The sequence below is a fragment of the Rhipicephalus microplus genome, chromosome X, assembly GCF_043290135.1.
Source record: "Rhipicephalus microplus isolate Deutch F79 chromosome X, USDA_Rmic, whole genome shotgun sequence".
In the NCBI taxonomy this organism is placed as follows: Eukaryota; Metazoa; Arthropoda; class Arachnida; order Ixodida; family Ixodidae; genus Rhipicephalus; species Rhipicephalus microplus.
The window spans coordinates 12,980,798-13,269,155 of record NC_134710.1 but is presented as its reverse complement, the minus strand read 5'-3'; the positions used below and the strand labels follow the sequence as shown (position 1 = coordinate 13,269,155).

Here is a 288,358-nt window from a genome sequence, read left to right as displayed (position 1 = left end):
ACGTTATCCCTAGAACTAGTTTTAACGCGGCCACCCACCTGACGCTTCTGAAAGGTCTGTACTCCCTGCATCGCTCTTCAAACATCTCAACACGTCCATACGGACGTGCAGACTTGTAACATTAGTTTAAAAGTCATGTTACTCTACATTTCGTCCACTTGGTTTCTTTTAACGCTAGGAATGTGTTGGCGTATTCGGTGCGCTGACGTGGTCAAGCGCCCAATGACGTCACGACTTATCGTTTTTTTTTTTCTCTCTCTTGCGGAACTAAACTCGCTCCGGCAAATCAGACATCTCCCCGAATCGGACCCCATAAAAATAGTTCCCCAGTTCACATCATTTCCCACACAAATTGTAGGTAGAAAAGCCACGTCGCTCCTAAATTTTAGTTGATTGATTTGTGGGTTTTAACGTCCCAAAACCACCATATGATTATGAGAGACGCCGTAGTGGAGGGCTCCAGAAATTTTGACCACCTGGGGTTCTCCTAAATTTTAGTGATCTGAAAACTGCGTGCATGGTTTGATGAGCATGCAGAGAAGTGGCCCGGATGCTGTTTTTTAGTCGTTGAGCGAATGGTCAAGAAAAATAAATTGCTTGTAAAAACGAAAAAAAAGCAAAAAAAAAAGCTGTATTCATTCGGCCCCTGACTATGGTAGTTGCCTCTTCAAACCTTCTAGCGCCTTACGGAAATGAAATAGGCAAAACAGATTCATTTAAAACACATGAAGCACTTTTCCGTTCGTCAATGACATAAATATATCACGTAGCTTACATTGAAATGCAGTTACATCAGGTATACTTGGCTTTCATCAGGTACATCAGTTACATCAGGTAGTTGGCATATCACGTAGTTGGCATATCAGGTAGTTGTCTAGCCCCGCCGCGGCGGTCTAGTGGCTAAGGTACTACTCGGCTGCGGCGGCTGCATTTCCGATGGAGGCGGAAATGTTAAAGGCCCGTGTGCTCAGATTTGGGTGCACGCTAAGGAACCCCAGGTGGTCGAAATTTCCGGAGCCCTCCACTACGGCGTCTCTCATAATCATATGGTGGTTTTGGGACGTTGAACCCAACATATCGATCAAATCAATACATATGTATATTTTATTTCCTTACCCAGGCAAAACTGGCAATTTATCACGCCGTCTTTCAATAGCACATCAATTATTGTCATTTCATTTTGGAAGGGCATCAACAAGTAACCTTATCAGACTGATGGTGTTACAATATAAAAGTCATTAGGCATATTGCTGGCATTATAGTTATAGAGCACGCACTAGAGAGTTCTTTGCTAAATATAACATCATCCGCCTTAGCATTACCTTTGAACTTCTGCTATTACATTCCTTTAAATTTTTACCACCTGCCATAAATAAGCTGTTTATATCTTTTGGTACTTTCACCTTAAAAGACAAAGTGGACTGTTCCTTGTGCAAGACCAAACTATGGAAGCCAAACTTTGCAATATCTCCTGGCAATGATTTTAAGCGCATACATAACACATGATTTTTCTTTTTTTTTTTTGTTTGTGCGTGTCTATGTGATACCCAAGGAGTATTTCTTTCTTGTTTTAAGTTGCAAAGTTCTACCCCCTTTTTTTTCACATGTAGCGTCGGCACTCTAGGCATAGTGCTATAAATCTTGCACGTTGACTGTGTTTTAGTTTCTCTACCACGTGTGGCGTGTGAATGGATTTCGGCTGTGCCTCAGAAAGAAATAAAGATAACTTTATTATTATTATTATTATTATTATTATTATTATTATTATTATTATTATTATTATTATTATTATTATTATTATTATTATTATTATTATTATTATTATTATTATACTACAATACAAGTAGTACCGTACAGAATTATTGAGATTCCTATTGGAGTTGACCAAGGGTGCTGTAATATTTATGAAATTTCTTTCTGTTGTCATGCGCTCATAAAGATCTGCCGCAGTGGTCAATATGTCGGATGAAGACGAAAAACTTCGTTGTGAAAGCTGCTGTTAACCAACCCGTAAAGGAAGCCTTTGAAGTCTAAATGGCTCCTGACCTGTTTGAGCATCTTCAAATGAGCTGATACGTACCCAATAAAGGGTTGACTGGGCCTCGGCTAGTAGTAACCAAGAAGGTTTTGATTTAAACCTCTTTAGTAATAACAACCGCCTACGAATGCCTGATTGGTCAACAGAAAGACAAAAATAATAATCGTAAAACCGTTGTTCGTGCGACACGAGAATGAATATAAATGCGCGTAGAATAATAGCCAAAACCCTAAAAAAATATGGCGAAGCGTATTAATGTACCTATCGCGTTTTCTTCACCACTTCACAAGTCTATTCAGGGGTGGGGCCTGGCTGCCTATTTCTGAGTGGGCTTTTGCGATATTGTGTAAGCAGTGTCACACCAACTAATTCATCAGCCTGTGCTCTTTACACAAGAAGACAATTATTCTGCCACGTGTACTCAATATTATTCACAATCACAAACACCCGCCACGTTAGCATAGATGTTATGGTGTTCGATTGTTTACCCACAGGTCACGAGATTGAATGCCGGCCGAGGCGGCTGCATTTTCGATGAAAGCGAAAAGTTTTGAGGCTACTGTACCGCAGTACTTAGATGGTAAAGAACCCCAGGTGGTCGATATTTTCGGAGCCCTCCACTTAAGCGTCTGTCATAAACATATCTTCGTTTTCGGACGTTGAACCCGAACAATTATTATTAGGAACACGAAAAAACTGCGGACACTATATAGTCTTTCGAACCATGCGGTGGTAAGGTTTGTTTGTTTATCATGGCATGGTGAAGACAGCTGCAAGTCTTTTACCACAATACTGCAATAATACCACTGCATGAGGCTTAAGCAAAATGTTCCTGGGCACCAACGGCAGTGTTCGAAGCGCATGATATACGCAGTCCCATCACTCTCATTGCATGTTGAATATATTCTCTTAAAAAACATTTGGCTGTCATTGGCGTACGTCTTACAAATCGTAAGCACCCGTGAAACGTTTCATCGGGGTATACTGCCTCCACGCTTCGTTTCAAGCATCACTTGCATCCGCTTATTTCGGTATAGAGGTCGTAGCTGCAGTTCCACAACTTTTCTCGTAAGGCAGCCGGGTCGTCATCTAATAAATGTTGCTGCCTGATATATCTTCTATTTGATGGTGTCTTTCTCTGAATGCACACTGACCGTGGCATTTCCACTGAAATTGTGAATTCGGGCATGAATAAGTCACCGCACAATTGCAGTTATTCGCTGCAAGGACGATCCCAAGTCTGCCGTGGCGAACATGCCTACACACCGGTTCTTCTCCCGTTCAATCCACGCGGAACTGGCGAGTCATAGCTGTCGTGGCCGTTCTGAAACATTCACAATATGGCGCCCATTCTCGGAGTGGCCAAATGAGCCGTGATTTATATCGGGCCGTTCCGGGTTCTCGTCGAACGAGCGTGCCGTGTGCTCGTTATGCGTATACATGCTATGTACGGTTGTCGGCAGTTCATTTCTCCCGCGACGATACTCTCCTACTTCGGATAAAAAAAAAGGCCTCTCGTCCATGGGTCCCTTTTTAAGTAAGTGTGAAGCGGGCGCGAGAGGTTCGCCATGAAAAATGCACCCCGAATCGTTGCCGTCCTGATGGAGAGCTATGGGCTCCTCGTCACTTCAAACCGGCCTAAGTGGCAGTCGGTGCCCGTTCATTTTTAATCGATCCCGCGGAGGGCAATCCGAGCCCATCGGCTGATTTATGGGATCGCGCTGCTTGACTCCGGCCGCCCGATGAAGAAAGATGCCGGCTCAGGACACGGATATTTTCGGTCATTTTGCTATACTGACGTGGGCGTGTCTCAACAATCTCTGTTCCATGGTTGCAGACTCGTGTTTGATTGTTTTTTTTTTTGTAGTGGTGACTATGCTTCTGATTGTTGGCGGATTTCATGTGATCAAAGGGTTCTAAATAGTAGTGATGCACATGTGAAAAAAAAATAGTGCACGTGCAAGCAGAATTCACTTGGTGGGTTCTCCATTTTCATGTCTTCTCACATTTTCCGTCAATATCAGGAATGTTTCACATATTTGATAATCCTAATGTTTTCAGTTAATTTCTTCCTTTGAATTGTATGCGGAAAGCAAGAAGCCTCACTTTGATATATAGGCGTTCCTAGAAATAAATATGAATAATGACCTCCCAGAATACTTCGTTCTCGCCAGCTTATTGCTCAGTATACAGGTGCAATGGTTACAATGAGTCCTCGTTTTTTTCATGTCTTTTTTTATTAAATCATCCTCTGTTTATCAGATTGATCGCGACACCAATACGCATTTTACTAAAACATTCTTGTATTTTCTGCGTGAGCATGCTGTGTGGTATGCAGCTGTGGTGCATAATTCCACCCTGTCGCACTGGTACTGACTGAGAAGGCCGCTGTTTGCCACAAAACATGTGCTCTTTATCAAAACTGCGCATTTTCCTGCGCTGTTCCTGCTTGTCTAAACTCCCTCACATCGCATACACAGTGCGCATGCCTTGGTCATGAGGGCTGTGTATACGTATGTGAGGAAGTTTAGGAAGAAGTTTATTTATGCTTTGACAAATAGATTCGTGGGGTTGAAAAGGAAGAGAAGTTGATGGGAAGACGATAAAAAAGGCGCTATTTTCCGCCTGTCGTCGATGGGAGCATGAATTGCAGAGGCCCGAACTGACTAAGGTTATGAGGAAATGAAGAAAGTGATCAATAACGTAGATTTGTTGTTGGCTTTCCCAAAACAGCGAAACGCAGGGACACGTTATAACAACGGATGCTCATCAACCACCCGCTGTCAATGTGCCCCCGTTTTTCGTTTTGTTCGCGTAGTATATATACTCAACGCAAGAAGTAGCTTTCGTCATTTATGATAGACGCCATAGTTTGGGATAACTTCCACCACCGGCGCTTCTTATCATGCATGCGCTTGACTCGCATGTGCGGGCTACCACGTGACGTAATCAATTTTTGCGGCTAAACAGCGGCTGTGTGAGTTCCAACCACACCATCGAGATAACTCCCCTGTGCAAAAGAATCGTGGTAACTGGCCAAGTGTGGGCTATAAGTACGTTTTCTTTGACGACGTAAATACTACGCATATTTGGCGATAAAAGTTTAGGTATCTACTGTAAAACAACAAAATTTGCTTTAGAAGTGATGTCACAGGCTCAGGTAAAGTATGACAGCATGTTGAAGGAGCCGCCGGGTCCGTGTCTGATAGTAAAGAAGCGTGTGTAAGTGCTCGACGGAATCGACCAAACGCAACTAGCATTCAAGTTCGTATTTCAACTGCCATGAATCAACCACTCAACCAATGGGCGACTTTTGTGGGTGGACATTTGGTTGTAGGCTACTGCAGAACAGCGTGCCTGTGGCCCTCTGATATGAGCGGCATTTAGGTTTTGCTAACCATCCCATCAGCCATGCATGTTGCACGTGTTTGAATAGTCTGCGATAGTGCACAATTGAAATGCGTTTGCGTGGGACTAACACTTGCGTACGCTCAACTGCCGTGGTAGCTTAGCAAGTGTAGTACTGGTAAACTGGACGACTCCACAATGGCGGCCGCACTTCGATGTTGAGGTGAAATGCGAATACGCCAGTGTGCATTTATAAAAATCGAGTCGGGCAAAACCAGTTCGCAGTCCTCATATTCACGACTAATTATTTCGGCCCCATCAATTATCAATCCCAAAAATTCCCTCTCGCCTCTTTTTTTAACCACAATACTACGAAGAAATGAATACGAATTTCTCAGAAATGATAACTTCTTATTGATGAAGTCGTCCTCATTCGGGGCGTTGAACCTGATTCCAGCCTTTTTCCGGGGCAGTCGTTCTACCCAATGGAGATCTGCCATGAAATGGTAGTTCAAATACGCCACATACTCGCAACCGTCGGTTCCGCTAAATCGGATCCATTCACTGCACAGCTCTAGACACTAGATGTAACAACACTAGATGTAACACGACCACCTTTCAATCTAAACGTTGACTTGAACAGCCGCACGTGCGCGTCATTAGAATTTAGATTTCTGCCGCAATTACGCGACTCTTTCGAGTAGTTCTTACTGCAGCGAGAAAAGAAGATGAGCTCTGGGGCGAAAGCAGTCGAGCCTTGCTATCGTTTTTGAGCCCAGCAATAATCATGAAGGCGAAAATTCGCAGTCACTCCAACCTTGCAAAGCGTTGGTGAAGAATTGTTTGTGACGTGTAAACATAGTGAATACGGTTCAATTAAAACCAACCACGGGAAGCGTGATAGTGTTGCATTTAATATAAAATGATTGATACGTGGGGTTTAACGTCCCAAAACCACCATATGATTATGAGAGACGCCGTAGTGGAGGGCTCCGGAAATTTAGACCACCTGGGGTTCTTTAACGTGCACCCAAATCTGAGTACACGGGCCTACAACATTTCCGCCTCCATCGGAAATGCAGCCGCCGCAGCCGGGATTCGAACCCGCGACGTGCGGGTCAGCAGCCGAGTACCTTAGCCACTAGACCACCGCGGCGGGGCCATTTAATATAAAAGGATACCAAATTAAAAAAGCACTGTATTAAGTGCGATAATTGCAAACATGATAAACGGCGTTCCAAATTTTTTGAGTTACTTTTTTTTTCACAATAACAAGTTATTTCTGAAGGTGAAAAAAAATAAAAAATAAAACAACTACAGTCTCGGCATTTCTTACCACGCACAGCATGATATCAAGTACGACATAGCACGCAAAATCTGCGCTAAACTCGTGATATTACCATTGACAATAAACATGCACCCTGACCACAACAAAGGTAGAAGAATCAGTACAGCCAAAGTTATGCTCTGAATTTATGAACACAATAGGGAGGCGGTCTTCGTCGATGCAACGCGCTATCAAAACTATCGCATTTTTGTTTCTGCGGCTGAAGGCCATAGGCACAAATGCGTAACCAGCGCTTCAATCGATACAAATCACGTGGATACGGCAAAAGAGGTCGCTATCCCGCTCGCCATAGCTCACCCCGATGCCCAGTGTATTATCAGTGACTCACAGACAGCAGTCCAAAATTTAGCAAATGGTACGATTTCTCCAGTTGCGTTGAAAGTCCTTACTAAAGGCAAAACCCGCTCTGACGACCGAAATGCATGCATTTTCTGGTTTCTCGCCCACACACCCGTCGACCACACCGAGATCAATCTTAACGAGGTGGCGCACGACTTGGCTCGAGGTCTCCCGTTCCGGGCCACGTCCGTGGTTGACACCACTTGTATGGACTCTCTTGTGGAGAAGTGGGAGTGGGGGATATACTTACCAAATTCAATGACATTACCCAATATTATAGACATTAAGGACGGGAATACTCCCCGCCTCACCCCAAGCTCAACCGAGCCCATTTAGTTCAATGGTGGCAATTACAAACAGGCACCTACACTAATTCCGTAATTATGAAACACATCTACCCCTACTTGTATATCATCAATTCACGTAAGAAGTGAAATTGAAATAAATTGGAGTAATAGGTTCACACTAGAGCATATTCTCTGGGAGTGTCAAGCAATAATTGGCAGTATGAGAGGCGGCCTCCAATGAGGACATTCAAGAGCGTTGGCGGACCGCGCTGCTCAGCTCTGGACTAGAAAATCAGCTCTGGGCGATCCAGCAGGCCAAGGAAGCTGCTGAAAGACATGGTCTCTCAGCCCGCTCCTTGGGGGGAACCCAGCCCCGTAATGTGCAGGAAGTGAATAAAGTTGTTCACTCACTCTTTAAAAGAAAATTAGAAAAAATAAGAAGAGACAGTAATCAATAGAGAGAGACGTTATGGACCAGCCATTTCAAATTGCCTCTTGACCTTGCATTTTTCCAGAGTACCGAAAATGTTGGTTGCAGTATTTTTGGAACATATGAGGCAGAGTGCCTTTCGATGCCAAAGGGAACAAAAATGTTCTAGAAAAGGACGCAGAAAGAATAATAATAATAATAATGATATTAATAATAATAATAATAATAATAATAATGAACAATATGTCACGTACGATGACTGGTGAAACACATCTACCACAAGAATCTCTGAGTGTTTTATAAAACAGTTGCCCGTCTTGAGACGGGCTTCTTTCTAGTTGAAAATCAAAATACTTTTACCAAACTTATGATGCTTTGGCTTTAGATGATGATACACTTCAAATTAAGCCTCCGAATAGGGTCACTCCAGTGACCAGCATTAACTTATTTGTTTATTTATTCAGTTCTTTTTTTTTTCGGGGCAAACAGATTCAAAGAGGGGTGGAGGTTAAAATAAAACCTTAATCCAGTCAAAATTTCCGGAGCCCTCCAATACGGCGTCTCTCATAATCATGTGGTGGTTTTGGGACGTTAAACCTCCCACATCAATCAAAATAAAACCTTCAGGGAGGGAGCTTGAGGTGCCCTAAGCTCCTGAGTGACACGATGGCCACAGGTGGTGAACTCATCAGCTTACCAAAGTGCGTTTTCATTAAGAAGTACAGGACAAGAGAGTTTTCAACGGTGCTACAAGTACACATAACACTTACAGTAGCAAAACAACATGAGCAAACGTTCGACCCAAATCAGAGTATTCATGTATACGCGCTGCGCTTACGTTCAAGAAAAGGACGCAAAATTCACAGCTAATAATAATAATAATAATAATAATAATAATAATAATAATAATATATATTAAGAAGAAGAAGAAGAAGAAGAAGAAGAAAGAAGAAGAAGAAGAAGAAGAAGAAGAAGAAGAAGAAGAAGAAGAAGAAGAAGAAGAAGAAGAAGAAGAAGAAGAAGAAGAAGAAGAAGAAGAAGAAGAAGAAGAAGAAGAAGAAGAAGAAGAAGAAGAAGAAACCACATGTTTACAATGCTGAATGCGCACTTGCGCAGAAATAAATACCGTGCTTAATATCACCTGGGTCACCGTAGTGCTTGCAAGTGCTTAAGAGAGTCGCAACGTAGCTTTTAGCTCGACGAGCACGCGTGAATCGACGCCGCACGACGTCCATTGCCCTCCCAAGATGCAGTGTGGCTCCCTTCATGTGGACACGCACGAAGAGGCGCCCAACGGGGATGCCAGCTTCCCTGCAGAGCAAAATCGCCACGCTGATTGGCCACCGGCCGCGAGGGACATGGACTTCGTTAAGGCCTCTTCTGATCGCTGTTTGCTTGAGGCCCGAAAGGCGCCACAGCCGTAACCGCCGCGGGCTGCGTAGGCGCTCTTATTCTATCGCGTTTCGACGGCCCGCCGTGCAACTCTTCCTGCACGTCGATTCTATAACACAGCATTCGCTGTATACGCCTCAAAGGCAGCCTGGAATCGGACCTGGAATCAAGTCGGACAAAGACCCCTTAGTTGTGATTTCAGAAACTGCGTCAAGTGTAAAACTCTCCCCGCAAAAGTTCTCAACAACAAATTGCGAGAACCTGCAAAATCGTCGCTGAAGGCAGCTGGGAGTGTTTTCTTTTGAAGCGCCACGATGACAAGAGGGCTTTAGCGGCGACAATTCTCGAAATAAAATACGCGCGAGGCGCAGTTCTCCGTGCACACGTGCGGACACGTTCAGTTTTATAGTTGAGCGTATGCAGCCTAGGTGTGTGTGTTGCTTACGCTGTCCTTATATATCACCCTCAGTGGGTTCGCTCAAGGCCTTCTGGAGCAGCGGCACTGAGATTCTATCCGGAGTCCACAAATCCGTTCCACATTTCTGCCGAGCTTCTCGCTAACAAGATTGAACAAACGTATGTAAGCAGGCAGCCTTGAAAGGAGAGAAAGCTAGTGCATATATACATATGCACATATTGGAGTATTATGACATTTTTTTTTTCTTGTGTGAGTTGCCACGTGTATGACCCCGCTTTAAAGGGAGACACGTTACCTCTCTTGGGAGATCATTTTACTCCCTTCGGGGAGTCTCCAGCGAGAGCTCTTTTTTTGAAGAGCCACGCGGGGAGTGAGCCCACACCGAAAGAAGTCTCACACGCACTCTTCTCTCTCAGAGTGCGGGCATTCACTACGAGGAATGATACGCAGAGTACCAAGCAGTTTACGCAAAAACACTTCTGAATTGTGATGCGCAGGTACAAGAGAAACCATCAATGCACTGGCTTTGTGAAGAACGTCCGCTGTGTCCTTCGAAGCGATGATGACAATGGGACGTGAATTGCGCCCGTTAGTTGTACCTATGAGTCAAATGGGTCAATTCACTCTGTCAGTGGTTGGTCCGAGGAATTCATGTCGGAAAGGGCATTTCACTGCGCTTCAAAGTTCACAACTAGCACGGAGCGCTGCTCCTCAGTGATCAGCAATTGAAAAAAGACGTTGGTACGTGGCCCCATTCAGGGGTCACAGATACTGATGCACATTAGCGAGCAGCTGAAACACGCACACTGCAAAGAATTGCCGGCGAAGTCCTTGGCGCCCTCGCCAGAAGAAGCGTCGTCGGTGGCGCGTGCCGCGGTGGCGGCGTCCCAAGAGACGGCGCGCTCCCCGCCGATGATGGAGAGCGGGCCCTGAGCAAGATGAATCAAGTGGCGGCGCAGCGAGCGGGGCTCCCTCGGGCGCCGGGCGCAGGAATCATCTCGGATGGCTCGAATCCATCACAGGCCGGGGCCCCATGGGACGGCGCCCGCGGGAGAGCCCCCCGACTCTTTGTTCCTCGCAGGGATGTGCCATTAGGCTGTCCCGGACAGTGGGCTGCCACAGTTGCATGCGCCGCTGTCATATGCGAATGACGAACGAAGGCGTTGCTCGTGCGCCGCCAGGTGAGTTTGGCTCAACTGGGAATGACATAGATCCGAGCAACGCACAAAATACACCCGCGCGAGAGCATTTTCCTCCGCTGCACTCGACTAACTACGTGCCCGACTGGTCCACCAGGAATGCACGCAGTGGCCGCCCGTATACGTCCACTACAGGAAACCTGCCGGGAATATGCCAACTGCAGTGCAATGACCCTGCAAGGAACACCGCATGACCTAGAAATACGCAGTTCCTTGTTTTCCAGGAGCAATGCAAAAGAGGCACACGCCGAGCTCTACCTTCCACCGTTGCATATTGAAATAGAAGATTGCCGGCAACAGGCGCATTTGCGGAAAACCTTAAATCTACCATTTTTGTTCGTACTCTCAATGCTCTGTATAATAAAGAGCGTCTATGTGAGCTTGCAGCATGTGAGAGTAATATTTCTTTTGCCTATGGTCACACCATATTTTGCCGTTGGTACTCTCACGATAAATATACAAAAAGATAAAATTTTCCGAGTGCATTCGATCGCAGACAGCCTGTGCGCTATCACTGAATTCTGTGTAGCAAGAAAGAGAGGATGACGTTGCTCTTCATCGTGCGAATGCTGCGCCGACGAATATGTATTCGCGCGACAGCTATACCGAGTCAAATTCACAAAGTAAGCGGTTCGTTGTGATGTCACGTGCAACTGAGCCATTATGGGTTATTATTACAATCAATAAACTCAACCCCAAAGTAGTTCAGCCACTTGAAGTGAGCAGTAGCACAAGCACGACAAGGCATATTCTCTCCCATGCGACAGCTTCAGCATCTCTCTGGTCATCTATACTGCTGTCACATGCATTAGGGTCATACCTTTAATAATACACGGCAAGGTGGGTACTACAGCCTACAAACGCCCCAGTTTTTTTTTATAGTATGAGTGCTCCGGCATAGAAACATACACCAGGCCTGTTGATTGAACACGTATCTCAACGCGATGAATCGCTGTCCGAGGCTGTTTTGGAAGAGTGGTCTTGAGGCAGAAGCCCCTGCCAGGATATTCGGGAAGCGCTTGAGTATGAGGAGGCTTGAAAACGATATCTTGTATACCTGGTTCAGTGCTCACGTTACGGCGCGTCTAAGTTGTGCCATCTTACTATTGCGCACTGTCCCATGTATTTGTGTATGGCCACGTGTACCAATCGATTTTCAATTGTTGATCTGCAATTATGTGTCAAGAAGTGAAAAATCATGCATTGTGGCTACATCGAAGCCAGTCGCTTATATATGCGCTGGCCTCACTCGTATGCTCTCATCATTTACCCTGACGAAAGCAGGCTTTTCTGCCAAAGCGATTGTTTTCAAAACGAGATAAACGAAACGAGCATTGCAAAAGTTCTAAATAATGAACGAACGAGCGTGACAGCTATTTACAGCGAAAGCTGTATATAGTTAGCTCATTAGCTCCCGGTGTCAAACGCTTGCAACGTGGTTGCAGCGTCCATGTGACGATTCCGGGAGCGCGTTCGCCGGGGCAAACGCGCGCTTTTGTCGGGAGTTTTTTTCCAGCGGCACATTGGCCTCGGCTTCCACGTGTGTGACCGTCTGTGTCAGCCTGTGGTTCGAGAACAACCATTACGGTTAACTTATTGCGAAACGCATTTAACCACTCATTACACTCCTCCAGGAACATGATCACGCGAGGAATGTGCGGCATGTGAAATGAATACTGTGGTAAACTCAAACTAAAGGTGCATCTAACCTCATTAAAAAGCACAAACATGTTAACTATAATCGTTAAAGGCTTCAGTGCCTTGTCGGATTGAACCCACTGCTAAACATCGGAGCCGCACCTTTCTACTTTAGCTGGCTAACAGAGTGCTTGAGTGATGATTTTTATTTCAACGTTTCAGGCGAAGTGTACGGCCTTCGTCATAGAATACAAGACATAATGTAATTTCACTCCTTATATACGCGGGTGTGACAGAGGGCCCCCAACACGCGCGTAACTATATCGTCACAGATACGAGATAAACAAGGTGCGTACATTGAAGTAAGCACACAGGTATTAGTGCGATGTGATTGTGGCATCATGGTGTGACAAGTTGTACATACGTGTAGAAAGTATGCTTTTGAAGTGTACGCTTTATTCCAAGTGTATCGCTTTATTTTGATATTTTCCAGTTGCACCCGTAAAGATTGTAAGCGACGCTCGGCGCAGACCACTGCCCAATGTCTCAGAAGCTTTTGATAGTTGGCGATAATTTGTAAAGGATATGTTCCGGACGCGAACAGTCAAGTTTAATCGAGAGCTTGCGCAAGCACTAGCGAGACCACTCGAATGTCCGCTACCGAGTGTATGAATGTGCACTCACCTCACCGCAGATCAGACCACTTGACGAATGACGCCGTTCTCAGTGTATGTCGCATGTAGTTGTCCTTCAGAAACTGCCAAAGTGTCACGCAACACGCTTGTTTGCGGGTACCCGATTCCGGCAGCCACTTGCAGTGTATGTAAACACGTTCTGTATACAGGTAGCGCCTCTTTCAGGATTGCGTTGTTCCGGGTACAACACCGCTCGCTTCGTCCTCTTTTTCTTCTTCACGTCCGCCACACGTGCGCCAATCTGCACGGCATGGAATACAATGACTGCGATGGGCAAGTCTGTTAGGCGACTAAAAATCACTCAACATCACGTAACTAGCGACGTGACATGTTCGCGCAATGAACCACTTAACAACTATTTATGTGTCTAAAATCACGCAGCCACGCCGCGGTGGTCTAGTGGCTAAGGTACTCGGCTGCTGACCCGCAGGTCGCGGGATCAAATCCCGCCTGCGGCGGCTGCATTTCCGATGGAGGCGGAAATGTTGTAGGCCCGTATGCTCACATTTGGGTACACGTTAGAGAACCCTGCAGGTGGTCGAAATTTTCGGAGCCCTCCAGAACGGCGTCTCTTATAATCATATATGGTGGTTTTGGGATGTTAAACCCGACATATCAATCAATCAAATCTAAAAACGCGCAACCGCACAGAGCAGCTAGTACCATGACAAAAATACGTAACAGCTAATCACCTGACTAAAATTACGTAAAATATCACGTGGCATGTTCGGGCCAAAGCTACTAGTAATAGGTTCGTAGTGTGTGGAACTAACCGAAATCGGAGAATAGCCATGGACGTCTAGCAATACTTCGTTCTATAACTTAGCATCTCTATATAGCAAAAGCTTGAAAGTACCAGCGAAACTCCGCTATAGGCAGTATACCCAAGCTATAGCTTGTGTATACTGTCTATAGCTGAGTCGTGCGTCATTATATAGTGCAAGCTGCGCAGTTTTTTTGCCCGAGATTACTATTTTTATGTAGGTATAGCTTGCCCCGCTTGGAGAGTATTCCCAGACATTCGCAGCAGGACTTCCGCTTGGTGTCAACGTAGAGCACCGAAAGCCCAACGTATACCCACCACGGTGGTCTAGTGTTAAATATTCATGCTCGACTGCTGACTTGAAGGTCACGGGAACAAATCCCGGCAGCGCGGCAACGACAAAATGAATGATATCGAATATTACCGGCCACACTGATTGATATGTGTGTTTTAACGTGCCGAAACCACCATATGATCATGGGAGACGCTGTAGGAGAGGACTCCGGAAATTTTGACCACCTGGTGTTCTTTAACGTGCACCCAAATCTGAGCATACGGCCCTACACTATTCTCGCCTCCACCGAAAAGCCAGCTGCCACAGCCGGGACTTGATCCCGCGACCTGTGGGTCAGCAGCCGAGTACCTTAGCCACCAGACCATCATGGCAGGGCAAAGGCGCCGACGTTGCTGAGCTCTTAGGACCACCAGCGGTATATGGTGTATACAGATGACTCGTCGTTAACAAATTGCAGAAGGTTTGCTCTGTGGTGCAGTGGTAAGCGTCGCGCTCAGAAGCGCTATTGATCGCTGATTCAACGCCTCGCTGCGAAAGGTTTACTTCTAATTTTTTTCTTGCAATGTGTTGGTACATTTAGCAACCTCATATCCGTGACGGAAATACGTCAGCAGAGCCCTAGAAGATCCTGGCATGAAACACTTTCTTGTTTAAGAAAACATTACTATAAGCGAGCACTTCTCGGTCGCTACATCTACCCAACGTTTTTAGATGACCTACAGCACGAAAAAAAAAAGACTGATGGCTTTTGGTAAGAGCCAGGCATCTTCCGAATCTTTCAAGCTAGGTTAAGACAAGTTATTTCTAAATAGAAAGTGGTACGTGTACAACGCCAGTACTGGTCAATATTTGAGAAATTCAGAAGCGTAGTGCTGATCTAGAGAGTTGAGTCGTTGTTCCGTCACGTCCTTCCCACTATAGCGGAATAAGACAGGCATTGGCTCATGTTTTTCTTTTTCTCGAGTGTGTGTTTCTTATGTCAACGTGAGAATCGCCTGCAAAGGATAACACCGGGGATTTTGCGACCACGTCAGGTAATGGTGCTCTTATGTTTTTCACACACTCTTGTCACGAACTCGATAGCTGAAATGCGTTACACGTTCGAAAATAATTTCAATGAGCAAAAAACCGCTATCAAAAACCATAATCCAACCGAGTGCACGGTCAACGTATGACGTAGGGCTTTGCCAGAACCGGAAATCCTGTACGAAATGCCGGTCCTACCAGCATGGAGTACGAAAACTGCGAAAGCCGCGAAGATCAGACGATCAGCGGATAGCTCACCAGGCCAACAACGTCGCACCATGTCTATCGCTGATCGTGCCTCATGAACAAACTCATCGGAGCTGTCAAACAATGACAACTATATATGATTCGGACGTATTTGGAGACATAGGTTGACAAAACCTGTGCAGCTCACTCTTACTCACTCATGAAATACATTTGGCGCATTTAACTCACTCGGACTGAAACTTTTGCTGAGCCAGACTCATATTGGACTGACACTCACGAAACTTTTCTTCAACCGCCCTGGCTTGGACTCAAACTCACCAAATTATTACTCATCCGGACTCACTCAGACTCACTGCTCGATCCGAGTCGACTCATGAGTCCATAATCCGCGAACTAGCTTTGATATGTGGGGTTTACCGTCCCGAAACCACCATATGATTATGAGAGACGCCGTAGTGGAGGGCACCGGAAATTTCGACCACGTGGGGTTCTTTAACGTGCACCCAAATTTGAGCACACAGGCCTACAACACTTCCGCCTCTATCGGAAATGCAGCCGCCGCAGCCGGGATTTGAACGCGCGACCTGCGGGTCAGCAGCCGAGTACCTTAGCCACAAGACCACCGCGGCGGGGCACGCGAATTAGCTTTCTCGACCAAGGTGTCAATGCTTTTAAACACCAATATCTCACGTACTCGGTGCTCGTCTTGGTTGTGTTTGATATAGTATCTTCGAATACGAGTTATGAGTGCTCGCAAATCAATTAGATCCTTTTTCTTTGAAAGGGGCGAAGCTCCTCTTGTCCTGCAGCCGACGTAACCAGTCGAAGAAGAAAATGAGAAAAAAAAACGAAGGGAGTATCTCCCCAACAGTATAATTGATGGTGCTGTCTCATAGAAGTTAATACAAACTGCAGTTGAGTGAGGATATTCGAGATGGTGCTATACCGCTGCTTTCAGATTGCCTACGGCACAGGGTGTGCCTGTGTGTGACTGAGTGCCCCTCTCAGTTTCCTGGACCGTCGCCGTACGTAGCGAATAGTTGGTGGGTCATGGGCAAAGTGGAGCGGAGGGCCGCGGTGGCTCGTGCTCGTCGCCAGAGAGACAAAAAGACAGGCATACAGACAGACGGACCGAGGGACACACGGGCGGACGGACGCAAGCACGCACAAACAGAAGCTTCGCCCTACACATCATCATCCACTCCATGGATATGCTATGATTTTTTTATTATTATTCCTGTTGTACATTACTTACCGAAATCATGAATATACTGCCGCAGCTTCATCACTGACTATACGAAGTGCTAAATAACGGCTCCGGAAAAATGTTACGCTTCTGATAATGCCTCACTGCCGGCGTCGTCTGCTATGGCCGCCTATATGAAAACCATTGGGGTGATGCACGCTGATTTTGTCAAAGGTAACGACTCATTCCGTGTTGAATGGATCCATCAAATGGGTATTAACGCGTGCTTCCAGCTAAGAGACTTAGCTTTGCTGAAATAAATGGGCGCAACCATGCTACTTCATTCATTGTAGATCTAAAAGGCGTCATGGTTGACACGACAAACATGCGCTAATTTGCATTTTGTTTATCACATATAGCCTTGCGAAGCACAGCGCAAGTGGATTCCCCGCTTTGTGGGAAGCAACAAAGCACTATTACAGCCGCATAGAGCCGCAACCTTTCCGTTACGATTACGGGCAAACGCAACAGCCACACGCACGCGCTTCCTTTATTCAGAGTTGTAACAATAGGCGAAATTTCACACGAGTAAACAGTTTCCCAGCGGCACGAGCACGATCTTAACACTTATAGAGAGAATTTTGTACGGTTGTCACACGGTGCACATTCGATCGCCATCGAGCCACACATGCGTGAAAATTCACATGCGTGAAAGTTCAACAGCTTCTCCAAACAGATCAATCGTGATAAAAAAAATGCGATCCCGACTGAGCTCGATTGCCATAGCAAATGCACTGCGCGCGCCACCCGTAATATTTTGCGCCCTAGAATGAGCATGCTGCGAGGTACGTCTTGCGTACCATGATCTAAACAGCAATTTCATGTATTAGTAAAAATGCCAGTGTCCTGTTGTTTTTTTTTTAAAAAGCTTCATTCATAAGCAGTGTGACATTTCACGGTAGCTGTTAGAAGATAAATCAGTTCTCGAAACTGACCGGGTTTTTGCGTGTAGATCAAAACGACATCGAGAAGAAGTGACAGTGGCTGTGGGCCCATTCTGTAGACGCATAAGCAAGAAACCATATGAGCTAAAGTCGTGGACGGCAGGGGCGTTGGCAGAAACTTCTTCCGGAGGGGTTACCACTTTGGTTAAATATATTGGGAGGCCGGACAGGCAGACGTGGTCGACTGTTACTTTGTGCGGTATATACCATGGGAAACATTTCGGATTGGGGATGGGCTCAGGCTTGGTGAACCACTCCCTGGCGACGCTATACTGGCGGATGTTCAAAACGCGGTTCAAAAGAGAAAACACCGCGAAGTCGCAGTTAAAAACAATGCATCCAACCGCCAACTTTCCTTCGCCAGAGCGAGGCGAGATCACGTGATCCCACCCTGCACGTCACCGCGATTGCAGCGTCCGCTCCTCCAGTGGTGGGCCTCGCGCCCAATATGGCGAAGCTTATGTGGCCCACAACGCAGCACTCCTTATCAACCATCTCACGCCCACCCACATCGAAAAGCGGATTGCACGCTCAACCAGGGACGCCCTGGTCAAACTCACACAATTAATAACACACAAGCACACGCTTCAGTGGCACGCCAGTCCCGTCACTTGTGTCGCTTGCGAAAATCGACGTCACACGCACAGTGTTGCCATGAATTCTGTCAAGCTAGGTGAGTGTGTGGAGGCAAGCTATAAGATTCCTTTGAAATGAATCTGCAACCCTCTCATACCAGCAGTTTTTCATGAATGGCGCAAACGTGCAAGTGAACGTACCCAGTGAATTTGATTTAGATTCGCTGACCTGAAAAAAATCGGCCGAGTTGGCCTTTAACAAACACGATTTTTTATCGGCCGCTATCGACGCATGTTTTGCGAAAATCATTCCGCTTACGGAAAGTTGGCGTCGTGATGTGGTTAGTGCCCGGCGCGTTTTGTCTGAGTACTGGGACTGACCCATGAAGGCGACACAGAGCGGCGCAAAAACACGCATCATTTCTTTCAACTTAACGATACAATTAACACACAACGAAGACTAAAATATCTGAAAACAACTAAGTGTCCCAAACAGAAAAATTAACACGTTCTAGCCCACGTGTATGTCTAATCTCCTCTCGTCAACTACTGTCACGCGTCCCGTTAATTAGGGAGGCAATCGCCGGGCTAATTCCAAGGGCTAATGTACCGGCCCCCCAAACTGCACCACGAAAGCAAGGACAATTTGCACTTGGTTCTTTATGACGCACCAGCGAACGCCGGCTGTGGTCCAAAGAACGAGGCGGGGCTCTTAGTTGATAACAAAACAAAAATATATTCTCAAATACGGCATAACAAACAAAACACAAACATGCACACTCGGCAATAATCCAATACGCCTTCAATCCCAAGATACTCAAGACAACGGATACACAACACAGCAAGATTCACTCAAAACAAGGGGCGCAAACAACAACACGCGCTACAATGCAATCGAATACATTAGCTAACGAAGACACTTATTGACGGCAATGTTCATCAAGCCAATTCAGTTCAAAGGTCCTGGAACAAAGCTTGAATGCTTAACTTCAAAAAAACACTCACTCAAATTTTAGCACTGGTTGTCGCCCCACTAAGGTTTCTCTTCCAAGAAACTCTCGCGTCATCAAATGTCCGCACACTTTAATAACAGAGCTTCTTTGCTGGTAACACGTCGGCCACTCATGCGCTGCGACTGCAAAACACGTCTTCGCCCACGGGCGCTAAGCACACACTTTTCTTCTGTTTGTAGCACAAGCCTTCACACGCAGGTGGAAAACCTCTTCATCTCCTGATCAACACCATCCGCTGCTCGCTTAAATACGCTCGCCCTGGGTTCTAGAAGTTTCGTCAGTGCGCCGCACACCCAAAGCTGGGGAAGGGACGAGACTTTTCTCGAACTCTCCGCGCCCCGAGACGCAACGAGGCAGTGGCTCACGCTTTCCTTCTCGGTTTTTTTGGAGTTCGCTGGGCGATATATGTGAGGAGGTTAGTCAGCGTAGCGGCAGCGCCTTCAAGGAGGAGAGGTGGCGCGCGCGAGGCGTCTTCTTGATACTTGTGTCATTTTTACGCCGGCTCCTGTTGCGTCTGCTCGGCGCCTCCATTTCACGAAGCGGTTAAAATTCGGTGGTGTGCGCTTTGTTAAGCACTCGTTTGTGACAACTACCGACTGAACTTGCTGCACAGTGTTGGCCGCCTACGATGACTATCGGTCTCGCTTTCATGCAACAGACGTGCACCACGTCCATCGGTCCTGGAATCCCTGCTGGTGTAAAAGGGCGCTCCGCAAACGATGCAAGGTACGCGGACCTCGTTCCCTATGGTTTGGTGGGACTGGTGTCCACAGGTATACTGTAGACACGTCACAGCTACCTCTGACATGTGCGACGTTGGTGTGGCACATGGGCGTCCGCAAACCCGGAATCGTTCAAAGTCGGCGGCGTGACGCTGACCTGTTGCGGCCACTCGCTGCACCGCCAGCCAGCTGGATGACCAGAGCAAGAAGACGGCAGCTCACCGAGGTGACAACTCGAGTGACTCTCGAAACTTCGTAGTCCCGGGGCAAGACCCGGGCTGCTTCGACCATCCGTCGTCTTCACCGCCGTCCTGGCCCACCGTTCTCTTCCCCACGTGCCCACTTTCCTATATCTCGTGCTCCCGCGCACGCTTGCTTTTCGTCTTTTTAGTTCTTTTCCGGCTCTCGTTTCGTGCATATCTGTTCTCTTCTTCTTTCTGGTCTTTCGTCATTCCCCTTGTCATCCGTGACAAATAGTTACCTGTGCATTTCACTTGCGCCAAACGGTTCAACTAAGTGGCCCACAGTGCCAATAAATTACGTGTTTATTTTTGTAATCGTACTTTGCGTATTAGGTAGCGTCCTTTTTGGGTATATGAAATGACATTCATCATCTATTATCTGTACCAGCAACGATATAGAGATTGTATGGGCTTCAGTAACGTTTGAGCACAAAAAAAAAAGTCGTCTTAGGCGTATGCTAAGCTCAACCTCTGCATCACCCAAATTTATTGCATAACTGCACGATAATATTAACCTTGCGCGCAAGCAATTTCCTTCTTCACCAATTCTACGTAGGAACGATGTCACTCTGTAACATAACGCGGGACACTCATATTCCATAGCATGCTCATTTTTCATCACAAGCTAGTGACTTTTGAGATTTCAGTCCCGTTTTTTTCTTTGTCACATCTCATAACTAAACTACCATGCAAATCACCTAACATTGCAAACGTCCTTGACCTGGTCTTGACATCCATGATCCGTGCACCCAGATATAATCTACGAGATCACGCACCAACCTAGTGTGAGTGATCGTTGTATACTGGCGTTTTCTATTAACGTTTCTACACCAAGATCGGATTAACGCAAGAAAAGTATACATGTTTACAAAAAAAGCAAATTTCGCTGCAATAAATATCGAACTAATCACATTTCTTTAAACTTTCTTACTAAATTTTGAAGACTACTTGATTCAACACAAGTGGGACATGTTTGCCACTAACGTGCAGGAATTGACTGAAAAGTGCATTGCTTCTCACCTATTACTTCCCATTATAATGCTCCGATGTACAATGCTAATCAAAAGCGCCTATCAAATTGCATAAAGAAACGATTATATCACTTGCAAAATTTATGCCTACTAATGCACGCTGTTCTTCGTTTAAATCTGTGTTCGACACCTACCTAAGGGCTCTAAAATGCTAAAACTAACTTTCTAATCCAATGTACTTCCTTCTGAAATTTTTTTGACTAACGTGGAAAATTTTTGCAGCGTAACCAACCCCTCACGCAAGGAACATATAATCATGGATGATTCATCAGGCACTCTTAAACCGATCGAACAATGCGCTACAGCCCTGAACGATACATTTGCAGAATTCTTATCTGCCTCTTGCAATGGTAGCATACCTCCTAATCGCCTATGTGATTATGGGTCAATGCATACCAAATGTCCGTCCACTTTGACGACTATCTCAATTGTATTGAAGGAAAAAAACGGGCTGATTTGCTGCACAGAATATAGGGTATTGCCGGATTATTTCTGAGAGGAAAAAAGTTTTGGTTCCGTGGGTGCCTTCCGAACTTCACAGAACTTCATCTGGGTGTTGCTTGTGAGCAAATTTATTTTAAAAGTATCACTTTCTTCTTTCTATACCCTACTTAGTTACCATATTAAGTATAAGCGCTTGTGCAAAGTGCTTGAATCTGATTAATACTAGCGCAATTTTTCGGCCGCATCTGCCTCCAAGAATTTAGGCGAAAGCTTTTATGCTTTCATTTTCCTTATAAAAATACAGCACTTTGAATATCTGAGCCCTAGATACTTACTCTACAAAAGGTAGATTTTGCCGAAAAATTATTTGTAGACACCTCAAGTTAGAAAACTTTACGAGAAAAAATCACGAATTCCACAAAATCGTTACTTTAGTCCACAATGTGCTGGAATTTGCACCACGTGGTGGTGCAATTAAAAATCACTTTTATACCTAAAAGCGAAATAAGCATCTATTTTATACGTGAAGATTTATCAATAAATTTTTTTCTTTTAAGAAGCAAATAACTTTTGAAGTTTCCCATTCACGGCTATCTTCCCATTTCATCATACGACAGCTTCTGCTTCAAGTTCCCCATAACCCTCCACTAGGCTTTTTTGTGTAGCATGTGCTGAGGTTGTGGCCACGCTGGGTGGTGCGTGTTTATAAGTTTCTTGTTATTAATGCCACCTGCAACATTCTTCATTTCCCCAAAAGGTGACAAAGTCAGGTTTTGTCATCGCGAGAACGATGTATAAGGGGCCTGAATACATGGATATCTTCGAAAAACATTACACGCCGTACAAGTTAGAAACATTTCTTCTTGACATGCAATGTAAGAAAAAAAGAAAATCATTGTATCAACATCTTTCAAATACAATGACTGCGATCAGTAAAGTGTTTCGTATTTATGCCGAATACAAAACATCTTCACGGGCTATAGATTTGCGTCTGTTGCTTTCTGTCTATTTATCTGTTGTTCTATTTTTGCCTTATCTCTCTCTCTCTCTCCACAGGAGGCGGACATGTTCTGAGAGTGAAGCAGAAGACCTTGGTGCAGTGGCCGTGTTTCCCCGCCACGTTGCGTAACTGGAAGCTTAATCGCTCCGCTTCTAAAAGTGACTACATACGTACAATTTTAAGGAATTAAGGACCAGATTCACATGTTTCAAATAATTCTGTATACACTCTTAATCTAGTAGTGCTAATTTTGCGTTGTTATGTAATGTTACCATAACTGATCGACTTAAAATTCTTGCTAATATCTTTGGCCCCGCCGCGGTGGTCTAGTGGCTAAGGTACTCGGCTGCTGACCCGCAGGTCGCGGGTTCGATTCCCGGCTGCGGCGGCTGCATTTCCGATGGAGGCGGAAATGTTGTAGGCCCGTGTACTCAGATTTGGGTGCACGTTAAAGAACCCCAGGTGGTCAAAATTTCCGGAGCCCTCCACTACGGCGTCTCTCATAATCAAATGGTGGTTTTGGGACGTTAAACCCCACAAATCAATCAATCTAATATCTTTGCTTTACTGTGGAATGCAACTCATTCCACGCATATAACAATTTTAGATATGAAGTCAGTGTTTCTTGTACAGCTTCCTTGATAATTCAGTTTTGTTTGCACATAGCTCCTGCCATCAGACGTCACACGTGTCAAGTTCACACGGCCACAAAACTTCAAGTACCAATCCGGGCAGTGGGTGTGCCTCTGCTGCACGGGTTTCCGTGCCACCGAATACCATTCTCTGACGCTAACGTCGCCCCCACACGAGAACTACCTCTCCGAGCTGGTGAAGGCGCAGAGACCTTGCACACGCAAGCTGCTCAACTACTTTGACCTCGGCCGTCAACGCGAGAGCATGCTGCCCAAGGAAAGCACGAGGCCTGACAGAGCGCCAAGCCACGATATCATCTCCTTGGTTCACGCAAGTTTGAAAGTTCGAGTTAACCATAGGGACATTACACTTCAGGCTGCAGCAAGGCGAGGACGTTTTGATTAGTCGGGTGAACGAATTATGTAGTTGCATAATCGTTAAGAATCGTACGGAAAGTTTGCACTCATTCTTATCACTAATTAGCTGATGGATATGCCACGACTCTAGCGCTGAAGCTCTCGTATGATCTTTCACGCAGCAAGAACTTGAAACTGATTTTGTAGCTATAGCATTAACATGGAGCCGCACATACATACATACATACATACATACATACATACATACATACATACATACATACATACATACATACATACATACATACGTACATACATACATACATACATACATACATACATACATACATACATACATACATACATACATACATACATACATACATACATACATACATACATACATACATACATACATACATACATACATACATACATACATACATAAGAGAGAAAGAAAAGCATTGTGTCAGGTACACAACACCAGGTGCCCCCGTTTGCCCCATTCGAAACAGGCTGCAATTTGTGTGTGTGTGTGTGTGTTCTGATGTACTACATCCGAATGCAGATGTCGGACCATTCCCAATCGTATATTTATTCAAAACGTGTGATAAAATAATCGTTGAGCAGAAAAACAAGAAGAGGTCTGCGGTGCAGCCTTACTATAGCGACCACCTGCCGGTGATGTACTGCCTCAGGATTGGCCGCCCTGGTACAGTACTTCACCACTACCTCTCTTATGATACTAAAAATTAACCTGTGGTCCTGAGTCCCCAGCAGCTGCGAAACAAGTGTCCAAGGCGGCGGTCAGGCCTGCGATGCCGCGGAGGGTGCTCAAATCTCTGGGTCTGCACAGGCCGCCATTCGAATCTAAACTTGGTTACGTTCAACGCTAGAACGATCTCTAGTGAGGCTAGTCTAGCTTTGCTATTCGGGGAATTATAGGATGAAATAAGATCTAGTTGGGCTCGGTGAAGTTACAAGGACTTGTGAGGCTTATACGGTGCTGATGAACGGACACGCCATATGCTACCGTAGATTAATTGAGAGAAAAGAACAAGGGGTGGTGTTCTTTATACACAAGAATATCTCTGACAACATAAAGAAGTACTATACCATCAGTGAGAGGTTAGCAAGTATCATAAATAAATTTACCAAAAGATACAAGATGAAGGTAGTACAGGCCTATGCGCCTGCATCGAGACATGATGATAATTTGGTTGAACGTTTCTACAAAGACGTTGAGTCAGTCATTAATAAAGACACTATATACTACTCTGATTGGCGACTTTTATGCCAACGTAGGCAAGAAATATGCCAGAGACTATGCAGTCGAGAATTATGGCGTCGGCTCAATAGAAATGCCAGAGGGGAGTTATTAGTATAGAGTTCACAGAACGTAATAATGTACGAGAAAATCGAAAGATGTAGCAATCTAGGCGAAAACGGAAAGATACTCGGGGACTTTTCAAAAAATCCTAATAACCGAAAACGAAGGCATCTCCCGTAGCTCATCGTCGCTGTGCATGCCTATCGAACAGGTGGTACCCGCTACTGAGGTGCAGACACGCGAGCATTTTTTTTTTTTACCGTGCCAGGTACAAGAATTCTGAAAAAGTCATAGCGGGAAACAAGCATTTTGCACGGAAAATTACCCCCTTCGCCTAATCATTCCGCGTGACGTCACAGCGCATCAACAGCGGAACCTTGTTTTTTTTTTTTTTTTTGCATACGCTGCTATACTACTTCCCGACCCCTACGCAAGAGTGCTACAAAATTCTCATTTTTAGACACCCCGTGGAGAACAAGCGGGAAAAATTGCAGTCTGTCGCAGGAGTGAAAAAAAAAATTACAAGGAAACAACGCTGTTAACGGGGGTGGTGCAGAGAAAAGCGCAACTAGCGAGAAGTGGGGTCCTTCGACAGCCGTCGTACAAAACGAATGGGGCGCGCGGGTGTTGTTGCCCCACCATGCGGCCGCGGAGGCAGACCCCGTTGAGTGCGGCGAGCGGCAGATGGCTCCACCGCAGCAGATCCGCGCTTTTGATCCAATCAGGACACCCATTGTGCATGTCGCTGGCAGTTCGCGGCGCCAAATGGCGCAGATGGCAGTGGTTGGTGGCCGCAGGTGGCTTGTGTGGGCAACTTGCTCGTGACGTTCAAATTACACGAGTGGCCAGCTCGCTCGACAAGAGCTTTGTACAAGTTGCAGCTAACGAGACGCTTCACCCTCGTATTTTTTTGTTCTTCTGTTGGCGCAGTTGAACTTGAGAAATGAGACATACGTGTTTGTTACTCTGTAAAACTGTTTTTTTTTTTCCTGTGGCCGCTAGACTCAGTCTTGTAATCCGTACGCACACGGTTGATTGTAACCGTGCTACACGGAAGCAAGTGCTTTTATGCTGTCGTGGGGGCATAGCAAGTGTACGTTATCGTGGCTCTGTGATTGTGGTCACCGTTATTATTGCTATCATTTACTGTAAAGATAGAAAGGTAACGTAAATAAAGCCTTCATTAACACACTCGACGCTCGTATGAGTCGACAATCGATTGAGCCGTGTGTCTCTTTTTATTACGAAAAAAAAACAAAAAAATAATTCTCTGCAGCCACATCTTAGAGTCTAAATTGGCATTATAGTAACATAGCCAAGTCATCGCTTCTTTTGTTTAATAAGCGATCTTTACGCATAGTGTATGTGAGAAAGTGATCAGGTCTATACTCCACCTCACCATTACCATGCAGCTCTATACCAAACCTACGAGGTGCAAGCAAGCCGTGTGCTAGCGCGGTAGAATATAGTTACACAAATAATTATCGTACTGTTCGTTGACTTGAGACCTTTCCGCTTGTTTGGCCCGTGCCGCGTCACATCGACACGTTGTGTTTTCATTGTAGGTCATACGCCTTTAATTATTGCATCGGTATCCGCGGCTAACTGTGCTTAGACATCAGCATAGCAGCACCCATGCATACGCGACCACCTGCTTTGATCCCAGCTTTTGCTTGCTGCTCGCCGACTGCGCTGACAGTAATGAACAAGCGGGTAAATCAGCCATTTGTTTGTGTCATTTCTCGCTAAGGACAAATCATAAGGTACGTGTTTTCGTCGTTAGTGAGATGAGCCGCTCGTTTAGCCACACCTTCTACGCCCAACGCACTAAAAAAAAGTGATATTGACTCTGGAAAATAGAGTACTATAGCCACTGACACATGTCTGTCGAAGCAAATAAAGCAAGCACAATACAAAGCAATTGCAAGCGTTGCTTTGGATCTTACGTGTGACGCAGCGTCCAACTACGACTTGATAAATTGGAGGCGGAGCTAGGGCACTGGAGCTTCGGTGGGTGCAGCCATGTTAGTACTTTTTTTAAGCCATGCCGTCTGCTATAGCTAGAGCAGCGGAACTATTTCCTTGAAAGCAGAGGAAAACAAAACAGACTGCAAGCTCTCTGCTATTCAGGTGGATTTCATGCAACTCTCGCGCCGACGTAGCCTGAAGGGGTCTGGCACTGTATACACAACCTAGCGCAGCAGTGTCTGGTCACCGCCACCACCGCACAGCGATACAACGATGCCAGTCTCTCAGCGTTGACTCCAGAGATTTCTCTTTAATGTAATAAGTTAATGAAATAGGATATTGTATACACTGTGATAACAAAAATAGGTTTTTGTGATAGTCAGCGTTTGGGGTCTGAAACGCCAACAGCGGCAGCTTCAGAGATTTACTGGCGCCATCACATAGGCTCACGAGTACTGCAGTCTGGCACTAACGCGTCACCAATAAATAAATACATATGTGGGATTTAACGTCCCAAAACCAGCATACGATTATGAGAGATGCCGTAGTGAAGGGCTCCGGATATTTGGACCACCTGGGGTTTTCTAACGTGCACCCAAATGTGAGCACATGGACCTATAGGATTTCCGCCTCCATCGGAAATGCAGCCGCCGCAGCCGGGATTCGATCCCGCGACCTGCGGGTCAGCAGCCGAGTACCTTAGCCACTACATCACAGCGGCGGGGCGCGTCGCCAAGAATTAGCTTGTGACACAAGCGAATTGGCATTGAAATAAGGCGCAGTTAAAGAAAACAGTGCCACTGTAAAAAGAAGCAAAAACGAATAAAAGACGTAGGATTCAAACGTGTCCCTATCTCGTTCCCCCCAGCTCTGTACCACTGCGCCACAACGCAGAACTCAGGCCTCGGCGTAAAAAGACTTGCCCCGAGGGAGCGTACCGTTAGGCTTCATATTTATGGGTGACCCACTACAGGCATGCAGGCTCCACTTCCTTTACAAACTGAAACTGTCATTTTCGTAAGGCAGCAACAAACTGCTGCTGGCCAAGAATAGCCTGCGGATAATTGCAATAGCAATAGTTTTTGTCTTAGAGTTCACAGCGTAGCAAAAAATAATAATAATGAAATACCGAGGAGCCGTATCGCTTCTTACTGCCGACGATAGTTATAGCGCGAGAAGAAAACAACGACACAGAGACAAGAAGGACACGAAAGACACGAGCGCTCGTGTCATTCGTGTCCTTCTTGTCCCTGTGTCGTCGTTTTGTTCCCGCACTATAACTATCGTCATGCCATACCAACTAGCCGAAGCTGCCACACTTCTGTCTTACTGTTGAGTTTATTAGTCGTTTGTAGGCCCCACTGGTTGAAATTTAGACAAGTTTATTGTTCACGGTAAACTCCTTCGATAACTACGCGCATACTTGGTTGAATAATTTTTTTTCTTTTTTTTGCAAGAGATCATATGCCAGTATCCCACGCCAGTGTACTGATTTATACCGCTATCGATAAGCAAAGCAGAACAAGGAGTTCTAGATAGGAGGGGTCTGGGTGAAATCATAGTGGACGAGTCATTGCGACGACTAGATGGATGTGATGTATAATATGCCAAACCAATCAAGTGTTCGAGTAAAGTGGACTTTTGGTTCGCGGCTTCTATACGTAGCAAGTATACACGTGCTCGGAGCAGGCACGCAATGCTTGTGCGCGGAAGCGGGGAAGAAGTGAAAACCCAGCGCTTCGAGTTGAGAGGTGCTCAGTTCAGCATATTATAACAGAGACACAGCAAGGGTGTTGCTTTTATCTTCTCTGTGCTTGCAGGATGCGGGCAGCAGAAGGCTTCGATACTTGGTTGGAGCGTTCGAGCAGGCGCGTGTCGTGCAGCGACGAAAGTTGCCGTGCGAAAAAGAGCGGCGTCCCATCGGAGTTCGGCGCGCACGCAGTCGAGCAGCGATAATTGGGCCAGGGTGTCACGTTTCCGAGCACAGCAGCCAAATCGGCTCATTAGCCCGGGCAGGCAAATAGGCGACCTGGGGATTCTTGCAAGAACTTTTGATTAGGCCCCCCGCGAGTTTGGCCCCAACATTTGGTTTCATTAGCCCGGCACGACGTGCGCACAGGTGGGGAGGCCGATCCACCACATGCGCTCGTCTGGCGTGCGCCGAAATTCTCGCGGTAAATATTTTAGCGACCTGATCGCCCTTTGGCAGAGGAAGGTTGCGTCGTGCTGAGAGATGCCGCTGTTTCCGAAGCACTATCCAATGGAGCGAAGACACACGTGCTTTCAGCGTGGACCAGATAACTTGGCAACTCATTAAGACAAGCCGCTTGGAAGAAATACAATCGACGATTCACCCCTCCGGCTGGGTGAATCTATAGGGTGAGGTCTAATCGCTGCCTAATATCTGACAGGCACCTGTGAGCGAGGTATTTTAGCAGCACACACGCTCACAGCAATGTCCCTCCACGAGGGACACTCGCATCGACACATGCTTGGCACCTCCGGCGATCCCTCTGGACAGACGCACTGGTCAGAGGTACGGGCCTCCTTACAAGATCGATCAATCCTTTCAGTTAAGTATGCAGCGATACCTCAACAGAAAAGTGAAAACATGCGTGCAACGCATCAGATGAAACGCCGGATACATCAACAAGTTCAGGAACAAGACTGGACTGTCGAACTCACAATTGTGTGCCCCGTGTAACGTCTCAGGAGGTCCCAATCTGTCATTTGTGAATGTTTACAGCCACACACCTGAGAGACAGTCGTTGAAGTTGGCCTTAAATCTCCAAGCTTTTTTTATACAGCTGAAGTACAAAAAGGTACACAATGGGCAAAGAGGGACAACGAGGACAAATCTCCAACGGGACCCCAACTTGAAGCAGCGACACATTTTGGGCCCACGGCAAAGCAGCTACAGTGTGTTATTCGCCCCAAAGCGCTGCTGACTTTCTTGCCGGCCACGAGCCTGAATGAAACTTTGTAAGCCCCACCGTGGTGGTCTAGTGGCTAAGGTACTCAGCTGCTGACCCGCAGGTCGCGGGATCGAATCCCGGCTGCGGCGGCTGCATTTACGATGGAGGCGGAAATGTTGCAGTCCCGTGGGCTAAGATCTGGGTGCAAGTTTAAGAATCCTAGGTGGCCGAAATTTCCGGAGCCTTCCACTACGCCGTCTTTCATAATCATATGGTGGTTTTGGGACGTTAAACCCCACATATCAATCAATAAAACTTTGTAAATGGTGTATGTAGTGTACGTGTTTGCAGTATGTTTTTTGTGTTTATCAGTTACATATTTACCCAGAAGTCAGAAAATGGAGTAGCGTGTCATCTCCAGCTCTAGCTCTAGTGTTATATATATATATATATATATATATATATATATATATATATATCCTCCGTGAGCGGTCACAATGGGGTTTATTTCGACGTTTCGGCCTAGGGTCTGGCCTTCATCAGGATGGACCAATATATATATATATATATATATATATATATATATATATATATATATATATATATATACATTTGTCAATCCTGATGAAGGCCAAACTCTAGGCCGAAACGTCGAAATAAACCCCGTTGTGACCGCTCACGGAGGATCTACTTGACTCTCTCTCTCTCTCTCTCTCTCTCTCTCTCTCTCTCTCTCTATATATATATATATATATATATATATATATATATATATATATATATATATATATATATATATATATATATATATATATATATATATATATATATAAGAACACTTACATTTTTCTCCTTTTAGTAAATAACTCTTTCGAAATGCCGCAAACACCGTGCTTGCTCCGAGAAGACGTTTGGTAAGCGAGAAAACGCACAACGACCAACTGCAGCTGGTGGCGCATCCTTCTGACACCGTTCACTGCGACATCACAAATTTTTATGGCGTTTACGTACAAGTTTTTGAGCGGCAAAAATGAAGTACGTTGTTTTTTGAGGGAGCCTTAGGCATACCGTGTTTCTGAAAATTTAGTTGAACCAATGCGTCCAAAATGAAAAAGAGCAAAGCACTTTGAAATGTGTGATGCTACCATGGGAGACTCGGGCGACCAACTTAAAACAGCAACTTTTGATGGGGGTTCTCTCGTATATTATTATTCAAACGGTGCTGAAATATGAATACTAACGTTTTGTGAGTGTAATTTATTAGTGAATACTAATTCATTGTTTCAGTTTAGAGGCCTTTTAGCATGGAAACAGGAGTGAATTTTTCTGCACCGCTTATTGGTCACGTTTGTTGAGTTGTTCTGTGTTGTGCTGTGTTGTGCATTTTTGTTTATTTAGGGCACTAAACAAACAAAAATAGTTTCGACCTTTTATTGACTGTTAGGCCTAAAACTAGGTGGCAGCCATTGCGGCGCAACTTCTCAAACACAAGTCAAATAGTTATTTGCACTTCCCTAGAGTTATACTAAGGAACTAATAAGCTCAGTTTCGGTATCGCCTCGATCGGGGCCTTGCATTTTTGTAATTAATGCCTCCAATTACATACATTCATTTTGAATTTTTGAAATATAGAAGTGCCATAAATTGTCACGACATACAACGCTTCTATAACAACGACACTAAAGGGATGGTCGCAACCGATTTCGAGGCTATATGAGGCCTTTTGTGGCTTTCCTCTGTATGGAAGGACACTCCACGCAAATGGTCGAACACAGAAAACGTTTAAACTATATTTTACTTAATCCCAAAGTGTACCTAAGTGCTCACTCACTCGATCAAGGCCCATCGCTAGCACGTCCTGAACTGACGTAGCTCTTTAGAAAGAGCAGCGAAAGTTGCAGTGATGTCCCACCAGATATGTAGTTTGATGATTGAGCTCCGGACCTCCGCCACGTACGTGCCGGCCAAGTATCTTGTCCGCTGCATCTAGAAACTTCGGCAGCAGGGTATTGAAGGACAATGGCTGGAGCTAGCCATGACGACTATCGGTGCGTTTCTTTTGCAAGTGCTTGTGTGGCGCATGTGTGCGAGAGCAGACGGTTCAAAGCACGACGTGCGTCACGGCTTTGTGTGGTCACTTGTGGGCAACTAGGCACACAGAGACAAAACACTGTATACAAAGTTACGATGGAATAAATTCTTCAGCGAGAATACATAAACCTCGGTGAATGCATCATGCTTCCTTGGGCTACAAAACACGCTTGCAGCAAAGAACTCGGATGCTTTTTACTCTTTATAATGTACCTTTGGTGTAGCGAAGTTTTCGTGATTAGGTGAAGAGTTCGTTTGCGAATACGACAGAGGCCTGGATTTCAACACAGTTTTATTAAAAAGAACAAAATTGGTGCGAAAGATATTTTAAACAGGCTTCGAAAGCGTCCTGATCTGAGCAAGCGCATGTTGCTTACCATTTTTTCAAAGGTACACGCAATGTGTCAATTGCTCGGGGTTGCTGGTGCTTGGTAAATACAGCTCAAGTATAAAAGGGAAGCCTCCTTTTCTGAAGAAGCAGAGTTCACTTATGCGCGTGCTTTGATGAATGCACACAACATATTCCGCCAACTGAAGGGGCCGAACGAAACCAACAAATTATGTCGAAACATTGTACGCAGCTGCCCGGATCAGGTTTAAAACAGAAGCATTCCTTTCAGTAGGAGCATAAGTTCAGACCCACACGTGCTCTGGTCAATGTGGGCAAGAGACTTCGTCAACTGAAGAGGCCGCACGAGACCACGAAATTATGTCGAAGTGTCGCATGCAGCTGCCTGGATCACGTCTAAAACAGAAGAGTTCCTTTCTGCAGGAGCCAAGTTGAGATGAGACCCACGCGTGCCCTGGTGAATGTGGACAAGATATTCGTCAACGGAGGAGGCCGCACGAGACCACCAAGTTATGTAGGAGCATTGTGTGCAGCTGCCTTGATCACGTTTAAAACAGAAGCGTTCCTTTCTGTAGGAGCCAAGTTGAGACCCACGCGTGCTCTGGTGAATGTGGGCAAGAGACTTCGTAAACGAATGACGGCGTACGAGTCCACGAAATTATGTCGAAGCATTGTACACAGCTGCCTAGATTACGTTTAAAACAGAAGAGTTTTTTTCTCTAGGAGCAAAGTTCAGACCCACGCGTGCTCTGGTGAATGTGGACAAGAAATTCGTCAACGGAGGAGGCCGCACGAGACCACCAAGTTATGTAGAAACATTGTGTGCAGCTGCATTGATCACGTTTAAAACAGAAGCGTTCTTTTCTGTAGGAGCCAAGTTGAGACCCACGCGTGCTCTGGTGAATGTGGACAAGAGATTCGTAAACGGAGGAGGCCGCACGAGACCACCAAGTTATGTAGAAGCATGTGTGCAGCTGCCTTGATCACGTTTAAAACAGAAGCGTTCCTTTGTGTAGGAGCCAAGTTGAGACCCACACGTGCTCTGGTCAATGTGGACAACAGCCTTCGTCAACTGAAAAGGCCGCACAAGACCACAAATATATGTCGAAGCATGGCATGCAGCTGCCTATAGCTCATGTTTAAAACAAGGGGTTCCTTTCTGTAGGAGCAAAGTTGAGACCCACACGTGCTCTGGTCAATGTGGGCAAGAAACTTCGTAAATAAAATAGGGCGTACGAGACCACGAAATTCTGTCGAAGCATTGTACGCAGCTGCCTGGATCACGTTTAAAACAGAAGCGTTCCTTTCTGTAGGAGCCAAGTTGAGACCCACACGTTCTCTGGTCAGTGTGGACAACAGACTTCGTCAACTGAAGAGGCCGCACGAGACCACCAACTTATGTAGGAGCATTGTGTGCAGCTGCCTTGATCACGCTTAAAACAGAAGCGTTCTTTTCTGTAGGAGCCAAGTTGATACCCACGCGTGCTCTGGTCAATGTGCACAAGAGATTTATCAACGGAGGAGGCCGCACGAGACCTCCAAGTTATGTAGAAGCATTGTGTGCAGCTGCCTTTATCACGTTTAGAACAGAAGCGTTCCTTTCTGTAAGAGCCAAGTTGAGACCCACGCGTGCTCTGGTCAATCTGGACAAGAGACTTCGTCAACGAAAGAGGCCGCATGAGACCACGAAATTATGTCGAAGCATCACATGCAGCTGCCTATATATAGCTCATGTTTAAAAAAGGGGTTCCTTTCTGTAGGAGCCAAGTTGAGACCCACACGTGCTTTGGTCATTGTGGACAAGAGACTTCGTCAACGGAAGAGGCCGCACGAAACCACAAAATTTTGTCAAAGCATCGCATGCAGCTGCCTATAGCTCATGTTTAAAACAAGGGGTTCCTTTCTGTAGGAGCCAAGTTGAGGCCCACACGTGCTCTGGTCAATGTGGACAAGAGACTTCATCAATGGAAGAGGCCGCACGAGACTACGAAATTATGTCGAAGCATCGCATGCAGGGGCCTATAGCTCATGTTTAAAACAAGAGGTTCCTTTCTGTAGGAGCCAAGTTGAGGCCCACACGTGCTCTGGTCAATGTGGACAAGAGACTTCATCAACGGAAGAGGCCGCACGAGACTACGAAATTATGTCGAAGCATCGCATGGAGCTGCCTATAGCTAATGTTTAAAACAAGGGGTTCCTTTCTGTAGGAGCCAAGTTGAGACCCACGCGTGCTCTAGTCAATGTGGACAAGAGACTTCATCAATGGAAGAGGCCGCACGAGACTACGAAATTATGTCGAAGCATCGCATGCAGGTGCCTATAGCTCATGTTTAAAACAAGAGGTTCCTTTCTGTAGGAGCCAAGTTGAGACCCACGCGTGCTCCGGTCAATGTGGACAAGAGACTTAATCAATGGAAGAGGCCGCACGAGACTACGAAATTATGTCGAAGCATCGCATGCAGGTGCCTATAGCTCATGTTTAAAACAAGAGGTTCCTTTCTGTAGGAGCCAAGTTGAGACCCACGCGTGCTCCGGTCAATGTGGACAAGAGACTTAATCAATGGAAGAGGCCGCACGAGACTACGAAATTATGTCGAAGCATCGCATGCAGGTGCCTATAACTCATGTTTAAAACAAGGGGTTCCTTTCTGTAGGAGCCAAGTTGAGGCCCACACGTGCGCTGGTCAATGTGGACAAGAGACTTCATCAACGGAAGAGGCTGCACGAGACTACGAAATTATGTCGAACCATCGCATGCAGCTGCCTATAGCTCATGTTTAAAACAAGGGGTTCCTTTCTGTAGGGGCAAAGTTGAGACCCACGCGTGCTCTGGTCAATGTGGACAAGAGACTTCGTCAACGAAAGAGGCCGCACGAGACCACGAAATTATGTCGAAGCATCGCATGCAGCTGCCTATAGCTCATGTTTAAAACAAGAGGTTCCTTTCTGTAGGAGCCAAGTTGAGGCCCACACGTGCGCTGGTCAATGTGGACAAGAGACTTCATCAACGGAATAGGCCGCACGAGACTACGAAATTATGTCGAAGCATCGCATGCAGGTGCCTATAGCTCATGTTTAAAACTAGGGTTTCCTTTCTGTAGGAGCCAAGTTGAGGCCCACACGTGTGCTGGTCAATGTGGACAAGAGACTTCATCAACGGAAGAGGCCGCACGAGACTACGAAATTATGTCGAAGCATCGCATGCAGCTGCCTATAGCTGATGTTTAAAACAAGGGGTTCCTTTCTGTAGGAGCCAAGTTGAGGCCCACACGTGCTCTGGTCAATGTGGACTAGAGACTTCATCAACGGAAGAGGCCGCACGAGACTACGAAATTATGTCGAAGCATCGCGTGCAGCTGCCTATAGCTCATGTTTGAAACAAGAGGTTCCTTTCTGTAGGAGCCAAGTTGAGGCCCACACGTGCGCTGGTCAATGTGGACAAGAGACTTCATCAACGGAAGAGGCCGCACGAGACTACGAAATTATGTCAAAGCATCGCATGCAGCTGCCTATAGCTCATGTTTAAAACAAAGGGTTCCTTTCTGTAGGAGCCAAGTTGAGGCCCACACGTGTTCTGGTCAATGTGGACTACAGACTTCATCAACAGAAGAGGCTGCACGAGACTACGAAATTATGTCGAAGCATCGCATGCAGCTGCCTAGAGCTCATGTTTAAAACAAGAGGTTCCTTTGTGTAGGAGCCAAGTTGAGGCCCACACGTGCGCTGGTCAATATGGACAAGAGACTTCATCAGCGGAAGAGGCCGCACGAGACTACGAAATTATGTCGAAGCATCGCATGCGGGTGCCTATAGCTCATGTTTAAAACAAGGGGTTCCTTTCTGTAGGAGCCAAGTTGAGGCCCACACGTGCGCTGGTCAATGTGAACAAGAGACTTCATTAACGGAAGAGGCCGCACGAGACTACGAAATTATGTCAAAGCATCGCATGCAGCCGCCTATAGCTCATGTTTAAAACAAAGGGTTCCTTTCTGTAGGAGCCAAGTTGAGGCCCACACGTGTTCTGGTCAATGTGGACTAGAGACTTCATCAACAGAAGAGGCTGCACGAGACTACGAAATTATGTCGAAGCATCGCATGCAGCTGCCTATAGCTCATGTTTAAAACAAGAGGTTCCTTTCTGTAGGAGCCAAGTTGAGGCCCACATGTGCTCTGGTCAATGTGGACAAGAGACTTCGTCAACGGAAGACGCCGCACGAGACTACGAAATTATGTCGAAGCATCGCAAGCAACTGCCTATAGCGCATGTTTAAAACAAGAGGTTCCTTTCTGTAGGAGCCAAGTTGAGACCCACGCGTGCTCTGGTCAATGTGGACAAGAGACTTCGTCAACGGAAGAGGCCGCACGAGACCACGAATTTATGTAGAAGCATTGTGCGCAGCTGCCTAGATGACGTTTAAAACAGCAGTGTTCCTTTATGTAGGTGCCAAGTTGATACCCACACGTGATCTGGTCAATGTGGACAACAGACTTCGAAAACAAAATATGGCGTACGAGACCACCAAATTACGTCGAAGCATTGTATGTAGCTGCCAGCCTCATGGGTATAATAGAAGAATTCCTTTTTGTAAGAGGCAAGTTGAGACCCACACGTGCTCTGGTCAATGTGGACAACAGACTTCGTCAACGGAAGAGGCCGCACGAGACCACCAAATTATGTCGAAGCATTTTATACGCAGCTGCCTGGATCACGTATAAAACAAGCGTTCCTTCTTGTAGAAGCCAAGTTGAGACCCACATATGCTGTGGTCAATGTGGACAACAGACTTCGTCAACGGAAGAGGCTGCTCGAGACCACCAAATCATGTCGAAGCATTGCACGCAGCTGCCTGGCTCACGTTTAAAACAGAGGCATTCCTTTGTATCGGAGCCAAGTTCAGACACAATCATCGTCTGGTCAATGTGCACAACAGTCTGCGCCAACGGAAGGGGCCGCACGAGACCACCAAAATATGCCCAGTGGTAGGGGCGTAAGTACGTTTGATGGGGGACGCCCTGTGCCACCGAGCAAAACTAGCGTCTTTGTGTACCCAGAAACTCCTTGCGAATTAAGTCGCCAAGTGAAACAGATGAAACTTGGGGCCTTTGAGAGCGCGCGATCCCTTAGGATTGATGTGTATGTCCGGCTCTCTTATGTTACCACGCGGAGGTTTGTTTGAGTTGATGCAGGTGTTTAAGATTCAAAGCAGTGCTAAGAAATCTCTGACGTGCACCTTCGTTTATCTGTAATGCAACAGCTGGCTTTTTAGATAGACATCTGTTGTGGCTATTAATCGTGCAGCAAGTGCGCTACAGAATCATGCTTGAGGCCACCTGATGTTTTGTTATAATCTGTGTAGGCATAGTTAAAGGGACACTTAAAAGGAGCATTGACCTGGTTAAGATTGACAAACTGTATTCTGAGACCTCCATATATAGTGCCATATGTTTGACCTTCATACGTTCATTATTAGCTGAAAAAACACTTTTGAAATTTATTTTTAAACTTTGCGCAAATTCTTCACGCGTGACGTCATAAAATGCAAAACGTATTTCTCGTATTTTCGCAATATTAGCTCGGAAACCGCGTGCTAGGTCTACGATACGTACAGATGACAATATACTTGAATTTTATCGATGAGAAGCTGCGTAGGGCACAGTAGACGCCTTCGAAATTTGTGATTTCACGATCGTTGGGGCGGGAATCTCAAGGTGGCGTCTCCACTCACACATTCTTTTCGCGCATTTACTCGCTTGCCAAATCTCGTGTCGGGGTAAGTGTAGCGGTTTTATAGTTGTGAACTTGTGCTTTTGTAATGCGCAAAACTTGCTTTGCTTTTTAGTGTCCCTAGAGGTTTATACATGACACCATTCCAAGTAGTGGCGTCCGAAAATGTGAACTTCCTGGTTTATTTTCTAATCATGTGTCACCCCGCCATGGTGGTCTAGTGGATAAGGTACTCGACTGTTGACCCGCAGGTCACTGGATCGAATCGCGGCGGCAGCGGCTGCATTTTCGATGGAGGGGAACTTGCTTAAGCCCGTGTGCTCAGACTTGGGTGCACGTTATAATAATTCCAGGTGGTCGAAATTTTCTGAGCCCTCCACCATGGCGTCTCTCATAATCATATGGTTGTTTTGGGATGTCAAACCACACATATCAATCTATAAATTAATAATGTATGTCGTTCCTGCTGACAGATAAGCATTTGCTTGGCCGGTTGATGAATCGAAGAAACCATTGACATGCAGTTGTGCATTTACTTGACCTCTCGGTGCTGGCACCGTGATTGGAGAGTGCATGTTTTGCAATTAAGGAAAGACATAACAGGGAATCATTCTTCTGCACATAACTATGAAATTAGCACAAGCGATAAAGGCAGGAGAAAGGTGATTGGCACATTCGCATAGAGGACTGCGACAGCCCACGCTTACTCTTGAAATCCATATGGATCGCCGCTACTCTCCATAAAAAGCAGCGTCAATACACATGGTCATCCAACATGCTGCCCCTCGTGTTCATAAATAGGGTACATATTCGAAAAAAACCACCCTAACCACCACGCAGCATAATAAGAAGTGCTATAATCCAAGCTTGAGGCCTCTGAAAAGCAGTCAGACTTAGTTGGGGCATTTATTAAAGTTGTTCAAATAGTTGGTAGCACACTATACATAGGTACAGCACACATATTTGCTGCGACAACCAAATCGAGGCAGCTGCAGCGCGCAAGAACTAACAAGGGGCTTATTCGCAGCGCAATGGGCTTTTGGTAGCCCGCGTGACCGCGCAGCCAGCGACCAAGCTGGTAGCTTTATCCGCTAGGGTGAGGCAGGCATCGCCAAATTTGAGGTTTTGCTCCCAATTATGACCCGCCTACTGCATTTCGCTGTGGGATCAAAGGAAATCGTGCCACTTCCGCACTCGTGTAAGGAACGGTGGAGGCGTGCACTGCGCCGCAGCAGAAGGGCTTTCGGTGTAAGGAAAGCCAGGCCACAGCGGGGAGAACCAGGTGACGTGACCATCACGCATGACGTCATACTACCACCTAAACTTCAACAAAGTGTGCTGCCTGGTGTTGCATAAATGGTGCTACTGTGCCTGTGCCACTGGAGGACCAGTAACCTGCACCTTGCCACTTCATGGTTTTCCCTATTTTGCCCACTTACTACTGCCAAAATCAGCGCCGAGAAGGACGTGTACGTGGCTCTATGATTGACGTTATGTGTGACATTTCTCATCAGGTCATGCGACCTTACAGATTAGAGGGCAACGGGAAGTTCCGCTGCTGTGGCTTTGATAATATAGAAAGACGGATCTGGAGCTTTGCACAAACTGCGCTGTATTCTGCCGTATCGAGCCCATGGCAGCAGCCTTCACGACAAGCATTGCGAATACCTCGTCCATATAGTAAGTAGCTTATCTCTCCTAGATTCACTCTTTTCGGCAACCCGTATTAGACAATCAATAGTACACAGAGGCCGGATTTCTGGGCACTGAAAAAGCGTGTTTTAGGCGCCAAAAAGAGGCAGGCAAGATACATTTCAGACCTACATCTTCGAATATATAGGCATGATAAAGTTTTATGCATAAATTTAAAATAAAGACGTGCGCGACCTGTACTTACGATAGACAGCCAAAAAAATCCTTTATTACGGTACAAAAGTGCTCATATAGCCGCGCAGTTGTACGTTTTCGCTCGCAAAACACGGTATCTCCTTTATAACATAGTGAGTGAAGTGTCCATTCTCGAATCAACAAACTGATGGGTCTGTTTTCTTTCGCCATGGCTGAGAAGAAAATCACAAGAGCAGACCGCTGAAAAAGAGGAATGCCTACCGGATCAAAATGAAAGCCGCGTGAACATAGCATTTTTTTTCTTTTGCTTTTCACTCCTCTTACGACACGTGCATGGTGTCGCAATCACAAAATACTCGCACCATCGGCGTATGATGGCACGCGCGTCCCACTTTACATCTGCCAAGAGGACTAGGTTAGTTGAACAAGAGTTTGTTGAACAGGTTGAATTCACACAAACAGTTCCGAACAGTCGATGTTGCCGGTAGTAACATAAAAAGTCACAGTTTCGCCACTAGGGTGAAGCCATGAATGCGGTAGCAAGAAATCAGAACATCACACGAAGAAGGACAAGCAGCTCGATACTTTCAGCACGGCGCTTAAGCAAAAATAAGGGTGCTAGCAAAGAACGCACAGATATACATTGGACAAAAGTGAACTAAGAACCTTCCGGTAGTTGTTACATGTTTGTATTCGAGGAATGCGCTGAAAATGTGCACAATTCAGAATTGGAAGCCGTTTGCTTTTTTTTTCTTTTAATATGCGGCACGTGAAATGACCCCTCTGCGTCTCCTGCCACGTGGTCACATGGTATGCCCCATGTTCTTTTCTCTTTCACACCATGAGTGCTGCATAAGTGGTAGCGTTTTTTTTTTTCAGCTTGAAAGGAAATGAGAATGCGTTGGCGATAAAAAGTACGCTCAGCTAGTTCCGAGATCTCCGTGCCGTCAGCGGTAAGTAGTGCATATGAATTGATTGTCGTAATATCACCCTCACCGGAAAAAAAAAATAACGGGTAGCTGTGCTGGCTAGCGCAGTGGGCTGTAAAGCAAGGGATCGCAGGTTCCAAACAACGGTGTGGTGCTAAAAAATTAATTTTCATTTATCTTTTGTGCTCTGTTTACATGTATAGGTAAATATACATAACCGGGACATGATGGTGACGGAAAAAAAATTCAGCTGAGAGGGTCCTCATAATTGCTATCGCAATCAAACTCGGCGGACGCTTGAGCTTCGCCTTCAAAGCGTGATAGCGCAATCGTGCGCATGGTTTTCTCAATGGCTAAAGCCACGCGTTTCTTTGTGGACAACCTAACCATGACGGGAAAAAAGAACGTCTATTCACATGCATTTTCAAACTATCCTAGAATTCCTACTGCTAGTACAGAAGTGTTGCCCCGCCGCGGTGGTCTAGTGGCTAAGGTACTCGGCTGCTGACCCGCAGGTCGCGGGATCGAATCCCGGCTGCGGCGGCTGCATTTCCTATGGAGGCGGAAATGCAGGCCCGTGTGCTCAGATTTGGGTGCACGTTAAAGAACCCCAGGTGGTCGAAATTTCCAGAGCCCTCCACTACGGCGTCTCTGTTAATCATATGGTTGTTTTGGGACGATAAGCCCCACATATCAATCAATCAATTAGTACACAAGTGTTAAACATTCGGCGAGTTGGTGCGTCGTACTTGCACCATTACGGCAGAGAAGAAATAGCTGAGCCGACGAAAACAACAGGACTGAGCACTCTGTCCTCTTGTGTCAGTTTGTTTGACCATTTCTTCTTTGCCGTGATGCGCTATACCAGTACAAGTATACTGCTAGCTCAATTTCCAAGTGCAAAATGCGGTATAATTTTCGGCAAGTTTGCGAGGCAGGACACTATTATACGCGTTCGTAACGTAACCCGTTCCACTACGCAGCTGCACACGTTGTAGACGCTGTTGTGGATAATAATTAATTATACGTGTGGGCTTTGCTATATACTCGTAGGCCTTTGAAACAAGCACTTGCTGCCCAATCAACATGTTTTGACAACTGGTGTGGTTCTGGGTTTTTGTAATGCAATATTACGCGTTGAGGGAGCTCCTCGCAGTATTCTTTATTATAGTGTATTGAAGTGATTTGAAACTCTGTGGTATAAAACCTGCGTGGAACACACAAGTATCTGCCCCGGTTTCACATGAGCCCAAGTTCTTTTTATTACTTTATTTGCATCTATCAGGAATTCCCGTTCACGGGTGGTGCTGATTTCTCGTGCTAAATTAACGACACCTACACTGACACCGGAATTTCGGCGAAACGAGATCTTTCACACTACTATGTTCATAACAGCCTCAAACTGCGCTCAAGAGTGAAATTCTGCAATAAATAGCCTTCACGTACAGCCGAGTTCAAAATTAGGCAATTAAAGGGACGTATATTGATTTAGGCACGAACGCCAAAAATACGCATTTATTGACACTCTAAAACAATAGAAAAGTCCTTCGTAAGCCAATAACTTATGCTCACATATAATATATTGGAATGGAGCTAATAGGAACGCAAGGAATAAAATAGGCATTGGCATATTTGCCTACATACTCCGGTCTCTATATAGAGTCATCACCAATACATTTCACTTCGATGAGCCGATCAAGTCTCACTGCTCAAGTCGTTTCTGGGAGAATCAGCGAGCCCTGGCTATGCACAACTTAGCTTCAAAGGCTTCATACAGGTGTCATGGGGTGCAAAAAAATTATGTTGCGTGGCCGAAGCGTGCAATCGCACGATGCCCGACACTATGTGAATTGCGATACGAGTAGGTGGTTTAAAGCTGACAAGGGCTGTATGGTAGCGAAACGGTGAATTAATGGCATGTAAGTGTACCTGCCGGCACGGCTCATTTCCCACTTGCAGACATTCGTTTTCCGAGCGAGAAGCGAAGGCCGACCGGCTTTCGAATTCCGAAAGCGAAGGAAATTTTTCACCAGGACTTACACTCTGCCCTCCGTTGGCTGTTATTGACGGAGGTCGTTGGTGCTAAACTGACGGGCGTCCTTGGCTGCTCAACTGATCTCTCTCAATCGAACAGCCAACGGAGCGCAGTAGCAGAACACTGCGAGTGGTTTGACCATCCGCATCCGTCCGGACGACGCGGTGATTCTATAGAAAAAGAAAGAAAGACTCGCCGGCGACTCCTCCTCGAATCCTAACACATTCGGCAGACAGCGAGGAAAATAACCCACTTCACGTGTACATTGCCGTCTCTCCATTGAAACTGACAGAGTACGGCTAGTCATTGCGAGCCTCTCACGACCGCAAACAAGCGCACATAAGTACCGCACATCTCAGGCTTTCTCACCCTTGAGGAAGAAGCCGAACCGGCTTTGAAACGTCGAGTTTTTTTAGTAGCGTATTCGGTTGGCTGCTTCATTCTTCTGGCTAGGAGTCGTCAGATGCCGAGGCAGCTCGCAATTCGAGAGTGAGAGGCAGCGTATCAGCCGAATACATCGGCGATATCAGAGCAGCTTGAATATAAGAGCAGCGCACCTGTAGCGCCACCATGCAGCCAGCGCCGGAAGCCGCCGGGTAAACATTGCTGCGCTGCAACCACAAATGGCGCCGAGCTGTTAAGTGGCCATCTCTGACATTTCTGCGCACGTCTGAGCTCAGCAAATAAATCTGGCTATCTTCTATGCATTCGTCAGTGAGCTGCTGTAGCATTGACGTTTCCTCCGTCTTCGCTATACACCTACTTTTTGACATGGTGGATTTATAGCTATACGTAGAAGTGAACTCAACACATACACACTCAAAAACGCCATTAATAACACACGTGCACGAAGTATTGCGCATCCGGCGATGCCCATTTCCGAAATGCGCACTCGCACTGTCACCTGCCTGCAATGCTTGTGTCGCGTGATCCGTCCTCTCGGCCAGATCACACCACGCTCTCATTTTGAAGTCAGAGTGGTCGGAAGTGCACCGAAGCAGAGTTTGATGCTCCGAAAGAGCCAACCGAAAGTGTACAGTCTGAGCACTCAAATTCTACCATTTAAACGCCGTCCCATTGTTAGAGGCCTCCTTAGCGCTCGTAAACTTCCATCTGGTTACGGCATAATATATTTGGTTGGAGTTTTCCCATTCCTACAGTTTCTATCCCAACAAGGCAGATGTCTGTCAAATGTTCGTCTTTGATTCTACTTTATGTGTTTCGACTGCTCTTTATGTAATTTGGTACATGAATGCTGTTCATGCATAAATTGTATTTTGAGAACGACATTAAAATTCATTAAATTCACTTTTTTTACTGCGCCCTTACATAATACCTGAATGGAGGTCTGTAAAATATATTAATAAATAAATAAATAAATAAAACTGAATGCTATTATAACCACCATCTTAGGTGTTTTCGTGCGTCAAATACGTTAGAGGAGGCAAACTGACACACCAACAGTAAATTCAAGGAAAGTAAACGCTTCAACTTATAATCGAGACAAAGCTTTTCCACCACACAAAAAAAGAGCATTTGATGAATGTAAACATATTTAGTATTGCCTTTGAGCTTTTCCTTCAGTTTCGTTTGAGTATAGAAGGCGATGCTAATATATGAAAGCGCACAAAAAGAGGTAACATGCATTGCCATTCGAGCAAGTGTTCCCCATAAATAACAAGGCATTAAAACTTGGAATGACGCAAATGTTTCGCATGGGTTAAAAGAGAGCCGTGCATTATTCACCGCTCACATCTATCGGCGCTCGGTGATGCTCCCTAGGGACGCCAGGAGCCTCCCTGCAGGGAGCGCTTGCTGGCGTAAACATCACGACAATGGACGCAGAAAAAAACAAAGAACTAACGATGCTTACCTGCTCGACGTCATCCTCCCTGGCTCATCAATCTCGCCACCTGCATGCACCGACAGGGGAAGCAGGTGAACACCACAGCGGAACAAAGTGTCGCTGAACACTTACCGCTTCGGCATGCATATGCGTTCAGGATATGCACGCGAAACGCTGCCACTTGCACCATTAGCACGAAGCGTTCATCTCATGTAGGCGTTTTTTTCTGTGTTTTTATTTTCTAGCCTAACCATGAGCTCTCCTCCAGGACTCTCCCCGTTGGTCTCTATGCGGGTATAGGCGTCAGAAGGTGACGCAACTTCTTTTAATGCATCGACTCGTCATCCTTAATGATAGCTGCCGTAACGCACCGCAAATTGCCGCTGATCTGCTTTCCAAACTGCAAGTAATTTGAGCGAGTACCAAACTGGGGCCGCTCTAGTTTGGACAAAGGCTTTCCAAAGCACAATAATGTATTGAACTTGCGTGTATTTCAACGATAAGCGCGTTTTTATTACGTGATGTTGTTTTCGTAGCTGCAGGAATAAGCTATTAAATGTGAATGAACACCTCTTTGGCTTTTCATACAGATGTGCTCCAAGCAATGATGTTTTTGAATATGCCGTGGACTGGCTCGTTCTGGCAGGCACGTACGACCACCCTATTCTTGTGAAAGATTAAATCTGCGGTCACGAATTCTATAGTGAGAAATCACCGAAAACTATAACACGACTAATGCGCTCTTTATTACACGCGCAGTGTCGCAACTCCAAATATGAAGCCACAGTACATAGCAGTATATAGATTTGGTTGATACAGCGCGCACGAGACGACGAAGCAGAATATAAACACCGGGCAGGCGTTATACTCGTACCAAACCCACGTCCTCACTTGAACAACTCTTTCCGCGACCGAAAGGTCGGCTGCCAAGAGAAGTAGTCCCGAGGCTATAGTCTACAAAGTTCATGTACACAGTGATTGCCACGTCACTGGCATCACCGAAGCACTTTTCAGAAAGGATGTGTCAGCACAGAAACGCAGAAACAACGTGCGGAGCTTCAACGCAGCATGAAACGCTCTCGCCGAGCGAGAAGCTCCATGGACCTTCGCGTCATTTTCGACGCCGCCCAAGTGTTCGAAACGCAAAGTAGCCGTGCCAAAATACAATACTTGGAATCATGTCGAATAAAAACTACACCGGTAAATATGAACCGGTTGACGGGAAATATCATGTATGTACCACACGGCGTACAGCTTCTTCTGGCGGCAAATTTCACGCGAAGTATAGCAACGGACCTTGAAGCATTCTTCGTAAAATCTTACCTGACACCAATGTTCCGCAGTAAGCATGCATAGCACAAATCATCCTGGCATGTCCGGTAGATGGTTGCAGAAAGCCACAAAAAATTGAACTTGAACAGGGCAAAGTAAATTTTCGAAAAGCTATGACGTAGTCCAAAAAATATGCGATGGTTTTCCTTGAATAGAGCTTACATATCCTTTACCAACTAGTTTACGAATGCTTACATATCTAGACAGAAATAACTAGGAGTATACTGCGTCTTAATCGTGAACGTCGCGTCCGGAACGCTGTGTGAAGGAGCGTCTTAACGATCGGCTAGTCCTAAAACCCGCCATGGCAGGGAAGGGCGCACCGTTCTGGTGTTGCGAAGCACTGATCGTGTCCGGCGATTACTTTAATTTTGAGCTGCCCAACATTCTACAGCATGCACGCTAAGAGAAAAGGACAATATCAGTGGTATTGTGAAAGAATGAAACGTAAATAAAACAAAGACTATCAGGTTTGGAACCAGGGCGAACTCGGTGTCATAAGACTACACGTTGAACAACATAACCATAGATTCTGTCTCCACAATAATGTACCTTGGTGTTCATTTATCATCAGACCTGTCATGGAACGCTCATATAGACGCAGTTAGTAAAGCATCTCAATCTATCGACTTCATAACGCGAAATTTGCATCCCGAGTACTCTGAGACTATAGCTGCTTCTATATAAGACCATAGTACGCTCACAAATTGAATACGCCTCTTTAATCTGAAATCTGAATCAGGCATACCTCATACTGAAGCTGGAGTTTGTACAAAATAAGGCTGCTCGCTTCATCTAAAAAAAAAAAAAAACTACTTGCGCATATCAAGCATAACTGACATCAAATCTTCACTCAACTTAGCTCCGCTAGAAAAGCGCAGGATGCTGAGACTATTCTCTTTCTTCCATAAGCTGCACTACAATCGGTCATCTCACTATACCTTCAATATCAGGCCAGCTTGTCATATATCTTCACTACTAGATCACTAGTATCAAATTGAACACATTTTCGCTCGCACTAATCTGCTCTCTCACTCGCCACTTCTCATCGCCATTCATGCACGGAACGTTCTGCCCACTGACATCGCACACATTGTTGATCATGAGTCATTTGTTAATCACGTAAAGTCATTCTGAAAACTTTAAGCTAATTAGTATCAAGACTAATTCTCCCCTTACGATGAAAATATTTATTGTTATGTGCTTGAATTGTTGTTGCTTTTCTTGTTGTGATTGCTTTTTTAGCCATTGTTTAACCTACTGTTGATTTTTGTTTTACTTACTCTTGTTGATGTATATCTATTATATTGTTTAGTGTTTTTTGTCTAAAATTTGCCCCATTCAATGTTACCCCCCCCCTCCCCCTATGTAATGCCTTCTGGGCCGTTAGGGTATCTGAATTTAAAAAATCACAGCATGTCTACAGAGTGAATGATAATGAGTGGGACTAAGCGTTCGTACGTCCGTCCGTCCGATCGCGTTCGAGAATGCAGACGGCGCACGGTTAACACCGACTATAGACGCGAGCCAACGAAGCCAAGCGCAAGCGTCTTCAACGCGCCCGCCGTTCATGCTTCGTCCATTCCCCACCAACAATCCGCCACGTATGGCGACTATCCAGGGGTCTGGAAAAGGCAGTCGTTCTCCGCGTACCTAGGCTGTGCCTAGGTACGCGGAGAACGTTTTGGCTAAGCACAACATTAGTGAGAACTAAGAAGTAAAAAAAAATCACGTGCTTCGGGACACCAGGAGGCAGAATAAGTCTGTTCCATACTCGCCATCGTGGACAATGTATACTATAGTGGCGCCGACTAGAACTGTCACGTTTAAAATGCGCATATAATTACTGAATAAATTGGTGGGGGGGGGGGGGGGGGGGGGGAGCGCCGGTGTAGAGCTTGGGAATTCGAAGGTCGCCGGTGCGTCCACAGCTAGGGGCAGGTGATCTTTTCGTCCACACTTTCTTCACATTTACATTATATTTATTACAAGTAACATCCCCTATATGTCCTTGACATCATCGTCTGTTAGTATCCCCAAATTTTGTGCTCAAAAATAAAAAATAAGCCCTTAAAAATGCCCTTCTTTAGCTCCTGACTACGTCACATATAACACTACACACATTCGTAATTAAAGTGGGATAATGTGTGATTTTCTTTAAAGCACCAACCAACTCCTCATTAAAACCATGCGATGCGCACTTGGGTGCAATTCATAATAGTCCCACACAAACGGCTGGTATTTATCATCCGACATTTTTTAACAAACTCAAAGTCCTCCGACTGTGCGTATACTGCTGGGAAGTGAGCACTACACCACAATTCATTCCTTTGGGAATCAGGCACCACGCTCACTTTATTCGTTTCGCTTTTGCTGCTCATGATGATAAAACATTCCCTATAGCGCTTTCAAACGAGCGGGCCTTGAAAACAAGCGCTCTTCCCGCGATTCACACGTTTAACACCTGGGGCGATTCTACGTCTTTGCTACGAAATACTACATGCGTCAAGGAGACTCCTTCCGCTACATGGCATCGTTTTTTTTTTTTCAAAACAGGTTTAAGGCAAAGGATATTCTAGTGACGATACACTAATTCTCTAAGCGTCATATGTATCGAAATATGTCTGATTGTCATTTATTATAATGCTAATTTAAGTGAAATGGACTCCGTTTCTATAATCAAAAAAGTCAATGGCATGGCACTGTGGTAGAACATTTGCTTCCCACGCACACAGCCTGACTTCGATCGTCACTCATACCGAAGTTCTTTATTTATTTATTTATTTGCATCTTCTTTAACTTTTCGCTCACTGACAACGCAGATTTTTTGCTTACAACCAACGGCGCAGTCACTGACACCAGAATTTTCGGGAAGCGAGATCTTTATTGCAATTGAGTTAATATAGGGTGAACAGAATTTGATTTCAATGCCTGAGCGTGTCAAAACCGGGAAATGTCGCCTGGTGCGTTTACTCCCACTCGATAGCACGAAGCTTTTAGAGCACCTCCTGTGTCATGTCCTTTCGATAAATTTAGCGCTATCATGGCTGACACCAGGCAAGCGAATACAGTTGGCGATAACTTCGCTACATTGCCACTGGATGCGTTCTCGTCTCCGAACGGTAATGTAGCCCTGCTTGCGAAAGTGGTCGTCGATAAAAATTACCCCTTCTCCGCAAACTTCTAATTTCATCACTGGTGCACGCGTATAGGGCCCTCAGCCAATATCTACTCGGCGGATAGAACGGGGCGGCTGAGAGCGGCGCCATCCACAGGAGTGGCATCAACGTATGTGATTCCTCTGACATCAACAACTACACTCTAAAAAAATAGCGAGTAAAAAGGGTGTCTTTTTGTCCCACAACAATAATCGTCATCTATATTGCGTTTCATCCTTGCGCTATCGCCCCACGCCCGGTACATTCCGGTCACGATCGACATGCCCATTATCAGGGTTACATTGCATTCTCGATAGGAAAGTGGCCAGCGCCGAGTTTTCAAGAAAGGAAGCGCACGCAATCCTGATGACGATTATTGTTGTGGGACAAAAATACACCCTTCTTACTCGATCTTTTTTAGAGTGTATACACAATAAAAACTGTACACACTTAATGGTATAACACGGGTGTTTGCGTTAAAAGCACCTTCATGAACCCTTTTATTACACCCTTATTTCTGCATTTTAGGTGTTCGTAAGTGTACGTCCTTCTAACATTCTATATATTTACACCCTCATCTGGAGGGTGTTATGAACAAGGCCCCAAATTCACGACATTTATGGGCAGCTTTTGTTTCGATTTCAAGTACACACGAACCGTCCTGATAACAGCAAGGCCCCTCGTACTAGCTGCTTGCGGCTATAGTAATCAATCGAAGTAAGAAGGAAAGTGATGCAGTGTTGATTGATAAAGCGCGCAAACTATGTAGACTGAAGACACATCAGCAGTGCCGCTTATCCAAAAGCATAACTGCCAATTTTCTTGTGTTCCTCTCGTCTATAGTCGTTTGCGTGGTTTGTGAACACTCACAAGGTGCACTAACTTGGCTCAGTCAACCTTGCCACACACCCCTCCCCCCCCCCCCCCCTCCCCTTATAAGATTGGAGCTCTTAAAGGGGCCCTGCAACACTTTTTGAGCATGGTCAGTAAACGCTGCTGATTGGTAGTAGAGGCTCCCGACAACACGCGAGCCAAATAATATAGCGAAGCATGCGACCTGGAATTCACAATATATCATCAAAGTCAGCTCAAAATTGTTTTCTTTTCTCGCGACAAATCCCGGCATATACTAAGAAAAATCACACGTAGCAAGCCCCTTTATCAGCCATTGGCTGACTTGAACATGGCACGCTCGCTCATTACAGAGATCGCCGCGAGAGGCCGCTACTTGTCCATGCGTGCGCGCGCGATCACCCTGAAAAAGCATTCGAAGAAAAAAAAGAAAAAAAATGCTCAAGGTCATGATGCCTGCGTGACGTTTTTCTGTGGGCCTGCCACCCCTCCCTGCTTAGCTTTCAGTGCTTTCGTGAAGACGAGAGGAGAGATGCTGCAGTTGCAGCATGCGACAAACCTTTGTAACGCCACTCCCACAGGACGGACTCTTAAAATTTTTGCGGCTTTGAATTCGGGAGGCAATACGCTCTTCCAGCGAATTCATTCCATGTTTACTTGAGAGAGTCCTTCAGGGCCCTTTAAAGCTCGAAATAAAACGTCCGTTAAAATAAAACCCTCCGCACAGGCAAAAGTGGACATTGGCTTCGTGTGCTTTGAGGCGCGAACACATTTTATTTAATTACTATTGTAAATATTCCTCTTTGTGATACGCGGCCTTCGTTATATGCGTCACGAAAATTAACTGGAGGACACGAACTGTTAAATAGACTGCCAATAGAGACATTTCGGTTATACCCTGACGAAGCCTTTCTTCCAATGACGGGAGTCTTGTTGACCAGGCGTCAATGAACAAATGACATGCAACGCGACCATCGCGATGAGCCCGACCACCAACTCCTCCGACAAATAACGATGATGATCAGTTCACACAACGCGGCAGCAGAACCAAGCACCCATTTTCAAGGCTTTACTTTCCGAGTGCTAGAAATAATCCCGCGACCGGTGAAAACGATGTAACAGTCGGGAAACTTCGTAACATAACAGCGGGGTTCTTTAAACTCTGCCTTTATAAAATATGTGTCGAGATTTATTAAGTGGTAGCATATAAAAAAAAAGCTCGCCGGACCGAAAAGGGGGTGAAATTTATTATTTCTGCTGTGTGTTCACGAGGTGTCACGGCCTCATATCTCGTATAGGCGGTGATACTAACTTGTAAACTTTGTATCATGGACGTTCTTTCGGTGCTCAAGTGCAATATATCACTCGTAGGTGGAATATTTAGTTACCGGTGCTGCACCGGCCCTTATAAACATTCTCCGACAGATATGAACTGAAACGACACTGGAAAAAGAAGTTATAGGAGCGTAACCCGAATCTCCCATCGGCGCCGAGGGGGGACAAATGCACATGTTCAACTCTCCGCGCTGCGCGGCACAGGTGGGCCAAAACTAAGCCATCGAATGAAAGAAAAAAAAAAAAACACGTCGGAGCCCGCTATATAGGCCTTATACGAAATTGCTGCCATCTGTCGGCCGTCGCGTTCGTACCGCCATGTTAGAGGCTCGAGCGTGGCGCAGCGCGCACAGTCCGCGTGTATTTACGCACACGGATACGTGAGGCGTATCGGCGTGAGCCGTGTATTAGCTGATAACCACAATGCCGACGTATTGCTGCGTCCCTTGCTGCGCACAGAGAGAAACTCGGAATGCTGGAGGAAGAAAGATAAGACGTAAACTTTGCCGCCTGTTATTTTTTCGAGTTGATGACGTGTCCAACATGTGTTCCGGCTACTGCTCCCGAAACAAGGGCTTGCGTTCTCCTTTTTAAGCAAGTAAGACGTGCAATATTGTTTGTACTCGTGTTCCCTCAAATTGCTGCACGCTGAAGCAAAACACTTCTTGCAACCTTTTCACTAGCAGCCTTTCATAACTATATGATAGTTTTTTTAATTATTGTTAAACTGTTTTTTTTATTTTTCGCCTTGGCGAAACATTGCAATATGCGGCATCTCAACTTTGTTTTATAAAAAGCACAAGTTTGATCGCCAGTCGTGCATTCACATTATCTGTTTTATATATTCCTATATTAGAATAATAAAATACTTCGGGAGTGAATGAAACTCGAATATTGCTAGAATATTGCAACGAAGTTTCGATAAATGACATATTGGCTCATATAGCGCATTAATTTTCGAATTGTAGCAGTCTAAGTAAAAATATGGCTTATACATTGTTGCATAATATGCTTCCTTAGTAAAAGATGCATAAAGTTTCAGAAGAGTAGTTCTTGAACCACAACGCAGTACGAAGCTTTCCTTTGCGTCGCCTTCCCTGCATAACGCGCCAGCGCAAGGCTCCAACGGGGGTGTGGCAGCTTGGGCTAGCTGGTATGGCATGACGATAGTTATAGCGTGAGAACAGAACGACGACACAGAGACTTTTCAGCCGTGAATAGTGCATGTACTACAACTGCTTGTCTTTTTTTGTTAGTACTGCTGCAAAGAACATTAACAAGGGGATATAGTGATTATTTTATGGAATGGTATGTTACTCTTTGAACCATCACAGGGCAGGTTATATTTAACGAAATACTATAGTCCCAAGAGGCAGAATCAGAATGTAATAGATGGCCTGTAATACAGTACTGAGGCGTTGTGTTTGGCTTCTGATAATTAATACACATGTCGTAATAATAATAACAACTGACATAATGCACGTGTAGTCTGCTTAAGATCGTTTATGATATTTCAGTATCGTTTCCTCCAGTGTGCACGATGAAACGATGTATCCTACGTGTACACGTCAGAGATGATTCGATGCCGTGTCCACATCATGGAGAGGTAGCGCTCCTATTTTGACGTTTCCTGTCAACTGACAAGTTGCGCGTGCACTTGTTTCGCGAACTAATCGGCCACGTCTATGTGTTTATCACGTGGAGATATATAGGCCGCGGGCGGTTTGAGTGCATGAAAAGGAAACGCGTTAATTCGTTTGCAACTGCTAAAGAATAGGCTAGTGCATGCTGCTTTAAGGCTGCACGGTATTTTGTTGACGTTTCTATTAGTACTAAAACTCCAGCAAACAAACAAAGCAGTAAAGAGCGGCCACAGTAGAGAAGCCCGATCCACCTACTAATAATTACATCTATGGCTAGCCTAATGACGTTATATAGTAAATTGAAACGTAAGGCTAAAATTTGAGAGAGTGGCGAAAGACGAAAACTTTTTACGAAAGAAATGACGCGTTTGTAGAACTCCCGCATAGCGGCAAAGCATTGCTATATACTCTGACGTCTGCATGCCCTCACATATTCTCTCGCAAACGACTTTGATATTTCCTTCAGTGCAGTGGTTAATTCAAAATGACTGTGTATATTGCAAGTCGCACACCACGAACTTCCCGAGCAAGACTTTTTTTATGGTATAGTACCACTATCTCTTTGCATTTTTGTTGTCTTCCTTTGTTCAAAACTGAGCTTTCTGGTTTTCTTGAAATTATAGCGCTGGGAAGCACTTGAATTGAAGACCACTTCAGAAAATGAGCTATGCCTCTAGGAGAATGCAAAGTGAGATTATAATTATCACTACCAGTAGCCTCCTTACGAAAATTTAATAATGTGCTTTTTATTGGCTGCAAAAGTTGGAGGCAGTCGTATTTTTACACAGTTCCACTTAAAATAATCGTTCTATTCCGTCTGTGCTCCGAGACAGCCCCCTGCAGTGTTTAATTGCCGTTTGCATTAATACGCATACAAGACAGCGCGCATTGGCGCAAAGCTCCTCTACGATGTTCCGCGGCAGTAGTGGGGGTGTTGACAACGGGTCGAAGGCATAAGCAAAAATGATAACGGTTTACCTTCTACTGCCGGCTGGCGATCAGGGAGGTACAGTGGACCGATCCAGACCGCCTTCCATGCGTAACTATGCAAACTACAATGAATCTTTGAAGCAGAATATCTAGGAGCACTGTTCCTACACAGAAAGCCGAGTAAAAATGCTAACATTTACAACTTTTCAATACAAACATACACACTTAATGCAGCGAATAAAAAAGTTAATCATTAAAATTTGGTTAGTTGAGCTACTAGTCGATAACTCTCTCACTTTTCGTCCCCCTATAGACGCGCAGCTCATTTGCACAAGTAGTTTTCAAATTCCCCCAAGGTGCTAATTTTAAGAAAACCAGGAAGCTTTATTTTGAGCATCCGGCCGTATTAACCTTCTCTTGTCTGCTATGTCCCTAAAGTTAACTGCGATTTATCAAATTAAATCAAATCACACCGAAAAATAGCCCTCGCAAAAACATTACATCATGTCGCACATGCGTGCTAAGGGTGTCACGCCGCACACAAGATTGAACTCGACCATAAAATGTTTTGCATGTAAAACCCAAATATCATTAAAAAATAGGCAGTAATAGAGAAAGTTTCGTACGTGGTACGTGACCGCCCCATAGAATTGAACGTCTGACATATCGCTCCACGGCGCGAAGCTTCAGTCTATCGAACCTCCGTTGAGGAAACAACGAGCTCTTTATCTAGAAGAGTCGATGCGCCAGCGTGCCTGAGCTGCTTCAGCATCGCAGAGAGTCGTTGACTGATTGTTCACGAGATGGCGCAACTAGCCAGTTTAGCATCCCTTGATATAAAGAAAGTAACGACACTCTCCTCCATAACCTCTCCCAAGCGTACAAAACTTACCTATATTCTATCCGAGACGGCCAACAAGCGGGCGCCGCCCCCATAACCGGCCTGACGCCACTTTTTCTATCAGGAATGCTAAGGCACCTTGATAACACGCGCGATGATCATGTTCGTGATTTTTCTCGAGTGGCGGCCCGAGATGGGTGAAGCAGGAAAGGAGGGTGCGCAGCACGGCGGCTTGGTTAAAAGAACGACGGTAGGCACTACGCCGTGTCGCCTATAGGCAGACAGAAATTAGGTGCCTTATTCCTTTTCCTCACGAACCACTAATGCCTAGTTCACACTGAAACATCCGCTTTCTACAGCGACCGAAATTCCCCTGCCGCCGAAACACAGCGTCGTTCGCACTGGACGCGCCCCGCGCCGCCGAATAAGCCGTCTACTACGGGGCGAACGCGGGATGGATGCGCTGTCACCCGGTTGTTGTCGCGGCTCGCAAACGCTACTACGCTATCCGGTGGTGTATACTTCGTCGATTCTCGTACGCAAGAAGCAAGAAAAGACAGTAACTTTGCTGGCAAGTGGCTGTCTTGTAATGCACGAAGAGCAGAAAAACCACCGACACCAGCGGCGTTGGTGGGTTCATTTTGCTTTGCAAGACCGCAACAAGCTTGGTCACGCCAATAGCAAGCTCGGTCACCTATTTCACGAAATACGGAGGCGAAGTAGGCACAGAGTAGGTTAAACTCCAGTTGGTTTCAATATTCAGTTACGTGCACTGCAGCATAACAAGTGAGTAGGGCTTGGCCGCCATTTTTCAAAATTCCTTGACTAGCGCTCCTATTGGTCCGCGGTGACCGATTCGGCGGCAGGCGCCGCAAAAATCGGTCCGAGAGCGATCGGCGCGGAGAGGGCCCTTTTGGCGGATCTCGCCGCCGCCGAACCGGATTCGGAGCACTTTCGGCGGCCGGAATGCTCAGTGCGAACGCGGCCTAACAGTTCCAAAAAATAAAAAAAAACGGAAGAAAAGCGTTCAGGAACGTTACCCTATAGCCTAAAGCCCCTGAAACTTCCCAAAGTAGTGGTGGCAGTGGTTATAAGAGAAAGAAGGCGCCTAATCTGCGGCCGGGTTGCGAGCACGTATGTGGTTATCCGCGCACATCCTCTTTCTTCTCCCTCCTCTGGCTTCTCCGAGGCTGGCGCGCCGCCTCGGTATTGGCCAGATGCCGTCACGTGGGGCCACTCACCGCGTTTGTTTGTTTACCGTCGCTGGCGACTGCCATCTTTGCTCTCAAAGCGCAGTTCACCGGGGTACAGCGCATCTGTTTTGACGGAAGAATGACATCGCTGTTTGGTTGCCGTGGGCTGCCGTTACGCCTTCTGATGCCGTGACAAGTCTAGTGACGGTCAAAAGCTCTTCACGAGACCGCCCGTTAAGCGCAACAAGTTGCGACAAAAGACATGGTAGTATGAAATTCGGCCGATATTTTATACTGTGAAGTAAGTTGCAAGTCTCTCACTTTGAGTATGCTTCGAGGTTTGCTTAATTCGATGCGCGCTCTAACGCCGAAGGCACATGCCGCAGTTAATTGTGTAGTACGCCGCCATTTCTCATTCAGGCTTAATTATTGCTTCTGCAGCGTCTGTTTTTTTTTTTGTTCACAATACATGATTACATTTACTGCTTGACGTTGAGCGCCAGCTGGTTCGAGTTGAAAGTATTGGTTTGTGTGTGCTTAGCATGCACGCGGAAGGGTGATCAAAAATGTGATTGCAAAACTTCAGAGATTCCGCGCAGCTGTTTTAAATAAACAGAAGTGGACTCCATCAGCTCACATTAAGATTGGTACTGTGCGTTAGTTTTTCTTGTGTGCTCGTATATTACCGAGAAAATTGCTTTCTCTGGCTCGTTTACGCTGACCGATCAGCCGGCGGACTTGCGATGCGAGGGCAGCTATGCAAAGCGTTCGAGTAGTTCGGTGCTGGCATCAATTAGGAGCCTCGTGTATACGTGCCATTTCGCGCGATGGTTTATATCCGTGACGGGAGCTCTCGCGAAGTATGATGAATATATAGCATGATAATATATAATATATACCAACAAGCCCAAATCGCCACCTGCGCGAAGCAATCACTTACGGCGACACGCTATAGTTCATTCGCTAGCTTGTTATTTCAGCGATGAAGTTCGTGTGTCAGATATGTTCTCAATTCGCACTTCTAAAACATGACTAGTGTATTTAACCACTTCACAAAACAGACCCAGCTGTTGTAATGAATCAAATACAAGTGATTTATGCCACTCAAGAAACTAAGAGTGCTGGGCACTCTTTCTGGGAGAGTACTTTCTTGTCCCATATTTCAAACTGTTTACCAGAGTAAATCACCTATTTTGAGGAAGAGTACAGTGAATCCCTCAGAAAGCGCCAACGTACACACTAAACAAAAATGACCTGAAATAACCTCAAAAACTGGTTAAACCATTTGTCCTCTAGCGCACTACCTCTCCTGGTTTTTTTTTACCACCTACTACCGAGGTAAAAATTTACTCTCGTGCTAACTAAGTTTTTGAACGTAGGGAGAGTAGTAAATATTTACCCCAGTGAGGTTTTCAGCGAGTATAGAGAGAGTAAATTTTTACTACCTTCACAAGGTTTTTGAGGTGATTACTGGGAGTTATTTCTGGTGGTAAAAAAAAAAAATTGACGGGTGCATTCGCCCAGAGACGACAGATTTATTGAATAGCAGCATAGATTGAATTTATTGAACGGCAGAATTGGTGACACAAAGATTCACATACAGACAAACACGCACACACAACAAATGCAGAATAATACACCACTAGAACAGGCTGCACGCGTTGCTCGTTGCTCAACTACACTTCGACAATCCGGTATATATATAGGCACGACTTTTTGACCGGCCATGTAGTACCGGTAGGAGAGCTCTTTTTTTGCATCGATTAACAACAACGCTTGAAGGTGCAAGCGTAAGCTTCAGGTGGGCTGCAGGGCACTAAATGTCACACCGACGTTTTATTATAAATCTACACGATCTCACCTTTTTGATTATCCAATAATTGCTTGGCACACCGGGCTCTTTGCCCCACGCGTGTTAGCACTGCTGATGCACAAGTCTATAAAATATACCTAAGTACGCACAAAGCATGGTAGCTCAATGATTTTCATTCGGCGACGGTGCACAAACACAGTAGCAGCACGTATTCATCACAACGGGCGTAGAAGAGCGGTCCACGCCTGCATACAAGCTGCTTACCGACGGCGTTCTAGGCCTTTTCGAGGAGCACGGCTATCCGATGAAACACAGCTGGCGATCACAGAACACATATCCTGTGCGAATTTCGTCGTCATTTCAAACACAAATGAACACGTGACCGCTATCTTGCGGGCACGGGGCGGTGTATGCATACTTCCAACGAAAGACCACCATCCGGGTTTTCTTCGTGCTCACCGGCCGCCGCTTGTTGGTTCCGTCTGCCTCGTATCGGCTTCGTGCTACATGTTTGAGAACAGTTGGTGCATGAGGTGGGCAATTCGGGCAGCACTTTACTCGTGCAGACATCGCCTACTGTGGAACAAAATATATGCGATGCTTCTTTCACCTGCCCCGGCGACACACTCCCACTGGTCACTGGTGGCCGCGGCTCGGTGCCGACGACAGAGTGAAGCATTTTGCTTATTGCTTCTCCAGCAGGCAAGCACGGACGATGACACCAGATTGATTTTGTTACCACTGGCAGATCTGGAGATATCCGCGAACTGGAGATATCCGCGACGTGCAGGTTCGGAGGCGCTCGGAAGAGCACGGTCGCTCGATGATGTAGGAAACACGTGAGATCCATCAGCCCAACCAGACACACAGATACCGAGCTTCTTGCACTGTCTGTCTCCAAAGCCACCGCCGAGCAAAAGCAACCATTTGCGAAAATATGCAGGACAACTTTCCACAGCAGGTTTTCTTTCTTTTTTTTTCTCTTTTGAGAGGCCCCCCCCCCCCCGTCTTTTTCATTTTTTTTTCGTTCAAAGAATGCTGTTCTAGCTTGTTGTGCTTATGCTGCCCCCAGTTCCAGTAAAAGTGCGCTGACTCGAGGTCCGTCCAGAGGCACGGCGATGAAAAAAAAAACAAAAACAAAAAAGAAACATCTGTGGGCTTCGCGTACCTTCAGTGTTCACTGAGAGCGTCACAAGGGGGGGTATGGGGCAAAAGCCGCCGAAGCAGCTGCACCTTGCAGTCACGTGGTAATAAACTCTGAAACGCAGGTTAAAAATCACGTGATAGAAAACTCCCTAAGTGGTAAAACTGGATTTTGACATCCTTTTACTACTTGCCTGAGAGGTGGTGGTAAAACTATGTCATGTACCATCTTTTACTCCTACGCGAGGTAGTAATTTTAAACGCGAGGGAGTTTTCAGAGGTCATGAGCCGGAAAAAACCCAAACTCGGATAATTTTTGCTTACAGTGTACTCCACCTCAACAGAGTACCGGAACGCTGCCCGGAGCAGAGTATGACCCCACCGAAGGGAGTAGCACACCTAAAAAAAGCAGAACTTTGTCCGAAATTAGGAGTTTTAATTGTTTCTTACAAATTTCCTCACGCCCAGACCGTAAGAACGGCTAATTACGAACGCTACAACAAAAAAGTAACAGCTGAAAAAAAATGTATGTATTAGACTCCAAATTTCAACTTCTATATGGACAACAGATTGCGAGCACGACGCGATATCACTACACCACACTGCGAGACTGCACATGAACGTTCATTTGTTCATGTCATATAAGTAACGTTAATGATCTGTCAGCACTTGCTTGTTTTGAAGCGCAGATTCGAGTGTCTCCGCAGTTGTGACAACCAACCATATTGTAGTTCATGTGTTTATAATGCGTATGTTATGTGCTTTGTGAGATCAAAAAGTCTATCCGACACGTTTAATAATAGAAAAGAAGACTAGCGCTACCGATCATATAAACGGCACTTGCACTGACTCGCTAAGCGCTTAGTCATTTTTGTGTACAAAACATCGCGCTTCCTTCTCATTCACGTGCCACGACTAAAGCCACAATACTGTAGCCGTACGGTACGTTAGGATTACGGCCGTATCCCCCACCGTGCACGACATTCATAGCGAAAAGTATGAATATTTATAAGCAGAAACAAACGATCGTTCTAATTAACTTTCTATCGTGACTGATTGAATGAGGTTCTATTCGCTTACACAGATCCGAAGCTAAAAACGCGGATAGAGCATTACTAAACTGAAATAGGTGCCTCACCAAACGCTAATTGGCCATCGGCGACTTCGCCCTCCCGCGTCGACAGCGTGCAAGCGAGCTGTTATTTTTATTGACAGTTAATGTGTGGGCTATCTGCACATATTCTATACCATATATAAAATTACACAGAATTCTCATGGGCCAGTCTTACACTCATTTAGATAAATTTAAGATGAGTTAGAAGGCTGGCACGAATGCTCACAGCGCACTGCCAGCCCATACACGCTGAAACCACTTAATATAGAGAAAGTAGCGGCATTTGCGATGGAGGCGGAAATGATGTAGGCCCGTGTGCTCAGATTTGGGTGCACGTTAAAGAACCCCAGGTGGTCGAAATTTCCGGAGCCCTCCACTATGGCGTCTCTCATAATCATATGGTGGTTTTGGGACGTTAAACCCCACATATCAATCATTAGAGAAAGTAGCGACACTCTCCTCCATATCCTCTCCAAAGTGTCCAACCCTAAGCACACTATTCGCGAAAGGGCTTCAGCTACGCAGGAGAAAAGGCAAGTGGCACCTCGTTCGAAAAGAGAGTGCGAAGGAGAGGACACCGAGGAGAAACGAGAGCAGAGGATGAAAGCGTCGCTCGCTCTCCTCCTCCACTCGCGAGCGGAGTTTAAGAGCGAAGTTTCGGGAGCTTTATCCTTTGCATATACAGTGACCTTTTGCATGTGCGCTGATTCTAGTTTAGCCTTCGAGGGCACTGTCTTGAAGTCGATCTGCTAAACAATGTGTGTATAGTTTCGACAAGGGACTCCGTGTTAGAGCACTGCATGGGCCGGTCCGTGTATTGTTAGACCAGGCCAGAGCCGGACTCTGGCCCGTGATCTTTGGGCTCGAGCAGGCGCGTAGCCAGAAAATTTTTTCGGGGGGGGGGGGGGGGAGGCACGCGTCCGGTGTGCTACTTCCTGGCTATACGCCCCTGTGCTCCACACGAGCTCGGGCCTGAGTCAGGCCCACATTAGGCCCGGGCCTCAAATATATCGGTATAATGGCATGTGTACACTGTTTGGCTTTGTTGTTTGAACTTGATATTCAACTTGTTTAGTTGACTGAAAAACTAACGCCTTCACAAATGAAGGCTCCTGAAGCAATAAAATATGCCTGATCCACGTTAACTGACCTTCCACACTGGTGCTGCACATGTTGAAAGGTTTTCTTTTTAATATTTCACCTTTTATTCCCCACCATTGCAACCGTTTTTTTTTTTTTGCTTTCTGAACCACGCATCCTATGATTCTCCTGCATTGTCACTGCCGCGAGCTGCAAGCCTGCAACCAAAACCGAGAGCCAGAGACGGCCAGACTTCGCTCCCGTGCTCGCACCGAGGCCTTCGGGCATCGGCGGCCAGGCAATCCACTCGCGTTCTCGGTCCCTGCAGGGAATCGCGCTCCGGACACCCGACACGCCTCGTTCGACGAGGAGCACTGAAGGAGCTGCCATGCAGCTGGTTCACTTCGGCGCTCTAATAGAGTTTTGGAAGCCCATAGTCCGACCTTGCTTTAGGACACAACACTGAAAGATGGAAGGCTGTTACATGAAGACGACTTGATTTGCATCTAAAGGGATCAGCGAAGACGGTGGCTCGCTCGCTGAGAGGTGTGGCTCGCTTTGACCGATCTATGGCACTGTGGTGGCGGCGACTGGGGCAAGTAGAATGGGTGAGAGAAGCTTCTTGTTTTGAGCGTGAAAAGGTGCACGGTGTACGTTGGGTACACCGTGCACCCGGCCCGGCTGGCCAGGCCGGCCGCGCCGTATTTAAAAACACCGGGCCGGGCTCGGGCGGGCCGGGCCGGAAAGATCGGCCCGTGCAGTGCTGATACTACAATGCGTTCTGGGGGAAGTGGTTTCAAGTTGAAATTGTTTCAATAAGCGACCATAAGATATTTCGTGATCGTCTCGACGCACTTTTTACTTAATCTGTTTTTTATTTTTGTTTTGTTTGTTTACTAAGTTTTACTGTTCTGCTTGTTCACCACGTTCTTGTTTATTGTGCAGTTGCTTTAAATATATTTTAGAGCGGTTTCTGTTGTATTTCACCTGTTACTGTGTCATTGCCCCCCTTACTGAATGCCCGACAGGGCCTGTAAAGTTTATTCTAAATAAAAAAGTATAAAGAAAAAAAAGAACACCCCGCAACTGTCTCTCTTAGGGGAGGACACATCAGTAGTGGCGTACGGGGAGAAGGGAAAAGAGGTTGAAAGGGAGAGAGAGAAAGAATGGGAGGCAGGTTCAGCAAAAAAAAAAAAGACAGACTCCCTCCGCATTACACAGCGCGCGCCCGAACTGCTGCGAGAACCCGTTACCGTCCACAAAAGCCGCCGAGAAGGGCGGCGAAAAATATTCGCCGAAGAAGCAGATGAGGCGAAGAGGTGCGTTAAAGGAGGGGAGTGCGCGAAACACTCGCCTAAGCGCATAGCCCAAGCCCGAAAAAAAAAGAAAAAGAAGGAGTTCCGTTGAACTCACAGGTGAGAGTCCTGGTGGCCTCGATGTGGTCGCAGTGCAACCGGCTACATCCTCGGCACGACGGAATCGTGTGCAGCAAGAGCTGCAGCACCAAGTCCACGCACCGCTGAATCAGCTGGCAGCACAAACACGGCACGGACCGCGGCTGCTAAGACCGCCGTCACTGCGTCCTTCGGGTCGGCAGACGAAGCTAGCGAAGTGGGAGGAGGGGGTGAAGCCGTGGTTGCCCGCTATCTCAAAGGCAATGGTGGACGATAGTTATAGCGCGAGAACAAAACGACGACACAGAGACAAGAAGGACACGAAGGACACGAGCGCTAACTTCCAACTTCGTGTCCTTCTTGTCTCTGTGTCGTCGTTTTGTGCTCGCGCTATAACTATCGTCATGCCATACCAACTAGCCCAAGCTGCCACACTTCCAAGTTGCAATGGTGGAGGCACAGAGAAACACGCCACGCACCCGCCATCTCAAAGGCCATGGTGGAGGCGTGCACCATGCGCTTTTTCATCGAGCGACCGTGGTGGAGAGATGGGGGGTGGTCTCGGAAGTGGTTCGGCCGCCACCGACGAGAGCGTCGCGAAGGGAACGACCCTTCACGAAAGCCGCGCTGCTACGCTTGTTGATGTCCACAGCGGACCTGGCCTTCTCCAACGCTTGATGGCGTGTCACTGGGCCATCTGAAGAGGCAGTGATGACGGCGGCCTTGTGCTGGATCTGCCAGGTTGGGCAGCGCGGCTCGTTGGCTGGATGGGTGCCGCTGCAGTTGATACAGCGAGGGCGCTCAGCGGGTCACGGTGCTTTGGGGTGGCTGCCGGTATACACCGGAGGCAGCGGTCGTCATCTCGCGAGCAGGTGTTCGTGGCGTGGTCGAAACGGCCGCAACGGGCGCACCGAAGGGGCCGGGGCAAGCGCAGGCGCAACGGCCTGTGAAGTTTGAAGAGAAAAACCTCCGCTGGCATGGCGGTTCCCTCAAAAGTGATGGTGACACATCTGCCACGGCGTGCACACGAGACGACCGGAACGACCGAGTCAATGTTTGTAGCGATGTCAGCGGCATCTAAGTCCTCGTCGACCTCGTAGACGACCCCCACGCAGGTGTTGTCCGTGAGGAGCTTGGGCCTGACGTTCAGAGAGCAGATTATCCGAACCTCGAGGATGCAGGGTCCACAGCCTGTTCAACGTCCACGGCAACGAGGTTGCGTTGAAAGTTTACGCGGGCACGTCGGGCGGTGGTGAATACGGAGAGAAACGCCGCGATCGAGTCACGAGACGTGGCGAGGAAATTTGATTTCTTCCCCACCGGTCTAATCATAATAGTGCCGCCGCGTTTCCTCACGGATATGGGGGAGGTAGGTGCGACAGGCTCGGGCGCCACGGTCGGGTTGACTTCGGGGGGGGGGGGGGGGGGGGCTGAAGCACGGAGTGGCGACATCCCTTGGCACGCCCGTTGTGTCTGACGTTGCAGGTGACGAGGGAGGCGCGTTTTTCTCCCAAGAAGAGGTGGAGACGGACGAGGTTTCGGTATCTGTTGAGTCCGCTCGAGAAAGGGTGCCCTGGCTCTCCCCTTGCGCGCCCGCGGGCGATGGTGGTGTTGGATTTGGTGGTGTTGGATGTCAGGAGGACTTGAGTTGGGGGAGGCTGTGGTGACAGCAGGCTCGGAGGGAGCCTGCGTTGCAAGTTTCCCAGCTGTGGGTGCCGTCTGCTTCTTTTGGCGCCTGTGATGGGCGAGAGCTCTCTGCTGCGCGTGATCTTGTTGCAAGAGGATCGGGTGCGACCACAGAATGTGGGTCCACGTCCTCGAGGGTCAACCCTCTCTCCGTGGCTATGCGCGCACAGAGACGCCAAGCGGCGGCGTAAAAGGAGGCCGGCGAGAACGGAGAGACGTCCTCCCGCGCTGAAAATATTTGAGAAAAAGGTCAGTTCACCTAAACCGGAGGAGCGTTCTGCTGGGCCGGCTTTTCAGCAATGCAAGTGCTGCTTTGCAAGGTGGAGTGCTGTGCATCCGGGGCCGCTTATCTTCAACACCGTCACTTTACAGTTTGCTGCTTCTCGCGGTCATCCAATATTTCCCTTCACATATGGGTCTGTCTGGCCACACCGCAGCACAACTCATCAAGCCCATTCTGACTACATTTAATATTTCCCAAAGTTGCTGTTCATATAATATTCCAATCTGTGGCTATTGCATTGATAGTTCACCCTTGTGGCGAAACTGCGTGTGTTTATCTTAATAATGAAACAATTGGAAATTATTTATTATCAATGCCCCCGAAAAAGACGTGCGCGCACGAAGTAAAGAAAAATTACAATAAAACACGAAGAAGAAACCACTGGCAAGTATTCACTGCCCACTGAAGTCCCATGGAAAAAAAAAATGGGGGACCCTTAGGCTCTGCTTTGAAAGGAAACTCTGGTTTGTTTTGAACCATACTGAGCCAATATCGTTTCCATATAGTATAGATAGTCCAGCCACAAATAGGGTGGTTCATTTCACCCGGACACTTGTCAATCGTTTTAACTAAATAATGAACGATGAATCAAAACAGCAGCCGAAACAAGGAGCACCTCTGTTCTACATTGTGGGTATCGTATGACGTCACAAAATTCGTATTCGGTGACGTCATTAAACCTGATACACGCCGCCACGGCTGGCAGGGCATAAATACAGCTCACGTGCCTCTTCCGGCGCGAAAAGCAAGTTGGCGATGTCATCCGACGCAGAATCAAGCTGTATACCGGCTCGTCTGAACTTACCAGTGACAAGTTCAGCGGTGGTTGTAGCTGCTATCTGAGCGCGCAAGCATCGTCTTTTGATTTCGACCTGCTGGCGCGCGAAGCATCAGACGTGCCCCGAATCGTTCTCCTCCTTGCTTCATACTGTACATGTAAGACCCGACGTATAAAGGACGACTAGCACGCTGACAAAACTAAACTGTGCTCGCGTCGTCGTCAGAAAACCCATGTGCATCCGTCTGATGGACATGGTGGGGTTGAAAAGAAGAGTAGGCACTTAACGTCAATTACACAGGGTCCATGGCCCGCATTTACATGTGTGATTACAGAATTGGCCACCAAATTTCAATATTTGTTTTCTAAAAAAACTAAATGATTTACGGTCATATTGTTACGGTGCATCATCGACAGGAGCAAGCGTGGCACTTGGCGAAGACGACGAAGACGCCTGTGCCCATTTCGCGAAACCGGTGGGTATCTGGCCGCACGTGGGTTCGAATCCACGTGTTTTTTGTCTTCGCAAAGTGCCATACTTGCTCTTGTTGATGATGCACCATAACAATATATTTTGGCACATATCAACACGTAGCCGAAGAGAACACATGTTCAAAGTTTCATTGAAATCGACGAATATCGAAAACTCGTCGGAGTTCCCCATTAAAAAACCCACGAAAGTGAAAGTTTTGTTTGATAGTTCTTTTTACAGTAATTTGTATACCTTGGCATCTCGTAGTGTCAGACTTATATCGTCAATGCTCTAACGCATCGTATAAGTAATGTCGGTGTCGTTAACTCAGAACGATCTTGCGGCAGTTCGAAACGCCCGCCTAAATACCACAGGAAACTAGCGCCCTACAGCGGAGCAGAGCCTGAGAATAAACGTGTGATGAAGCTTCGGGGACGTTGAAACGCGCTCTTTTCAAATAGGGGGACCCACGGGCGCGGTGACGCATGAAACGATGTGGGTGCTTTGAGCGTGTCCCCTTCACAAGAAAAAAAAAAGAAAAGCATTCCTGGCGTAAGCAGCCTAAACCACCTTGAGAGCAGCCCGACAACACACAGTGAGAGGGGTGACGAACAATAGTTCACGCCGGGTGCTGCAGTCTGAGTATTGTGCGTGCCCCGCAAATGTTTTCTTGCGCCGCAATACTATTTGCATGAGCTCTGCAACGTCACAAGGACAGCACCTGTCTGCGTGAAACCACAGAAAATGAAGATTGCACCCGAATCATCGGATGAGCATGCACTCTATACTTTAAAACTGAAGTAATATATTTTCTAGGCTATGCTCACCATTAATATATAATTGCTCAGAGGCAGCCCCGCATGCAGCACTATCAAACAACACAAGCACCTCGAGTTTCCAAATTGGGTGTCCGATGCCCTTGAGTTAAAAACGATAGCGATATCCTTTCCTTATAGTGCGGATTTCAATCACTTATGCCTCATCTTTATTGTACGATGTTGATGAAGTTGATAATCGATAAAGTTGAAAGTGACCTACGTCAGGAAAGCTTTGCGATATGATTGCATTCTGTGCAATGGATATACCGGGCTCTAAACCATGCGCCTGAAATGCTTTCGGTCTTGCAACGCATCCACTTCGTGGTCTTAGAGAGTATATATATACGAGCAGTAACGTGTGTGCCTTTTGTAATGAGGGGGGGGGGGGGGGGGGCTTACGAAGTCGTTATGATAACCACACGTTTTGACGGGAGATTGCAATGTACGCTTGCACCGAGCCATATTACTGCAATATTACATGTTGTATTACACGTCGTATACCGGACGCTAGTGTTTGTAAAGCAAGATGTTTTCACTGCGTTTCCAAGGAGAAGTTATTTTCAATATGCTTTCAAGCAGAGACGTGGCTGAGTTGTAGAACACATGCTTGCCACGCCAACAGCCCAGTTTCGATTCTCACTCCGCTTGGTGTTTTTATTATTCATTTTATTTTCAGTTCTCTAATTCTACCTCACGAACGAGAGAGGAAGCTATTTTCAGTGGCTGATACATGGAGGAGACTGAAACTGGCGAGAAATAGAAAGAAAACAAGAAGATGCGTTGCTGAGTGGTAGAACAGCTGCTTGCCATGAAAACAACCCGGGTTGTATCCTCACTCAACCCGGTGTTTTTTATTGTTTTTTTTTCTTTTTTATTTTATTTGAATTTCTTAATTGTTCGCCTATACGCACAAGATGATGATTTCTCACTGAGAACCAACGACACTGATGGTGTAGTTTCTGCGAAACGAGCTTTTAAAGGCCAACTCGGGCGATTTTTGACCGTGTCTGGGTAATGGTGTTGTCATGTTCCTGAGACACTGTTGTCATGCGCCCGATAGCTAAAATGCTCAACAAAATCGAAAATAATTTTTAATTAGCAAAAAAAAACCGCAATGCCAAAATGGAAATCCAACCGAGTGCACTTCTATGTGTTACGTAATACGTTGCCAGAATCTGCATGGTTGCGAATAACGCCGCCTGATGGTAGCACTTGTCCAGGCAGCCCAAGTTGGTGCCTGCGGCGATCGGCCAAAACGCTTACTCTGTTATGGTGAATATATGGCGAATCATGTGCGGCTCCCAATGCAACACCACTTGCTACCCATAGCATGCCCACCAACACGGAAAAAGAAAATCGCGGGCTCATCCAAAAAAGCCGGCCAAACCCACACAATTCATAGCAGGCAAGCGACGTGCAGGCAGTGGCACATCTGTTCCGTCACTTCCGCTTTGCAAAAATCAACGTCGCACTACAGTGTCTAGAAATATACTGCCTGGTGTGCTGAGCGCGCGCATTCCGTACGAGAGAGGCTGGCCGCGCATGTGATGACTGCACTCAGATGCCACAAGCGGCGCTGCGTGTCGAGAGGGTGCACGAACGCGCGAAATTCCTCTGGTCCTGTTGCTGCCCGAGCCTCGCCACGTTTAAAATCAGTGTGTGACAGCTGCAATCTGATTTACTGTGAAGTTCGACGGCGCCATATGTACACTGCAACACCCTGAGATGTTAAAAGCTAAGCGGCAATGCAAAGAAAGGACGTGTATTGTGCCGCTGAGTCAAAGAAGTTATCGGTCGAACAAAAAAAAGGTGCCGTGTTCCCCGCACTAATGGATCTAGCACGGTTTCCTGAATGAAAAAAGTAGAATCAAGAGGGCAGACAGAAGGCTGAATGCGAAGGCTGCCGTGAGAGAAAAGCATTCTTAGAGTGACTCCACCGAACTATCTTTTCGGATTAGGGTGAACGGTGTCGGGAATAAAATCGCCGTTTAGGCAAAATTATAAGTATTAATACTTATCTAAAAAATCGAAAATACCCTTTCGAATTACATTCACACAGTTTTTCTCCCATGTGAACGTCGTACTCCCTTTTCAACAACGTTTCGAGTATCATATGCGGCGAGTGTCACAATGATAACGATCACATGTTATCATTCTTTGTTTTCACTCGAATCATAATGGAATGCAGGCTAAGAGGTAAAGGTTTAGGGTCTTCTGTGATAATTCTTGCTACCAAGCACAAAGCACATTTTAAAAAATAACTCTGGTGGTTATACTCCCAATGGTTTTTAAAAATAATTTCTTTGCGTATATATACTGCAACCACTTTGAGCATCTATCAATCTATCTATCTATCTATCTATCTATCTATCTATCTATCTATCTATCTATCTATCTATCTATCTATCTATCTATCTATCTATCTATCTATCTATCTATCTATCTATCTATCTATCTATCTATCTATCTATCTATCTATCTATCTATCTATCTATCTATCTATCTATCTATCTATCTATCTATCGAATCGCCTACGTCTGGGTGCCCACACGATCACCCCCTTAACCTATAGGGCCTTCGAAATACTTCGCAAGAGCCAAATGTTCGTGAAACGCCAATGCTCGTTCCAGTGTTGACTATCCAATTTCTTGCATATATTTAGCGCCACTTCATAATGTTTCACTTCATAAAAAATTGCAACAGAGTCACCTTGCATAGCATTGATTCCCAAGTTACGTGGAGTCTGCGTCTTTTTTTTTTTTTTTTTTTTTTGCGGGCAGTAGCGGATGGCGAAATGTATGCCACGAAATGATCTTCATTTGGTATTGCAAAGCGCCAGTACTGTGAAAGCAATCGAGTAGTTCTTATACAATAAAGCATTATGTAAAAAAACACCCCGAAAATGCAGGAAAATAATAGTTGGCCTCGCGCGGCTCGGCCTCCTGAAAGCTTCGCAGCGCTTGCGGAGCGCAAGGATTGAACGCCAGTGCACCCACTCGCACAGCAGCGCACCATGCGGGTGCTGCCGGCAGTCATCAGCTGCGGGGCCATCTCCTAGCCCGCGCTCAGCACACTAGGCAGTATATTTCTAGACTCTGTTTTCGCACACACAATGCTGCCATTGATTCCGGCAAGGGAGGTGAGGGTTTGTAAGCAAGCTATAAAATTCATTTGAAAAAAAAAAAATCACAGCATATCCACGGAGTGAATGACGATGAATGGGGCGAAGCTCTGAAGGGTTTTATTAGCAACCGTTAACCGTCCACTGTCCGTGTCCATACGTCCATCCATCCGCCCGTCTGTCCGTCTGTTTGCCATACGTCCGTCCGTCAGTCCGTCCGTCCGTCCGTCTGTCTGTCTGTCTGTCTGTCTGTCTGTCTGTCTGTCTGTCTGTCTGCAGAGGTGGATCCAGCCACTCATTTTAGGGGGGGGGGGGGTTGCTTCAATTACAACGGGGAGGGGGCGTGGTCATTCGTATTTTTTACTAGCCCAGAAACCCTGTAATGGCATAAATTCTGTTAATGTGTGCTCACAGTGGTCCCACTCATTAGTCCTAACTGGGGATAGCAGGTGGACGGCAAGCACTGAAGAGAGGGGGAGGAGTTGCTGACAGACTTGGGGGAGGGGGGGGGGGTGATCGCCTTTATACCGCCGCCCTCTAGATCCGCCACTGCCTGCCTGCCAGCCTGTATGGTCTGTCCGTCTGTCCGTCCGTCCGCCTGTCCGTCCGTCCGTCTGTCTGTCTGTCCGTCCGTCCGTCCGTCCGCCCGTCCGTCCGTCTGTCTGTCTGTCTGTCTGTCTGTCTGTCTGTCTGTCTGTCTGTCTGTCTGTCTGTATGCTGTCCATCCATCCAGTAACACTCCAAGTACCGCAATCTCGGATCTTTTCATCGTATATTCATCATATACAAGTACCACTGTCAAGTGGGCTTTCCATGCACTAAAACGAGAGGTGCTACATAGAGGAGACGCACGACCCACCCCATCAAAGTATATGTGCGATACTCTCAAGCTTTCAATTCGGCCTGAATGGCGCAAGCATGCATATGAGCGTACCCAGTGAATTTCATTTAGATCCGTTGACCTCGAAAAATGGCCGGAGTTGCCTTTAACGCTATAGAGTTGAAATCTACGAAATGCAAGAACAAGCGGTCGTAAAACGAAGAAACAGAGCGGTTATAAAAGCATCATACATGCTGATAAGGGTGATGACACCTACTTTATGGTTTCGTATTTCAAGTTGGTCATTTGTGCTTCGCAAATGGCCGAAATAACCAAAGACATTTGCAGCTTCCACATATCAAGAGGAAATTTCTTTGACTGCAGGCAAAGCTGAGGAGGGCTTTCACGAGGAGACAACCAGCAGCTGTTCGCGCCCGTGCGCTATAACCAGCGGAGCCTTATTCGGAAACTATTGCGACATCTCTGATGAGTTCAATCATTGGCCAGCACAACGTCTGCTGGAATGGCCCGGCTTCGTTGTATAGCTATTTGAAATAGAAAGCTTGTTCAAAGTGCTCACAGCGTTTTTTTGCTGTTGTTGCAACTGTTATAGTTGCACAGTATAATATATAAAAATGTGGCTTTGTGTGAAATCTATTTTTGTTGACAGTGTAACGATGCAGGCATACTCCGAGTTCAGCTGTATAGGCATATAACTCTGTTGCAGCGGCATCATCTTAACATCTCGGCGGTGTACGATAAACCACGCGAGAAACGGACGGTTAACGCTGCTGGCATGCACATCCAAACAACAAAAAAAAGGGAAAAAAGAAAAAAAGTGAGGCTTCTCGAAACAACAACTTTTGAACACACACCAAGGTAACGCTCCCTATAGAAACTTCGCAGCACACATTCACATAGGCCACCGACGGGTGCACCAACCCACGGTTATAAGATGCGTCCGTTTATTTCACAACTTTAATTTTTCAAAATATGTGCACATCTTAGTCCTCTGAATTGAAATGTATGCCAATGTCTCTAACAATTAAAAAAAATAATATTTCGGCAGGACCTGTACAATATTGTTGTTTTTTTTCCTCGGGGGGGGGGGGGGGTTACGGCCCAGAACCTTGATATGGTTATAAGTTACGACGTTGTGCGAATATTCACAAGTTGCGGCAAACTGCAAAGCAAATGTACCCTATAGTCTTGCCTCCACTCGAAACGCGATCACTGAGGCCGGGATCGCCCGTCATTGGATAATCGCGGCGGAGAATACGCGGTCGTGCTCTGAGAGAGAGCAGGGATGAAAGTTTTGTTATATATATATATATATATATATATATATATATATATATATATATATATATATATATATATATATATATATATATATATATATATATATATATATATATATATATATAAAATAAGGGAAAGAAGTGTATACCTAAGGGCTCGTTTTTCCGTGTTTTAACACAATATTAATGAGATATAACAGACAGTAATGCCAAGGAATGTACAGGGGAAGTTATTAGAACCAATGGAATGTAAATAAGAAGAAAGAAGAAAGAAAAGTGGATGAAAAAGTTACCAACTGTGAGCAGGAATCGAACCTCGTCGTAGGTTCGATTCCTGCTCACAGTTGGTAATTTTTTCATCCACTTTTCTTTCTTCTTTCTTCTTATTTACATTCCATTGGTTCTAATAACTTCCCCTGTACATTCCTTGGCATTACTGTCTGTTATATCTCATATATATATATATGCCTCATACTTCTCAACGATGGTTCCAAGTAAGATGTGTTCGTAACTATGACAACATGAACTTTCTTCGGGCTACCTGCTTCAATCGTGTGCTTTCGGGTTAACATCGCAGGGACAATCTAATCCAGCTTGGGTTTCGGACAACTTTAGTTTGAAGAATGCGCGGCGCATTCCCATCTTAACGGTCGTGCTAGCAATCGTGGCATTTTTTTTTTTAATTTGCCGCAAGATGAACGCCTTCTCAAACGATTCATACAAAGCTGGCCGAGTGCCCAAAAAGTGCTATACGGTTTATTCTATGATTGTGAATGAATTAACTTGAAATGGGAACGGTGGCTATCGTATAAGAAACTATAAGTGTTTGCGGTCGCATTCAGCCGCTTTGTCCGTCCACTTACACGTTTCAGCAAAGTGATCCATTCAGCGAATTTTTACTGCGTGCCTGTCTTTATCGCCTCGCCGGTTCATCGAAACAGGTTAAATGAGATATACTGCGATTGAGAAACAGTGTGTTGCATCACAATCGTTTATGATTTTTTGTAACTATCAGATATACAACAGCAAGAATTCAGTGATACAACATTGATTATCACAGAAAAAAATATGGAATATAACAAGGACGAGGTGTCTTAAAGTTCTTGTACAATTTAATTTCTAATCCGCCACAACTTATTTCACGTGTGTCTGCACAGCGGCAAATTAGTTTTTTTAGTCTTTTTTTCCTTTGCCAACTGACGAATGAGGGTTGTAATCGAAGATGTATACTTTCGGCGAAGTATGCCCCGATATATATAGAGAGGAGAGGAAGACATTGAGGAACGTTACACTTGCACTGTGGTTGGTGATTATGTGGGGTTGAAAGAGAGAGAGATGTAAAAAAAAGTAACGCGGTAAACAAATCGCAGTCACACACGCATACACAACATAAGAACGTTCCACTGAAAGTCGTTCTCGTTGGCAGAGAGAGGAATCTACATACGGCCTACTAACACCAAAATAGCCAGCTTAGGCAAATCAAAATAGGCATCAGAAGAGATAATAAAAATTGCCCATCAGAAGGAGTCTGAACAAGACCACGTATGCAAGAACGAAAGGACGGATCAATACGTAGGAAAATTAAAAGGTGATCGTATCACAAATTTCATCACAATCTTGGCGCGTGTTCTATATACTGAAAGGCACAGCTGAACAGAACACTGAGCGACCAATGACCATGCACGAGCGTGTCGGAAGGGAAATTCAATGTGGCCCGGATATAGGGTTCGAAAGAAAAGACGCAGCTCCATCCAGCAAGAAGTATCATAATGCGTATATGACGAATGTGTGCGATATATGCAGCCTTTTAGGTAAGCCAGCAGATTTTACAGAAAAGGAATTGCGCAAGCAAGCCGAATCATAACTGTCTTTTGGTCAAAGGAACTCCTGAAGTTAGAGTGGTTTCTATAATGATCCGAACAGCGTTTGTGCGGGTAAAAACTGTACGTGGGACGTTTCTTAGCTCCGTGCATGTCATTAGAACCGCGTGCTCTGCGATTCGCGTAGTTGCGCTGTTGGGCGTGAAGCGAGCGATTTCGCTAAACCAAAAAGTTTAAAGATGGCACCACTAGCCTCAGTTGTGAAACAAGCATGTCACTGGAACCAAAATGTCTATAAAAAAACCCTTTACCGTTTTACAAAACCATGCAGAAGACAGGCATCGGCCAGCTTAGGCTAAGTAAGAGGCGGCTCAATACGGGCAGACACAAATGCAGTTCTGATTTCGTGCTTCTTAAAAGGGGGATAAACCTGCGGGAACGTCTTTAGGATGCGGGGCAAGCGAAGGCCGTACAAAAGTGGCGCCGGTCGCGAAGTGGAAGGACCGCAGTCGTTCCACCCCTCGGCCGGTGGCGCCATCTGCGTGCAGTGCCTACCTGAGGGTGCCGGCGTGCAGCGGATGCGGCGTCGCGAGTGCGCGTCCGGGCGCGCGCAGCGGCGACACACGTGGCGCGCACGTGGCGTCCGAGGGTTCCCATTGGGCCGCCGCCCAGACCCGCCCCCCAGCGGCGACTCGGCGCGAGGGCGTGGCGGTCACCTGTTGGCGCCCCCCGCTCCCCGGTCGCGAGGTCTCCAGAGGGGGCAGTCCTATGGGAGGCGCCTGTTACGGGGTGCGTGTGTGCTCACAAAAGCGGACCCCCGGAGGTTTGGTGGAGTCAAATCGGCCGCTCCCGGCGCGCTGTCAGGCGGCGCGCTCCCTCTGGGCCATGGCGGCGCGTGGCAGCTGAAGGCACGTTTATGTTCGGCCTCCAGGACGCCGCGGGACTGAGGGGCCCCATGGCCGGCCTCAAGGAAGAGCCCCTGGCGCCCCTGCGCGCCGCCAGCTGGATGCAGCCCACCATGCTGGACCAGACCAGGTGAGGTCGCACGGATTCAGACCCTTGTCTGCATTCACTCATCAAACTTCGCATCAGCTATACTTCGCTACTCGGGCAGATAGATACACGCGGTTTTTTCTTTTTTTTTCTTTTTCATTTCCTCTTCCATTCTTTTTTTTCTCTCTGTGTCTTTTTTTTCTTTTCTTTTTTGAAGATGTTGCAATATCCGACCAATTTAAGCATGTAAAAAGGCTTCGTGGTAATGGCAAGTTACGTCTATATGGTAGCGGCAAGCGTCAACACCGTGTACACCAGTACATTCTTCGAACCAGCACGTAGGCCTCACACTTTAGTTACAGTAATCTCAAGCAAACATGCGCTCACTCACCAAGAAAAAAAAATAAAGAAAACAAATCATTTCGCCTCGTGAAACGGCAGAAGATTTGTGCGACGGTTCCGCCAGGGGTTCAACCTTCCACATCAGTTCAATCGTGTATGTCGAAACACGCGGGATCATTCACATATAAAGTCCCCCTCCCGAAATAAAAACGTGCTTGGCTACGCCCCTGTGCATATTCCTCGAGGCATGTGCGTATTTGTGCTTTTACTATAAAATGAAGGCTTCGATTCTTTAAAAAGAAATACTTTCAGTTGAGCGTTGTCACGGAAAACCGCGGACAGTTCAGCCAGAACTACGGCGATGTTCAAGCGCTTCAGAAACCTTATCTCCTTCCTAATCGTGCACACGTGGAGTATAGGGGGGGGGGGGGGGGGACTACGCAAAGTTTGTTGGTGGATGGAAATGGCACGCTGTTCGCACTGACGAATACAGCTGGTGGAATGAGGGGGGGGGGAGGGGGGAGCTGTTGGGGAATTCGAACCTTCCTTAGCTTTTGTTAATTTCGCACGGTTGTACGTAGAATGCACGCATGAACACACACAAAGTATAATTACTAGTTCCTCCCACCCTTCCCCCAGTACAAAAAATCCGCCTATGCCCGTGGTTGTAAGCGGTACCTGAATTGTGTATAAATGATGGAAACCGGGGTGTTTCAACGGTCAGGCGACATCGCTACACGCCTACACTTATATAGCAGCCGAGGTTTAACGTTAATTCCCCGCACGTATCGACCCACTATCAATGTCACTTAATATGGATTCGCGTTCGCGTCGATAATAAGCCGAAATAGAATCCAAATTCGATAAAAGTGGAAGCCCTCTTGCCAGTCAAGGCAGTTGCTCAGGAAACACCATTTTTTCCCGCGTATATACTGCCTGATAAAAGGCTAAACCAAATGGTGCTCGCTCTAATACTACGTCGCACGCTAATATCGGTTAAAAATCGCCAATGAGAATTTAGTAAGGCGTCTGAAAGTGAGCGAGATATACTGAACCGTGAGACGTTTATTGCGTGTCTGCTCGGATTTATTCGAAAACGTTTCGAATAAGTCCGAAGGCATAACGTCGTCGAATTTCCCCACTTCGCGCGGCTGGGCGAATATTGGGGGTGACGCTGTGCTTGGTGACCTCTTATTGTATGTATCCCTACATTACAAGATATTTATTCAAGAAAAATTATTCACATCAAAGGAACAGCGAACTTGTCTAGAAATGCCAAATCAATTGAGGTTCGTCCTTGAATAATTCGAGTGGACATCGGTTAGTGATTCTTAATTGCCCATCCTGTGGTCACTTATGCCTACGTGAGAGGTCCGGAGAGGCCGAAGTGTGGCCGCGGCTGAAGATGTATAGGGCTCTCGGCAATGTTTTACGGGGCCACAGCCACCCTTTGGGCGATGATATCAGTCTGGAAGGTGCGCCCATGGAGGGAAGCATTCGCCTAAGCGGAAGAAATGCTTAACCTTGTTGTATCCGACCATATATATGTAAGAAAAGCTCCGAGTTCGTTCAGAACAACGCGGTCAGTCTCAACAAACGTGGAGCCGGCGGATCTGTTAACGTGCGCATGCCTCAGAAAGTGGTTTCGGATGTCCTGTGAACGATCCCTTTGGTGCGATGTTGCTCAACTGAAACGCGAAATGAAAGCTGCAGATGGTAGCGCTACCTATAGACTTCGTCGCATCATTAGTCGATCATCGCAACAGGTTGTCGTGGACCTTGCCTGCTGACGAAAAAAAAAAAATGGTGATCTCCGACACATGAACGGAAGCGTCCGAATCAACGAAAACCTTGGCCATCGGCTTTTAATTTTGACATATATTCGCAAGCACTCAGGAATTAAAACGTTCATTTGTGCGATCGTGGTAAATAATAGCTGAACCATGACCCTCAGATAGTGAGGTAATTGTCGTTGCTGCGAACAACTCTGTTCTGATGCAATTAAATATAATATGCCCGCCCGATCTCTTTTTTCTGTGCGCCGCCATCTGGCGCTGTTAAGCCGATGTTGCGTCGTGAATCAATGATTGATTGATATGTGGGGTTTAACGTCCCAAAACCACCATATAATTATGAGAGACGCCGTAGTGGAGGGCTCCGGAAATTTCGACCACCTGGGGTTCTTTAACGTGCGCCCAAATGCGACGTGAATCAATAAGCGCTCGTAACATGTTATACACTCCAACCCAACCATTTTCGTGCGTTTAACGTCACACTGTTTGTTTATAGTTGTTAAAGGTGCAAAACACAAAGGTTAACAACCCAATATGTATGCATTCGTAAACTATATATACTTTGTATAAGGAAACAAAAAAGAAAAGAATTTTGTGGAGTTGTGTAATCTCTATAGCCATATCGAACGAAAGCTATAGTTGGTTACTATTGATCGCTAATGTCCAAGCATGTGCCTGGTCGGCCGGCGAGCATGGGCAGGCAACTTTTCTGCCAATTTTTGTTTTATTGATGTTTGCGGGCACACCCGCCGTTCGCTTCATCACCGTTTGTGTATCAACGCATATCTGCGAACATGTATCGAGCATCATCTCAACACTGATCGAAATTCGTCGGGCCATATGTAGTGAAACGCTTTTAGTCACAATAGCAGTGATTCGTTTCGCTTTGGACCCTTGGATTAAGCATGCATGCCTAAAACACACGGGGAAAATTAAAGACGTCTTTTTTTTTTTTCGGTTTCCTTTTCCGTCTTTCGTTGAGAACATTTTCTTTCATGACTTATCTTCAGTTTACAACTAATTTTTGTGATCACAGTGTGATGATGCAGTCAAAATGCTTGGGCTTCATATAGAACTCGCCCGAATTATTAACGTAATAGCGATAAAAGAGCTCGTTTCACAGAATTTTCGGCGTCGGCGTCGTTGGTTTTGAGCAAAACATCATCTTGCATGCCATGCGTCATCGAAAAATTGCGAAAGAAAAAAAATAAAATAAATAATGAGAAATTTGGGGTCTGAGCAGAGATCGAACCCGGATCAATCGTTTGCGTGGAAAGCGAGCGTTTAAAGCACACAGCCGTGCGTCTGCGTGTGAAAACAGCGAAAATAACGTCCTCTGTGTGAATGCAGTGAAGGTAACTTTCGTGGTTAACAAACACGCGCGTCCTGTATAAATGCTTTACAATATGAAATAGTGCAGTATAACAATGTGTGGTATACAAGCATACGTATTTATCGGGCCTCTAAGCATGGGATCATCCCAATGACTTCATGGCTTAAAGCCGGTCACCCACTTCAAAAGGCACACATGTACGTTACTGCGCCTAAGGCCACGTATACAGGATGCATTAGCAACTTCGATAAGATTTCATGCACTAAGTGAAGCACGCACTATATCGCTATCGCCTTCAACTCTGACAGCCGAAGTTTGAGGATCCCCCCATTTTTGCGAATGCTTTAACCCATGCAACGTCGGTAACTCTGCGCGCGCAGTTTTCAAGCCAATTAAAGCCACCCACTTTTGGCAGGTCACCGGAGTGGGTGATTGCAGATAAGCTTACATTTTTTTAGGAATGGGTCGATGATGCTGGCGATATCTGTCAAATATTACTGCATATTATCAACGAATCCAGGTTCGACTTTGCATAGCTCTGCAATCATCTTCACTAACTAACTTTCTGTGTTCTGAATTTAAAATGCGCGCGCAGCGAACGGCGAGTGACCTCCCATTTTCGCCAGCTGTTGATGCTTAATTACAACAACAACAACAGTAATTATAGTAAGAAAGAAATAATAGTAAGGTTATTATTATTAGTATTGCTGTTATTATTATTATTATTATTATTATTATTATTATTATTATTATTATTATTATTTCCTACGATCATCAGTACTAATCACCACCTTAAAGTGAGGCGCCCTCGAACATCGCTGGTAATACAACCAACGCTGCGTGTTAACTGGTTCCTCCAAGGTGTATATATATATATATATATATATATATATATATATATATATATATATATATATATATATATATATCTGCCAGCGACTGGATATACCATCTGGCGGAGTGAGGAAATGGGCACCGCTTGCTAACGACGCGCACCAATCAGCGCCTCTTCAGTTTGACTGCAGGCCAAGGGCACGATGCACACATCTGCTGGCGCCGATTGAACGAATCTCCCTTCGTTGTATGAAAAACTATATATATAGCGTGGCATGCACGAACACCTGCCGCCCTTACATTGCTGGAAGGGGGCTCAACTATCTCTCTCTCTCTCTCTCTCTCTCTCTCTCTCTCTCTCTATATATATATATATATATATATATATATATATATATATATATATATATATATATATACCACCGTGGCGGGGCGAAATCAAGAAGAGGAAATGGACATCATTAAGGGTAACTAACTGGATTCCCAGAGAAGGCAAGCGGGTTAAGGGGACAGAAGGTTAGGTGGGCAGATGAGATTAAGAAGTTTGCGGATATAAATTGGCAGCAGCAAGCACAGGACCGGGTTAACAGGCGGAACATGGGAGAGGCCTTTGTCCTGCAGTGGACGTAGTCAGGCTGATGATGATGATGATGATGCATTGGCTGAAATTTCGAGCATGTGGTGATGGTATCGATTAAGCAATCAGGCGCGTGACCCTCGAGTTGTGTTTAAAAATGGTGTATACGTTATGTATCTGTGCGTGTAGATTATTTACGTGCGGCAATCATTTACACGACTTAAAAAATTGACGTAGCATAGCTATTATTATGGGGCGACAAGCTGCTCCTTAATCTTTGTTTGTTGTACATTCACATTCAATTTTTTTATCGGCTTCTATGATACAATCAGCCTGTGTGATTCTTCTATATGTGTATTATATATGTTTGCACCGTGCGACTGCAGCTTTGAGACTTTCTTAAGCGTGTTGAGCTGCGACGCGTTTACTCTGATGGCGTTATCCGAACTGGTATATATACCGGCACGATTCGGCGCTTATGGAATCGCGCCGCTCAGCTGTGTTTGCTCGCCACGTGATCTAATTGACGCGGCTCAATGGTGACTTCGCGCGGCGTTATACTCCTACGTGAGCAGAGTACGCGATCAGATGCAGTCGCCGCTTAACGCATTTTCCCTTTCCCTCTCCTCTCCTTGTGATGTGCAATTTGCGGGGACCGCGCAGTTTTAACGCACGCTATCGATTATATAAGCGACACGTTTGTTCCCCGTCTTCTCCAGTCTTTTACTCGGAATTGTTTCGAAATTAACTCCTGGCCCTCAGCTATAAGCTTATGGCTATAACAAGGACGCCATGCATGTGTCCGATATTTTGCGTTATGGTACTTGCTCGTGAAAAACGCTATAGAGGCAAGGACAGTTGATCTTCTCGAGAAACGAGCACCTCCATAACACCAAGTGCCAAATCAGGGGCACACTCGGGCCCGTTAGAAAAACTGCGGTTGATGGGCGGCTCCCGCATTGGTGGCCGACGCTCCATAAATATATATCCTATTCGTTAGGATCCGGGAAGTGTCATCTGGCCGGGCAAATTCCCCGCTCCTCGCGTGCCTTCTTTGTATACAACTGAATAGTCATGTCGAGCGCTAACCGGGCTTGTAAACTCCGTCGCCTCATTTGAATAACCGTGTTCCTTTAATGCCCATTTGAGTGGAGCTACACTACATTGCGTGTGCCGGACATTCTAGCGGTCAGAATGATGGGTTACCAAAGTCATAGTTTCTGCTTATGAAGGAAGCTCAGCTATCTTGAAGAAGACAAGCTTGTCAGAGTATTCTTGAAATATTTTCGCCTGTAGGAGAGTGCATAAAATTCTTCTACTGGAATGGCGTAACCGATTTGTCATTGAGGTATATAGTACCACCGAAATGGAGCAGTAGGAAAACAAAGATGCTTTTAAGCCTCAACCCTGCTACGCGTTCCTCTCACAGAAAACATCACCTGGACGGAAAATGTTTACCTTTTGAACAACTAGTTTCACACTCAAACTGATCTTGCCATGCAAGTTGTTGTGAAGTACGCTCTGGTTTTAAGGTAACCGATGGCTGAGGTCAACCCGGTGTTCGATCCATCAAAGCCACGTTTTAGCTCCGAGCATCAAGCCTCATCGTTTTTGTTGAGTTTTACACATGCAGTATGAACTTTCCTCATTTTAATGGGACCGACAGCTGCCCATAAAGTGTGATTAGATCGATCTTAGTAGAAATGAAAGACTGAGATTCAGTGAGATATTTCAGTATACTTTTCGTGTTGGGATTAAAAGGGCCCTGATACAATTTTCCAAGTAACCATGGAATGAATTCACTGGAAGAGCTTATTTCCTTACGAATTCAACGCCGCAAAAATTTTAAAAATCCGTTCAGTGCGAGTAGAGCTAGAGATATTTGTCGCATGCTGCAATTGTGTTTCTCGTCTTGTCGCGACGAAAGCGCTGGAAGCGAAGCATGGAGGGATGGCAGGGGCAAAGAAACTACACAACACGCGCCTCGTGATCATCAGCACTTTTATCATTTTTTCTTCGAATGCATGGCTTTTTCCGTGTGATCGCGCGCACACGCGTGGATAAGTCGTGGCCTCCCGCGGCGATTTTTGTAACGACCGAGCGCGCCATATTCAAATAAGCCAATGGCTGATGGAGTGGCTTCTTTCGTGTGATTTTTGAGCGTCTTTTGTCATTTGTCGTGAGAAAAGAGCACAATTTTAGCTGACTTTGATAATTTATTGTAGATTCCAGGCCACGTGCTGCGCTATAATATTTGGCTCGCGTGTTCTCGGAAGCCTCTACACTACCGATCGGCAGCGTTTTTTGACCACGCTCAAAACGTGTTGCAGGGCCTCTTTAAGATACATATTTATAAATTGTGCTTAAAATTAACAAATTATGGACCATATAGTCGAAGGAAACCATGATGGGATACGAAGCAGCGGCGATGCGCACGGCGTTGACCCGGCTGAAACGGGCGTCGACGCGGGTGCTGTAAGGACGGTTTCAAGTGAATTAAACTCCATATAGCCTTTGCTCGAGGAAACGTTTCTTTGAAACGCAAAGACACGGGAGGTGGGTTTAGTTTCGTGTAAGTTTTATTGCACACTAACAAGCCGAAAGAGTGTTTCAGCTCGACGTGTGGTCGAGCGTTGCGCGCGGTGTATTGCGAGCGGGTGGAAGAGCAACGCCACCTATAGGTGTGTTGGGAGGAGCCGGCAGCTGCTGCTGGTGATAGAGAGAGTGATGCCAACGCGCTGCTGTGACTTGACGCGGGGCGACGTGTTGGCACGACGCGATTGCACGCATCTAAAAAAAAAAAAAAAGAACTGTTAGGTCCCGCAGCCTATATAGCGGAAGAGCCTTGAAGGTGGATTATATGGAAAACAGAGTCGATCACTTTGGTAAACGTGGTCGCGTAGTCTGATGCTATCGATAGCGCCGCTCCTTGAAATAAGAGCTCCCTAAAATAAATATCGTATGGTTAACACAGCCTATAGTAACTAATAAACCGAATCGTTGAACCGAGCACAATGATGCAGATCTTTATAGGGTACCATTTTTAGCAGTATACTTTTCGTCAATAAGTTGCAACACGTGTTTTATTTTCTTGCTTTTGCAGCGTGTATGGGATACGCCTGATCTTTCCGAAACTGCATGCCACATAAATAAATTAACTCCAGCGGATCGCATTTCACTACAATTTCCTTTAACCCGACGAGACGGCTGTATTGTATACAGGAGCACATGAAGATATGTAATGTTTATAAAGTTTAATAGCTAGCCTTGAAGCCACGATTGACGTTTCACCAACTTTTCACCTGAATGGTGTATCTTTACAAAGCAGTACCGAGATATTTTCGAATGCAGCTCATGGTGTTCATACTGTTCAAAAAGACAACCAACAATAAAGCTTTATACGATTTAATTATCTTATTCGGCATTTATTCAATATAGAAGAGCCACATAGTTGACAGACATGCTGAGCCATCTCGCTGGACAAGGTCTGTTTTGAGAGAAGCAGCAGCCAATGTAGGTAGTGTTGTTGAAAGTGTCGACCCTCTTTCGGAGTGGCCATAAGGCTTCTGCACACGGGTGTTTGTTTATTACAGACTTGTGAAGATTCGTTGGGCTGTGTCTGGCGCATTTCTGCACGCGAACATAATTTTGAAACGACGAATTGTATTGGAATACCTGACATTGGATGGTATTATCTTCCGGCATTAAAGAAGAAAAAAAACGTGGCGTGGCTCTATGGATAGAATACTTGATTGCCACGCAAAATGATTCGGTTCGTTTCCAGCCGGGGTCCTGATAATTATTCTTTGCATATGTTGGCTCAACGCCGCCGATGATAGCCTTTTGCCTAACACTGTCGCGTTAAACTTATCAATGTATGTTTTCGCCGTTCCTGGGAAGATATTTTGTTATTTTTATTTTTTGGACAATGCGATTGCATTGTCCGCGGTCAGGACAAAAGGAAGTGGTTTGCCTCTTGGCGAGGTCCTGCTCGCGTTGGGTGTAACAGCGGTAGTGCTAAATAGGCATGCACAGGTGAAAAGAACATTGCATGTGCAATTGAAAAAAAAAAATACATGAAATATTCATATTCACAAAAGCAGCCATCAGATTCACAACAGAACTCTGTGCTACAAGATGCCTAGAACAACAAGTGATATTATTCAACACAGTTGCCGCATCTGGGCACAAGTAGGTTAACAAGAAAAGAAAGCAATAAGAAAAATTATGCTATTGCGTTTATAGATATATACACGCACATACATATATACGTACCCCCCCCCCACATATATATATATATATATATATATATATATATATATATATATATATATATATATATATATATATATATATATATATATATATATATATATATATATATATATATATATGTGTGTGTGTGTATGTGTGTGTGTGTGTGTGTGTGTGTGTTTAAAATTTTAGAGTTGGTGCACGATCAAGCAATTTCAATTATTTCAGGGTGGTCGTGAGATAATTTCATGTCCTGATAATCAATTGCCTGCATCCCATAATTAGCACGCTTTCTTTCAAAAACTAAGCATTTTTTACGTATATAGGTCATAACTTGTGTTCCTGTTTAGCTATATAGTGACGGCTGATTGAGCTCCAGTATCGCGATACTTCACAATACATGTACATAGACAGTTTCATCTTGTAAATAAAGTAGAATTGCGGAATGTGATACTTTGACATGAGCTCTGATGAGTCTATATTATATCCCGAGTGAAGTATACTCTCACTACCTTTCTCTGTAATGTGGAAAGTTTCTCAATATGGGTTTTAATTTCTGTTCCCCATGCTAACAAACAGTAACTAAAATGAGAATAGATTATTGAAAACTACAATTCCCTCTTTAGCTTAGTTGTTAAGAAGTTACGTAAGCGGTTCAACATGCCAATCGACTTTGCTACCTTTATTCCTACATTTTTTACGTGTTGAGACCAGCTTTATTTGATTGAAAAGTAATGCATAAAAGCGAATGGTCATCTACGAGATCTGCCAGAGAATCGCCATAATATAGTTTGATGTTGTAAACTATATATTTATGCTTAGGATAGAAAAGCATGAACGTTGCCTTTTAATATTTATTTTTAATTGATTAGAAGATGCCCAATAATTAAGTTCAGTCAACCAGTTCGACATTGCCTCTATTGCTCCTTCAAATCAGCCCCAGAAAAAAGAAAACGCTGTTGTTGTCGGCTTACATTAAGACCTCTCCAGTAAAGGGAATATTAACGATGTAATTTAAATATATTATAAATAGTAGAGAACTTAGTACAGATCCTTGAGACACGCCATACTTGATTACAGCTTTTTCAGATTTAGCGTCCGCGAGAGAAATGTACTGTAAACGATTCTGCAGATGACTATACAGATGAGATTTCGATCTTTACCTTCAAAGCAACAGGCTTCAAGTTTATGGAATAAAATTTCATGTTTGATGGTGTCACAGGCTTTCTGGAAATCTAGACATATACGTACTCTAAATAGCTTTTTTTTTTCGGCGCTTTGGATGATTTTATCTTTAATTCCCACTGGTGCCTTCCCTTTTGAAATCCGAATTGTCACTCTACAATAACATTTTTCGGTAATAAAGTTTATTAAATCGTGAGCACAGAATCTCCTCATCAACTGCATGATATAGTGATAGCACAGATATTGATCTATAATTACCCAGCACATGAATGTTGCCACCTTTGTGAAGCAAATTCACACGAGAGATTTCGAGCCTATCAGGATAAATACCGGACGATATCATTTCATTGAAAATGTGGGCTAATGGCTTTGCAATGTCATGTGCCACAGCCTTCCCTGGTGACGCTTTTATGCCGTCCTTTCATGCTGCTGAGTTAAGTTAGAGAGAATCTAGAATTGGTGTAATTTCTTCTTCTGAGGTTCGAAGAAGGAACAGTGCGTCTTTTACAGCACTGTGCACGTGCGCCATACAGTTTCGTTCGGGGTGTACAATAGCGAGAGGTTCAGCAGCTCCAACGTTGATAAAGTAATCGTTTAACAAGTTTGATAAAGAGACGCCAAATTATTTCACACCGCCAACTTCTATTTCCGGTGGTACTCCTGATGAAGGAGTGCTTGTTAGTTCACGATAGATCTTCCATGCCTTGCGGCTATTCCGGGCGACACTTTCAAATTTGCGTTCAAGAAAGACAAGTTTAGCGTTCTTGAGGTCAGCATTTAACATAATTCTAAACTGCTTAAATTCATGTAATATTTGAAGATCACGTGTTTTCAGAAAAGGAGCGAATATTTTTTCTTTCTGTTGAGTACGATAATAAGAGCTCGTAATCCATGCGTTCCACGGTTCTCTATGCTTGACTATAATGCTGTCAAGAGGAAAGCACCATTATAACTCTGCTGTAATTCTGACACAATATTTCATATGATTAAAACAGATTATGCTCTGAATACACCGCTTCCCAGTCGGTGCTCTCGACTAGAAACTGAAATAACGTGATACTGCGTTTATTTATGTATCTCGTATGAAACTATCTTTCTTTCGAATAATTATGAGTTGGAAAAATTGCAAATATAGATAAATGGTCACTGATATCTGTAGCTAGGACACCAGAACAAGTTTCATCCTTTGGTACACTTGCGAAGCATAAACTAATGAGCGTATCACTCTGCGTGCTAACCCTCGTTGGTTGGTGAATTAGGTTATCGGAGTTGTTCGCTAGCATAACTTCGCATAGCTGCGATTTCGCTTGATTATCGGAAAGCAGGTTTACATTAAAATCACCAACTATAATGACCTGCCCATTGATAGCGCTGGCGTGATGCAGTAGTTTTTCTCGACATAGTCAAGAAAATTTGAAAGTGAGGTGGACGGAAAACAACAAGTGTAACAAAGTTGAGGCAGCAACCGTTTCAAAATCATCGCACATGCACGTTAACTGTTTGAGAGTGTAGAAGTGATTATGCTGGTGAACATAAAGGAACTCGCTTCCACCCCGTCTCTTGGAACAGAAGACGGAAGCGTGCTTATAATCGACAAATTTGTGCGCATCTATCATTTGAATACCAATGTTCAAAGGCAGCTAAAAAAATTAAAGCAAGAATCTGAGATAAGTATGCCTTGAATTTGACCTGTTTCTGATGCTTCTTGCGTTCATGTGAATAAGTGAAACGTGTTTTTCACGGAAACACTCCTCAACTTGTACCAAGCTATTGAAATGTCAACGGTTGTTACGTAATTCTAGTAAGATCATCTTCGATTGAGGTTTTGATTTTGCGCATGCCATGCCACTTGCGCACAAAGATTCTGCCCTCCGAAGTCCGGCCGACCTGCCAGCCTTTTTTCCCTTGCTTTCTGTTTCGACATCCAGAGTGCTGGAAATCACCTGTGGCACATACCCGCATACCTGTCGCACACACCCGCCTTTGGATATGCGCCACACGTCTGGCGGAAAGGTTTTGTCGATGAACGTGACGGGATTGTCACATTCATCATGTCATATCACCAGCACGTCATATTCCTCAACCCTCCGCGTCCAAGTTTTGGTTCCCCCAGGTTAAGGGGGTGATCACCAAAGCACCCGTACGTAGGTGGGCGGATGGACGGACAGACAGATAGATAGATAGATAGATAGATAGATAGATAGATAGATAGATAGATAGATAGATAGATAGATAGATAGATAGATAGACAGACAGACGTCCGTCCGTCCGTCCGTCTATCTATCTATCGATAGATAGACGGACGGACGGACGGACGGACACACGGACGGATGGACGGACAGGCGGACGTACACACGGACGGATGGACGGACAGACGGACGGACGGACGGACGGACGGACGGACGGACAGACAGACAGACAGATTACTGTTCTTAACAAAGCAAACAAGGGTTTTTCGTTTATACCTGGTCGAGCTGAGCAGCGCATTGCTCAAGTCGGCACGCCGAGCAGGATTAGCATAAGCATTCTTCAAGCCTATGTTGTCCTGACAGCAACGCACGTATACATCTTTCTACCGTTTGCACACGCAAAGCTCCCCCAAGCCACACTGACGTCGTAGTGATTTTCATGACCAAGAGAACTTCTCTTTCGCCAAGCGCAATAAAAGGACAATTGAGGGACACTTTTGATGTCACTGTGGGGTTCCGTGTAGATTCTAGAATATGGCAGTTCTCTGACTCCCCGGAGAGTTGTTGGAATCAACGCAACTATTACCCACTAACCAACCAACTGGCCTTCCAGAATTCCTACAGCGCAACCTGCACGCACGGTCACCCCTTGGAGGCTTATCTCAAGAGCGAGAGAGAGAGAGGGTGAGTGAGAGAGAGAGGTGGCTTACCCAGAATAGACGATAGCAGAGAAAATGAGCCGTGGCTTGAGGTGCCTGAGCCAAGCGCCACCTCTATTCTGTTTTTGTGCAGACATGCGCTGTACGGGTTGCGGTATAGCCGCCCAAAGAAGGGAGGTCATAGGCGATAACATGGTCCTTGATTTGTGTGAATAAAAGCTGCAAGGGCAGTCAATTTAGGACTCACGCAAAGATGAAGTGAACCGGCCGTGTTCCACCAAGAACTGATCGGAGGGGCGAGGTTGCGCTAGCCCCACCTTGACGGTGGTCGGGCTGCGGTTTGCGTTTAAGACTGCACGAAGGATCCGCAGGTCGCAGGATTGAATCGCGGCTGCGGTCGCTGCATTTCCGATGGAGGCGGAAACGTTGTACGCCCGTGGGCTCAGATTTGGGCACACGTTAAAGAACCCCAGGTGGTTGAAATTTCCGGAGCCCTCCACTATACGGCGTCTCTCATAATCATATGCTGGTTTTGGGACGTTAAACACCACATATCAATCAAGACTGCACGAAGGTTGCTGCAGTGGCATGCGTCTCCTTCTGTGGTCGATTTATGCCAGGTCGCATGAGTTGCTGGTATAGGCTTATACTTTTTATAGCATTCCAATTTATAGCAGTCCTTACTTTTCTCTTTTGTCAAAAGTGTGACATTTTGGCACGGACATATTCTGTTTTGTTTTTTGTAGAAGAGCTACACCTTCAATGCAAAAAATCTTGAAAAGTAAATGACTGCAATCTTGCAGGGGGTGCGGGAGTAAACGATGACATGCTCTAATCGTCAATCGATCCCCAACTTACGTTGAATTCAAGTGCCACATCAACACAGGCTTCGGTAAAAGTAAATGCGGAGGCCATGGTTGTTCATTTTTATAGAAGCCAACGTATACTATACGGTCACCAACTGCTTCTCAGATGCCCCGCCGCGGTGGTCTAGTGGCTAAGGTACTCGGCTACTGACCCGCAGGGCGCGGGTTCGAATCCCGGCTGCGGCGGCTGCATTTCCGATGGAGGCGGAAATGTTGTAGGCCCGTGTGCTCAGATTTGGGTGCACGTTAAAGAACCCCAGGTGGTCTAAATTTCCGGAGCCCTCCACTACGGCGTCTCTCATAATCATATAGTGGTTTTGGGACGTTAAACCCCACATATCAATCAATCAATCAACTGCTTCTCAGATGATCAAACACCCCGAGTCCGTAGGTGCACTCCACCCACGTACATCATCTAGCGACGCCAAAGCTTGCCTTCTTTGTGAAACTATTCTTTTGAATTACGCAAACTACTAGGGCTTTCTGTTGGAAAGGTTACTAAGTGACCAGATTGCTCATAATCACCAGTGCAAATAAATAGTATAACGAGCCCCGTTCCAAAGAAGTATCTCAGGTATTCATTCAACGACTTTATATTATCGGGGAAATGTGTCCCGTCTAAGTGCGCGAGTGATTGATGCTCCCTTTCTGTTGCCCTTTTATCCCTGCTCTCAGTGCAGGATAGCAAACTAGACGGGTGTTTGGTAACCTCCCTCTTGGTTAACCTCCCCATATATATATATATATATATATATATATATATATATATATATATATATATATATATATATATATATATATATATAGTCCAGTAGATCCTCCGTGAGCGGTCACAACGTGGTTTATTTCGACGTTTCGGCCTAGAGTCTGGCCTTCATCAGGATTAAAGATACAGTTTGTAGGTGCTCAGCTTTTTACAATCTCAAATCAGAGGGCAAGGAAAGAGGAAAAAAAGACAGAAAAAAAAGAAAAAAAGAGAAAGGAAAGAAAAAGAAGAAAAAAGAGAAGAAGAGAAAAATAATATACGGTGGACGCCCCTCGGGTGCCCCCCTTCCACTCTTCCCTCCACTTCCCCCCTCCACTCTTCCCTCCACGACCATCCGCGGCAACTCCAAACAACACATATGCAAGCATGACAGCTACAAGCAAGGCAACGACGAGCTATAGCTATCGACAAGTGTATATAGGGTGTCTGTGAACAAGGCAAGGACGAGAGGTGCAGTTAATAAGTTGATACCAACAAAGAAGACATCGCCAAGTGGGGTACCTACAACCAACGCAACTGCAGTGTTATCAAACACGCGCACTGATGTATGACAAGATCAGTACTGTTTGCATGTGCCGTATACTCTTGCTTATCATGACGAGCCAGGTGACCAGGTGACAACCTGAGAGTGAGCAACGAGACATCGACAAGGATGACGGCGACGACAGATAGACAGAGCAGCGACCTGTATAAATGTCATGAAAGCTCCAGTGAATAGCAAGGGAAGTGAGCAGCAGCTTCTGCCTGCAGCTCGCAGAGCCACGTCGTCCCAGCCAAGGTACCGATTCAGTAAAAAACAGTAAGATCCGATAAACCGTTTGACTATACCATCTAGCCGGGGTAAGACTCCCTTTGGCGACGTACTTCTGTGCAGTTATTTTTTAATTGGGAAAGTAATTTAAAAGAGTACTCGTTGTCGTCTGCATACCACCTTAAAATTGTTATTGCAACATCTGCAGTTCCTAAAGGTTTGAGCCTTAGTTTCAAGTCTGCCGCGTCTGAAACGCCTACCAATATTTTGTCTAGGTGGGACAACACACTCAAACAAGATTCTCTGCAGCTCCCGCGCATTGTTACTAACCATTATGAGTCATTCGCAAAGCAGGTAAAAGAGAATCAACTCTTTGCCACTCATAATTTTACGGCGAAAGCTGTTATGAGATAAAAACGTGGGTCACGCGCGGCGCAGTAGTTGTCCGCCGCCGGTGTCCGTAACCACATCGCAAGACATATAGAAAAAAAAAGCTAGTACTGATGGCACAATGGGGCTCGAACCCGAGTCCGCTGGGTGCCAGCCCAATATTCTAGCACTGGGCCATGCCCGGTATTTGTTTTTCTGCATCGCATGAAATCATCACCAGTAATTGTGAACTACGCACAACATACTTCATCAGAAGTCAGGCAAACACACACAAGCGTCTATAGAAGCGGAAGCCACTCCGGAACGGGGTCAACAGTCTCAACAACACTGCGCAATTGAGCATCTGCTTCTCGGAAGACCATTGTCGTCGACCGTGGTGGCTCGGCGGGTCTATCAATAATGTGAATTTTCCATAGTGAATAGAGTCCCAACATGATTGATTGATTGATATGCGGTGTTTCACGTCCTAAAACCACCATTTGATTACGAGAGACGCCGTAGTGGAGGGCGCCGAAAATTTTGAATTTCGGCCACCTGGTGATTTTTAACGTACACCCAAACCTGAGCACCCGAGCCTACAGCATTTTCGCCTCCATCGAAAATGCAGCCGCCGCAGCCGGGAATCGATCCCGCGACCTGCGGGTCAGCAGCCGAGTACCTTAGCCACTACACCACCGCGGCGGGGCAGTCCCACCAACATAAACAGGTCTTATGGAGTATCATCAGTCAGGCTCTTTATGAATGGGAGGAACCTAATACCATGAGCTGCGATTGGAAGTTTTTTTATTACTGTTCTTTTTAGAATGTCCCAAAAATAAAATGCGTCACGACAGTGAATGAAACTCTGCTCTATCGTCTCAGGTTTGTTGTAGAGTCTATAGAATTCACTGTCCAGGGCACATATATTGATTTTTCATTCAGCCACGTCTTCACTGGCCGAGTGGAAGTGTGCAGTTTAAAGAAAAATGGTGTTCGAGACTTGTTGGCAAACTTGCCTTAGGCAAGCTTGATGTCGGGAAAGCAATCGTGTTAAAACGACTTATAAAGTGCTTTAGAACAGGGAAAGAACACACAATCGTCGCGAATAGCGTAACGAGTGGGTAGTCCAATGCTCCAACCCCTTACAAAAGCTTGTTCTTGTTCCCCTATTAACTTTGGCACATACCCACTTCAGCCATGATTTCTCATCGTCGTCAGCCACTGCACAAACAATTGGCACAAAATTCCATGCAAGTGTTTAGCGGATACCACGCTTCTCAGAAGAATGACGAAGGATCGCATAGCGAATGCCGGCCTACTACCCAGAAATTATTAATATTGTTGTAGTGGGCACCAAGCAAGTGTGCTTGCAGCAGTTACCCAATGAGTGTTTTGAAAGGCTCTGAAAAGTCGCTCTTCTGTAGCTTTCGCTGTGTCTGTGCTGCGCTTTCCGCACAGGCTTGGCGTTTTTAATGCCAAAAAAAGAACTTTGCTTGACAAAAAAAAAAAAGACTCCCAAGCTCAGTCGGAATAATCATAAAAGTTGATACGCGATAACATCCGCACTATATAGCGTCAGAATTACTTATGGCTCAACGTCTTCGGAGCATTTGTCATTCACAGATACTGGAAATGCAGTAAATATTTTTAGCACCACGTTATCGGCAAGGAGTTGAGTGTTCTTTCCCGTGGTTTAAATGTTTCTCCTGCCGTTGGTGATTATAACGAATTCCAGCTAAGCAGCGATTTACACAATTTTGAAAGAAGCATGTGGTTACGTGAATACTCTCCCGATCGCCCTATATATTTTACAAAACGTTTTTTTTTTTTTGTTTCCTAGTAAGCACTACACTTCTCCTTCAGGGAGAGATAAAAGTCTCAATAGTTACATCCGAGTAGTGCAGCGAGATGTATCGAAGCATATGTCCGCTACGGTGGATCATTGGCCATATAGGGTAATGGGCTGCTGAGCCGAAGATAGCGGGTTTGATTCCGGGCAAGGCGGTCGAATTTCCGATAGAGGCGGAATGGTAGAGGCCCGTATACTGTGCTATGTTAGCGCACGTTAAAAAACAGCTCATGGTCAAAATTCATTCTTCTTCTTGTTGTTGTTGTTGTTGTTGTTGTTGTTGTTGTTGTTGTTGTTGTTGTTGTTGTTGTTGTTGTTGTTGTTGTTGTTGTTGTTGTTGTTGTTGTTAGTAGTAGTAGTAGTAGTAGTAGTAGTAGTAGTAATACTCGTAGTATACAAAACTCAATCGCCTTTCCGCCGTAACCTAAGCGCCAAAGAGTATACAGGATGCAAAATCCTGGCTAGATGTGACAACAACGTCGTTACACCAACTAGTAAAGGTGCTGCGATTATTGTAATGAATAAAGCTGATTACCTTCGTGAGGCCCACAGACAATTGAATGACCACGATTTTACAGGCTTTTCAGCTATGACACGATCAAATAATTCAGGGCCAAAGTAAAAGAAGCTTCGAAAGACCCAGTAAAAGAAAATAAAATTCCAGAAACTGTGCTTAAATCATTAGTCAACTGAGATCCGGTAACAGGCCGATTTTATCTGCTTTCTAATATTTAAAAACAAAACAATCCAGGCTGACAGATAGTTTGAGGAATAAGAATGACACAGAAAGCCTTTCTCGCTATGTAGACAGCCTAATCAGTTCCATTCTAGACAAATGTTCTCAATATATCAAGAACACTGACAACTTTCTCTGTGATATTGTCAATACGTGTGCTCCAAGTGATGCTCTTCTGGTCATGACCAGAAGAGCCTCACTTGGAGCACACGTGGCGTCACTGTACATATGTGGCGTCACTGTACATGAACATTTCCCATGCGTACGTGATTTGTTCTGTACTCCATGCACATAACGACTCGGCAAATGACAAACCAATTGACGGTTCCTCCAAGGTGCCGCCGCTTTGAACATTACGTTCCAACCAGTGACACTTCAACGGGCACGAAATTAGCACCCAATTATGCCAACACCTGCATGGGTATACATGCTAGAAAATGATTTACTCGCCACTCGTTACCTTCAACAGCCTTTTTAGAAACGTTTCATCGCCGACATTTTCCTTATTTGGTACCAAGCCGCAAAACTTTCATTGTTGACTTCAACAACGCTGAACTATCATTTTTTTGCTAATTCACCAGTCTGCATGAACTTCCTTGACTTCACTGTATGTTTGGGAAATGGTAAACTGACGAGCGTTTACAGATAGCCCACTGACCGACAACAATATTTCCATTTTAAAAGCAGCCATGTCAAACGTTGCAAAACAAGTATCTCGTATATTGAAGCTACTGGTTTCAAAAGAGGGTGTTCGGACGACAGAAAATTGATTCGCAACTGTGAGCAGCTCTGTAAAGCACTAATCGAACAACAATATTCCTCTTTGTTATTTTACGGCGCTCTCCAGCAGGCCAATTCTCTCGACCGTTAAGATCTCATGAGTAAGGAGAAGCGATTAGAGCCCCTTTCACGAAATAACCTCGTACTAACGCATTGCGCATCATTTCTAACGTGCCGCACATTCTCAGAAAGCATTGCAACTTATTGACACAGAGCGATCGGTTTCAGAACATTTTCACGGAGTCACCGCGAGTAATTTAGATCAAGGAACCTGTGCAACACTTAAACTTCATCGAATACTCAATTCATTGCTCCTGCTGGTGGTCATCTCTCTAACAAACCACGAAGGGAAGTTTATGTGCACATGACCACTGCGACAACTGCTAAAAGCACACCCTATAATTTTGCACTTCATATTAGCGCACACTTCAGCTGCGACAGTTCTAGCATCATTTGCTTAGTTGAATGCTCACTGTGTCACATACAATAGGTTGTTAAAACCGAAACATCATTTCGTATCTATTTAACAATCACAGGTCACTCGTCGACAGTTTGCCACATCTCCCATTGTCCAAACAAATTCATCTCCCAAGCAATTCGTTTGGGAAGACAATGGTGACGCTATTACAACCAGGCTTCAAATTGCACCACGATCGCGAAGTTCGAGAATCTTTTTTTACCTCTAAGTTCACTAGTATATCGTTCGGTATCAACGAGTGCATGCCTCGAAAAAGTGTCATACCGTCTTGTGAGGCCCTGATGGTCATGTTCTTGCGATATGTTGCGAGACGTTGCTAACTCTTTCATCACTTAACAATCACTATCGTTTTGTTTTTTCATGTGTGATAATTGGGGTCTGGGTTCATCGTTACAAATGCCTTTTTCATGCCTTTAATTCCGTCTGCTGTATTACATTTTTCCTTTTTGTTTACGCTTTATTATTGTCGTGGTTGTTTTGAGAAGTTTGGAATGTTCATATAATGATCGCACGTGGTTTGTACCCACGTGTTTATACCCATAAAAGCGGCTACACGTTTGTATTCCTCTGTATTCTGACAAAGGCCGTTCCACGGCTGAAACATAAACAAGTAAATAGCATATATCCAATTTTTGTGAGAGTGTTTCTTTCCTTCCTGATCCTGACTCTCTCTCTCTCTCTCTCTCTCTCTCTCTCTCTCTCTCTATATATATATATATATATATATATATATATATATATATATATATATATATATATATATATATATATATATATATATATATATATATATGAAAAAAGAAGAGACGACACAACCTAGGGCCCGCTTGTCTTAATTTTATTTTCCAACACTTTCGACCGGTGGACCAGTCTTTGTCAGGCTTTACGAATTGAATTGTACGTAAACCCTGACAAAGACCAGTCCACTGGTCGAAACTCTTGGATATATTGCCTATATACAGCGAAGATTTGTCCGTATTCCACCATCAGAAGAAATTTCAATTCAGCCTTCCCAGTTCATGTCGTTTCCACAAAAGACTGAGAACCGCACCACAGGTTTCTCAGCTCGAATATCGATCTTTTCTACGTCCTCATTGCGCTATGAAACTCGCGCTACTGAACCACGTAATGCACCCTATTATTTATTCGGGGCACGTGACCCATAAACTGATTTTTGCACCTTGCAACTCTTTACTTGCTCATAACGCTCATCCCACGGCTCACAAGCTCTATAAAGTCATAATAGAGGAGCTGAGAAATTCGGGAAGCATTCGACTAAGTCATGGCCTTTCTTCACGTATTCAAGCAGCACAGTTCGTTGCACACACACGACGTGTCTAAGCAACACAGATGCATCAAACCTCACCCGCTACTGCAGGTGCAAGAACCCTTCGCAGGTAACGGCATTGAAGAAGACCCAGAAGAGCTCTTTGTCAACTCTGAAGTATTACTTTTACTGCCCGAAATGCATCACAACAGCAACCAGACTGCCAGCTCATCAAGTTGCCAAGAAAGTTAGGGCCATGTTCAAAAAAGGCTCCCACCTAAGCACTGCCCCCAGCAACATCAGCAATGCTAGCGAAAGCAAGTCCAAGAGCCCCGCAGACTCCGCAGCGGCCACAGCAACAAGGGCAAATACCAACAGAAACATCATTGGAAGAACACTCAAGGCTTAAAGAAGGACATTTATAAGCTAGTCAACTGAAGCGAAGACAAATTCAAGACGACTCCCTCAAGACAAGCAAGACATCAAATTCAAGACATTTTCGCAAAAAAGAATGTGAAGCAGTTTTGCTCCAGTGTAGATCAGTACTCAGCCTACAATCAAAGCTACACAGACAGCAGGACACAAAAGGACCAAAAAGGTTCAAAACATCAGTCTGCATTCCTGAAAGGCGCCGACATCGCGCCATCAGCCAACGAATACGCAAGCTCGTTGCACCGCGTGTGTACCACTTACGATAAAGAACATGACACCTACGACATTCGTGCTGCCTGTGCTCCAAAGTCTTCGAAAGACTTTCAGTTCTCGCAAAACTATACAAACTGTGCCATCAGCAGCCTCAACGTTCAAGGCGTGCTTGTCTTTTCCTGGACACAATCGCCAGCCTCACCCACCAGAGCCATTGTGCATGTCATGAGACTGCCCACTGTGAACATTTTATTTTTGCGGGATTAAGAAAGTGCATTGGCCGTGAAACTACCTGTGCTTTTGTACATTTTTTCATACGACCCTCCTTGGTTATTTCTCGTAACTCTCGCATCCTTTCGGGGGGGGGGGGGGAGGGAATCATGTGACTTAAGTAGCCACGGCTGGAGAAGCCGAGAAGGCAGAAGTGAAACGAAACAAAGGTATGGTGTAAGAGCGCCAATTCAGGTCCATCCCATCCAAAGATATATATATATATATATATATATATATATATATATATATATATATATATATATATATATATATATATATATATATATATATATATATATATATATATATATATATATATATATATATATATATATATTAGGGTCCCGCCGCGGTGGTCTAGTGGCTAAGGTACTCGGCTACTGACCCGCAGGGCGCGGGCGGCTGCATTTCCGATGGAGGCGGAAATGTTGTAGGCCCGTGTGCTCAGATTTAGGTGCACGTTAAAGACCCCCAGGTGGTCTAAATTTCCGGAGCCCTCCACTACGGCGTCTCTCATAATCATATAGTGGTTTTGGGACGTTAAACCCCACATATCAATCAATCATTCAATATATATATATATATATATATATATATATATATATATATATATAGATATATATATATATATATATATATATATATATATATATATATATTCACAAAAATTGCTGCTTGATCGCATCATTAAATTCAAAATACGTGCATAGTGAGCAGCCACGCACGGTGAGCCCATCCATTAGACGGATCACGCGCTCGTAGTGAATGCGCATAAAGCCTGATGAAGAGTTTGGTTGATTCGCCAGTGTAACTTAGCGAAGTTGCAGTGCTCCATCAGTTGTGAAATCCGTGCCTTCGGAACCGATATACGCCACGTCCATTAAGTGGACGGCACGAGTAACTCGTTTCAGAACGCACACTCCATCTTCTACTTTTTTCCTGGTGCATGGCATACCTTAATTATGGGTTCGGCTTAAATACTTGGCTCACGCTCTGATTGTCACCTTGCAAAAACTGCTCGCCCAGCTTTGCGAATTTCCTGCCATGTAGGCTAACTTCTCCGGCAAGGCCATTAAAATTTTTATCTATCTATCTATCTATCTATCTATCTATCTATCTATCTATCTATCTATCTATCTATCTATCTATCTATCTATCTATCTATCTATCTATCTGTCTGTCTGTCTGTCTGTCTGTCTGTCTGTCTGTCTGTCTGTCTGTCTGTCTGTCTGTCTGTCTGTCTGTCTGTCTGTCTGTCTGTCTGTCTGTCTGTCTGTCTGTCTGTCTGTCTATCTATCTATCTATCTATCTATCTATCTATCTATCTATCTATCTATCTATCTATCTATCTATCTATCTATCTATCTATCTATCTATCTATCTATCTATCTATCTATCTATCTATCTATCTATCTATCTATTTATCTATTTGTCTGTCTGTCTGTCTGTCTGTCTATCTATCTATCTATCTATCTATCTATCTATCTATCTATCTATCTATCTATCTATCTATCTATCTATCTATCTATCTATCTATCTATCTATCTATCTATCTATCTATCTATCTATCTATCTATCTATCTATCTATCTATCTATCTATCTATATGACACTCACCTTCAAGATAGGCAGACAACAAAATTAATCGCTCTAAAGCAGGCCAACAGGAATTTTATTCAAGTTAAAAGCAGAGAAATTCAGGATTGCTATTGAGGACAACCGAAGTGCTTTAGAAGGAGACAAAAATTATGGCGTATAGCGTTTGAACGAAACCGTAGGTACATTATCCTTCTGAAGTTGGTCTTGAAATTGGAGACTAAATGAACGAGTGAATGCAGATCAAGGCAGCCAAAACAAGAGACAACAAAATTTACTGAGCTATCAAAACTGACAAAAAACATCAAAATGAGCTATATGCAAAATGATGACGTCATAGCGACAAAGGCAGCAGTAAACACGGGGCTTACTAATACAGGAAAGGTTTATTAACAGTCAATTATTATTCCAGACTTGTATAACTACAGACCGATCACTCTTTTTTTTTTCAGCCTTATGCAAAACATTTATGAACGTACTTTCGAGCAAGATATGAGAGCCACGCTTATCTTTACTGAACCTAGAAAACGAGCCAGTTTCAGGGAAGGGTACTCTAGCAGATATCACCGCCACGCTCTTAATCAAATGATTGAAAGAAATGACGAATGCAGAACACCCTTCTTTATAACATTCAGGGATCTCGATAAGGCGTTTAATAAACGGTAGACATACAAGAGATAAGATTTAATGGAGAGTACCTTAGTAACCTGTGCTTCTCGGATGACATTGCATTGCTGAGTAATTCAGGGTACGAATCGCGACTCATTATTAGTGAATTGGACGAACAGAGCAGAAAGGTAGATCCTAAAATTAATCCGCAGAAAATGAAAGTAATGTACAACAACCTCGGAAGTGAACGGTGCTTCGAGATAGGTAATAGTGCCCTTGAAGTTGTAAAGGACTATGTCTGCTTAGGACAGGTAATAACCGCGGAGCCGAACCACTAGATTGAAGTAGCTAGAAGAATATGAATGGGGTGGTGCACATTTGACACGCACTCTCGAATTATGACGGGTAGATTGCCACTATCCCTCAAGAAGAAGGTATATAACAGCTGCATCGTGCCAGTACTTACCTACGGAGCAGAAACATGGGGACTTACAAAGAGCGTTCAGCTTAAATAGAGGACGGTGTAGCGGGCGATGGAAAGGAAATTGATATAGGTGTAACTTTAAGATGAGAGCGGAGTTTATCATGGAACAAACCGGGGTTAAGGATATCATAGTTGAAATCACGAAGAAGAAATGGACATGAGCCGGGCATGTACCGCGTAGGCAGATAACCGATGGTCATTAAGGATAACCGACTGGATTCCCAGAGAAGGCAAGCGGGTGTGGGGGAGACAGAAGGTTAGGTGGGCAGATGAGATTAAGAAGTTTGCGGGTATAAATTGACAGCAGCAAGCACAGGACCGAGTTGATTGGCGGGACATGGGAGAGGCCTTTGTCCTGCAGTGGACGTACTCAGGCTGATCATCATAATGATGAGACATACAAACTATTCACCGTGTTGCGACGGCAAGGAGTACTTGAAACGCATGAGCATACCGTAGCTAATATACATACGAATCACGCAGCAACTCTACTCCTGCTGAAGAAAAGCAGGAAAATACTGATAGAGAATGGGGTATACCTCTGGAAAAGACCACTGATTTTCACTGCTTGTTTTCAGTCACCTAGAATGCCAAAAAAAACCCCCAAAAACATAAGATTGACGATCAACTGAGAATAACACAGAGATGAACGGTTAGCAGATGCCATTGTACTGTTACACAGCAATTACAGGGAGGAACTGCGAAAATGGAGAGAGTATTAGACCCAGAGAGCCTCCAGGTACGGCTGAATATAAATATGCAAAAGACAAATGATTGCTGATAGACTATATACCAGACCGCAGAATCAGTAAAATAGTTTGGTCATCTAGGTGAAACATTAAGAGTTGTGCGAAGTAAATGGACCGGAAAATATAGATGGGCTTCTGCGCATTCGACAGGCACTCGCAAAGGTTGACCTGTAACTTCCCGCCATCACTAGAAGGCGGAAACTGTTGAACCAATACATTTCGCTGCATTTAACATATGGGCAGAAACCTGGACAATCGGCATGAAAAACATTTGCAACTGAAAGGCAAATGAGAACGGTAACCTATAAGAGATATGAGAACAGCACAGCAGATGAGATAACAAACTGAGATAGCCAATATCTCAGTGGGCATTACAAGAGAAAAAATTGCAAACGATACTGCCTAATGTGATTTCTGATCGCAGCTGTTCTGGTGTTCTAATTCTGGGACAAGTTGGGGCAAATGCTTCTGCTTCGGGGGGGCGCACCACTGGATTCTGGCGTTGGCGGCGTTAAGCCTCTGCTTGGGAAGCTCGTTTAGTAGCGGTGGCAGACAATGCACGTCACTCATTTTTCAGAAGTAACTGGCGGAAGCTATTTTGCATTGGGTACACGTTTTACGTGAAGAAGAGAACGCTGTCAGTAGTGTAACTGGCGGAGGCGATTTCGTGCAGCCCATTTGACATCAGCCGCCGCAGACAAAGTCCCCGAAAAAGAATAATTAAGTAGCACCAACTGCGTCCCTTCGTTTCTGCCTCCTTCCCTAGCAGCTGCAGAAAAAACCTCTAGCGTGTCCACCGGGAAATACCTTTCTCGCTGTAGCGAAACCATCTTCTGTGTGCTGTCGTATACCTGATTTTGACACTACAAATTCTATCGTATACAAACAAGCTCAAGCGTGGTCCATCACACACTGTGCACTGGTAAACAACCGAGAAATGGACGAAAAGATGGTGTTTCCACCGTCATCTAAAAGGTTATAGTGCGTCACGTCGAAAAATAGCGATATAGTAGAGCCATCAAGTTTTCAGTGGCGCTGCCACCAGGTTGTGGGCACCTTCTTGTAATCATTGATGAGGCACCGTATACATTTTCTTTGTCGGGCATTGCCGCAAACATTGATATTTTTTTCTTTCCATTCCTTATATTGCGAATCTTTTTCACGGCAACCCTCATAGCCACAGCGTCCTCCAGACTACGAATTGCACGAGCCGTTGTTTCTCCACAAGAGCCACATTTCGCAAGCTTCATACCTGTACTAATTCATTTGCAGTCGACAAAGCGCAATTGAGAGATGCTTACTTTCGACATATACGAATGGCACCCATTTAGTTACTTTTTCAGAGAGATTAGCCACACAAGGAGTGTAGTGCGATTGTAGCGAGACCGCGGTATATAGTCCAGCGCGTGGGTGCGTTCCACAACAGCCGTCGCACGATGGTGCCCCTCGGGTGACCTGTCATCCCGCCCCTGTCGTCCCCCCACCTCCTCCTCGTTTAGGCGATCGTTTTACAGCGAAAGCTCTTACGAGATCACAACTCGGGTCACGCGAAGTTGTCCACTTCCGCACCAGACAACCTAGTTCCAAAGACACAGTGGAGCTCGAACCCAGGTACGCTGGGTGGGAGCCCAGTATTCTTCCCCTGAGCTAGGCTGGTGCTTGTTACTTGTTGGCAAACTTGACTTAGGCAGGCTTGATGTCGGGAAAGGAATCGGGTTAATACGATTTATAAAGTGTTTTAGAACAGCGAAAGGACGACCAGTCTTCGCCCAATGCGAATAGCGTAACGAGTGTGTCGTCCAATGCTCCAACCCATTCCGAAAGCTTGTTCTTGTTCCACTGTTAACTGTGGCGCATACCCACTTCAGCCGTAATTTCTCATCGTTTTCAGCAACTGCAATTGGCACAGAATCGCTTGTATAAGTGCTCAGCGGATATACCGCGCTTCCCAGAAGAATGATGAAAAAGTTTGGGTAGTAGGCCGGCATACCGAATGCCGGCCTACTACCCAAAAGTTTATTATTAATGCCCTTGTGGGTATTGAGCATGTATGCTAGCAATAGTTACCCAATGAGTGTTTTGAAAAGGCTCTGAAAGGCCGCTCTTCTAGCTTTCGCTGTGACTGTGCTGCGCCTTCCTCGCTGGCCTGGCGTTTTTTCATCCTCCGCGTGTGCTCTCTTTCGTCTTCGTTCACTCTGTCTGACAATCTTACGGCACTCAATGCAGGGACGCGTGCCGAAGAGCTGCGCTGTGAAATTAAATTGCTCAATGTTGCTTGATGAACTACTGTCATTGAAAAAGACGATCTCTCCTTTCTCTTCCAGAAATATGGAGGCCGTTTGCTCAGAATACCTGGTGCCTAGCCAAAGGATGCTATTCAGGTAAGTGTCAAGGCAGCAAATGTTTTTTTAGTGTTACGTGCAAGTGACAGCGGTGCTTAAGGCATCGCTCCCGCTGTTTTCACGCTTTGTCCCGATAAGAACGAACACGAAGCTCCGGTCATGATTCCCGAAGTTACTTAATTTATCGTGCATTACAATTCCAGATTAAATGGAGTGACCGACGAACTCTGCACCGTAGCGGCAGGGGGCCACCGAAACAAATCTGTCAATGAAACACAGGTCCTCCCACCAGTAGTGGTAGGCGGCACTAAATAGTGCACATCCGTTTCCGGAAACGCCCAATATTCTTCGTGTTTCACGTTGTTTTCGTCTCCACGGGTGTGCACACAGAAAACCGGTGTGTTCAGGCACAGTGTTCAGGCACAGTTGGGTCAGTAACGTGGTACGCCACGCTCTGCGCACTCACGACGTCCAGCCAAATGCGCCGCCTTTCGCTGCTCCTTCTTGGAGTAGATTATCTTCGCCCCGCCGCAGTGGTCTAGTGGCTAAGTTACTCGGCTGCTGACCCGCAGGTCGCGGGATTGAATCCCGGCTATGGCAGCTGCATTTCCGATGGAGGTGGAAATGTTATAAGCCCGTGTGCTCAGATAGGGGTGAGTGTTAAATAACCCCAGGTGATCGGAATTTCCGGAGCTCTCCACTACGGCGTCTCTCATAATCATATGGTGGTTTTGGGACGTTAAACCCCACATATCAATCAATCAATCAATCTTGGAGTAAATTTTGTGGTGGAGCTGCTAATCTGCCAGGTAAACATACAGGGATCATCCCCAATCAGCCAATGTAACAGACTTGCTCCGCATGGAGCCGAAAAGCTATACCACTGAAAGTGCTCTGAATATGCCGAAGGAATTCACCATTACTGTATAGGCGCAAGTTTTAGATTCTCGTCAATGATTTCGAAGTTATTCTTGTGGAACAAATTTTGCTTCTTGAAGAAACTTAAAGTTTGGCCGCAAGAAAAGCTTTTCCCCCAACTTGCCAATTTCTGAAGACGGAGTGCATATAACGAAAAATGAGCGCATTTATTAGCCTGAGTATTTATTCCCTTCAAAGAGCAATTGTATTGAAATCTGATTAATATAGTGTATTTCGCAACGCATCCCAAAGGTTTTAAAAAAATGTCACAATTATGGTAAGCTGCACAAAATACCTGCATTTAAAGGAATCATTGCTGAAGAGAAGTTGAAGTGAAAAAAAAAAAAATAAGACCGTGCTCATATTGGCATTGGTACTTGATGTTTTTTTGCCAAATAATTTTCGTGGCTTATTCGTGCACAACTATAAGTTCAAATGGTGCTTAAACGTGTGTGGTTTACCAAAAACACCAAAGCATGCAAATAGTTCTTTAAAAACATCATTCGTAAATATTTTTAAACTCACTTGGCCGAAATAATAATAATATTTGATGTCCCAAAATCCCGATATGATTACGAGAGAGGCCATAGTGAAGGGCTCCGCAGATTTCGATCATTTGGTGTTCTTTTGCGTGACATCGCCCCATACAGGGGCTTCTACTTTTTCGCCTCCACCGAAATGGAACCATTGCGGCCACGATCGATCGAGCCACTGTTCCACCAAAGTGGACATCGTTCTGCCTGTTGTCAAGAACGTTATCTACAATTCTGCATGAGAAAATGTTGGATTATTTTAGCTGCAAGCAAGTGAAAGTGATTTATCTGTGACCAACTCAGCGAGCAGTAAGCTCACCATTAGTTCCGCATGTGCTGTAAGTCGAATTCAAGGTGTCTAAAATAGCTGTGCCCGACATAGTAGGAGACATATACCGTTGAAGAAACAAGACAAGTGCAAGATGCGGCAAGCTTTGCCGTGCGCTCGGCTGCTCGATCCGCGGCGGAAAGCGCTCGTATTATATCAGTGGCACTTTGTTGGGCGCGAGCTCCGCCTGCGCGCGATAACGACACTTGTAGGGCGAATAGAATGCATAAGTGTGGAACGTGAAAGCTATTAATTGCCAACAAGGTCCTTATCATGCAACGAGGACTGTGTCTCCAGAGTTTGCAGTGAGCGCAATCACTTCTGCGCACATGTGTTGCTAACTAGATCAGCGTTATCAGCAGCATATCACACATAAATCGAGCCTGTGACATCTAAGAAAGGCTGTTATGCGTGCTCGCGCACGTGGTCGATCAACTAAAACTGATCTTCTGCTTCTCGTGCCTGAACACTGGTTTCGCACCGGTGACGCCTTAAAGGAAGTGTGTCCATTGCATTGTGAAAGTATATACAGTTGATCAAATGCTGCATTCCTGCGCGTCTGGAGACTTGATATTGAACAGGAGCTGTGCTTTTATCGTGAGTTTGTACTTTCGGGTACGACAGTGTAGGAAAAAATATATGCGTGCTCAATGTACTCACTGCAAAATTAGCGGTGTTATACCTATCGTTAATTAATAGCTCTTACTTTGACCCGTCGCGGTGGTCTAGTGGCTAGGGTACTCGGATGCTGACCTGCAGGTCGCGGCATCAAATCCTGGCTGCGACGGCTGCATTTTCGATGAAGACGAAAATGCTGGCGGCCTGTGTGCTCAAATTTGGGCGCACGTTAAAGAACCCCAGGTAGTCTAAATGTCCGGAGACCTCCACTACGGCGTCTCTCACAATCATATGGTGGTTTTGGGACGTTACACTCCACATATCAATCAACAGCTCTTACTTTTTGCTGTAATACATCCCATGCCGGATCCGCCATCTGAGCGTCATTTTTCGTGCAAGCGAAGCTCGGCCGCGCAGTTCAAGCGGCACTCAAGCGGCTGATCACAAGACAAAGCTTGGCTGTGCATTTGTTTTCTTTTTCTTGAACAGCTTCCTCATAACTGGTCCTCATGTAATACTATATTGAACAAATTACTTCGATTTCTATTTAATCAAATAATGCGCTGGCGGGGCTGAGTTGGTCATATTTCACGCGTCATAACTTGTTAGCAACTTAAATATTGCCAATTTTGTTTTGACGCAGGCTCGTAGAAAACATTGTTGAATTTTATGAGAGAGATTTCTAATAGTAAAAGTGGCCTTTTTGAAAAAGCTCTTTTCAGACTTCGGCGACTTTGGTAAACCACACATGTTTCAGCAGAGCTTCACAGTATATATAACGCTGGACAAGAAAACCACGAACATATTTTGAAAGCAAGTGCAAATACAAAATTCAATTCAGACCAAGTGTTATAATCCTAAAATGAATATCTCTGGAGCATTGAGTTCCGGAAATAGTGGTATTTTGTGCCGTTTACTATAAGAATACTACAGCCCCACCGTTGTGGTCCAGTGACTAAGGTACTCTGCTGCTGACCCGCAGGTCACGGGATCGAATCTCGGCTGCGGCGGCTGCATTTCCGATGGAGGCGGAAATGTTGTAGGCCTGTGTGCTCAGATTTGGGTGCACGTTAAAGAACCCCAGGTGGTCTAAATTTCCGGAGCTTTCCACTACGGCGTCTCTCATAGTCATGTGGTAGTTTTGGGACGTTGAACCCCCCATATCAATGAATCAATCATTTATATTACTACTACAATATATAACAGTCAGCAAATTGCACCTGACTTTTCTTTGAGGGGAATAAGTAGCAACAATAAGATTACCAATTTTTTGTTAGGTGTGTTCAGAACTAAGTTATTGCAAAATTGGTATAGAAAAAAAGTAATTTGAGGCAGAGTTTTTCATATTTAGGTAAACAAATGTTTTTGTTTTGGCAAATGTAACTTGGAAGATTTTGTTCTGAATGAATACTGCGCTTAGAGCGAATTAAATAAAATTGGCATGGCTGACAGGAACCTCACAGTTCTTATCTGGACGCATCCCTTCGCCTTTTGCGTCTTCAGGTCCCGTATACGCATTGATAACAGTAAAGGCATTTAATGTTACCATGTGCACCTGGATTCTGCGAATGCTGGCCAGCATAGAAGGCTCGGGCAAAGAAATGCATCGTCCCCAATTTATTATTAATATATGTATTGATACGGGATTAGTTACAGAATGTTCAATACTAGTACTACTACTACTGCTACAACTACTACTAATAATAATAATAATAATAATATTAGTAATAATAATATTAATACTTTATGGTACACATCCATGACAAATACAAAGAAACGGGCCTGTCTAAGTCTCAGAGGACATGTGTGACTAGGCCTGGCAGAGCCGGTTACAGCTATGTGGTTACAAGAACACAGAAACTTTCTTTTTTTTCTTTTTGCCAACGAACAGATTAAATGAATAATACCATGACTTTTTGAAAGGCAGTAAATAAAAAGGAGAACCAAGGCGGGACCAAGAGCACATATGACAAACAAGTAGACCATAGTCAGGTGATATTAAAGCTCAGAAAATAATTTTTTATTTGCTGTTTTGAAGTAGCTGAAAAAATTCTTGAGGTAGTTAATTGAAAATTTTCGAAATATATACTCTTCTACACGCTTCTCTATATTTGGTGGAAAATCGGGCTACAGTAAAACGTTTTCTTTTCTCAGTGGTCGACGCGCAACTTATGGCACTTTAAAGTCGTCATACCAGTTGTATCTGACAACTGTTTTTGTAAACAAATCCTGGAACACACAAAAACCTGAATCATGAAAAATAGCATTGACATCGACCTTATTACCGTAAGCAACACTTTTTAGAATGTTGCGAAGCAAACTGTCTATTCGTGTTTTCCAGCGCAATGAGCAAAATGTCAAAACTGTTATGCCGTATCTCACAGCACTATATGCTAGCGAATAAATTATCATTTTTGTCACTGGAAGAGGCACCAAGCTCTTTATGTTGAAAAGGAGACATGCCACACTTCTCAGTTTAGAACATATAAATGCCATATGATGTTGCCATATGATGTTACCAGTGTGAAAAAGTACGCCTAAGTATCTGAACGTCTCAAAATTTTTTTACAGTGGTACATTTGCATGGATTGCAATGCTCGGTGTGAAGAAAAATTGACATATTCATTATTGTATTTTTAGAGCGCTTCGGAAACAGATCAGTTTAGTTTGCTTTTTGTTTACAATTAAGCAATTTTTCTCAAACCTTAGCGTGACATTATGAATTGCACTCTGAAGAGCATTATTGGCCCCTTCATAACGTATGTGACGTGTTAATAGAGCCGTATCATCTGCATGCTGGTACACATTGGCTTTACAAATTCCGGAGGCACAGTCATTCATAAATAAGTTGAATAACAATGATGACAACACCGATCCTTGTGGCACACCAGCTGTAATATATTTTCTATTGCTTATTACTTCCCTACGTCTCTTAACCACCTGTGACCTGTCTTGTGGGTTATTATAGAGAAAATGATAAAAAGGCCCCCTGAAGCCCTAACGGAACCTTTAATAATAATAATAATAATAATAATAATAATAATAATAATAATAATAATAATAATAATAATAATAATAATAATAATAATAATAATAATAATAATAATAATAATAATAATATCTGGCTTTCCACGAACCACGATATGATTATGAAACACGCAAAGACGTTGTGGTTGTGGGCCCAGGAAGTTTTGACTCCTTGGGGTTTTTGAACGTGCACGTAATTCTTCGTACAAGGGCCTCAAACATTTTCGATTCCATCAAAAATGCGGTCGCTGTGGTCGGGATTTGATTGGGTGATCTGCACGTCACCAGTTGAGCCCCAGAAGTGTCAATAAGTGAGGGATCATTAGTTAAGGGTGCACTTACATTATTCAGCACAATACTTGTGAAGGCCAGTCGATGTACCACACGAAAAGAAAAAAAAAGCAACTGCACTGAATGGCTGCTCTCTTTCGCGACAGAACGCTTGCCGCTGGAGGCCTGTTCTGGACAGTAAATTCTGAGACATCCTTCTTCGATTTGTCTAGGTTCTTCTTCTTCGAGCGGTTTATATGGATACCCGCCATACTTGTTACCTGATGCGAGGACAATTGCCGTGCCGGTAAAAATAACGAGCGGAAAGCACAAGTGGTTTCGGCAGGATTAATTTAGTTTTTTTTTTGTTTAGCATGAAGGCAATTACAGTAATTGTTGTTTAGAAGGCACAGTCCATTAAATAAAACAATATTCCAACAGCATTTCGAGATTTATTTATTTTTTTTGCTCATTTCTGAGTTCCAGCCACGACAGCGTCGTGAACGCAACCGTTAGTCTACTTATGCCGAACGAACATTAAAACATTGGATTGGGCTAGTTTTAGAGCTCGCTGACGAGTACCGCGGAGAAGGAAGAAAGTGAAGGCACATGAACGAGCGTGCCGCATCGTTTTTCACAGAACTGCAGTTAGAGAGGGGAACCTGAACGCGGAAGCTTCACAACAGCACTTTACTGCCGGTGAATACTGGTGCACTTCTCTGAACAGGAGCGGCTAGCAGGAATTCCTCGAAAATTGTGTCAAGTTAACCGCGCTATTCGCCTAGAACACCTTTTTTCTCTTCTTCTTTATTTTGCGTAGGATCATCTGGTGAGTCCGCTATGAGATATAGAGCACTCACTCAGGGCCAGCAGCCGGTGTAAGGACGAATGTAGGTAACAACGACAACAACAACAACAACAACAACAACAACAACAACAACAACAACAACAACAACAACAACAACAACAACAACAACAAAAATCCTCAGCAAGGAAGCTCTCAGTGCGACAACAGCCTTCTCGCAGTGTCTTCCCTTAGTAAAGAAAAATTTGATTGTTTGGGCCAGAAATCATCTTCAATATGGGACGGCGTCACAGGACCTCGCGTCAGTTCGGGCAGACGAAAGGAGCGCCATCTTTCAAGGCGTAAAAAATGAAATGGTTATGCTCTGACGCACAGAAAAACTCTGAAGTGCATAAAATACTTCCTTGTTCGTATACAGCAAAATAAGCCTACTTGCGCGCGTTTTTCGTTATTCGGATCGGTTAACACGCAGCCACGCTACCGGTCCTTTTTTGCACCACTTTCAAAGTCACAATAAAAGTAAAATGTCTTGTTTGTGCAGAACGAGCATGCTCATTTCCGCCAATGTGGCAACACTCTTGTCATTTCCACCACAATCTAAACAGTTTTTTTTTTTTTTTGAGTGGTAGGCAAAATTTAGTGCTTTCGCGCTGTTTCTGATGTACAGACAGTCGACTTATATCACGGCTCGTGTGGTTCATCGAAGTTCAAGTTTTACGTTCTATTCTTATAAAAATTGCTGGCGTTTATGCGTCCCAAAACCGCGATATGACTGTGGAAGACGTCCTAATGGAAGGTTCCGGACAATTTCGGTCAAAGAAAGCTGTTTAACGCGAACATTCACGTGGACCTCGGACATATTGCCTCCATCTAAAGATGGCCGCCATGACCAGGATTCGATCCTATGACCTTCCACTCAATAGTTCAGCGTCATAATCACTAGACCACAGCGGCGGGTAACTACTTGTCGGTGATGCAACAGAATAGTGAAATAGACCGTGATAGATCAATTCCGTTTTGCTGGCAATGAGAGAGAAGCCTGTCTGTATGTCCCAACACTTACCACATAGATATTTCATTCGAAAGATGCTGCAATTCACAATGCCATATAAAGTAGTTGTAATAATTAATGGGTTTCAACGTCTCAAAACCACGCTTATATGAAAACGAAGACGGCGTAGTGAAGTGCTCTGGAAATTTAGACCATCTGGAGTTCATTAACCTGCATCAAAATTGAAGTACACGGGCCTCAAGCATTTTCGCCTTCATGAAAACTGCCTCATAAAGTGGGCTAATGGTAACTTTGTGTAGTCTTTCTGTGGAAGCCGCGTCTGATGAAAAGGTTTCTTTATTTATTTCTACAAAATGCTTTAACAGAAGCGTGTAGGTTTTATAATAGGAGTGAATTTGTTACTGAGTGGCAACCTTTGCGCTACCGTGGGCAGTGGGCCCCAAGAGACATAGTAGTAATAAGCTTACTAATCATATCGCCAGAAGATGGTTCGTGAGCAAAAAATTGAGCAAAAATAAATTATGGGATGTGCACCTTGGAGTTCCTGCACCAGCCTGTCACAACGTCATAGATTTGACGGCAACATTTCAGGCCTATGCAACAATTTATCGATAAAAATTGTGTACATTGTGTTTAAGGGCCCGAAAGTGGCAGCATAACAGATTTCTTTAACCAGATTGGTCAAAATACTCATTGGAATAGAGCGAAGGCAATCAAAAAAAAAAAAAAAGAACAGCAAGGCTTCATCCGGAGTCCCTTCAGATTCAGACAAATGATGATACGCAACCGAGGCAACCTGGCCCCAATATCCACTCGACACACCACCAAACCCATGTGACCCCTAGAAATTTTTCATTCTTTGCAAACGAGGCTCCCGCAGTAGGGCCGAAACGTCCTTTTTGTGTTTACACAAGGGTCGAGCGCGCCCACCGCGCAAGCCGCCGGCGGCCGTAACCACTATCGCACGAAGTAAGAAAAAAAAACGAAAGAAATAAACACAAAGGACACGATGGGAACGAACATGGGTCCCTCTGCGTGCCAGCCCAGTGTTCTACCACTGAGCCACGCCTTTTTTTAGGGGCGAAGCTCCTAAAGCCCCGTGGGTCTGTACATGATTGTCTCGCTCGGTACGTGTCCACATAGTTCTACAACTCACTCAGCAGGTGCGGACGGACGCACGAACACACACACAAACAGACAAACAGACAGACAGACGGACGGACGAATGGATGGACGGATTGACAGACAGACAGACAGACAGACAGACAGACAGACAGACAGACAGACAGACAGACAGACAGACAGACAGACAGACAGACAGACAGACGGACGGACGGAAGGGCGGGCGGATGGACGGACGGGCGGACGGGCGGGCGGACGGACGGACGGACGGACGGACGGATGGACGGACGGACGGAAGGGCGGACGAACAGACGGACGGACGGAAGGGCGGACGAACAGAGAGACGAACGGACGAAATGGCGGACGAACAGAGAGACAGACAGACGAACGGACGGAAGGGTAGACGAACAGAGAGACAGACAATAGACGGATGGACGGATGGACGGAGGATTCACGGTTTACCAAAAAACAATGTGAAGCGTCGCCCCACTCTTCATCATTCACTCCGTGGATAGGCTGTCCTTTTTTTTCTCTTGCATGGTATTTTATAAAAATGTGGCTTACGTATATACATAGCGTACAGCATGATTAATGTCGCTTCGACAAATGTACAATGGACATTACAAAGAAATTCCATACAACACTGCGTATAGAAGATATTTCAGCAGCACACTTTATGAACTCTGTATACCAGTCCGGCTGAAAGTGCAGTTGTTCATAAATGTCTTTTTGCTGCACAGTCATTGCTACAAAGTGGGATAGCGAAGACTCCATTGGTTCCGCAAGCCTGTTCAACATGAGAGTTTTCCACACTCTAAGCCAAAACGGAGCAACAGGGGTATAGGGGTTGCTCCTTTCAGGGAGCAATTGCATTGCCACTCCCATTACTCTCCTAAAAGGAGTAACTGCAGAGGGAGGAACCGTTGCTCTCCTTTCAGTTCCTCCTTCGGGGGATGAAGAGTTACTCCCTCCAGTTCCTCCCTGCAGACCAACAGTTACTCCCACCAGTTGCTCCCTGCCGACCAACCATTACTCCCACCAGTTGCTCTTCTAAGAGCAACAGTTACTCTTTACCGTTCCTCCCACGCGTTCGGAGTTACTCTTTGAAAACCAACTGCACATGCTTCCAGTTACTCCTTGGGGAAATGAGTATTTATCTCGAGTATGCTTGTCACACGCTTAACACATGGCGAGAGCTCCTTGGAAGAGCACTGCTTGGGTGCTTCTAACACAAAAAGTGGACAATATTGAAAGGAAAATGAATGCTTTATTGTTCTTTTTATGAGGCGACGTGTGACCACACGTAAAAGTAGACTTCGCCACACCACAGCCAGCACTAAACAAACACCATAATACATCAAAGGTTTTCTGCGTCATCTGTGGAAAAACAATCTTGAATTTCTAGCATAGGGCAGTCTGTGTCATCATTGGTGAGAGAAGGGCAACTTCTCCAATTCTGAAAAACTCAAGTTTCGCAGCTGGTGTTTCCATCAGGCTAGCGCAGCAGAACGTCACCGCAGGCATATGTGAAGCATCTCATTGCTGCAAGAAAAAAAATAGAAGTGTGAGGTTAAACATGCCAGAATCAATTCATAACAATGAGTCACACACACTGCAGCAGCGCTTACATTCAAGGATGTCTACTGCAAAACGAAATGTGAAAAAAAGGAAGGTTCGGCCAAACGTTCCTTGGCAAGCCATATAAATGCTGATGTGGTAGACGCTCTTCACATGATGTCTCAGACAGCAATATTCTGGAAGAAAATGTGCAGCACCTCAACAAGGCATATTTGTAGCAGTTAAAGATACCCTTAGGTTCAGTTAACTTGTTTCCTATACACAGCTGAGTGACATTTCTATGAGCCCATTCACCAATGGGCATTCTAAATGAGGTCATGTGTGTGGCAAATAACACGTACTGTCCGCTCATGTTAAAGTACTTATTTAGCTCGTGCACATAGTTGCTCTCGATTCTACTGTTCTATCATACGCTGCTACGTCTTGAATTGTGCAATACCTGTAGGCACAAGCCAAGCATGCAAAGCCTGCTTGAAAGCAACCATTTGCAGAGGCTACATGATAATCTTCAGTATATTTCTGTGTACCTGACGCAAACGGCTAGACAAAACTATAGACAAATAAATGTAGACCGTGCTACCTTCAAAAAATGCTTTAAATTTAGAAAACTAGGGTGCATTTGTTCACTCGGTTGACGAGTCACAGCCACGAGATATGTAAACGAAGCAATATATCTTAAAGCATGCACAGATATTCTGATTCTTTGTTTGACAGTGTCACAGATAGCTTGCCAATACATATATATTTGAGAGCAACAAGATGTGAAGCTTTTATTAGTTCAACGTCTTGTTGGTTCACAGCCAAACAGGTTACTGCTTGTTAGACAAATTGGAATAAGCTCACTATGCTTTCCAAAAAAAAAAGCATTATTAGAAGTTAGCTCCCGGTGTGAATGTCTGCCTATTTATTTTGTACTGCCTTCTACATGTGCCACAAAGACATTTGTTGAGGATGTGCTACCAGTCAAGCCAAGATCGCATACTTGGTCAATGTGATGGAAATACAAACGTTGGAAACACTGCCACCTCTAGTAAGAGCATAACACTTCAGTATCTTGGACTAGCAAAGAGGTGCACAAGAAAGTTAAGCCCACTCTTGCGGAACTTTGAACGCAAATATTTCAGAGTGGGGGATGTCAACATGCTGTGGCACTTTTAAACCCACGAAACATCTGCAGAAAACAGGGTAAAGGCAAGTCAAGAAACGCTGTTATGAAGGCCTGCGCATGGGCAGCTTTGTGAATCTAGGCCCAAGTGTTATGCTTTGTGCAAGACAAAATCCATGTAAATAGGGAAAGCATACTTTTAGGAGTACCAGCGTAAACAAATCTTGGCAGTTGGCTTTTTTGTACAAACAGCAATCCCTGCAATGAAAACATAAACACTTTATCTTAACAGTAACAGTGTGAGCACACACGGGCCAGCGGAGCCATGTCGAATTGTCAGTGCCAGTGTAACCATGTGGCATAATGAACTATTCTCTGGCCAACACATGCACAGTTTGCCCCTAAAAAGCGATGCTTTCATATACGTAGTACAAAAAGTCTGCACTTACCAAAATTCACTTGCTTTCTGTACTTTAGCATTGTTGGGAGCATCTTTATCTGCAGTATAACCGAATTTGTGTCATATCCCTGAAAAAAAAGTAAAAGACATGCATCAAATATTGGTTCATTTGGTAGCAGTGAAGTCAGGTTAAGAACAGCCAAGTGGGAATCAGCCTAATTATGTGCATGCGGCAAATCCCAAACGGCGTTATTGAGGTTGTCGAAATTTTCGTCGATTGGTATTAACGTCGATATGTGACTTCAACGGCATGCCAAGTTTTCACAGCGCATAAAGATTTCATGATGCAGAATAATGACAGCGCTAACGAGAACATACAGCATTTATGATTGTCTTTTACAATATTCAGTTTTGCTAAGGTTTTGCATAACTAAAGAAATCTGAGATTTGGGTCATTCCTCCTCCAATCGTTCTGTGAATATGTAAACTGCTCGCTTGATGGTGCGCTTATAAAATAGTACGTTCAGCGCAGAGGTGAAGCAAGTGACGCAGTGATGTGGGCATATTTTTTTTTTAGGCGTGCGGGGAGGGGGGGGGGGGGGGTCCGCTTATCTGAATAGGCCGGGCAACCGAATATGGTCGTCAATTTGGGCTCCCTACGCCCGGCCTAAAAAAATTCTGTGCGCAACCGCCTGGCTATGCCAGTGAAGTGATGCGACAATGGTTTGTTCACTTACTGATTTACATACACTTTACATCTCTAAAAAATTCGGCCCAAGGCCCCAACACTCAGCCGTTAACATTACATAAAGCCAATGGTAGAAAAGTGCCAGTATGAATGCAGCTACAACCCCGCCCCAATGTTTTTTTCAAGCGAGGTAGTGTTGCGGAAATGAACTTTTAACTGTAAAATTACACTGGCACTGCAGTGGTGACAGGGGAAGCAAGAGGGTATGCAGGCGCTAATAATAGAGGTAATTTAGTCCGATACGGCTAGCAATGGATACGGTAAATAAGAAACAGCAAATCATTTCTCTTTTAATAGCGCAACCACTCAACAATGTATTGTAAGAGCATTAAATGTTGCTGAAAATGCCACTCACCTGCACGCTGATGCATGCACAGTCCTTTGTCCGACGAGCGAACAGGCTTGCAGATAGCTGAAGACGTGTTTACGATGTGTTTGTTCCACCCAGCAGCAAAATCCACAACTACTTCGCGCTCCATAAAGATAAATATACACTAACCTTCATCACGAATAAGTAGAAACGCAAATCTGCGACACACACACACGATCAAAACATAGCTTACAAGCTCGCACGTCCATGTGCTCGCCAACGACAGACCATATGAGAATGAGTAAGTAGTGCGAACGCGAACCTAGTTGCGCCGAAAAAAAAAAAACGTCGAGCAGTGGCAGCACAGGCGTCAGCGCAATAATTTCAGTGTGTTCTCCTAATACAATTATAAAAAAAACTGAGGTACACTAAAACTCATAAATAAATATAAAAAGTTGAGTGTAATTTTTATTTAGTGCTAGTCAACATAAACACTGAATAAAAATTACTTTGTCACTTACATCGTTTGCTACGCTAGCGCCACACTTGTCGTGCGGGCGCAGATGGCGCAGATTTGTCATTCTGCTCTCAAACTACACGGTGAAGCGTGCTACTAAGTGTATGGCTGATGAGAAGCGCGTCTGGGTCCGCTTTTTTTTCTTTTTCTTCTCCGATATATGTGGGGGGGGGGGGGGGGGGGCTTCTTATGCACGTGTTTCGGTGCTTGATCGACTTTGACGCCCTTACTTCGCGGACGAACGGCTTGTCTAGGCTTTTTTTTATCGTTGTTTTGCACGTGTTTCGGCGTTCGGTCCGCTTTGACGTGCCAACTCTCCATTCTGCTGCTGCGTGTGTTAGGTAGTACTGTATTCTCAGGCCTTCTGTGTTCAGCCAGCGCTGCTATCTTATTATCTACGGATGCCAAAAATAAATTACTGTTTTGGTTTGGTGAAGTTTGGCACACAGAACAAACAATAATCTGGCCCATGAATATCAATGTGGGCGGCATGCATATTTGTGTGCGGTGTCCTGCCGGGGAGTAACCGTTGCGTGACGAGAGCATTTACAGCGGTTCCTCCTTCCGTTGCTCCCTTACAAACTTAAGATGAATACAGTTGCTCCCCCATTCTCGAACAAGTCGGCCATCTTGTTCCGCTTGGTCTTTTCGGAGAGTAACAGTCGGTCTGAAGGAGTAAAAACAGCCGTTGCTCCCATTTTGGCCATTTTTGGCGTAGAGTGCATAAACTATGCAAGCCCGTTAAGAGCATGTTAACTGGCATATCATTGCATTTGGGTGGTACAAAATAACGGGTACTGTGATAATTTAAGTCTAGTCGTTTCTTAGAAGCCTTCTGCAGAACGTCCCAAAAGAAGATGACGTCCTTAGAACTATCAAAGCAATGTTCTATTGTTTCTGGAACTTCATGGAGGTGGCAATCAATTGAGGATACAAAGATACCTTTGGTGTTTAACCAGACTTTTACAGGTACTGTTTCTGCATGAACTTTGTAGAAAATTGTCTTGGTTATTTGTGAAGTAGGCATTTTCATCACACGTAACAAAACGTCATGACCCGACAATGAAATATATAGCGAGCGATACAATGGAGCCGGAATTACTATATCAAATACATCATACTATAGATCTTTCCTTGATTGAAAGGACAAATATTCATTGGAGAATTTGGCTGCCAGAAAACGCGCTGATTCTTATACTTCACGCATGAACCCTTGCAAATATCGAGGCGACGATAATTAGTAGATACCATTAAATTTGGTGAAACGTCCGCGAAATTGACTTGCAAGAATGTTCGAAGCAGTGGATAAGCACAGTCGCCAAAATGGAAAATGCGCCACGCCAGTTGTCTAACAGCAAGGTGTACCAACCCCAGACCACCTGCACAGAGTCGTCTAAACTATTGTCTCGCCTCATCGGTTCTCAAGTTGCTGACCAAATAAAGGTAGCAAATATGCGGTGAGAGTTGTTGTGAGCCCTCGAAGAACAAATTATTTTCAGTATGTAGAATATTTTCGCTCCCAGAAACAGGTTGTATGGTTTAGCTTTGCCAAACACAGAGAGATTATGTGGAATAAACATTTGGGAATAGCGCTTGAGGGATGGTACACGTTCGTTCCAACAATGCCATGCTGGTACTTGAAACTCCGTTGCAATCTGACCCTACGCAGGCTTGATGTTGGGAGAGGAATCACCTTAACTTGAGTAATAAAGCGTTTTAGAACAGACAATAACCGTCCAGGCATCACACAATTCGAATTGCGTAACGAGTAAATCGCTGAATGCTCCAACCCCATTAGTAAAGCTTCAGGCATGATTCTTCATCGTCGCCAGCCGCAGCATCTGAAAATTGCACAAAATTGATTGCAAGTGTGTAGCGGGAACCAAGCTTCTCCGATAAATGAAGAAGAGTGGCACAGCGAATGCCTCCCTCCTACACAAAAGTTATGATTTATGGTGCAGTGGGTACCCTGCAAGTGTGCTTAAGTTACCCACTTAAAAAAAAGGCTCTCAGAGGCTGCTCTTTTAGCTTTTGCTGTGACTGTGCTGCGCGTTACGCGTAAGCTTGACTTTTTCTTTTTTGCTTGAACGATTGATCGGTGCTTGTTATTTTGCTGACCATACGGGTTTCCGCGGAACCCAAGACTTCAGAAATACTTGATTAACCGCTTCCAGATTCAAGAAACAAACGATAAAGCCGAGGAAGATATAGGGAGTATTATTCATAGTTTTCAACTGCATAGCGCTGTATAATTATTACATGCAGGGCATAACTTGCCACCGGTGGCCCCGCCGCAGTGGTCTAGTGGCTAAGCTATATACTCGGCTGCTGACCCGCAGGTCGCGGGATCGAATCCCGGCTGCGGCGGCTGCATTTTCGATGGAGGTGGAAATGCTGTAGGCCCGTGTGCTCAGATTTGGGTGCACGTTAAAGAACCCCAGGTGGTCGAAATTTTCGGGACCCTCCACTAAGGCGTCTCTCGTAATCATGTGGTAGTTTTGAGACGTTAAACCCCACATATCAATCAATCAATCAATCAATCAATCAATCAATCAATTGCCACCGATGAAGAGCGAATCTGCAACCTTCGGATCACGATGCCCGACCAGACGCTCACTGTATTACACACGCGCCCAACAAAGGGAATGACCACCGCTGCATTTCAATTGGTAGACTAGAATCGGACGCATTATCTATAGCTTGCAGGTCCGTGAACTAGTTGTTTCTCACTTATTTTTAATGTTTTTTGCCATTGATGCAATATTTACTAATGCTCCCTTGCCTTAATTGGCTTAAATGTCCAGCCTAAGTTTCGGGGCGAAACTCGAAAATGAAACGATGGTCTTCATTGCTTCTTCTCAGCTATGATGGCGTAATAAAAGACAACACAGTTCTGAATTTTTAACTTGTCAAAAATTATTCAATGCTCCTCTTTACTTGATGTAACTAAAATAACATATGTTTTCTGTAAAAACCGCATTGTTCAAAGTTTTGGGGTCAGCAACAAAAGCAAAACTGAAGTCATGTGTTGACGAAAGCAATATAATGCAAAACAGTAATTGTGCCGCATTGTTTCCATCTGTGTATGCAATGCTGGTGAAAAGATAGATCCCGTGTACTTCGCTATGTCAGTGAACGTTAAAGAACACCAGGTGGTCGAAATTTCCGAAGCCCTATAGTATAGTTTGGAAGCCGTATACAGCCTCCGTTATATAACCATATCGAGATTTTGGCTCGTAAAACTCCAGATAATATTATTGCCTGTGTGACACCTGCTCACGTTGACTGTCCTTGCAGTGCTGGCTTCTCTACTCTCTCAATCAACGCAACTGTAATAAATATAATTCTGCGCACAAAGGCCACGACATATTTTGAGCGCCTTGTTTTACCACTGGGCTACCAGAGGCGTAATTGACCCCTACGTGTAAGTGTCAATAGACGCCCGTATGGGCTGGAACACCAGGACTGACGCGAAATTTCTTTCTCTTGCGGATAAATGCTAGCGCCATAACTTCTTCCAAAAAGCCGTTGCGCTAAAACTATTGCTAATAAGACATGAGCTTATTAGGATACTCCGGTTATTTCGATTGATTGTGGTCTATAGTGGCTCGTTTAGAGCAGAAGTGCGTAACATTCGCAAATGCATGATATGGAGTGTATTCTAAAAGAACTTGTTGTTGGGCTAGTTGGTAGAGCATTTAGAAAAGTGATCGTGTCAAGTTTTCGCGCTCGAATTAAGTTTTCGATATAGAGTGTGCTTGTGCAGTGTGAGCGTTTGTGCGCAGTGTGGGCCTGGGCCGCGCGCACTTCGAGAAACAGCCGCCATCGAACCTGCGGAAAAGCAACTTCTTCCACTTCGTGGTCGCGCTCTACGACAAGGCCGGTCAGCCCGTGGAGGTCGAGCGCACAGCTTTCGTCGGATTTGTCGAGAAGGGACAGGTGCGTCTTGTGTGCCCGTGCATGCAGGGGTACGTTCGTGCACGTAACTTGTTTGTCTCAACCTATGGCCAAAAGAGAGCAATATCCGAGTATATACGTCTTCATTTAACCTGAGTGTGCTGAGTATATGGCCAATTTGGTGAGGGCATTACCTTGGTTCGACGGCTCATTGGACGCACCGCGATCGAGAATAAACGCCAAAGTATTACTTCAATTTTCTCTAAATGAATGCAACCGAAAACTAATTGTGCACGAGCCAATAGTTTTATTCTTTTTACGTTGAAATGGAATGTGACCCACTGCAGAGTATTATTATTTGATTAGGTGCTAATTGCAGTTCATTCCTCAAACTCGCATAAACCAACACATTACTTCATTTTCTTTCTTGGAATGTAGTATTGAGTGTCTTGCAATTTTAGTACGTGAATTGGGCACATTCGTAGACAGCGCATCATAATTCATCCTTGAAAGGAATAGCAACAGTGATGCATATATGCCTACTAGCGATTGGGGAGCAGACAATACTTACACTAAAAAGAGCGAAAAAAAAACAGACGGTAATTCTACACGCAAATTTTCGCAGAAATATAAACGATAAGCACGTTATGTGAGCGAGATAAAAAAAAAACCTGGTTTCTATGAGTGGTGTTTTTTTTTTCCTCATTTTATGCCTCCCCCCCCCTTTCCCGAAAAACTGGCCAGCGGCATGTACAAATGTAGACAATTTTCTCGAGGGCGCCGCCGAGTTGTTTAGCTGTATCTAAGCTGGCAATCCACTGGCTTGCGCAAATGAGCTGTAAGAGCCATTTTGTGCACACCGTCACGCGCACTTTTAGCCGTTTGCAGAAAGGAGCGAAACACTCATCCCGCGAGAACGGTCTACATAAAACTATCTGTATGTGAAAACTGCTCCATACTGTGCACATAAACTTTGACACGAAGTTTGGCTGTCTTTGTGAATATTTCCCATGTAAAACTAACTAATAGTGGCAAATCGGCATTACTCATGAGGGTAATTAGCGCTAATTTGTGGCGTGGAAGGCAATATTTACCGCAAGTGCGCAGTTGAATATTACTCGTGCGGCTCCCTGAAGCAGGTCACAAGCTACACTAAAAGGCAAATATTCTTTCAAGATGATGATGTTAATAGAGATTACATCATGCCTACACCATATATCTAATCGTCCCAGTACTGCGTGGAGCAGTCTTGCTCACAGATCACACATTATTGCTCAGCAAACGACTGAAAAAAAAGTTTTTATTCTGCCACGTGTCAAAAAAGTTCACCGACGATCGTTGTACTCCGTAACACTAAATTTGAGCCAAGCTGTCTATATAGGTGTTTTCATATTGCATATAGGAGGCAAATCTCGCGATTGAATTCGGTGGCGCAAACGAGAGAGTCATCTTGGCGGTGTGACATGGGAAAGCTATATACTTGCGTGAGCATCTAAGGCAAGAGAACTACTGGTCTTGTTCATTTATTAACCTGGAATCTCGCTGATATCTTGTGCTTTATGACACTCTGACATAGCGTGACCTGTGTGGACATACGGCCCGCTTCTTCATGGGCGAGAGCAGAAGTCTGCTTTCAGTCATGGCACCGGCATCGGATCTCTGAGCGTGAGACGAGTTTGGCCTAGTTGGTGGTTTGACATCTTCACCACACAAAAGAGACGAGGTCAAAGGGCGGTTCGACGTCACGGCTGTCAAACTTGAGAGCACAGTGGATGTTATTTCTTCGCCCTCCTTCAAGAGTTGCACAGCGAAACGTACGAAAAGTGCATCGCTCTAAAAGAAGAAAGTTTGTGAGACGTGTAAAATCTGTACCCGTGTAGTGAATACATTTTATTAAGTGCTTAAACATCTGACTCTACTCTTGATAATGTTCTTGATAAGGCGCAGAAAGCTGTTATGAGATCGCAGCTCGGGTCTTGCACAGCGCCATCGTTGTCCCAAGTTCCACGCCAGTGCTTGGGACTTGCTGGCTAATCAGACTAAGGCAGGCTTGATGTCGGGAAAACAATCGCGTTGATACGACCTATAGAGCGTTTTAAAACAGCGAAAGAACATCCAGTCGTCGCACAATGCGAATAGCGTACCGAGTGGGTCGTCCAATGCTCCAACCCTTTACAAAAGGTTGTAACTGTGGCGCATACCCACTTCAACGATCATTCTTCATCGTCGTCAGCCACTGCATGAACAATTGGCACAAAATTCCTTGCATGTGTTTAGCGGATACCACGCTTCTCAGAAAAATGACGAAAAATAGCATAGTGAATGCCAATCTACTACCCAAATATTTTTGTTATTAAGGCCGTATGGGTATCAAGCAAGTATGCTTTCAGCAGTTACCAAATAAATGTTTATAAAAGGCTCACAGCTTTCACTGTGACGGTGCTGCGCAGGCCTGGCGTTTTTTTTCTCTCCAAAAATACCAAAAAAAGCGTGGGCAAAGAAATAGATGAAACTAGTAACAAAATTTTTACTTCAAATTGTTCAAGAGAAGCACAAAAAAAAAGCAAATTACTTTCAAGAGTAAAAATTGGTGTTAAAAGTAATGGAGGTGACGGCGGTGAAAATCGTAAAATTTTGTCTTGCAGGTACAAAGAAAGAAAACAAAAGAAACGTTGCATTTCATACAGTGAACTGTGTACATTCCTTTGCCACCTTTGTTTCTGTTTCTAATGGTATTTTTAATTGTACCAAATTCATAATTTCACCTGGTATTTACTACTTATCTACTTTCGGACTTTTCTGCCCTAGTATATTCCACTTACATTGAATGTGAGTCGACAAATCGACATATTTGCACAGCGCGAAATTAACGAGTACAGAAGAGGTAACAAAACACAGGTGCTCACTAGTAGTGAATGGTATTAGCGAGAACGCGTCAAATGTATGCGCAATAGATCAACATAGCAGCAGCACACATAACCCTCAATCACACTACCTATTGCATCACAGCCAGATAAGCAATTTCCTTTTTGGGGGGCAACAGATGGCAGCACCTGTGTTGGGTTGCAAGAATGTCGATGCTGAATCACCAGCTTCAACAAGTTACCGTTCTATCTATCGAAAAATATTTTGCAAAATATTCGTGAGGACATTGAAGGAGGCCCTTGGGTTGGAAACGTCAGGATTTTAAATTTCTATCTTGTCTATAAGCCTTGGTGATTGCGTCAAACCAGATGCAGCAAATTTTCACAACATACAAGTAGTGTAGTGGTGGGATTATGTGTCCGACCTACTTGGTTTTTTTTTTCTTTTCCCGTGGAAGGCTTCTTTGTGTACGCAATATTCTTCCCTCGGCAGATCACGTGGTCATCCTATACGCGTGTTCCTCTTGATTGATATGTGGGGTTTAACGTCCCAAAACCACTATATGATTATGAGAGACGCCGTAGTGGAGGACTCCGGAAATTTTGACCACCTGGGGTTCTTTAACGTGCACCCAAATCTGAGCACACACACGTGTTCGCGTGTTCCTCTTGATGAGAATGTGACCGTACATCTCTTCTAGCATCACCATGATTTTGTCATTGCTTATTACCAGGCTGAAGGACAGACAAATACTTGTGCAAGCGTGGAGGATGCTTAGAGGTTTTATTTGTCTTTGTAATCTTCGCACTTACCGGGCTAAAGGCAGGCAGCCTGACAAAGGCCCCGGTCTCACCGCATTTCGTGAAAGTGCATAAGATTCGACAAGAGCTCAGCAGAAAAAAAAAGCATTTGTTCAGAGAAATGGACATGAAAAAATTTGCTAGTGTACGTATTAAGTTCACACACAAATAAAATAGAATTTAAACAACGATTTTGTAGAATTCGACGCTACTCTCACAGATATACACAACCAAATAAAATTGACAAAAAATTTCTAAAACATAGAAGCACCAAACGCACGTGGATGCAGCAAAATTACAATACAATAGTATTGCCGAAAACAAAATAATGAATGATTTTAAGATTGATCGAGGCACACAACTCCTCTAATCAGTTTTTATGATGTGTGGCGGGGGTTAGTGATAAGTTGTTTGTTAATAATAAGTTGGTCTGTAATAAGTTGTATGTTCAAGGCTCTGCTAGCCTTAGTGTCCAATTGATTTGTAAGGGTAAGAGCACATGATGTATCTGCTACGGAGCACATTATTTTTCATACTTTGTTCTTTTTCTTGGTGACTGCTTTTTTTTCTCGCAAACGTATAGTGCGGTCACTAAGTGTAACTTTCCAAATTTAGCTTATTTTTTTAATTACTTCAGTATTGAAAATCTGGTGTTGGTGTATTTTGGAATCGTTGGCGGATATGGTGGAAAGAATAGTGGATGTAGTGGAAATAATAGTGGATATTGCGGAAGCTTTAATGGTCTTAATAGCTGAAGATGGCGAGAGTAGAAAAAATGGTGGCAGATGATGGTGTTGGTGGTGAGTCAAAGGTGGTGACAGTGGAAAATTCCGGCTGATGGTGGCGATGCAAAAATGTGTTTGGTGGATGGCTTGGTGAACAAGCTAGGTGACGGTGTCGTGATGAAAGCTTCGTGGAGGATGGCGGCATGATAAAAAAAAGCACATGGCAGTATGGGGAATCATTTATTTGTAGTGCTTAACTCTGGAATGCACAGAGAAATATGTTTGCGATCGAAAGAAATCAACGACGGTCAATATATGCTTTCTAGCACGTTTTTTTTATTCATGTGGTGTCAACAACGCTTTCATTTTCGCAGAGCGTTGAATGCGGCCGTCAATGTTTACATTTCGTGCGCATTCTTATACATCAGCTTGACATGTGTGATGTGCTGCTTCGTTGTGATGTTTAGAAGACTAGAGGTGTTGCTGTGAACAGTGACAGTAATTCAATCAGTCAATCAATCAATCAAATAATCAATCAAATAATCAAAGAACTTTATTTTCACCAAAAAAGTGAACATTTGCGGCCAAGAAAGGTGGCAAGGAAAAAAAGCTTCCCAATGACAGCTTGACAAAGCACCAGCCACCCATCGGCAGTGAAACGATGAAATGTATTACATCGCCACACAGTTGTCGAGAAATTAATGAACTCTAGTTCGCGATTGCCCCTTCCAACGATAGACCAGAATACAGCCTCCGCTTGATGTCGCCACGCGAGAAATGCAACTATCGCAATTATTTCACACTCATTTACCTGAGTCGTACTTCAAGTTAACGGTAAAAGTGCGTGCGCCGCTAAATTGCGCAAATTTTCACTTTCGGCATGCGTCGAGACGAGCCCCAGTATAGTGTGACTTTCAACATTCTATTCTACCACCGTAAGTTCCACCAAAGGGTTAGGCCTATCGATCTAGCCCATTAAAGTGCCATCGGCGCTTCTGGGTTTCAGAATACACGATTACGACGAGTACGAATGACAATACAGCACGGCAGTGGCATCAGTTAATGTAAGTGAAGCATTTTTGTTTGTTGTGTTCGGTGTCCACGCAAGAAGCGATGAGCATCGATGCGATGCGGTTCTAGCACTTCCAGCGAACGCACGCTTCCGCTCACCGGTATAGCCGCCGGTTCACTTCTCTCTTGTGCGAGAACACAGACTTGTCAATTCATATGCTTACTTAACCAATATGATGGAATAGTTTTACCGGCGCATGTGCATTCATTTAGGCCAAGCCGTTATGTAGTTGTTGCTAACGATAGAGCTACAGATAAGTGTGCTGGCACGACTGCGCTGTGCGTTGGTTGAAAAACACCACAATACTCAATCGCGTATTTATTGAATGAGCCTAGACGTTTAATAAAGCCTGTGGAGATTTCGCAATTTGGAACGCGCGAGAAACGGATAATAAACTCAGCAGTTACTGATAAAGTGTACCGCCTCCTCAGTCCACATGATTTTTTTTTTTTGCCGGTGTGAATTCGAACAAAAACATAGCGCTGTTTCCATTATTGTAGGGGTAATCGTTACAGGCAGCAGTTTGTGTTTAGTAAATGTGCAGAGTTCAGGAGAGGTGAAGATCCTGTCGGTCTCGAGTACGCGACTGACAAAAATGAAGTTGAATGGTTAATTAGTAAGCTGACTAGTGATTCTACAGCGAAGAATGTAAATGTTGACATGGCATAATGATTAGAGGGCTCGGTGGCTCATGCTAAAGCTTCACGTTCGAATTCTCGTGGTCGCGTATTTTTTTCTTTGCTCTTTTATACAGATGCTTTTTGCATCGCTTTCAATAACATAATTCTTTTTTTTGGGAGCTCGTCCCGGTGGTTCTGACGCTACAGAGCCGTTTTGCGCGCCAGCATCGCCGGCACTCCATCATCCACCATGGGCCACCATACACCATGTGCCACCAATATTTCCAGCACCATAAGCCACCACAATGGTGGATGGTGCAATCCACCATTCCTATGGTGGAAATATTTTCAATAGAGTTGAAGCAACTCAAAGTAATATAATTGATCGACCCTGAACAAGCAATGTTTGATGAAAATTGAAGCAGTTCATAAGTCTTGTACGTTTTCTCTGTATCTTTCAAAACAAAAATAGTAGTATTAAAATTAAGATGACAATCAAGTTTAGTCATCTAAAGGACTTTGTAAGAACCGGCTTTCGTGTATCAGTGGTCACAGCACGAAGTGGTCTGACTATAGCGTTTACATACGAGTCGTTTACATACGAGTCGTTTGCCAGCGGAGATAGCCGCGGTCGCACTGGCGCTCTCACATTTACTCCGGCGTCCCTTCATACTCTTTCATTCAGCAAAAGACGGACAAAACGTTTTCTTTCCTTCCTGGTTGAGAATCAGTCAACGGAAAGTCTTACACGCGGAAGGAACTATGTTATCGCATGTGCCCCAGCTTGTTTAGGCTATATATGCTTCAGCCGCGTTTCTCGCTACAGCACTCGCTATAGCTTTCACTCGCGGGTACAGAATACGACCCGCGTACAATACTTATCGATTTGGTCTTTATACGGAAAATGTACACAGTGTGCAATTATTATTGTCACAAAAAATATTGAAAAATCCATGGAGCGGGCTGGCCTTTTTTTTTTCTGGAAAGCTGCATCGGTTTCTCTGTTCCCACTATCACCGCAATTATTAAAGGTGATATATCCCCTCGACACTTATTTCTTCAAAAACAGGTGTAGAATATTGGCGCTTAGCGTTGAGCTTATCGGGATTTTGAGCTTGTCGGCAACTTATTTCCGCTTCAGCAATGGAAAACTTGCATAATGGAGAGAAGCAGTTCATCATTCAAGATAATCACACACCAAGTGAGAAAAAATGGGTGAACGAATGCATCACAAAGCAGCCTATAGGAGAAAATTCGCAATTGATAGTTTCTCTATATAAAGAGATCGGGAGTGTGTGCCCTAATTATATCAGGTCATGTTGTAAGAAAAATAATTCAAGTGTGGACACTCTCCGTCCACCTGAACAGAGAGCGTCCAGATAATAGGGAGTTTTAGAATACCGTTTGCAAGCACTGCGGGCGTTGCGGGCGCCATTTGAGTTTTAGAATAGCGTTTGCCCTGCTGCGATCTGCAACGCACGATCACAGCGACACCGTATAGCCTCGAAACCAGCGCTTGCGGGTCAAATGCGGGCCGCCATTAGCGCACGCAATTTCGGATTTGTTTTGCGTGCGGTCCGCGAACGCGAACGCCGACTCGCGTTATGACGCATGCGCAGTGGCAGCTACCACACCGCAAGGGTTCGCAGTGCGCTATTCTAACACTCCCTGTTGTTCGCCTTTAGTACACGCGCCGGCCGCAGTATCGTTGAGGGGGGGGGGGGGAGGGGGCACTGCGACATGGGGGCTTAGGACGCGACTAGGTGAACGCTCGTTTTCTTTCTTTTTTTACCCCATTTTTTTTATTTATACCGTGCACGCTAGCATGCACGCAGGCCGCGTTTCTCGCGACCGAAAAACGCCACGTACGGTGAACGCCGCGATTGGCAGCACAGTGCTAATGAAGGAAAAAAAAAGAAGAGAACAGCTTTATACTTCCAACGCTGAGTTCTCAGTAGCGCAGCGCCATCGCGGACGCTATCATATGCGCCGGCCGCAGTTGCATGGGGGACGCTGAAACATGGGTGCCGAGAGGGGGAAAGAGGCAAACATTATCGGGACGCCCCGTCGGGTGGAGTGTCCACACCTAAAACCGTGGTCACGTCAATAACCATTCTTGCATGAAGAAGTAAGCAAAAAAATGATATTTCAGAATAGAATAACACACTCGATTTTGTGTTCTATTAGGCTGTTCTGGGGCTCTTAAAAAGACAGGGTGCGCAAGCACAGGCACAGGGGAGTAGTAAGGACACCGCTAATGCCGCTAATCGAACCATCATACAGCGGCGAAAAAGAAGGTAGACAAAAAAATTGCCGCCATATCCACGAAGTGAATGATGATGAGTGGGCGAAGCTCCGGAGGTAAACCACGAATCCTCCGTACATTTTTCCCACTCGATTTCATTACAACGCCCCCCCCCCCCCCTAGCGTACGTCGCCGCACTAAATCGGACTATTGCCTTCCAACAATGACACGTGCCATATGTGACATCATTCATATCTTATATCATCTCGCATCTTTCATCACCAACTAAAAGTACCGCCGTCTAGTTTATAACATATTGCATCTTTTCATCATCAGCTACAAGTACCGCCATTTAGTTAACACTGCAAGAACTAAACGAGAAGCGGCTACATACAGGGAACGGTACCGCCATCTTGTGAACACTGCAAGAACTAAACGAGAGGTGGCTACATACAGGGGACGCACAGCCCACGCCTTAAGGAGCTTCGCCCCTAAAATACTAATAAAGCAGCGGTGCACTATAGCGGTGCCAAACCTGTATGTAGGAAGTATACGGAGCTGGGCAGCCTCATTTGTTTTTCTGCACTTTTCTTTCTGTCTTCCTCTTTATTTTGCATTTCTTCATTCCTGGCTTTTATTGATTCCTTCTCTTTTTTCTTTCTTTCTGCATTGATATATTTTTTCCTCTTTGTATTTTTCTTTGAGGTTCTGCCTCGGTTACGCCAAGCGCCGACAGGGCGCCTCTTGTAGTCATCGTCAAGGCCGCGAAGAACAAAAAGAAGATGACTTCTTCTTGGCCCGACCGCTCGCTCACATGCTATGCAGATAGCTATGGTATACGTGGTTGTCGCTGCGTTTCGCCAAGGTACGACATCATACTATTGACACCATGCTCGGGCCCTTAAAATTCTCCGAACATTAAAATACTTATCTGCGCATTTTCAGACAGGAGGCGATGCCTATCATTCAGTTGCGTCGGATGGCGTATACGTGAGAGGTAAATGGAATTCACTCTTATGTCCGCGTTTTAGCGTTATGTCGTTTACCGCGAATACCTGCCGATCAGCCGAGCTATCGGTTGCTTTTCATGACCTTTATTTTTCTGTTTATATATTGACTTACTCGAGTAAAATATTAACGAAATGAAGTGCATTAACCAATCTATACATATGTATCTTACTTATCTCTCTTATCTATCTCATTTTTCTATGTAAAATGTTGTAGGTACAAGACTCCACAAGTATATGCTATCTAGCGAGCTGGATCGTCGCCCTCGCCCTTTGCAGTAAAGTCCCAGGGTATTTTTAGTAAAGTACCGCCATTCTTTAAACCGAGCCGCCGCGCCGCGCATCCTCCTCTCCCGCCTCTCGGGCCGCGACGAGCATCGCGCGTGTTAAAAGCACAACATAGCATTCTTGATAGGAAAATGGCACGAACCGGGTTATAGGGCCGGCGCCCACACAGTGACTGTTCGGGAGAGGATATAGATTACATCTGGACACTTGGGAGAGGAGGGTTGGACACTTTGGAGAGGATACGGAGGAGAGTGTCGCTACTTTCTCTATATTAAGGGGCTTTACTTTGCAGGACACCGCAGCGTCATCTCGCCATTGATAAAAAAAAATGCGCTAAAGTTTCGAAGCTCTGAGGACTGCTGAACGGTGTATGATGTGTATAGAATGGCTTGCCGCTAACACTACAGAAAACGTACACTTTGTGGCGTAGTGGTTAGCGCCATGCGCTCAGAATCGAGAAGTTTCTGGATCCATTGCGCGTGACAGATGCTTGCCTTCGGATTTTTTTCTTTGCAATTTCTTAGTATATATTTTTCATCATCACTTCTGTAAAAGAAGTGCGTAAGCGGAGCCGTGGTGGACCCCAGCATTAAACACTTTTGTGTTAAAAAAAACACACTTGTCGCATAACATAACCGGACCTGTGTTGCATCACCGACAGACACACAATCGGTGGAAGCTTTGTGCTGAACTTTTACCTTTCCTACTATTACTGCACCAAGAACAAATGCGCACATGTCCAGCCTCTTCGTAACGCTAGAGTGGTGTCCGCCACGTAATTTTCCTGATAGAACTGATCAGCTGGTGCACATTTTATGCAGAACTGTGTGTCGTCTTCGTGCGCTTACCGTATACTCGTAATGACGTTGCACCGACTGGCTAGGACCTAGCTCTGATGAACAAAAGCGTATATGTACCTTGCTCTTGATTTCCCCCCCCCCCCCCTAAGGTACTCGGTTGTTAACCCACAAGTCTCGGGATCGAATCCAGGCTTGGTTGTTAACCCACAGGTCTCGGGATCGAATCCAGGCGTTGGTGGCTGCATTTTTCATGGAGGCGAAAATGCTGTAGGCCTGTGTGCTCAGATTTCGGCGCACGTCAAAGAACAAGTGGTCTGAATTTCCGGAGCCCTCCACTATGGTGTCTATAATAATGATATGGTGGTTTTGGGACGTTAAACCCCACATAATATAGGTCTTGATTTCCGTGTTAAGTTCCGAGCAGAAGCTGGCCGCACGTCATTTTAATCGACCTACAGATTGGCCTCTTCAGCTCATCACCTGTGTGCTATCGAGCTGAAAGGAAATGTGGCTATACAAAGAAAAAAGAATTGATTGATTTGTGGGGTTTAACGTCCCCAAACCACCATATGATTATGAGAGACGCCGTAGTGGAGGGCTCCGGAAATTTTGACCACCTGGGGTTCTTTAACGTGCACCCAAATCTGAGCACACGGGCCTACAGCATTTCCGCCTCCATCGGAAATGCAGCCACCGCAGCCGGGATTCAGTACCGCGACCTGCGGGTCAGCAGCCGAGTACCTTAGCCACTAGACCACCGCGGCGGGGCGACAACAGCGTTCTAAGGAGTGCTGCAATATCTCTTAGAATAATACTCTACAGTTAGAAAAACTTACAAAAAGATTCGGAGTTGATATTTCTTTTGGTTTTAAGAATTAGCACTTACTCGTTCGCGGCATGCTACGATGATGTCTAGGATGAGCACTGCTCGTTGCTCGACCAAGCATGTCAGGAATAGACTCGCGAGCTGGCTATTACAGGACATTTCTTTCTCCTCGTTGGCGTGCCTTCTTTCAAATACTTAAATGATGGCTTGCAAGAATCTCTACTACCCCATGTCTGCCACGCAGAATACGCAACCAAGGGTCAGCCGGGTTCACCCACCATGTTGTATAACGACGATCAAGTCATCAGCTCATTGAGCGAACATGCCATATTCAATTACACACGCGTACCGAAGAGAGCCTTGAGCAAAGAATAACTCGTGGCGTATAGGGCGGGAAGAAAATTGCGCAGCCGTCCGCGCTTAATATACGCGGGGTTTGGTTTCACGCCGACCTTTTAAGTCTTTGCAAGAAAGCAGCTAATGAGGCGAGAGCAATCGGGGAGGCAGCCAGCCAAAAGAGGGGAGAGGGCCCGCGAAAGAAAAGCGGAACCTCAGGGCGCGCCTAATTACGAACCGATGCTGCTTGTGCACCCAGTGAGAAGAGCCCCCGTTGAAAGAGCAATCACCCGGCGAGTGGCCGACCGCGGTTAAATGAATCTGTTTGCGATGCGTTACGCTTTCTTTCAACCTGCGAATTGATTTGCTTTAGTGCTTCGACTTGGAAAAGTATACTGCACTCTTCCGCCACTTTGAGCAAGGCTGATGAAATGAGGAAAGAAAGTGCGATACAACCAGGAAACCGTTTGGTCACCATCTTTCGTCGTCGGTGTTTCCTGGTCTGCCCTGATCCCGCACTATGACTGTATACCGATATGGTGGTGAAGTAGAACATATCGCAATGCCTCGGTGATAAGTTGTATTCGTTTGGCAACAGAGTTTGTGTATAGTTATACAACGGTTGTTGTCTGCAGGAATCGGACGGCCAAAAGACGAACAACGGCATCCACTACCGGCTGCAGCTGCTGTATGCCAACGGTGAGTCGCGTGGCCAACACCTAATTCCCCTTTTTACGAGCCTGCGGGATTACCGGAATGGGCGCTCCGACAGTGCGCCTCCAGATGTGGCCACGCTTGGCACCCACAGTGACGTCACATGCTTTGCTGCGGCAACGCTGATCCAATCAGCGCGGCGACACTCCCATGGGGGGCTTCGGGAAGGATTTTTTTTATTCTCGCACTCGGCATGCAAACAACGACCAAAGCAGAACCACATTTGGCTGCGAAAGTACAATCCGTGCCGCCGGGCAGCGCTGCATGCAACTGCACAGTGAACCAGAGTGTCGACCCAATGGCCCGTGGGTGTTCGCCGGCGCTATGGTTACGAGCGCCAGCAAAAGAGTCGGAGCCAACACAACAGGAACGCTGGCGGTATGGGTATCGTGCTGCAGACTCAGCCGCGCTGCCGTTGAAATGGAGCCCCCTCTACCGTTGTCTTTTCGAGAATACGTGGACACTGCAGGCGACAATACAGCATCTCTGCAATATGGATACTATAGACTCCAACGCTTGCGAGAGATAGCGAGACTGTAATCGATGTTCGGTTTATGTGTGATTCTGTTGCGTTTGTCTGCCTTGAAACTCAGTAGCACTAATATTAGAATGTTACTACGTGGTACTTCTCAACGTCCTCGTAAGCGTGTTTATGTTGCTCTCATTATTATAATAATCATTTAGTTCAGATTTTAGTTCAATTACCTAGTCAGTTTTCTGTTAGTTCTCAATAATATTGTCTGTAAACTTGAAAAATGAGCTCTTAAAATTTTACGCTTTTCTTTGCATTATTATGAGGATCTATGCTTCTCAAGCTGAACTGATATACCTAAATAAAGGGGTGTGTACAATGTATACGCAATATACCAAGCCCAACTGTTGGCACAACAACGCTCGCGAACACTTAAAATATATCGCTAGTTGTGTAATTTATTAATATATCCATAATTCGTTCCACCATTGCTTTGCGTCTTCTGGCGCAAACATGGGTGGTAACAAATGTAACGAGTTTAAGAAATAATAAGCAGCATTATGCAGAATTAAACGTAAAGAGAATAAAATAAGGGAAAGGCAGGTTAAGCCGCCGCTTTAATGCTCGTCACTGAGGGGAGGGATGAAAAAATCAGGGAAGGAAAGTGGAGGAAAAAAAAACAGAAACTGAGAGGAAAGTCTGATATATATATAGCTCTTCACCCAACCTTCTGTCTTCCGAATCGGCGTGGAAGAGTGCTCGTGCATGGTTACGGGCCCTGCGGCAGCTATGAAACGATAGACCACGTTCTGCCCTCTCTACAGCGCGCAATTGAGTGCAGCTATAGCTGCTGTGTCAGCCCGCCTTGATGACAGACCCCTCCCAGAACAGGCAGTGCTCGAAAAATAAACGTATCGTCTCACAGTGGTGCATGGGATTGGCCGTATGCAAATATTGTCACTCGGTGAAAGTATATATTGTTTCATGCGAGTCTAGCGATATAGGCGAGCAATAAAGAAACCACTGCTAACGCCGGAGGGGCGTTGTTATCAAACGCTGGCGCGCACACAGTGGCGCAGAAGCGATTTGGCGCTGAGCGATCCCGTCTGTTGCTGGCGCAGGTGTCCGGCAGGAGCAAGACCTCTACGTTCGGCTCATCGATTCTGTCACCAAGCAAGTGAGTTGATGTCGCCGCTTTTGCTGCCGGGCGCTGCCTCTAAGCCGGCCACCGATCAACGGGGCTCATCCGTTCGCTTTTCTCCGGCCCTGATTGGCTTTTCTTTTGATGGCGTCGCCTTGCTCTTTCCGATGCTGGGTCGCTTCTTCGGCTGCTCAATAAAATGAACGCTTAATCTATAAATTTTTCTGTTGAGGTCACTATGCGCGATGGTGAGATGCAAACTGCCGAGTGGATGTCTCAGTATTGCAGTTCGGCGACCCCATTAGTCTGCACCTTTTTGTCTGCAACAAAAATTTTGCGACACGTTTATAAATACTTCATGATTTGCGGCTCGACATTATAACTCGCTGCTTTTATTTTCCTACGCAGAAGACGGCACTTTCTGTAAGTGTACTTTTCGCGAAACGCAGATTATCGCATTACGCACATTCGCTGTCACCTTTAACATAAATCACAAGAAGTAGCCGATGTAATGCCATCTCACGCACTCTGCACGTTACGTGGCACACATGCGACGGGCCAGATACGTGCTCCTTCTGGGGATTGTTTGGCTATACGGGATAACGTTACAGATGCTATAAGGTTTGGTGAAATACCTTGTTTTCTTAATTCACGATCTGCTGCGGTATTCGTGCTTGCCATATGCTCCAGATTCTCTCCTTTGCGTATGGATGTACAGACATTGCCAACCTTCCAGTCTAGCGCAATTCGTCCAGTCGTACACAAATAATGTGAGTTATCCAAGTTCGGCCGCACCCTGCTGTGCCTCAAAGCAGAATGCAGCCGCACTTCGAGCTCGAACACTGGCTTATGACAGTGAGCAAAAGGCATGGCCAAACGGCCGTTATGTAGCAAATTATTTAATTTTCATGACAGCCGTTAAACAACTGTAGCTACCGTATGACGTCATTGCACAAGGAAGTCCTTCTCGGAGACAGCGCAAGGATGATTTGTAACTTTTTTCCTCTGGGAAAAGAGTGTTGGCGCTTATAGGCCAGGGCTTTACGCCTGCCACGAGACCACATTGACGGCATCGAAGATTCTTTACCGTACCTGAGCAGAGCCCATTTGTATATGCTGCACAGTCGACAGTCATGTATACGTGCTCAGCGGTGTAACCATGTGGTGGCACATCGGGCCCATCTGTTTGTTTGATTCATTGATATGAGGAGTTTAACGTTCCAAAATCACCACATGATCATGGAAGCAGCCGTATAGTGGAGGGCTCTGGAAATTTCGACCATGTCGCGTTCTTTAACGTTCGCCCAAATCTGAGCACATGGGTCTATAGCACTTTCGCCTTCATCGAAAATGCAGCCGCCGCAGCCGCGACTGGATCCCGCGACCTGCGAGTCAGCACAGCCGAGTGCCTTAGTCATTAGACCACCATGGTGGGGTGGGCCCGTCTGTTTTTCACCGTATATGAAGCACAAAGTGACACTAACCCGGCCGGATCCCAAACTGCCTATGAAACATGTATGTGTGCCCCTTGACGACCGCGACACGAGCGGGGAAGTTGCTGCTGCTCCTGGAAAATCTGCGCAAACAGAGAAGAGCGTTGCTGTATCTTTTATATCTATATATTTTAGGGCCAATTAAGTGCTCAATTGCACAAGATGAGACTTTGGTGGTACGATGATGAACACGTTGTACGAAGAGCGCGTCCTTGTTCAAGGGTCGCAGAAAGCGTAGCACGAGAGACTTGGCCATGAAGGCTCGTGCACTTTCGCTTCGCCCCAACGAAACGCGACGAAAAGAATCGGCCTCGCATTGAAGTTTTTCCTTCTTTTTTCGAGACGCAGCTTGGCGGCCAAAAAGTTGTCACGCGGAGGGCCCATCGCGAGGCAGGCGCCATCAGCGCAGAAGCTCGCGCCCGCCAACTCAATTTGGGGTCCGTCCGGCCGCCGGAGGGAGGGGAGGCCACCGGTGGCCAATCTATGGGAGGCGGTCTCCCAGGGGACGGAGCTGCTAGGCCTAAGGCGCTCCCGCCCACCACCCGCAACGGTCCTTCTGCACGCTACGCCGGGAGGACACGCAGCAATCGATGCACAGGCGCTCGACTAAGCACCCGATGCTAGAACAGGGGCTGTGGTGCACCCAGTCGTATATATAGGCTCCGTCTTTCCCCTGCGCGTCCAAAAGCCGAACCTTCTGGAAAGCTACAGGGAAGAGACTTATTTCGCTACACGCAGCAGCCAGCATTTCTGCAGTCGAATACATAGCTGTTATCCGCGTCCAAATGTGACAGTGCAACGTGCCTGTATGTCGACGAAGAATTTCAAGTTTTTCCTTTTCTTCTCTCATGCCCACTTACATATACTCGGTAAGACTAATAGTAAAACGTTGTTGCAGTGACTGGTACAGAGCCAAGGCTGCATGTCAGTCACAGTTGTACCTTTTCGCTGGGATAGTTGCAGCAATACAAGTAACGCTCAAAGCGAAACGGCGAGTGTACAAAGGCCAAATCATTGGCTATGCGTGACTCATCAATCGCTGGTGAATGTATAGGCCATTGTTTGCTTCGAGCAAGCATGCAGATTATACATTTATTCGCTATGACATTCCAGAAGGTCCCGATACGCAAGGCGCGTCTTTTTCGCCGAGTAATTTTTGTTAACTGGTGAAGACGATCACGATGCATTTGGTAATGGGCAAGCTGGTATTTCAGTTCAACGAAAACGACGGCCGGAAAGAGGCGCCTTCCTACATAGTATAGTGTTGACCTTATCCTGGAAACTAAACACGACCGCGGAAAATGTACATATCAACATAAATATAATCAGACGAGTAAAAACTTCCCCGTTCATAGAACGGGGCCAAAGGAACAAACAAATTTCGAGATGTTTTTTTTTTCGTCAAAGAAAAGGCCAAACATCAAGAGCTTAGAAAATGTACTGTTAACTGTGAGTGCACCCTGAAAAAAAAAGTAACTTTCTGTGTACTCAGAGAGCTCATTTCGGTTCCTACTGTACCCTGGTCATTAGCGTAGGCAGAAATGACGCACAAGCGGCCATTTTAGAAATTTTTTGTATTTGACTTAATTAGAACTAGCCCGACTGCTCATATAAGTCATCAGAATTAGTAGTGCATTCTGACGTCAAGCTATAGAGTCAATGTCGGTGGTGGATCATGGGGAAATCGACTTTCATCTCGAAATAAAATATGTTACAAGCATTTTCTGAGCTTCGCCCTTCCTCAGAGCTGCCAATAGGCAATTTGTACGGCAGAGTGAACTCACCTTCAAAAATTTGTCTCAGTACACATTCAAGAAGTGCCCTACATAACTGGTCATATATGTATTACACATATGTATATATTACGGTGAAATAGAGCTGTAAAACACAGGAAACATGTGGCTATTCAGATAGGTTGGTGAAGAGCTGACTTGTTAAACATTTTCTCTAGCGAGAGTCCCTGTTCGAGCATTTCTTCAAATGTGTCGTCAAGAATATCAGAAATGATACAATATGCTCAACTGATAGTTCTATACTCTTTGAAAGAAAGGCCACAACGACTTCCGATTTCATGCACCGTGAAATCGGGAGCATGTGCTCTTTCTATAGCGACCGTAGTACATTGCCTCCCTCCCTACGATGGTGACAGACAGCTCAACAGAGTGAGTACAGGAAATGGCGACAAGATTGACAGAGAAAGACAAAGGCATGCCTACAAATATGCAAATCGCGCCTGATCAGAGCACGGCTGTAGTCGAATGTGGCACGACGCAAACAAATTCGAGCCTATAGAGAACGGGGCGAGCCGAGAGGACTGTGAAGAGGGGGGCCGTGCCGATGGGGTGCTCAGGCCTAAGTTGAAAAACTTGTACGCCGCTTGTGGACGTTTTCTTCGCGCCGGCGTTATTGCGTCGCGAAAGCGCCGCCGCCGCTGCAAGTGAGGGCGCTGCACTTTGCCGCGCATTCAAGAGAACAGCGGATCATTTTATTTGCCGCTGCGCAACGCATCGTCAATAGGCACTCTCGCCGGCTACGCTACAGTCTGAAGCGTGAAAGCATTGACTCACAGCCAAGGCGAGGGATGGAAGAGACGAAGATTTCTGAATGCCACGGGAAGGGCACGAGGATATCCTTCTGCTAGGCAACACAAATGTCTTTCATGTCGTGCAAATATATTTTCTCTCAATGTGTCATATACATACTCATATACATACTTGTGTCATATACATACTCATTCTATGGCGCGCGATTCGGGCCTTTCAGTTTGTAGTTGCTTAAACCAATACATGATAATACGAACCGTTGGAACTGTTCTATTAACAGCAAGGCAGCGGCGTAGCCACGGGCTTCCATACTGGGCCCGTGCCCCAGTCCCCCTTTTTTTACATGGTATACAGAGCAAAATATGCCCAATTCAAATAGGTGCTCCCCACCTCTCAAAAAAACTTATTGCGGCACCCCTGCACCAAGGCGCAATGATTACGAACGAAAACTCAGAGGAGAGACAGCAAATACAACAGAAAAAAAAAACACTCCAGCTAATGAACGAGGTCATGCGATTTTGAAGAGCAGCAAGAAACGACAATGTATGAGATGTTAATAGATAGGAGAAAAAAAAAAAGACTGCTCATCCGGCTACAGTAATTGACGCTTCCGAGCATAATATACGTAGAAAAAAAAAGGTATATTGTTGCGACAGTGGGTAACTAAACGTTGGGTACAACTGTGTCATATACCTAATGCAAAACACGACCGGGTTTTGATTGATCATTAAGTCAAAACAGGGCCCCAATTTTCCAAGGTCCCATTTCACTTTGGTTCTATAGTTGACCGTGAAGTATTCAGAAAAAAAAAATAGGGTCGTGTAGTGTACATGCGCTCGAAAAGAAAAGTTGATGCCCGATACGAGTGTTCGTTTGGGAGTAGAGATGATTAGTTTCTTTGACGAGAATTGAGCGTGAGTTGGAGATGGTTCATTTCACTGCTGCCATTGATCTCACCACGATACAAGGGAGTCTGCAATTAAGATACTTGCACGAGTGGTGGTTTTGTTGACGAGCAGAGATGACACCTGGGATGCGCGTATTTAAAAAATAGAAAAAAGTATATTTTTTTTGCGAAGAGCGCGGCCTGTGGGCATTTCTGAGGCGGAGACGTGTGTACACTGGCAGTGTAAAGTGTTTGCCAGAACGTTACTCTATTCTAGGCTCCGCTCAGCCGAATTCTTAATGAGGCCGGAAAGAACAAGTTGCGCAGCGCCACTGCGCGGCGGTCTCGTTACCCGAGCGGTCATCAGATATGCGGCCACGCGCCGGGGAGAGAGCCCCGGGAGGTCAGGGTGGGTGCCGACCGAAAAAAAGACAATCCTCGAGTGCATCAAGCGAATGAGATAAGCCCCGGAGGTGGGATCCCCGACAGATGGAGTCCCATCTGCTAGACTCGAGTGGCCTCCCCCCCCATGTTTGTGCCCCGTGTTGTGCGTTTGCGTAACAGATGGGCGCGCCTCGCCGCAGGCCATCGTGTACGAGGGACAGGACAAGAACCCCGAGATGTGCCGGGTGCTGCTGACGCACGAGGTGATGTGCAGGTGAGTGCGGCGCAGCGCGGCGCGAGAACGTGCACGCGCGCATCTCGGCCCTTTTTTTGTCTCCTGGCGCAGTCGCTGCTGCGACAAGAAGAGCTGCGGAAACCGCAACGAGACGCCTTCGGACCCGGTCATCATCGACAGGTGAGTGTCCACCATCTGTCGCCGCGAGAGGAGCATCCCCAATCACAAAGGCCATATGGCTCCCGGCACGTGTGTGCGCTCATTAAAGCGCCCGCCGGGGGGAACCAGCGCGTCCTCCCCATTACACCGTTCGTTAGCGGGATTGCGGGGAGTAACGACGGCCCCGGCTTTTGTGGCCACCTTGCGCCGGCGGCCTCCATATGTCACCCCGCTCCCCGACGCGTGCCGCCGCCGGGCCCGCTCGGCAGCGTTGTCCTCCTCTTTTTCTTTTTTCCCCGTTCAAGCGTGCTCTGGCTGCTGAAAGCTATTCTGCGGGCACCTGCGACTCCTCCAAACACTTGCTAGAAAATTCTTTTTTTTTTTCAGTTGCTGTCAAGTAGGAGAGATTGGCATCATTTGGCAAGCTTATGACAAATTGAAAATTATTTTGTAATTCGCAGTTTATACCACATTGTCTTCCTTTTCGTTTATCGTTTCATATTTGATATACTCGGTCAACAAAATAGCAGCGAATTTAAGCGTTTTAGCCATTACACGAATGCAGGCTGTTTACGCTGAAAGTTGTAAATAAATAAATAAATAAATAAATAAATAAATAAATAAATAAATAAATAAATAAATAAAAGAAGGTGAGGAAAGAAAGACAGAAGTGGAAATATTGTGTTTGTCCTTATTGCAGTGCAAAGTGTGATGCAAAACATGGGCAAAGAAAAGTTGCGGCTTTGCCGCAAAGGCGAAGCATTGAGATACAAGCGAGTATGCATACGGATGACGTACGAAGTATATACGACTCAGAGGTTCAGTAGAGGTCAACATGAGCTTTCTACGTCAGCTGGTGTGCGGCGGCGGGCCAGACGCTACACGCCGCTTGTCAAGGAAGGTCATGACGAACGACCACTTTACGCGTAAGATGGCTTGTATCTAACGTAACACAAGCAGCGGTCCTCCTCCTGTCAGTGTATCACATTCAACGCCACGAAACAGCGTGTGCGAAAAGAGAAGCAGATCGCGCTTCTATATCACCGGTTTCCCTTCGCTATGACCCCGCTGACAAGCCATGCCTATAACGCACATAGTTGTTGAACGCTGAAGCAGTACAAAGATGTGTGTTTTGTTAAAGGGTATACCGGTAAATAGCTTGCGTTTTGTGTGCGAGAGGATGTACCCACTTACGGCTTAATTGTCTACGTGGAGCGATTGGTGGTGGGTGCTTTGAATCCATGGAGGCTCGCACCGGCAAAAGTTTCCTGACTATTTTTCTTTAATTATTATGAATGTCACTCTAAAAAATTTGTGCTGTATTATGCACGAATGCGACAAGTAGTTATTGGGGCAGTATCTTACGAGGAAAAACTTTCTGCCGCTTAGAGGGCGTATTGAACTTTGCGCACGGAAGCAAGTGTATACACGTGTCGCGCAAAAACAATGTCCCGCAGAAAACAGCTGTTTAGAGCCATCATTGCGACACCTTCTTTTTCTTAATCTGAAGCCGCCTACCCTCCTGACGACTGCGATGGTATATTTAGTTTCCTTTGGACCTTTATGGTTTTTGGTCATGACTAAACGTGGCGAAATGGCGCACGTTTTAACGATTTAAAAAAAAAATTCCCTTGGGCTTTTGCGAAGAGTATATAGGCTTTAAAAGTTGACGTATACAGTAGATGACGAAAATGTTGCTATCAACCAGATTCGTTGTCGCAAAAGCTGAGGAAGTTTACATTTTTACCCATTCGGCGACCTCCTTTTCGCAATGTAGTGGTCGGGCTAAATAGACGATATTTACGCTGTTGTGACACTTTCCTAGTGAAGGGCTCCGGAAATTTTGACCCCCTGGGGTTCTTGAACGTGCACCCAAATCTGAGCACACGGGCCTACAACGTTTCCGCCTCCATCGGAAATGCAGCCGCCGCAGCCGCGATTCGATCCCGTGACCTGCGGGTCGGCAGCCGAGTAACTTAGCCACTAGACCTCCGCGGCGGGGCAGGCTCATTGGTAAACACACACATACAACACGAGCTAGAGAGCGCATAAGGTGGTTAAGTTAAACAGCCCTCAGTAGCACGTTCGTCGGTTTCTGATGTGCATATCACTTTTTGGCTTTTCGATATTGCTAATCACGAATGGGGCGGGCAGGACCGAATTCCACTGTCAATAGATGATGATATGTGGGGTTTAAGGTCCCAAAACCAGCATATGATAATGAGAGATTCCGTAATAGAGGGCTTCGGAAATTTAGACCACCTGGGGTTCTTTAACGTGCACCCAAATCTGAGCACACGCGCCTACGACATTCCCGCCTCCATCGGAAATGAAGCCGCCGCCGCCGGGATGCATGCGATCCCGCGACCTGCGGGTCAGCAGTCGAGTATCTTAGCAGACCACCGCGGCGGGGCCCACTGTCAATAGCTCTCGCAGCATAAATGATTCGCTCGCTCGTGTGGGATGTCACAAGATCCATGCACACCCGGTTTTCTGTACACCTGTATTCTTCCATTGCCCCTTGCCTTTCACTACGCATTCCATCTTGACTATCCCAAATAGGGACAAGTGTCCTCTGCCGTCTAGGACATGGGATTTCTTTCACAAACACGTGTGCTTGCCGCTTCAGGACGATGCTGTATTTGACAACTGTGTTGATGAGGAAACAGTTGAATGTGTCTTAGTGTCTCTTAAGGCGAGCTAAAGGATGAGCGAATATGTCATGAGGGAACCGTGACGGGTGGACGACGGCTTGACAAGTAATGAAAAGGACAGACAGAATTTCGAGCTCTTCACTGCTCTTGCAGAAAAACAACCGTCACGCAAATGAAGTTTGCTCCTACTGCGTACTATCTTTGTGGCATCTTGAGTGATCGAGTGGCCGGCTGCGGTCTGCATAATGCGCAGCTGCCACCTCGCGGCAGTGGCTAGGCTCCACATATGTTTGCCATGTAGCAGATAAGCGTGTAGCTATAGCATGTGGCGTAAGCATGCGTAGTCTCATCCAGGCGTTGACCAGGACTTTATTGTTCTAATTTAGGGCGAGAAATGGCGAAGAACTCGCCCGATCGACCACTCTGTACAGACCAACAAGTGTGATTCTTCCGACTGTACATGATGCGGTCTACGAGGTTTTGCTTGCCTGGAATATTTTTTTATCTGTTCATTTTTTGTGTGTGCCGCTGTTCCAAAGGAAGTACGAGATGTAATTACCGCGTGACCGTGCTATTCCTGCTCGACGTCATGCGCAGCTCTAGTTCTTTCCTGTCGCTCGCCTCACGCGTGGTCTTCGTGTCGGTTTTCGCGTGTGGCGCCACTTTTGTCGGTTTCCCAGAACATCGGCGGATGTGAAACCACCGTGGCGCCTCCTTTATGCTTGGCGAGACATCGAAGCGCCGGTGCCGTCTAATATTTCTGTCTGTACATCTTCCTCTTTGCGGCTCTGTTGCGTCGTGCTGTCGCGCAATGGGCCGCCTACCGGGCATTGGATATCTCGCCTCCGGTGCAGGTTCTTTTGCTCTTTTTGTTTCTTTTTTATCTTGGTCGGCACCGTATACACCTGAGATCGTCTACACCTGAGACCGGATGCACCGTTCCTCCGTCGCACAACACAATGCCTTGCCGCAGACGTCGTTACTCCGACCGAATGAAAGGTGCCGCTGCCATGGCGATATAACTCACTCACCTCTCTGTGTAAAAGAGAAAGCTAGTGTAATGTCTTTAAGCCTATTGCCAGCAAATATTGCTAAATTATTTATAGCCATTTATACTTCACCTCATTATGTAGTTGTCCACATCACACCGTTTAGTTTTTTTCATTATAACACCGTTTATCACTTATCAAAATGGTGACCTCTGATGTTTTGTCACTCAAGAGGTACACGTAATTAAAGTAGACAGACCAAGTACTGTTTCAAAATATTAGCTTCGCTAATATCGCTGTAATCGACTTCATGTGAAATTAGCAGCGCCATCTAGTAGGCGCCGTAGCACTCGATGACGCCATCTTGGTTATGTGAGCCAGAGCCAGTGGCGTGACCTGCCATAGAGCCAATGGGGACGAAAAGTAGACGCATTGATAGCTCCGTCTGGATCGCGGTGGCAGTTGTACTAATAATAAAAAATACTATACTATATAATAAAAAAATACTCTGCGTCATGGCTGTCCCCCGCTCGTTGGAGCAGCTCCCTGTCTCAATTTACCTCGTTTCCATATAGTACAATGCAGTAAACCACTTAATAGAAGCTCTCAAGTATCTTGCACACTTACTTTAGTAAGTGAGTGATGCCACATACAGGCCGAGAGAAACAACGCTGATCACACAAACTTGCGGCAATAAATTGCTTTTTTGCAAGTCAACTGACGTTTACATGAAGTATAGGTCACGTATTAACATTTTAGTATGTGCAGCAGTGAACAATATGCGTGCATCAGAGTTCATGTGCAAACGAGGTACGTACTACGCATAGCTCCAATGCAGATGCCCGGAGCACAGAAGCTGTCCAGCGCTAGCTGATATATCCATCGCACTTTACGAAACGTTCGCTGCAGTAAGTAAAGGTATACTGATAACGTTCCAGCACTTCTGTAGCTGAAGATGTGGTAACACCTCGTTGACAGCACTCGACAAAATTTCTGTAAGTAATATCAACGTATCCGCGTGCCTTTCACGAGCAGTGGGGCACGACTGTTTGCACGACTGTGTATAAGCCGACAACCTTATAGACCACCGCGGCAGGAGAAATCGCGTTAGGGCTGGTCCACGCTGGCGGCTAGCATGCCTCGACGTTTCACCAGCCGTGCGCTGCTGTTTGCCTGGCGCACGTCTGCCGTTCGAAAAATGGGTCCTGGACCCATTTTTGTGCCGCTTGCCCTAGAGTGGTTTGGCCAATCAGCGACGGAGGAGCGACATGGCTGAGCCGCGTCGTCTGCTTTCGCTTCTCCGCATTGTCTGCCGCGGGAAACTTTGAGCTGCTTGCTTCTTGCTCCGTGGTTTTTCACAATATTTTGTACGTGTTGTTTCCCAGATTACATACCCGCAGTGAATAGTGAATTTTCGCCTCTCCAGTAAAAAAAAAAACGACAGCAATTCAAAATGGCGTCCCCAAAGCAGGTGTTTCGACAAGTGGCTCCAGTTATCCAGAGTTAGCAACAACAAACAAACGTGTAATGTATGCCCTCCGAGAGTTGGGAAGGCTTTCTTAGGCCTAGAACATCAATTATTTGAGCATGGTTCTCAAAAACGGTGCCAAATCGATTCGAGTACTGTGTTGTCGAAGCTAAAGGACATGAGTCTAAAGCAAATGGTAGCATCAGTTCGGAACTTTCGAGCTACAAAGCGTTCGGCGGCCGCTTGATAGATTCGAGGCGGTCAACAACCGCATTCGGAAGGGCAGCCATGTTTGTTGGAGGAGCTTGCCGTGCAATTCGAACAGCTCTCCTGCGGGCGGTGCCGGCCGCCGCTCTATGGCACTGCGTCGTCCGGGAAGACTTGCCGGTAGCGTCAACCGGCCCTTAAGAATACGCGTGAAGCTTGCTTGAGTCAGCGCAATGGAAGCATGCGATGCATTCGCGAGTATAAACGAAGCCACTGGTCTCTAAGTTCTCTAATGTGACACGCTGGAACTGGCCGTGCAATGCAGAGAAAAGGTGAAATGCGGACCTCGTGTAGGGTTGATGAATGAGGCCATTAAATCAACCAGTAAGTAAACGTAAGCAATGCTTCTTGTTTCGACACAATGAAATGTAGAGGAGAAAGCCTGCGTCACTCGAAAAAGGCGAAGGCTTCAAATGACTCATCTGAAGGGTGCGTCGAAAAGCCGGCGAGTGGTGAAAAAGTGACATGACTGACCGAGCAACTCGAGGCGTGCAAGCTACAGCGTTAACACCGTATTTGAGGTGGTGGCGCGACTAAAGAATTAAAAAGAAACCTGCATACGCGTGATATGAAGTGCACGCTAAATTAAATGGCTTTCGCCTTTTAGCCGTCTTATTCGATTGCATAAGGGATACTGCGAGTTTTTATCATCACTCGCCAAATCGCATAGATATGAATTATTTAATGTTTCTCTTGCGATGAATATTTAACTCGGCGTACTAGAAAAGTATGAATTCGACGCATATAGTGGTCACGTTACGTCCAATGTAACGCGAAGATGCCCTGCTGGGTTGTCGAGCTCACTCGGTTTGACCCCAACTGCGGTAGCCGAATTTCAGTGTGGAACAGGCTTGTGCACTTAAAGGGCGTGTAAAATAACCCCAGATACTCCAAAACAGTCCAGAGGCCGTGCCTTACGATTAGCCTGTGGTGTTTGGCAAGTCCAGAGTTTGATCTACATCGCCGCGGCAGAGCTTTCCTCCGCTTTTTCTGCAAGCAAAAAGCAGAGGACAATGAATGATAATCTGACGAGTATCATTATGGAGTGTGCAGTGGAAGTTGGAGGCAGGGTAGTTAGAGAGGACACTGGCAAGCTTTCCCAGGAAACGAAGATCCTGATTAAGAAGCGTCAAATCATGAAAGTGTCAAGTACAACAGACAAAATAGAACTTGCGAGCTTTCGAAGTTGATTAATAGACGTAAGGTATGCGATGTAAGAAGGTATAACACGGAGAGAATTGAACACGCTCTGAAAAACGGAGGAAGCGTCAAAGCAGTGAAGAGGAAACTTGGGATAGGCAAAAGTCGGATGTATGCACTAAGGGACAAAGAAGGCAAAATAACTACCAATATGGATAGGATAGTTAAAATAGCAGAGGAGTTTTAGAGAGATCTGTACAATAGCCGAGACAACCACGACCTTATACTATAAGAACTAGCAGTAACCCAGATGACACCCCACCAGTAATGATAGAAGAAGTCAGAAAAGCTTTGGAGAGCATGCAAAGAGGCAAAGCTGCTGGTGAGGATCAGGTAACCTCAGATCTGCTGAAAGATGGAGGACAGATTGTGTTAGAAAAACTAGCCACCCTGTTTACGAGGTGTCTCCTGACGGGAAGGGTACCAGAGTCTTGGAAGAACGCTAACATCATCTTAATACATTAGAAAGGAGATGACAAGGACTTGAAGAATTACAGGCCGATCAGCTTGCTCTCTGTAGTATACAAGCTATTTACAAAGGTAAATTGCTAACAGAGTAAAGAAAACATTAGAATTCAATCAACCAAAAAAACAAGCAGGATTTCGAACAGGCTATATACTCAACAATTGACCACATTCATACTATCAATCAGGTAATAGAGAAATGCTCAGAGTATAACAAACCACTATACATAGCCTTCATAGATTACGAGAAGGCGTTTGATTCAGTAGAAATATCAGCTGTCATGCAGACACTGCGGAATCAGGGCGTAGATGAAGTATATATAAACATTCTGGAAGAAATATACAGGGGATCAACTGCTACCATAGTGCTTCATAAAGAAAGCAACAGAATACCAATCAAGAAGGGTGTAAGGCAGGGGGACACAATCTTCCCAATGCTATTTACCGCGTGCTTACAGGAAGTTTTCAGAAGCCTAGAATGGGAACAGTTAGGGATAAGAGTTCATGGAGAGTACCTTAGTAACCTGCGCTTCGCCGATGACATTGCATTGCTGAGTAACTCAGGGGACGAATTGCAACTAATGATTACAGAGTTAGACAAGGAGAGCAGAAAGGTAGGTCTTAGAATGAATCTGCAGAAAACGAAAGTAATGTACAAAAACCTCGGAAAAGAGCAGCGCTTCGAGATAGGTAATAGTGCACTTCAAGTTGTAAAAGACTATGTCTACTTAGGGCAGGTAATAACCGCGGAGCCGAACCACGAGATTGAAGTAACTAGAAGAATAAGAATGGGGTGGAGCACATTTGACAAGCACTCTCAAATCATGACAGGTAGATTGCCACTATCCCTCAAGAGAAAGGTATACATATAACAGCTGAATCTTGCCGGTAACTAGCTACGGAGCAGAAACCTGGAGACTTACAAAGAGGGTCCAGCTTAAATTGAGGACGACGCAGCGAGCAATGAAAAGAAAAATGGTAGGTGTAACCTTAAAAGACAAGAAGAGAGCAGAGTGGATTATGGGGCAAATGGGGGTTAAGGATATCATTGTTGAAATAAAGAAGAGGAAATGGACATGGGCCGGGCATGTAGCGTGTAGACAGGATAACCGCTGGTCATTAAGGGTAACTAACTGGATTCCCAGAGAAGGGAAGCGGGTTAGGGGGAGACAGAAGGTTAGGTGGGCAGATGAGATTAAGAAGTTTGCGGGTATAAATTGGCAGCAGCAAGCACAGGACCGGATTAACTGGCGGAACATGGGAGAGGCCTTTGCCCTGCAGTGGACGTAGTCAGGCTGATGATGATGATGATACAATTGATTGATGGATTTGTGGGGTTTAACGTCCCAAAACCACCATATGATTATGAGAGACGCCGTAGTGGAGGGCTCCGGAAATTTTGACCACCTGGGGTTCTTTAACGTGCACCCAAATATGAGCACACGGGCCTCGACATTTCCGCCTCCATCGGAAATGCAGCCGCCGCAGCCGGGATTTGAACCCGCGACCTGCGGGTCATCAGCCGAGTACCTTAGCCACTAGACCACCGCGGCAGGGCGATGATGATACAATGGTAGGGGTGATACAATAGGGGTGATGATACAATCTGCGGAAAACTTTCGTTTTCCGCAGATTAATTTTAAGACCCACCTTTCTGCTCTCGTTGTATGACTCCGTAATCATGAGTTGCAATTCGTCCCCTGAGTTACTCAGCAATGCAATCTCATCGGCGAAGCGCAGGTTATATATATATACTAAGGTATTCCCCATTAACTCTTATCCCTAACTGTTCCCATTCTAGGCTTCTGAAAACCTCCTGTAAGCACGCTGTAAATAGCATTGGGGAGATTGTGTCCCCCTGCCTTACACCCTTCTTGATTGGTACTCTGTTGCTTTCTTTATGAAGCACTATGGTAGCAGTTGATCCCCTGTAGATTTCTTCCAGAATGTTTATATATACTTCATCTACGCCCTGATTCCGCAGTGTCTGCATGATGGCTGATATTTCTACTAAATCAAACGCCTTCTCGTAATCTATGAAGGATATGTATAGTGGTTGTTTGTACTCTGAGCATTTCTCTATTACCTGATTGATAGTATGAATGTGGTCAATTGTTGAGTATAGCCTGTTCGAAATCCTGCTTGTTCCTTTGGTTGATTTTATTCTAATGTTTTCTTTACTCTGTTAGCAATTACCTTTGTAAATAGCTTGTATACTACAGAGAGCAAGCTGATCGGCCTGTAATTCTTCAAGTCCTTGTCATCTCCTTTCTAATGTATTAAGATGATGTTAGCGTTCTTCCAAGACTCTGGTACTCTTCCCATCAGGAGACACCTCGTAAACAGGGTGGCTAGTTTTTCTAACGCAATCTGTCCTCCATCTTTTAGCAGATCTGATGTTACCTGATCCTCACCAGCAGCTTTGCCTCTTTGCATGCTCTCCAAAGCTTTTCTGACTTCTTCCATCATTACTGGTGGGGTGTCATCTGGGTTACTGCTAGTTCTTATAGTATAAGGTCGTGGTTGTCTCGGCTATTGTACAGATCTCTCTAAAACTCCTCTGCTATTTTAACTATCCTATCCATATTGGTAGTTATTTTGCCTTCTTTGTCCCTTAGTGCATACATCCGACTTTTGCCTATCCCAAGTTTCCTCTTCACTGCTTTGACGCTTCCTCCGTTTTTCAGAGCGTGTTCAATTCTCTCCATGTTATACCTACTTACATCGCATACCTTACGTCTATTAATCAACTTCGAAAGCTCTGCCAGTTCTATTTTGTCTGTTGTACTTGACACTTTCATGGTTTGACGCTTCTTAATTAGGTTCTTCGTTTCCTGGGAAAGCTTGCCAGTGTCCTGTCTAACTACCCTGCCTCCAACTTCCACTGCACACTCCGTAATGATACTCGCCAGATTATCAATCATTGTATCTATGCTAAGGTTGGTTTCCTCACTAAGAGCCGAGTACGTGTTCTGCAGCGACACTCTGAATTCTTGTACTTTCCCTCTCAGTGCTAGCTCATTGATAGCAATGGTTATACAATGGAAATAAAGAAAGAAAGAAACAAAGACGCCGTAGTGAAGGGCTCTGGAAATTTCGACCACCTGCTGTTCTTTAACGTGCGCTAACACCGCGCAGCACACAGGCATAATATTTCACCTTCGTCGAAATGCGACCGCTGCAGCTGGAATTGAACCCGCGACCTTTGGTACAGCAGTCGAGCACCCTACCCGCTGTACCACGGCGGCTGACAAGTGCAGCGCTGCTAAAGCACGTGGGTGAAAATTCTGGAAGGGAGGGAGCACCAGGCGATGCGAAAAAAAGAAGAAAAAAAGCTAGCTCATCCACACGTCCTTCTAGGAAAGACGGTGGTTCCTAATTTTCGCTTAAGAGAATCCAAGTACAGCGAAGTTGCTGCCACAACGCTCTAAAAAAAAAAAAAATGCTGATCTGCGGTGAGCGCTTGGTACACACTCGAAAACCACCTCTCAAAGGCTTCCTTGTTCGTCCGGCTTCCGTCAGAAAAAAAAAAAAAAGGAAGAAGAAAGAAAGCGCGGATGAAAGAAAAAGAGAAGCCGCCCTGGGAATAATTTGCCGAATGACTGAGCGGTCGCCTAAATCCTTACAGCTGCATTCAACTCGCACGTCTCAGGAAAGTGGCTGGATTAGCGATTTAAGCACCCGCTGACACATTTTGCCATCTCTTCTCATTTTTGCCTTTCCAGGCTGAAAAGAGACGTGCGTACTTTAGACGTGGACTCCAAGGCCCTAAAGTAGGAAAGGGGTGGAAAGGGGACGAACGACGCAGAGTAAGAGAGATGTTGCAGGACAAAAGGCACATGCTATGCCTTACGGACCCCCGTTCTATTTTTTCACCCATTTTTGTTGTGAACGTAAAATGGAACCCTTTAATATGACGCTTTTGCCCGCTGTCAAAACACACAAAAAAGGAACTTTCGAGCCTTTGATAGCACGGACAGCCACGGCCATATCTGCGCATAAAGTTCGATTTATTTATAATTGATTGATATGTGGGGTTTAACGTCCCAAAACCACCATATAATTATGAGAGACGCCGTAGTGGAGGGCTCAGGAAAGTTCGACCACCTGCGGTTCTTTAACGCGCACCCAAATCTGAGTACACGGGCGTACAGCATATTCGCCTCTATTGAAAATGCAGCCGCCGCCGCCACGATTCGATCCCGCGACCTGCGGGTCAGTAGCCGAGTACCTTAACCACTAGACCACCGCGGCGGGCTGCGTATAAAGTTCACGCGAGCAGTCAGTTTCTGTTAGGTCGCTGTATATGCTGCTGTATACTATGCATATACAATGACTCTATAGGTTCTTGCTCTACGGGGCGACACCTTGAGGCAGTTTCAGGCTCTGACGTGTTCAGCCTGACTACTAAAATGCTCCAGACGCGCCAGACAATTTGAGGCAGTTTCGGGCTCTGACGCGCCATGTCAGAGCCCGAAACTGCCTCAAGGTGTTGCTCTGCAGAGAAGAACCGGCTGCTCGCGTGCTCTACACACAGACGTGACCGTGGCCTATAGATATAGAGCCAACGTTATCATTCGAAAGGTTTTGTTTTCAGACCCCGCCATACGCAGAAATAATACTTTCGTTTTCATACCTACCACGCCGATAGTAGATGTATGTGAACTCAAAGATATTGGAAAGAATAACGAGAAGGAGCTGGTAAGCGTTGATCGGTTTTCGTGATACACTCAGACGGACCGTCATATAAACGTCGTTGCTGAATAAATATCAAGGGACATAAACAGTAGTTGAATTCGCCTTTGCGGCAAAGCTCAGACTTTTTGTGTCGGCCGCTGAGCGCATGAATTCACATGCTGCCTCTCCAGACCAGTGCGTATTGTAGCACCCGGTAACGTTGAGTACTAGGGCGAACACGAAATGGCCAAGTCACGTGCATGTTTGCAAATAGAGTGACGCAGCCTGCAATTAATCTACAATGACGCTGCAGGTCGGTTTGTAAATTTCACGTTCCGCACGTGTTCTCACGCGAAATTGACAAAAAAAAACAGGGATTTACAACAGAACTGTTCATAGTATTTCGCTAATTCAAGCTGGACAGGCATCGTGGTAAGTCTGCTTATCGATTTCGGTGTACCATTAAAAAAATGCTCCAACTTTCCATGTTCGTATTCATTTCTTCGCTGGAGCATTCAAGAATTACTCTTTGACCGACAAGAGCTCTATCTATTCTGCATTAACTACATGCATGCTTCTAATATACTGTATTTATTTATTTGCAACTTACCTGCGACAAAGATGATTGTTCTCAGAACGCTGGAAATGACCTCCGATCAGGTCTGAACCAGTATTTCACAAAGAATAGCGAAATTCGAGAAAGACAGCATCCTCGCAAATGAAAAAAAAAAAAAAAACATGTGGAAGGCGTGTTGAGCATTGTCGCTATACAGGAAGACAGCCAAGTTATATTTTTAAACGGAAAACAGGACTCGTCTTCGAGACCGCAGGACATGCGTGTTGTCTTCTCCACCATCGCGGTACTTGTATTGCACACACAAGCTCGTCCTGATGGTATGCAATGCTCACGGTTCTCGGCTGCTGGCCCGAGAGTCGCGGCTTGGATCCCGACTATGGCAGGCACATTTCAGGGCAGGCGAAATGCCGAAATGTGACTGGAATGTGTGCTATAGGCACATGTATTCTGTTCGATGTCAGTGTACAACAAAAACATCGGATGGTCGAAATTTGATGGTCGTAGCGGGAAGCACAAATGGTGAACCCTTGAAGCGTGAATTCCATGCGTCATCACCAATGCATGGGGCTTGTGCAAATATTTCAAGTAATATTTCAAGTATTTCAGTAATATTCGAATGGATATTAGGTTATTTGAATTCGCTTCGATTTGAACTTAAGTTATTGAATGAGTGTATAATAATCCGCGTGCAACTTTTTGTAAAGTTGATTTCACTGCAGTGAACGGGTGATATATACTGTAAGCTGACCTATCCAAGTAAAATCCGTAGTGCCACGAAGCTGCACTTCACGGTGAAATGAACACTCTACCTCCACATCGATTTTTTTTAGTTGAAAACTATGTTTTAACGACTCATCTGCTTCAAGTGTAGTAAATTGTGAAGGGTAACGTATTTTACGTCTGATCACAATCATTCTACCAAAAGTAGAATCCTGCTACAACTCAAAATTGCGGCCACTTCTTTTGAACAAAAGAGTATATTTTTGTCATGGCTGGTTTCAATTAAAAATAAGTATTGTGCTAGTTATTAAGGTTATGACAAATGTGATTATTTCGCCTATAATATGTGACATATATACTATCAGAATTAGGTTCGAAATTTACTATTCACACAAAGTACAAAAGCATAGCCCGGCTCCAAAATGCAACCCCATACCACGGCACTGTATATACGCTTTTTCAGACATAAAAGTATTTTTAGCGCATAAACACGCATGTAACTAAATATAGGCTCAGCCCAAATCATTTTAGGCATTCTTACTAGCCTAATTTATCATCTATCATCATAACTGATGGAGTCTTGAGGTAAGAAAGGAATCGCGAACGACAGTAGTGAGACAAGCCATGTGTTCAGGCAAAGCATATAAGTGAAGGCGACTTCGGAGATTAGGTGCGACATAGAATAATGCGTTCCGCGGAACATGCCTCCACAAATAGGAACAATAACAATTACTTGTATTTTACGCTCCAAAGCTATGATGCGATTGTGAGGCACGCGGTGGGGATTAATTTCGACTACCTGGGGTTGATTCACGTTCACCTCAATCTATAAGCAGACGTGGCGCGATCTTTCAATTTCGCCTCTATCGAAATGCGACGCTCAGCAGCACGGGCATATAAAGCGGTCTCACGAAAACTGCCCGCTAAAAAGGTGATCGCGGAACTGTATTTCAGGGCACACCACTCGGCATGCCGGAATTCGGGACGTTTTTGTTGCATATTCGCCAATTCAGTCCGCTTCAAGGTTGCGATAGAAGCTGCACACAAGAAACTTCCGCTCACTTCAATGGTCATTCTCTAACACTCAGAAGAAAGTGTGTCTTTTAAGTTGTGGCTGAGTATAACGAAACACTCTTTTTCCGCTTTCATCAAAAGGAACGCGCTCAAAACCAAGGCATAACTGTCACGATGTTGTGTGCAGCTTAGAAGAATATTCATTTGAAACATTTGGCCAGATACTCGGGGAAAAAGTGTCAGAAGTGTGCGGGCTCTTTTCTACAAAGCTTTTGTTCCCCGCCATTGCTATACTGTACTTTAGGCCAGCCGGGAGCCATCTAGTGCCTTTATTTGTAAACAGCGAAATGGTCCTTTATGAGAGGAATGATCCTTCCTATTTAAAATAAGGCCAGCATTGAAGATGCGTGCATAGACGTTAAAAAAAAAAAAAAAGATGCCGTTGTGATGGAAAGCGTGGAAAATTCTTGGGCAGCACACACTTACAGGCGTCCCACTGATTGCTTTAGTCTAGAATCGAAGGGTAAAAATGAAGAGGCTAATAAGTTGTTTCAACCCTGACGCGTGTTTGCTACTCAGTTACGTTGCGAGTGTAGTCTAAGATGTTTACTTCTTTTAGTGCCATTACAATTCTGCTCATAAAGCACTCCCCAGCCGACCTTCCGGGGCTGTACTGGCTCGTGAAGTGTTCCGCTCTCATTCGCACTTACCGCAAGTCGCGGGGTCAGATCCCGGCCGCGGCAGATAAATTTTCGGTGGAGGCGGAAATGCTCGGTGTGCCCGTGTACCTATACATTTAGGTGCACGTTAAAGAACCCCACGTAGACAAAATTTCCGGAACCCTCCACTACAGTGCTTTTCAAGATCGTATCTTGGTTTTGAGTCGTTATACCCTGCAGCAATCATTATCACCATTCGCACTTGGAGGGATTTTGAATGCCATCTGCTTAATGCCAGCCATTGTCATTGCAGTAAGCTGCAATGACAATGCCCAGCCTCATTGGAGGCGCAGAAATGAACAGAAGTGCACTCGCCCAAAAGAACTGCCATCCACTTTGGTCAAATGTTCGATGCATTACCGTCACCGTAACGAAGATGGGACGCAACTTACTGTTCAACGAGACGTTTCTTGCCCGTTGTTTTCCCTCACCCATTAAAAAAAGGCGAAAGGTATGCTGATTCGAAAGGCCGATCAAGCCATGTCGGGCTGAGGGGCAGAATAAGATTTGCCAAGGTTTCCTCGTAGCCACAAGATTGTGTTTGCAGATATCAAAAATTTGCATATTTGCATTAGAAATGGGTGCTTTGAAAGCGGCTTACTCGAGGAGCAGGGGTGGCGACAGCCAATGTAATATTGCCGTGAATGAGAAGTGCTCGAGAGGCAGCTCTGATCCTTTATTCACCAAAAGTAACGAATATAAAACCAAGTGTTCACTTCGAGAACAAATCAGCAAACGTGTACGCTACTTTTGTTCAGCACCATGTGCGATGCAGAAGCGGGTTCGGGCAGCATTTTCTCATCAGATGTGCAACGCCGGGAACAGCCGGCGTGTGTGTAAAGTTGGAGCAAGGAAATCAGGGAAACGGTGCTAGAGTGAGGACACTGTTTCGACTGGTTAACGGCCCAGATGACTCGCGCACTCAACACGCCGGTGTATAAGTTAGGCGTGAAGACACTGATTCCTCGGGCCCAACGGGCATTCGTATGGCGTCCCGTGGCAGAAGAACAGTTCGGTGCAGCCGACAACAGTGTTGCACAGGTGCGGGGGCTTTACGAGCGCTAAACGGTGCACCCGAAAAGACGCGGCCACTTATCGCGTCGCAACGTGCAGCCGCCCACGGGTGGGCCGTGACTCAGGCCTGGCAGCCGCCGAGGGTGTGACCACGCGCGAGGCTTCCACGCCCCGGTGCCGCCGAGATTAACAGGTGCGCAGGCAGGCGCCGCTGCGCGCGCCCGATAGACGCGGATCGGTGGCGAAGCCAGCTCCCGTGACGGCCGCCGCCACCCTGCAGCGCCGAGATACGAGGCGCCACCGCTCGGCCCGATGTGAAGTTCGCGCCAAACGAGCGGCTCTTTTGTTGCGGCGGCTAAGCCGGCTGTTGGTTTTCAAGTTACACGCTCAACATTTTGTACGCAGGACGTTTCAAGCAATGTGCTCATTACTGTTCAAAAGTTACTGTGAGTGCTACCTGCGGTGTTCCCTTTTTTATTGCAGAAGACATCTTCAGATGAGTGCAAAAATTATTACAATAATTATCGAAATTAAAACAATTAACTTCTTATCTAGTGGAAATAACGGTCGAGTAAAATGGGTGAATCGAAGTTCCTTCTGCAAATACTGCAATAGCGACTTCGAAGTTTCTGAAAGGCGCCCCGCCACGCTGGTCTAGTGGCTAAGGTACTCGGCTGCTGACCCGCTGATCGCGTTACTGAATCCCGGCTGCGGCGGCTGCATTTACGAAGGAGGCGGAAATGCTGTAGGCCCGTGTGCTCAGATTTGGGTGCACGTTAAAGAACCCCGGGTGGTCGAAATCTCCGGAGCCCTCCACTACGGCGTCTCTCATAATCGTAGCGTTGTTTTGGGATGTTAAACCCCACGAATCAATCGATCAAGTTTCTGAAAGGCGACCGTTAGTAATCGCCGCGGGGCGATGAAATCTGGCCAATTTAGCAGGCGAAACCAAAACCAGCGCATTAAACAACGCATCTACCATTCACTTCGACAACGCCGTCAATGGCGACGTTGTTTCGCTCGCACCGGGGGCAGAAGATAAGCGAGCCTCGATAGGCGGCTATGTGGCAAGAAAACGTTGCCATGAAACGAAGTATGCAGATTAGCGGTTGATAACAAAGGTCAATTTTCGACCATCTCCGATCATGCTAAAAAAATTGTGCAGGTCTACGTGTTTGTGAGAAATAATTGTTTAGGTGTTTTAATTCTAAAAAAATTATGTTGTCTCGCTTCAAACTTTGAGCACCGAAGTGAAACTGTGTCGTGCTCAATATTTTATATAATTCTAGTGGTTTAGGTACTTACTACCAAACAGTTTTTTCTGAATTTTGATTGATTGATTGATATGTGGGGTTTAACGTCCCGAAACCACCATATGATTATGAGAGACGCCGTAGTGGAGGGCTCCGGAAGTTTCGACCACCTGGGGTTCTTTAACGTGCACCCAAATTTGAGCACACGGGTCTACAACATTTCCGCCTCCATCGGAAATGCAGCCGCCGCAGCCGAGATTCGAACCCGCGACCTGCGGGTCAGCAGCCGAGTATACTTAGCCACTAGATTCTGAATTTTAAAGAAGCTACTCTTTCTTGACTATGGTAGTTTATTCAGTTTTATTTCTGTTTTCTTTCGTTTTAGCATTGAAGAAAAATGGCAATATACTGCATGTATAGCATTCTGTTTATAAAGCAAAACTTTTTTCGCCAAACACACACACACACACACACACACACACACATGTATATATATATATATATATATATATATATATATATATGCAGAAGAATAACTTCGGTTGCCGCAAGGTTATGAATATGAAAGTAGATGCGCTTTCACATAACAACTGTTTATTGTGCCGACGTTTCGACAGGAACCCTGTCTTTTTCAAGGCATAATACTATTTACACATGTTCCGTGCCTTTTTATATCCTGTCGAGACAGGAGGGGAGGGGTTAATTGAGAGAGAGAGAGAAATAAAAGAAGAAACAGCGAAACGGGAGGACAAACATTAAATAAAATATAGAAAATCTAGGAGAAGAAGCAATACCGACACGGCGTAATTAGAAAGGGGCAGCATTTCAACAGAGTAGGGCAGAGGTAGATGAGGAATGTCATCATTGTTAATATATATATATATATATATATATATATATATATATATATATATATATATATATATATATATATATATATATATATTTGTTGCATAATATGTTTGTGTATTAAATTATCTAAATAGTTTGATCATGATTGAAGCAAGAACTTTGCCAAAATAGTGTGGGACATAGTTGGGAAACATAGCATTTCGACTGATATTGTGGCAGAATTTTTGCAATGTAGCGGCCCAAGTATAAATATAGCTTATATATAGTCGCATGGTATAGCTTGTCAGTAAAGCATACACAAATGTCAAAAGAGCAGTTTTTGTTTTGTTCGCTAATTGTACTGTCGAATTCTGTTTAATTACCACTCGTGCGCGGTAGTTTTATTGCCGCTCTCATTATCCGATGAACTGGAGCTTTCCGACTCAGAGCTGTCACTGATTTGCCCAGTTGGCCATGTCGTCCACCATTACTGCAAAAAAAAAACAAAAAAAAAACGCGACAGCGGTGGTGCCCCCAAGCGGGCGAACGTATTAAAGGGAGTGCGTCACGTCCAGTTCCGGCCCACTCTGCCGATTTCGATTGAGCAACATTTCCTGCTCCTTAGAGTCACTCCCGCTCTGAACCCTCTCCGACTTTCTCATTGGAATACTTCACTCCCGCTCTCACTCTGTCATAGAACACACTCGCTTGAAAAAGCGCAGGAAAACACACCGCCATTGTGACTCAACAAAAGACTGGTTGGTAACGAGGAGCCTGTAAGTAATTTACTGCCGCGCGCTACGACAAATGATGTGCCGTGTTATAACTAACAGGTCCCCCAGCAATACACTGCAGTAAAAAAAGAATAAAAAAGCCAGGGCATTATTGTTGTGTCAGTACCGAATAACTGTCTTTTCTCTCCTTTCGTCCGCGCCAGCGCACTGAGAGGTATGCAAAACGGAGGAGAGGGCGTGATCACAAAGGGATTACGAGTTGTGCGAGGACCCGGAGTGTTTCCATCGTTTTTAAAAGAGCACTGACACAAAATTTCTAGGACGAAATAATGAGCTAGATATACTTATGTGGAGACATACACATATACAAAATATCAAAGGGAAGCGTATACCCTAGAACATATTGAAGATCACTTTTAAACTTCACGCCGTGCGACTAAGCGAGAGGCTGAGTCCCTCGCGACGCCGACATCCACGCCGGAGCAATGTAAACAAAACTACGTCACGAGTTTGTGTTGGCTGGTTTGTGTTGGCTGACAGCATGTGCTCGGGTGCTAGCGGGGCTGTGACAGCGCGTGGCACCCACGTGGCACATACGTCACAAGTTTGCGTGGTCACATGACCAGCTGTGTTTACCATACCCCGGAACTGTTTCTGCCTAGCTCTGTGCTCTTTGAAACCGAAACTAAGGCTAGGCGCTCTAAGAATATTTCGAAATAAATAACTGTCATGCACTCGCACAAATGAGGTTTCCAGCCGTGATAAGTTGGTCATAGGCTACCTATTGCAAGAAGAAAAAGTCAGTGCAAAATTTTCGTACCAGTTCTGTGGATCCAGCTTTGTGCCAGATCAGTGCACCCTGGCATATAACACGAACTTCTTTTATGCCGGGTTCACAAAGGCATATATGTGACGCCTCTTCTCTCTATACCTGCGCTTTTGATTTATCGGGTGGTACCGCCACCTACGAGGGATGAAGCACTGCTTTATGACACAGATGAGCAACGACAAAGAACGCTTAAGTATAGTCTACAGTATACGGCGCCTCGATGCCAGCATTCGAACGGACAGGGCCGTCTACCAACACACCCCCACTTAGGTGGCGTTGGTAGAGCGTTGATAAATGGGCCTCGCACAAAGGAGTGTGGCTCCCGCAATGAGCTCCGACAGCGTTTCTGGAGCGAAACTTTGGGGCCTCGAGCGATTTGAGTCGTTGACGACGAAGGTAGGCGCTTTGCCTTTCGCGGTCTATAAGAGTGTTAGTTATGTGATTTCTTTCACTTCGTGCTATCATGGTCATTTTCCACATGCACAGTGTTTCTCCGCCGTCTACTGTTAAAGGGCCGCTTAACCACAACGAGTTCAATGTCGAGACTGTAGTTTCTTTCTCGCGCTCACTATCCTTTTTGCAAGCACTTACTCATTCTCACCTCTGATCCTTTCTGAGAACACGTGGAATGCCAGCACTCAGAGATGAGCGAGTCAGGATTTTGCGCTTTTCGATTACACGCTGCTATGTCGAATATCTCGCTGCTGTCTTTGCTTGTGCAGTCGCCACGAATCGGAATCAGTTCATCGCGCACTGTATAGACACGCGAGGCATGGCAGGCGACTCCATGATACGTAAAGCAGGATAGGCGTCACTTCACGACAGATATCGTCCATATATCGACTAGTCGAGACTTTAGTTCAGCCTGACATCCCGTGAATAAAGAGATGACCCGGAGGAAACAACGTGTTCGTTCTTTTTATTTTCAGAGGTTGTTTAGGGACCCTTTGAGGCTAAACCACATGCAACGTTTTTGCCGGTGTTTTTTTTTTTTTGACGTTGGCTTTTTCGGCGTCGTGACATCAACGCCACCAGAGAGGGCGGCCAACCTCATGGAAAGCGCCGAGGCCAGTGCCAGCCTAGCGTCACACATTGCGACCAAAGGGACTGAACTATGACACCTTGCAAAGCAGTGTGTTTTTTCTCGTTTTTAACACGAAAGTGTTTTATGCCATGGTCAAACACGGCTCTCCTGAAGTATTCGCGTCAAGGATATCGCGTTGTAAAATATACCTTAACAGATTCCGAAGGAAAAAAAACAACAAGAAATACAGGATCTGTTGCGGGCCGTCGAACAGCGACCTCTTTATTCTCAGCTCGCGGCACTAACCACTACACGCCACAAAGCGTACGTGGACAACACGATTGCTAACGGCAAACGAGTTATATACACCATATAACGTTTTGCGGTCCTCAGAGCTACGTAACTTCAGCGCGTTTTTGTCATAAGTAGCCAAATGGTGCGAAGGCCTCACATTGGGCGCGTTCTCAACGTCGTCGCTTCTTGCGTTTCGATCAGTGAGGCCTCCACGAAGTCCATCGCGCGCGCTTATCACACTGGTGATTCGGCAGAGCACGAAGCCACACACGAACTAAGAATTGTGAGAGTTGCTCACTGTTGTCCTGCGTATATACTTGTGCCATCGTTTTGTGAGCCTTTCTTTCTGTTTGAATAGCGCGCTTTAACCCCCGTATTCACAAACGCTCCTCGACTCGACTTCCACCTTTCACTTGACAAAGTTGAGCATGGCGCCACCGCTTGGCTGAGAATGACGCTGCGCTGCTCGAGAATCGCACCATATTATCGCTGATATGCAGTGACTTGCCGTGCCTAGGGAGGGCGCTTCCATCGGCTTTCTCAAGTGAAGGTGAAGCGTTGAGTGAAGGGACGTTCTAGAATACGGGGGTGAGTGTCGAGCTGTGCCAGTATAGCTGTAATCCACGCGCGTCTAATGTATGCTCATTTCTTACGTGCTTTCTGCTTAAGATGTGCACTGCAAGTTTCGAGCTGGTTGCTGTTCGTGCAATTTTGCGATTTGTTGCATTCATTCCTCCATCCATGTGGTGAAAAACTCCACGAAAAAACGCTCAACTACCTCTGTGAAGGCTCGTTTCATTTTCGTGGTATACCGATTTCTATAGCAGAGGGACCAATCACATTTTTTTGATACCTTGCAGCACATCACAACCATGAATGCGTACGAACTATAGCCCCCTATCGTCGTCTTAGCGCAGTGTCCATCAATGGGCCAAAAAGAAATATTCGTGATGATTGCAGCTTTTGTGTCTCATTTGCAATTCTGAGGTAAGGTAAACAAGTTACAGTGCCGCGGAAAGGTTGTTCCTTTTTATATTACTTACATGTATTGTCAGCTATTAAGAATAAGAAGAGCCACGAATTTGTAATATATGCATGACTTTTGTGTTTCAAGTTGTCGCAAATTTTTTAGGTCACACATTCAGCCCATACACTCAGGCCTGTTAAGCACACCAATGAACTTGAGAATGGCACTGGAAGTGAGTTCGAAGAAATCCCGAGCACATGCTGTCGAAGCTTCGGAGCAACAAGCTAAGTCAAATACGAGATCAGTTATGAACTTGCGGGTCACACAGAGTACGGCGGTGACTAAATAGATCCAGGGTAGGCGGCAGTCATTTTGGCAGCAGCGATGGTGTGTGTCGTTACGTAGCCTAAGTTGCTGCTATATCCGTGCGAAAATCGGTTCGCGGTTTATGGAACCACTTCCGGCGTCGAAGATGGCGCTACAGATGTTTGCACCATCCCAGAGTGGGTGTTTCGGCCGCTGTAACCAGTAGCGGGGACGCTGAGTGACACCGGCGTACGAAACACCGTGAAAAACGCGGCATATATTGTTCGGCCTTTACGAGTGCGAGGGCACCGACTACCCGTTTGGTATCCCGATACCCGTTTGGTATCGCTTGCATAAACGCCTTTGCATGGTTCATGCGCGATTTGCGCGATGCTACTGTGCATGCAATGAATTGTCTCCAGAACATATAATCCGGTCGCGAGTCACTGCTTGTCGTGACGCAGAAGTCTCACCAAGGGTCAGCATCAGTCTGTCAACGCCTATAAGACGCTGTAGCCACTACACGGCAATATACATAATATATCAATGTGCAGCAAAAAATTCAGGGCACAGTAAAGTACTTCTTTGAAGACACGTTTCACTCTCGTGTGCTATACCGATTTCTTTATCAGAAAGATCGACAACGTTTTTTTTTCTTTGAGCGCGTCGATTTGCTTGCGGTGTGATCATGAGAGCGCTGGTGTAATTGTGCAACACTTGCACGGTGTGGCATGCATCCGTGCATTGCAGCCCAAGTAACTATAGCAGTGCGTGAATGTTCCAGTTGGCTGTGTCTCTCCGCCTGTATTTAGTGGGGCCTGTTCTGTTCGCGGAGTGAAAACGCTATTTGCTTAAACATTTGAGTGACGCTAAAGAAGACACTAATTCAGGATCACAGGGCAGCTTGAAGAGACGGTAAATTCTTGAATGCGGTTGCAGCTCTTAAGAAGACAGGTTCGCTGGGTAAATGATGGTTCCAGCGACAGCCCGTGTCCAAGTGTCGTTCACCGGAGTCACGCTAGATATACATACGGGTATACTCATGATTCAACATAAGGACTATAAAAACATTGTTTTTTGTTGTTGTTCTTCACGTGCTGTTGTTATTCCAGTAGCGTTGTCCGCAGGTATAGAATAACAATGAATGCAAAAAATAAAAAGCAAGACAATCAGTTAGAGCCGGAGTGGCATCTAGGCATTCTGCGTACAGCGATCAGGTGACCACAAAGCCACACCCTTGCTTGAAACTGCTTCGGGATAGAACGCTGTATACGTACAGACATTCATGAAGTTTGCAAGCAATATTGCGTGGGGCGTCGCACCATGTGAGTTGAGGAACCAGTGGGTGGTTGAAAGGCTTACTGATTAAAATGCGATCACGCATAATTAGTTATAATCATCAACAAACTCTGGACATGCGTGGTTACTTAGCAGCTGTATACCTGGAGCAAGGAGAGTTTTAATTCCGTCTCGTTCCCCCTATTCTGAAGGCCATGCTCAAGCGTCTTTCAACATTTTTTTAATGGTAGTATAACATTTTGCTGTTCTTTGTGGTAAATCGGAGTCATAATGTCTGAAAAAAAAAACATTGATAAGCATTCGTTAACCTACGAAAGCGCGTAAACTTTTCGGTGTCTCGATCTTAGCATCTGAATCAAGACAATTCATTTTTCTAGGAGACAGTGCGTAGATTTCGGGCTAACGACTGCAGTTCTATTCTTCTACAAACACTGCCAGTTAGCCAGCAGTGTAGTTGACGTGGTGTTCACGTCACGCGTAGTACGACGAAGCAAAGTGGAGACGCTGCTAACAAAGGGCGAATGAAGAGTCCCATCTCCACAGTCCAACTAAACAAAAATGTCCACGTCCGTACTTCTTCGCCTAGTGCGTTGTGTATTGTCAATATTTCTTGGATCTATATGAAAATCGAGAGATACTTTCGGCACCGAAGTGAGCTGGGGCTAGGAATGCCTTTTCGCTCACGCTATTCACCGTTCTTTTCAGAATCACAGAATAGCTGGTCAAGTTAGGGCTGAACTCGAGAGGCAGCTAAAGCGGCGCTTTTGAACTATACGCCGAGGAGCGCTTCTGCGGGGCCGTTGTTTACTTGATTATTACGGGGAGTCGAGTATAGAAGGCGAGTAGTGCGTCCCCGTCGGTGGGAAATAAACATCGCGGTGTACATCTCCCGCGCAAACACGTTTCGCGTGTGTTTCTGCCCCCGAGGAAGGAAACAAAAGAGAGGAGATGAGTGATGCACCGCCGCCTCCCAGGAGACCCTCGCGGAGGCTTCGATTGCCGCAGAAGAGGATCCACTTCGGGCGCGCGTTCAACTGCTTTACTTTGCAATGCGGTTCCAAGCAGAAAGCGACTGTTTCGCTGTTCGTATAGACACGCGTGGTGCTCGTGGAGGAAACATGCCCTGCTGAAGCCTCACACGCTGAATAAAAATAAAGAATAGGCGCCTTTCTAAGAGAAAGTCTATACGTATAGAGATAAGTAACTCGGCTGAATTAAAGAGAACAGTCATAACGCACTCGTGTTGAATAAAAAAAAGATAATATTCCTCGCTGTGTGCACTAGATAACTTGAAAACAACGATGCATGAAGGATGGTTGCACCCACGGGAATGCAATGTTACGGTTTCTTTGAGATTGGTGCTTTTCTCATTATGACTTGGAGTCGAAAGCGCCTTATTCAGAGCTACGCTGACAGTGCATGGTGTCTTGAGGAGGGGCCTGTGGCAGTGAACGCCTCATTGCCATTACGAGTATTTTGTTAGCGCCCTTATGCATTCTCGCATCTTCCCGTGTGTAGCAACTGTTACAACTATAGGGAGGGGTGGATCTCCAGCAGTAAAAGCTCTTGTGAATCAGGAATAACTGAGAGAGACAAGAGAATGTCGAATGTCATTTTTTGGAATAATATATATATATATATATATATATATATATATATATATATATATATATATATAGAGAGAGAGAGAGAGAACGAGCATCGAACGTGTTATTAGAATGTCGTAGGTTCGATTCCTGCTCACGGCAGGTTATTTTTTCTCCCACTTTTATTTCTTCTTATATACATCACATTTGTTCAAATAACCTCTCCTATACACTCCTTGGCATTATTGTCTTATTGCCTATTAGATCTCATTATTATTGTGTCAAAACACGGAAAAACGAGCCCTTAGGTATACACTTATTTTCCTTTATATATATATATATATATATATATATATAACGGAAGCATCTATAGATAAGGGAGCGTGGGAGGTGTTGCATTGAAATTAGGGTTAGTTCTGGATGCGTGCAGTGTTTTACTTTCAGTAATACTTAATTCCACTCACCAATTCATGGACCAGTCTGCCATTTGTTTAGATCAGCTTGAAGCATTTTAGTACCATCAGCATTCGCACTTTTCCGGTAGATAACATAATCATCTACGCGCATAGATGTATGTTCTAACTACTTGAACCAGCTAAAATCATTATTATATATCAGATAAAATAGATGCCTCAACGCGGATCTTTGCGACGTACCTAACTGTATTAGTGAATGGAGAATTATGGTCAGAAGCAGTTAAAAATTGCACGCAATTATTAGGAAAGCAATGTTCTAGCCATTTCAGAAGGTTATGGTCGACATTTAGTAAGCTTCCTTTAAAAATTAGTAGTTTAAATATGACACACCTTATCGAACGCCTTACTAAAATATAAGAAACTACTGTGAGCGCAGGATGAGTGATCCAAAATTTGATGCAGTTGATGAGCAAAATAAGCAAGCTCAGTTTCCCCAAAGTACGAGTGGGACTCCAGAAAGTTAGCGATATTCATGAAGAATACATGTTCCAATAATTTGCAACAACTGCTTCTCAGTGACATGGATCAATAATTGGAAGGTGAGTTACGGGAGCCGGCTGTATTGATTATAGGTAGCGTCCACATTTTCCAATATTATATACAGAAGATGATGTCAACTCCGTGATTGCTAAACATTTTATCATAAAACTAAGGGCGCCAGCGCTCCACTTACTATTAATAAAGACGTAGCCACGGGAGCAGGGTGAAATGGTGAACTATCTACCAGTTCAATAATTGCAGGTGCCTCGGCTGTTCCGCAATGTGGCAGCCTGCACTGATTAGTAAGTGCGATGCTTCGCTTGACAGAACCAAGGCATGACCACTGCGAGTTTGGGGGAGTCCGGATTACTGGCGACCAGCTTGTTGGATGCGTGCACACCGGTTTTCTTTGCGTGTCTCCCCATTCGAAATGCAACTGTCGGGGCTGGGGCGTAGCAGAGCGACACCACGCGTCCTGAAGTAGCATGTTGCTCTCCTAAAAACACCAGCAAGGTGCAGGAGGTTCCGTAGGAGTGTTATAATTTATTCAATTAAGCAAAAAATATTTTTTAAGAAAACCTAATACTCTAAGGATAATCTCGTTCAAGTACCTTCAAATATAAAAAAAATAAATCTTGGTTCTCTCTTGCACGTAGTTACGATGTAAGAAGAGCATCATTAAAAAAACAATAATCCAACCACATCCTTCACCCGTGCTATATGTATCTACTAAGCAACCAAGAAATGTGCGAGCGCTATTTAGTGTTTGTGAAAGTTCCCCACTGCACGCTATTGAGCGCCTCTCGCGGGGCCTCATTAAAGTTATTTCACTAAGAAATCAATAAAGAAATAAGTGAATAAATGAAACTGTGTAACAAAATTAAAACACGTGCAGATCCACAACGGGAGTATTTCGAGATGCACACGCGTCTTATACTGGCCTGCGTGCCCTGCATTATGGGAACTAAGGCCTGCCTGTATCAGCTGTGTGTGAGACACAGGCTGCGTGCTCTACACATTTGCTCTACTACAAGCTTTAGTTTGAGGGTTAGTTTCCCGGGGTATGGCGGCCGCATTTCGATGGGGCCATAAACACCTGCGTAATTAAAGTTAGGTGTACAATTAGAAAACCTATATAGTAACAACAGTTTTAAGGGCTTTAATAATAATACAGATGGTTTACGTCCCAAAACCACGATAGGATTATGAGAGATGCCGTTGCGGAGGGCTCCGCGAATTCGGCCCATCTGGTGTTCTTTAACAAGCACTGACACAGGCCTCACCATTACAGACCTGACCACAGCACAAGACCCCGTATACCATTTCGCCTCCATTAAACTCTGATCACCGTAGCCGCGATCGAACCTCAGACCTTCGGGTCATAAGCCGAGTATACCCTATGCAGCGAGGCAGACAATTATACAGGATTTACATCTCGGAACCACAATGTGATTATGAAGGATAGTCCCCCAGAAGTCTATCGTTTCTGCACGGAATACCCCGTGAGTGTAGTACCATGAAGCGTGACACAGCCTTATCCGTTAGGCCACGAGGGCGATGTAGGCGTGACACAGCCAGCCGAGGCCAACTGTATGAACTGACAGCTGAAAAATCAGTGTTGTGCCAACAATCACTGTGGCCCCCACTCCACTCTTTTTTTTAAGCATCCCAAAGCAACCTGTGCTTCCCCCACCCGTGATTTGTTTAGGAATTCTGTAGATTCAAACTAATGATTCAAAGATAAATCTGCAATGCGCGCACTCGTGTGTTTTCTAGGGTCACAATTTCTGACACTACCTTCGAAGTGGGCTGACGGGTATAAAACACACGTGCCGTCCAGTTTAACGACGCCGAATCAGCACGCGGTTGATATTTTGGCTGGTTCTGTCGACCAAAAAGAAAAGAGCGCTATAACAACACGGGAAGAGGACACACAACCCCGCAGCAAGGACGAGGAGTGTTGTGTTCTACTTTGTGCCGCGTGGTTGCAAGCATCGTGTATTCAGATCTGTTCATAGAGATCTGGGGCAGAGCGACGTTCTACGAGTAATCATCATTTCATTCCATTTGGCCACAAAGCCAGTGAAGACAGCGTTTTTCTTAGCAAAGCCAGAACGCATTCGGCATTCCTCGACTGTTTTCCGAATGACAGCAGCCGAAAGAAAAGGGGGCGCCGCAAAAAAGTTGAAAAGTTATTCACGTAGCATAATCATTAAGATCGATGCCAATCCATGGGTGCTTAGGCTCTATAGAACGATGGTCTGTGAACAGAATGTTTTAGAGCTAAAATATGAGGCACTTTCGGCTGAGATTCCATTATTGAATTCATTTGCCGAATAGTTGAAATGTAACAACCTCGATTTGCAGTTCACACAACGTCATTTAGGAATTCTGGTCCTGACATTTACGTAACTCGTGTACCTGAACACGATAAATATTAAAATTGAAAATGTTGGTTTTACACTACAGGTACGCACCATTTACACTACATCGTGTTTCCGTTTAAAATTATTACGCGCTTCTTGTCCGGCCATGCTTGTTTATATCGAGGATCACGTGGTTCGCAAATGTTTCTCATTTAGAATGAGTGCCATCTTTGTAGCACTTTGCCACGGCACATGTTTAGGGTGTCGGATGGTTTTTCATGTTTTGTAGTTACGCTGAAACGGTGGAACAGGTGATCCACGAGTTTCAGTGCTCGCGCTATAGACTGTCACAGTAGCACGCATTCACGAAGCGTTCGCTTCGCAAAACCGACAAAAACAGTTGGGGCCGAAGGAGCGACATTTTCGAGCAGCCACCGGGAGAAAAAGAAGAAACAGTAACGGGAGGCCTTAAAAAAGTATGTCGCCGCATGAGCACCTTGCTCCGAAGCCCCTTCGCTCGCGCAAGGAAGTGGCTCAGGGGGATTGTTGGAAAAGCCGGGGAATTTGCGAGCCGAGTGTCTTTAATTGGCTTAACCTCTGTTCACCGGGCGTCTTTCGCTCTACGCCGGTGTTTTTCATGCATCGTCACTTGTATTCTTGTTTGCTTTAAGGGTACACCTCTGGTGTAGAGCCACTATTGTCGGAGTAGTGGAACGCTCTTGTGTCACTAACTGTCAGAGCGAGATCAAATGAGCTGGGAGACGGCATTTTTCTTCTTTTGCTACCTTCTCTGCAAGGATTGTTTTTTATTTTTTTAAATTTTGAAGCACTTTCAGAGCAAACAGAAGAGAAGAACGAACAAGAAAGAGCCGATTACAGATTTTAAACTCGCATTTTATAATTTTTATTCCCTCTTTCTTTACGATTCAGACATGCCGGTCATCCGTGCACCCGGGTGTGAAAATACAGACTTGTTTATAGCTGTCGGCAGCATGCACGTGATATAAAGGAACGATTAAGCCTTGGACCAGCTAAAGTACACGCGACGAGAAAAACACTCCCAGGAACTGTAGGGCGAAGGCTTACGGCCTGTCAGCACGTGAACATAAAGCATGTATAAACGTCCAAAGCGTACACTGCACGTGGCAAGGGGGCTCATTGTTAAGGGATAGTATTCCAAAGTGCAGCTTTGCCACCGTTACATTGGTAGCCAAGACCATTCATGCGCAGTGGGAAGTCGCTGCGCGGTATGACGGTGGTTAGCACATCGGTGCTTTACTCGCTTTCTGTGCCTCAAGCGTTGGGATCGGTTCCTCTGTCCTATGCGCGATTAACCCGTTTCGCGAAAATCACTCACATCTCTCAAAGGCAACATGGAACCACACGCAAGTGCCTCGACTATGCGGACAAGGTTACATGGGCGCGTTGCAGGAACGCCAATATACGCACGCACGCACGCTTTCACACACACGCACTCACATACGCGCAAGCTAATTATGAGTTGGCCAACCGGAAAAGTCGCCGAGGTAAAAAATAGTACGCCCTTTCCTGGCGGTAGCCTTACAATGGGGTTCGATCATTCTCTGATGTCAAGTAAAAAATTCTCCCTAGTGTGTCAACACTCTACCCTCCAGAAAGGTTCTTAATTGCTGTGAGACTGGATCATACTAATAGGAAAAGTAAACAGGTGTTCTTCCCTCGTGTGGTCGACCTCGGCATCGCGCACTCCCCCCAACTCCCCCCCCCCAGCATAGTTAGGTGACAGGTGAGTAGTAGATTGTTGCACCTCACGCAGTCACCTAGTCGCACCGTTCTGCAGTATGTGCTAAGTGTATTCTATGCTGAGAAATGTTAAAGAAACGCCGTTCCTTTTCCCGTTCCTACATAAACATAAAGCGTTACCATTACAGCTCCACCGATCCTAAATAGAATGGCATATATATATATATATATATATATATATATATATATATATATATATATATATATATATATATATATATATATATATATATATATATATATATATATATATATATATATATATATATATAATAGTGATTGACAATGATGCCGGTGCCATCCGCCTCATGTTTATCACGTCGTCGTCGTGCGCTTTGTGGCCTTTAAGTTACAAACTGACGCTTGTATGTGTTTCATATATATGCCTTGCATGGTGCTTCGACAGCAATGTATTTGTGACTACACTGCCCCATTTACATGAATTGCAATCCAATGCATCGCGCACTATGCTTATAGCTGGAGTGGGTCAAGAAACAGCTTATCTCGCCAATAATGACAGAGCCTACCTGATAACTTGTACTGATCGTGAGACAGAAGTAAGCGATAGCTCATTACGCCATTCATTTGTTGCTGTGAGTGCTCTGTCTGAGCGTCAAGGGCGAGTTTGAATCGAAGTGGGTGGTTGAGCATGGGCGCTTTCATGTTGATTTCTAACCAGTAACTGGTGGTTGCTGATACAACAATTAAAAAAAAACATATGACGTAAATGCGATGAAGAATAAACATATTACTTACTGATCTGGGGCAGCAGACGCCAAACAAAGGCAAATGTGTCAACCTCACCAATAGCAAGGCAAAATATCTTTTGCCGGCATGTGGCTTGTTCACATTCTGTAGCGCTGGCAGTGCTGAATGGCGAGTATAGCTTGGAGATGCACGGCTTCCTCCTCGGGAATCGCCGTTGGTGGGCGGGGCTTTTCTTCTCTTTGTCTCTCAGCATTCTTCTGAACCTCTCTTTCCCGTTTAATCAACATCTTCCTCTTCACGCTCGCTTCGCTTACTATAAACAGCCTATACTCAGCCGAGCGCTTCTACAGCGTTCCTAAATAGAACGCTCACCATCAGATGGAGGGTTCGAAACCCGCCTCAGGAATATACCTTTCTCTGTCTTTAATCTTTCTTTTTCTATCTACTCCTTCTCAGGGTTATTACAGAGTATACGTCGTTGAAGGGAGTAGAGAGATTTGCCTGTATTCTGTGGCGCATCCTCATTAATGATAGTTTTCGGGCATGATCGCGCACTTCAACCGAGTTAGAACAGCTCCGCAGTTATCAAAATTAGTTGGCTGTCCTTCAGTTGATGGGTTTATGCTCCATTACTCTCTGATAGCTGCAGTAACCCGCCTGCCCTACGTAGCAGTAATTTGAACAAAAAAAAAAGACCCTGTTGCTTTTTATAGGCTCAAGTGCTTCCAGTTTTATCCACTTTCCTTAGACCTTTCCTTCCATTCCTTGCTGTTAAGCTTTTCCTTCAGCACTTCCGTACTTGCGCTGCAAACCCTTTTAAAATGCAAATACCTAGGTATAACATTGTTCGAGCTCTCCCATTGACTGCTAGGAAATCGCTATCATGATCCGTAACACTATTCAAAATACAAATGCTGGTGTTGTAGAAGAAAGCAGGGCTTTCTTACATTTATCCGGCCGAAATCCGCACTGCTGTCACCCGTGTCACTCTTAGCACCAGCGTGCTGTTTTAGGTCACGCAAACAACAAACAAAGAATCTACTGGCTAGATTTTGCCGTGACAGTTTTTGCTCGAATGTCTATGCATCAACTTCACAAGTCCTGTCGTCTTTTGCACTCTATGCTTTCGACTGGCAGATTTCTTTTTCAATTCTATTGTTTTCAAAGATCGCTTCCTCTGACAAGTAATTACATTTTTAATTACCCCGTGCACCGAGGGTATGGCATAACCACAACAACAATAACAACAACGTCAACAACAACAAAAAACATGGGGAATGTTTTCTATGCCATTGGCGTACACTAAAACCAAATAGTTACAGTCGTCAAGATTTCTACTTTAATGGCACTCGCAAACAATGAACCATCTTTGTATAGGTTCCAGAATATTGCGCAGCTCGGCGCTTTGAATCATCGTAAAGCTTTAGACTTGTTTTGATTGGAGCCTTTAATGATTAATGTAGATCGCTTCTTGTTGACTTCAGTCCTCAAATAAGCTTTTCATCTCCGACTGATGTTTAACATATAGGCTTTCGTATGTCGTTGCTGTGAACGTTATTATAGCCTGGGTGTTTTCTTGGGCAGTTTGCACACCGTCTCCACTGAAAATTATCGCAATGATTTTGAGAAGATAGTCGAAGTTGATGTAAAAGTATCACAGTACCACAAGGATTTTTTGATAACATTGTATAACCAAGACGACCATGGTTAGATATATTCTCTGTAATTATACATTCACCTATTTACACACTCTGGTTCCTTTGGCGTCGCTTAGTTTGCGGTTCTAGAAAGTTGCCAATGTTTATTTTTAATAATTTTGGGCAACCCACCTAACAGAATCAGTTTAAGCATCATCTTAAATGGGAGCCACACTGTTAATTTCGACGCGGTGCTGGTGCTTTCCCAACGAATTGGGATGGAGACGAGGAGAGAGCAGAGATGTGCGTGGACAGTTGCAAGTCGGAGCTCGCCGTGTACGTGTGGTGTCTCCTCGTCCTCGTCGCGCTGCCTTCGTCGTACAAACACGCCTAAGTCAAAGCGTATAATGACTACAGATAGTTGGATGGTTTAATCGGTAGAGCTTTGTAAGATGTAACCTGTTTGTTAAATAAATAAAGCATTCTTTTCTTTGTCGGAGCAATACACATATCAACGCACTGTGCATTCTGACACTCAACTGGGAGCATGAACTACTCTACAGTCTTGACGACGGCTGACCTCACAACTGAGGCACTGATTCCTTGTTCATTGCTAAGGTCATTCGTTGTTCATATTACATTACGGTACACCGCCAGACTGGCACAAATTCTCGTTTCAGTAAACATTCCTGACTAAACAATATCCTCACAGTAATCCGTCGCTATGAAGGCTATATTTTTATCGTGTTAATATTGTAGAATTTCAATACTTGAACGAATGTTAAAGCATACGAATTGAGCAGAAACAAACATAATTATTTTAAATATTAAAGTTTTAAATGAATAAACTGACGTGTATAAACAGCATGTGAGCTTCTTGTAAAGGTTGCTTCACCACATCAATGAGCGCTCTACCGTGAATAAACCTATCCAGGGGAAGCCCATAATGCCGTGAAGCCTGACTTCAAGTTCTAATGAACGTATTGCACTCACTTTGATTCATCATGTTTTTGAAGTTTAAAGATGTGTTATGCCAACTTATACGCTTTAAGTTGAGTAAATTTGAAACATTATGTATTTTGTACACGTTATAACCAGTATCCTACCAGAATCGAAATCCTGACAATATTTCCTTTAGAACCAAGAGGAATTCCATTTAAAGTTTCATTCGTTTCAGTTTAAAAATATATATTGTGCAGGTCAGTTGGTTCATGACAAACATGATCAACTTTTGCGTTGGCTGATGATCATGTTTCTCTATAATAAGTGATCTACCCAAGTTGAATCACACTCGAAATTATTCGACTAAATCACTACTCGCTTCGAACCTAAAATTAGAACAGGTCTACTATATGCAGCCCTCGTGGTGGTGGTGGTGGTGGTGGTGGTGATGATGATGATGATGATGATGATGATGTGAGGCATATTTGTTGTGCAGCATTTGATGCGGCATGCAGGTCTTATACCATGAGATTACGCCAGCAGCTGCGTGTAGGGCCGTTTACTTATCAGAATGAATTATGCACATACGAAGCTATAGGCAAATGCTAAAATAAAAAAAAATCATTGAGCATCTCGCCGAAGGGAACCAAGGTGTGGTGTGAAGCAGAAGCGGTGCGCACGGCGTTGACCCGGTTGAAACGGGCGTCCACGCGGGTGCTGGAAGAACAGTTTGAAGCGAAACTCGGTGTAGTGTTTACTCGAGTAAATGTTTGTATGAAACGTAAAGACACAGGAGGTGGCTTGAGTTTCGTGTGAGTTTCATCGCAGATGAACGAGCCGAAGGAGAGCTTCCACTTGACGTGTGGTCGTGCGTTCCGGGCGGTGCAGAGAATGAAGCAAGAGAGGTGTGTTGCGAGTGGGCGCTGCGGCGAGCGTGTTGCTGGTCAGGGAGAGAGTGACGTGAGCGCGCATCTGCGAATGAAACGTGCAAGGGGAGTGTGACGTAAAAGAGCAGCTCCGGTGTGACCTACTTGGCACCGCTCCAACAGCTGCCGCGAGGGGAACGCGTTGTGGTGCGTTTATACGGATGCAAGTACGTACGGCGTTACATACGTGAGTCAAAGAGCTGCTTCGCATCTAAAAACACGGGGGGGGGGGGGGGTGCGGGCGTTTGTAAGCACGGCAGGGCAGTATTTCCGAGTGCACAACATACCTGCGTCGATCCTATGAAATCCTCCTGCCCGAAAGACTGTTGCAGAATGACGACATAATTGAAGTGCTGACAAAATAGCCCACATGTCACTTCAGGGTACTCTGGGCGGCGTATACTTGTGGGAGAGCAGTTCAAGAGCAATAAATTAGACTACTTGGTACCTCTGCACAGTTTCTACTCGAGCAATGGCGGAGACGAACGCAATTACAAATGCAATCTCTCAACGCCCATTCTTGTCTCGAGTGCAAGAAAAAAAAACGATGAATGTCGAGAGAAGTGCTGATGAACTATCTAATGTATCTAAGTGTTTCCCGACAAAAATTACAAGTGTTGTGACGGATAGATTTGTTTCGGTAGTGTCTTGACTACGTATCACAAGTATTTATCGTGTCGATATCTGGTATCGTGTCTAAGTGTGATTGGAAGTACTGTTTCCCAGACCAGCTCTATGATGCACGCGACTAGCATCGTGATTATTCACCAGATTTACCCCTCTCCAGGCGAATGCACTAGATGCGCCGCGTCCGTCCAATTTACATTTTTCATGTCGCTGAAACGGTCGCAACACAACGTGTCTGATCATCCACTTCCGAAAATCAGTCTTAACAGCGTCTGAGCCGTGAAGCATCCCGGTATCATACTCTTCTGCCGACGCCCTCAGTTTCGCAGTCCACATATGTTCGCAAAAGCTGCTTCAATATCCGAGTACCGGGTCGTGGGACTGGCTGACTCGTTGCGAAAACGTGACTGGCGTTTTTTTGTGCCACTGTGGAGGACATGACGTTTTTCTTCTTCTTGCGTACTGCGATTCATAAAATGAAAGACGAGCCTCCCCTTACTGTCATCGGATTAGCGGCCTCCCGCCACAGGAGCAAGTCCTAAGCCGATTAGAGCCTGTCTCGCACAACTCTTGCGGTGCCTCGAGCCACGTCGATCTGCGCGAATCTTGGCGGCACCTTGGCGGTGCTCCCCGCTCACTTCGGAGGGTTTCCTTGAAAATTGTCAGGTTCGCTCGCTCGCCAGAACCTGCACGATTTGTTGTGGTGCAGCTGGCATGCGGAACACACCTGCACAACTTAGCGGGTTTTGCGCAAATCATTTCCCTCGCTGAGGTGGACCACTCAAGTGGCACAGGCGCGAAGCGGGAGTCGAGCACGCCTGCAGGTCAGCCAACGCAAAAGCCCATTAGGCAAATGGCCGCACAGGGCCCCCTGGTCGTCTTCGGTGCGTCACGTAATCGCGTGGCGTGACGTCACGGGGCACCGTGGCCGGCACGCCCACGGCTCTCGGGTGTGGTCCCTGGGTGCGGCCCCCGGGGACGGCGGCTGCGCAAGGTCGGAGGCCGCCGCCCTGCACGCTCAACGAGAATGCTTTGGAGGAAGCACCATTTCGAGCACAGGCGGAAATATATATATATATATATATATATATATATATATATATATATATATATATATATATATATATATATATATATATATATATATATATGTGTGTGTGTGTGTGTGTGTGTGTGTGTGTGTGTGTGTGTTTATTTTAGCAGTGACCCCGCAACATGCCGTAGTCGCAACTGCTCAACCTCGAGATGCAGACGCAATCATGCCTGATGTACGACGCGTCACTAACCTTCGCAAACTGTGATTCGGATAACTTATGTATTTCAAACTTTGAGAAACGCAGTGCTTGCGAGATTGGTCTTCAAACTTTCGAAATCTGACAAAGTCTTAACCTGAGGTCATGCCACGGCACGTGTGATCAGCGTCATACTGCTTCCATTATTTTCTCCCCGTGGTCTTCGAATATCGTGGCCTGTTTACGCGTCGCAAAAAAAAAGTGTGTCTTAGCACTTGTATTCCTTCCTTGTTTTCTGTGAGGCCACCAGTTGGGCATTCTCTAGTAAACGCTCGTAAAATTTGCTGTGTTTACATATATAAGGCCTGTCGAAAAAAAAAATGCTACTGATAGATTCACTCCACCAACCAGCGTTAGCGCCTCTTCTGTTTCCTGTAAAAACGTGTTGGTATAAGTCTGTTAGTTCATTAGTCATCTGAATTGTCTGAGCATCGCCTGTCGTGATAATTCAATATTTTTGTTAAAAAAAGACCGGCATATTTTGAACTGACAATGAGTATTGTGAATCCTGGTATACTTTATGCAAATAATGTGGTGTCAATGGCATATCGTAAGCTGGCTCCTGAAATTAGCACACTTAAATTCTAGTTTTCCACGTCGCAGTTCTGCGCACATGTTTTGTTAAAGGATTGTGGCGAACTAACGTACGGACCAAAAACACGAAATAATTAACCAGGCAGCAACGATTCGAACTATCGTGCTGCAGCTGAAGTAGCACCAGAATAACAAATAATAAAAGATAACGGCCTCCTCTGATTCATTCTCGACTCTCTGCTGCCACCATTCGGCATAAAAAACGTTTTTGGTTTAGTGCGGTGTGTGTGTTCTTTAGCCGAGCCATAAGGTTTCCTCAAGTTCGAGTTCTCCTAAAATATCTACCCAGAGCTCGGAATCTAATGCCACACTAAAACCGAGAAAACAAAAAAAAAAGCTTTTCGTTGCAGATTTTGCATCAATAAACTCGCACTCTAACAACTTTCTGAAGCCTTGCTCTGCTAAATCTGCATGTAAAGCCTTCCACCTAATACGTGAAGGAGCAGCCTGCTTACTAATACGAAGGTGGTGCTCCAAAACGTCAGGATTGGGTTTAGTTGCGAAGAAAACGGTTGGTGCGCCTACCAATGCGCAGCAAGCCAAAAACTAGCCCTCAACGATTGTCGAATCAAGTGCACTGGAGCGGGGAAAGTTCGCAGCCGTTGCTGCTTCCGGTCTGCCAAAAGTTGCGTCACCAAATAACGCAGTGTCAATGACGTCTGCGGGCAATTGTCCCGATCCAGATGCCCTAGCGCAACGGTAGCATCACGTTAGCAGCAGCAGCGGTGTTCGAAGCGAACCCGCGACCTGATGCTCGGCGTGGTCACACACGCCGCGACCAGAGGCAGGCGCGGCCAACGTGCGGTCGATATCTCCCCGCCGTCCAGCACGGCCGCAATTCAATGCGGCTCGTCCGGGGCTCCCAGGGGAACGCGTCTCCCCGCTGTTGCTACAGTGGCGGGGAGGAAAACGGGCAGCCAGTTTTGCTCCGGTGATTTCTTAGGTGGCAGCGCCGGCGGCGTTATTTCCCCGTCCGCACGTTTCCCTCGACCGGTCCCTTTCGGAAGACACCTTCGCCCCGGCAAAACATTTACGAGCATGCCCGGCATGGCGGCCGGCCGTCCAAGGGCGGCTCGCTCGCTTCGGGCAACCGAGGCGCCGCGCTGTATTAGCGCCAACTTGATTATTGCCAGTGTAATTTAGAGGTTGCGGAATATCGAAAATACCGCAGGGCCTGCCCCCCAAAAAAATGCGCCATTCCGCCCATTCACCACATACCGACATGGAATCGCGTTGCACACGCCTGAGGGAGAAACTGCGACGCAGATGAATTGTCACGCGATGATGATCTTGCGTCTTGGGTGCAATATATATATATATATATATATATATATATATATATATATATATATATATATATATATATATATATATATATATATATATATATATATATATATGATAAATAAAAACGTTGTTGTGTTTCAAGTACACCACGTCAGTTATTGACAATCTCCGATAATGACGAAAAAACACTGCATGCATGCAAGCACAGATAAATAGGCGAAGTAGCTCTCCAGGCATCATTATTTCGCAAAAAGAAAAAATTATGTTGCTTAGAAACCACTGCAAACTTTGGGCACCCAGGTGAAACTGTGTCACGCTTTATGATTCATACAACATTACTGGTTTGAGGAATTGCTACGAAACAATTCTTCTCTTATTTTCAAGGCACTAGTCTTTCATAACTATGATAGTTTGTATATATTTATGTTAACTTACTTCCTCTTTGGAGTTAGTGAAAAATTACAATAGACGGCATATTTAGCGTTTTCCATAAAAAAACTTAGAGATTCCTTCGCGAGTAATGTATCCCCATGATGTGTTCTATAGGTTGCAATGTTTAATGAACAAATTATTTTGTGAACACATTAAGCACAGATATTGTCAGAATATTGTGACAAAGTTGGAATAAACAGCATTTCGACTCATATCGCGGCTTAATTTTCGAAACGTAGCGGCCAAATTAAAAGTATGTCTAGTATATTATTGCATAGTATGTTTTGCTGGTTAAGGCACGCCGAAAGTTTCAAAACAGTAGTTCATGTTTTAAGCGAGGAAAAGCTTTTCATCTGGACAATCACAATGCAGTAGGACGCTTGTTTTTGCCTCGCATTTACTACATAGCACATCAGTGCGAGGTTGCAGCAAGGGCTTATCGGGAACGGTTAATGCATGTCATACAACGCTTGTCACTTGGTTTTTGGTTAACCAATATATATAGCTAATCCAAGTGACAAGTGTGTGTGTACATAGAGAGAGAGAGAGAGAGAGAGAGAGATAGAATGCATGAACGTTGGTTTCATGTGGAGGTGAGAGCCTTAGATGCCTTATCACGCGCGACAATTTACCGGCTACCCGCATCAACACGATCGAACACAAAGAAACAAGCATCATAATGTGATGACGTCACATGCAGTCACATTTGTGACGTCGCAATGACGTCATGGTTTGACACGGTTGCTTGGCGTAACACGATCCCGGAGGCAAAGCAAAACTGCGTTATAGCTGTTGCGGGGCAGGTTTGACCGAAAACAAAATGAAAGACGATTGCCTTCCCGTCGCGATCAACGCACAGAGGAGAGTTCTACCGGCCTGTGATGGTATTGATTGGTCAAGTTGCTTCTTTTGTGTTCTCCACAAATTGGTGACTGTGGGCGTTTGGATCAAGTAGCAACTTTCGTAAAGTGCAACACGATGCAGGAGACGTGGAGCCATGGCAACCAACGGCAGCAAGCCCCGACCAGCCCGGTCGACGCCGAAACCTCTTCAACCGCTGCATGCGGTTATCTTGAACAAAATCCGAGGGCCAGAGTTTTGGCTTGGTGAGGTTCATCCAAGCAGAGACCTGTTTTCAACTTTTGCAGATTACGTTCCAGACTCACAAGTACCCCTTTGGTGTCGACGTGCTTCCAGCGGCCATCATCGACGAGATTTCCGACCTTATCTAGTCATTGGCACACGACCTATACGAGAGTCAGCTCATGACGTAATCAAGGCAGCTATACTGGACCTAAAACATGTTGTTGCGCTAGCATAGTGCATCCATGAAGTGTGAATAAGCGCGAACAGACAAGGACGTAGAAGAGTACTGACATAGGCAGAGTGCTACTGGACCTCACGGCTCCCTCGGAACGCGCACGGTTGCAATACAACGGCTACTCTCAATCTAACAACTCGGCAATCAACGGCCAAGCCAGCTACTGCGTCGATTCCTCAATCTTCTCGGTTTACGCGTTTCCTCCATGGACCGCATCTTCATCTGCCAGCTATTGTTCCAGCGTTCGCCCACCCAAGTCCAGATGGTGCTGGAAGCTGCTTCAACCTAGACTTTGTAGAAGCTCGCCATATTGGCTGACAAGGCCATGGAAGTTTCCAAACATTTTCTATCGTTTCTGCTGCGATTCCAGCTTCAGCCCTTCACCGACAGGGTGGTCCGAGCCAGTATCAATAGAAGCTTCTGGTTGCTACTACACGTAGGATTGTTTCTCCTCCTTCACTTGAACGTCACCATTCGCCATCTTATCCACGCTGGCCATCCATCGATAGCCAGCGCACCGCTGAGAAATTGACATCTGCTGCTATCATCGCCGTTTCGGCGCCTGCATCGTGCGTCTATTTTGCTATTCGCTTCCTTTCCCATTTTTTTTTTGCCATTCCCCTTTCTCTTCGAGTAGGGTAGCGAACCGGATGCCCCAATTTCTGGTTAACCTCCCAGCCTTTCCCTCATTTTATTCTCTCTCTCTCTCTTGGCGCCTGCAAACGTCGCTGCCTCGTTCCTTGCACCTGGTCGGAAAAAGCGTCCAGCCGACCGCGGTGACGAGTGGTCATGAGCCCACCCCATGTCGCCTAGTATATGTCCACTACAAGGTCACTGGGCAACTCTTCCAAACTGACACAAGGTTAAGGATGTTGTAGGTAGCCCGCGGATCTAGGCTTGCATAATTTGCAGGCAATTTCCCCGCCCGGTTTCCTCTTTAATAATTGTAGCTAATGTCCTTTGTTTTTTAACTAAGCACGAGCATGCTTAGGCGCACAGACTATGAAACGATTCCTTTTGTTGGCTGTTTCATTCCGGGTTGTCTCAGCCTTCTCGGCCAGTGTAGTGGCTACTGCGTTCCGACAGAGTTTTATTCCCTCCTTTATGCCCGCATTTCATTAGAAAACAAGAGAACGACCCTGTGCCTTGAAGAATCTCGGGTTGTTAAAACTGCCTCCATTGCCAGCGAGCTCATGATAAGGTGAAATGTGCGACACGTAAAACGACAGAAATAATTTGTATATGTGGCATGTCTGTAATAATTTCCTGTGTCTGTTTATGTAGCTGTCATGAGGGGGGGATATTAAGGCCTTACATTATAATTTATTTTGTTACACGGCTATTGCCGGACGTGGGAATAAATTTGGCAAATTCAATCTCGCTTCTTCACGCGACGAGAAGAGGAGAGCCGGCCGGAGTAATCCTCGACCATCAGGCAGGCGTCGCCGGCGGCTTGGCGTGTTTAACGCGGCGTAAAACAGCGGCAAGAAGTTGCGAGGCGGCTCAACGCCGCATCCCACGTGGACCGCGCAAGTCGCTCCGCCAAAGCCCAGCACCATTCGCCGGGCCCACACTGGCGTTCGCACGACGCGCAGGTCAGCAGAAATCCCGTGACACGCATCGGCGGTACGCCGTAATCGAACCAGCGGATCCTTCTGCGGACGGAGAGCCACTTTTGTGCGACCTTCATTGCTTTTAACGGAGTGAAAGCCAGAAGAATTGAAGGCCAGGAAGATATTTTTTCTGAGTGCGCTTATTGGCAAGGTTGCTTTAATAGATATTTGAAACCTTGTGATTAGATTTAACAACTCTTTAAAGAGCATGGAAGTTCACAATTCATTCAGACGGAAAGCCTCGCATTTTATGTTGTATAAATATACTGAAAATTTCATCTTATTTACATTGTCTTGAGCATTTATGTGGCATTGTTATTGACCAACGAAAGGGAGCGGTCATCTTTGTTGAAAAAAACAAACATGCTTGTCCCACAAAATAACCACACTTTTGTTGTAGCATTGTCATATTCGATTGATGAAATTTTTCTGCTGAACTCTTACAAGGTATATACATGCAGGCATACGTGGTCAACGCGATGTAGCGCAAAGCGCTGTCAGCCACTAAGTTTTCGTGACTAGACTTAAAAAAAAAAAGCACATGCGTGTAAGTGTGAACGGTGGTACTGAATACATCGCACAGATATTTGGACTTTCTGTGATCTTTATATCTCTCTTTTTTGTTGCACGCAGATGAGAAATAAGTAAAAATAAGTAGTTCAGTGACGCTGCACAAGTGCGTATACAGGGCGGAACACAAGCTAACCTCGTACAAACAACACAGCGAAAGGATGATTTTGTGCGAAAGCGTGAAGAGAGCTACCAAGGGCGAGCGTCCCTTTGAGGCAGAACGCGCTTTACTCGCTGTTAATGGCAACGTTGCATAGCCTTCGTGCATTCATTCAGTTGAAGGAGCGTTGACATTACCGGTAAACTGAAGTCAACGCAGCCCCGCCACGGTGGTCTATAGTGGTTAAGGTGCTCGGCTGCTGACCTGCAGGTCTCGGGATCGAATCTCGGCAGCGGCTGCTGCATTTTCGATGGAAGCAAAAATGCTGTAAGCCCTTGTGCTCAGATTTAGGTGCACGTTAAAGAACCCCAGGTGGTCGAAATTTCCGCAGTCCTCCACTACGGCGTCTCTCATGATCATATGATGGTTTCGGACGTTAAACCCCACATATCAATCAATGCAGTCAATGCATCTTATTCGCCGACAATCGGCTCAGACCACACGCAACAAAGCACCGCTGCGTGTATTTGTAAACGGGCCACCAATTGCCTATCCACAATTCCGCGGAGACGACCACCTATAGCCCGATTACGCCGCAAATAGCGTGTGCAGTCTCTGCTCGAGTATATGTGTGACTCAAACACATTGCATTTAAACCTTTTGCTGCGACATATTTCTCGCCGATGAGCTGCGCTATTAAGTTTATTAACGGCGGCGTTTGTCGCCCGAGACTTCAAGATACACGTTGCGCGCTCGCTTTGCTTGTTTTGTGAAAGCGCGCCAAACATCTTGCCTCTATGATGCGCGGATCATTGCGAATGCGGGAAACTCGCCAAGGCGGCGCTTCTCGCGCAGACGCATCCCCGACGAGGGAGATGCAGCGCACGGGAGCAAGTGTGCCGCAGACGAGCCGGGGCCCGCCACGAGGCCCCCAGGGGAGTCACATTGCGGAGCCGACAGCATTGTCATGCAAAGCGCAGCTTTTTACACACGTTTCTGCCGGAGGAAATAATTACCGCGCACCTTTCGGAGGGAAGGACGCCTCCAGAATGGGCTTTTCCGCCTCGGCATTGCTTGCGCGCCTCCCGATTTGCATGATAAACAAGCACGCGCCGGTTCTGCTGTACGCTCCGTTAGACTACACGCATGAAAATGAACGCCGCTGGTCGTCAATGGTGCACTTCTCTTCCCCCTTTTTCTCTGATAGCGAAAGAAAGGGGGAATGAAAAAAGAATGTTTATTTCGATGGTAAGTATGAAGCGCGAAAAGAGTGGATTCAAGACTTTCCGGCCCGTCTTATTTCACGTGTGGACTCATTCACGAGGGGTTGCCGTCGGTGACGATCGATCTCACGCAGAGAGCGAGAATGATTTCCGCACAGGGGCAACTTTGTGAGCACGCGTTACCACACACACACACACACACACACACATACACACACACACACACACACACACACACACACACACACACACACACACACACACACACACACACACACACACACACACACACACACACACACACACACACACACACACACACACACACACACACACACACACACACACACACACGCACGCACACGCGCACGCACGCACACACACACACACACACACACACACACACACACACACACACACACACACACACACACACGCACGCACACGCACACGCGCACGCACGCACGCACGCACACACACACACACACACACACACACACACACACACACACACACACACACACACGTACGCACACGCACACACACACACACACACACGTACGCACACGCACGCACGCGCACACGCACATGCACGCACGCACGCACGCACGCACACACACACACGCACACGCACGCACGCGCACACGCACACGCACGCACGCGCGCACACACACGCACGCACGCACACAAAGAACAGCAATTCTTTTCGTTAACCAAGCAAGACCTTTTTCCACAGAAACGCGGGTGGAGAAGCAGCGGTTGAAGAAGCGGTCGCCAAAACTTACACCCCCCCCCCCCCCCGCTTCAAGAAACAGAAACAATGTATAACTTTTTTGCCCCTTGAAGAGCCGGCATTTTAAAAGGATAGAAACCGCCCAACACCCATGTAAGCATCGTGAGTGGTCGTCCACCACAGGGTTTCGTTATCAAATCTCCTGCCGCAGAGATGGACTTGAGTTATCTGCTACAAGAAGAGTCGCAGATGACGTGTGGAGATCGAGTGTGAGCTTGAGACTCTGGGAAAATGTGCGACTGTTTTTCGAAGTTTTAGGATTGTTAAACGGCCGTTGTTATAGCTCCGGCAAACAATATTCAAATAATGTTTTTAATAATTATTTATTTTATGATTGTGCGTGGAGGTTTGCACAGGATGAACATTTGTGACGTTCGAAATGCTTTTACCTCACCTTATCAGAGCAGTGCAATTGACAGCAGTCGCAAGGCGGTGTTGTGTGGACTCGCTTTCCCTGAACTTCCGGAAAAGGGCACCCCCGCCATGCGGCGGCGGACTTGAAGGGGCGATCGCGGGGGTCGATGGACCGCTCCGAAGTCAAACAGGGGGAGGTGCATATTTGAATCGCTGATGGCGGCAAAGACAAACAGCGTTGCGGCCGGCCGGCGTCCACACCACCTAACTCGGTTAGTGGACGACGACAACTCTCCCTTCGCAAAGGCCACCTGACGCCTGCGGCTATACGAGGGCGCCATCTTGGATGGCGATGAATTCATTCGATACGTGCCGGTGTCATAGCATACTGTCTTCGTGCGCAGCGGGGTTGCTTTCCTTCCGGAAGGTGGCCTGATTGTCTGCACAGGGCTGAGGAGCGAATAAGCGCATGATTGCATTTCAATACATGCAGCACAGCTGAGCTTGTTTACAAAATACTTCCTGCGTGAGAACGACCACGCTTCTCAATTCTTCAGTTTTCGTGTAGTATTTCGTTTAAAGAACAAGTTTCGTTTTAGTTTTGTGGTCTCATAACTCACCAAGTTTGGTATTGATCGGAGTCAGGCGAAAGTTGTTCGGCGTCGCAGTGTATGGTGCTTCTCTAGCGCACACAGTGGACGGCCAACTAGCAAGCGGGTGGCAGCACCGCAGCACACAATATGCACCAAGTTCAGTATTGGACTTCGCTCAAAATTTTTATTAAACATTTTGTTACAAGGCGCATAACACTTTTCTTTATTAGCATGTCGCTGTCGCAGCCTTGGAGGAATATTGCAGGAGAGGAAGTAGAAAACCCTGGAAAACAAAAAAAAAATGCTCAAAATACGAGGGTCAATGCTTAGCTGTACACAACAGGAACCAAGCAGTTGATAAAGGGCTCACATCAGCGGGTGAAGCATTCCACAGGTCCACAGAATGCAGAAAAAGAAGTACATTTATGAAGTGGGGACAGTTACTGTACGTCTGGTGGTTTTAGCGGGTGTTAAGTGAAGGAGAACGTGGAGAGTGGACCGGAGTATAGAGAAACTTCAAAGATCCATCGAGAAGAAAGAAGCTCAAGTCACATGACTAGCGAGAGTATTCAGGAAAGAGAGAGAGTGGTCGCTAGTGTAGAATTCGTGCATCTCGCAAGTGAATGCAACACGCGCAGATTGATAACGCTGCTGACTCATGACTGCTCTTCTTTTTTTTGCCAATATTTCCAGAGAAAAGGTACAGATTATCGCTGTTTTCACTCGTGCTATTAGACAGCCTCCGCGTGTCATGAGATTCTTGTTGCAAGCGAGCGCGTCACGGCCCATCCAAAATTCACGGCGAGCGCCCCTTGACTCCGGGAGGGCGTTCGCGCGGCGAAAGACGCGCGATCGGACCAGCCGAAAATGAATATGCAACCGGTGCCCATGCAGTCATACATAATGAACCAGTTCTCTCCGCCATTAGGCGCGCCCTCGGCGCCTCTGCTCAGGCACACCGCTGGGAGTCATGCATGTTTCATGAGTGTCGACGCGTCGGCGAACGCGCTATTCCGGCGGGGGTGCCATGCACCGCGCCGGCTGAGCGCATCGCTGGATCCACAGTGTCCGCAAGTGGCAGCAGCTGTACGCACCCCCGACGCCAGACTCGGTAAAAAAAAAAGTCTCTGACGCGCGCACTTCCCGTTTCCGTCATGTATCCGCGATCACTGATTTTTTTTTGCCGTTTCGAGTAATTAGGTGCATGCTACATAAATGTCACAAGTCTATTTAAAAGATGAAGAAAAAATAAGCTGAACACCAACAGTCGATACGTTCATAAGCCTTGTGTATAAATTTGTATTGAGGATATGACGAGACGAATGTGGCCAAAAACTTTCGTCCTTTATATCGCCCCATTTTAAGTCGTTACGGTAAGTGAAACTAAATGTTTTCTTTTCTTCCTCTGTAAGGGCTGTCGAAGTTAATATCAGTGATGCGTATTACGCGAAATCAGCAGCATCATGCATGGTGAAGACGGCAGTCACTCACTTCTGGCTTTCTTTTTCTTTCCACAGGTTTTTCCTCAAGTTCTTTCTTAAGTGCAACCAAAACTGCCTCAAGAACGCTGGCAACCCGCGGGACATGCGGCGGTTTCAGGTACGCATGCTCAAACTGCAGCCTCGCTTTCACACAGCTGAGACTATGGAGGGTATATACAGGCAGCGTGCCTAAAGGCGCCGTCGCAAACAACCAATGATAAGGATCTCATAGGCAGTAGTAGGACTATAGATGCGAAAACAGTGTCACGTGCAAGACAGGAACAGCGCCTCTTTCTGCTCTATTAAAGCATCTTAGACTAACCCCCGTATTCTAGAACGTCCCTTCAGTCGACGCTCCACGTTCACTTGAGAAAGCCGACGGGAGCGCCATCTCTAGTCACGACACATCACTGCATATCAGTGATAATTTGCTGCGATTTTTCAGTAGCGCAGCTTCATTTTCAGCCGAGCGGCGGCGCAGTGTTCAACTCTGTCAAGTGAAGGGTGAAAGTCGAGTCGAGGAGCGTTCGTGAATACGGGCGTAAGAATCGCTTTTGCTTTCAGAACTGAATGCGCTTTTAGAAAGTTTAGGCACATACAGTAGGTGTTCTACGCAGGCAACTCGGTCCGAGATCACCGGCTGTAATCACAGTCAAGTTGGCCGAATGAATACAGAGGCAAAGGGCGGGAACGCTCTTGCGCTTGGTTTTTCCTACACAAGGAGCTCCCGGCGTATGTAAATATCACACGCAATTTTCCACTAGTGCAAGCATTCCAGGGTATCGGAGAGAACTCAATGAATTTCACCGGCAGCATGTTTCCGTCCAGCCGCGATCAGCACGGCTCATCGCGTTGAGGTTACATTAAGACACATTTCCGCCGTGATCGGGAAAAGTGAGAAGTGTTTAGTGCGATTCGCCTATACAGTTGTAAAACGCAAAAACGGGGAGAAGGCCTCTCAACTTTCTACGTGGTTAATGACCGCTTTGAATTACTGGTTCAGATTTCCCGTGTTTTACAACCGTTGACGCCGCACGCTCCTTCATGGGAGCAGAGAGGGGCTTTAGCTTTTGTCTCCTAATGTGAGCCCCGTTTATTTATTTCGGGATTTCGCAATAACCTCTTGCCTTTTGTCAAGACGCTTTATATCGGATCTCTGCCCATGCGTTGGCATGCATGTGGCTCTGCATTCCAGGGGAAAGAATTCTTGGATAAATATGAAAGGCCAAAGTGAACCCCGTACTCTTAATCGCAATAGTGGCTTTTCTAGACGAAATTGTGAGTCTTCAAAGCAGTCTGATTAGTCCAATTTCTGACAGATAATTTGCATATAACAATTGCACCCATCGCTGCTTCGAAGGGCCAGATCACGCTCGAAAAATAATCGGTCGTCGCGGCACGCCGAGAATCGAATACGTGCTCCACAGTCTCCAAGCTGCCACCATTATCATAGCAGGAAACACCATATATGCGGCGCAAATAACCATTCGTTCAGTAGAAGGCGGTGGTGCAATGTCTCCAAGTCGCGTGCAGATGCAACTTCCGGGTTGATATATCGCTCAAGATTGTCTTGGTGATTCCAGGTTATTCTTTTTTTTTTCTTGATGGGCATATATTGTCACGATGTTCGAAGCGGTAATCTCGGTGAGACATATGTATTTCTTAAGTTCCGGCACTGGAGTTCATTTCCGGTGGCTTCGTCGGTTCTTTTGTTTCCAGAAACGCAAGCACGGCTATATATGCCACGATATTCCCTGTAATCTTCGCCTTGTGGTGAAGGCTGGCTGCATCAAATCCTGCAAATTTGTGATAGCACCACTTATGCCTGTCCCACACACTTCGAAGGGATGCTTTAGAATCCCCTAAATATCCCCAATGTTCCCGGCCATTGCTGTCAAAGTATGAATGCCTCCTTAATGCCACAAAGTTCAGCCGATGCAAAAAAAAAATCGCTTGATCGAGATGAAACGAGAACGATTTTCCTACAACACTTCCGCGCAATGACCGACGAAGCCATCTGTGGAAAATAGTTGTTCCAACTGCGTATTGCGTTAGAGTATAGGCATTTTATCTCGATAACTATGTGTTGTAGCGCGCAGAATGCGAATCGCGTTGTACGTCCCTTTTTATTAGCCTTGGTTTTTACCGCGACAATTAAACCGTGATATATCCTCAAAACACGCGAACTTCACAGCTGCTAATGTATACTTGCATGCAGAGAAACTTCCTACAGCAACGTTTATTTCTTCTCAAAGTATGTTCGTTCTTTGTTAATTTAAAACATGCGTTAACAGCATGATCTAAAGATGAGAAGAAAACCGCTCATGAATTACGTAACAGTTCTTTTAAACTGCGCCGTCCAATACTAATGTAATCTACGCAACGAAACAGAACAAGCGTTCAACAGCATGTTCTAAAATATGTCACAGAAGTTAAACGCCCATTGGTAAAACTTGAACTCGTTTGCATTGGTGAGGTGGCTTCGTTTGCATGCCAGTGAAACTTTAGGCGGTGCTTTTAAATATTCTAAATACACAATCACTTATACAGCTGACTGATATCCTTAATTGAGTTGAAAGAGTTGAAAGTGCCAAAAGTGGCTGAAAAGCTTCTTGAAATAACACTGCTCCAGTTATCAACATGTCCTCACTCTTTCACGGCTATTGACATAAGCGGTCTGCGGCAGGTGGTCATCTCGAATCAGGTGAGCGTCGAAGGACCCCTGCTGGCAGTCTCAGACAACATGTTCGTGCACAACAACTCCAAGCACGGTCGACGGGCTAAGCGACTCGACCCAACTGAAGGTGAGCGGCGACACTCAAGCGGGGCAATAGTTAAACGTTGGCACCAAATATTACCAGCAGAGACACAAAAAATAGTTTTGTTCTCTGAACTCAGGATGTAATGAGTGTCTTTTATTGTGATATACAACTGTGCTATTTCCACACCGAGCGGACAAAAGGAAGCGAAAATTCAACAGCAGCATAGTCGCCCCCGCTTTCCGGAATGAATGCTGCTTGATTGTCACAGTGCGCCCAGATGAAAGTGAAGGAGAGCTTTTGTTGACGACACGGCGGCCGCTCGACGCGCTGCAACCGTAGAGCGCGCGTGGTCGGCCGCTGGTGTCAGGGGCGCCGTGTCCCCCGGGGGCGACGGAAAATCGATGACCCCGCGGCGGCGTCCGGCTTGTTCTCCGGGCTTAAGCGCTGGCCGCGACCGGCGACACACGTAATTGCCTCCTTCCCAAGGTGGCCTAATCTCTCGAGAGAAAATCCTATTAGGCTCTCAGAGCACAACAGGTTGAAAAAGCGGCCCGGATTGGCTGGCGGCTGCCGCCTTCGGCATCGCCAGCCGACCGGCCACGACGAGCGGCTTCCGCTCGCTTTAGCGCAGCTCCTGCATCATGCCGTTTCGTTGCCGTACGCAGTACCGTTCGCCGCCACGCCTTGCATCAAGGCAATCAGCCCCAGTGAGGGATGGACAACCGGAGGATCTACGGTGATCATCGTCGGAGACAACTTCTTCGACGGTCTACAAGTCGTGTTCGGCACCATGCTGGTCTGGAGTGAGGTCAGTTCATCTCCCTATAAGACACATCGGCAGGTGAAACAATTTGGGATGAGTTCCGGTCGTGATAGTGGCCACCTTTACCTGGGCACCGACATGGTAGCCCGAGCAGAGATGTCTGAGTAGATTTCACTTTTTTGAGAAGTGTCGAGTCATGGTCGATTTGGCTAAAAACCGACAGTGAAATCAAGTGAGCGCACCTTCACGCCCCGTTTAATTAACTTTCAGCGGGGCGACAGGTGAGTTCTATAGATACGCTCGGCTGTTCGCACGATCGTTCAGTGCATCACTGCAAAAATATTTTATCAGATTTACGAGAAATATCCCGGCAGCTCTGTTTCCAAGCTTACGACCGTAAAAATGACCACAGGCCGTCATTTTGAAAGGACGGCACAATTTTATCAATTTCATGTGCTTCCCGTAATTTCAAAATACAAGCGAACTGTCAAATTGTTAACATTTACATTCATATAACTTAAGGTCGTTATTTGCAAATTACTGTGTTCTTTCATCATTTAGACGTTTTTTTTTCGTAAAGTCAATACACAACTGAGCTGTCAAATCAGCAACCTGACCTTCAAAATGATGGCAAGTTGTCAACATTAGATGACAGTGATTAGGATAATTTATCGTCTTTCTGTCAACTAAAGCTATTATAAGACCATCAATGTAGCATTTTCTTTGCAAGGTGACAAGAGACTCTCAACATGAAATGCAACTACATTGTCAGTAATGGCCCAAAAGAACAAGTGTACTCTGTGTCATTATGGACTCTGCGTCGCCATGGCACTGTCACTCGACATGGGTAGCACCTCATATATTATGCAACAAAAGCTATTGTCAATACTTGCACCTGTATTCTTCAAAGTGCTTTGAGAAAGCTGATCACCCTCGGTGCTATTCCGCTGACTCTACCTTTACCATGCTCTTTAGTCATGTCGATCTGTCTCTTGTACCTGGAAAGAAAAAGAGAATGGCACAATATATACATGCTACGTATTCTTTGCCAATCAGATACTCGGCATTTAGAAGTGAAATTCCGGAAATGTGTCAATTGCACTGCCTAGAGTGAGAGAGACACTGTGTGATGAAATGATAGGACACCAGATAGAAATCTTGAACAACAAATGTAACGGTATTTGTCACATGCAAAACTAGCAATATTTATGTGTTATTATGAATATAGTCATATTATAAAATGTAAATAGAGCCCACAACTGCATAAACACATCATGTATAATTTCTAGTAAGAGACGTAGGTGATCATAATGTATAGCGATCATAAACACCACTCCAAACCATAATTCTTCAAAGTCATTTCGCTTAACTTCAGCAGCCTTGCCACCAATCGCAATGGGATGCAATTTCCACAATCTGGTGCTGCAATCGAAAAACAGATTTTTACCTCAATCGAGAGCTGAAGAATAGTTCTTTTTATATGGCAAGTTTTAGCAATTATATTTGTGCTTTAAGGAAGAAAATTATTCAAGTTACACCTCTGTCTTCGCTTAATATACGAACCAAATTTAATCATGAACAAAAACATACTCTCGGAATTATTTTTTCTGATGAACCACACTCAAACATTACACGAAGATTGAAAGGCTTCCAGGTGAACAAAAATGTTTTCTCTCCCAATTTTTCTAAGAACTCACTGTTCTCAATGAACGGATTCAGAACAATGTGTCTTTTCGAAATGATCAGTTCATTTCAAGTGTACCCAGACAAATTTCGACCATCTCCGATCCTGCCCAAAAAGGTCGTGCAGGTATATGTGAATGTTAAAAGTAGTAACTGAGGCATTGTATTTCGCAAAAAATAAAAATCGTGTGGCCTAAAGGGCATTTCAAACTTTGGGCGGGGATGTGGAACTGTATCGTGCTAAATAGTTTATATAATATTACTGGTTTGATCATTTACTACAAAATAATGTTTTCCTTAACCTCAAAGTGCTAGTCTTTCACGACTATAATAAACAATGAATTTCATTTTTCACGCTATTAGTTTTTCGCCTTGGCACAAAGTTGCAATATGCTGCATGTTTAGAGCATTTAATAAATATATAACATTTTTTCGCTAGAAATAAATTCACATTTCATGTTTTATATGTTCGTCTATTAAATTATATACTTCGGGAGCAAATGAAAATAAACCGCAATATTAGTCAAAATGCTACATTTCCCAAATTTGTTACACTATTCTGACACTACTTTTTATTCGCAGTCGAAGTGCTTTAGCAATTTGATATAGAAACATATAAAAGAGAAAATGTAAATGTATTACTGGTGAAAACTTTGTGCTTAAAAAAACTTTGAACATGCAGCATACTGAAACTGTTCGTCAAGGCGCAAGATAAGGCAAGCTAAGAATAAAATGAATAACCCATCATAGTCTTGAATGAGTAGTGACTTGAGATTAAGGATAAAATTGTTTTATAGCAATTGTCTAAACAAGTGGTACCATATGAATTGACATAATTCACATTTTATTTTATCGGCTGCACTGATGCAGCCAATGCAGTCACGTTTGGTTGGCCGCGTTCGCACTTGGTGGTGCGTAGTCGACACTTGCACTGTGCTGCTCAAACACAAAGAGTTGAAAACTGTGACACTTGTTAGTGCTCGCTTGTCCTGTGCGTCCCTGTGCGTTCTTGCGTCCTCCTCTGTGTTCAGCTGCACACTGCAAGCGTCACTCTGCTTGCCATTTTACGTGGGACATTCTGATTTCTCGCAATCACATTCATTGTTTCACTCTTGCAGTGAAATTTTTATTGCATTAGAAAGCTACCTTGTAGCGTCCGTTACAATTACAGCGTTCACGAATAAAGGTACATCGATGCTGTTTTCACACTGAAAAAGCAGCGTATACTCAGAGCCTGTCTCGAGGTGATCAAACGAGATTTCTTTTTTCAGTTTATTCTGCCGAAAGTATCATTCGATTTTCTCAGATTAACAAGTACGTGTTATTTTTCCACTCGTACCTGATATTTTATATACACTGACCATTGGAAATATTTATAATCCCTAATCACACGGCTGCACCTTAAATAGGTGAAACATATGTTATGGAAGTGTAGGGTCAACAATTCAATAATATGGTGTGACTGATTCTTTTCGCCCCACAGCTTATCACGTCTCACGCTATCCGGGTGCAGACGCCTCCACGACACATCCCCGGCGTCGTCGAAGTGACGCTGTCGTACAAGTCCAAACAGTTCTGCAAAGGTGCGCCGGGGAGATTCGTCTACGTATGTGAGTAATCGGAAAACTTTTTTTAGTTATGAATCATGTCATAATGAAAAGCCTGAAATTGCCTCAAATACCTAGTTATGGAGTTCACTTGTGCAATTGTATTCTTTATTGTTATTGCTGTTTTCCATCTCTTTGGTTCTTTTATACCATTCCCTGTGCCTTATAGGGAGTAGTGTACCGATGAATTTATACACACAGGCAAAAATCTTTTTTTTAAATCAGCATCTCTCTTCCTCCCTTTGTGTGTGTGTGTGCGTGATGGGTGAGTGAGAGAGAAGGCAGCCAGATGACCATACGACTTGCGCCTACAAATATTTAGATGCGAAGCAGGTTATGGTCTACATTACCTCCACACATCACTCCACCGTCGATGCTAGCACCGCCTCTTAGTGCTGCTCATACACAGCAGCTGTACCTGGCTCAGTTCCCGCGCACCGGTTTCGCTCGAGGTTGATCTGACGCAACACAATCGCTGCTTTAGGCGCCACGGTATCTCAACGATATAAAATGGCATGCGCACACTCCGCTCATTCTCTCCAGTAATAAAATCAACATCAATGCCCCCTGAAACGTCAACATCAATGCGAATGTAAATGCGGGAGCAAAAAACTGCGGAGGATGAGAAGGGGGCTGGAGCCGCTGCCGCGAGACGGCAACGAGCCGATCCCGATCTGCGGGCTAGAGAAGTGGAATAGTACCTTAAACGCCGGCAAGAACGGACACAATGAGGGCTCGGGAGGCCGAAGCGAAACGTCAGCGTCGCCAAGCAAACCTGGAGGCGGTGAGAAAACGCGAGGCAGCAGCACAACGTAAACGCCGTTAAGCCAATCTATAGAAGCAGGGAACCTAACTGTACAATATGTGTTGTCACGCATTTGCATGCACGAGTGTGCAATGTACGTGAAATTCAGGGTTACCCAAATGATTCCCCGTGCTTCGCACAGTCATCCTTATTCACATCGTGCATATGCGGTAATTTCTTATATTGTTGTTATGTGGAGTTTAACGTCCCAAAACCACCATATGATTATGAGAGACGCCCCGCCATGGTGGTCTAGTGGTTAAGGTACTCGGCTGCTGACCCGCAGGTCGCGGGATCAAATCCCGGCTGTGGCGGCTGCATTTCCGATGGAGGCGGAAATGTTGTAGGCCCGTGTACTCTGATTTGGGAGCACGTTAAAGAACCCCAGTTGGTCGAAATTTCCGGAGCCCTCCACTACGGCGTCTCTCATAATCACATGCTGGTTTTGGGACCTTAAACCCCACATATCGATTATGAGAGACGCCGTAGTGGAGGACTTCGAAAATTTCAACCACCTGGGGTTTGTTTAACATGCACCCAAATCTAAGCACACATTTTTTTTCATATTGCCCCACTCTTTTCTCAAGTTTTTTTTTATCACCCCATTACACGTGTAAGTGCTGCCTTACGCAATCATAACCATCGAGGTAATCGTAGCGCCGGTAGAATTTTCCGATCAGATTACGCGCACAAAGCGAGCTTGAGATATTCTTCTGGACCTTACGTGGCTGCTAGCGATAACGCTGGAGTATTGAACGGCACATGTATAAATGCCGATATACCTCGCCGAAGTTCAGATTATCCATGGCTGACGCCTTGTGCGCCGCTATAAGTGCATGTGTGCATTGCCGTATTTTAATTTTCCATTTAGCAGCCACAAGTTCTGGCACGGTTTCATTTTGGACATTCCGACTGCGGTCTTTGTCATTGTCATTATGTTCTGTATGTCAAACCGTACACAAGTTCTAAAGAGCTTAGTTCAAAGGGAGTCCCGTGAAATAAACGCTAAGTATCCAGTGACAATCAGCATTAATGCGGACACTGCGGAAGGAAGGTTTCGATGAAACATGTATAGACATTCTGGAATAAATTTACAGCGGATCAACTGCCATGATACTGCTCCATAAAGAAAGGCACAGAATACCAATCAATAGGGGTGTAAGACAAGAAGATACCACCTCCCCAATGCTGTTTACCACCTGCTTACAGGAGGTTTTGAGATGCCTCAAATGGGAAGAGTTCGAGATGAGAGTTAATGGGGAGTATCTTAGTAACCTTTGATTGGCTCATGAAATTGCCTTGATGAGTTACTCAGGGGACCAATTACAGGTCATGATTACAAAAATAGACAAGGAAAGCAGAAAAGTAGATATGAAAATAATATGCACAAAAATAAAATATTGTGCAACAGTCTCGGCAGAAAACAGCACATTGAGATTGGTGGAGAGACGCTAGAAGTTGTAAAGGAATATGTCTACTAAGTACAGATAATAACCGTCGAGCCGAACCATAAGAGTGAAATAACTAGAAGATAAAGATGGGGTGGATGCCATCCGGCAAGCATTCTCAAATTATGAATGACAATCTGCCAGTAACTCTCAGGATGAGAGTACATAGTAACTGCATCTTGCCAGTACTTACCTACGAAGCAGAAACCTGAAAGCTCTCGAAGATGGTTCAGCTTAAATTGAGGACAATGCAGCGAGCGATTGAAAGGAAAATGAGAGCTGTAACCTTAAGAGACAAAAAGAGAGCATTGGGCCAGAGAACGAACCGGTGTTAAGGATAACATAGTTGAAATCAAGAAGAAGCAATGAACATGGGCCGGGCACGTAGCGCGTAGGCAGGATAACCGATGGTCATTAAGAAGAACTGACTGGTTTCCCAGAGAAGGCAAGCGGGTGAGGGGGAGAGTCAAAGGTAGGTGGGCAGATGAAGTTAAAAAGTTTGCGGGTATAAAATGGCAGCAGCAAGCAGATGACTGAGGTGACTGGCGGAACATAGGAGATGCCTTTGCTGTGGATATAGTCACGGTGATGATGACGATGATTACCCAGTGAAGTTAAAGGAAAGTGCCTTTTGTTGTTCTTTCTTTCGCGTCTTCACAACAATAATGATAACCACCGACCAATCAACAGATGTAAACAGTTTTTGCAATTCCATATTTCTTCAATTTTTTTTCTTGTAAGTTGAAGGGAGGAAACCACCCTTAGGGACAATGAGAAGGATACGACCAGCTTGCTGTCGCCACTGTGCTACCACGCATAGGGGGTTTAAAGAGAGTCTCTTTCGGTGTATTACATCCCTGTTACATTCTAAGAACAGAGTCCTTGGACTCTTTTTCATGAGGGCTCACTTGTCACGGGTGTAGGCGTGCAAACGGTGGAAAGGGGGTGGCTCACCTATTCACCGGAAAGAGGGAGTGAAGTCTAGCCCACACATTGACTGTATGGAGAGGCTGAACCTTGTCCCCCCCCCCCCCCCCCCCCCCGCTTTGCGGGAGAACCCTGCACACGCCTATAGGGCCACAGGTCAGACTCTCTTTAAAGAGACGCCTCAACTCTCTTTGCCAACCATCATGCTCCGATCGGAGAATCGTATACGTAAGTGGCAAGCGAGGACTCACCAAAAATAGTTGGAGGACTTTTCTTTATTTAAATCTATACAGCTTTGGGCTGGTGGTTTTGCCCGCACAAAGTTGTCGTCTTCGAGTAATTTAACAGAGCCTTCCTCACCTTAACCGTGGTTACCTTTCAGGGAGATATTCTTGAATGGTTGTCACTGACATCAGTGGAAATGAGAAGTCCTCAATAGGAATGCAACGTGAACGCAGAAAAAAGTTCACGGGCAGTTTATAAGAAAAATCTTTTAAGAACTCAATAAAGGCATGAGCTAGGCTTCTAGCTTTAAAGTGCGCCGTCATAGGATGAGAACTGGTCAAGGTGACAGACAAAGTTGCGAGTCAGGAGTACTCAGACTCAAGACATTGCCTATTATCAAAATATTTTTGGGGTGGCTTCTCAATGTAATTTGCCTCCGTGAGCTTCCATTAACCCTTTTGCTACCGAAACGTAAGAAAAACTTGCCGAAATAATTAAAAAGGCATTTCCGTTCGAGGCGTAAAGTTTGTTATAATAAAACGGTTCAATTCAATAAATTCAACAAAAAGTTATTTTCGTTCAAGGCACAAAGTTTGTCATAATATTATGGTTCAATTCTTTCAACTCCGTGATGTCCCTTTCTTTCACTAATTGCAAAAAAATTCGAAGGTGGCTTCACCGTATTGCAGTAGGAAAAACTGAAAATAATAAATTGAAAGGCGAAACACATAAGGCCCAAAACGGACAAATGTGGGACCTTTCACAAGCATGACAAACAACGTCTATAAGGGGCGGGTGGGACCGATTCTTGACGACGAGCATATGTGATGTTGCAAGAGAATCTGAAGACGGCAATGTTCGTCGACGGCCGCGGAAAGGGTTAAAAGAAAGAAAAAATACACCCTCTCCCACTAAAGGGAACCTTGTGGGGATGCCAAGCAGCGCAGGTTTTCACTTGTGTTTCCATTTGTTGTTTACATTCGCATGCTTTCATGTATGTTTCATTTGTGTGTGGAGTTGTGTATATGTTGTGTACCGCTCATGTTACCCCCGTTTTCATTGGTGTGTATTACTGTGTGTGTCGCAAAGTGAACACCCAGTGCTGCTAGTTGAGTGCAACGGTGCGAGCGAGCGCAGCATTGTATACGAGCACTCAGCTGTGGCTGAGTGCTCGCATACAATGCTGCACACCAACTAATATGACTACGTACCAACTAGCCCAAGCCTCCACACTTGTGAGAAACAGGAGAGGAGAAACGAAGCAGAGGCAGTGCTCTGCCACCACTTCCCCCTCATATTTTCGCGCTTACGCGAGGAGAGGGCCCTCCGAGACTGTTCACTCCTCCTCTGTCGATGTGCCACTCTCTCCCTCTCCTCAGGTGGGAGCGAGGAGTAGTAGGACCCTCACATCGCTCTCACGTGAGGAGAGGGGGAGAGTTGACGCATGCGCAGTAAGGGTGGTCACGCCGCACACGGCGTTAAACTCAGTCATCAGCTGCTTCGCACCTAAAACTCTCAAAAGAGTTTTTGGTTCGCGGATATATCAGAGTAATGCTTCTACTCTAGCGAATGCATTTGTTAGACTTTTTATTGGAGTGATAACTCATCTGAGCAATAACAAAACTGCGCATTAGAGTGACAGCCATATGTTTCCTTTCAGAGTTACATGCTATACTATACTCTGTTGGCAAATATACTGACTGTGGGCTTACAGTAAGGCATTTTTGATCCCCCGGTTGACTGCGCATCATTTGCCGTTTTATTCAAACTTTGTTGGCTAGCGAAGTCGCATTGCAGCTGAAATGTTTCGTTTCTTATCCAGTGAACGTTTCTTGTAGGTCATCGCATCGCATTGCACGCCGTCGGATATTCCAGCTTTAAATAGGTGCGCCTTATACTTTTACCTTGTTTCTAATCACATTCTGTGCTTTTGCTTTGTTCTGTTTAATTTGTTCTCGGGACTATTGATGTGTTAGAATTGTTTAAGATAGCATTATAGCTTTTTTTCATTCTGTTTTTCTTTTCGTCTGCGCGCAAGCAATGGTTTGCTTCATTTCAAATTGTTCTGCCTACGTTTATATTTATTTGCAAGTTACATTTCAACGCTTTTCTTAAATTAGACTCACCCCTATGTAATGATGTGGAGTGATGTTCGTACGTGCAAAAGGGACGCTGCATTCTCGTACGTGCGACTACTCACGCTCAAGAAATCGAACAAGTTTTGGAACAAATTCTACCAACTCTTTGAGCGTTCACACGGTTCCGCAAAGCGGAGTATATAACTTGAGTACAGGTAGAAGAAAAAGAAAAACATGATGATACAGACGCATTGACTGTTTAAACCAAACTCCCTGGCAATGGCCATGTTAACTTTATGCGATGATATACTTAATTCAATGAATGCAGCTGCGCTTTCAGTGTGAAGCTGACCCGCTCATAATGTGTTCGGGTGCCATTTCTGAAGGAGGTATCACTGTTATGCATCCCCGTCTTTTCTGGAAAAACTGAAGAGGAGAATTTCCTCGTTTGCTTTATAGTACAAAGCCTGGTGAAAAAGAAAACATACTTTGAAGCTGGGGAAGGTGTAGGGGGCGTTACTTTTATGATCAAGCCGTATACTATAGGATGTTCAGGGATCGAACCTACAACCTTCGGATGTCTCCTCCGATCATCTACCAATTCACCTGCAGCGGCGGTATTTTTACGGTCCTCTTTGTTAAGTATTCGTATTTCATGTAAAAGGCAGAAATACAAATATACGGAACAAAGTAGATAAAATAAACGAAACCTAGACCCAGTAAAGTGGAGCTCAGCTGGTGGAGCATCGGACGAGTGATCTGAAAGTTGTAGGTTAATTTATGACATACGTAAAATTATTTTTCACTTATGTCATAATTAGCACTCAGGACATACAATTGAAGTGCCTTCCCCGTAGCTTCCCTATAGTCTGTTGGTCACACTATATTCTCTTTATAAAAGAAGCACGGGTCGTGAATCTGGTGTGCGCCATAGATTTGAGCCCCTTCTGTATTCACACGACGGACGTCATTGCGGACGAATCAGTCACGAGACATGTGACGTTATTCGGATCTCTCCGCAGCCATAGGAGCTATTTTCGGGGTGTCCATCTAGTGGACATGTCCACGTCGGCGGAGTGCGTTCAGTTACACAAAAATGCGGCTAGCCGTGATGTCACGGCACTCTTGACCACGTCGACTCACCGAACCCGCCAGCATGTTTCCAGCTTAATGACAACGAAAGCGGATAAAATTTACAGTAACAGGACTTTCAAACAAATTTTACAAGTATGAACTATCGTGTGAACCTGTTTGGATGCTTCAATAGCAATACAGGGAATGCGTAACGACCTATAAAATTCATCAGGTGGGCGGCCGTGTTAGAACTCATTGAAGTGCTAACGTGATTAGAGTTCATGGACGGCCTCTCAGATGGGTGTTCAAAAGCGGATTTCTGGGGGCAGCATTCGTTGCGGCGAAACGCATTCAGTCTTTTTCAATAGGTGAGGCGTAAAGCCGCAAAACCTCATGGGAGGCGCCAACGGCATCGGCTTACGGTTTAAGATATCTGTGGCACTCTGTTTCACTGGCTGGGCTTTTGGAGCTGTAGACACGTTATTTCTTTCGATATTGTCACAATCTAATCGCTCACGCAATCATGGTTGGATGTGAAACTGTCGGTTGCTCGAGTTCAAGCACCAGAGAGAAAAGAATGTTCCCATTCTCTTGAACGAAGACAGAAAGTTTAAGTAGGTTTATATCTAATAAGTAGAACCACGATATGTGGTACAGCCTTTGGATGCCTATACCGTCAGGTGGGTGATATTCGTCCCAAATTCCGAATGAATAGTTTTGTTTCTCTGCCACATTGGCGCTCCCAGCTAAGATCCATGGCAGGTTGACTATGCGTGTGACATAGTGGCACGTCGAAAGAGGAACTGAGGTGCCCAGACGGAAGCAAGAAAGGCATTTATTTGGTTGTGTTTCACCAACAGAACCACAATTATTACCTACGCAGCTAAACGACAAACATTCGGTGTTTACGCTAAAACGCATGGCCGCAACGCTCCGTGCAGCCGTCTCTATCCGTGATATCGGAAATGGCGTCACACGGCAGCCAACAGCCACACGACATCAAGCCAGCGGTGACGCTGCGGAATACACGGACAATGACATAAACCGTAGCAATGCATACACAATCAGCCAGTGGTTCTGAAGGAGGCAACTTCGCACCAGGGAGAAAACGATGTGTTAGTAACACATCGTTTAGAAAAAAATGTAGAAAAAAAGGCGCTCCACTATTCTATCTTTAGAACAGGTATACAATGTATTGCTGGTGATTTCAAGTGTTCCTCCAAGCATTGCTTTTGTAGTTGTCGATTCATTCATACCTTCAGATGCCAGCAGAACAGGTAACTGCGCATAACAAGCACGGCGCCTGAATTAGTGGAGGCAGAATTGCACAGTCCACTAAGCGGACGCCACTCACACGACAGGAGAAAATCGACGCTACAAGCGAGGATCTAGTCATTGCTGCCCGAAGATCCCCACTGTGATTTGGGCCTTCGTCATTTCACGACCCGCTCCGCGTAGACCGAAGTGGAAATGCGGGAACAGCTGGCGTATGGTTGATAGATATGTGGGGTTTAACGTCCCGAAACCACCATATCATTATGAGAGACACCGTAGTGGACGGCTCCGGAAATTTCGATCTCCTGGGGTTATTTAACGTGCACACAAATCTGAGCACACGGGCCTACAACATTTCCGCCTCCATTGGAAATGCAGCCGCCACAGCCGCGATTGGATCCCGCGGCCTGCGGGTCAGCAGCCGAGTACCTTAGCCACTAGACCACCGAGGTGGGGCATAGCTGGCGTATGGTGACTGAGTACGCAGCCCACAGGGTCTAATCGCGATTTGGTCTGTCATGTGAATACAGGTTTACAGAGGAGCTCTTGTTAGTTCGCCACCAAATCTCATACGTGGTCTATCCACCACTGTGTAATTGAGTGTGAAACTCAAGCATGGTTCTTGTACATATGTGGTCCCATGTAACACGCATGACGCAGGCACACAAATGAGTGGAAGGCCCAAGGGTGGTAGAGCAAAATGAATGTCTTGTCATCGTGTATTATAAAATAAACTGTCTACAACCTTGCATCTTGATATTTATTATTCGCTCACCAAGACGTCCTCGCAAAGGTAAAACAGCCATTTGCGTTTGCCTGAACGCCTTAAATATTGGTTCATCTTGGCGGCCTTTGGTGAACGCGCGCAGAGCTCCTCCACACAAAAAGTCTTCCTACGCCAGGGCTGCTAGCATAAGCAGGCCAATATAACGATGTCAGCATAGTAATAATGAGAGACGCATTCTCTTTCGAATTACAGTCTGTGACCGTACCAACGCGTATGGTTTCTTTTCAGAGATTATATTCACCGCACTTGTGTTGAATAGCGTGACGTGTCTGCCTTTTGTGTTCGCACTTCATGTTTCGTGTCTCGCACAGCGCTCAACGAGCCCACAATCGACTACGGGTTCCAGCGGCTAGCCAAACTCATCCCGCGCCATCCAGGCGACCCCGAAAAACTTCCCAAGGTGGGTGATCAGTCTTGGAATGTCATTATCCTCCGCCTAGGGTATTTTCTCGCACGTTCACAAGACGCCAGCTTGAGTACAGAACGCAGCTAGCGAAGCCAGGTGTCATTGGTCGAAGTCACGTGGCACGACAACAGTTACGTGTGCTCCTCTCCTCTTCCAACTATTAAGACCCAAGGATGTGTGCAGCTGCGAAGCCTTCTTGTTTCGTTTCTCCCTCTCTAAATTTCTTTTTTCGTTTTGGCCCATTTGTCTCAGTCTTTTTTTTTCGCTATTTATACTCATTTACAAGTTTTCTTTTTATTCTTTCACTTTTTCTTTCCCTTTCTATTTTATTCCTTGCTTCCTCCTTTAATTTTTATACACAACTTGTGTTGTCGAGTCTTCCTAGTTATAGTATTAATGTCCGCACTTAAAATCATCATCAAGGTGCTCGAAGTACAAAAGGGGCAATTCCATGCCAAATCAACTAGTGTTTTTCCGACCATCAAGAATATGGCTGGAAAAAAATATTTACGTGTTTCTCAAGGTTCCAAAGTCATCCTGCTGGTTTATTTCTGTTGCCAAACAGTTCCGGTCTATTTATGAGAGTCGGCAGTTTTGCTCGGACTGAGCTAGAGTGTGTCAAACAAAAAAAAAGTTTTAAAAAGACTTTTCTTTGAAGCGCTCAATAAAATTACATTCGCAGCAAGGTGTTTGAAAGATGTAACTGTAAGAATGATGACATGTATGTATGTCAAGTCTTCGAGGACTTTTCGCATAAGGAAAATCGAATAAAGTTGCCGAATTCGGTATTTCTCACAGGCAACATGGAAAGTTCAAAGGGCGCAAATAAAATATGTGCTGGTGGTCTTTTTTGACATGCTACAAATTAAACGTAATTTAGGCGCTGAAGCAATAGCAGATCGTCTGAAAAAAAAATTGTGATGTTCGCCTTTTTTTTTTTTGAAAAAGCTCTGTATTTAGCGTTAAAAAACTCGCCTTGGTGGTCGTACTAAAATATGCATATCTCATTTGAAAGCTCTTTGTATTAGCTAAAATTAGTCTAAGTTACTAGAGAAAATTATTTTTAAATTCGACGAATGTTTTGTTTGAAGCTGTGTATCTCCACCAGCGTTTGACCTGCGTAACTCAAGCGCATGACGCACTCTTAAGGCCAATCTTCACTCCAAACCCACTGGCCTGAGATACAGATAGTAAACTCGATGCTCTCTACATAGCAATCGAAATTGTAATGCAGTTATCATCAACGTTTCGTGGCGAATAGAGGCGTTATACAAGGTTAAGTGATGGAGATGCGAATTGCACGCCAATGTCAAAGTTTTGCCGAATCTTTCCTTCTCATCTTGGCCGAAAACACAGCCCGGTTCTCTTCATTGGTATTGTTTCTCCTCTGTGTCCACGTGACCAGTAAAGCTGGTCACGGGGGAAAACGACCGTGCTAGATATTCACAAAGCCATCGCCAGTATGCTGATGCGTGTTTGGAGATATAGCAACTTCCTAGACTTTTCTTCAGGACGGCTTCCCTCACCTGCATGCAGGAGATCATCCTCAAGCGGGCGGCCGACCTTGCCGAGGCACTGTACAGCATGCCTCGGCAGAACCAGCTCTCGCTGCAAGGGCCACGCTCCCCCGCACTCTCCGGAGGATCGGCCGGTTTCAACGCGTACGCCGCCGCCGGTCAGCTGGCCGTCAACGTCCAGGAAAACGGTGAGATATTTGCGAGCATCCCGATCGGACGACGCGGTCTTTGTTATTTTCATAAAAAGCCAACTATGTGCCAAACATTGTGAGAATTCAGAGATATTGGGCGCTATAAAGGCTTTCTTATTTTTTTTCTGTTGATTTGCTCTTTTTAACGTTCACTTTGGTTTGATTCGTGCATATGAAATGCAACATTAACTCACGAAATTCAAATTATTCGGAAAGATCAAAGTAAACAAGACGAACTGCAGAGACAGCAATAGAAAGATCGTTGCAGATAATAATAAAAAAACACAATAAAACACCACCTAAATGCGCTAACGTATATGCACGTTGAAATAGCAGCACAACGCTTCTTGTCACACTAGTCACATGGAAAGACTCACCTTTGAAATAAAAACAGAGCGCGACGTGTAGTGAGCACGTTTTAAATCACAACAGTGTTATATGTACGTCAAGGATAGATTAACGGGCCCGAGTTGTAGTAGCTTCTTCAAAGCTTGCTGCACTAAAAGTTACTGCTGAACACGTTCGCTATTGAGACCGATGAAAGACTCGCTTGTGGGCTCTGAATAAAAAGCTCTAATGAATAATAATATATTTCCCGTTTCGTCTGGTTTGTTTAGCACGCGTTCAAATACCAGAATTTGGAGATTCTGTACAGATAAGTGACACAGTGGTATTACCAACGTAAGCATATTACAGTTTTTGCTGCAGCCTAACTATGTTAGTTAGTGAAAAGTGTTGGTATTATTTTCTCTCTGTTTTGCGTCAACATGCCAGCAGGAGAAAGGCTGCGATTCTGTTTTCCCTGATCCTTTTGGGCGATGATAAGGACCTTCAAGGCTCAAAGCGGCCTGTCAGGCTTCCTAAAACGTCAGTTTCTTTTTTACCTTTTGGAATGCTTTGCAATGAAGCATATCTGAAAGGCACAGTGGCGTCCGCATATGTGTAAGCGCGCGAACAGCCGGCGTTCCTCTGCGAGGCGACACTTTGCGCCATCTGCAAGCTCAGACAATGAGCTTGCGCGGCCCAATTAACATGCTGACATGCGAGTGACAAAGTTTAAACGTGCGCTTGTTTATTTACCTGAAGATATGCACGCTTTCGCTAAGATATGCACGTTCCCCAGGGCGCTTTCGGCATCTAGATTCTACAATATGTAGTGTTTCGAGGGATAACACCCGCCCAGGCGCGTGTTATCCGTCGAAACACCTCTGATCATTGAAATGCGTCATCTTTTACAGTCTAGATGTCTAAAGCACCTGAGTGAGCGTGCATCTTTTGGTTAAACAAGCGCACCTTTCAACGATGTCACTCGTGCAAAGCACGGGCCACACATGGTCAGAGTTCGCAAATGCCAAGGTGTGGCCTCGCAGAGCAAGGTCGGTTGCTCATGCGCTATATGCAGTCGTGGACGTGGCTGTGCCTGAAGGCTCGCACACCGTTAAGCTTACTGTCGCAATCGCAACGCGGAAATTTTATTTGTACGGAGAAGCCAGTGTGAGACATACAGTCTCGTTTCCCGAGATGGTGATGGCATGAAATAATAAAAAGTGACAGTCACAATGACGAGCATCCGAATGGTCAGACTGGATCGCACTGGTATTGCGAGTTTAAAGATGAATGAATCACCCAGTATTTTTTTTTTCATCTTGAACATCAATAAGCACAGAAAATGACCTATCCATGCAGCTTGAAAGAAGATACATGAGGAGAAGGGTATTTTTGTGTCCCAGATTGTTTGACGCAGATTCAAGATGAATCAATGCCAACTAGGACATTAAAAGAGTCAAATACTTGGGTCCGCGTAATCGATAATGCTAATTAACATCATGCTAGCAGTAACAATTAGAAGTAGCATTCATAAGGACTAATTTTGCGGGTTTGCACAGACTTTAGAGTGCAGTGTCCCCGTTGAAAATAAGCGGTAAAAGTTGTGTTGCCTTTAGGAGACCATGTTGGCCACGTTGAGAGCAATACTGACGAGCTCCCAAAAAGGCAAAAAAAAAACGAAAGGAAATTGTCTTCTTTCTATAGGGTGCTTTCAAAAAGGCCTTCCTCTTTAGAAACGCACGGATTTGTGTTTCGATACCGAGCGGATCGCTCATGGTTCAGAGATATCAGCAGTCAAAATAGTCGCGGCTTGTTGCGACCCCATCATTTTTTATTGAAAGAATAGTCTGCAAGAACCACAAACTGAGCTGTAGTTATTGTACATTTCGTTCTTCACCTGAAAATGGTACGTCGTATTTCCGCGATTGATCCAATGCTCTGAATGTTTGCAACTGTACAAGCATAGTGCAGCTGCAGTGCAGCCGAGGTGTTTGTAGCTTTTCGCCAAACATATAGCAGTGACAATGGCTTTGCTCTTGGGATCTGATGTGTACGCCGCACTCCGCCTCACCAGTTTCGTGCAGCACAGCCAGAGCTAAGTTTTCAGGGAAGCAGGCTGTCGCTAGAACGCACGTACAGACGAGTAGTGTTCGGCACACCCTCGGCCGGGGAGTCACGCGGACGCCCTGTCTCGAAGCGGCGTGCTGCACGGATGTGATGGGGCGGAGCTCGGACTTGAGCCCACTGACCTCGGCTGCCGCTGCTTGCAGAGTACGGCCGCTCGCAGAGCAGCAGCGTGTCGCCTCGGGGCTACGGCTCGAACGCCTCGACGCCACACAGCAGCAGCGGCGCCGCCGGGGGGCCATACGCCGCCACGTACGCCGCCGCGGGGCAGCTACCCGGGTCGCCGGGACTCTTGAACGGTGCGTGTGCCGGTTTCGGCCGGGGCCTCCCGGCTGACGCCGCCGCTGCCGTGTCACCAATTGACTGCGCAGCTAGCCTGTATGACATTTCATAAACATTCGTACACGACGCAAGCCCAGGGGCTTAAAGCCACATCCTGCTAGAGCCGATGTTTGGATATGGCTTCGTGAATACAGCCCTTCCATAGAAGCTTGTATATGTTCACTCTTCCCCTACCGCAGAAGGAAGGTGACAGAAGGGATGGCGAAATGGCGTCTTGTGGTTGGTAGACGCTGCTCTGCATTTACGAAGCCCACTTTTTGAAGCGTCGGCTCGAACAATTTGGCCATTATTTCATCCTAATTGTTTTGTTGTTGTTGTTTTTTTTATCCTGGTCGAGGAAGCCACCCGCGACCGCTTTTCGTTGTGCAGTGGCATGAGCTCAAAAATGCACAATCACGATGGTGAAAGTCGGCTCAGTTTGGGCGTGCGACCGGAGGATGCCCTGCACTGCTCAACTACTCAACCGCAAACGCCCGCTTTCTGACAAAAAAAAAAAAAAAAAGGCCATGAAGCGTTGCGGCAGCCCTTCTGAAGAAAACATGTATCATTTCCACTTGTCTTCTATTCTGAATACTTTGTGCAAAGTTTTCCGGACTGGGCCACCTCATCGCTTGGTTCATAAATGTGGATCAATGGCTGTACTACGAATACAATATCATAATAATTGTCGGGCTTAACGTCTGAAAACCAAGGTGTCACTATGAGACGCCGTAGTGGACTGCTCGAGTAATATCGAGCACCTGGGGGTTAATGAACGTGTGCCTAAATCTAAGCTCATAAGCCTCTAGCATTTAAGCTTCGTCGAAATGTATCCGCTGGGACTCCTTCCCACGAGCCTTGAGTGAAGGATAACGACGCTAAGGCTACCCGACTTTCCAAACATGTTCAGGTTCACAACGCCGCACATAGGGCTACGATAACCATACGTTGATACAGAACCCCTACTAATAAAAAGCGTCCAGAGCAATGGGGATTTGGGGGATATTGTATCGCTGTCAGCTGACTATTTAATATAAGTATCGTAGCCCACTAATTTGAGAGCTGGAAAGAAGAAGAATAATTTTCTACATTGCCTGTAGCGAATCCAATTGATGCGAAAGCGTTGAGATCCAAGGTTTTTACACAAGTACTGCATACAATTTCATTGCAGCTAAAGGTTTAGGTTTATGGACTGTGACTGGCGGATTTTGTATCAGGATCAGAACATTTAAAATAAAATTGGTTCAAAAATATGAATTGAGAGAAAACAAACTTTGGATCACAGCTTTGTAACGCCGTATTGAACAGATATCCCAAGCCTGTACACTGCGCCCACAATACATCTGAAGAAAAAATTAGGTTCTGTTCTGTTCTAACTGTTTTGCTGTGGAGAGGTTGAGGTCCATATTGCCTCGGATACTCTATATCAATAAGTTATGCAGCGAAAAATATAAAAGAATAGTACTAAACGGTACTAAATAATGAACAAAAAAAGAAAAAAGCATATAATAGCACACTGAAACCAGTTGAAATATCATGCCAATGTACACTTATACGCCTTCTTAGAATATAATGTGTACACTTATGTGAAATTTGCACAACTTCGACAGATGTTTCTAGCGTCCAATGAGGTATTTGTAAACATAGTATGTATTCGATCAAGCGTATTTCTTATTATAACCTTCTCTAGTAGAAATGCAGAAAATCGGATTTTAAGCAATTCGGTAACAAAACCGTACTTGCACATTTTGTATGTATTTGGGTAGGCAGGAATTTCGTCCATCGTCCCTTAAATGCTCTGAATGGAACAATGCTCACGCTATCACGAGTTTATATCTTTAGTGAAGTGTACCTTACATGGCCAAAAAAATTGGGTAAGTGGGGTTACTTAGAAATCACAAGTAAACCTATGAGAAGCAGGACTATCATGCAAGTGAATATTATCAACCAAGAGAAACGAAGCTAAAAACAACTTCAACAGCACATAGAGTACAGCATGTTCACGAAAACGGTAAAAATAAGTAACGCTTAATATTTAGACAGGTGCTGCCTTTAGTATGCAGACCAGATGTTCTGTGAGTGAAGCACCATCATATTTGACAGTGCGTGTTTTACTTGCTGGAACGAGCAAAATAGGGGGGCTCCTCGTCACACTTGGGGAGTGTGAAATTGTTCACTCCTTGATGTACACGCACGCCTAGAAACATGCCCATGAACATTCATATAGTGTTATTAAACTCCCTTCACTGACAGCGAATCATCGGAAACATGCTTGCAGCACGTGATCCTTCTCTTTTTCGGGTGCTTCTAAATAAAATCAAATCTACGCAGGTCAAATAAAATAGAGCATTCTTTTTCTCGTGGTTAATTAAATACAATTAGTGCTTCCATAGCGGACCCTTTATTTGCTTCACTATTATCACTATAGGAGGCGTGCACCAAGGCGCTTATTGTGCTCGTTGATTTGCAGGGAAAGGCTGGTATGCCGTGATTAATCCCATGCCAGTTAGCGCCATTTCATCGCTGAGACCGCCTCATGAACTTTTGTGGAATGCTTTTTGCAGCAGGCACTTATCGACAGTGGGCAGCCAGTGTAGATGTGCGCTAAATGATCGCCTTCCTCTGTCGCAGGCATGGGAGGCATAGTACCGTCCCACTTCGCCGCCATGAACCCATTCGCGCTGCCTACGTGCAACGGCCAGTCATACGGCGGCTCCATCGTCACCTCGGGTGCCAAGTGACGCTGAGCGGCCGTTGCCTTGTACAGTGTGTATTATGACGGACTCGTTTTCTACGGTGTACATACGGAGCATAGGAGGAACCCTGCTGTACAGATCCGACCAGACTACGCGGCGTCGCAGTCGCTGGCACAGGCGCCGCCCAGCCCCTGCGGCGCCGGAAGCCCGTGTCATTTCATAATAAACGTCCTGCAAATTGAGCCTCTTCTTCTTCTTTCTCCTTCGTTGAATGAGGGGGCGATGTTCGGAGACCCCCCTCGATTGTCCCGCTGCACTATCTTCTAGGGTCACATCATCCTCGCCGTGTAGTTACACATGAGCAATCTTGTGTACGTTGTGTTGCATCATATATATGGGTTCACCAACAACAAACAAGGCAGATGGTCGTGATTTTCATAGCTTAAGAAAGAGTTTTTGTGGCACTGAGCATAACTATACTTAGTGACCGTAGACACTGAAAAAAAGTTGTTGAGAGGAAAACAGATAATGCATGGAAAATTTAGTGAAATAACAGCTCTATTCTTGTCTGTTTTCTGTTTTCGATTTGGCATGAAGTTTGCATACGTTGTCTGTTATTACTTTTTTGTTCTTCTTCAGAGCTTCTGAGTTTGTGATTTATTCCTAAAACACGTTTGTTTATTTGCACACGATTCTTCTGTTAATGGTTTTTTTTTCTTCGTTGTCCAACAGAAGTTTTCTCTCGCGAGATCAAGTAAGTTCACGCTTTGTTGCAAATTACGTCTAGCATGTGCTATGTTTCGTGTCATTTTCTTCAATGTTATTGTAATGTTGAGTAGGTATACCTTTTTTTCATTTTATTGTTATGGTCAAGAACTTTCTCAGCAGAAGGCACCTGTCACGATTGCCGAAATGCCTCTGGTGTTTGTGCAGCTTGGCAATAATTTTTCGCAATGTGAATTTCACTAATTTGCATGATCTTCAGTGTTGGCTTCACGTATTTTTATAAAAGGTGTTTAATATATCTAGTATCACACTTCTGCAGCAGATGAAGCATGGTAGCCAACTTCTCAGCGAATTGATTCTATGGCGAACGTCCTGGCAGCCCTAACATAACCTTTCTGTTGAAGAACAGATAGAATGTAACAGTATTCGGTAAATATTACGAAATGGTTCTGATCTTTGCAGAAACTATTTTTAGTTTGCTGGGTAAGACTGGCATGTTACATCTTTTGAAAAGCAGATTATTCACTTTAGCTATTCTAAGAAAGTTCATGTAGATGAAACAGAAAAATACCTATACATTTCATGTTATTTAACAAATATTTTTAGAGTCTACAGTGGAGGGGGGGGGGTCAGCTGTGTCCCACTTATAGACCCACCTTCCTGGCCATCAGAGTGTCTGTCAGAGTTAGTCGGCAGCGATACTGGCTTCTACAATGTGCTGATATTGTCTATCCAACCCGCGAATTTGGGTTTCAAAAAATAGGGCAAGAAAACAGAGAGAAAAGTTTTTTTCAAGCTAGAAAGAACGTTGAGTGGCTTGGTTCAACCAAATAATTATGCGAATTGGGATAAAAAAAAACTAAGCTGCTGTTACACTGAAGTCGTGCACATCATACGGTAACCGAGCGGTTGTTTTTTAAAGGTCACAACATCAACAGTGGCACTAAATGTGTATTTTCAGAGTGAACGCCTTTACGAATTTCGCGGACGTCAGAAAAGAGCGCGAGTCTTCATTCACACTCAGTGCGAGAACGGCCAAACATGGAGGTGCAAGCAATGCACGTCTTCATATTGTAGCACGAAGAGAGAAATGCAAAGGCACAGAAACAAGCGAGACAAGATAAAAGAGGACACACCAGTCAATAGTGCTAGAGCTGATGAGTGGTGTGGCCTAAGGCATCAGGTTGTGGCGTGTGGCCATAAAGTAAGCCAGACTTTCAGAAAAAAGGAGAGTCGCATAGTAGGCCGCACACAATCACGCTCTCCGCTGCTGATAGGCTCACCCAGTTGTGTCCCTGCGAAAATGAGCAGCCCTTTGAAAGGCTGGCTAACCTCCCTGTCCTTCCTCTTTCAATCCTCCTCCTCCTTTGAAAGGCAGTTATGTACGGTGCATCAAATTTCCGCTTTTCAGGCAAATGTTACCAAAGACAAACTCATCCACACGCTAATGATCAAATGAGGGATCATGCAAACAACTTGCAGAATAACTTGTTGTTTGCACGCGATTTTCAATGATGATGATAACGATGATGTCGATGATGTGTGGTACTTTATGAAGCACGGGCGAATTAATGTCCAAAGAGCGTCATTTGAGTAAACAAGGGATTTGAACAATGGTATGCTATGTGGCTGTATAGGGGCCTTAAATTCCTCGTGGTTACAGGGGTAAAAACATGCAAGTATTAAAATCATGACAGTGACCCGAAATATGTGCAGTGACTGTAAATGGCGAAAAACCGTGATAATAAAACCATGGTGAGAATGTAGCCATCACAGCCGCAACCGCGGTACAGAGGTCATGCTACGGGTCAGCTCAGTATATGGGGCGCAACCTATATGTACATCACATATAAACGTAAACAGTGATGCAAGTGTAAAAAGTGGATCTGTACCAATGAGCATGACAGAATGTAGCGGCAGCTGCTGTCGGTAGGGTAATAAAACGTGCTTTTTTTCTTAGAGCATCTAGCTCATTACGGTTCACGAGGATGTGGAAAACCGTAAGTAGTTCTCCACATCTCTCACACAATGATGGATCGCCACCAGACTAATGGTGTGAAGGTGTAGAGCATTTCCTGTTCTTACTCTGGTAAGTGCGACTTCTCTGTAGCGTGGCCTTGATACTGGAGGCCAATTCTCTATATGTGGCATTAAACGATGAGGTTTATTTTGTATTTGTCTGCCGCATCATTGCTGCCAGTGATCCATGAGTCTCATTTTAAGATAGGGTTTCAGGTCAAGTTCATGTAATGGTATTGATGTACTGGCAGCAGTTTTGTTGGCATATGCGGCTAGCTGGTCCGCCAAAACGTTTACTTGTATCACATGGTGCCCTAGCATCCAGCATACTACGACGTGCTGTTTAGATGTGTGCACTTTGCGTAAAAGTGAGTAGGGAGAGACAAGGACGGGGTTTTTGGGCTTTTTGAGAGTTTTGAGAGCTTTCACCATAGTTAGATAATCTTCGTATGCTACCGCCTTATGTGGTTTTACCAGTTCATTGTCTTTAACGACCGCCTGTATCACATAAGCTTCTCCTGTAAAAATTTCTGTATCAGGATGGAGAACGCGGGCATCGGAAAAAGACGGGCCTACCACTGCATATGACACCGAAGCGTTGGACATTGGGACATTGTAAAGAACTGAGGACATGTGTATACTCATATTTATGTTGCAGCTCCAGGAAGTATGTTTGGATATGTGCAATGCTTCGTAACATCTAAGAAAGACACTTCGCAATACATCGTCTGCCACCGCCACGGGGGTAGGTATGCTGCAGGAGCCATCAAACGGTATTCGAGAAGTGGGACACCTGTTCCCTCAGAGACGCCTCTCACACGACGTGAGTAGGGTTGTCTCAAACAATGCCGCTTTTCAGACAGAGGAGAACTGGAGATTTCATTAAATGCAGAATGCTAAGGGTGTTCCTTACCTGCCTTCATCATCAAAAAGTACACAAAAGACACGTAACGTCTTTGTAGGTGGAGCAACCACTAAATCAATAACACTCACAGGCTTTCCGCGGGGCTATAGTGTGAAAAGCGTCCGTAAAAAGGCGAATGCCCAAATGGTACACAGGGTCCGGCGTCTCCAAAGCACTAGGTGTCGCAGATCGATTAGCAGTCCTGTAGTCCAGTCGAATGTGAATGAGGCTTTTATAAGGCCTCATTCGCACCAGTGACGCTTTTGTAATGGTTTAGAAAGCACTTTTTGTCAGTACACCACGTGGTTCGAGACAACACTTTCAGAATAGTCAGGAAACTTAATGTGTGGTGTGAAGGCCAGTGTTGAGTCTAATAGTATGCCCAGAAAGGTATGGGCAGTCTTTACAGACAGAAGCTGACCATGATGGCAGATGCCGGGATCGGGGTGAAGGCCCCTCTTTTTGTAGAATAAGACGCGAGCGCTCTTTTGTGCGTTGAATTTAAACCCATTGTTTTTTGCCCACTGAGTGACCTTGTCGAAGCCTAATTGAAGCTGGCGTTCACATGTAGAAAGGCTACACGATTTAAAACAAACCTGTACATTGTCTACACACATGCAGTAAAACATACATTGTGTGAGATGGTGAGGCGCAATGAGTTCATTTTGACTATAAAAGGCGTGCAACTCATACACCTTCCTGCGGCACTCCCACTTCTTGGACAAATGAACGGGACAAAGCAGTGCCTATACTCGAACACGGAATGTCCGATTGTACAGGCAGCCTTTGATTATTGCGAACATTCTGCCCCGCACACCTAAATGTGGCAAGTCTCGGAGTATGCCACGGTACCACGGAGCATCATTGGTCTTCTTCATATCAAGGAACACAGAAAGGAAGAATTGTTTATGAATGAAAGAAATCATTCATTTCTACCTCGACATGGAGAAGGTGGTCAGTAGTGGATTTAGCTTCTCAAAACTCGCACTGCTATGAGTTAAGTAGGTTATTTATTTCAAGGAAGTGCCCAAGTCGTCTGTTAATTATTTTTCAAAAGCCTACTCATCAACGCTATAGGTCTGCAGCTTGATGCTCAAGCTGGGTCCTTGCCCTGTTTAAGAATCGAAATATTGATAGCTTCTTTCCAGGCGGATGGAGTCTCACCAGAAAACCAAACGGTGTTATACAATAAAAGAAGGGTTTTTGGGGTTCAGGGGGTGGACGTCTAAGCATTTCGTATATTATGTGGTCGAAGACTGACGCGATTCCGTTAAAGCCGTCTAGCGGTGCTTGTGACTCTGCAAAGACGATAGGTTCATTGTATTGCCGCGCTCGAAATAGACAGAGAACGAAGATGATGTGCGCTCCAACAGTCTGGTGAAAAGGAACACTGACTGAAAAAGACGACGTGCTTTTGTTTATGTCTTTGCTCTTGGCTGCAGCATAAAAACACGCTGTCGGTTCTTAAACTCAACGTCTCGGTGGTCTGCTTACGTTGAACCGCGACACTGGTGGAGGTTGTGGGCTGCAAGCCAGCCGGTTGCCTACACCCCATCTGGGAGCCGTCCATGAAGTCCCGACCCACAGTCACCTGTTATGACACCAGTGCACCACTTCAGTCGGCGGTTGCTAGGCCGTACTTTTGAACTGACCGCCTTGGACGAACATTCTACCAGGCATTTCGTATCTCTGCCAACGGCCTCCGCCAGCCAGCCACAGGTGGTCCAAGCGATATAAAGCAGCCCCATTCCAATCCAGCCCAGGTAAAGCTTCTTCAGCCACTTGTACCTGTTTGCTTCAGTGGTGCCCCACATGAAAATGTTGAAGATTAGCTTGAGCATTACGAACGCGTTGCCGACATCAACCAGTGGAATGCTCAACAAAAGCTCGACCGCGCATACTTCACTCTCGATGACAGAGCTCACACGTGGCTTGAGAATCGAGAAGGCCGTATATCGGCATGGGATTAGTTTCGTCAGCAGCTGATTGACACCTTTGCTAGCGTCGACCGTCGAGAGCGGGCTCATCAGTGGTTCGAGCTAAGACTTCAGAGAAACCTAAACAAACTGTGGAAATGTTTGCTGAAGACGTGACACGCCTGTGCCATCAGGCTGATCCCAATATGTCCGGGGAAAAAATTGCGCTACCTTATGCGCGGCGTGAAGAAACAACTGTTCGCCGGACTTGTGCGCAATGCCCCAACTACCGTAACCGATTTTATAAGCGAAGCCTCTGCCATTGAGCGTGTTCTGCACCAAAGATCGAGGCAGTATGATCGCTCGTCCACTACCACTCCAATCAACGCCGCTTCAGTGACTCTACACCATCAGGGCTCCCTACGTGACCTGAATAGAGATATTGTTCTATAAGAACTTCAGAAGCTTGGGACTCCGCCAGTGAATACACCAGTGACCGCCGTTGCCACAGTCGTTCGTAACGAACTTAGACACGCTTTCTCAGCAGCTGATCTCGGTCGCGAGCAGCGTCAAATGAGTTACGCCGATGCTGTCCCCCGTCTACCACCCGTCCCGTCTATCATGTCATACTACCAGTCACCTACAACACACCTTCGTCGCAACTTTTGCAGGAGGCCTTCAGACATTGGTCTATGTCTCCGATGTCTTCGTGCCACCAGCCATCACTTGCTGCTTCTTACTCACCACCGCAAGAGGACATGGGACGCCCACTATTTCGCAGAACGGACACTTGGCGCACTGTTGATCAGCGCCCCTCTGCTTCAACTGTCATGGTGCCGGCCATAGAGCTCGCTATTGTTGGTACCACGACACATCGCTTCGCCCATCTCGGCCAGGTTACGATGGTTGCCGTGCTAACGCCGACTACATTGTTCGTCATGACGACCCTGGTTTTCAAGGACCTCCCACAACGTGGTCTCCCTATCACGAGTTGCTTCCCGATCACCAGCCCAACTCCGCCCACCGGCCACGCTCTCCATCCCCTGCACACACATCATCACCGAATCGACGTACTTTTGGTGACCTTCTTGGAGCAAGGTCGTCCAGTGCTTACCAGGGGAACTAAAGGTGGCGACCTCTCGGGATAAGGTCGCAGCCCAACCACAAGAGAATAAAAAGTCCCCAGTACGGCCTCTACAGAACGACACGACGCCGACGAATATTAACAGCGACGAAATGGTGAGCGCCGTCCTCAATGTACTTATTTATGGAGAGCAAGTGACGGCCTTAGTTGATACGGGTACTGATTTTTTTCATAATAGGTCACAAGCTGGCCGATCGCCTTACAAAAATAACAACGCTGTGTGCAGGACCACATATAAGAACAGCGGGTGGTTAATTGCTGCGTCCTACTGAAAGATGCGCAGCAAGAATCAGCATAGAAGATTCCTCTTTCGTCGTGACTTTTATCATTCTCCCAGAGTGCTGCAAAGATTTAATTATAGGAATGGACATTCTCAGGCAGCATGGCACAATAATCAACATCCCGGACCGCGTGGTTTTGTTTTACGAGAGTGCGCATCTGACTGATTCTTCATCACCAGAGCACAAATCCTTTCGTCTCAAAGACTACAATATAGTTGTGACGCCTCGATCATGTACCCTCGTTTTAGTAGCGTGTGACGTACCGTTCAACGGTGAAGGAGTTGCCGACCAACTAACATCGCTGCTTTTCACTCACGGGATTTCAGTAGCACGAGGAATAGTCAATGTCACCGACGGCCGAACAAACTTGCTGTTGACCAATTCTACCTCCGACAGACAGCACTTTCCAAAAGGCACAACTTTGGCATGTTTTTACGAGATAGCAGATGTTTGTGACTGATTTTTAGTGCTCGAAGCAACGCCTACACAAGACCTACATGACCTGCACCTAACTTTGACGTCAGCCCTACTTTAACTCAGCAACAGCGAGAACGCCTTCTTGCGCTGCTAGATGAGTGCCACGAATGCTTTGCGTCGACCTCGAAAGTTGGCCGGACGTCCTTGACCAAGCACCGAATCATCGCAAAGGATACGGCTAGACCAATCCATCAAAATCCGTGCCATATGACTTCGAAATAACGAGAAGTGATAGAGCAGCAGGTAACCAAGATTCTTGAATACGGCGTGATTCAACCGTCGAAAATCCCTTGGGCGTGATTTGATTGATTTATATGTGGGATTTAACGTTCCAAAACCACTATATGATAACGAGAGACGCTGTAGTGGAGGGCTCCGGAAATTCGGACCACCTATGAGTCTTTAACGTTGATCCAAATCTGAGCACACGGGCCACCAACATTTCCACCTCCATCGAAAATGCAGCCGCCACAGCCGGGATCCGATCCCGCGAACTGCGGGTCAGCAGCTGAGTACCTTAGCTACTAGACCACCGCGGTAGGGCAGCCCTTTGTTGTTTTAGTCAAGAAGAAGGACGGCAGCCTTCGTTTTTATGTGGACTATCTAAAGCTAACTCAGGTGACAAAAAAGACGTGTACCCGCTTTCCCGCATAGGTGATTCGATCGACAGGCTTCGAAATGCATGTTACTTTTCTTTCATGGGCTTAAAGAGTGTATATTGGCAAATCAAAGTCGACCCCAGGGATCATGAAAAAAACCGCTTTTGTGACGCCGGACAGACTGTAAGAATTTAAGGTCTTACCATTCGACTTGTCCTCCGCGCCTGCTACTTTCCAGCGTCTCACGGATAACGTGCTCTCTGGGCTCAAGTAAAGAACCCGCCTAGTATATACCTTGACGAAGCCATTGCGTTTTCTGCAACGTTTGACGAACACCTTGAACAATTGCAGGTGGTCGTGCAGGCCATACGGGCCGCAGGCCTGACGCTCAAGCTGGAACAGTGTTACTTCTGCTTTGAGAAATTACAGTGTCTTGGTCATGTCATCAGTTACGCAGGAGGTCGTCCAGATCCCGAGAAAGTTGCCGCCGTTGCAGTTTTCAACACCATCAGATTAAAGACAGCAAGGTGTTTGCAGGGTCTTTGCGCATAATATCGGTGGTTTTTTTATTTTGCCAGCATTGCGTCGCCTTTAACTTGTCTCACGAGAGATGACGTTGAATTTGTTTTGGGCGACGAGCAGGGAGCTGCTTTCAGTCACTTGTGGCAACGTCTACACACGACGTCGTGCTTGCCCATTTTGATGAGACAGCCCCTACAACGCTTCATACTGACGCCAGCAATGTTGGCCTTGGAGCTGTGCTTTTGCAGTGCCAGGACGACGAGGAAAGAGTGATTGCTTACGCAAGCAGAACTCTGTCATGCACAGAAGCAAATTACTCGACAACTGAAAAAGAATACCTCGCCGGGGTGTGGGCAGTTATGAAATTTTGCCCATACATGTACGGCCACCCATTCAAGGTTATCAGTGAGCATTCGTTGTGTTGGTTAACAAGTCTCAAAGATCCTTCCGGGCGATTGGCATGCTGGAGGATATTGTCACGATGAGTCACAAGTACTGGGGGATATATTGAACGACAGGGTAGCTAGCTCTAGGACGATGCGCCAGTCGTCGCTGGCTCTCGAGCCGAGAAGAGACACGCAAATCTTCTTTCTTTCCTCCAGATGGTAGAGCCGCTCTTGCAGTCGACCCCCTACGTGTGGGTGGCATTATCCCTCCTTTTGAAAAGAAAAAAGAGTCCCAAAAGGGGGAAAGAAAAGTACATAGCACCACCACGATGTTACGACATAGGCACGTGGAAAAAAAGAAATTGGAAATTCGGATAAAGTAAAAATAGAAATGAACGAGCATGCCAGTATAGAAAAAATCAGTGAACGAAGAAGCAAGTTCACAAAAATAAATAAATAACACAAAGAACGCTGTACGGCAAGAAAAAAGTTATGAACAACGCGCAATAAATGGTTTCATGCGCAACACATGAACGACTTCCGACCTCGGTCGTGTCCTACTCCGTGCCTGCGATGTTGAGTCCGGAACCACTTCGTAGTTCACGTCACTGACGCGACGTAACACTTTAAAAGGGCCAAAGTACCGGCTCAGTAACTTTTCACTAAGGCCGCGGCGGCGGACGGGCATCCACACCCAAACTTGGTCTCCGGGGTTGTAAAATACTTCACTGTGGCGGATGTTATAGCGCCGTGCGTCTGCCTGCTGTTGCTGGCCGATGTGTAGTCGCGCGAGCTGCCGGGCTTTCTCAGCACGCTCTGCGAATTCATCGGCGTCAGTTGCCAACTCGTCTTCGTCTTGACACGGTAGCATAGAGTCCAGCATGGTCTGCACTTCGCGGCCGTAGAGAAGCCGAAATGGCGTGAATCGCGTGATCTCTTGCACGGCGGTATTATACGCGAAGGTCACGTAAGTAAGATCCGGTCCCATGTTTTGTGCTGTACGTCGATGTACATTGAGATCATGTCTACGATGGTCTTATTCAGTCGCTCGGTAAGTCCGTTGGTTTGAGGGTGGTACGCAGTTGTCTTTCGGTGTCTGGTGTTGCTCAGTTTGAAAACCTTGTCTATAAGCTGCGCCGTGAATGCCGTCCCTCTGTCCGTTATTATACTGGAAGGAGCACCGTGTCGTAACACGATGTGGCGCATGAAAACTTGTGCTACCTCAGAAGCCGTGGCTCGTGGGATCGCCTGCGTCTCAGCGTAGCGTGTCAAATAGTCGGTCGCGACGATCACCCATTTGTTGCTGTCCGCAGATAGGGGGAATGTCCCGAGAATGTCCATGCCGACTTGGTCGAACGGCGTGCAGGGTGCTTCAATGGGCTGAAGCAAACCAGCTGGCTTGACAGATGGTTGCTTTCGGCGCTGACATTCCTGACAGCTCTTGACGTACTTCTTGACGCTTGCCGAAAGTCCTGGCCAGTACTACCTCTCGCTCACTCTGGCAAGTGTCCGTGAGTAGCCCAGATGACCGGATGTGGGTTCGTCATGGCAAGCGAAGAGGACGTCGTCTCGCATGTCTCGAGGAACCACCAGGAGGTAGGTACGGTTGCTCGAACGAGCGTTCTTCTTGTACAGCACACCCTCTCGAAGGCAGAACGACGGCAACGAGCGGGATAAATGACGTGGTATGATTGTGCCCTGGCCCTCTAAATGATCGATGATCGGACGAATCTCTGCGTCATTCCGCTGCAGTTTACTCAAGTCTGATGAGCTAATGGCGCCCAGGAAGCCTTCGTCTTCCTCTGCTTCCTGACTGACGACATGAAGGGGTGCGCGTGACAGTGTGTCAGCGTCTTCATGCTTACGGCCGGACTTATGGACGATGGTGACGTCAAATTCCTGCAGCCGCAAGCTCCACCGTGCTAGCCGTCCTGAAGGGTCGCGCAGGCTTACCAACCAGCAGAGGGCATGGTGGTCTGTCACTACCTTGAAGGGACGACCATAAAGGTACGGGCGAAACTTGGTGATTGCCCACACGACTGCGAGGCACTCTTTCTCCGTAGTGGAATAATTCGCCTCGGCACGGGATAGAGAGCGACTGGCGTAGGCTATCAACCTTTCGATGTCGTCTTGACGCTGAACGAGCACTGCACCAAGCCCAACGTTACTAGCGTCAGTATGGACCTCCGTGTCAGCATGATCGTCGAAATGAGCGAGAACGGGTGCTGATTGCATGCCCTGTGGCAGTTCATCAAAAGCTGCTTGTTGCTCGTTTTCCCAGACAAACGGCGAGTCGTTCCTTGTGATACGAGTCAGAGGTTCTGCTATCTGTGAAAAGCCATGAATGAACCGGCGATAGTAGACGCACAAACCAAGGAAGCGCTGGACGGCTTTCTTATCCACAGGAGCTGGTAATTCGGCAACACCGGCAAGCTTGTCTGGATCGGGCCGGACTCCTTCAGCGCTAACTACATGTCCAAGAAATTTCAGTTCTTCATAGCCGAAGTGGCACTTCTGTGGCTTTAGAGTGAGGTCCGCCGATCGGATAGCCTCCGGCACGCTGCGCAGGCGCTGTAGGTGCTGCTCGAACGTGGCAGAGAAGACCACCACATCATCAAGGTAGACAAGACAAGTCTGCCACTTGAGCCCTGTGAGGACAGTGTCCATCATTCGCTGGAAAGTTGCCGGCACTGAACACAAGCCGAAAGGGAGTACTCGAAATTGGTATAGGCCGTCTGGAGTCACGAAGGCTGTCTTTTCGCGGTCTCGCTGATCTACCTCGATTTGCCAGTACCCACTTTTGAGATCGAGAGAAGTGAAATAATGGGCACGACGATGTCTATCCAGCGAATCGTCGATACGCGGTAGCGGGTACACATCCTTTTTGGTCACGTTGTTAAGCTTTCGGTAATCGACGCAGAAGCGTAGCGATCCGTCCTTCTTTTTGACAAGCACGACTGCAGATGACCACGGGCTGTTGGATGGTTCGATATCGCCATCGTCAAGCATCTCGCGAACTTGCGTACGTATCGCTTCACGTTCTTTAGCCGACACGCGGTAGGGGTGCTGGTGTATTGGGCGTGCGTCCTCCTACGTGATGATCCTGTGCTGAGTGATGGACGTCTGGCGGATCTTTGAGCAACTTGCGAAGCAAGACCTGTACTCGAACAAGAGCGCTCGCAGCGCAGTCTGGTTATCGGTGGACAGATCAGGATTGATGTCAATGTTGCTCATTGATGTGTCTGCGTTATCCACTATTTCTGACGTGAGACAGTTGGTTACGTTTGCTACTTCGTGGGCAAACGCTATCGAAGTGCCACGGAAAAGGTGTCGATGCTCGTTGCTAAAGTTGGTAACGAGCAATTCAGATCGGCCGTCGCGAACGTGTATTACACTTCTCGCTACACATATGCCTTGCTGCAGGAGGTGTTCTAAATTTGTCTCGGCCACCACATCGCTATCGCTCAAACCACAGCATGTTACGTCGACTAGAACACTGGCTCGGGGAGGAAGCGTCACGCTCTGTTCAGAAATACGGAGTACGTCGACACGCATTCCGTCATCCTGCACGTTGATTGCTCGCTGGGCTGAGAACGTGACGCGGCGCTTTTGCAGATCAATGATAGCTCCATTTTCCTGTAGAAAATCAACTCCCAGAATGACGTCGCGGGAGCATTCACGTAGAACAAGGCAGCTTGCTACGAATGTGTACCCTTGAATCTGTACTCTAGTTGTGCAGGCACCCAGTGGAGTTACGACATGGCCACCAGCTGTCCGAATCTGCGAGTTATGCCACGGCGTGATTACTTTCTTCAGCTGCGTTGTCAGTTTCCCGCTCAGTATGGAATAGTCTGCGCCGGTGTCCACTAACGCATTAACTACACAACCATCAATTGTTACTGCTATGTCGAGTGAAAGCCGGCTATCCTTTGCAGCAGCAGGTGATGTCGGACCAGTTTCTGTATGGTTCTGCGTCAATAGGAGGTCTTCAGCGCTTCGACGTTCAGCGACCCCGCCCCCAGAGGTCGCTTCGGCTAGTTTTCCCGGCGGGCGCTGGGAGATCGTGCGGTAGAATACCGCTGGGGCATTGATGAAAATCGCCTCGGTGATGGTGAGCGCGACTGGCGCCCGGCAGACGGTGGTTCATGCTGCTGCGAGAGGTAGTTTTGGATGTCGCGTGGTCTCTGACCATAACGGGGGGCGGCGAGTACGCAGAGAAGCCGCGAAGCCCAAGACGGCGATAAGGACACTGGCGGTACAAGTGATCAGCTTCCCCGCAGTGAAAGCATAGAGGCCGGTGATCGGGTGTGCGCCAGACATCAGACTTCCGAGGATACGAGTGCCGATCGTCGATGTACTGGACCGGTTGCACCGAACGATGGGCAACAGAAGCACCACGGACAAAGGGCAGAGGCGGTGGCGTGTACGTGCCTTCGTAGTATGGTATGTGCTGCGCTGACTCGAGTGAAACTGCAGGGACAGGATGAACGAACAAAGGCGGCGATGCAGCAGGGCGTTTCAAGGCTTCCGCATAGGTTGTCTTACGGTGGTATTAAGCAGAAGCTGACGCAGCTGTATCAGGAGGCAAGGTGTCCCGGAGGGCCTGGTGCAGCTCATCTTTGATGACAGTTGAAATAGAGGTAACCGTAGGATGAGGTGTTACACCAGCCTTTTGCAACTCTTCGCGTGCGATATTACGGATCAGTTCACGTAAGGAGTCATTGCTGGTCCCAGCGGCGGCGAAAATGTCAGCAGTGGACATGCCACTGACTTGCCTGTCGTATTGGTTTGATCGCTGCTGTAGCATTTTTTCCATTGTCACGGCTTCAGACAAGAACTCCGCGACCGTCTTCGGAGGGCTTCGCCCGAGGCCGGCGAAAAGCTGGTCCTTGACACCACGCATCAAGTGACGAAACTTCTTGTCGTCCGTCATTCTTGAATCTGCCCGTCGGAAGAGACGCGTCATGTCTTAGACATACGCGGTCACAGTTTCGTTTGGAGACTGGACGCGGGCAAGAATAGCTCGTTCAGCTCTTTCTTGGCGGTCAGTGCTGGCATATGTCTGCAGAAGTCTACGAGAGAATTCTGGCCACGTCGTCAGCTGCTCCTCTTGATTTTGATACCACGTGCGAACCCCGTCTTCGAGATAGAAGTAGACACGACCCAGTTTCGCCGCGTCGTCCCACTGATTCAAATTGGCTACGCGCTCGAAGTCCGCCAACCAGTCCTCAACTTCTTCGCTCTCCGTACCATGGAACGTCGTTGGTGCCCGTGGGCTTTCCAACGTCTATCGGTTCGACGACGTGCTTCCCGTGCCGGTTGGCAAGGTTTGTACCGAAGTGCTGGTTATGTTTGTTGACGTGGTGGGAGCAGTATCGTTGACTTCCGGAGACAATCCCCTGATTCGGCGGCTCGTCCGATGCACGGGAGTATTGACTGGCACTGGACTCGTATTACGGCTTCCTGGGGGGGGGTCTGCAGCATCCGTGAGACTACCCAGCACCTTCCACCAGTTTGTCACGATGAGTCACAAGTACTGGGGGATATATTGAACGACCGGGTAGCTAGCTCTAGGACGATGCGTCAGTCGTGGCTGGCTCTCGAGCCGAGAAGAGACACGCAAATCTTATTTCTTTCCTCCAGATGGTAGAGCCGCTCTTGCAGTCGATCCACTACGTGTGGGTGGCAATATGACATAACGATGGTGTACAAGTGGGGAAAACGACACACGGACGCCGACTGCTTGCCTCGATCATCGATACAGTCGGCTGCTTCTGTTGATGAGGAAACAGCATTCCTTGGAATCCTTGACACGTCATTCATCGCAGATCATCAGCATGACAATCCGGAGCTACTGGGCTTGATCAGTTATTTAGAAGGGCGAAGCCAGAACGCGTCGAAAGCCTTTGCAAGAGCACTATCGTCGTTCTGTCTGCGAAGCGATGCCCTTGCAAAATGAACTTCTCGTCAGATGGGTCTACCTACCTACTTGTCGTCGCTACCGCTCTTCGTTCTGAGGTATTGGAAGCGTGCCACAACAAGGTCACATCTGGACATTTAGGCTACACGTGGACACTGGGCAGAGTTCCGGGGAGGTATTACTGGCCCAGACTCAGCGCTGCTGTGAAGCATCATGTTCGGACCTGCCTCGATTGCCAGTGGTGCAAGTCACCTTTGACGAAACCAGGTGGTTTGTTACACCCTTTCCAGATCTCGCCAACGCCAACTGACCAAATCGGAACGGACCTTTTGGGCCCACTTCCCACCTCTAGTTCTGGTAACCACTAGGTTATAGTGGCGACCGACTACCTTACGCAGTACGCCGAGACAAAAGCCATCCAGAGAAGCACAGCTTAGGAGCTGGCCAGATTCTTCATAGAGAAGATTGTGCTTAAACACTGTGCGCTGTCGATTGTTATAACAGATCGCGGAACTGCATTCATGGCCGCGCTTTTAGATCATGTGTTGGTACTCAGCGGTACTATTCATAGTGAGTGAACAGCTTACCATCCACAAACCTACGGGTTGACCAAGCAGCTCAACGAAATTCTGGAAGACATGCTTTCAATGTGTGTGGACATTGAGCACAAAAATTGGGACGAGATTATCCCGTACATAACGTTTGCATACAATAATGCTAAACAAGAAACTACACGGATGATCCCATTCAGCCTTGTTCACGGACAAGAAGTAAGGACGATGTTGGATGAGATGCTGCCACACGAATGCGATGACAACAAAACTAGTGCGGATGCGTTCACTCAACGCGCAGATGAAGCCAGGTAGCACGCACGGCTGCGAATATACCAACAGCAAGACTACGACGTAGCTCGTTATAACCTACGTCATACATCTGTAACGTACTAAACCGGGGACATTGATAGTCCCCGTCCTTGTAAGCCTGTACGAAGACGGGGACTATCCGGAAAGTTGGTCAGAAGATACTTCGGACCATATCGAGTGCTGTGATGACTATGTGACGTTACCTACGAGGTCGTCCCGGATAACCCAAACTGTACAAGGCGTTGCTAGCACTGACCTGAACTTAAGCACGTAGTGCACATTAAACCGTTGGTGGTCAGTGAGTGACTCAGTGAAGCACCCTCGCTTATACAAAGTGACTTTACGCGCGAATGACTGGCTTCTCTTTTAAGGGGAGGCAAATGCCGTCCTCGAAATAGAGAACGAAGACGATGTGCGTGCCAACGATCTCGTGAAAGAAAACTCACCGAAGAAGACGACGTGCTTTTGTTCACGTCTTTGCTCTTGGTTGCTGCGTAAAAACACGCCGTCGGTTCTCGGACTCAACGTCTCGTTGGTCTGCTTACGTTGAACCGCGACAGTATGCCTGATTGTTTTTGAATTTTTGTTCTATCTTTGATTTTTCTATTCTTTCTTTGAATCTTTGAAACACTGCACTTTAATGGGATGAGTTGGAGGCTTGTTCGAAGTGTGTGCCGTGAGAGTTTGCTTAGTCTTTCAAAGCATTGCCTTGTGTGTCTACTAAAGAAAGTGGATGTGCTTCTGGTCCTACTGCACTAGTAAACGTGCATCAGGCTCTTTCCTCGTGAGTATATGAGTTGATGCCAGATACTTCTACCAAATCTCCCTTCTGGCCTGTCGACGCGTTCTCCTCCCTTGAGTTTTGATGTTTTTAAAATTGACCAGATTCTCCGCGATCGGTGAGTTTCGAAGCGGCCTCCATGCTTTGTTTTGTTGTTTGCGTGCATTGCGACACTGAATGTTCCACCAGGAGACGTGTCGTTTTCTATGAGGTTTTTTCTGTAAGCCATTTGGGAACTGCGCACATCTGGTGCTTCAGAGCTCAGACTTACTGGATAGTTGTCACTTTCGAGAGGATGCTTACCATTTAACTAGAGGTAGAAGAGATGGGAATGTTATACTAAGGTCTATTTACGAGTAGTTACTGTTAGCGAGGCTACAATAAGTTGCCTATTTTCTAATCAGAATATACTCGCCAGAGGAGAAAAGAAACTACTAAATCAGACGACCTCGCGCATCGAAGAAGGAGTCACACCGTAGACTGATATGTGCAATAAAGTCTCCAAGGAGAAGATATGGTTCTGGAAGCTCATGATTAATGACTTTAAATGCTATTTACTGAGTTATTGGTGGTGAGGAGGTATGTAGATACAGCAAATTATCACGAGTTTGTTCAAGATAACAGCTTGGACGGATACTGCCTCAAGAGACGTCTGAAGCGGTAAATGTGTGCACGCAGTTCCTTGATTAACTATGACGGCAACACCACCAAATGACGCGAAAGAATCACTACGGTCCTTTCGAAAAACAGCGTAATGACGTAGAAAGTTCTGTTTAGGTTTCAGGTGTGTTTATTGCACACACAGTACCTTTGGTGTATATTTCTTTTAAATTGCTGGACATCATCGAGGTTTCTCAGCAGTCCTCTGACATTTCTCTGTAGTATTTGTGTCATTTTAAAGTTTTGTGGTGGTGTGTGTACAAAAAGAGTTACCGTACGTTACAGGGCTTTTCGGGGCCCTGTGATTTGATGTTTTTATTTTGGGGCACACTCTAAAGAGCTGCGCCTATCTTTTTGCGTCTGAGGCGCCGGAGGAGTGAGACTTGTATTCACCACCCCTTGCGAGATGGTGGATGGTGTCTGATCAGCAGGCACGTTGAAAGAAGTTTAGAACCTAATTGCACTTGCAGTGGTCCGGGGCTCGGCAGACTCAGAAGACCGCTGACGCTGTTTGTCAAGGGGGCGGAACAGCACAGGCTACTCCAGCCTTGGGCACAGAGAGCGCGACCACAGTCACACTTCTTGTGACACTCGCGGGCGCGCAATGATGGTGCGTCACATCTGCAAAGGGAGTGCTGGTTATGGAGAGAAAAGCGCTTGCGCGTCTCTTGAAAAGACAGAGTGAATTTTACATTAAGCTCAAGGATTTCTTTTGGTTTTCTTCTAGGATAGGCACAATCACGAGTAGGCGGGATGGTCTCCTTCACAGTTCGCACAGCGGGTTGCTGCAGCACAAGTGTCCGTTCATTGGAGCAACATTTGGCGCAAGTAGCGCGCCCTCTGCAGCTTTGCGATCCCCGTGCAAAGCGGTAGCATTTGATACATTGACGAGGGTTTGGTAGATATGGCGGTACATGGAGGTTACAGTAACCAGTGTCTATTGATTCAGGCAGGTTGCTACAGTTCCTAATGTGACGATTATATGCTTTATAGGAATCTCTTTATCTTTTCACTTTATTGTATTTTCTGAACTTCGACTACATTTTGTTCCTGCCAACCTCCCAGCAGTTCACTTTCAGATATTGCGATGAGGTCATCGTGAGGAATGACTCTGCGCACTGTATATTCATCGACGTGTGAAGGCCGGCTGACACAGGGCTATAGCTACTCGCAACGAGTTTTGAGAGCTTCTCATACTGGGTTTTGTCGGTAACTTCCAGGATGAGATCGCCACTGCCCATCCTCGCTGCTTTTTATCCTGGGCTAATTTCTTCTGTGAGGGTTCTTTACACAAGAAATGGTAAAAGTTAGCAGACTGTTTTTTTGTTTTTTTTCGTTCTAACAATGAATTACGTGGTATTTAGGAAAGGTCTGTTATGGCTGTGTAATTATGAAGCTTTTATCGGTGCGCCACCTTTTCGGGTGGGTATCAGGAAGTGCGGGAAAAGAGTTTACTATATGAAGTATTTGAAGTTTGGTGGCGATGTTGGCCACCCACCAACGAGCCTAACAAGGGGATGCTACAAGGTTTAATAATAAACACTTGGAGCCGCCTGGCATGCATCGTTGCTATAAACAAATATCATTATCCTAGGTTAGATATAGCTACACCATGTTAACCCCCGCTGCCACGAAAACAGAAAACAAATGAGAATAGTAGAAGACAAGAAAGAGTAAAAGAGAGAACGACGAAGATATAGGAAGAGAAAGAGATGAGAAAAGGCGACTACCTACTAAGTGATTCTAAGAGAGGGAAAAGAAGAGAAAAATGAGCCCCCTAACTGTCTTCATCACGGTGCGACACCTCAACTGTAGCTCACAGGGGATGGGGGTGAGGAGGGATTAAAAGGATAGAAGTAAATGTATAGAGAAAGAGAGGTGCGCTAGGCCAGCGAGCGAGGACATATCGAGGGGGTAGGAGAGAGAGAAAAGATGGAAACACGGTCACACGAGTCCGAGGACGGGGCACCACTTGCGAGAGCTCTTGTCGGCGTCAGGAGGTGGCGTAGGGCAACTCCAGTGGGTCAGAACTACGCTGTCGTCGGAGATAGGCGTCAGGAGATGACGTATCCCAGTCGGCCAGAGCTGCGCTGACGTCGGAGATCACGAGGGCACAACCGGTCGGCACGGAATCCAGCGAGCGAGTCAAAAAAGGCGAATACCAATTTCCCCTGGGTTGGTCAGCCCTGGGGTGCTGTCTACGAGAAGCCGGGGCCAAAGGAGTCCAATCACCCGGCGTTGGCTCAGCAACCAGGATCCTCTTTTTGCCTTTTTGCCGGACATCGCTATGGCGCACACGGTGAGGCGTGGGAAGAGGTCGAAATCCCCCGTTGGCTCGGGTCCAGGGTGACGCCACTCACCAAACGCCTGCTTGCGCAGGCGCCATTGTGGGCACGTGCTTTTCAATGATTCATGTGGGGAAGATTGTGGGTAGTAATAACAACAAAAGAAGGCTCGTGAGCTTTTGAAAGCGTTCTACGTGTAAGAAGTAAGTAGTGATTGCATAAATGAGACGTCTTTTATTTTGTTTGCCACGTATCAATTTTTTGCTTGTTTTCAATCATACAGACAAGTTAGTTGTCCCTCAGTAACGCTCTCTACAACATCCAGCCGGATGTGGCCTCTCGCCTGCACATTGTGACGATCGCCAAGCACCTGCTGGAAGCAGTGCACAATTTGGAAATGACACTAAAGGATTTTACTTCATGGTAATGCGTCGTGTAGTGTATTGGGCATGTCGCTGTGCACCCTGAATTTACCCTTGGCCCAATTAGACTGAGGATAAATCTTGTTGCACACAGCCACAGTTAGCTTCCGAATTTGGCTTAGGGAGTTTCCTAAATTACCTTGACCACCACTTTAGTTAAGTCGACTCATCCAAATAACTGACCTTGCCCAAATCAACAGTTATGTAGATTCAAGCACGAAATTCCAAAAGTGTGAATTTCTAAATTGCCTAACTGTTTGATTGATTGATATGTAAGATTTAACGTCCCAAAATCACCATATGGTTATGAGAGACGCCGTAGTGGAGGCTTCCGGAAATTCCGACCACCCGGGATTCTTTAACGTGAACCCCAATCTGAGCACACAGGCTTACAGCATTTTCGCCTCCATCGAAAATGCAGCCGCCGCTGCCGGGATTATTAGATGCCGCGACCTGCGGGACAGCAGCCGAGTGCCTTAGCCACTAGACCACCGCAGCGGGGCAAGTTACCTAACGATGCTGCCTTCATTAGAACTAAATTTTCAATTCAGTTAAGCAAGAAGCAGGCACCTGTTGAGCAATGATCTATGAGCAGATCATGTGACCCTCGAATGCGCTTTTGCACAATACTTGTTTCTGCGTACCTCTTCGAGTATCTTAAGGCCACCACATCATTAAGTGCCTGCTTTTCAATAGTTGCGTAGTTAACTTTTGCCTTTTAGAATGTGTAGCTGTAGTGTCCCACTACTTTTTGCATTCACACAACTCATAGTTTTCTTACAGGAAACCGAAGGGCTTGTGGCTAGAGGTACGAACAGGCGCCTGCCCGTGAGGCCTTGACTCCTGTACAGTCAGTGCTCGGCAAGCTATATAATGAAAAAAGTTTAGGTAGACATACATGATCGAGTAACAAACATAATCGACGTGAGTACCATTAGTGAAATAAATTACATCGGCGACGGAAGTAGCATGTAGATTGGAGTATGCAGCACAGAACAGTGGCTAAGAGCCAGCTAGGTGTCATGGACCAGATGCAGCTAAGCAGATAAGAAAACAAAAGGGGGGGGGGGGTGAGAGTAGACGTTTGCCAGCTTGTCTATTAAAAAGACGCCAGCGCCACCATGTGACTTTGCGTCACGAATACCGACGTGCAGAGTTCATCGCCTGTCTTCCCAGGAAAAATCTAGCGAAAAAATAAAACTATATTACCACCGTCTATGGCTTCATTCTGGACGCAGTACCATCTCCGGAAGTATAGTTAAGCCAACTTGCATTGCTTCGCATGATTATATTGCCAGCGCCTCCTCTAGGGGACGTTGGTATTGCAATCGCCATAAGCTGTATCTAAGATACACCATACTCCACCAGTTTATATATATATATATATATATATATATATATATATATATATAGTTAAGCCAACTTGCATTGCTTCGCATGATGATATTGCCAGCGCCTCCTCTAGGGGACGTTGGTATTGCAATATATATATATATATATATATATATATATATATATATATATATATATATATATATATATATATATATATATATATATATATATATATATATATATATATATATATATATATATATATATATATATATATATATATACTTGTTCGTTGTCGTTTTGCGTCGGTGTCATTTATGAGATCACAGACAGAGAGTCATGGTTGCTCGTCACCATTGGTGTCCAAAAACGCCTTTGAGTGAAATAAAAAAAAACAAAATAAGAACTACCACTAACGGAACGGCATTTGAACACGAGCCCTTTGTGTGGCAGGCCAGCATTCAAGCCCTGAGCCTGGCCGAAGCTTTAGACTTCATTGAAACTGACCCTGTGCAGGCTTTGTCGGGCAAGGAATCGCGTTAGCAAGTGTAATAAATAATTCTAGAACAGTAATGTAACAACCAAGCGTGACACAATGTGAACCACGTAACGAATGGCTAATTGAATGCTCGAACGCATTATAACAGTCTCAGACATAGCTCTCCTTCCTTGTCAGCAACATCAGCATCAACGAAGTGCACGTAATTCTGTACAAGTGTGTTGTGGGTGCTAGGATTTTCTCGAAGAATTACAAATGATGGCATAGTGGACCCACTACACCAAAATTATGACTTAATCGCTTAGTAGATACCATGCGATTGTGAATTGTGCTGCGTAAAAGTGGCTCGTACAGTGTTCAAAAAAGTCGCTCTGCCACATTTTTTATGGGCAGTGCGAGCAACGCAGGCCCGTTTTTTTTTTTTTTTTTGAAATTGAAGCTTATCTAGAAAGTGAAAGTGAGCTATATTTCACGAAAGTGTAACGCACGCGTCTTATGTGTTTTGGGCTATCTTTGTGTTTTAAAAAACACAAGTAATATAAATGCCCCCATTACTGATTGTGACAGGGACGCAAAAAATTGAGCATAAATCCTATCAGGAACATGGGGCAAAAATTGAGTCCCTTTTTTTCTTATTTCTTTCTCTTTGTTCATGTCGCATTGCGCAAATTCTCCATTGAAAGCGTTTCCTTATCTCCATGCCTGGAATTGGAGCGTTGTCGACGTGCTCAGTAGCGCAACGCTTCAGTTGCCACGTGCAACAACGGCAGTCAAGCCTTCACACCCAGACATCAATGTTAATGCGGTAAGGTCAAATGACGAGTCACGTCGATAACCTCGATGAATGGTCAGATTACCATATCACAAAACAGCTGATCACCGACAAGCCCACGATCGAGATAGTATTGTTTATTGGAATGCGGTGCATTTGAAGATTCGCATGTGAGCTGCGCACCGCGTATTTTAGCGCTTTCGTGAGCCGGGTTTTCTTGCTGTATGCCTGCAACTTCACTGACACTTGGGAGGCATTGGAAGCTTCGCTTAAAAAAACAGTTTGAAATTAACAATGAGTTAAAATCTTCGCCGGATTGAATAGAACCTAATTACACTCCAAGAAGAATAAAGAAGTCCGAAGAGGATTCTGACACGCTAATCCTCTTCATGTACTCAGTTGATCATTTTTGGGAAGTAGACGCACAAAAAGAGAGTCACCATACGGAGTAACAGAACTCTCGTGACAAGCGCTTCGATTGCCTTCCGTGTCGAACACATCGTGCATTTGCCCTTCGGCGTCGTCGTGGCGGGCTCCTCTCTCATTGCCGCCTGTCGGCGCCGGTGCGGGCACCACCACCAGTGGCTCCACTGCCTCCGCTTCATATCTTTCTCTGTCTTCCCCACCCTTTGATTCCTCGGTGTTTGAATCCGTTGCGGTCGTTTCGCTGGTTGCGTGTCTTGGTAGTTTCGAGTTGGAGCGAACATGCGAATGTTCGGCGGTGGTCACGCCAGCCTCCCTGCTTGAAGGAACGCTGGGAGTAAGGAATAAGCATTGAGCTGCGGACACGGACAACATGTGCCTGTTGACGGTGAGCGTACTGTTTTCGTAGGTACTAATTACGCAGCGCTGGCTGGGCATCTGCACCGGCTCTGCAGAAGCAGGCTGCAACAGTAAGATGCATTCGCGCGGTTGTTGCAGATGCCCAATTAAAACTGTCACTTAACGAGTTAACACCACTATGCGCGTTGTTGTGTAAGGCTGTGCACCTCTCATAGAATCAGGGACGCGATCACTTATGAAGGCCGATTACTTGCTGATCGCACATTGTGTCTGCACTGCTGAGAGTTCTTGACATCGTTTTGAGGTGCGCTTAAGGCTACGTCATAACATTTCCATCGAAACTCGAGCGGGCAGCGCGCTCCCGCGGGTCACTTCGATGGCGCGGGTTGTTGCGGCCGCCGCCGTGCGCCGTTTTCCCTTGTTTTTGTTTGCTGTTTTTCTGCTTTTCTCACATGTACAATGACTTTCGGCGTTATAACACAATCAAGTGCATATACGTGTTTTTGGGAGCCATGTGCGGTAGTTCTAGCATATGTCATGCGTTGTGTCAACGTAGACGGCTTCCGCGCGCGTTTGAAGTCGTTCGCTTTTAGCCACATATGTTTCACTGAGTATTCAACGATGGGTTGCGTTTGTGCGACCCGCGATCAATAACCGCTCACCGCGTACCCTTGACTGCCAGAAGATGGGCTTAGTTCTCGGAATAGGCCGGCGCAAAGCTGAGCTTATTCTGAATGCAAATTTTGAAGCCATTTCTCGGAAAAGGAGTGCTTTTATGCGTGCTAGCCAGTGCCTATATTGCGGGCCCGTAGCCACAATTGGGGGTGGGGGGTGGGGGGCACTTGTTGAACGTCTTGAAAGACCCCTATTTTCATTATTCATTGTCGGTTATATACCCTGCTTAAACATCAATTTCGGAGGGGGGGGGGAGGGGGGTACGGGCCTGACAAACGTGGTTTAGCCTTCTTTTACGTGAAAACATGCTTTCGTTGCAAAATTATTTAAAAAAAAACGCTGATATCAGATCAGTTTAATTAAACCGCCATGTTGTGTTAAACAAAAGGCAGTTGAAATGAAATTATTCAGACTGTGTGTGCGTTGTTTTTCCCCGAATCCCGGATTGCTTATTCAGCACCTTTACCCCAGCTGACAGCCACATGCGAAGAAACGACGGCGTCCCTGGGGTTTGGCGCCTCGCCATTAGTGATGGGAAAATCAACTGCGGCGTTCGCCCTGACAATTGGTCCTTCATTTTCTTTCACTGGATGTAGAAACAAATAAGCGAGTTGCACCTACGGAAAGAAACCCAAAATAACTGCTTTTATTCTGTAAAAGAAGCTCACGTCATCTTGCGCTGCCAGATTGTCGCCAAGGCGCATGCATTACAAAAGCTACTATTTGGAAGTTGCGTTTTGCTCAATAATGGCAATAAACGTGGTTACTGTGCCTGTTTGCATTTGTTCTTTTCTTGGGAGCCTGCTTTATGTCTGTGTAAGTCACTTATTTAGAAGGTTTTGCAAGCTCCTTACGATTCCGTTTACTCATCTCATTGTGTCCTTCTTTTCAGGTTCCATTTTTTATGGCTGCGAACGCAGAACAAGAGCGACTACATAGCAAGCCACAAGTGTGATGTCTCCAGCTGTGCACGACTTTAATTTGTTCATTTGTACTTTTTATTTTTAGTTTTCGCTCTTAAAGTGTACATCAGTCTTCCGTTATGACACAGCACACTTGAGATCGAAGTGCACGAGAACAAAAAAAAAAAATGGAGACAGAGCTTTGCCCGGAAAGAAAAAAGTGATCCTTAAAGGCACCGCATAAATTTCCGGTTGATACAGCAAGCGCGCCCGAAAATCTACCAAGTGACAGAGTCTCTCTTCTACCCCCAGTATGGACCTTCTCGCTGTTTACAAACACAATCATAGAAAGCTTCCGGTTTTAAGCGTCGACTCAGCCTAGCAGCATTGGCAGGCAACTAAAGCCTTAGTGAGTAGCTCGCTAACTTCAATAATTTGATCTCTGCCTGACCAAATATTTCCATTATATTTTCTTCTAACCTAAACATAATTTTACCTTACCACATCACAACTCAAAAGACAAAGCTTTCTGCTTCGGTGTTACTGAGGGATAAATAAAGTGAGGGGAAGTTTACTAGGAAGCAACACGTGCTGCTGTTATTGTAATCTTGAAACCGAGTGATAAGGCCGACACAGGTGGTCAACGTGCCGGACATTGAATAAATTTGTTTCACTGGAAACCAGATAAGAAGAAATAGAAGAGCTCAAACGTTTTTTTTTTGTTCAGAGACCATTTTTTAAAGATATCTCAAGAACAAGAAAACACTGTTCAGAAGACTGTGTCTGCTACCAGAAAAACCGCCCACTCATTACGACAATGGTCATAGTCATAAGTCCATCCAACTTAGGAAGGTACCAATGATAGCACATTGATTATGATAATTTTGTCACCAAGTACTCTAATACTGTTAATGCGCTGCCATTTGGACCTTTATTTTTGCGTGGCCATTTCAAGCCTTATAATAAACTCTTCCGATAAAAAATGAGCTAATTCCTGTGTGATGTGAGTAACTAAATGTAAGTGTTCGCACCCTGAATAACAGCGATAGTGGGCTATTACATTTAACTCTAAAAAATGTTTTAGGTATCTTGGTGACATCAATGCATTGAGAAAAAATTGTTGAAGGAGGCTTTAACATAGTCTCAGTCGAAAATAACGGCGTCTTTCTCAGTTGCTTGATATAAATAAATAAATAAATAAATAAATAAATAAATAAATAAATAAATAAATAAATAAATAAATAAATAACACCTCATACACTTTTCAGTTATTGTGCAAGTGCTACGTACATGACTGACAGTTCAACAAGCATTCTGCGGTTGCAAGTAAATGTAATCATAAAAAAAATGCCAGAGTCGCGGAGGTGGCTTTTACATACAGAGTGATTGATTGTTTTGAATGTGGCCCAGCCGATGATGGGATCGAATTCCAGTGACGGCGGCTGCCTTTTCAATGTAGGCGGAAGTGCTTGAAACCTGTGTACTTAGATGTATATGCACGTTAAGAGCCCCAGGTGGTCGAAATTTCCAGAGCCCTCCAATACGGCGTCTCTCGTAATCATATGGTGGTTTTGGGACGTAAAACGCCGTCAGTTATTGTTAAGGATTTATTGTTGGGCGACATTGAGCACCATGCACGACGAGGCAAGAGGGCGACACCGAAGTTATTGACATGGTGGTGGAAGTGGTGCGTTTGCACATTGAAACAGTGCGCCTGAATAGAAGCCGAGGGAGAAGCAACACTGGTGATTTTGTTTCCGCCGGCGGGAAGGCGTCGAGGGAAATGAAGACGGATGCAGCCATCTTGGAGGGACAAAGGCCCCTGCTTATCAGTGGTGAAACAAAAGCGTCCGCTAACGAGACCGTCCGCGGCTGAATTATTCACGGGATGGAGATAGCGGCGCGGCCCGTCCCCGGGGTGTTCCGCCTTTGTGGACAACTTTAATTGGCTGCGGGAAATGACGGCTCCTTTCTGGCACCGGACACGCGATAAGGAAGCTGATATGCAAATACTATCCTTTGATCAGCCAAGGCCTGTCACGTCTCTAGGAGCACCTCGCGCAGTGAAACCCCTTTTTTGCTTCCGTAGTGTTGGAATTGTTCTTCAATGGAGATTTATGGGCACGGCCACCGAAGGAGGCGCTTTCTCCACGAGGTTCGCTCTACGCCCCCTATGGGCAAGCGTGCAGCGTCACCAATCTCGGCTCGGGTACACCTCGTAAGTGCCTGTGATGTATGAAACGCGCCACTTTTGCGCCCATTATAGAAGATCCAATTAAACTACATGCCGCGTCTCGACCAAGAGGCCTCAGTGAACCCGCACGATCGGCGCGGCTGAAAAAAAAAAAAAAAGACAAGATTCACTCCCCGCCGTTCCTGCTGTCCCTGGGCGACATCAACGCACTCTTTGCAGTTTCTGTATTGTCGTTGCTGTTTCGATACAGCAGAAAGGAGAGTTGTATATGATGAAGCTGACGTCTATTGTTGAATTTTTGATACGGTAGTTTGCGCCAATATTTGCACATTTAGTCTTTTCTCTTATGTTCTGCATTGTGTCCAAGGTACTGCGTTACAAGAAACGGCATTACCAGAAACGCGTTACTTTTCTCAGCAACTTAGTAACGTACTCGTTAAAATAGTAAGGTTACTCGTTATAAACAATAGCAAGTTCCTTACCCTTTTACAGTAACACGAGGTGTCGTACAACTCGTTCCTTTTTATTGCCATTTGGCTCGCAGTCACCCAGTAATCGTTCGCCTTGTGTACGAACCTCTTTCCGAGAACCCTCCTCAACGTTATTTTGTCGCTGCGGTGAACTGCTCTCGGACTGCCAAGCGTTCACAAAGTGTACCCGCGCGAGTGGGAAATTCCAATGGGGTGCCGAAATTTCTTAAATGTAGTCTGCTATAGTTTTAGATACCTGACCATCGAGGTTTCATTTGTCGCTGACTGTCGGTGAAGCGAAACCTAATGCAATCCTCGTAAGCGTGAAAAAACGAGCTGTCGCCAATTGCTCGGCTTGCGGACATCAAGACATGCTGTGGGCTCCATAGCTACGGAGGACGACTTCGTCGTAAATTGCTTTTAGACATCCCTGCTAACTTAATACGAGGCACTCTCACATGGAATTGAGATGAGCGGGCTCAACATAAACTTTCCGAGCGTTCGCGACCTCTCCTGAGAGTGACCACAGGAGTGCTATGCAGTGCAACCGCTAAACGCCTATTTAGTAAGTAAGCGTGGAAGTAATCGATAATAACCAAGTGAAGCTGTCCGAATAAAACTTTGAAACAAAGCTGTTGCTTATTCTAATCAATTCCTAGTTACATTAGAAGAATCTCCCTTCAAGACCCTGTACCATTTCTAGGCTTCATATTTTGATTGCTGCTTGCAATTTTCAACTGCGGCTATATTTCAAGTTATTGAGATCCTGAGCTAGCGAGGCTTAGCCTGAACACTTTATTATACACAGTGACAATAATTGCGGAAATTTTACAGGCCAAATTAAGAACTAAACTAATTATTTATGTGCAAACACACTCTCTTACAAGATTTATGCCGAATACAACCCTTCTTTTATTACTTCAAAATTTGCCCATTTATTTTGTTTGTAGAAACACGCCGTTATAGTTACTGCAACATTGTTCGCGGGTGTCTTTTTTTTTAGGAAAGCGTGGATGATTAAATCGACCCCTCTGCGTTAATGTCGCATCGCTAAATATTTTCCCCATGTGCCACAATCACAAGCACTCAGATATATCCATATACAAAGAACTTTACGCCGCTAATGCTTTGGGAAGGCAGGATATTTGTGTAAGTTTTTCGTCTTAAATCTGCATTTTGGGAAAAATTGCATCTTGGGTGCAATTTCATTGCGACATATATATATGAACTATATTAAGTCTTTATTGTAGGTCCTTACGGCGATGAAGCTCTGATTAAGATTTTGGACCATGGATTAACGGCAGAAGTAACGTTCGGTACTCTTTTTTTCTCGGAGACTGTAGTGATAAGGCAGAGCAGTTACGCTTTACTTTTTCTTGAGCGTAACGAGTAAAATATTTACTTACTTTTTTTTCAGTAACGAATACAACATTGGCTCTTTACTAAGCCAGTGTATTCATGCATTCAGCCATAAAAACTGTCAAGCAATACGTGGACTGCGGAAACGACAGGCGCCGGCGAAGAACAAGGCTGCAGGTTGTTTTACTAATCAGGCGAAAACAATTACATCCAGTAACAAACACTCTTTATAACTGCGCTAGTAATGAGCCCTACTTCAAAAGAAATCGAAGGGGGGAAAATTGAGACGGCTATACGCAACGCGAAGATGCGTATAATATTGTCCAAAACTAGACCAACGGTGGGCGATGCTAGGTAACTGCTGAGCTGGTTCTTTTCTCTTCTTCGAATTTTGAGGGTGGACCTCGTCAGTTTCACTAGTAGTTTTGGACGTAGGTCAACTCAAATTCAGGAATCAGGCAAACACTATTTTAAAGGAGGGTCACCCGAAATTCGGGGAGGAGCAGACTACATCTTTTGGGTGAACCAAGCCAATGTCACCAATGACAGCAGAAAGCAGAAGACCGGAGGTGCTATGCCTGATCGACCGAGTTTCGCCCGTTTCGCGAAACACGAGCTCTTTCCGGGTTCTGGTTACGCCCCCTTTTGAATGAACAAACAATACGAAAAAGTCTAATCCACCCCTCAGCGCGCTGTGTTTCATCGGGTACGATGAAACCAGTGATCGCGTCAAGGACGCCCGACTCAGTTGGGCGGTGTTTCAAACTAGAGGCATCTTCTTTCATTCATTTGTCGTTCCACTGAGTATAGGAGTAACACTAGTGTCAGAAACGTTTTGTGATGATATTTTTGAGAGGTACGGGGTGTTTAAATTTATTTTGAAGCTTTTAATGCCTGCAATTAGTTTATTTTAGTAGTATCAGCATATTGGCGTCGTAGTCTCTAAATTCAATGTTGAAGGCAGGAAATGATTATTGCGATGCGGCTGCATCATAGTAAAAACAGAGTAAAAGTGCAGTTTGCTGCAAAAATGCTTCATTTGGTAATGGTTATAGCACCAATAGTATTACCAATACTTGGGCGGCATTTATTGTGGTAATTCAGTGATTACAAGAGGAAAACTTTTCCATCTGCTATGAAAATAGCTCGCACAACAATTATTTTTAAAGGAGGCAATAAAAGTGAACTTCAAAATTATCGCCCAATATCCATATTACCGCTTTTCTCAAAGGTCACTGAATGCTTGATCTTTGAAAGGTTGTAGTCTTTTACAGCAAGAGGAAATATAATTTGTGAAGAACAGTTCAGATTCCAGCCAGGTAGATCAACCCAGACTGCCCAACTGCGTATTAAGGACAGCCTACTTCAAAACTTTGAAGAGAAGCTTTACACTGTAGGAATATTTCTGGACTTCCGTTCCACTGAGCATAGGTGTAACACTAGTGTCAGAAACTTTTTGTGATGATATTTTTGAGAGGTACGGGGTGTTTAAATTGATTTTGAAGCTGCACTAAGTTTTATTTTAGAAGTATCAGCATATTGGTGTCGTAGTCTCTAAATTCAATGATGAAGGCAGGAAATGATTATTGCGATGCAGCTGCACCATAGTAAAAACAGAGTAAAAGTGCAGTTTGCTGCAAAAATGCTTCATTTGGTAATGGTTATAGCATCTATAGTATTACCAATACTTGGGCGGCACTTATTCTGGTAATTCAGTGATTACAAGAGGAAAACTTTTCCATCTACTATGAAAATAGCTCGCGCAACAATTATTTTTAAAGGAGGAAATAAAAGTGAACTTCAAAATTATCGCCCAATATCCATATTACCGCTTTTCTCAAAGGTCACTAAACGCTTGATCTTTGAAAGGTTGTAGTCTTTTACAGCAAGAGGAAATATAATTTGTGAAGAACAGTTCAGATTCCAGCGAGGTAGATCAACCCAGACTGCCCAACTGCGTATTAAGGACAGCCCACTTCAAAACTTTGAAGAGAAGCTTTACACTGTAGGAATATTTCTGGACTTCCGTAAAGCTTTGGATTCAATAAAGCATGACATATAAATAAAGAAGCTACATATGTATGGAGTACGCGAGATTGCGCTTGACCTAATGAAAAGCTACCTCTGGGCAAGAAAATAATATGTACAGCTTCATCATTTGAAATCTGACTTGGGTGAATATGTATGGGCTTTTGCAAGGATCGATACTGGGTGCTTTACTTTTTATATTATACATCAACGACATTGTAAGTATTTCTTCTACACCAAACATAGTCATGTACTCCGATGATATCAATGTATTCTTTTCTGGTTTACATCTCTGCTATATGGAGACAACTGCAAATTGCTGGTTGGGTGAACTAAAATTATGCCGTAGAGTGAACCAGTTAGAAATAAATAAAAAAACTAAATTTCTGCTCTTCAAGCAGGAAAATAGACCTGTGGATCATACTATTTCTTTATTTTCTATGGTGAGAGTATTTCTCGGGTAAACAAAATTCAATTCCTGGGCGTATGTTTTCAAAGCGACCTTAGTTGGTCGAAGCATGTGGGTAACCTTCGAATAAAGATATCAAGGTCTATCGGTTTAATTGGACGATTCCAGCATCTGCTTCCAGGGAAAGTGAAACGGCAGTTGTACTTTTCTTTTATTCACTCGCGAATCTTGTATTCTAGTCTAGGGTACGTGTAACAAAACAAACAGCGAAAGTATCATTCTTCTCCAAAAACGTGAACTGCGTCTGCTAACTATTTCGGTCCCCACAAACACGTCCCTTTTTTCGTGTGTACAACGTCATAAGATTACCAGAGAGCTATAAGGTACAACTAGCCATGTTAATCTATAAAAAATTAGGACTAACTTTCAGGGTTTTTTTCATACATAGTTAAGCAGATATCTCGCATACAATCTACGTACTGTTGCGTTGGTGGGGTCGATGTGTCGGACTAACTATGGCATACAGTCAATTGATAATCAAATTGTTTTACTGTGCAACAAGATTCTTGAAGTAATAAAATACGCTAGAAAGACGAAAAACAATACGAAATTTAAAAAGCGAATCACGAATGTAATAATCCAAACCCACTTATAGGGTGCGTGTGCTGAATATTGGTAATGTATGAAATATATTTGTTGTAATCATTTTTTCTTTATCATTGTTTTTCATATTACACACAAGTTGTATGTATTTCAAAATAGGTCAATAGTGCTGATAACGTCTTGTACTTATCGCTAAGGAAGAGCCTTGTTTGAATATTTAACCGATATTTTTTCGTTTGCTGTAGTGTCCATCGTTTTTTTATAATTTGTATGTATAATCTTGAATATTTCTATGTATTGCTTTGCTGTACCTGCCTGAGGTGCCTCACGAAGAGTGGGCCAGGTCAGGAGATGCTCTCTCCTTCTGCCCCTTCGTTGGCATTTTCGTGAAAAATGTTCAAATAAATAAATAAATAAATAAATAAATAAATAAATAAATAAATAAATAAATAGAAATAAAATGAACCTTCCGCTGATCCCAGGGTTGTCTTATAGAGGCTCATTAGTTTTAAAATATTCAATATTTCGTGCATGTACCGTTCATTTTGATTAGCGAAAGCTACTGATTCATTATTCAAATATTACCACACCACTAGTAATGTCGCCACCAATGGCCCACCCTCATTTAGTGTGAACGGGATTAGGCATCTATACACCTCGAGTTTTTTTTTTTTTTTTTTGTGCTGTATCCCATGCCTCAAAGTTTGTAAATGCAAAAAAAAAAAGACAACGTACCTGGCTAAAAGGGATGCCAACTTGTGACATGAAATTGGAGTCAGACCAGGAATGTATTTGGTGAAAATCATTCTGAATCTTATCGTCCATTAGCAAGAAGGATCAGTTTATAGCACATCTTTTTTCTCTTAGCTTACATAAGAAAACTAAGCATGAACTTGTTTGTAAGCACTAACAAGTTTATTATTGGATTATTTGTGCAATATTTTAAATTACAAGGTCAGACAGCACAATTATTTCTTCTTATATAGGGATGAAATTAACGCAGCACATTACAAAAACGGTATGTTTTACAATTCAGCGCACGCCAGACAAAAAATGCAGCGAGGACCAATACGTTGGAGCAATTCTTGCCTAAATCACGAGTGGCAACTTGGCTAAATTATAGTTCTTAGTATCAATAAAATGTATTTTCCGAGAAGGTTATGAAGCATCCATTTTCTGGCTCAAGTCGAGTCAAATGCCTACATACTCTGGGTGCTTTATTGCAAACAAAAATAAAAATAAATGCAAAGTCTCACATCGGCATATAAATGTTGTCCTGAAAGAAAAATGCGATATGTTAATTGTTTTTGCCAAAAAAATTTGAATATGAGATGATTATTTAAAGCTGTCACAAGATGTGTTCAAAAGATAAAGTCACAGTTTTGCCGCAAAGGCGAAGCATTGAACACGATAGCAACAAATTGGAAGGTCATGCGCAGAATGGCAAGCAGATCGAAACGTGCCCGGCCATTTTCACGCACAAAGGACGCATGAAACGTACTCGCAGCTACCGATTAACGTGAATAAGCGTCTCAGTTACTTCGCTGTGTCTGAAAAGCGCGCCCTTTACGCAAAGGAAGGCTGTGCAATGAGTGCAGTAACCTTTGCGTGCCTGGTAACTACAACAAAATTCTTCCGACGAAACTCAAAGGCTAGCCAAGACGTACGATTTTCTCCACTACAAGATGAGGGCACGCGATCGAGCATACACCTCCTTATTCTCTACGCGGGCCAAATTACGCGTGAGAGATGACAGTCGCCGCGCACTCACTACGCCATCTTGCTGATAATGCTAAAAACGCAATAGCCCTTCCCCCTCCCCGAGATGCCCGCCAACAGCTGTAAGTGGTAGATATGAATAGCTTGCCGTTTGAATGCTACATGAGGTTCCTGTCGGCGGCTGAGCGGTTAACGCTTCGCAATCACGACGCTGAGGCCCCACGTTCGATTCCGCGCGCAAGAGTGTTTTTTTTTTTTTCGGGGGTGGGGGGGTGGGGGCCCGTGTGCTTAGATTTGGGTGCACGTTAAAGAACCCCAAGTGGCCGAAATTTCCGAAGCCCTAAACTACGGCGTCTCTCATAATCATATGGTGGTTTTGGGACGTTAACACCAAAACCACCATATGTGTCAGCAGCCAAGTACCTTAGCCACGAGACCACCACGGCTGGGCGCATGGCAACGAGTCACCAACTACTAAATACATGGGCTTCTATGGAAGTTACGCTACCAGTTTACATGTACTTTGTTAACCGTTCCATCCAGTTCTTGTATCGTTCAGAGAGCACATGATGCGGTCTCTACTCCTCGACCTGATGCGAGTTGTGATGTATATCCCAAAACCAAGAAGCAGCGTTATGCATGTTCCATATAGCCGATATTGGGGAAGCAATTCAGGATGCATTATCGCGTGTACGGCAAGCACTTTCGCAAAAAATATATTGCGTTTACTGTGTTGGGGCTAAATGTTTTGGTTTGTAAGACCCGGTACATTCAGAGAATGTGCACATAGAAATATGCGAAGTTTATTCACGCCAGACCAGCAGGCTTTTCTCAGCTCTCCGCTGCTCAAGGGTGGCGAAAATCATTTTGTCCTGATGCTGTTATATTGCGATGCATAGTCAGACATCTCTCTTTTTGTAAGCAGCCGTGTTGTGCTTAGATGCTGGTAAACAAATTAGTTGATGCCAAAGACCAGCACTGTAATGCAGGGAACTGTAATGAATAGTCGCGCAAGAGTTGCGTGCAACGTTCTCGCATCACATTAGTCGATACACGCTGCGCAGAAAAGGAGGTTTAGTGAACGCGACGATTTGGGAGATAAAAAATTGGCCCCATATCTGCATGTAATTTGCAAATGTCATCAAAATACGATAGTCTTGCGTGTGGAGAGAGTGAAGAAAACATTTATTTAATGTTCTGCGCAAGAAAATCGGTGAATGGTATTCCGGAGGCGCTGCGTTAGAGTGCCTCGAGCGTGCAGCGGAGGTGAACGAGCACATCAAGTCACGTCACACGTGAGACATGAGCGCCATCTGGCAGATCCTTTTGGAAAACAAAGCGTGTGGCCGTGCGCGCCCGTCTCAGAAGTGATAAGGTGTAGAACGCGAGGCGACGGGTAGGTGCCACCACCATCTCGTCTCAGCAAAGCGTAGGAAACACTCCCCGTTCCGTGCAAGCGTTGCATGGTAAACGCAGCGTGATAAGCGCTACGGTCCTTAAAATTGCTTATGTATGCGTTTTCTAGTAAAAGATGCATATGCAGAATATATGCGTGTTGTTATGGTGCCCTAAGCATGCGCAATAATTGTTTTTAATTGACAATTGCACAAGAATGAACGCTGCACCTTGAGCAACATTTGCAGCGGATGGGGATGGCCGTTTCAAGTACCCGACGCCGGTAAAAGTGGACAAACAGACAAATTTACAGACAGACAGACAGACAGACAGACAGACAGACAGACAGACAGACAGACAGACAGACAGACAGACTCAAACTTTTGCGTCGGAGGTCTCCAAGAAAGACTATCGTCTTTAAAAATTATACGCGGGTAATGTTCCACCTACTGATATATATGAGGTGTAAATAATCGTCCAGTGATAATTCTGGGGAAAGTAGCAGGCCGCACAAACTACGGTTGCTGTGAACAGTAATGTCATTGCGGCAAGAAAAAAACTCACGTATATCCTTATGCAGGGTCACGCGACTTAATAACTGATGCCAAAGCATCGTCATGATGCAAAGCATCGTGAAAGGTGAAATTGGAAGTCTTGCACTTAAACTGGATGATTTAGAAAACAGAAGCCGACGTAATAACTTGATTATCTATGGTGTAACGGAAGAGTCTGACGAAGATGCTATCTTACTGGAAAAGAAAGTAAAAGATGACATTCTGAAACAAACACTCGGTATCGAAGTAAAGACCATCGAAAGAATTCATAGAATAGGCAACCATAGAACCAGCCAGGGAAGGCCAATCATCCTACGTCTCTTCGACTACAGTGAAAAAAACAAAATCTTATCTTGCTGTTATAAACTCAAGGGTACGCCCTTATCCGTCTCCGAAGATTTTTCCAAAAGAGTAAGGGATATGCGCGCGCACTTATGGCACTCTGCGGCAAACGAAAGGGCCAAAGGAGCAAAAGTCAAACTGTCGTTCGATAAACTGAAAGTCAATGATAAAGTTTACACTTGGGACCCAGTAAAGAATGCTAGAACAGATATATCGAAGAAAGCGGGTCCACCACGAAACAACCGACCAACTTCATCTACGCATAAAACTTCTACAAATAAGAAAAACTCGAACTGACAGCACAGTACTAAAACACTTAGAATCGTTTCCCTCAATGCCAGAAGTGTGCTAAACAAGTTTGATGAACTAGAGAACATAATTTCGTCCTACCAACCTCACGTTCTAATAATAACAGAGACTTGGCTTCACTCCGGAGTACGTGACTCGGAAGTCGTCCCTCCCTCATACAGACTGCTCCGTAAAGATAGAGGGTCAAGAGGCGGGGGCGTAGCGGTAGCAATTAAAAAAAATATCAAATCCTTTGAACTCGATGGCATTCCCGACCACGAAAGCGTCTGGTGCAAAATAACATATTATGATAAAAGTATAATTGTAGGAGGGGTATATCGGCCTCCAAATGCGGCACCTGACTACATTGAAGTGATTCATGATTATCTTTCAAAGCATACTAACTCTAGGTCAAAAATTATCCTTACTGGGGATTTTAATCTTCCCGGAATAAATTGGAACAATGGTTCACATGATGGTCGTGACGTTGCTAGTTCAGAATTACTACTGGACGTAGCGTTCGCGTTTTCATTGAATCAACTAGTAACTGATAACACTCGGATCACTGCGACGTCATCGTCTTTACTTGACCTAGCGTTTGTAAGTAGTACATTAGAAGGTTCTTTTGCGTCCATCGAGAATGGCATTTCCGATCACAAATCGATTACCTTAACCTGCCCTATTTCATGCGCGAAGAAATACAAAAAGCCACTACCTACTTACTTTAAAGATTACGCACGTGCAAATGACCCTGCTGTGCTACGTTTCCTGGAAACACAATTTCATGAATTCATTGAGCTTACAGACGTAAAAGAACTTTGGGCGCATTTTAAAAGCACTGTTAAATATTGCGAAGACACATTCATTCCGAATAAAAAGAAACGCATCAACCGAGAATACCCTTGGATAACGCGTGAGATAATTCAACTGAAAAGAAAAATAAAACGACGGCAGAAAAAGGGAACCAAAAACAACGTACGTGATCTTATCGGGACATTAAAGCATAAAATGTCAGAAGCAAAAACCCGCTTCTTTAACACTACGTTAGCTTCGTTTATGGCGCACTGTCCCAAAAAATTCTGGCGATACTTATCAGATGAAAGAGACTCAATCTCACAAATTAAAAATTCGGAACAAATCATTAAAGATCCCGAACACATTGCTAATGAGATGAACAAGTTTTTTCAGTCAGTTTTCACGAAACATGCCAGTAATGCGCTACTACCTCCTTATACTGTGAAAATACCCATGGAAGAATTAATCGTAAATGAGGAGGGCATACTTTCTCTATTACAAAAGCTTGATCAAAAGAAATCTACGGGCCCCGATCAAATCACTAACTCATTTTTAAGCCGATACGCTAATTGGACATCTAAGTATCTCTTTAAAATATACACGTTATCTCTTCAAACTTCACAGATACCAGACGACTGGTGCAATGCTGTAGTAATTCCTATACATAAATCAGGCCCCAAACTAGAAATAAGCAACTACCGCCCAGTGTCACTTACGAGTTCGTGCTGCAAAATAATGGAACATGTAATTTTCAAGACCATAATAACTCACCTAGAAACAAACGAACTTCTCTACAAACAACAGCATGGTTTCAGATCAGGCCTCTCAACTATAACCCAATTAGCTGAATTAACTCATGACATAGCCAACGCAATCAACGATAACGTCCAATTAGATGCTATATTTTTAGACTTTTCTAAGGCGTTCGACGTTGTCCCACATCTGGATTTAGTCAAAAAACTAACGGCTTTTGGTATTGATATCAAAATAATATCCTGGATCAACAACTTCTTAACTAAACGGAAACAAAGCGTTAAAATTGACAATCAGCTATCAGAACCACTTGATGTTTATTCTGGTGTACCTCAGGGATCGGTTCTTGCACCTCTGCTATTTTTAATGTTTATTAACGACATCCACTTTTCCGTTGAGAACCCTATTCAGATGCGTCTGTTTGCCGACGACTGTGTCGTGTACACAGTCGTGCGCAATTCAGATGACCAAACCAAACTTAACAATTCACTTCAGGCAATTTATTCCTGGTGCAATACTTGGGGCATGAAACTAAACACATCAAAAACGCATTGCATTTCTTTTACAAATAAGAAATCCCCCCTTAACTATACATATAGGATTGGAAACTCAATTATCGAAAAATGCAATCAAGTAAAATACCTAGGCATTACACTCACGCCGAACCTTAACTGGGAACCACACATCTTGGCCATGTGTCAGAAAGCGGAAAGGAAGTTATCTTTCTTGAGAAGAAAACTGCGCAATGCACCACCACATATTAAAATAAATGCCTACAAAACACTAATTAGACCATGTTTAGAGTACGCCGATCTCATCTGGAGTCCACATCAAAAGTACCTGATTAGTAAAATAGAACGAATACAAAAATTGGCAGTAAGGTTCGTATATTCAGAATTCGCGAGGCAGTCCAGTACCGCAGATTTACTCGCAAGGGCAAACTTAAAACAACTTTTTCAACGCAGAATAATGTCACGATTAAAATTCCTTTACTAATTATATCATGGTCATTTCCACATATCACGCTCTCATTATCTGCAAGATCCGCCTAAACAATCATTCCGACTAAATCATTCTAAAACAATACGCCAACCTTTAAGTCGTGTAAACGCTCACAAACATTCACTTTTTCCGTCTGCTATCTCCCTCTGGAACAGCCTACCCAACGACATTGTTTGTTGTAGTACGATTGACTCTTTCATCAACCGCATACAGTGTATTGAATTTGCACCATGATTTTTTTTTTCTCTGGCAATGTATGTATTTCGATGTATCTGTGTACCCACTCCTGCTTGGGCCGTGAAGGGCCTGCAGTATATTCAAATAAAAAAAAAAATAACTGATGCCAAAGCATCGTCCACCTTCGGCCACTTGATACCGCTCTGATAACTCGAGCAAGGTGTTGCCGTGAAACGCAGTGCACGCCGATCGAATCATTACAGATTGGCTGCGCGCTTTCAACGCAAAAGCAAGAGATGGGTGCGCACCATCACGCTTGCCTGTGTGAACATAAATGTACGTGAAACGTGAGAATGCTTTGATTTAGAAATTACTCAATGAGTTTCATAACCACTCGCCTTTTACTAGAGTACTTGTACACGATGTGTGTCCATGGCGCCATACGCACGCGCTCCATCGAAAGCCCATGACGGGGCGATGACCGCACGTTGGCTCGCTAAAACAACCAACGCTTGCAAAGGGAGAACAGCCGCGGCTAAACAGGCTGAATCGCAGGAGTTTTCGAACACGTCGCGCAGTCTGTATCACATGATGCCGTTTTATACGTCATAGAAAGGTCCCGGCGGACGGAGCCTTAATATGTCCTTGCTGCTAATTTTCTTGTGGCTCGTTCACATACAGGAATCCGCCGTCTACGGAACTCTGCCGCTGCCGAAATTCTGCATCATTCACAGTGGTTCACATTGCTTCATGACCATGCCGCCGAAAGAGGGCCACCAGTGTTCCTTAGCACAAGGGGATGACACAGGCTGCGCATGCCGCCACCAAGAAGCAATGCAAGCTGTCACCACTCTGTGCGAAGTCGTTTGAGCAGAGATATGCGAAAGGTCAGCTAGCGAAACCGTTAAGAGTATACTACGTAGCATGTGGTGCGAATATTCACCCAAAGCCTATTCAAAGCCTGATGTTTTCTTGGCCGCTGCTTGCAGGAGTGAGCGCTAAGAAAGCAGGCGGCACGCCACGTTCACTTTGGTGTTGATCAGACTTTGTTTACTCATTCATGTTGAGAAAAGGTGTTGCAGACGAGAGTCTCCAGAAGAAGAATATTGCTCGTAAAAAAAGCATTATGAGTCGCCCAATAGGTGGTTCCACACAGCGGCTTGTCCTATTTTTGACAAACTGAGCTGGCGTGTCTCCTCCTCGCTTTTCAAGGCCTCGTCGCGGGAATCTTGAAAAAAAAAAAAAAAGCCCGACGCTTTCTTTTTGTGAGGCGGTGTATAATCGAATGACAGGAGTGTGCTTTCAAATGCAATTCGATTTGTGGCGGTCCTCCTCCTTTCTTCCACTGCACAGCTCGGGGCGAGATGGCGGTGCTTTGTGGGCTCTCATTATGCTGTAAAAACGGCTCTTGGGCGCGCTCCGTCAACACGGCTCTCCATTGTTCGTGCTGTAACCGGGGGGAGCGCTCGGCACGATCCGATTATCAGCCACTTCAAGGAGCGCCGCCCGTTTTGCAAGAAAATAGTGCTGACCGGTGGCTTTTTTTTTGTTGTTGTTCTTTGGCACCCGAATTCGCTGCTACAGAGAATCCAGTCGCGGAAAAAGGCCGCGGTGCCCAAAAATTCTCTGCGTTCACATGCCGGCTGAGCGGCTGCTGAAGTCAGCGGCACGTTTCACGGCAACCCTCTCCATGTCCTTTTCAGTAGCATGCTGCGAGAAATCGTTCATGTTATCGGAAACAAAAATAGGCTGAATTTCCTGTCTCAAACTGCGTCGCAAACGGGAACAGTGCAACAAGAGGCTTGTGAACGACTTCCTTGAAGGCTTAAGAGGCGAAGCTATTGTGCACCAGCACATGCAAGAGCTTGACGCATGTATAATAAGAGCATCACATGTGACAAGACGTACACAGACTTGGTTAAGCAGCATATATAACAAACCATGCCGAGACTTGGGTTGTGCTGACAGCTCGAACAAATTCAGTTAGAAAACGTCTGCAAGGGAAAGAAAAAAAAAAGATAACTTTAGGTAAACTGACAATCAAGCCAAGCAAACTACAGGGAATGCTATTTGTAATACCGGGCCCTGCCGCGGTGGTCTAGTGGCTAAGGTACTCGGCTGCTGACTCGCAGGTCGCGGGTTCAAATCCCGGCTGCGGCGGCTGCATTTCCAATGGAGGCGGAAATGTTGTAGGCCCGTGTGCTCAGATTGGGGTGCACGTTGAAGAACCCCAGGTGCTCGAAATTTCCGGAGTCCTCCACTATGGCGTCTCTCATAATCATATGCTGGTTTTGAGACGTTAAACCCCACATATCAATCATATCAATCCATTTGTAGTACAAGCCATATAAATGAAAAGAAGTTGAAGTTTTCGAAGAGATGACTTTTCGCCGACAAAGAGCGGACCTGCAACCTTCGAATTCGCAAGTTCCGTAGACTGTCCCATCGCTCCGCAGCCACCGGCGTAATTTTTTCAGAGTATCGGAGTAACGCCGGGCGGTGGGGCAAAGGCGCTCTTAGGGCGCATTTGCTTTTTTTCTTCTTTGAGTCGTTATCGCGGACATCTAAACTGCGGCTGTTGGCGCGAAATGGCCAAGTTTGAAGGCTTCAAAAACAATCGTATGTGCTGTGTGCCGCAGTGTCCAGAGCATCAAAAAAAGTCCGACCCCACGCCATTTCAGGAGATGCAGCCAGGAAAAAGGAATAGATCGTGAAGCTTAGATTCGGCACGTCACTCACGTCACCGATGAAAGAGTGCAGCACGCACTTTGTCAACAACAACTATACTGGAGCAACGTAGGTAAGAGAATGCGAATATCTAATTTGTGTGCATGACTTCATTTATTTTTCTGAGAATAATTGAAGCGTTCATTAAAAAATGAAGGACAGCTTGCGACAGCGTGTTGCAGTAGAACTAAAATTGCTGTGGCGTTTATTAACATTTCTTCACATTTCGCTACCATCAAGCCCCAGTTTGTGGCCGCCATTACAGCTCGCCTCGTCAGAAACGCATATTTTTACATCTTGGCCTGCACCCATATGCCATAATTTGAATGAAATCGAGCTTCCTATTTCACAAAAACGCGCTCGGCATCTTTTGGTGTGAAAAATAATGAAATTTTTCAAAGCTATACCTGCAAGGCATTCGTTGGCGCAACTGTAATTTGTGTTCCGGTATGCAGAACCGTAGGTATGGAAGCATGCAGGAAGGCGACCAGAATCAACAGCTGTGCCTTTTAAATGTTTGCCTCTGTGGCCTCAGGACAAGAAGAACCTGTTATGAACGCAAACTGCAGCGGAACTTAGTGCTCGTGCATCTGTGGGGATTTCTCGAGGCTTGTATCATTTGACATTGCGTGCATATGATAGCGGCACCACTGTGTAATTTAGTTCATCTGGTGACGCCTGCCCAACAAAAGATTTTTTTTCGGAACTTCTGCGCTGTGATTATTGCATGAAACTTACAAAACAGTTAAGTGGTTCACATGCGAAACCACCATACATTTATGAGGCGTGGTGTAGGCGAAGCTTCAGGTCTCGTACTGGAAAAAATGAGCACATTTGGCTTGTGTATAAACGAACTGATTTAAGTCTTGGCTGGGCATGCATGTGGGTACAGTTTGACAGCATGTAGAAATAAAAAAATATTGATATTACAAAATTATTATAATTAATATTGCAAAAGCCTCTGGAGCTCTCTTGTTTACGAGTAGTCGCGGCAAGTACATTGCGACAATCTGCTTGCAGCGTTGCGAATTGCCTCCTTTTCAGCTATACAGTGGCGCTGAAAACCTAAGTGGCACAATATAAAGCACTAGCACTGAATTCATGTCCGGACTCTTCACATAGCACGTCAAACAGCTGCACTAGCGAACATAAATGAATGCTAGTATTGTAGCACATCGCATTTGTTTCTCAAACATGCGTCAAAAATATCGGAATCGTGATAACTTAGTGAAATAATACGTCAGCATGTATACGCTGAAAACTGGAGAGGTGAAATAAAGCAAAGAATGTAAAAACGCTATTCGAGGTTTTACGTTCCAAACCACGTAATGATCGTGAGGCAGGGCGTTAATGGAGGGCACTGACATAACATGGTACTTGGCCTTTAACATTGCCCTTTTATCGCAAAGCAACCGTCGCAGTCTGGATCGAACACACGACGTCTGGGTCAGGGCAGAGCATTGTAACCACCACACTACAGCAGCACACCCGTACAGAGCATTGAAAAACAGTAGGAATACTTTGTGTCGCTGAACATCAGTGCATGAAAGGCTTTTAGGATGACTGCCAGTTGGGCGTGTTGGTAAAGGTTCCTGATGAAACAAGCGCTAAAAATACACACGCTCAGAGAGCCTTGTTTGTGTCCTCTCTGAGTGTGTGCATTTTTAGCACTTGTTTCATCATGAAAGGCTTGCTTGCGGACTGGCACAATTAGCGCGAAAAAGAAAAAAGAAGACAAAAAGCAAGTTAACGTTTTTTTATAGAACTTTTCTGTAAGGTGTGAATTTCACCTGGCATCTGGCGGACATGAGAAGTCTGCAGGCAAAGTTCTGCACAGTAACAGATGATGCGTTGTAGGCTTTCACGCCACAACAAGTGATTTGTTTGGCATTCAGGACCTCTTCAACTTCAATGAGGCATCGTATCCGAGTTTCTGAAGCATGTATAGGTGGCATATAATATTGAACTACAAGAAGGGCAGATTCATCATCTTGCACGGAAAAAAATAAAAGAAAAAACATTGAAATGCAAGTCGCGCGTAAGCTCAGCACTCTGATACTAGCCACCTGACCAGTACTTTCTGTGGGGCCCATTTCGAACCATCTTATGCACTCCTTATAAGCGACGAAACTTGCGAATAGCGCGGGTGCTGCTCTGCCTACTGAGCTGCGGCGGCATCCATCCTCACGTCCACTTTATCGGTATATTTTTTGCATTTAAACCCGGGAGAGTTGTTCAATGGTGCTCCTTGCCCTGACAGAAAGCGGGGAACACGTTTTTTTCTGCCTACTTGCGTCATGTAGCAAGTCATCTTTTTCTTTTACGAGCTAGCAGCTGGCGAGTGGGCAGCCACCTATAGTCCATCGACGCTGCATGCGCTCATGCCTGTCCACTCAGGTCTGCAGATAACTGGATTTACTCATGCACTCATGCAAAATGAATACCTGCTCAAATAGTGAACTCAAATACTTGTGCTCACCCGCTGTCTCTTGTAGACCTCGGAGACCTTCGTGAAAATGGAAATCCTTCGGTTAATACATGAACTGCAGAAGCGCACAAAATATGTGATGACCCGATTCAGTCATCTTCGTCTAATGCATGGTTAAACTGATTCATCAGGCCTACTACGGCTTCCGTTGCCATATGTGCATACTTCGCAAACTAAACGAGCAAGATGCAAAATGTGATATCGCGGAGCAAGTGGTAAGGGCGATCGGAGGAAAGCGCTAAATACAAGTCTTCCTGCGCCTCGCCTCATACAAAATTCACAAAAAAAGGAATAAAAAATACAAATAAACGAAAGGGGAGTACTTTACAGCTCAGACAAATTTTTTTATTTGGGAAAACTGGTGCGCGCCAATAAATGTTAACATTCACGTTAATCTCACTTCATGAAAACAGACCTTAGGACGCGCGGCAACCGCTACGAGCGCACACGTTCTTTGAAACCGAAACTATAGCATTGAGTTTCCGGGGCCTGGTAATGTTGCACGCAATGCCTCCCCCCCCCCACCCCCCACCCCCCTGTTAAGATCAAAGCTTTCAATGCTGGAGGTAAAACTACCCCGACGTCTCCAAAAATCTTCCGCACAGTCGACTAGCCATTGCCTCAACGGTAACAAGCCATTAGGTCTCTTCAAATATGGACCCTGACTGCTTGAAGTGTATACACTTAAATCCGTGCGTAACGTAGAAAAGACAGCGAAGACATACACAAGCGTTTACTACCAACTGAAAATTTTATCGGAAAGTTGTGACGAATATATACTGAGAGAAAAGTTGCGTAAGCACATACAATAAAAGCGAAATCAAACCAAACAAATCAAAACCAGTAAAAAGTATGTCAGCCCCATCTTACCAAAGCCCACTTTCCCTTACAGGAAATTCCTTAACGCCTGTGGCATCGGCCACTAACCAAAAACGTAAGCCCCTTACTGGACAGAGCAATTGACGGTTTGCTCACGCAAGTCGAGTTGCCACGTGCAATGTTTCCTAATTACTGAACTTTCAGTTGGGAGTAAGCGTTTGTTCGTGTCTTATCTGTCCTCGTCTACGTTGCGCGCTCGTATTTAAAGTAGTCATGAATTATCAACTCGCCCAATCAGTCTTTTTCACAAGTTATGTTACTTGTGCTTCGGGCATTGTTTCATTTCTCGTTATTTAACTATTGTAATTACTCTCATGGGTGCTTTGGCTACCTGCCAAGCCATGAGCCCTAGAGTTCTGCATTCGTGAGAGGCACATACCATACACTCTTAAAAATAAGTTCGTAAAAAGCTAGTAACCACGAGAAAAATGTGAGTAACAGCAGCTGTTACTAACCTTCTTGGGTCATTACTAACATTTTACTACCCACGTTAGCAAACGGTTGAAGGTTGCGACAGTTACTAAGTTTTGCGCGCTGTTAGTAACTTTCGTCATGCACGTATTTAATGAACTTCTTGAACAAACTTTAGAGAATATACTACGACTGTCTAACAACCTATTTAGTAGCACGGGATGTATTCAAGTTCATTGAGACAATATATGCAGGCTTACTACATAGTCCTATGTCTTGAATACTAGGTCATGTTGAGGCGATAATATGCAACATAGACAAAACTAAGTGCGTTTGTTAATACGCTTCATTAAAAGTCATGCACTACGTTACCTCGCTCACCTGAAAAAAATACTGTACGTTGTACAAATGAAAGCGCCTCACTTGAAATATACATCCTGCAGCAGAGCCACCCACAGGCACCAGCTGCGTTCCCCAAACTTCGGGCTATATATATTCGTGGAACCGCGCATGAACTGTACTCTTCACGTGGACTTGTGTATGTGTGCTGTTCTCCTCTACGACATCATGTGCGTAATCGCTCTGTGATATATCAAAATGCTGATGCTTGCGAATAGGACTGTTATAAAGCGGGTGATTCGTAAGGCAAAATGATTGCGCCAAGTAGATTTTTTTGTTAGCAACCGTTACTACCTACGTTAGTAACTAACCATTACTAACGGCATTAGTAACGGTGGAGGTAGTAACGGTTACTAACCTCCCTGTTACTAACCTCACTTACCGGTGAGTAACATATGTGACAAGCAGTTAGTACACCAAACTTAGTAAGTACTACAACCTTTTTTTAAGTGTGAGATGTGAAAGCACTGTTTGGTCAGTTCCGCTCTTCGACTTGTCACAAAATTAAGGTCTGCAAAATCATGCGTTCCGAGTGGTATCGCCAGGCTCGACTGTATCGGGAGTTTCTTAAGTGGCAGGTTCTTAAAGAACATCGTTTTTACAAGAGAAAAAGATTGTTCGAAAACCTTTCGACAAGTACAGACGACAGCTCTGCCTTCTTATGGGCTCGCAAGCTTTGAAGGCTGTGTTCTGAAGATAAAGAGAACCACGGGCTGAATGAATTGCGCATGTGGTTGGTGACTTTGTGCATCCAGACTTCCTGCAAAAAACGTTAGACCTAGAGCTAAAATGGCGGACCTGTTAGCCATTGTTAAAAGTGTAGTTGCTCGGGTGAGTTGGTCTTCCATGAACTTGGCTTGTATTAAAGTGGTACATATAAGAAAACACAACTGTCATGCAAGGTTTTTATTACTGATTTCTTTCCTCTGGGCTCAGCCTCGCAGAGTTTTGGTAATGAGGAAAAAGCCGTTTGGTCTGAAAGAAAAAACCACACAAAAAAGTTTAATAGAAACGTGAAAAGGCGAAAAATCCCCCACAACACCGAAGCGCTTAATAAACGTTGACTACACGTGATGAACACTCTGATGGCACACAAAACTAAACCTCAAGTAAACACCTCACAAAAAATAGTCCTGACATGGCTGAGCAGCGGAGCATAGAAAGATGGCAGTTCGGTCTCACCAAACTGAAGTGCTTGACTTTTGAGTCGACGGTGGTCAGTTGGTTGCGCCGAAGGAACGCTGGCTTGTGACGACGAGTGAACGTTGGCGCTGATGACGAAACGTTCGCTGCTGGCAACGCGTCCTCAAACCAGACCGGAAAGTGGTGGCTCTAGCTTTAGGAGTGGACACGGATTGTCGGTGATAAGAGAACGCTGCCTGTTGGCGATGCGTTACGCTGAATTCCGGTGACGATGAGAAAACCAGAACGCGGTGTTTCTGGCCTTAGGAGGAGACACTGGCTGGCTGTTGGCGATGTATGAAAGCTGCCTGATGGCGACGCGTCGAGGAACCAGGGTCAATCTGGCCAGGCAGCTGGGTGCACAGCTCGGGCCTGAAGCCCAACGGCTGTTTCTCGCCTGCCGGAACCGAAGTCCGCAGGCCCTGGGCAGGAACTCAAGACCGGATGGCTATACGGTCCCCTCGAGCCGGAACGCGACGACAGGAGGTCCTGTCCGGTTGAAGTCTTGGAGGCTCGAGTCCGACGCCCGACGGCCCATCTTCAGCGCCCGTCTGGTGATGACCTTCCCGCGCACCCGTCCCGTTCGAACTCCTCTTGTTCTGCTCTGCTCGGGCTTCTCCTTCCGCTCTAGAGCACTTGTCTCGTTCGCATTAGAGATACTGCTGTTCTGTGGAGTCCAGCCATTGGGCCTTGAAATCTCCGTGGTGTATGAACATTGGTTCTTTTTAATTGCCTATATCTTCTCCTTTACTAAACTTACGTCTCGCCACGCGTCCTCGTGCTCTCGCTCTTTTCATATTCACCATCGTCTCCTTCTACCTCGGCCACCATCCGCGCGTTCTTCATTACTTTCCTGTTGCTCACTTTTCAAGGCACGCACTTTAAACGCGCTCTCCACCTATCACAGCAACACAGGCGTAATGAAAGGTAGGTGCTAAGCTTTGTTTTATGCCATTCATAGCTATCCTATACATGCGCCAAAAACACGAGTCATCTCGCACGTAGAGTAGTGCGTCTTTTTGCCCATGTATAAGATGAGTGTGAATGGCATGAAATAGAAGTTTAGCGCCTACTTTTCTTTGCGTCTGTTTTGTTGATCTCACTCCGAGATACATCATCATTTCCTTCTCCGTCACAGAAATTGATGCGAAATATTTTCATATCACCTAAAAAAAAACCTAAAGCTAAGCAAAGGCCATCAGCTTCGCCGTTTCACCATTAGTCACGACATTAAGTCGCAGAAGGTTTCCTAAACTATGCTCTTGAATATTGCATTCGTGCGCTGTGGCATGCAGTCCTTGCTGTCCTCACTGAATCTTCGCGTGATCACTGCATTTCGAATACACTGTCAAAAAATTATGTCGAAGTATAACACTGTCGCAGAGAAAGAAGCTGCGCCCACGCAACTAACCAATGGCCGGAGCAAACGTTGTGCTGAAGTGCCGGCGCCACTTAGTCTGGGGGCGAAAACTCCCTATTCGCGGTGAGATAGGACTATAGGTGGCAGCATCGTCCCACGAAAGTATGGATAGGCGGTTGGCGGCGCGTATACAAATACACGCAGCGGCGCTTCGTTGCGAGCGGTCTGAACTGATTGTGTACTGTTAATACAGGAGTACAGTGTACTGTTAATGCGCTCTTCTCTACTGAATCGGTGCACGACGCCTATGAAACGTTAACAGTACCCGCGAGTAAAGCGCATTCTGCTTTTCATAGCGATGCTCCCCCTTGGTAGCTCTCTTCACACTTTCACACTAAATCACGCCTTTGTTGTGTTGTTTATACGTGGTTAGCTTGTGTTTCACTAGCTACGCACTGTTGCAGCGTGACTGAACTACTTATTTACATCTTTGTCATCCTCATATTACAAAAATGAGAGAAATATAGATAGTAGAAAACCCGTGTTTCTGTGCGATTCTTTCAGTACCACCATTCGCACCTTATACTCTTATGATTCTTTTTATTTTCTGTCATTCTGTTCACCATGAAATGTGGGACAGTCGAAAAGTCTACTCAGGAAAGCTTAGTGGCCGACGGTGTCTTGCGCTGCACTGTGTTTACCACGTGTACGCACATGTTCGTGCACCAGTGAAAATCATAAGTAAGAGTTTAGCAGAAAGCTTTCATCGATGAATTACATGCATGACACTGCTTCAACAAAGGCCTGTATAATGGGGCAAGCATTTTTTTTGGACAAAAATGACCACTGTCTTCCGTCAGTCACTAACAATGCCACACAAACGCTGAAAACAATGTAAAAAAGGATGTAATTTTCAGTGAAATCATACGAGAATATATATAATACATGCCGTCTGAATCATTTGAACGTCTGGGCTTTTTAAAACGTTCCTAAATCTAACCACATGGTTGCGCACGGTAACTCTGTGTTAAGTACAGTTTAAGTACCATTGTGTCACAGTTTATGTGATAGTAATATTTTTATGTAGTGGTACCACGGCCAGAAAAGCACAACTAAGGCTCCTCGCATGATCGGTATACAGTGTCGTAGTTGTAAACCTACCAACAACGCGGAAGTGCATGGCGTAGAGCCTTTTTTTTCTTTTTTTTTACAACTGAGTCGCTATAAAACGCGGCATTCACACACCATTTAACAGTCCGCAGTTTTTGGAGCATGCCAAGAGCATTTTGCCATGTGCTTGAAAGGCGTTGTTGTAGGCCTTCATCACGCTGTCCACACACAAAATTGTCCCGCAACATGACGTCCAAGGGGAGCATAGTGGTGTTAGCAGGTGTGGTATTCGATCCTCCCTCCGGCGCAGTGGCTGAAATTGCTGTGGTCGGCGTCCCAAAATTGAAGTCAGCACTCAGCAGCGAGTTTTTTAAGAGCCGCCACGTAATCGATCAATTTTTCGCCTTCCAGTCGATCTCGTCATTGGAAGCGGGCTCGGCTGTAGACCTCCGATGGCCTTGAATCATAGTGCATTTGTAGCGCAGCTACAAGGTCGTCGTAGTCAACAGTTGCTGGAGTGCGTGGCTGAATCGGGGCACAGACTGTGTCGTATGTCTGCTTCCCACACAGTGTTAGCAGGTTGGCTCTCTTCATTGTTGCATCAGTGATGTTGTTAGCCTTGAAGTAAAATTGCAGGCATCCAAACCACTACGACCATGAGGAGCCGTTGAAGTCGGGTAGCCGATCCTGGAACACGTGCATAGCCTTGACTTGCTAGTCAAAAGCGTTGCGTAGTGCAGGTGCAGATCCACGTCTTCGTCGCCACTGTTATGTCCGGGCTTGTCGTCGTCCCATACACTTACTTCTATAACGGTAGTGAAAAGGCATAGGCAACCTTGACTGGTCAAAACTTGTTTCTTCCTACTCAGACGGGTGCGGCAGCCTAACTGCCGTGAATAAGTGGGCGGTGGATCGTTGTGTCTAGCGGCAGACGGAAGAGGAGGAAGAGGAGTCTGAATGACCGGAGTCGTTTGCAACTAGTCGTCCACCACTTCAGTGTGTAACGCTCGGAGGCTCACTTGGAACCCAGGGATAGTTTGGGTCACAACAGATAACTTGCCACTGGCAGGATCCGAACTTGCGACCTTCGAATAACGCACTGGATGCGTAAGATATTTGGTTCACGGCAGCGGTCAGTACGCCATAAAGGGACAGGTGGTTAACGTGACGAATGACGTGGCCAACACTGTCAAGTGCCAGCGGTGGAACGTGCCCAACAACGCTGCCTTCGACGTACACATCATGCACCGGCTGTTAACAAGCCTTCATACAGAAATGGCCTCACCAAGAAACGTCCCGAGCACCTCCGAGCAAGCTGCTCTCGCATCAGTCACTTTGTGGATATCACGGTGATTTTTTCCTAATTATTGAACTATAAGTGAGCATTTGTTTTTGTAGTGATCATATTTGCGTGTACTGGTTCATCAGCATGATGGCAAAGTTGTGTGAAGTTAAGTGCGGGCAAGCTTTTCAATATTTGGCGATGAAAGCAGGGCGCGCATGCGTGGCTGTAATTCGGTGGAGCATTGGAACAACGTTGTGGCGGCGCCCTTTTCTGTTGGCATAGGTGTTTGGTGCCGTGCTCCCCATAAACCCCTCTTTTTCGTTAATAACAGGCATGGGGATGCCATCTGCTAGCTCTAAGCGTCAAGTGTGTCTAAGACGCCCTTGCTTCGGCATGTCAGTAATTCATGCTGATTGATATGTGGGCTTACCGGGGTGGTTTTGGGACGGTAAAGCATACTTATACTTAGAACATGCATACTTATACTTAGAACTTATACTTAGCATACTTATACTTAGAACATGCATACTTATACTTTGAACATAACTTTCACTTAGAGGTAGTCGAAGCATGCAACTAATGGGGAATTATCGATAAGCTGTACCTTTGAACTGGCCTGCGCAAGCAGGATAATAGAGTAAAGTAAGGCTCACATATTCGGTATCAAAGATATAAAAAGTTCAACCACAGCAAGTTTTATATTGCACCTATTATGAATGATGCCCTTTTTGCAATTGTCTTTAGGTGGAGTCCAATGCCACTGAATATGCTGACTAGGCACTGTATTTATGTCGACACATAACTCAGAAATCAATTGGTCATGAAAGGCGCATACTGTATTTACACTCTTAGTGAAACTTTTCATTTGATCTTTGTGTATTGATTTTAGGTTTTCGAGAAAACAGCAAGCGTACAGAAAGAACAGCCCGGTGCCACTTCTGTCGAATGAACCCGTCATCTGACCATAGGTCTGCGAACTCATTGATGAGTCAACTCACTCATACTTACTCAGATAAAGCCGTGAGTCTGAGTGTTAGTGAGTTCGGGTGAGTAATATTTTGGGGAGTGTGAGTCCGAGTGAGTCCAAAGAGCGATATATATTTCTTGGCTGAGTCTGAGCGAGTTCTACTTTCTTTTGCCGACCTATATGATACTATCTACTCATCTTCAGCAGTACTATCGTTCTTATCTGGATTAACTTTCATACTTGCGTCTATTCGCACGTATTCCAAAGGAGTGTCGTTATACACAATTTCAATATTTTTGGATCAGAGGCAAGTACTGTGTAGAAAGGAGTGCCTTGACGTCCTTTCGCGTTAACCTTTTTAAGGAAGCTTTTGATAAAAGTCTTATGTAGCTATCTTTTGAAAGAAAAATGAGCTAACTGGTTTTCGAACGCCCATAACTTTCATTCAATGGTACTGTATCAAATGGCGCCAAGAAGAGCACCGAATACGTGACATATATTGGTGATATATATTGCTCCATATATTTATCTAACAAAAGTTAGCTACAGCAACCATTCTATGTATATTTTTACCATCATTACCTCTGCCTGATGTAATTGGGAGGGGGGGGGGGGATTCAGTCAAGTTGTTTGTCAATTTTTTCCACTCTTTTCATTAAGTAAACTACAAAAGCCACGAAACGTCGAAATCGGAAAAGGCACAACAGTAGAAAGAGCTACAAAGAGCAGAGACGTGGCACTAACAGCTGACATTTATTAGGGAAAAACCTTCCTCCCAAGTACGTACTATGTATGCGCCGATAAAAAAAAACAAAACACCAGGTAAGCTAATTTAAGTAAGTCACCTTAGTGCTAAAAACAAACATTCTTTCCTGGTGAGATAAACTGAGGCTGCACTAACACATTTGTCCGGACCTCGTTTCCAGATATCAAATGCCTCAATAATCTCCCGTTCACGCTGCGGCTTGGCCTTAGCTAAAATCGTAACCTTATCGAAGAGGGGCGTGCAACAACATGACTTGCAGTGCAACGGCAAGTTACACCACTGCCCGAGAGTACAAGATTTTCATGCTTCCTAAGCCGAGCATTTATACACCGACCAGATTGCCTATCGTAAAATCTGTCACAACTTAACAGGATGTCATACACCACACATATAATACACGCGCACTATTTCTTCACATGTGTTATGTCACACAAACTGTTTATTGTGCTTAAGCACCAGTGTGGCTCAGTGGGAGAATACTGAGCTTATTGTACCGAGCTGCGCAACCCTCTTGCGAAAACCCGTGAGTTTGCTGGGTGCAGAACAGACGAGTCGAACACCAATCGTGGCCGCAACCTTCTTCAATCTGTGTGATGTGCCATGGACGTATGGCATAACCACAAAGTTCTTCTGTTCTCGAACGTCTCCATCATTTCTGTTCTCCAGCACTACCATCATTTCTGTGTTTTGCATTGAGGCGCCTAATCCCACGTTCAGCAACAGAGGCTATTAATGACTTCGGGTAGCCTGCCAACACAAGTCTATTTTGCTACTCAGTCATGCTATCTTGCATTTTATGAATGCAACTATTCGTAACAGCATTTGTGAGACAAAGATTGGCAATAGCTCTTTTCACCAGCTTAGAGGGGGACGAATCATAGGGCGAAAAATTATTTTAGTCCTTGCAATATACTTCCAATACACGTGTACATGAAGATAAAACGTGAGTGTGAGGTCTGAAAACCTAATGGAATTTTCCTGCGGAACTTCATGCGTGAAACGAAAGTGTGAACAGCATGCTTGAAATACTGAAATGATGTTACGCGTGACATTTTAACCACAATAATTCCCCAATACTAATAAAAACAATAAAATCATCAAAATATCTAAAAATACGAACCCCCCGGTGATCATAGAGGCTTTGGCAGAAGCGTCTGTCAAGTTGGATAAAAAATACTGCAAAGCACCGGAGCAACCCAAGACCCTATGCATATACCATTTTTCTATAAAAATAATTTGCCATCGAAGGTGATAAAAGTTGCTGACGAATAAAAGTTTAAAAGTTCAACACTGTTCTCAGTTTTAAGGCTGCACGCCCCTTAAAAAGAGGTCTCAGCAAGTGATTCAATGGCCTCGCGAAGGACTGGAAACAGTTCGTGATGGGGTACAGAATAACACAGCCCTTCAATGTCAACAGAAAAAGCAGTGTTTGCTACTGGCTCTTTAGCCCTCAGAGCCTCAACCAGCACACTCGAGCTGTCAATGCCACACAGATCATCGGGAACAAGGGTTTTTAGGGAGCCTTGTAGGAACCTATCGACAAGTTTCTGCCATGAACCTTCCTCAGTAAAAATGGTTCTCATAGGGTGCTCCAGCTTATGCGTCTTTAGCGTGAAAAACACAGATAGCAGATCACCTTTGCTCTTTTTCGTCGACTTCATGAGGGTCGACTCCTCCAGGTGATGTTGTTGCCCTATTTGGTTCACTCCCACCTTCGGAGGGCCATTTGTAGATGATTTCAAAGATTTTGATGTCGAAAACATAGAGACAACTGAGTCATTGACAGAACTGGCTCAGAGTGACGTGCTTCACCGGCCAAAGTAAGGCCTTCAGGTCCACTTCTTCTCGTCAACACAGTCACCAAGCAGGCGTGTTGATTGAAGGGCTTTGGCGGAACATAGTTTGGTTAATTCCGAAGCGTGGGAACGAAAAAAACAGGAGGCGTGGTCTCCATTCATGGTGTGTCGGTTCCCTCTGACGTTCACGACCTGTTGGAAAAAGGCCCCAAGTTTGCCTTGGCCCCATGCGCGACTCTTCCTTAGCTTCTAGCCACCATGCGGGAGTTATCACTCAAAGCACCTTCCGAGTAAAAAGAAAGGTGCATCGCCCTAGCGGTTAGCAGACCTGAAAGAAGGCACTAGCGCATTCCGCTTGCATACGAAGTGGGAAATGAGGGCTCCCACGGCAAGCCTCCTCCTCTCAGTTTTTTGTCCTTTCTCTCTATTTGGTGACCTCACCAGTGACGTCATAAAAAGTTGTCTATTCCTGATTTATTTCAAGTGTGATGAGGTTTATTTAACCTGACACGTCGCAACGAGGTCGCAATGGAAAAGGGCCATACTGGCAAAATTGGGACAGGTTCTCGCGCAATCGGAGCGTGGGGCTTTAAGTCCCCTTATGAAGGCGCATCACAACTGGTGGAGGTTTTTCAGATCCCCAATAAGCCCTGGAGCTCCGCTTTAGCAAGTTGGCTGAGAGACCATCACACGACATGACTGACGAAGTCACCAACCAGCCCACCCCAGCACAGCCAGCACCATATAGGCTGCCCCGACGCTACTCGGCAACGGGACCCACTCATCTTCAGCGGCAGCGGTGAGCAAGACGTCGAAGACTAGCTCTCTTTGTACGAACGCGTAAGCGCCAGCAACAAGTCGGACGACAACTCTAAGCTCGGCTATACGTTAGGTTTTACTTGGCTGACGTCACTAAGCTTTGGTTTACCAACCACGAAATAGCCATCGCCAGCTGGTCCACCTTCAAGACCCTCGTGTCAAATGCATGTTGCTGACGTTTACCTGGAGTAAGTCACTTCTATAGTGCTCCCTAACGTTCCACGTAAGAACGACCATTTTCCCAATTGTGCTGTATCAACAGGGCTGCCACATTGGTCGTGGCTTTGCGATGAACAAGTCTTGCTATCGGCCCTAAAAGCTATTATTACCGCTGTGACTGCTTATCGCTGTCACGAACCGGTGCGAGGGAAGTGCATCGTTCCGTACGCGGAGCGTTAGGTAGCACCACATTCACGGCACGCGTAAGCGCGCCATTGGGTGTGTCACGTGGTATTTTTTTTTGTATTTCGTGGGTACTTGTAGATAGCAGAAAAAACCTAATAATTAAGAGATATAAAGTTCGAAACTTTCTAATCGAACGTTTTGCAAACCAATCTACAATTTTTTCTTTGAAATGTTTTAACCATCTCGGTTTCTTGAAAATTGGTTAGTTGAAAAGGTCTAACTCACCAATTGATGCGAAGATAAAAAAAGTAGTCTAGTTCACTACAGACAACGGTCAGCGACATGCATTTGGTCGCGTCCTACTTACGTGTGTTGGCATGTTTTTAAACTCTGGCTACAGATAGCTGGGGCACCCTGTATATTGCAATTGACGATGTCTATACCGCGAGCTCCTCACGACGACAAAGGACAAGAAGAAGAGCGCTTGTTCTTTGTTGTCGTTCTGAGCTCGCGTTATAACATTCGTCATGACCTAGCAACTATAGCCCAAACCACCATACTTATATATTGCAGTTCTGTTCACAATACCTTCACTTTTTCTTAATTCTGGCTACTACTACAGTGATGGCATGTTATAATGCAAGCAGTACATCAGCTGCGTTAGAAGCATACGACTGTTGGGTAGAGTACCCGATCTCGATGTAGCGTACTGATATCTGCGTAATCGTGCTTTCGCCATAGGTGCTCATGTGCGCACTGTGTCAAAATGGGAAAAGAGGAGGATACAAAACAAGACGTACCGGAAAATTGATGCTGGCATACTATTTTAACGCCCCCACATTTCTTTTTATGTTCAGTGAGATTAAAATTCCACCGCCTTCATTGCAACATACGCATATCTAGCACATCTGCATAAACCAATCTCAGCACTACTGCAATGACGAGCCCCATTAAGCACAGTGTAGTTTCTAAGCAGCTGAACAATGCTGTATAGGCCAAGTTCCTGAACAAGAAAGGGGCATGAGCATTTTAGATGCCAGCGGTATGTTGGCTTTCAATATGCCTATTCAGAAGCTTTCACTGTTATCAAATCATGCACACCTGCGCTGATTGACTGATATATGGCGTTTAACGTTATGTCCCAAAACCACCATATGATTATGAGAGACGCCGTAGTGGAGGGCTCGGGAAGTTTCGAGCACCTGGGGTTCTTTAACGTGCACCCAAACCTGAGAACATGGCACATGCAATGTTTGAAATCGATAAACCTTTATTTATATCAAGCGCTGCTACGCGGACACCTTGGATTATGTTTCTGTTTGATTCAGTATTATTTGGCAATGAGGGAATGTCCCAGTGGCGATTGAATGTTGGATGATCGCATGAGTGATTGTTACGAAGTATAGCATCCACTATTTTGAATTTCGTTCAAAAATTATGACCCGCGTCGGAATCGAAATGAAGCGCCATAGTTACACGATCACTTTCGCCTGCAACCAAGACTGGCTCTGATGAATATTTTTAAAAGCGCGATCACGAGCCGTCACTGCAACAGGGTGATTGTGATCTTCTGGGTACTAGATGGAGCGATCAATGGTGTCTGCGCGCGTGACAGCTCACGATGCGCGTGTTTTCTCGAGTTCGAAGTGAGCGTCGCGGAAGCGAGGTAGCACAGTGAGCTTAGCACGGCTGCAGTAAGCGCATGCTCACCAACTAACTACGCGCTAATATGGCGCATAAGCAGTCTTACAGCCTTGCGTCAGTATTTACGGCGAAAGCTGTTATGAGATCACCATTTGGATCACGCGCAGTTGTCCACCGCCGCCGCCGGTGCCCGTAACCACATCGCGCTAATTTAGAAAAAAAAAAGAACCTGTAGCACCAGTGACGCAGTGTGATCGAACCGGAGTCCGCTTGGTGCCAGCCCAGTATTCTACCGCTGAGCTACGCCGGGGCTTGTGACTAGTCTGCAAACTTGCCTTGATCAGGCTTGATGTCGGGAAATCAATCGCGTTAATACGACTTATAAAGCCTTCCACAACAGCTAAATCAGTCGTCGCAAAATGCGAACAGCGTATAGCGAGAGGACCGTCCAATGCTCCAACCCATTCAAAAAGCTTGTTCTTGTTCCCCTATTAAGTGTGGCGCATACACACTTCAGGCATATTTTCTCGTCGTCGTCAACCACTGCATGAACAATTGGCACAAAATTCCTTGCAAGTGTTTAGCGGATACTAGGCTTTTTCAGAAGAATGACCAAATATAGCATAGCGAATGCGGGCCTACTGCGCAAAAAAATTATTAATAATGCCCTAGTGGGTATCTAGCAAGTGTGTTTGCAGTAGCTACTTAATGAGTGTTTTGAAAAGACTCTAAAAGGCCGCTCTTTTACCTTTTGCTGTGGCTGTGCAGTGCCTCCCGCGCAGGCCTGGCTAACTTTTCTTTGCGCGAAGGCAACTCGCAATGGCAGCGAGCGCTCCCACCCCTCAAGTGCGGAAACTCATAAGTAATCGCATCGCTGTTCTGGGGCCCACACTTGATCGTCAATCCGCAGCGACTGCATGAAAGCCGGGCTTCGTACGTAGTCGATGTCAAGAAAGTGCTTGGAGGCCAGCGCACTTTATTTCGTAGATTTAAAGTCGTTCCTTTCAACTGCAGTGACCTATTTTTCCTTCATATTGTCCTCACGAGTGAACTTGTTAAAAGCGACCTCATCGCGACCGCAAATGCTGTGACAGCCATTGGCCTCACGGTAATCAGGCAGAGGTTGAATTCGTGAGTCGACTTCAACCTATAGTAAGTGTGGGATGACAAAAACGTGCAATCAGAAGAAAAGAACAGTGCAACGGCGAGAAATCCTCATGAACTCACCGAACTGGTGGTTCGTTAGGCAGCAGATGGCAGCAGAAACGAGGCACCATCCCGAAGCTAACAGGATGAGCGGCCCCGGCGGCCCAGCTTGATCCCGCCACTGATGTCACCGCCTTACGTGTCTTTCTCTGCCGCGCTCCTTCCCTGCGCTCCGCGCGCGTCGGGGCACGTTCCCTCGGTCAACGTTTGCTCGCTAATAGCGAAAAATACCCTCGTAGGAATGTTGTAAAAAGTCGCCGATACCGAATTTGAATGGCACGGGCAAAATCAAAGCCGCTTAAGTGCCCTTATTCAGCTCGAATTTTCCAAATGCACAATTCTCAACACAAAATAAATGACATATGCATTGCATGGGGTATATCAGCACTAGTATATTTTCTTGCGTTGTCACTGGTGCAGGGTTTTTTTTTTCTCTCAGCTTACATTGTAGCGTTTTTCGCCTTCACAGGCAGGGGTGTAGAGAAATTTCTTTCTCGCCAGGTACTTTATGTATGTTGCTGCCCTTGCTTGTATGCGTATATATATATATATATATATATATATATATATATATATATATATATATATATATATATATATATATATATATATATATATAAGCACGACACATAACCTCAGCCACTGGAAGTAGCTTATATTTACATCTTAACTTGCCTCCCAAGGCCATTATTTATCAACGATATGATTATGAGAAACGCCGGCGTGCAGGACTGCAGAATTTGCGACAATGCCGTTAGGTGAAACAAACATTATTTGGTCCTGCAAAACCCGATCACACACCCCCCGATGGGGTGGGGGAGGGGGTTCGCTTTAGTTGTTGGCCGCGCCAACGCTGGTACTGCAGAAGACCATCACCCATTCGCAGGCCTTCTAGACTGCCAAGAGCTAGACTGAGAGCTCAGAGCTTTTAAGGGCCCTCTCCCTGTTCTGCGCTGAACTTTGGGCTACGTAACGCCGAGCACTGCGAGAGCATGTGAGCGAGTGCGCAATTATCCGCCCCACAGCTAAGCTAACCAGGGCTCATGACTTCAGCAAAGTGACTGAACATGCTACGAAACAGGAACGAAGCGGCCTGCAGCGTCCGAAAGCCGACGACTGTGGTCTAGTGAGATTGGAATGTGGGAGGGGGTACCTATACGGTTTGGCAGTTTATAGTGAGAAGTAACTTCTTTGAAAGTTACATGTGGATTCCTGAAGCTCTTTGCCAACCCACCTCGGGACCCACCCTCTCCGCCGGGGCTTGTGACATCTCACGCATGGTTAGGGACATGCAAGTTCACTGACGTTTGGATAAGCCCCTGCACCCATGTGAACCAGGAAACAGGCAATTGTGTGAAAACCGCTTACACTTCTTGACCTGAGAATGGCGGCACCTTCCCTGAAGATCACTCCCCAGGACGCAAAGGCCTCGACGGCAGCCCTTGAGTACGTAAATATCTCAGGACGCCTAGGGTCCTTCATCGCCACAGCTATCACTACCTGCTGTGCTACGGAAGCAAATACATTCTTGACGAAAGCAGAGTTCAATGCGTGATCACTATTATCAACATCTACGGCTGCAAAGCTATCGGATCAGCCATACTGCACCGCATTGACGAAAGACACATTTTCAGGGGATTGGGTACAAATCGAAGCATAGGGTTCACCAGTGCCTTTCGCCAGCCAACATTGTGTTGCGGACGAGCGTCACGACGGAAGGGTGCCAGCGTATACCCCTCACTGCAGTGTGTACTTGAGCGGGCACCAACATCACGTAGTACGCCAGCCTTTACCATATCGCCTCCAATGAAATGCGACCATTTCGGCTGGAAGCTAGACACATTTTAAGGAAGTGAATCACTCACGCACAGAACTTGTTCTGTACAGCTCAGTTAACAATATTGGCATTACTGACGACAGAGAAATGCGAAAAGTTCTGTTTATTTCTACCAGATAGTTTTCCCGAGAAGTGATTGCAGAATATCACATTTTGTAGAAAAGCGATGGTAGCTCTTAACAGAATCACTTGCTATTGTTGGAAAGTTACTTCATAAACAGCTCATTCATACCCCCTGATTTTCCCTAGGTAAATTGAACTTAATGCATTCTAGACTTTGATTCCCTCAAGTGTGGAAATGAACCAAGTCTGAGCCGTTTGTACTACAATGTGCCGAAATATACTAAGGATATTTCATGTGGCCAAGAAACAAGCAACGATACAAATTATGATATATATATATATATATATATATATATATATATATATATATATATATATATATATATATATATATATATATATATATATATATATATATATATATCCAGGATCACATCACATGCAGTCAGCCGGTCTAGTTCGTCTCGTGATCGTGTCAGGACATATAGAACCAGCAACGCGACTGTCGCTAGGCGAATAGTTTTTCATCAGACGCATGGCTACATAAGCGGTAGAAAACATAGCTGCACGCGAGGAATGAATACAGGTCGGGAGAGCAGCCCTCGCGACGTGAGGGGTTCCTCCGAGTCCTGAGGGGGAGCCTCCGGTCGGAGGAGCGCCGGGACGGTTCCCCAGGGAGTGTCGCAGTCCCAGAAGAGCGACAGCCATCCTCTCCTTCCAGCGGTAAAATAGAGTGCTGTGGGAGGCGCAACGCTCGACTCTTCGGCGGTGGCACACAAAACTCCCGTTCTTGCTATGAGCCTTTTTCTTCCAACTCTTGCGTTTTTACTGATGAATTGTGTAGCCATGTGGCGAGCTTTGAAGACTAACTTGTAGTGACTCGTTTTTTCTTGTCGGTTTATTTGTTTGATCTTCCTCGTACTTTTGCTTTGTTTGGGTAATACAAACCATGAGCGAAAAAAAAAAACAAGGGTGACCAGAAACTTGCCATGCAATATGGTATCATCCAAATTGCTTTTTGTTTCCATTGGTCGTAGGGAATATCAAGAACAACAATCTTTCTCTACCAAGAAAGGCGATTCCTGACCATACTCGCAAGTGACACCGAGACGCTGTACTGCTTAGTTTAGTGATTCACAGCTTCTAAGGGCGTAAATAAACGACATCTTAAAAACAATTTGACTGATCGCAACGCCATACAGGAATTCGTAGAACACGAGAGTGAAATGTGTCATTACAAAAGTATAAGAAATTACAATTTTTCCTTTATAGTGACATAAAAGAGTTTGCACAATGTCTATTGGTGTTTGGCAGCTATAGCACTGTTTAACATGTGTGCACACGTGCGTTCATCCTTGTTGACATTTGGTTGTACTTCTACATTTCCATATCTCCATTTCGACGACTAATATCCATGATCAATGTTTAAGTGAAGCTTTGTGGTAGGTGTAGTAGATAACGACGAAAGCGTTATGAGGGAAGGCGGTGGGACACGTAGGAGAGCGTCGCTGACAAGACACAGTATTTGAACTGCGGTCACCTTCCCGCGGCATGTTAAAGAGTTATTCAACACCGTGACCAGACTAGAAGGAAACCAACGCGCATCGTGTCTCCTCTTCAGCTCGGCCGCAATAATTTCTCGGGGCAGGCGTAAGCGGGGCACACGGCATTACTGCCAGGCGAGGCCGGCGCACATAGCTGAGCTTTTTAAAAGCTTGCTCATAGCATCTTATGTTCCCGCCTTGTCCGGCGGCGGCGACCGGCGTGTACACCAGTGTTGCCAGTGTGCACTTCGCCGGTCGCCACTCCGGTGATTCGAATAATGTTCCCTAGATGGCACGCCACCACCAACTTATTGGTTTTCCGCTCGACCGAGTTCAACCTTGCTCTTATATGCGTGTGGTTCTTCAACGCACGCGTACATGACATCGAACGTGATCCCAGTCTGACCATAGCCGATGTTTTCAGCTTCACGGACACTTGAAATGCTGGAAACATGCACATCAATGGGTTCTTTCTAGCCGTCTGCATCATAGAAGCGGAGCGTCCTGTGGACGGTGTCGGGATCTACGTCAAGTTACCTGATGCAGCAGAAGATCTTGCGTTGCCAATAACCAGCCAGAGTCATAATGGGGAGCACGCCATTGTGAAGACCTCATCCGGGATAGCAGTCATGGCTATGTACTTGGTACCGAACTTGTCCGAAGGAGACGTCACCAAGTACATCGAGAAGGTAAGTTCACCGGGTTCAGACATGGTCCCTTCGTACTCGTCGGTGATTTGAAAGTTGACATCATGCAAAGCGAATGCCTAGCGCAACACATGATATGTCACGTTACGCTCTTCCATGCGTATAGTACCACTGAAAACGTCGCACTACCATCAGGGGCACCTGCGTCAATGTTGCCTTCTCCAACTTTTCATTGCGTCCCATCATGAATGGTCTCCTGGCAGCATGCCTTACTGATAATAAAGTGGTAATTGTTGAAGGTAAACGAGTCCCCGAGCTCGTAAAGGAACACCCTCCTTTTACTTTAAAATCAATGTATTCATTGGTGTTCACGTCTGACTACTTACCCCCTGTATTAGCTCTGACACTATTCCTATTTACTCTGCCTTTTCGTTTCAGCAGTATCTTCTCTTTAATTATTGTGGCTGTTACTTACTGTTCAAACACTGTATATATTTGTGTCCTGACATGTGGCTGATATTGTCCTTCCTTATGTAATGTCTTAAATCGGCCTTTAAGGATTAATAATGATGATGAATATACATATATAAACAGGGATTTTTTATGGCGCGAGGGCCATGGGTCGCTAAACCTCCTATGGCCTTTGGTGTATGTATACTCTATATGGTGCATGTATCATAAAGCGACCATCTTTAAAGGGAAACGACTCCTTGAGCTCATCGAGCGATGCCCTTCTTGTACTTTGAAAAATAACATTGCTTGTGTATTTATTATGTATATCAAGTGAAGTGTAAATTTATTGGTTGATTTCTGGGGTTTAACGTCCCAAAACCACCATATGATTATGAGAGACGCCGTAATAGAAGGCTCCGGAAATTTCGGCCACATGAGGTTCTTTAACGTGCACCCAAATCGGAGTACACGGGCCCACAACATTCCCGCCTCCATCGGAAACGCAGCCGCCAATGCCGGGATTGGATACTGCGACGTGAGGGTCAGCAGCCGACTACCTTAGCCACTAGACCACCGTAATGGGGCAGTGTAAATTGAAGGGCTTGTTTCCTTTCTTACGGGCAATACTGATCAGAACTAACAGACAATATTGGTAAGGAAAGTATAGGGGTTGTTTTTAGAGGCATAGTTGTACACAATAAAAAGTTCTCACAATGACGGTAAATAGCCCGGCAGCTCTATTTCCAAGCCTATGGCTGTCATTTTCAAATGATGGCACAGTTTTTTTATTTTTATGTGTGTCCTGTCATTTAAAACTACAGGCAAACCATCAAAATAATAAACTTACATCAAAATAACTAAAGGCTGTCTTGGCAAATGACAGTATTCTCTCATCACATTGACATTTTTTTCGTGAGCTCTATACACAACTTAACTGTCTTATTGACAACCTTTAACCGTCAAAATCACGGCAAGTTGTTAATTTAGGTGACAGTGATTAGTGTCATTTAACGTCTCCTTGTTAATAAAACTATTATGAGACCATCGATGTAGCATTTTCTTTGCAAGGCTCTCAATGCATTGTCGGTAATGACCCCCGAGAACAAGTGTATTCTGTGTCATTATGAACTGTTGTGTAGTCTACGTTCCCATGCCACTGTCTATCGACATGGGTAGCACTGCATAAAATATGCAACGAAAGCTTTTGTGAATACTTGCACATTTATTTTTCAAAGTATTTTGAGAAGGCTGAGCACCCTTCAAGCTATTACGCTGACTCTGCTTTTACCGCAGCCTTTAGTCGGGTTGATCGGCCCCTTGTACCTGGGAACAAAAAGAAAATGCGAAACAAATCCGTGCTCTATAAACTGTGCTAATCACAAACTTGTGCTTCAGAAGTGAAATGCCGGAAATGTGTCTACTGCACTGCCTTGTGTGAGACAGACATGGCATTATGAAATCAAACGACAATAAGATAGAAATCATTTACAGTAAATGTAATGGTTTTTGCCATATGCTGAAAATATGGAAAGATTTAAAACAGAAAACTTCAATATGATACAGTATTTCAACTTTTCGCCAAAACAAAAATTAAAGATAAAAATAAAATGAGTAACCTATCAGAGTCTTGAAAGAGTAGCACCTTGACATTAGGAAAACAGTGTTTCATTTTAATTGATCAAATAAGCAATGTTATATAAATTACCTAGTATGACACAGCTTCCCTTAAGTGTCCAAAGTCTGAAGTACCATCTAGGCAGCACAAACATTTCTGCAATATAAAATAGCTCAATAACTTTTTATTACATTCACATATACCTGCACACATTTTTTAGCGTGATTGGAGATGGTCAAAAATTGACCGGGTACGCTTGATATGAAATGACCCAATACATTTGACATGGCCACTGAAATGGTTAGAACGCTTGGCTTAGAATGACCCAGTTGTTAGCCTTAAATAAACATACAACACGTGTCAATAGAAATAGCATTACAAACAGATATTTCACATGAAATAAAAAGAAAACAACATTGGGCAGCAACAAACTATCAAAATCGTATGCTTATTGAAAAAAAAAAAACGCCTTCATTAGAAAAGGAAATAGGAATGCAGAACTGTAGTCGAAGTTTCCTGCCATAGGCACAATGTTATGAGACAAGTCGCTCATGCATTAAATGGCACAATTTAACCCTTTCAGACGCACACTAGTCTATAACACTTGTTTTTGTTCTTTGCATCAAGTAGAGGCTAAAAGAGAGCAAGATATATCATACATTAGATTAATTGAACCTCCTGCATGGCCGCGCCATGGTGGCCTAGTGGCTAAGGTACTCGACTGCTGACCCGCAAGTTGCGGGATCGAATCCCAGCTGCGGTGGCTGCATTTCTGATGGAGACAGAAATGTTGTAGGCCCATGTGCTCGGATGTGGGTATACCTTAAAGAACCCTTGGTGGTCGAAATTTCCAGAGACCTCCACTATGGCGTCTCTCGCAAAACCACACATCCCAAAACCATATGGTGGTTTTGGGATGTTAAACACCAAAAATCAATCAATCAACCTCCTGCCTGATTAATTTGTCGTACTGATACATATGATTATTTTTTGAGAGAACTACTACGTTTGGCGAGTCAAGCGATGTGCCGCTTCCTGCAAGCTATGTGAAAAGCAGAAATTTCCCTTGCTCATAATTGACATAACGTAAAAACATTGCACTATACTTCTAGCTTGAGAATAAATTCTATTTATGCCAAACGTGCGCATCAATGACTTCAGCATAAAGAGATATTTAACTGAAATTTAATTAGAACGAGTTACTATGACATACAGATTCAACAATTATCTCGGTATTTTTGTTGCAACAGAATAATGAATACCTTAAAGTAACGTTGCAGTGATTTAGCACATTTACAGACATTCCTTAGCAGTTGGCGTCTGAAAGGGTTAGAGGTGAAGGTATTCAACAGAAATCTGTCTGGCTCGGTCTTTAAACTTAAAGTGGCTGGGGAAGCTAATTATTCGTATGAATTACAAAGCACTTAACCTTCTCATTTTTACGTAGCCTCATTCTTAACTTTTAAGTGCGTCGAAGTGCATATAATAAAGCTTGCATTAGACTATGTTAAGCCATAGAAGAACAAAATTTTGGTTGAAAAATTCATGCTCATGCATTGTCGCTAGAGACGGCATTTCCAGAAACGTACTTGTAAGAACGTTTGCTCCAGTGACACTCCACGTTCTCGAACTTTTCGCCTCTTCAAGCTTCCATCTTTCCAAGAACTTTTGTCTTAGATAACAACAAGATAAAACTTGCTATATGACCTACACACCCATGACAGAAAGATGAGATGTTGCTGGCAACCTCCGCAGGCTCTCTCTCACCTGCATGCTGGAAATTCACAAGCCCAAAACAGTTAGGCTTGGGAGAAGAAGCATTGCAAACTGTGAAAACCAGACATACCTATCTAAAGCATACATCATAACCAAACTTTTAAGGGCCCAGCTGTTGCCAAAGCGCATTCTACAACTTCCGCATTGCATTGTTCAACACAAGCAGCCGTTAATGCAGTTTGTATTACAAGCCTCCACATTGTTGAGAGAAGAAATACACGACCAAATAACACACTAAAAGAAGCTACATTCCAGCTTCCATAAAAGCCTTCATCACAATGAGGCCAAGCAACTGTGGGTTGGGTGCATGGGTATTGAGTTAACCTGGACAAGAAATTTGATATATTAGTTTGGAAGACATAATTGAAGATCTGCTCTGTCTTTACAAATGGCATGCACGTGTAACGAGAAATGTTAAAACAAGTAGACGAAAGAAAAAAAAAAGTCAGATATGGAGTACATACCTCGATTGGTAGTGCGAAAGTTGCACTCACATCCATGGCCAATTAATTACGCTTGATGTTGACCCGTCTACGCCAGAAGGTGTCTGTTGACCATTCAGACCGGGCCTGTGAACCAGAGACGATTGAAGCTATTAGCAGTCATTCAATAATGTCGATTTCACAGTTGCATGCAGTAACTTGCATAGAAACTTCCAAGCACCTGACTCATCTCTTGCAGTCCTCCTGGTTCTACTGTGTTTTAAATACTTGCACATGTCGGTAACGCTGCACTTGCAACTCCAGTTTGTCCATATTTACGAAGTGATATCTGCTCATTTCAAAGGCGGTAAAGTTTTTTTTTTAATAATTCAAAGTCAGCACACGTGTGGGGTTGCTCTTGGTACAATGTTTCTCAAAGTAAACTCTTTCTTTCCGAACTTGGTCTTTTGTCTCGACGCATCTACGCTTCTTTGAGCATTTACAAGATAAGGTCACTTTCGATTGTGGTTCACGAATCGGGGTAAAATTGCTCGATTGCTGTCAGATACCAACGTCTGCCTTTTACGCCGGCTAGCGATCGAGAACCAGAGTAAGAAATTAGGCAAGAAATGCAGTTTTTGGCCACAACACATGGCGATCGCAAAACAGAGTAAAAAAATTTCGCAAGAGATGTAGTTTTCAGCCACAGTATTAGACAAAAAAAACAACTTTTGGTTCACGCATAATGTTACAAATTCGCGGCTGTATCGTCCACTTTATTTAGGTCCTCAAAGTAGCGATGATCACCACAGGCTTATAGCGCAGGTATTACAACGGACACTGAAAATGAAAAACAAAAAGTGCTTACGGAACATCTTCATCAGGTAGTCTCAATGTTTTCAGCAGCACATAACGCACACGAGCTCGACCAGTCGATTCCGGTTCTTGTACTGTTAAACACTTAGTGTTAACCCGTGAATTACAACTGAAAGTGTACGATAAGTGCACTCTGCAGTAAACACGCGCCAATACTCCTCGTACGCCCGCGTTTTTTTTTCACAGGAAGAGGACTTTTTTCTATTATTAGACATAAGCTGACGCCTGAAAATCGCTGCAGGTGGTTCAGCCTCGGCGCGAAAGCACCTCTCAAAGCGGCGGTGTCGGGCCGACTCCAACGGTGCATGCACGTTGCTCGAACGCATACTGCAAATATAAAATTCGCATAGACATGCGAGAGAATTCAAGCGAGCAGCGGAGGGTGGTGATCAGAAGATCAAAAAAGTTTTGCGCCAGCGTGGGTAGAGCAGGAGATGAAGAGAGTTTTTCCGCCATGGTGTGAAGGCTCATGTCTTCAGTGACAAAGCAGGTGATGAAGAGTGTCTTTCCACCAGCGCGCGGAGTCTGGTGCTACAAGCAGAAGAAAAATGTTTACCGCCAGTGGGTGAAGACGTGTACTGGAGACGCAGTGCGTGAGTCACCGACGTGTTACTGGCGAAAAAGTCTTGCTATTGAAGTGCCGACCTTTAACGACTCAAGGTTTTCTGGAAGAGAAGCTTCGGGAGCAACGGAACGACAACTTGCGGTGGACTTTGAGGGAGTGATTGCTTGAAGAGAATCATTCAACTTGGTTCTAAGTACTTCGAACTGAATAATTTTGACAAACTTTTTTGCCTTTGTCTTGTTTAGTGCATGAAATTGCATTGTAGCGTGTGTTATTGTTGTTTGTGCCCTTTGTTTTGAGTATATCTTGCTGTGTTGTGCCCGTCGTTTAGAGTACCTTGATATTGGAGACGTATTGTATTAGATTATTGCCGACAATGCATATAGGTGTGTTTTTTGATCTACCGTATTTGAGAACATATTTTCTTTGCGTTATGATCTCTTGGCTCTCACTCGTTCTTTGGACCGCAGCTAGTGTTTGCTGGCGCGCCAAATAGGACCACATCTCAATTGTCCGTGCTTTCGTGGTGCAGTTTGAGGGGCCAATACTTCGGTCCTTGGAATTAGCCTGACCAGTGCCTTCCTAATTAACGGGACTAGTGGCACTCAGTATGCGAAATTTTATGATAGTTTCTACTTAAAGGGGCCCTGAAACACTTTTTAAGTTACCATGGAATGAATTCACTGGAAGAGCTCATTGCCTTGCGAATTGAACGCCGCAAAAAGTTTAAGAATTCGTCCAGTGTGAGTTGAGTTACAAATGTTTGTCGCATGTTTCACTTGCATTCTCTCTTCTCTCGTCCCGTCGAAAGGGCTGGAAACTAAGCAGGGAGGAATGGGAGGGGCAAACAAAAAACGCCACGCGCGCTCCGCAACCTTGAGCACGTTTTTTTCTTCGAATGCGCGGCTTTGTCAGTGTGATCGCGTGCGCACGCGTGGACAACTAGCAGCCTCCCGTGGCGATTTTTGTAACAAGTGAGCACGCCATGCTCAAATAAGCCAATGGCTGATAGATAGGTCGTTGACGTGGGATTGTTGGGCATAAAACGTGATTTGTCGAGAGAAGAGAAAGCAATTTTAGCTGACTTTGATAATTTATTCTGAATTCCTGGCCACGTGCTGTGCCATAATGTTTGGCTCGCATGTTGTCGAAAGCCTCTACCATCAATCGGCAGTCTGATCGTGCTAAAAAAGTGTCGCAGGGCTCCTTCAATACCTGCTACGAAGATGACAATACTTGTCAACTTTGTTTTGAAGACAAATTTTGGTTCTTTCTCTCCACAACAGCAGCTACGTTTCTGGTTATTAAACTGCTGAATGAGCGGGGCTGATCTTAAACAACGTCACATAAATGCCCGCAACTTTTTTAGTCTACTTTATTTCACGTTAAAGCAGACACCACCAGGCACTCCGCACAAATGTTTAATCAGCAAAAGCTGAAGCGTGCATTTGGCTTTGGTTTACCTGAGTGTTTATTTCACATGCCGCCCAATGTGCTTCGTATCATCACTGCCAGGGAGTAGTGTAATAAGTGGTTAAAAGTGCTTCGCGATGCTCTATTCACAGTGGTTGTTCTCGAACCATAGGCGGCCACAGACGTCGCAGGTGAAGCCAAAGTGCCGCTGGAGAAACTCACACCAAAAGTAGGCGTTCGCCCCGGCGAGTGCTCTTCCGCAATAAACACGTTGACGCTGTCGTGCCCGCAACGGCGCTTGTTCGACGCGGCGTTGTTGCAAGCGTTTGACAGCGCGAGATAACCCGGTGGCGTAGTTTGCAGGATCCGCCCGCCATAGCACTTGCATCCCGTTCGTGATTTAGCGCGCCTTGGAAGGCTGTCAGATCATTGGTACGCGGGGCCTCTCACGCTTCCACTGTCGGCGATTTTCTAGAGTTTTCCGTAGCTTACCCATATGGAAGATCTCCGTAGAAACAGATGCGCCTGTGCTTGGCGACCCGGCTGCGACAGGATGCTTGACGTCCCTAGCGCGCGTGCTTGGGTAAGACCATTGTGTAAGAAAAATAATTTAGGGTTGGACACTCCGCCCAACGATGCGTACAGATACTGTTCTTTTCTTTCCTTATATAGGCCCCCAAGTCGCAGTGCCCCCCCCCCCTCCTGCACGTGCATGTAGTATAGAAGGCAAGCTGCGTCCATAGAGGCGTTGCGCACGGGAGAAGTCAGCGTGAGAAGTCTTAAGTTTTCTTTTTTTTTCTTTACACCGCGTAGCCAACCGCAGCGTTCGCCATACGTGTTGTTCTGAGGTCACCAGAAACGAAAAAAAAAAGACGAGAAAACACGCGTTTGCCTAGTCGCGATAGGTTAAGCCCCCATATAGCAGCGCATCCCACGAAACTGCGGCTGGCACATGTACTGACGCCGAACATTAGCTGGACGCGCTCGCCGTCGCGGCCGGTGGAGAGAGTTCACACCTAAATTATTTTTCTTACACCGTCGGTAGGACGCTCAGGACGACGTAAATGATAGTACAGCCAATAGAGGCCGCTTGTGACACCGATGCCGAACAATTTTTCGTTTCTCCTAGCCATATACAGCTTTCGCTGTAAATTAATTATGCACAAATGTTTTTTTCCGCAACCAGTAATTTAATGCATTCTTTCACAACTAAATTTGCCCATCTATTTCGCTAGTAGAAGCAAGTCTTCAGAATGGGCCTATTCCGCGTAGGTATACCACGGCGCAGGTGGCGTGCGCTGGTGTCGGTGAGGCAAGTGTCATGATTTTTGGTAGCCGAAATGTGAGCACAGGTGCAGACCAAGGGACATCACAAACGGGCATATCTATCTCACAAAAAAATGGCAGATCCCGCGTACAGTGAGAATCGACGATATGCGAAGCACAAATGAGGAAGTTTGATATGTCAAAATATTATCAGCACAACGTTACTTCCTACATGTATTTTATGTCATGACTATCATGTTTGAACGTGTCATTTACCTTTGTACTCTAATCACGTCACGTGATACCAAATTTGGTATATTTCGAGCTTCGGAACGGCTGCGAGCGTGCTATGAGTGTAGCATATAGTCATGTTTTTACATGACATGCATGTTATGATTATGTTTGGATGTGTAATTTACCTCCGTCGTCCATTAGCGTCACGTATTATCAAATTTGATATATGTTGACATAGCGAAACGGCCACAAGCGCATCAAGAGCGTGGTATGTTGTCATGTTTTATATGACACACATTTTAATTATCATGTTTGACGTGTCATTTACCTTCGTCGATCGTTGACGTCATTTATTACCAAATTTGGTACTTGTGAAGCTAGCGAAACGGCCGCGAGCACATCATCAGCGTGGCATGTAAACATGTTGTTACATTACACACATATCATGATTATCATTTTTGCACCAGTCACGTACATTCATCATCTATTCACGTCCCGTATAATGCCAAATTCGGTACATGTGAAGCTAGCGAAACGGCCGCGAGCGCATCATTAACGTGCATGTAGTCATGTTGTTACATGACACGCTTTTCATGATTATCATGTTTGCACAAGTCACGTACCGTCGTCATCCATTCACACCCCGTAATACCGAATTTGGTATATGTGAACCTGGCGAAACGGCCGCGAGCACGGATACATCATGAGCGGAGCATGTAGTCATGTTGTTAAAAGAGAAGCGTCTCATGGTTATCATGTTTGCATCAGTCGAATAACTTCGTCATCTATTCACGTCTTTTTGATACCAAATTTGGTATATGTGATGCTAGCGAAACGGCAGCCAGCGCATGATCAGTGTGGCATGTAGTGATGTTGTTGAATGACACGCATGTCATGATTTCCATGTTAGCGTCTGTCACTCGTGTTTCCCATGCAGTCTTGTCATAATATACTAGTTTTGCAGCATATGATGTGAATGAAACCACCGCAAGAGCAGCGAAACCATGAAATGCAAATCATGACAGTCATGACATGCATGCAATGATTTTCATGTTATGAATAGTTATGCTCGTCATACAGTCATTTTTACCATACCTATTTTGGTATCGATACCTTTATCTAATCGACCAGGAGAGCTTTAAAGTCGTAGGCGGATAGATAGATAGATAGATAGATAGATAGATAGATAGATAGATAGATAGATAGATAGATAGATAGATAGATAGATAGATAGATAGATAGATAGATAGATAGATAGATAGATAGATAGATAGATAGATAGACAGACAGACAGACAGACAGACAGACAGACAGACAGACAGACAGACAGACAGACAGACAGACAGACAGACAGATAGATAGATAGATAGATAGATAGATAGATAGATAGATAGATAGATAGATAGATAGATAGATAGATAGATAGATAGATAGATAGATAGATAGATAGATAGATAGATAGATAGATAGATAGATAGATAGATAGATAGATACGCCCAAAGTTGCCGAAAGTTGCTAAGAAATGCTTCGCCCTTAAAAAAAGATCGATCGTGGTCTTCGCTTGTTTCGGCTGCCTCTCAGCTTGGCTGCTGGTAGGTATATGAACGCCATCAATACTATATTAAGTGTGTATTGTATTTCTAATTCAAGCCTTAACCTAACAATTCTGGCACTGTGCTGTTAGGCGCAGAGATCGTGTGTGTGTGTGTGTGTGTGTGTGTGTGTGTGTGTGTGTGTGTGTGTGTGTGTGTGTGTGTGTGTGTGTGTGTGTGTGTGTGTGTGTGTGTGTGTGTGTGTGTGTGTGTGTGTGTGTGTGTGTGTGTGTGTGTGTGTGTGTGTGTGTGTGTGTGTGTGTGTGTGTGTGTGTGTGTGTGTGTGTGTGTGTGTGTGCGTGCGTGCGTGCGTGCGTGCGTGCGTGCGTGCGTGCGTGCGTGCGTGCGTGCGTGCGTGCGTGTGTGTGTGTGTGTGTGTGTGTGTGTGTGTGTGTGTGTGTGTGTGTGTGTTGTTATGTTTTCTTTGTGCCGGTACATGTATTCGAATTCACTGCATGAGTGAAATTTTGTGAAAAGTTCAGCTATGCTCTGTATCGTTATCTGTGTCGTTCGCAAATTGCTTGAAGCTCTAACGAATTGAGAAAAGTTGTGAAGCTAGGAAAATGGTTGTTAGCCAAAGCTAGGACGTAACGTTTGAGTAAACACTCCTGCCTCGTTAACGGCTTGTATGACGCCTCAGACTGTTTTGTTTTAATTTGCAGCGGCTACTGATTGTGGTTGTTTTTCACAAAAGAGGATGTAAAGTGTGTAGGAGAAATTGTAGCCAACATTTTTTTTTATTTTTTGGTGCATGATGGAGTCAAGTGCTGAGGCAACTGCTGTCGTGTCGCTTTGTTCACAGTATGTGTAGTTGTGTGGGTTTATGGCAGTATTATTCTACTCTGGGTCTTCTTATATTGTCCTATATACTTATTCATATGTTTAATTTATAATCATGATATGGCAGCTGTATTTTCGCGTCTCGCACTGCAATGAACCACTTCTTGTGCCTGCGTTTACCAAACATTAACAAAGTGGGCATGTGCTTACCAAGAATATCACTTGAAAATAAAAGATCTCCCTCGACCTCCAATGATTATCATGTTTTAATTAGTTTGTGTGCATAGACACACATTGGCATCGTGTCCTTGCCGCTCTAGTGGTGCAGCTTACACGAAACCCACTGATGCATGCAAATGACGCGTTAAAAAAATAAAATACGGCATCAGAGACGAGCACACATTTAGAAGCAGTCTCGGAGGCTGTATATTATTTCTAGTCACTAAAGATGGCCTTCAAGGCGGTCTGCCATCTCTAAGGCTGCAAAGTTTCACCAAACCCGTTTGGTGAGCTGCGAACTCAAATTAGCCGCAGGGGCCTGTGGGAATGTCCTCTCTTGAAGGGGTACTGACACAAATACTTTGGCCTCGCGTTTTTCTGCTGAAATGCGTTGCTGTAAGCCTGCTAATCAGGGTAAGACACATCGTTTGATGCAGCACGCCACAGATTAATAATTACAGGCCCCTCGTTATCAATCTGTTTGAGTTGCGGTTTGAGAGAGTTCCAAAAACTGGGTGAAACTGTCGCCACCTAGCATGTGCAGCTCTTGACCACGTCAGCACACAGAACTGTGACGCATTTTCGCACTGTCCGCATAAAGAATTACTTTCGAATAGGAAACACGACTGGAATGTCGCCAAACACAGAACATTCTAAGCGTGCGCCATGGCCACGCACTCGCAACTAGCCGCCGAGAAATACAGACTTCAGGAACTAACGCGGCAAAAGAAAAATGGCGGCTATGACGTCATCTTAGCTTTTGTTGACCGCAGTGTGGTGACGTGAGGCATGTAGGGGGTCCCCTTGGGATCCCCTCCGAGGGTGTCTATAGCGCTATGGAGTCGGTCGCTCACGCAAACTTCAAAATTAATTTAAAATACCTTCCAAGCTATATTGACTGTCGATATATTGCACATGATTTATGAATGTTCATGAAAATCGACCTCGCAAGCTATCTCGGGCCCGAAATTTTGTCCAGTACCCCTTTTACCTTTTATATTACGCTATAGCTGTTCTTTCATGTGGCTCTCTCCGATAAGCTAATAGCCGAAACGACACTTGGTTGTTGCTGTCTTTGCTTCATCGAATTTGTGCCTTTTAAAAGACGATAGCTTTTTTTGGGGTACTTCGACGCCAGAACTTTGGTGTGCCTGTCTATACATTGTCTATTTGTCCACCGTAACGATACCCCTAGCGGCACCAAACGGTACCCTAAACAGCCAACCCCATCCGCAGCGCTCACCAATATTGCTCGTTTCAGCGTTAATACTTGTGCGATTGTCACCCTAAAAGCAATTATTGCGCATATCTGAGGCACCATAACAACACGTCAATATTTTTTATGTGTCTTTATACTAGGGAAGCCATGCATAGGCAATTCTAAGGACTGTAGCGTTTATCACACTGCGCTGACAATGCAACGAGAGGCTCAAAAAGGCAAGTGTTTCCAATGCTTTGTTAAGACGATATGGCAGTGGCACCTGCACGTCGCTTTGCGTTCTACACCTTATCGCCTCCAAGACGGGCGCGCACACCTTCCTCCGTTTTCGAAGATAGCTGCCAGATAGCGCTCGTGTCTAACGTGCCTTGATGCTTTCGTTCGCCTTAGCTGCGTGGATGGAGAATTTCTAGCGCAGCACCTCCAGAATACAATTCGCCGATTTTCTCTCACAGGGCATTATATAAACGTTTTGTTCAGTCTCTCCACACGCAAGACTAGCGTCTTTCGACGACATTTGCAGTGGAACATGCAGACACGGGGCCAATGTTTTTTTTTTTAACATAGAAGATGTGACGGTGCCGGTTCCAGTGCCGGGATCGCGTAGTTATTTATACGGTTAAATCATAACTAAGCATAGGTAGCGTCTCTAAACCTAATGAAGCCAAGCCGACAAAATAAATTTTTTGAGGTCAGCTTGCCTTTGTCGCGTTAGGCTAAGTTGAACTTTAGTGAGCCTAGTTAAGTAAATATAAGTGCAGCCGAATCTAATGCAGCCTTGTTTATCGTTGTATCACCTGATAAATTCGTGTGTAAGTAAGCTTCAGCCAAGGACGGGTGGCTGCTTTTATATTAAATGTAGTAAAGCTTCGATGTGTCCAGATGGGCCGAAAAAAGTACACGCGCCGCCCAATCCAATCATGCATAGTTATTAATGCTATCATTTCGTTTGGCCAAGCAAAATTACCCCAAATAGGGCAAACCTTATCGCAGCAAATTATTCCAAGTCGACTTCCCCATCAGCCTAGAGGCGCCAAATTCTGGAAGATACTAATCATGCCTTACTGGCACTATATCAATTGATGTAATTATTGTCTAAATGTCAGTTAAGAGGCGTATTATTTACGTTTGATTAATTAGTCTCGTATTCAATCACACACAAAAAATACGGAAGGTTCTCGTTGCATAATGAGACTGATTGTTCATAACTAAGCTAATGAGGCAGCGCCAAGGTAAGCATAGAAAAATCTGACTTAGTGTGGTTGATTATGGCGTCATAAAACTAGTCCAATTATATTTATGTGTAAATAAAACAGTTCCAATAAAAGAGAAAGTAATTCAAGTTTAATTTTTATGAGCTTGGAGAGTCCAAGCTAAAGAATATACCAATTACTAATCATCGAGTCTAGTCTCATGAGGCTAAATAAATCTAAGTAGCCTTAAAACTAATTTTTCATATATATTCGTACTTATTGCGCTTGTTTCATTGTCACTAGGCTCATTTAAGTTCAACTTGGCCTAACGCAACAAAGGCAAGCTGAGCTGAGAAAACTTAATTTTGTGTGCGCCGCAACATCAGGTTTTACGCCTAGTTATGCTAATAAACCGGTATAAATCATGAAGCGAGCACAGCGCTGCAACCGGTGCTGTTGCAGCCACTACGTTAAGAAAACGTTCTCCGTGGTGGCTCAGTGGTTAACGCCTCACTTTCACGACGCAGAGGTCCCACGTTCGATTCCGCGCGTCAGAGTGCTTTTTTTTCTAGATTTTTTGTTGTGTTTATATATATATATATATATACGCCGACGCCGGCGGCTAATTCCAGCTTAGAGTGTCCATATAATTGCTATCGCAATAAAAAAAGAAAAATAACGAAAAAATTTGTTGGAGAAAAGAAAGTGAAACCCAGTTGTCGTTTCGGCTACGAGCGCATTGGAGAGAGCGACATGAGAGGCCAACTGATACGACGGGACGCGCATGCGCACCGCAGCAGGCGTCTCGTCACCAGATAGCGCGACGATGCCTTCTGCCATGCAATCTTGGGGTCTGCACACTTATGCTCACGCCTGTACGTAGTAGACTATTACACAACACTGATAGCGGTAGCAAGGTCTTAGAGTGAAATCACCGACAAAAAAAAAATATGCTTGCATTTGTAAAAAATCTGTGTTCATCGTGCAACTTGCTGAAATTGATGCCTTCGCCGGTATCACAATTCCTGCGGCCCTATACAGCAGTACGGCGACTATACCTACAGACTCCAGTGACTTCCTGAAGGTAATGAAAAATTGCTAGAAAGAAAATGGAATGCCGAGGACCACGGCAGCCGTCACATGAAAACTAACGACGCCTATGTGCGTCAGCTGCGCCCGCCGAACAGCGGCTGCGCATGTTTTCCGCGTCGTCACCGTCACCGATAATAAAATCCACAATAGAACTCGCATAGCACTGCGATCGCTAAACAAATTTATTGCTCAGAAGTAGTACGCACAACGCGGAACTCAAATGTAACCCTTTAATTGTGTAGAAGAGAGCACTTTTTTGCAAAAATGGTGAATGATTGATTGATATGTGGGGTTTAACGTCCCAAAACCACCATTTGATTATGAGAGACGCCGTAGTGGAGGGCTCCGGGAATTTCTACCACCTGGGGTTCTTTAACGTGCACCCAAATCTGAGCACACGGGCCCACAACATTTCCGCCTCCATCGGAAATGCAGCCGCCGCAGCCGGGATTCGAATCCGCGACCTGCGGGTCAGCTGCCGAGTACCTTAGCCACTAGACCACCGTGGCGGGGCTGCGAAAATTGCGGCTCTCTTCGCTTTAAATTTCGAGCTTGCTATGGTGGCTCTAGCAGATTTTTTGGTGTCCACGAGGGCAGATTAGAACGGAGCCACTATAGTTCTTTGGCTGTCGATTGTTTCGCCCCCGTTCGGCGATTGGTGGAACTTGAGACTTTACGAGGCCTGACTGAGCATGATACAACTTGCGATATTGCTGAGCGAGTGGCGAGAAGGATCGGAGGCAAGCGCTACGAACTCAAGACAACCATATCCCGTGATTCGCCTGATTTGAAAATCGCAGAATAAGAAATAAAAACACATGCAAACAAAAAAGAGGTCTTTACCCCGATATCAAATTTCATTATTCGTAAAAAACTTGAGAGCCAAGAAATACGAATATCCACACCCATCTCACTCCACACAACTATATATATCTTAGGATGCCCGGTATTGAAACGGAAACTAGCCCGGAGTTTTGGAACCCATTATATAGCTGCAAAAAATGTGGTGCAACGGGTAAGGTGTCTATTTTGCATGCATGTGGTCACGAGTTAGATTCCAGTGCTGTATGCAATTTGCAAGTTAATGACGCAGATTTGAACGAATGTTGTATTATCCGTTTTGTAATTATTAGTGAAAAGAATCAGTACAGGCAAATTTGCGAGGTAGCACACTGACAGGGTAAAAATTTTAATTTTTCTTTTGCGACCTCAATAGAGCCTTCTATATACGGGCTGTCACGCGTTAGGGCAGGTCCTACCTAACAAGAAAATATGACTTAAAATCCCGGCTAATCTTTGCCACGGCTATTCTAAAAGCCACTTGGAGTAGAACCGCTTCCTCTGAGACACGGCTACGGGACGGAGCCGCGTAACAAACTGAATAGAAGTGGCGATAATTTTATCAGATTTCCTTCCTGCAGACGTGTATTCTAGCGAAGATTTGACCAAGAGTGTACAGGTAATATGATTGATAAGTTGCGACAGTAGTAATAACAATTTAGTATCGTACTAATCAATCGAGTAGTACTTTTTACTTACTAACTAGTTAGTATACTTAGCTAACCCGCATTTCACTACGTTCATCTACTGAGAGGCTAGACTTTTTTTCTGAGAAGTGAATGGTCAGTATTGAGTGAGTGAATATGCCGAACTCTTTTTTAAGAGTGTTGGGCAAACACACCGTAGGGTCGCAAAAAAAAATCTGATGCCCCGATTTCCCCATCTTCGCCTAATGCGTACTTGACCTGATCGGTGAGGCCTGCTGCGGCTTCCGTTCACTACAAGCCCCATGCATCAAATGTCTTATCTTCCCGCAAATTATATTTAGCACGCTAACCGAGCGAGACAACCGAGCGCGAGCATTAAATTGGAAAGACTTTGCAAATTTAGGTTATTGCTTTATGGCGTGATTATGTTTTACTTGTATAACTTATTACTATTGTTCTTGTGTCGCATTCTGACTGCCTTTTTTGTTTACCTGATGTTATTTTATGTAAGTTCACTGTTTACTTTTCACATGTGTTGCGTATTTTACGTGCTGTTATAATTAATAATTTTATTGTTATTGTTAACCGAGGGTCCCACTGCAGTCGCTTGACTTTGGGACCCTCGTCTGCATACTACATTCTACGAATTTTGTATTTTGAATCAATGAATAAACTGAACTGAACTGATTGATCTTCTGATACCACTTAGCGAGTGGCAAGCGTGACAGGACGCAGGCACTGAACACAAGTCTTCTCCCGCTTCACCCGATTCAAAATTCCGAAAATAAAAAAAACTGGAAAAAAGGCACCTCTCAGATCTTTCTTCTTCAAATTTACTTATTTGCAAACACTCGCGAAAGATGAATTTTAACATCCACGTCAACATCTATTCTTTCAAACAGACGTCGGGCAAGCGCGCCGCGAGAGCACATGTTCCTCGACTCCGAAACTATAGCGCTGAGTTTCCTGTGCTTGGTATACCCGTCTTGCTGAACCATATAATACACAGCGATAGTCTATTTTACGGCGTAGCAGAATTCACATCAGGTCAGAGCCCCAGCGTAATAAAAACATTTGAAGTGGTATGTGTGAAAGGAAACTTAGCTTCCTGCT

General features: G+C 45.3%; 1 protein-coding gene and 1 long non-coding RNA gene across 3 annotated transcripts; both read left to right on the top strand.

The window, feature by feature from the left end:
* Positions 1 to 74,395: 74,395 nt before the first annotated feature.
* Positions 74,396 to 208,851, top strand: kn (EBF transcription factor knot). Of its 2 annotated transcripts, XM_075881147.1 has the most exons (15): positions 74,396 to 74,627; positions 102,293 to 102,349; positions 119,387 to 119,540; positions 131,718 to 131,781; positions 133,390 to 133,445; positions 138,916 to 138,989; positions 139,062 to 139,130; positions 185,630 to 185,711; positions 188,280 to 188,397; positions 189,021 to 189,163; positions 192,285 to 192,411; positions 201,339 to 201,427; positions 202,970 to 203,138; positions 205,739 to 205,891; positions 208,545 to 208,851. In XM_075881147.1, the coding sequence occupies exons 1-15, from the start codon at positions 74,509 to 74,511 to the stop codon at positions 208,652 to 208,654; spliced, it is 1,584 nt and encodes a 527-aa protein (XP_075737262.1). In that variant the 5' UTR covers positions 74,396 to 74,508; the 3' UTR covers positions 208,655 to 208,851. The 2 variants fall into 2 exon arrangements, with proteins under 2 accessions (XP_075737262.1, XP_037282493.2); XM_037426596.2 differs by lacking the exon at positions 205,739 to 205,891.
* A 22,833-nt stretch (positions 208,852 to 231,684) lies between these two features.
* Positions 231,685 to 234,471, top strand: LOC142776791 (uncharacterized). The gene is made up of 2 exons (XR_012887808.1): positions 231,685 to 231,931; positions 233,471 to 234,471. It is a non-coding gene; the product is annotated as an uncharacterized LOC142776791 (long non-coding RNA).
* The last annotated feature ends 53,887 nt before the right edge of the window (positions 234,472 to 288,358 follow it).

Bases quoted from the DNA above. Each gene is read 5' to 3' on its own strand.
- kn (XM_075881147.1), top strand. From the start codon at position 74,509: ATGTTCGGCCTCCAGGACGCCGCGGGACTGAGGGGCCCCATGGCCGGC. The intron at 133,446-138,915 runs GTGAGTTGATGT...GCCTCGCCGCAG, and splicing joins TCGATTCTGTCACCAAGCAA to GCCATCGTGTACGAGGGACA. The intron at 203,139-205,738 runs GTGAGATATTTG...CGCTGCTTGCAG, and splicing joins CGTCAACGTCCAGGAAAACG to AGTACGGCCGCTCGCAGAGC.